We start from the raw sequence: 283,365 nt of genomic DNA, 5'->3' as shown, positions 1-283,365 counted from the left end.
AATTTCATTATTTTTGAATTTCTACAAACTGATGAAAAGTTTGATAGTTGAATTTATTTATTCTTGGCAAAATATGACTTCAGGTTCTGAGGAAAATGACTTCTATAATCTCCAAGCCTTGGAGAATTTCTTGGATATTAAATAACAGTTACAAATCATTGATGAGTTAATTGCAAAGGGTTAGGCACACTGATATTGAATTTCACCCAGTGTACATTGTTTTTATGAAGATAGAGATAAATATACTTATAAAATATACACATAATACCTGAAACATAAACCTGAAATATCAGAATGATAAACCCTGAAGATGCTTGTGGACACAAGTTGTGAGGACGGCTGTTGTTTTAATATTAGTGTAATAATAGAATGTTTCACATTTGATATAAATCATAATAGTAATCAATTGCATTTCAAAAAAATCCGGATACTCATTAGAATTTAGAAAACTTCTCAATTCTAGTTAATTTTATAACAGATGACTTTTCTACTTCCTTCAAATTAAAAAAAAAAGTAAATTCCATTAGGTTGTATGCAGTTAATTTTCAAATGGCATGAAGCAAAACAATAGATTTTTTTTAGAGATAATATACAAACAGAAAACACTGTTACTGTAAGTCTATGCTATTACAGAAAATGAACTGCAAAGGCATGAGAAACACTGTTATCTCCCAAACTTGAAAGGGAATTGTTTTCTAAAGAACTACTGCAGTTTTAGAGGGCAAAAGCTTCCTCCCATTTGCCACATATTTCTATTACTTTAAATTTTCTTTATACGGTTTGGAGTTGGAGTGTCTTTAAGTTTTTCATGAAAAGTATTCCTATAATTTTTGTATCCCATGTGTGTAACATATTGTCACTTGTTTAGCAATTATCTTATACATTTAAAGTTATTTATGTGTTATTTACTGTGTCTCTGTGAAGACATTTTTTATGAAATCCAATGTGACAGAGTACCAACTACTGTGAAGGATACTCATTATGTAGTTTTTAAGTAAAAACCATATTGAGAATTTGATAATCACATTCACACTGTCCTCTCTATTGCATGAAAAATGTTGTTCTCCTTGATTCGATAAGTTGGATATTCACTCATAACTAATGTCAAATCTTTGCAGTTAAGGATTCAATTAAGCTCTCTGGTATAATACTTAACCAAAATATTTTTACCAATAAGTTTATATAACCAGGGATAATCAAGATATAAACGATTTTTAATGTTGTTTTAAGAGCAGTACTATAAGACAGTTACGATTAATACAGAAATATTTTATAAAAATTATGTAAAACCACATATGTACATAGAGCAGTAAATTTTGGAGCTTTTATCTGAGTCAAGAAATTTAATCTTGTTTTGACAAGATTTAATATTGTTTTGACAAAAGTAAATGATGACCATGTGATTTTGACTTATTATTAAACCATTAAGTATGGCATTTATATAATTATGCAAATTTTTTCTTGGTCCTTATATATAAAACTTTTAGGACTATTTTCAATTCAGTGGCACATTTTAAAATGTATATTTTCTGCTTTTCATTTACGTAGATGCTGATGAATGACGGAATCAACTACCAAGGATTTTAATTTAAAAATCCATTTTTATTCAGCACTACTTATTCAAATTTGCATAAAAAATGGAGCCGAAGTAACTAGGCAAGGCAAATACTCGATACCTTCTAGAGAACTGTGCTTTGAGGATGGGGTGGTTTCTAAATACAAAGTAAATCTCTCAGAGTAAAATCCCAAGAAAAATTAGCTATTTCAGTGATGAGGATGTTTTGCTTGGAGTAATCCATTATCACAACTAGGTACTTGGCCATGCCTCCTGCTGGGGTCAGCCCTGAAGAAAGGACACCCATCTTCACTTCATCTAGACCAGTTACCATGAATGGGAAGTAGGGCAATGGAGAAAAGTTTCTTAAAGCACCTCTCAGGCCTTGACCTGTTTTTTCACTGTTTTCTCATTCTCCAGCTGTAATCCTTACCCCTAGTCCTATCTTCAAGCTAAGCACGGGCTGACCCCCCTACACCACCTGCCTTGCCTTACAGAATTCCCTAATCCTCCTTCAGCCCAACACCAGCCAGTTGGTATGCCTCACTGCCTCAGGATCTTATCTCCAGTGGTGAACCAGTGGCAAGTGGCTACTTTGAGAACAAATGAAGGTGAGCTCAAGGAAAAAGGAGGAAACTTTCCATTTTTATATCCAAAAATTTTTACAATTTTACATCTAAAAGAAGTTGTTTAATTTCTTCCCAGATATCTGTTTATCAGTGGTCTTCTGAATCTGTGTCAGTTCCCTTTTCAAACTTCAGCTAAGCTTGCTGCCTCAACTTGGAAAGGATACCAATTTCGATATACTCTTTTTTTTCTCTTTAAATTAAAGTTTATTGATAAAGTTACATAGATTTCAGGTGTACAATTCTGTAATACATCTTTTATAGATCACATTGTGTGTTCACCACCCAGAGTCAGTTCTCTTTCCAACACCATATATTAGACCCCGTTTACCCTCTTCTAGAGCCCCACTTCCCCCTCCCCCCAAACCTTCTGATAACCCCTAAACTATTGTATATGTCTATAAGTTTTTGTTCTTTCAGTTGTTTGTCTTGTTCTTTTGTTGTTTTCGGTTTATATACCACATATCAGTGAAATCATATGGTTCTCTACTTTTCTCTCTGACTTATTTCACTTAGCATTATAATCTCAAGATCCAATCAATGTTGTCACTAATGGTCCTATTTCATCTTTTCTTACAGCTGAATAGTATCCATTGTGTATATATACCACAACTTCTTTATCCATTCATCTATTGAAGGACATTTTGGTTATTTCCATGTCTTGGCCACCGTAAACAAAGCTGCAATGAACATTGGAGCTTTGTGTCTTTATGGACAAATGTTTTCAGATTTTTTTGGTAGATACCCAGGAGAGGAATTGCTGAGTCATATGGTAATTCTATTCATAATTTTTTGAGGAACCTCCACACTGCCTTCCATGGCGGCTGCACCAATCTGCATTTCCACCAATGGTGTATGAGAGTTCTTTTTCTCCACAGCCTCTCCAACACTTGTTACTATTTGTCTTGATGATAGCCATTCTAAATGGGGTGAGGTGATATCGCATTGTGGTTTTTATTTGCATTTATTTGATGATTAGTGATGTTGATTATTTTTTCATATGTCTATTTGCCATTTGTATGTCCTCTTTAGAGAAATGTCTCTTCAGGTCCTCTGCCCATTTTTCAGTTGGATTGTTTGTTTTTTTGTTGACTTGTATGAGTTCCTTGTATATTTTGGATATTACCCCTTATCAGAGGTACTGTTTGCAAAAACTTCTCCCATTCAGTTGGTTGCCTTTTTATATTGTTGATGGTTTCTTTTGCTGTGCAGAAGCTTTTAAGTTTGATATAGTCCCATTTATTTATTTTAGCTTTTACTTCCCTTGCCTTCAGATACTCTTAGGCTAAGTCCCAAGCACGTCACTAGCGACATATACCTGAGGAGATACTGTTTGTGCCATTTTTGGAAAGAAAATGTCTATTCCACTCATAACTTTTCATAGGTCCAGCCTCTAGGCAATAACACAATTATAATACTCAATTAAAAAAATACAAACTGTTGTTTATTATGTAATTTCTAATTAATTTCACAATGTGTTGAGTTAAAATGATAATTCCCAAAGGGTGAATTGTATAAACATAATGTTTGTGGGACTGGGAAATCCTTAGCAGTACATGGCAACATGAATCTTAATTTATTGCAGATGTGATAACTAGAGCTTCTCCAGAAAGAAGTAATATTCCCTTTCATGGGGGCACAGATTTAAATGCTCTGCTTGTATGGTTCAGATAGACAAAGTGGAGAACTTGTTTATAAATATATGAATAGATATACACATATATATGAATATATGTATTTATTATATACATATATAATAACTATATATACCGAGGGTGCCAAAAAATGTATACAGATAACTTGTATTCACCTTTTGTTATTGCTATATATTTAGTATTACAAATTACAGTTTTTTCCTTTCTTAAAATGTGCATACATTTTTTGGCACCCTTTGTGTGTGTGTGTGTGTGTGTGTGTGTGTGTGTATGTGTGTTTATAAAATCAGTCAGTTATTTAGTTTGAGAATATCTCACAATGTATATTAATTTTATTTCCCAGACTTTTAAAGATTTCTTTTTTTCATCTAGTTTACTCCTCTCTTAAATTATAGCTTTTAGTTTGGTGACTAGTTTTCCTCAGGCTTTTATAAATATCTAGGTTCAATATTTCTGCTATTTCAGACAGCCTTTTCCCTAACACCATTCCATTCCTTCCTTCCTTCTTTTCTTTCTATTTATTTAGCTAGCTAGCTTTATACTCATATGGTTATATCAATTTGGGATGAAAACGAGAAATCTCTAAACTTCCCATCCCTTCCAAAAATTCATGTAAATAGTCAATAAGAAACTAAATATTTTTTACGCCACAGACTTTTTCTGTGTTGTTTACTGCTATATCACTGGTTTCTAGAATGGTGCCTGGAATATAAAAATCATTTAATAACTGTCTCTTGAATTAATGAATTGATAATAATCCCATGGCAGTTCTTTCCCCACTTTTCCCCACTTTCCCATCCTTTTGTCCCGTTTTCTCCCAATTTTTTCCATGTGCCCACTGGAACATCCTATTCACTGAGAACAAAATACCCAACAGCCTATATTCTCAGAGTTTACACCACTCACTCATACTTTCTTCTTCTTCTTCTTCTTCTTCTTCTTCTTCTTTTTTTGTTTTTACCAAAATTAAGCCACACATTGAAAACACCAATTCCCATTCTCCAACCACCGTCAAACTGAAAAACAGCACCAGCATTCTCCTCACCAATCCTAGGCCCTGCTGACCACTCTTTCATTCATAAGTAAAACCTGGCACCTTTGTGGGGCTTTACCATTATCCACCTCTCTCTGTCGCTAACATCGTCAGCCTGTTGATCTCTCTTACCTTCACTCACATATGTTAGCACCTCGCTTGAAGTCTCCAGCCCTGGGTTCACGTGGATGAAGCTCCCAGAATCCATCTTTACACTTCCTAAGTCTCCTTAATGTGAAAGACTTGTATTCACTCTTTCTTATCAAATCACTCTCATAGTTTTGCCTAGTGCAGCTCTTAGGTTGCTCTTTGTACGTTATCTCCTATGACAACAGATCCTCCTCTGAAATGACAAAAACTCTAATAGTCTATCTGAGGCAACAATCACTTATCCATCCTTTAATGTCACACGTATGTTCCTATTACAACTTTCTTTCTCAACTCCTAAAGAACTACTGGATTCTTGACCCTTTTATTTTATCCTAGTTCATCAGTCCCATCCTGGACTTACCTTGCTTTCCACCCAGAGACAAATAAGACAATCAGGTGGTATTACACTCATTACTAGACATTGTTTACTTTAAAAAAAAATATTATTCTTTGACCTGATGAAGATCCTGATAGTCCATATGCAACCAAGAAGCCGTCCTCCTACAGCAATGAAAACAAAAGCTTCGTGCAAGGCGTAAAGGCCTTATTGAGCTCGATTGCCAGGCCAGCAGAGCCAGCCATGCTGCTCTTCTTTGGGATTGCGCTCCAGAGACTCACATCTCCAGTTGGAAAGTCTGCTACGGCATTATTACAGCACTTCTTTACCCTAACTCTGTTATCATCAGCCCATATTATTTCTTCTCCTGCATCAGAAGCTGCTCTGAAAATAATTTCATTATTTACAAATTCTCTTTAAGACTATATAAATTTGCCTAATTTGATTTTGCAAATCCTCCACAACTCTTACTTCTTATTGTCCATTCTTGGCTTTTGGGGGCAGTGGTAGGTCATCTCATTTGTTTTTCTTGGCTAGCCATTAATAATTTCCTTATTTATCCATCTTCTAAAAGTAGTAAATTCTCCATTTCAAATGTGTCTGGCGCTGGCACTCTTTTACTTTATAAATTCAGTGGTTTTATTCCTGCTGTGTGAGCTGTTGTAATAAGAGAAGTTACCTTCCCATTCTCTGTCATCATGAAAGGGTAGCAGAGCTCCCTTCATTTGATTATGAAACTAATCATATTGCAGTTTTCCTCTCCAACAGGAGAATTCGCCACGTGTTCTGTCAAACGTTCTGGTTTTTAAGACTTGACTTAATTAATTAAAATATGTTTTATTAAAAAACTGTCCCTTTCTCTTTACTTCACAATGTAAGTATCCTCCCTTATGTCTGTATTCTACCAATTCTAGAAGCCCACTTTCTTCCTGTGAAAGTCCAGTCTAGGCCTTTAGGATCTATTAGTGTAAAGGATCATCTATAAAGCATATTTTTGTTCTGTTTTGTTTTACCAATAGAATCTGAATATTTAACTCTAAATGATTCTCGATGGTCTTTATATATCTATTGTTGAAAGGGGCCTTCTCTTACCTTCTTTACCCTAATTAGTGTCCTTATAATGACTTATTTTGTACATAACTGGAATGAAGGGAGATCATGGAGTTCAGAAGATTGAGAAAGACAAAATATTTATTTCAGTCTCTTAGCAGAAATCCAGTTCAAAATTTAACAGCATTCTGCGTCTTCTTTTGGGAGATTCTTTATGCTATCACACATCAACAACTCACATGCAGGTTGAAACCAGTCCTGAATGCAATTTGTTCAGGAAACCAAAACCACCTTCCTATGACTTTTTCAAAGAGTGCAGGTAAGCCCTGCTAGTGATGAACTACAGGCTGTGAAGTGCAATATTTTCTCAAGAGTCAGGATTTTTCAAGATGTTTCCTAACAAGATTTTCCAACAGGATGACACAATGCTGCACTCTCCTTTAAATATTTGAAAAAAAATGATTTAATACAATGTTTAAATCTGATAGATATAGAACACCTTCCCTTGTTACATAGCACAGAATGATAGTTAATATTTTATATACATATGACAAAACCACATCACTGCAAGGGGTATCCAAAACAGACCACTAGCTACTACCATCAAAAAGAGCTTAAAATTAAATATTTTAAATAAACATCATTATTTTGTATAAGTATGCCCCCAAGAAGGCCACGAAGAGTTGTACAATGTGATGTTTCTGACCTCAGATTTTAGCTGGGGTAAACCATGGTCACCCATACAGCAAGACACCTCATCCAATAATGTTTGTGTTTTATTTTTCAACCAGGTGATCTTTGAGGACATGTCAACACAGTGATGCTTAAAACTGGGCATTCTGTGAGTGATTTACTGGGACAATTTAAGATGGTTGCAGTGTTTGATTATACCTTATTTCCAAACTAAAATTATTATGGCCACACTTTCATGGCAGGGACTACTAACCCATCTCTTGTTTCAAATCCCTTGAGATTCTTGTTAAAAATGCAGATCCCCTGACACCATCCAATACCATTTTCAGTTGGTCTAGGGTAAAACTCAGAAATTCTAATTCAGCTGTTCTAGGCTGACATTTAACCACTGATTTATACCCTAGGACTAGGGGAATCAATAGCTCTACATCAACAGACTGGACTCCATCATATCTTGAGAATATTTGTAATCCATGGGTCTCTCTGCCCACTTCTGACTGGAATAAGTAGTATTTCATTTAAGCCGTTATCCTTGTTTGCCTTCTTATGTTCAAAAAAATGTCAAAATAATCCCAGTTACATCATATAGCTCTGTTCTGTCTGGTTAACATGAGCTTTTATTAAAATTCATGGGTATTCTCCCAATTACAAATTTTCTTTTTTTAAAAACGATTTGCATTAAAAATATAGCTATCATACAATATTATATTAGTTTCAGGTGTACACCATAGTTATTCAACATTTATATATCTAAAGAAGTGATCATCATAAATCCAGCAATCATCTGACACCATACTATGCTATCACAATATTGTTGACTATATTCTGTATGCTGTATATTACATCCCCAGGACTTATTTGTTTTACACCTGGAAATTGGGACTTCATATTCCCCTTCTCCCTCTTTGTAATTTTTCAATTACAGTTGACATTTATTATTATTTTGTATTAATTTCAGGTGTATAGCATAGTGGGTACGCAGTTATATAATTTAAGAAGTGCTACCCCTGACTAGTCTAGTACCCACCTAGCATTATAGTTATTACCATACCATTGGCTATATTCCCTATGCTTTACAACCCATTGATTATTTTTGCAACTGCCAATTTGTACTTTTTAATCCCCTCACATTTTTCAACCTGTCCTTCAACATTCTTCCATCTATCACCCCAACAAATCTAGTACCCATCTGACACCAGAGTTATTGCGATATTATTGAGTATATCCCTTATGCTATATACTACACCCTCATAACTACTTTGCAACAACCAATTTGTACTTAATCCCTTCCCCTTCTCTCACCCATACCCCCAAATCCCTTCCCATTTGGCAATCATGAAAATGTTTTCTGTATCTATGAGTTTATTTCTGTTTTGTTTGTTAGTTTTATTCTTAGATTCCACATAATATAAGCGAAATCACATTACATCTGTCTTTCTCTGTCTGATATACTCCACTCAGCACAACCCCCTCCAGGTCAGCAAGACAGCAAGAACTGATTTCCTTCTCTGGCCAAGCAATATTCCATTGTATATAAGTATGTGTACCACCTCTTCTTTATTCACTTATCCATCGACAGACACCCAGGCTGCCTCCACATCTTGGCCATGGTAAACAGTGTTGTAATGAACATATAGATGCACATCATCTCCTCAAAGCAGCATTTTGGGTTTCTTCGGATATTATAAATACCCTGACGTGGGATTACTGGGTCCTTCATTATTACCTCTTACAGCCTTATAGTTTTAAAAGTCTATTTTGTCTAGTATAAGTATTACTATCCCACCTTTCTCTTTTCTTTTTTTTTTCCCATTTTCATGAAATATCTTTTTCCATTAATTTACTTTAAGTTTGTGTATGTCTTTCAGTCTCAAGTGAGTCTCTTTTAGGCAGCATATGTAAGGGTTTTGTTTTTTTTGTCCATTCAGCCCTCCTATGTCTTTTGATTGGAGAATTTAATCCATTTACTTTGAAAGCTATTGTTGATAGATATATAGCTATTGCCTTTTTTTAATTCATAATTTTTCTTTTTCCATCTTTAAGAAGTCCCTCTAACGTTCCTTGTAATACTGATGGTAGTGAACTCCTTTAACATTTTCTTGTTGGGGAAGTTCTTCATATGTTTTTCAATTTTAAATAGCTTTGCTGGGTATAGTAGTCTTTATTGTGGGTCCTGCTTTTCATCACATTTACTATTTCCTGCCAATCCTTCTGGCCTGCAAAGTTTCTGTTGAGAAATCAGCTGACAGTCTATGGGAACTCCTGTATAAGTTACTAGTTGCCTTTCTCTTGCTGATTTTAATATTCTGTCTTTGTTTTTAACATTTGTCATTTCAATTATAATGTATCTATGTGTCAGCTTCTTTGGGTTCATCTTGTTTGGGACTCTGTGCTCCCTGGACTTGTGTGTCTATTTCCTTCACCAAGTAGGAAAGTTTTTAGCTATTATTTCTTCAAATAGGTTCTCAATCCCTTGCTTTCACTCTTCTCTTTCTGGGACCACTATGATGCCAATGTTGTTATGCTTGGTGTTGACCCAGATGTCTCTTAAATTATACTCATTTTTTGGGATTTTTTTTTTCGTTTGTTTGTTTGTCCTTCAATTGGGTGTTTTCTCTCACCTTATCTTCAAAAATAACTGATTTGATACTTTGCTCCACGTAGTCTGCTGGTGATTCCTTCTAGTGCATTCTTCATTTCAGTTATTACATTCTTCACATATGACTGGTCTTTTTATGGTTTTTATGTTCTTTTTTTGTGCTTACAATCTCTATGCTGAAGTTCTCACTAAGTTCTTTGAACATCATTATAACCATTGTTTTGAACTCTGAAAATTGCTTGCCGCTATTTTGTTTAGTTCTTTTTCTGGAATTTTCTCCTATTCTTTCATTTGGGATGCCTTTCTTTGTTTCCTCATTTTGGCTGCCTTTCTGTGTTTGTTTGTATGTATTAGGTATATCTGATATGTCTTCCAGTCTTGGCTGGGTGGCCTTATGTAGTAGGTGTCCTTTGGGGCCCACTGGCACAATCTGCCTTGTCACCTGAGCTGGGTGCTCCAGGAATGGCTCTTGTATGGGTTGTGTGTGCTCTCCTGTTATAGTTGAGCTTTGATTGCTATTGGCACATCAGTGGGAGAGATTGACCCTCAGGCTGACTGGCTGTAGGGTTTGGTCATGTCTACAGCTTATGGGCTATTGTGCAGGAGGGTTACTCTAAAGAGTGGGATTTGCCACAGTGGGCTCTGGTGCCTGTTGACCAGCGTTTGTGTGTGCCACTTGTGGGGCTAATTGGGCAGTGCTCCGCTGTGGTCTTAAGCCAACCTCCAAGCATGTTGATCCTAGGGCCTCTTGGGATGGGCTTCAGTGCATGTCTGGGTAAGCAACTACCTGTGACTTGCCGGTGGCTACCTTGTAGGAGCTACAAAGCGATCCGCAGTTGTTTGCTGCCTGAGCTCAATCTGGAGGCACGTGAGAGAGAACACACTGCGAACCAAGGATGGCTGCCACCAGTACTAGTTCTGGGGTAACTCTGCAAAAAGCCAAGACACCAGGAGTCCTGCTGCCACCTGCCAGCTTTATCAGCCACTGATAAAGCCTCACGTGGTACACGAGTTGGTTGAGGCAGAGTAGGAATAGGTGTGGTCACCAGGTTAATGTAGACTCTGGTTTTGCACAAGTGCTGAGCCTGGAACAACTCAGCAAAAGTTTCAGTGCATACCAAGGCCAGTTGCCACCCACCTGAGACCCATGAACTTCAATAGTTTTCCAAGAAACAGTGCTATGCAGGAGGGGCTGGCTGCTTGCAGAGAAAGTGTGTCCAGAGGAGTGAGAGTTGTGTTCAGTGGGGTCCCAGGTGAGTCCGCGGGGTGGAGCAGTGGAGACCATCACGCCAGTGGGATTCAGACTGGGCCTGTTGGGGCGAGCTCAACATAGGAAAGATGGCGTCCACCTTCTGGCTGCATGGGAGAAAAACCTCTCACCAGGAAAATGCCAACTGTCCTCCCATCCTCCCCCTGAGCCATACACTTCAGCCTGCTCCCCATATGTCCACAAGGCCCCTTCAAGAGTCACTGACCCTCCTCCACTGGAGCACAATGTGAGTTCCTGTAAGCAAATGAGTCTGTGCAAAGGCAGTTTAAGAGGATATTTGGGTTTCCTGCCACCTTCAGGCCCACCCAAATGGTCAGAATCTCCACTGATGTTGTGGGGGCTCCTCTTCCCAGCACCAAGACTCTGGGCTGGAGAGCCTGTTTGGGGGGCTAGCGTCCCTTGCTCCTATGGGGAACCTCCATATCTGAGATATCTCTCCTGTTTCTCAACTGCCACAGGGAGGTTTGGGGCCCATTCCATGTCTCCACTCCTCCTATCTGTCTTGAAGTGGCTTCCTTACATTTTTAGTTACACCGGTAAGACTTCTGTTCAGCTAGACTTCAGATGGTTCTTCAGGTTAATTGTTCTATAATTTAGTTGTAATTTTAATGTGTTCAGGGAAGGATGCAGGCACAGTGTTTATCTACTCTGCCATCTTGGTTCTCCTCCATTTTTATGTTTCCTTATTGTGGAAGTTCTCCCTGAGATCATTGAACATCCTTATACCCAGTGTTTAGAACTCTGTGTCTGTTAGATTGCTTGTCTCCATTTTGTTTAGTTCTTTCTCTGGAGCTCTGTTCTGTTATTCTACTTGGGAAATGTTTTTTTTCTCTCCCCATTTTGGCTGCCGCCCTGTGTTTATTTTTATGTAAAGCAGTTATTCCTCCTAGTGTTAGCAGAGTGGTCTTATGTAGTAGGTGTCCTGTGGAACCCAGTGGTGCAGTCTTCCTGGTCACCCGAGCCAGATGCTCTAAGTGTGTCCATTGTGTAGGCTGTATGTGCCCTCCTGTTGTAGTTGAAATTCAATTGTTGTTTACATGTCCATAGGAGGGAATGACCCTCAGGCTGATTGGTTGTGAGGACTGGCTGTGACTACAATGGAAGACCTGTCATGTAGGGGCTGACCCTACAGAGCAGAGTTCGCTTTAGGGTGGCTCTGATGCCTGCCCAGTCTGCTCCTTGGAGGTGGCCGGGTGATGTTCCTTTTCAGTCTGAAGATGGCCACTGGGCCTGCCAGCCCTGGGGCCTCCTGAGAGATGACCCACTGCAGGCCAAGGTTAGCCACAATATGTGCCCTGCCTAGGGCCACCTAGCATGAGCCACAAAACAATCAAGATATGACCACTGCCCACCTTGTGCTTAAAGGTGCCTTGAGAGGCCAAGCCACAAAACAAGACCAGCTGTCGCTGGTACTGGGCTTAGGGCTGCTCAGCCACAGGTACAAGACATGCTGAACCCAGATGCTGCTTGTTTGGGTTTTGTGAACCTTTGAAAGATTTTTAAAAAGTCTGTAGCATGAGCCAAGGCATGTTGTTTATAAAATGGAAAAGCCTCTGAGAGCAGCTTGTGTGTGTCCAAAAGTTGGGAGGCACATAGTCTCAGGGAATAACTAGGGTCAGGCAGATGAAAGATGACAGCCAGTTTGATGGAGACTCAGATTTGGCATCTGCCTGTGTCTGTATACAGGGAGGGGGAGGGCTGAACAAAGAAACAATGGCTTCTGCCACCTTCTCCATCTGGGAGAAAGCTGCCCCTTCCAGCCTTTACCCTGAAACTAAACAATTCAGTTCCTCCCTGTATATCCCTGGCAACTTTTGAGCTGCTGCCCCAGTGCTAGAGTTCAGAGCGAGTGAGTCTATCAGCGAGTAAGTCTGTGCAGGTCTCTTTAAAAGGAGCACCTCGCAGTGCAGCCGCCCTCTATCTCACTCAACCACAATCTCTGCTGGTTTTCACAGCCAGAAGTTACGGAAACTTCTCTCCCCAGCAATGAATCCCTGGGCTGAGGGGGGCCTAGAATGCCTTACTCCTTGGGGAAGACCTCCATAGCTGAGATATCCCTCCCAATTTTTAATGGCCACACGTGGGTGTGGCACCAGCCCTTCCAGGTCTCTGCCCTTCCGATTATTCTCAAGGTGGATTCTTCTGTATGTCCTTATTGGCAGGGCTTCTGTTCAGCAAGACTTTGGGCGATTCTCAATGACAGTTGTTTTGTAGTTGTAATTGATGTGGTCCTGAGAGGAGGTGTGAGCACAGAGTTCACCTACTCTACCATCTTGATTGGAAAATCACAAATTTTTAACTAACAACATTTGATAATAAAAAAGTTATAAGCCGAAGCAAAACTCTTGCTACCATCACCAGATGGTGTCACTTTGGACTTACCTATAAATAGACTTCCAAATGGTCTTTCAGAAACTAACTGGAGATAATCAGAAGATAATTAGAAGAACTTATAGAACTCACTATTGTCTTTTGCATATCATGTTTACTGATTGACAGAAAACAGTATCTGTGGAGAATTTTCTGTAAGGTAGGCAGTCTTTTTTTCCTTCTCCAGTTACTTTAAAATTCATCCTTATATTATCTCCTTGTGAGTCTAATGTGTCCTCTCATTCCTTCTTAGTATAGAACACACACACACACATACACACACACTTGCACTCATATAAACATTGTATGTCTCAGTGTTCATTGTTGTGATGATAGTGCTTGTCACTGAGAAGTATTCCAAGGAAGAGCACTACTAAGAACATGTTACTTTGTCCACTTAGCAGTGTTTAGGACATTGTTCAAGGTTTTCCAAGGTATCTTATTAAGGAGTACATAAGAAAAAATTTCTGCCTGGACTTAATACCAGGAATGCTTGCTTTTATCTTACAAACATTGAACGATTTGCTGGTTTTAAAAAATTTTGCTCACTTTTCAAATTGTCTGCTAGAAAGGTTAAAGGCATATTTGTAAGCTATCCACTCATACTTAAGCAAATATACAGGATGTCATGAATAACACTGTATGGACTAATCCCCAAGTATCTCTGCTTTGCTTACCTCCCTTCCTTATTTGCCTCCATTCCCTGGCATTTTAATTTTTAAATATTTACCTTGTACTTAAATTCTTTTTGAAACAAATAAATACAAATATATCTGTTTGAGAGCACAAAAGATAAACATAACTAGAAAAACATTAGAGATTATTGTTAAACAAAACTGAAAATTAGCTGCAACTGCATATAAGTTTACATAGTTTAGCAAATGATTTCTGTTAATAACCTATAACACAGAGGGAGAACTTGAATTTAAAATATGTACATATGAGTTAGTTACAAATGCATATTTTGAGTCCCATTTTCCCCTGAATGTGGCTTCTGTGGAAAAGATTGTGCTGGGTCAAAATTCCACAGCTTATTGATTGGATAAGTTGTCCCAGCCCATGTCACAACTGAAGAGTGAACATCCCTGTTTTATATATCTTAGAACCCCCAAGGGGAATTTGGTAACCCTCTGCATCATAGAGACACTCTTTAATCATTATTATTTAAAAAATATCTCCCAGAAAGGATTTATGAATATCAAATAAATTTAAATCCTTTTCCAACTGACGGGTTTGAAATACTGATGAACATATCAGTTACTTTTTTTTTACAGTGCTATGCAGTAAATCTTTTTTTTTTTTTTAATTCAGTGATATTTTCCCCTAAAAAAACTAATTTTGGGGCAATTAAGTATATTTGACTTAATATCTATATTTTCTTTATTTTCCATTCTCACATCCATTCCCGTCTGGCTAGTGTCAACTTGTTCTCTATATCTATGTGTCTGTTTGTTTTGTTTACTCATTTACTTATTTTATTTTAGATTCTACATATAAGTGAGATATGGTATTTGTCTTCCTTTGTCTGATTTACTTCACTTATCATAATACTCTCTATTGTTTCCCATCCATATTGTCACAAATGACAAGATTTCATTCTTTTTATTGTTTAATAATATTCCATTGTATATACTACCATATCTTTATTCATTCATATATAAATAAACATCTAGATTTCTTCCATGTGTTGGCTATTACTAGTAATGCTGCAATGAACAGAAGGATACATATATCTTTTCAAATTAGTGTTGTGTTTTTTTGTGTGTGTTGTTGTTGTTGTGTGTGTGTGTGTGTGTGTGTGTGTGTTTTAAATCAATACCCAGAAGTGGAATTGCCGGATCATATGACAGCTCTATTTTTAATTTTTTAGGAATCTTCATACTGTTTTCCATATTAAATGCACTAATTCACAATCCCCCAACAGTGCAGGGTTTCCCTTTTCTCCACATCCTCCCCAGCACTTGTTATTTGTTGATTTATTGATAATAGCCAATCTGACAGGTGTGAGGTGATATCTCATTGTGGTTTTAATTTGCATTTCCCTGATGTTTAGTGATGTTGAAGATCTTTTTATATGTCTGTTGACCATCTGTATGTCTCTGGAGAAATGTCTGTTCAGGTCCTCTGTCCATTTTTTAATTGGATTATTTGTTTTTTTGATACTAAGTTTTATGAGTTCTTTATATATTTTAGATGTTAACTCTTTATTGGATGTATCTTTTGCAAATATATTCTCCTACTCAATAGGGTGTCTTTTTATTTTGTTGATTGGTTCCTTTGCTGTGCAAAACCTTTTTATTTTGATGTAGTACCATTTGTTTATTTTTTCCTTTGTTTTTCTTGCTCACGGAGATATATCTGAAAAGGTAATGCTAAGAGCAATGTCAAGGAATTTATTTCCTATGTTTTCTTCCAGGTGTTTTATAGCTTCAGGTCTATGATTGTTTTAAGACTGTAAAGGTAAACATTTTCTAGAAAGGATAAACAACTGTCCTCTCAAAAATTATTAATTCAGTAATCTACTAGATACTATTTCAGAATCCTGCAGTATTAGTTATCTTTTCAATAAATTGTTTATTTGTGTCTTTTAATTTAAGCATTTTCTTCCCATTAGCACATACATTACTTAAAGGCAAGAACCGGACCCTATTCATAAAATTTGAATTCTAGCACTTGGGACTAGCACAGTGCCTTATAAGATGTAGGCTCTCAAAAAACCTTTGTTGACTAAATTAATTATTGAAAAATAACCTATCCATTATTCTACTTTATTTCACTAAATCCTGTGAAAAAGTGTTAGGAGCAAAAGGGCAAAAAAAAATTGTGTGTATTACTTACCTAAACACTGTACTAAGAGGGGATATACAAATGAGTAGGACTAAATCCCACCCATATTAAGCTAACTCATTTGTGAGGAAGAACGTAAACAAAGTTTAAAAATCAATTTTAAGTGCTAGATACCAGACAGGATGAAACTTTTGACTCTGCCTAAAAAAAATATAGCTTTGGAAGGAACAGGGTTTGCTGGAGTTTGAACGTGGAGACGAGGAGGCATTCTGGGCAGAAGGTTTCATGGAACTATTCAATTTCCACCTTCCATCTTCCAGAATATTGATCAAATATAAACAAAGGCATTGGCAATGGAGCTAAAATGAAGAATACATTACAGGAAATCAAAGGTATCAGAAAACACTTAAAGAAAACAGGAAAAAAAACAGAAAGAAAGAAAAATAATTTTAAAAAGTGTTTTCTTCTACCTTAACTTCTGAATTGCTGATTTGATCCTCTACTTTACCTAATCTACTGTTGATTTCCTATAATGTATTCTTCATTTCAGTTATTATATTCTTTATTTCTGACTGGTTCTTTTTTTATGTTTTCTATCTCTTTGTTGAAATTCTCTCTGAGATCATTGAGCATCTTTATAACCACTGTTTATAACCACTCTGCATCTGATAGGTTGCTTGTCTCCAATTTGTTTAGTTCTTTTTCTGGGGCTTTGTTCTGTTCTATTATTGGGGACTTGTTTCTTTGTCTCCCCATTTTGGCTGCCTCCCGGTGTTTGTTTCTATATATTAGGTAGTGCTGCTATGTCTCCTGGTCTTAGTAGAATGGTTTTATGTAGTAGGTGTCCCATGGGGCCCAGTGGTGCAATCTTCCTAGTCACCAGAACTGAGTGCTTCAGGTGTTTCTAATGTATGGGTTGCATGTGTCCTCCTATTGTTTGCACATCAATAGAAGGGATTGACTTCAAGCTCATTGTTTGTAAGGACTGGCTTTTACTACAGTGAAGAAGCTGTTGTGGAGGGGCTGACTCTACACAGAAGGATTTTCTTTAGAGGGCTCTGGTGCCTGCCCAGTTTGCCCTTTGGGTGTGTCATCCTTGAAAGCAGCCAGGTAATGCTCTAACTCGGTGTGAAGCTGGTCTCTGGGCATGCCAGCCCCAGAACCACTTGGGTGGGGACTTGCTGCAGGCCAAATTCAGCCGCAGTCTGTGCCCTGCCTAGGGCCATCTGGCAAGAGCCACAAAGCAATACACACATGGCTGCCACCTGCCCTGTGCTAGAGGTGCCTTGAGAGGCCAAGTCACGAACCAAGGCCACCTGTTGTTAGTACCAGGCTTAGGACTGTTCAGCCAGTGGTGCGGGACATGCTCAAGCCAGATGCTGCTTGTTTGGGTTTTGTGAAACCTTGAGACATATTAGGGAAAGTCTGCAGCATAAGCCAAGGCAGGTGATTTGTACAAAAAAAATTACTGGAAGCTGCTTGGTTGTGCCTGAAAGTTGGATGGGGCAGGGCCTCAGAATCATTAGGATGGGACAAATTAATACTGTTAGCTAGGTTGATGGAGACTCAGATATGGTGGCTCCCTGCATCTGCATGCTGGGAACGGCGAGGGCTCAACAAAGAAACAATAGCTTCCATAAGCTCCTCTATCTGGGAGAAAGCTGCTCCTCTAGTCCTCCCCCTGCCCCAAGACAATTTAGTTTTTCCATGTATCTCTCTTTTGCTTTTGGAACTGCTGCCCCAGCACTGGAGCTCAGAGTGAGTAAGTCCATGAGCAGGTAAGACCATGTACAGACCTTCCAACAGATGTGCCTGGGAGTGCAGCCATCCTCTGTCTCACTCAACCACAACCTCCTCTAGTTTTCACAACCATAAAATTTTGGGACTTCTTTCCCTGGCTCTGGAACCCTGGGCTGGGGAGCCTGGTGCGGTGCTGGGGCCCCTTTCTCATTCTGGGGGAACCTCCACTCCTGAGATATCCTTCCTGATTTTTAATGGTCACACACGGGTATAGGACCAGATCGTTCAGCATCTCTGCCCCTCCTACCAGTCACAAGGTGGCTTCTTCTGTATGTCCTTAGTTGTCATACTTTGGTTCAGCTTCACTTCAGGTGATTCTCAATAATAGTTGTTTTGTAGTTTAGTTGTAATTTTGATGTGGTCATGAGAGAAGGTAAGCACAATGTTTAGCTACTCTGCCATATTGACTAGAAATCCCTAAAGTATTTTTTTGAGAGGATAAAACATTTAAAATAGTTGTAATTTATTTGGCCGGTCAGAAACCTTAATATATCTAGGCAGGTAGAGATATTACAAGCCAATTTAGTAATAATTTAATAACATTAGGTATAAATGGAAGCAGTGCTATACATAGGTTGTGAGCATTAAAACTGAAATAGCGATATCTATTCAAAAATAAAAAAGGGCAATTCAAAAACAATGGATACAAAATAGCTATATCTATAAAAAAATAGAGTATTACATGTTTTTATTTCTTAAAAATGGTGAAAATAAGCGAAATAATATTTGAATTTTAGAAATTAAATATTGGCAGTATTAAATCAGAAAATAAGATAATTTCTGTGAAAAACCAATCAAAGTTTCTGCTTATAAAAGAGTTGTGGAACGTGGTAAATGTTCGTAACTATCTTTGAAAATGGGGAGTATTTTTAACTAGTTGACAAAGAGTAGTGCTTGGCAGTGTAACATACTTTGAGTATAGACATTAATGATGATGATGATGATAATAATAACAATAATGCTAACAAACACAATAATGCAATTTTCTCCAGTATGATTCAGTGATACAGAGGCCGAGATAATTTGATTTGGGGACTGACATATTTAGTGTATTTAAGGATCACAAATAGAAGACATCTGAGGAAAATAAAACACGTGGAAGAAATTCTTTACCATAGACTTCAGGATGGGAAGCATGGAGGTGAAGCCAGGAGAATAATGAGAGATTAAGAAAACTGTGCAGAACTGGAGACTATGTTAAAGTACAAGAACATAATTAGAAAGAGAAACAAGATTTGGAAAGGAGATTGGTATGCTTGGAAGGTGTGGCAGATTGTAATCTTTCAAAGGTGGCCGCACCAATATACATCCGGTTTCACATACTGTTTTTACAATACTATCTGACATTTTTCTATTAGGAGGTGGGGGTCAATGTCTCTTTCCCCGGAAAGTAAGGAGAACTTTGTAATTGCCTGGACCAATAGAATGCAGTTTGAGTGATGCTGCATGATTTCAGAGGCTAACTCAACTCACAAAATGCAAAATACTGGTGTCCATCTGGCTTTCTCTTGGGTCATGTGTAGTGAGAGCCCTTAACTAACATGTAAGAAGCCCAGTTATCTTGAAGTTACTATGCTGGAGAGAGCTTGTGAAGAAACTATGTAGAGGCAGAGACTATGTCCAATGAGTACCAGCTGGTCAAGTCTTCTCAATTCAAACATCAGACATGCGATGAAGAGGCTTTTGAGATCCTCCCTCTGAAAAAAACTCTTCACCGAGAGAGTCCTGCAACAGAAACACGGAGCAAAGCCACTATCAAATTCCAGACTCATAGAAACAGTAAGTGATAATGAATTATTATTGTTTTAAAACACTATGTTTTGGGGTGATTTTTACATTGCAATAGAAAAAAAAAACCGGATGCATTGAAAAAGTGGAGAAAAATGCAAAGTAGGAGAACATGGTGGAAAAAAAAAACAACTAAAAAATAGTACAGTACTCTGCAAAAAAAGGCAATGGTATGGCTCTCAAAGGAAAGTTTATACTCAGCATCATAAAGAATAAAGGGTGGCATTACTTGGAAAGCTTCAGGGTCAAGTCTCATTAATTCCAGGCTCTATTGTAGCAATTCAACTATTAGGAAAATGAACGTTGGAAATGAACGTTACATCAACAAAGAAGTTTATCTTATTTGGAAATCTATAATAGGAGGGAAAGAGCAAAAGCTGTTGGAAAATATTTTATTTTTTTAACGATAATTCCATTAAGGAGACAAAGTCCTTTTCAGGAAGGAATTAAAAGGAAGTAAGGATAAGATAATCTGCTTAAAATGAAATAACATATTAACTGTTTCAGTAAAGCAGCAGACAAATGTAGACTATGGATGAGAGTAAAACTAGAAATAACACCACAACAGGAGAAAGCTAACCTCACGTGGGTGCTTCTAAGTTAGAGACAGAAGGGCTATTGGAAAGAGCCATATAGTTGTGATTATAGCTGTGATTCAAAAACTTATCTGGTTTTTATTTAGTCAGGAAAAGTGCTTTCGGTACAGAACAAATATAATCTAATATCTCCAACATATCCCTTGACTTCACTCCCTCTCCAGATTCTTCCCCAGTTCTCTTTTTCTCTAAAGCAAATTTCCTGTAAATAGGTGATGCCTATTATCAGAATTCTTCTGCTTCCATTTTATTCCTCATCTACTCTTTCTAGGTTTTTGCCCCTCAAATTCCACATATACTTCTCCTATTATCATCACCAATGACATCCACATTGCTAACTTAATACTCTCTTCTCACTGAGCTTGAGTCATTAGTAGTTGATTACTCCCTTCTCCTTGAAACATTTTTACTTGGCTTCTAGGATGCCCTGTTCTTATGGACTTCCTTTCACTTCATTGGCCATTCCTGCTCAGTTTCCTGACGTCTTCTTGACCTCAGATTTCAGTGCACCCCACAACACTGAACTAGCTTCCAAACTAGGCTTCCTATTTTCTCCTTCACTCCCTGTAGTCTACACACAGCAATAATAGTGAATGTTTAAAAAAAAAATAAACCAAATTCTCTACTCTACTCATACTCTCCAATGTTAATTCAAGTTAAGAAGCAAAACAAACCAAACAGAAAAAACCTGAAGGCCTTACTATGAGCCTGCAAATTCCCACCTACACTGGCCGCACAGCCCGTCTGACCCCCAGTCCTATCACTCTCCCTTTGCTCACTCTGCCCCAGCCACAGTGGCCTAGAAGCTGATGTGTGAGCCTACCAAACACTTATCTATCTGGAACCTTTACAGTTGCTCCTCCCTTTGCCTGGAATCTCTCCCCATTTGTTTGGCAGAGTGTCTCATTCTTCCCTTACCTACCTTATATAAAATAGCAATTCTTTGTCCTGCAACTCAGGTGTTTCTTATCTTCTTTATCCTCCCTATTTTTCTTGTTAGATGTACAGATTCCTGGTATAGATGTATTTGTTTTTTATTTTTTTACGCCTGTATTTTTCAACTAGGATATAAGCTTTATGAAGGCAGGAGCTATGTGTCTTTAATTGCCTTTTTCAAAAGCAAGACCTGTGCCTGCAATGTAGTGCTCAATAAATATTTGTTAAGTAAATGAATGAGTATTCCACTAAATAAAGTTTAAAACATCCCCATAATAGAATACTAGTTAGACATAAATGACAGTTGTAATATTGACATACAGATGTGGAAAAGTGTTCATGGTACATTAAGGAAACAAACCACATTATAGAACAGTATGTGGAATATGATGTTAAAATGTATATGATGTATATTTATAAACATGCCTAGAAAATTTTGAAAGTTGTACATCAAATCTTAACATCATTTATCTCTGGGGGTAAAATTACATATTGTTTTTATTTTCTTATTTATAATTTTTTGTATTTTCCAAAATTTTAACAATGATTATATGTTTACTTATATAATTATGAAAGAAAACTGAGTAATTTCCACATAGAAAACAAAAGGCACTACGTGGACGAACTTTTTATTTCCTGTGCTACTCATGGAATTTGAGTTATTTGGATTTCTGTTTTAACATTTAGAGTTTGAAAAGCCTGTTTAAGAAAAAAATGTTAATTCCTTAAATCCAAGAAGTTAATGTAGAATTTTAATGGAAATAGCTAAAAGTCCATACTAACTTTCACCCTTTTCTCCCACATTATTTTCATCTATAATTTATGAATAATCTTGTGCTATCTATGCTTTAGAAAGCGGTATATAGGGTACATATGTATGCATGTATGTACATAAAGAAAAAAAACCTAAGAAATATAACTATTTACATTAGTTACCCACAAGTAGTAGGATCTTTGTGATTTTTTCCTTGACATTTGCAATCAGAAAAAAAAGACACTATTAACATTTTAATGTACAGATGTATATATAAATATGATTATAATGATGCTTTAAAAATAATGATAAGTAAAATGATTTAAAGAAAATGCAACAAAAGGTAAATAGTGGATATCGCTTGATGATTTAAATATTTTCATTTGTTGTTTTTCTAACATTATACTTAAGTACCAACTATTTTACAATGGAAAAAAAAAATATTACCTTGAAAAAGAGAAGAAGGTGATTTAAACAGTATAAATTTGTTTCCAGTTGTGTGAACACATATTACAAAGAACATGTCCTCGTGTATTACTCTCAGGCATCTCTCCCATGGGATGTCCAGTACCTTTCTCCAACACTTCCTGGGGAAAATTGATCTTACAAAAATCGTTCAGTCTGTAATTCAGCAAAAAGCATCTTTTACCTCAATCATTCATCCTCTGGAAGACAGTGTCTGCACTGTGGATGACCTCATTTTCAAAGGCATATATTAAATTTAAATATGAATGTATGGTGCTTTGAGGTGATCTGGTGACTGACTAGTCGTTCTTCTCCATTTAATAATAAATTTGCTGAATCAGCAGGCACATAACATTTTTCCACTATGATAATTAGAATGTGCAATAAACTCTAATGTTAGCATGAAATGGGAAGCAGAGAACACAGAGTTAGGAAAATAAAATTTAAAGGAATTAAAAATATTTTCCATAGTTGGTCTTAATTATGTTTTTAGAGGTGCCACAAATTTCTGAAAATCAAACCCAACTAATAGAAGTTACAGAAAATGTCTAAGCCATCTACAGAACTGCTATTTTCAGATGGGAATATTAGCTGCTTTACAGACAAAACTTTCCATGGCATACCCTTGTGATTAGACCAATTGTAAATGATGTTCTACTACAAAAAAAAATAATAATTTAATTTAAAATATCTGTGTCAAAGCAAAAGACATTATTAGAACATTAGAGTTATAATGTTTACCAAGCTCTTGGGAGAAAGTTTATCTACTGAAAGTTAAATTATAAAATCAACAAAACACAACCATGGAGAGATGTCTAATTTTAGCTGAAAGAGGTAGTAGCATTGTGAGCAGATGGGGCTTCTCTGATTGAGTGCATCAATTTATCCAAAGAAAGCAAGAATATGGCATATACCTTATTATCATAAAGAGTGATATCTGGGGACTATTCTAACCTGATGCCATTAAATATTCAGGTTATCTAGAATTAATTATTGAACTAATCCTCCTTAATCTATATTTTTCATCTACCAGCTTTCTCCTGTTGGCATGCCTACATTAGGTAAATATACTGGCTAGAGGTTGGGTTTCTTTTTATCAATAAATAAATTGGCAATATGATTAATATTTCCATTTCTATGATCTTTTTAAATGTTAGTGAGGTCCTAAAGGATGAATCCATTTTTGATCCTATTAGATTGAGAGTCAGACCTTGTACAACAAAAATCACCCACAGCAATGCTATCTTGTGGAACTATTAATATTTTGATTGTCTTGGAAACAGTCAGCCTACCTTCCCTAGTGACACATGGACCATAGAAGCTGTTGTCTCATTCTAATGTTTATGTTCTTCAATGGGTAGTATTATATTGTACATAGAGCTTTGAATTTTGAGCCAAGCACCTCAATAAATGACATCAATCGACTCCAGGTCACACAAACAAGACTTAAGGACTCATCCTGTATTCCTCTTTCTCCCCTTCCTCACCTCCATCTCACACGGTCACTAGACACTATAAATATCTTGGATCTACCATCTCCTTTCCATTGTCACTACTTCTTGGTTAAACCACTACCATATCTCCCCTAAACTACTGAAATAGCCTCATAACTGGTAATTGTCTTTGTTTCCAAACCATCTTCCATAGCATTATTCAAGCAATTTTTCAAAAAACCAGTCTGGTTTATTTTTGTTTAAAACTCACTAATACTCCTCCATTTCTCTATCTGGATAAACTCTAGCCTCCTTGGTAAGGCATGAAAGACTACTCATAATCTGGTCTTTTAGCTTTTCTTCCCCATCAACTGTGAGTTTCAGAGATATCAGTCCTTGTGAAGTCCCTACAACATAGCTCAGGGTTATGTCTCTATGCTGTTACTCGGTTTCTGCCAATCCCGGTTGCCCTGTCCCCCCACTTGTAGCCACATCACATCAGTTTGTTAGCGAGGAGACCAACAGGAGGTTCATGGTGAAGTCATTATGTAACACCATCATGTGGACATAATTTTATTTTCTAGTGAGACCTTCCAGTAAGACACTGAGAATCTTTTATTTCACATCCCCAAATACTTCATATCTTCCTTATCACTGTCTTAGAACCTTGTTTATTGGATTTTAGGTTGACTCTGACGCTGATCAGAGTTCAGTTCTCTCCTCCAGATATGAGCATCTTATAAAATTTTAAGTAGACAAATATAGTACCAGAGCATGGGTGGTAGGAGGGAAAATCAAATATCATCCAGTACAACGTTTCCTTATTTTGCAAAAGCAAATGTCTTCCAATGTATAGACGTTTCACTGATTTACCATGGTTTTCATTTTTCAACATTTTTTCTTTTTTTTATATATGTAGTCTCATCTGCACTCTGTTTTATCTAATATATGAAACAAAGGACCATTCCTCATTTTTGTTTTTGCACAGAGGCTTGGATACAGTAGGCTTTTAGTAAATATTTACTGAATAGAAACCCTACTGTCTTTGACTCAGTGAAAGGTATGAGGCCTTGTACATTTCACTTATCTGTTATGAGAATGGATTGTTTATGTGAAAAAAAATTTAAACCAATTAAATGAGATCAGTGAATTTTGAATATGAGTTCTGAAACCTTTGGATGCCTCACTGGCAGCTGTGGATGGTGATGCCGAAGGTCAATAAACAGAGGTTCATTCCCACCCAGATTTCAACCAGAGCTACTCTACTTTCTTCTCTCTCTCTCTCTTTCTCTCTCTCGCGTTCCTTCTCTCTCTCTCTCTCTCTCTCTCTCTCTCTCTCTCTCTCTCTCTCTCTCTCTCCTCTCTCTCTTTCCTTCTTTCCTTCCTTCCTTCCTTCCTTCCTTCCTTCCTTCCTTCCTTCCTTCCTTCCTTCCTTCCTTCCTTCCTTCCTATCATTTTATTCAAAACACAGGACATATTTTAAATCTCACACTGATTATCTGTATAAAATACTGAAACTGATGATTTTATCATTTCCCTTCACCTCTAAAATGTTCTGATTCAATAGCTGGTTTCCATTTGAGTATTAAATATTTTGAAAGTACTGTTTTTGTTGACATTAGAATAAGGTTTATTAATCTGGGTTTTCTGGAAATTTGCTCAGGGCAAAATTGTGTTCTATTTCTACTATAATTGAAGTTCAGCAGTTTTTGTGCTGTCTTTGTTACCAATAGAAATTATAGATATTTTTATATGATACTGCATTTATGGAAAATGTCCCAATTTGGCTTTTATGGTCATCACTACACTGAAATTACGGTATTATTAGACCCACCTGGATCTTGATATTTACTCCTGTAATAAAGAAGCATATATATATTACTTTCTCACAAAATTTGTTTTCAAAAATATTTTGATGAACATATTTCAACATGATTAATTTCCTTTGTAATCCTCTAAAAAAACACAACACCTGTGCCTTTGAAAATATTCTATGGAGAGGAGTTTATGGAGAAAGAGTACTCAGGGCACAATGAAATGTTAAAAATTTTCCTGCTTTAGATGGTGACCTGGCTGATAATTATTATTTTGGGATAAGCAGATATATGACTACAGATGTTTTATATACTTGTAATCAGTAGACTTCAGCAGCTATGTTTGCTTGGCAAAGATCAGTGCTATTCACCCTGTGTCTTACACATATTCAGGTTCTGTGTATCACTGCACTCTAGAAAGTAGTAATCACTTTCCTTGAACCAGCAATTTTTTTTTTCCGTATTATTTTTTCCTTCTTTCATCAGTTTATTTTCCTTATGGTAGTCCTACATAAATTAACCGAATAGATGCTTTACTGAGTATGTTTCTTTTTCACCTGCCCAGGATTCTTTCACTTGCTTCTTCTAATTCTGTGCTTTTCCGTGGTAATGCACTCTTCTCCCACCTTTGGTTCCTGTGGTTTGAATAGAGCCAACTCATTTCAAGGAGAAGACCATCAGAGAGTAATGTATTATTGAAACCATCTGCACCAAATATGTTACTAAATTCAATGAGACCTCTGTATAAACTTTTAACATTTTGGCGAGCGGGTGCAAAGATCTAATCTTGCAGCCACGCAGGACAAGCCTCATCATAGGTAAGTTCCCTTATGAATTAAACCTGCCACTTACCAATTTGGAGTGGCCTGCCATTTTTCTGTCTCTCCTTGCTCTCCATGTACAGGGGCAAGTTTGAGAACCAACAGAGCCACCAAATCTGTCTCTAGTTTGTCGTTTTTTGTTGGCATATATCAAAAACAGCAATGGTATTGGTAAAAGTTATAATACAACTTTAGTGTCTCAGTGCTGTTAAAAGCAAATAATTGACAAGTTTTATGACATTTTAATTACTTTGTAATAATTAGGTCAGTGGGTTCATTTGTTGATCTCTGTGATATGAGCCCCATATACATACTTAATATTTATAGTAACCATGGATATAATTAGCCCATTATACATAGGAGTATATATATATATAAATTCTGATGTAAAGTGATTTGCGAATATCTATTGTGAAAAATAGTATTACAGTTCCAGTTTGTTGGACTCTAGAAACTGTTTCTCCATCATGCATTCTGAGAACAAAATACAACTTCTCATCTACTCTGAAACAAATATGGACCATTGCAATCAGAAGCTCTTTTATTGTATAACTGTGTACACACAAATGCTCCTCTACCATCTCGATAGTTGTTTATCCATACCTATCTTGTCCTAATTTCTTGCCAAAGCAGCATACTATATTTCTTTTTATTTCTTTGCAAAACCTTTTGGTTTATATTTGATGAAATTCAGAGACAGAGCTTAATGTATATGTTGAATACAAATTTGCATCATAATTTTAACAGCCATGACTTTCTGGATTAAATAACATGCTCACAAACTGATTCTGAGACCTTTCTGAGCCTTTTTGAAAGTCAAAGGGGGGCCAGCCCCTTTGTGTGATGATCTTGGCCATCAGAAGAGCAATTGTTTCCTAATTGCTGAGATTCTTTAAAAAGATCCTTATTAAAATATAGCTAATATACACTATTATGTTAGTTTCAGGTGGACACCATAGTTATTCAACATTTATATACTTAAAGAAGTGATCACTATTTTAAGTCCAGCAACCATCTGATACCATACCATGCTATCACAATATTATTTACTATATTCCCCAAGCTGTACATTACATTCCCATGACTTATTTGTTTTATACCTGGAAATTTGAACCTCTTATTCCCTTTCACTTTTTTATCATTTTTTAAGATTTTTCAATTAGAGTTGATATTCAATATTACTTTATATTACTTTCAGGTATACAGCACAGTTATTAGACATCTATATAATTTAAGAAGTGATCTCCCTGTTTAGTCTAGTACCCACCTGGCACTATATATAGTTATTACCATATTTTTTACTAATTCCCTGTGCTTTACTTTACATCCCTATGACTCTTATAACTACAAATTTGTACTTCATAATCCCTTCACCTTTTTCACCCACCATCCATTCCCCTTCCCATCCATCACCCTGATAAAGCCAGTACCCATCTGACACCATTACAGTATTTTTGACTATATACCCTACATACCCAAGACTGCTCTGTAACAACCAATTTGTACTTCTTAATCCCTTCCCCCTTTTCACCTACCCTCCCAAAACCCTCCCATTTGCCAACCATCAAAATGTTCACTGTATCTATGAGTCTGTCTCCATCCTGTTAGTTTATTTTGTTCTTTAGATTCCACATATAAGAAAAATCACAATTCATCTGTCTTTCTGTCTGAGACACTCCACTCTGCACAACACTCTCCAGGTCCATCCATGTACCTGCAAATGTCAAGAACCCATTCTCTTTCATTGCCAAGCAATATTCCATTGTACATATGTACCACCTGCTCTTCATCTACTCACCCGTCAATGAACAGCCATTGTAAACATTGTTGCAGTGAACATATGGATTCCCATGTGCCATCAAAGTAGTGTTTTGGGTTTCCTCAGATAAATACTCAGAAATAGGATTACTGGGTCCTTCCTTATATCTTGGGTTAGCCTTTGTTCTAAAGTCTGTTTTGTCTGGTATAGATGTTGCTACTTCAGATTTTTTTTTTCCCATGAAATATCTTTTTCCACCCCTCTTGAGTTTTTCTCTTGTTCTTTTATTTGAGATGCATTCCTTTGTTTTATCATTTTGGCTTCCTCTCTGTGTTTGTTTCTATGGATTAAGTAGATCTACTACATCTCTCAGTTTTGGCTGAGTGGCCTTATGCAGTAGGTGCTGTGTGTGGCCCAGTGTCATAGTCTCCCTTGTCACCTGTGCTGGGTTTTCCAGGAGTGTCCCTTGTGTGGGTTGTATGTGCCCTCCTTTTATAGTTGAAACTTGATTGTTATTGTCATGTCAATGGGTAGGATTAATCCTCAGACTGATTGGCTACGGGGTTTGACTATGTCCACAGCTACGAGTGAGTGAGTCTGTGTGTGGGCCCTTTAAGAGGATATTTGGGTTTCCCACTGCCATTGATACAACCTAGATGGTCAGAATCCCCTCTCTTTTTCACCTCTAGATATTGTGGGGGCTCCTCTTTCTGGCACCACTACTCCAGGCTGGGGAACCTGGTGTGGGGGTTGGGTCTCTTGCTTCTCTGTGGCTAAAATATCTGATTCTCAACTGCTACCCAGGGGTTGGGGGCCCTCCCATTCCACTTCTCCACCCCTCCTCCCAGACTTAACATGACTTTTTCTTTATTTCCTTAATTATAAAACTTCTGTTCAGCTAAACTTCAGATGGCTTTCCAGATTGATTGTTCTATAATTTAGTTGTGATTTTAGTGTGGTCATGGGAGGAGACAAGCAGAGTGTTTATTTACTCTGCCATCTTGGATCCTATCTCAGAATTTTATATTTCAAAGCATCCATTTCAGAAAGGTCTCATGATGCCCCAAGGGAGATGATGTGCTCTAGGTTCTTGTGAGGAAGCACAAAATTATATTTAGATGAGATGAAGAATGCAGGTTGCTATAACAAACTACTACAGACTGGGAAGCTTATAAACAACCGAAACTTATTTCTCATAGTTCTGGAAACTGAACTCCCATAACAAGACACAAGTATGGTCATGTTTTCATCAGGACCCTAGTTTATAGCTGGCACCTTCTTGCTGTGTCTTCACAAGGAGAAAGGAGCTAGGAATCTCTCTGGAACCTCTTTTTTACCGCACTAATCCCATTCATGATGGCTCCATCCTCACGACTTAAGCACCTCCCAAATTCTCTACTTACTTATGCCATCATCTTTGGAGTTTAGGATTTCAATATGTGAAATGTTTTTTGAAGGGGGGGGCATATATTCAGACTATAGCAATGCCTCTCGTTGAAGCTGGGGAAAAATAGTTCTCAAGTGATGGCCACAAGTGGATCATTACCTTTCCAGTGAAATGGATAATTTCTTCCTCATCATGAGAAGTCATTTCTTACACTGTCAGTGTATTTGGAGGGTTTGAGGAACTGTAGCTGAAGCAACACAACTTTCAAACATACTGGGGTTTGTGTTACATGTAGAGAACACAAGTTTGATACCAGTGGAACTTGCACTGTTCATACATTCTCCTGGGCTGCTTGTATGCCTTTTCTCCTTTTCCATATGCTCCAATGACAACAAATTGCCTTAAATGAGCCTTATAATTAAGTGGTAACTGAGCATGCTCAAGTGTTTCTCGGAAAATTTTGGGTTATATTTGGCCGTCTTTTACACAGTTTAGTATTTTAGTTGAAGGGGATAAAAGACCTTTTTTTATGAATGTGTAGGGTATGTATCATTTCTTAGTATTTGGCTTGTGGGCCTTTTTGGAAGCATAATATCTGAGATCAGTACACTCGGAACAAAATAATTGAATCTGGACATAATTAGGAAAGTTCACAGCTCAGGAAAGATTGGTGAGGAAATGGTGAGATAGGAAGCTGACTTGAAATAATAATGCTTTTAGGAACCAAGAGCAGAAGCTGAAGCCTTATTCTGGATAGTTACTGTTAAGAAGGTGGTTGGAGTAAACACATCTGCCTTTCTTTAAGGTGAACAACCTGAGTTGTCCAGCATGATAGCCTTTATTTTCCTTGGTAAGTGAATTATGCTTCTGGTTTATCTGAATTCATAACACAAATTCTTTGTGAACCGAATGCTATCCTATCTAACTTAACTGTTGATTAAGCTAACGGGGGCTTATAATATGAAGTATCAGTTACAATTTTATACTTTAACATGGCTTATTACTTTTGCAAAAATATACACTTACTTTTACTCATTTATAACTCTACAGAAAATGCACAATGTAAGAATTGCATTAACTACTCAGATTGCTTCTGTTTTATTATATAGCAGAATCCATTGCTTTGAATTTTTTATTAGGATTTATGGAACTCATAAATACTATATACTAGGATCTTCAGAACTGAAACCTTGCAGTATCTATTTACAAGTTATAAGATGACAAATTTCAAATTATTATCTATTTTTCTTTGAGATTAAATTAAAATGAGATGAAATCATTCAGCCCCCCTAATTTTAAGGTTTTAATATTTAAAAAGTAGGAGTCATTTAGTGAAATAATACAACACCATATCGAATGTTTCACATTTAATTCAGTTTCTGTGACCTAGTGACTAAGTATGGATTTATTCTTCTCATATTAGGTAGTGTGAATTTATTGTAAGATGTTAGTGAAAAAGAATTCATTTATACTTAAAGTAGAATTCATGAAGATATATTTGTTATATGTGTTATTGAAGAAGCTATTATATTTTCTTAACATTTAGTAAGATATATATATTGAATTCAGAAAAAAGGGGATATTTATGATTATAGCTTAATATTAATAATCCACTCATTAAATCAAAGCCAGTATATTTTCTGCTCACTCAATGCTAATAAATATTGATGAATAAAGCATAAGTGTGGGTTAGTAAACAGAGAAGGCTATTTCAAATAATGTGAACGTAAAAGAATAATTAAAATAAATCAAAGAAAATTAAGGCAAGAAGGAAAGGAATCTTTTATATACTTTTAGTTTTTCTTTGGTTTAAATAATAGTTATTTAGTGCTCCAAAATTGTGCTTCTTGTGTGTATTTTTAATAATGCTTTCTTATGTTTATTCTTTATTACAAAGTGTAATGTAGGAGACTTTATTTTTTATAGACCAGGAAGCAATATAACACAGCACACAAAATATATTAGAACCTCATTATGGCCCCAGTTGAAAAGACAATGATAGCCTCTTGTTTTTTGCTTTTTACTTCTAAATTAACCTTGAGACTCACTGGCATGAAGGAGAGAAATCATTCTCATCAATTATAGGGTCAAAATTATGCTATTTGATAGTTTTAACCAATATTTTCCATGGTGCATTCTTCAAAATACTTGTTTAATATCATCTAAATAGGTCTTGTGATGTAGGAAAGACGAAATAAATGTGAGACATATTGAATTTTTAAAACCGAGTATTCAATATCCTAATGAGTCTTTTACATTTTTAAGAGAGTGGATATAATGTACAACATTCTCCGTCTTACTTATTTTAAAAGTAGAACCTGTTTTTCACAGAGCATTTGAAGAGAACCCTTGACAACTCCTGGATTAAATATATAGCCTCAAATCATAGTGAGAAATGAATAACATTTTGGATATTCTGAATCTTGTGGGGCAAATCACTAAGATGGCTTTCCTAGTTGATTCACTATTTCATCTGGGTGGAAAGTGTGAAAATCATTTAAAATACACAACCAAGTGAATTATTCAACTTAAAATTTAAATATGAAAGAAAATGAAAGAGGATATGGAAAGATAATATGTAGAATTCATTAATAATCATTATACTGAGGTCCTGGTGAGGTTTTGATGATATATCAAAAGACAATCACCTACCTATACGTTTTTTGAGGGAGCCAGGCACAAGATACAATGATCAATAGCAAATACAGTTCTAGAGTTTTGTAAGTTGAGTTTGTCACATAAAACCCTTACATCAGGGTGTTTCATAAGCTTGGGTTTAAACAAGTAACTTTGGGCCAGAATCAAAGGGGCTCGCTTTCTCTTTCTAGGCTTGCTAACCTAGGACAGGGTCTTGGCTAGATGAGGTTATTCATGAACATATGGAAAAACAGAAAGCTGATAAGTCAATTTCTACTCCAACCCTCAACAACAACAACAAAAATGTAACCAAGCCACACTCATGGGTCTAACCTTCAAATGCAGTGACAGCTCAAGTAGTACACACGATCCAATTGGTTGTCTTGGATTCTCCTTAGGAGAAGAGATTTTGAAAGGTAAGATAAAGAAAAGATTTTAAGGCTTTTCTTGAAGCCTATAACTCTATAGTGTCACAGGTGATTCATAATTGACATCATCTTTTTAAAAAATTAAACAGTTTGGCTCTGATTAAGGTATAGCTAAGCATTTCTTGATTATAATTAATATACTGTCTCTATAACTCAATTGTAATTATCATATTTTTCTATGTATTGATTGAGCCAGTGTCAGTTTACATGCTTACAGAATCAATTTGAGTAATTTTATACAATATACTAAATTAAGAGTGCTACTTTCTTGATATTTTTAGAAAACTTGCTTGAGTCTTTTCTTTTGTACCCAAAATAACTTCTAAATATTTGGAATGTGTTATTTTAATTGGTTATTGTCAGTTATTTATATATAACTCATCTATAAACAAATAGTCAGTGTAAGTCTACATACATTTTTGAATATCTATAATGCGTCATTGTGTTTGATAATGAGAATACAATTATGAATTACTCCTAATGCCTGCCCAGTAAAAACCTAACACCCAGTGATGGAGACAAGAACTAAAATACACATTTTTATTACAGAACAGTAAATGCTATCATTGAGGAATTCCACAAATTGTAGTGAAATAGATGAAGGGGGTTAAATTCAATTTGGATATAGGAAAAGCAGGTATTGAATTTAGGGAAGGTTTCCATAAAATAGATAATTATTGTGTTGAGTCTTAAAGGACAAAAAAAAAAAAAAGTCCCATGGGGAAAAGTAAAGGAGTGCGTACTAGTGACCATACAGTAAGTGCTCAGAGATACAAGACAGCATGGAACATTTGGGAAAATATAAATGCTTGAGGACTTCCACATTGCACATGATGAGGAATATGAGAGTCATGCTATGAAGGATCATCCAAAGGATGAAGCGGAGAAGTGACAGGATTAGAAAGGTACATTAGGCAGATTAAGGCATGTAAAGAATTTATCTGAATAGATGAAACTGTAGGCAGATTGACTCACTAATGAGTTGGTCAAATATTCAAAATGAGAGCCAATGAAATATGAAAGAATGGATATGGGAGAGTAATTTGAGGATAGAAAAAGGGTCTACCATAAATCCAAAGATTCTAGTTTGGATGCCTTTCTCAATGGTGGAATTGCTGATGAAATGGGGTGGATTACCAGGAAGTGGTTATGATGAGGACAATATTAAAGATATTATAGTCTGGAAGTGTGTTTGGAACATTTAAGTGGGGATAACAGTAACTGTTATCTGTAACTGGGACACTGGATAATAATGGGATTGAATTTACATTTGAGAATCATCAGTGTAGAGATTTTAGTTAAAACCAAGATAGTATATGGAATTAATGCAGAGAATGTGTAAAATGAGAATGGGAAAAGTGTGAGGATAGAACTTAAGCTAAAAATATACATTAAGAGAAGAGTAAGAGGATCCTGGGAATGTTTCTGACTATGGTCAGAAAATGTTAAATGAATAAGTATCAGGAGAACTAGAAAAGAAGGTTACAAAGGAAGAGAGAGTTTCAACAACAAAATGACAACAAAAAGCCCAGTGATAAAAGTAGGCAAGATGAAGTTTTAAAACTACTAAATTTGATGTTATTAAAATGATTAGTGTTATAGAACAGAAAGAGTTCATTCACCTGGCACTAGCAGAGCCAAACTCTGAACACTGAGAATTGCAGTGGAGATATATTGGCTATTTTGTTGATGAATGGCACCATCCAGGAGAATAGGAAACCAATGCTCAAAAGCCTGAACTCACCTATGGCAGGTTATAGATTATATTGGGCAAAACCATAAGATACGGTGTGTAGGTTAGAGGTTAGGGGGTCACATAGGGAGCTGATTGATCAGAGGTGAGGTAAGGATAGCGAATCATTTCTTCAGGTCTTGAAGAAAGTGCTAAGGTCTTTCCTGGAGTCCCTCTGTCCAATCTCATGGGAAAGCCAGGGGATCATTCCTCCTTAAGGCTCAGGAGCTGAAACATAACTTAGGTCAAGATGCTACCTTTAGCCAGAGGTTCAGACTTTATGATTATTAGTGAGGTCCCTGCTACCTTCTGCTGCCTGGCGCTTGCTGATTATCTGGGAGTATATAGAGAGAGGGAAATGATTTCTAAAGCTAGGATTTAAAACTAAATTTAATCAAAGCCATAAGGACCCTCAGTTTCATTAGGGCATTTTTAAGTGCAATTTCAATGGAGCAATCGTCAAAAATATAAATTATAAGTTGAGAATAAATAGGTAGGAAGAAAGAGAGAGCACAAATACAGATTATTCATATAAGAATCTTATATAGGAGAAATATAGGTGTATATCTAGAGAGGAAGTTAAGATCCATTCCAGTCTTATAATGATTTTGTCACATTTTATTTTCCACAATTCTGCTTTTTATTATTAACAATTTAGATTTGAGATAAATAACTGCCATACTGTAATATTGCAAACTTGTTTTTGTTGTTCTGTTATCGTTGTTATGCAAGTTATGGGGGTATACTCAGAAAATGAGCCCACTTCCCAAACCACTGATTGCACATATTTAAGAGAGCAGTGCCTCCGTGATGCAAATGGATGTAAACATGCATGGAGAATAATGGAAGATGCTTGCAATGTTTCAGGTAAAGCAACTTATTTAAAATACATTCAAATGATTTCCCTTTACTCAGATGAAAATAGAATTTGATATTTTCTCTTACTATTTTAGGAAATAAGTTTTGTTCTAAATACTTTACTCAAACTTAATATTCAAGTGATTCCCCTTCAATTGCTTATTAGTGAATTTAGTTATAAAAGAATATTCTTAAATAACTCAAGGGCCCTAATGCATTGACACCATGGGCAGCTTTATGCAAGATTGCAGTCTACTTTTTTTCTTTCACTTATCTCACTATGTATAATGTTACAATTATATGTGTGCTTCTTAGAAGCATGACATTTTTTCAAACAAATGTTATTTTGCTTATATATTGATATGTGAATTATAAAATAGGGGAAAATAATATTTATGATGATCGAAGACATTGCTATTTATTTGCATGTGTATAGTGCTCATTCTATATTCTTATAACATATACACTAGTTTCCATTTCAACTGTGTCAAGAACAAGCTAGCATATATTATTATTGTTACCTTGTTCTACATTTCAAACATTTGAGGGGAGGCCCAAATAGTAGATAATGTAAAGATAAGAGAGTCACTGTTTACTTTTTTAAAAAAATAAATACATCTTAAATATATTAAGTGGTTCAATGAATATTAAATGAGAATATTAGAGGAAGATTCCATTTACTAAAAGAAGATAAACTGATTATATAGTGGAAAATTACCCTAATAATATCATGATAAAACTTTTCAAAAATAGTATCTAACATAATGGTAATTTTTTTTTAATCATTTTGTATAATGACTATTAAAATTCTTTAAAAACTTGATAAACTTTCTGAAATATTCAGTAAAAGAAATCCAGAAGGGAAAATAAAAATGTATTCTTCCACAACTCTCTTTGTTTCTCCATCCATTTCATGAAGAGTTAAATCTGTACCGCTCATGACTTCTGCCTATCAGCCTGTGCTTCCTTGGACTCCAGAAAGATGTAAGGTGGCATGTGTTCGGTTAAGAGGCAGCGACTTGTAGTTCAATGCCAGTGTTCACAATCTCCACCAGCACAGCAGCTGTCCGACCCCATGACCTCAGGAATTCACAGGCTGTAGAGGGAGAGAGGTGCCCTTCTCTAGCCTGCCTTTGAAGAGAGTACATGGAATTTTTATACTCCAGGGAAAATTATAGCTCTGTAATCCAACATTCTTATTACTGTTCAGGAAAAGAATGTCAAAGGCATAATTTTCTCAAAGCAACACAGTAATTTTAAGATGAGAATAAAGGGCAATGACAAAAAACAATCTGTTATTTGTTTTGATGATGAAGCTTTTTGTTACATTTTATACAGCAATTTAAATATCACATTCAAGGTGTCATGAATTAGACCACATTTCTATATTTCAGTATACAAACAGCAAGTCATTGGCACTGAATTGCAATATTTGCATAACTATCCCATGTATGAAGCTAAAATAGAAATATTCTCAAATACACAAATGAAATGATCTCAAGTAGTTTTATTCAGGAAAAAAATGGAAAAAAAATAGAAAATTGTCAGATAGATGAATATGGCTTTATGAATTAAAGCAGAAAAATGAATTATTGATAACTATGAAAGTCGTACTATTTAATAATATTTATTGAGTGCTTTCCAAGTGTCAAGACCTTTTCATTTCCCATGACAGTTTTAGAGCCACCTGCACATCTCTTGTTATAATCTTAGAATGACGTGTAAAATAAAATAGCAGATTAAGACAGTAACTAGTAGTTACTAAAATGTAGTTACTAAAATAGCTAAATTGATAAAATATCTAAGATGGCAGAGCATTCTGTTCATCTCATATAAAGGCAGCCTCGATCATTACTGAAGAACAAAAATTGGCATTCTATATGAGGACAAAGCTATTTTAAAATTTGGAAAATTTTAATCTACTTTAGGAAGTGAATATTGGGAGGAAACGACAATAAAAATATATTTCTTTTTGCATCCTACGGCAACCCCAGAGAATCTTACCATAATAATGAATTACTCAGATCAATACGTTAAAAGCATTTTGGGTATGCTGGGGGTATATTCAAGTTAATATCTGGAGTGTTATATGTTTGACTGTGAAATCCAGGTAACTTCTGCAAGATGAAGGATTTATCAGGCTGTAACCTGAGCATCCAGTCCTTAGTGGAAAGCAATTTCCAACTGAAAGATTGTCTCTGCACTGATGACCTATATGGAACTGTTAACAAATTGCTTGGAAAACAATGCATCAATGAATCAGGTAATACATTTTTATATGGAATATTTAAAGTCATAAAAAAGAAAAGGACAATTTTAAAATGAATCACATCTATGTAATTTCATTACCATGTTTTTGTAATTTCATTAATTCTTCATTCAATTTAAGGTTCTGTGAGTTGCACATCTCAGTAAGTGCATAACATATTTCTGTAAATGTTAACTACAATTTTAAGGTTCATTCAGTTATAATTCATTAGAATTACAGATTTAGTCCATATATTTCTGGGGCTCATTTATAGCTTTGCACAGGACCTAAATGATAGAAGAAAAATAAGGTATTGTTTCTCATGTTAAAGAACTCAGGGTATCCCAAGAAAGACCAAAATATAACCATTTATTTAAAATTATACTTACCTTTGAATAGGAGCATTTAATAACTTAGTAGGCATTTATTTACTGCCTTCTCAAGGTGCCAGGCTAACACTGGAGTAGTGGTAATCAAACTGTGTCCTTGAGGATACATACAGATTTTTCCAAGGCATATGTGGTACTAATGTGATCAATTTCCAGATTCTCAACTTCCCTATGTACTCTCTCTGAAAAGTGGTAAACTTGGGAATGCACCTCATGTCATAAAGTTCTCACCTCTTCTTTTCCAATCAACCTTCTCTCATTTGGAAGAGATATGATAGGTTTTCCTCTTGTCTGTCTTGAATGGTCCGGTTGTCCAACATTAAATGTCTGTTCTATAATGTTGCCTATTTCCAGAATTTCATATACATAGAATTATAACATGTAGCCTTTTGAGCCTGATTTATTTTATTTAACACAATGCATTTGAGAATCATCATTGTTTCTTGTCTAAGTTTGCTCTCTTTTTTGAGGAGTTGTATTCCATTGTATGGTTATACCCCAGATTGGTTATTACCCATTCACAATTGAAAATCATCTGCATTGTTTCTAGGATTTTAGAGATTACACATAAAGCTGCTATAAATATTTACACACAACAATTGTACAAATATAAGTTTTTGTTTCTCTTGGGTAAGAAATTGTTGGGTCATAAGATATAGTTTATGCTTACCTAAGATATAGTGTATGTTTACCTTTATAAAAAGCTTTCATACTTTGTTTCCTTTCAGTTGCTCCACATTTTCAGCACCACTTTTTTTTTTTTTTTTTTTTGCATTCTAGTATATATTTAGTGGTATCACACTGTGGTTTTAATTTGCACTTAAATAATAATGTTGAGCCTATTTTCATGTGCTTATGTGCCATCTGCATATATTATTTGGTAAAGTGTCTCTTCAAAAGTTTGCCCATTTTTAAATTGAGTATTGGCTTTTTTATTGAGTTTTTAGAGTTGTTTCTCTATATTTACTAGAGTTTATTAGTACATGTGTTTTGTAAACAATATTTCCCAGTCTATGTGTTTTATTTCCTTAAGACTTTTTTTCAATAATGAAGGTTTTTTGTTTGTTTGTTTGTTTGTTTTTAACTTTAATGAAGTTCAGTTTATCATTTTTTTTTTCTTTTCTGGATCATACCTTTGTATAACTTGAAGTGTAGAAGTAATGGGGACTTAAAAGACTTCACAGAAGAAATGGCAGACTTGGGCTTTTTCAGGTAAATTGGGTTCATTAGGGAGACAAAATAAAATAGCTGTTCTAAACAGAGGAAATACAATGAAGCAGAACACATTTGGGGAGCAACACATTCTTTGTTAAGCTGGATTGTAGAATGAAGGAGTATTAGGAGATGGTGCTGGAAAGAAATCAGATGTTTATAAAAAGGAGGAAAGCTTAACTTGTATATCTTTCTAAAGAGATTAGACTTTAAACCTTTGTTATGAGGAACTAGTAATACATTTTAAGCAGAGAATGCAGAATCAATGTTTCAAGAGTTATCACTGGTAATAGTGTAGAAAATGGAATGGAGGGGAGGGAAAAATGAATGTTAGGAACCTCAGTTAAAACAGTTAAAAGGTCATCCAAATAATTTAGGAGAGAGGTGATACATGCCTCAACTAACACACTGGGACTGAGTACTCTAAGGAGAAGACATATTTAAGATATATTTATGAGTTATAATCAATAGAAATTGGTGACTATTGGATATGAGGTGTATGAAATGTTTATTTTTAGGGTTTCCATTTTACTGTTTTAGTTTCTATCTCTCTGCTAAGTTATTCCTAATATTCCCAAATTGTCTTTTAAATAACTTTAATAGCTGACTTAGGACAAAGATATTGCTGTACACTAAGGCAGGAATGAAAGAATAAAGTACAGGATTGGGGACAAAAATGATGAGTTATATTTTGGAGACATTGCATCTGAATCACGCTTTGGAACATTCATGTTAGGAATGTCAGCACTTTGTTTTAAGTTTCACGCAATAAAAAAATAGCTTTAAAAAAATGAAGAAATTCCTCATCTAACTGGCAATTTGAAATGTGTATCTTGTAAAGAGAGGAATAATCTAAAATAGACAGAGATTTTGGAGTCAAAGTTTCATAAGAAGTAAATAAAAACATAAAGGGAATATAGGATTGGCCAGGAAAGGATATAAAGTGAGAATACAAGGATTTTGAGAACAACATTTGAGATCTAGTTGAAAAGAAAAAAAAAAGTATTAATGACAGATAAAGAAACTATAGGAAGCAGAATTTTTGAAGCTAATGAAAGAGAGGACAGAGAAAATAATCAACAATTACAAATGTGGAGTAGAAATCCAGTAAGATAGAGTCAGAAATTACATTAATTTTCTAATTAATAGGTCTTTACTAGTTTTAGAGTTAAGTAGGCTGAAATGGAAGTATGTTGAAATGCTAAAAATATTTTTGAATTTTGTTTTAAAGGTAAAACAACTTAATTTATAAATCAATAGCAATTTTTATCATACCAAGTTTTGATGAAATGTAGTTATCAGTCAACAGTTACACATAAATTTAAAGCAGTCAAATTAAAATCAGTTCACATATTTAAATCATTTTTTCCATAATAGATATTTATTAAGTGCTACTATGTGGTGATACTGGTAAGCCAGGAATATTGAAAACCTTATAGTAAGGAAGAGTTTCATATGGGCAAGACCTAGAGGAGAAGACCTAAGCCATCTCACAAATGCAGTTGATGGTGAGCCTGATCTATTGATATGTTTACAAAGAACATTCAGCTGATTGCTTAAAATTCATCATAGAGTAAACACAGAAATCAGAATTGAAATCTTAGCATTCATCCCATGTCAACTGCAGTATTCTCCACAGACCTTTAAGTAGCACTCCAACAAGACATGATCTGTCTCCTTTACATTTCCAAAACATTCCCCAACATATATAGGCATACACTATTCTATTCTCCATTGATATATTGTAAACTTCCTGAGCAAATCAGCTTTGGAATCTCTCTCTCTCTCTCTCTCTCTCTCTCTCTCTCTCTCTCTCTCTCTCGCTCTCTCTCTCGCTCTCTTTCTCTCTCTCTCTCTCTCTAATTTGCTAAAACACCTAGGGCCTGACACTTAGTACATGGTCAATAAATAGATAATGTGTTTTTAATTCATTAAATATATATTTGAGCATCTAAATCATGTAAAGATGGATGAGAGAGTCCCTGCTCTTGATGAACTAACATACAGTAATGTAAAATTGACATTAAGCCAAATTGTTTCATTTAGTCTAGCTTATTTTATTTATTTATATGAATAATGAAATAGATCAATTTTTGGAGGGGTTTAAAGATTATTTTAAAGCACATAATTACCAATATAAGAGAACTAATTATATGAGGACAACATTCATTCACATACATCTTATGCATGCCTGGATATGCTCATTATAAGGGATAGAAGGGAGGGTCTTTGTTCTAGTAGGGGAGCCTGGTTTATATAATAATAACAATCCATTGTGAGCTGTTATTTGAGAAACGTGCAAAATGCTGTAGTAGTATATGCTTCAAAACACCTGACGACAGAGGTTGTACTCTGAAGAGTGCTATAAGGATGCTCTGGCCATTTTTAAGGAAACATTTTCATATCACACATTTGATGATAATGTCTTTATCTTTCATGAATATGAGGCATTTGTAAAATGAAAAATCATTTAATAAAACAACTATTTTTTTAACAGCAGGATATCCCAAGGGTGTTGGGGATACATATATATCAACGCTCATGTATATGTGTGTATATATATATATATATATATGTGTGTGTGTGTGTGTGTGTGTGTGTGTGTGTGTGTGTATATATATATGGAGATCTGCTTGAAGTGCCTCAGGAAGATAAAATTTTAGAAGTAGATGTTATACGAGTACTTCTGAAAGGCTATGTGAAACTTATTTGCAGTCTCACATTGAAGTAGTTTTTCTTATGTTCTTTCTATAAAGTTTATACAATTATGGGCTTATTCAAAAGATCTAGTAAAACAAACATTTTCAGTAAGGGCAATATAACCACCAAGGGATGAAAACTGGTGCTTGGGGTGAGGAAAACAATGTGTTTACTCTTTCTTATGGATAAATCACAAATATACAGGTAGTTTCTAAACAAATAGTATGTCTGTGATATTAAAATTTCATGAGGGAGTAGTGAAATTAGGAAAAAACTGTCTAAAAAAGCTTGGTAAAGGGGGAAATAATGAAAAAAAATTGAGAAACATTTTAGCATAGGTACATTTCTAGTAGACAATGGAAATTAATAAAACTTATGTCAGAGAAATAAAGGATCATGTTATAAGTACTTTAAGTTGCACATGATTTCTATCAGTCTTTGGTAAAATGTAATGAAAAGGTCATCAAAATGGTGGCATGAGGTGAGCCTCTGTAAAGCTCGCCTGGAATTTACAACTAATCACAGACAGGCAAGCACAGCAGACAGGCAAGCACAGCAGACAGGCAAGACGAAGAGGCCCACTACTGAATTCACCTAAAGGTAGGCGAATAGCATGAGCTGAGGAGGGAAGGGAGAAGTGCGGAGATGGAGCCACGCAGGCACAGGAAGCAGACCTAGCTCAGTGCTCCAAGCTCACTGCATCCCAGAACTACCGCAGCTGAGGGAGAGGGGAGAACTCAGACTGCTAGGCCTGCCCTTATGGCCCACAGGGCTGAGGGGGCAGCATATAACACGGCTGAACCCAACACTCATGGCAGAGACCTCGGAGAAAAGACTGAGGGAAGAAGGCTGAAAACGGTGGTTTAAGCCCTCACTGCCAAGCAGAGAATGGAAGCTTTAGGCACGGAGACTAGCCACCCCATCACTACCCTCGCATAGCTTGCCCCACCCCCACCTGCTCAGTGCTAGAAGTGGAACACAAGCAATGTCAGATCAAAAGAAAATAATATTTGCTGTTCTGAGAACTGTGGACTGCAGACACAGATTCGCAGCCCAACTAGTTCCAGCAAAGGAGAGGGAGCTGTGGAAGCAGGACTGGCTGTGGTGGTGGTCCCGGACACTGCTCTGGGCCACCTCTCACAGCTCACCCCGCCCCTGGCCCCACCTATCTGGGCGGATCTCTGCAAGAGTAAACAGAACTGCTGAAACATACAGGCTCTGAATTTGGGGCAGGAAGAGCTTTGGAACTTGAAAATCTCTCTGCGTACCCACACGGACACTGCACCCTGTGACCCAGGCAAACTATTAACAGAGGAGAAGCCAATTTTCCAGGGAATCCCCCCATTGTGTGAGAAGCTGCAATAGTGCAAAGAAAACATAGCACTACTGTATGAGAGAGAAAAAAAAGGCTGCAGTGGGAGAGAAAATAAAACATTCTACCAACAAGTACTGGAAGACAAAGGAAACACCTCTTCCTCTCAAGCTGTTGCAGAAGCCACTCCTGTAGATGTCTAGGAAGAGAAATAATAAATCAATAATTGCCATGAATAACCAAGGCAACAAGACAGTTCAGAAAGAAATTGAAAAGTCTCCAGAAAAGGAACTTAAAGATATGTAAATTTGTGACTTAAATTACAGAGAATTCAAGATTGCAGTTCTGAAAAAACTCAAGGAGATGCAGGAAAACACAGAAAGGCAGTTTAATGAACTCAGAAACACAATCAAAGAACAACATGAGCATTTTATGAAAGAGATTGAAATTTTAAAAAAAGAACCAAATAGAATTTCTGGAGATTAAGACTCAATAGAAAAAATTAAGAATGAAATAACCAGCTTAGGTAGTAGAGTTGACCAGATGGAGGAAAGAATCAGTGACATCGAAGATAGAAACCTGGAAATTCCACAGATGAAAGAGGAAAGAGACTTGAGACTTAAAAGAAATGAAAGAACTCTACAAGAACTTTAGGACTCCATCAGAAAGAGCAATATAAGAATAATGGACATATCAGAAAGAGAAGAAAGAGAGAAGGGAACAGAGAATATATTCAAACAAATCGTCGATGAGAACTTCCCAAACTTGTGGAAAGAACTGGATCCTCGAATCCAAGAAGCAAATAGAACACCTAATTACCTCAATCCCAACAGGCCTTCACCAAGGCACATTGTATTGAAGCTGTCTAAAATCAACGACAAAGAAAGAATCTTCAAGGCAGCCAAGGAAAAGAAGACAGTAACCTACAAAGGAAAGCCCATTAGCTTATCATCAGATTTTTCAGCAGAAACTCTAAAAGCCAGGAGGGAGTGGAACCAAATATTCAAACTATTGAAAGAGAGAAATTATGAGCCAAGAATAAAATATCCAGCAAAGATATCCTTTAAATATGCAGGAGGAATAAAGACCTTCCAGACAGACAAAAGCTGAGGGAATTTTCTAATTCACAACCTGCACTACAAGAAATACTAAAGGAGGCTATTAGACCACCATCAAAAGGGACAATTTGTGGCAACCAAAACCTAAAAAGGGGGAGAGTAAATATCTGAATCGGAATATGGGAATGGAGAAAGTAAGTGTGCTGAAGAAAATGGAATAATCTAAATATCAAACTTTCTTTTACATAAACTTAAGGGTAACCACTCAAGAAAAATCCAGAACTGGAATATGTACTGTAATAAAAGCAGAAACAAAGGGAAACATCATAGAATACCACCACAGAGAAATAATAGACAACAACAAAAAGGCAAAGAAACAATGGAGACACAGCCTTCCCAGAAAACTAAAGATAGAATGACAGGAAATCCTCACATATCAATAATCACCCTAAATGTAAATGGACTGAACTCACCAATCAAAAGGCACAGAGTGGCAGATTGGATCAAACAACTAAATCCAACCATATGCTTTCTCCAAGAAACACATCTCAGCTACAAGGACAAGCATAGACTCAAATTAAAACGGTGGAAATAGACACTCCAAGCAAATGGTACCCAGAGAAAATCGGGTGTAGCTGTAATGATATCAGATGAAACAGACTTCAGGGTGAAAAAGATAACTAGAGACAATGATGGACATTTCATAATGGTAAAGGGGACTATACAACAAGAAGACATAACAGTCATCAATATTTATGCCCCCAATCAGGGAGCACCGAAATATACCAAGCAACTTCTAACAGAACTAAAAGCAGAAATTGACCAAAACACAACTATACTAGGGGACTTAAATACATCATTGACAGCTATGGATAGATCATCCAAACAGAAAATAAATAATGAAATAGCAGCCCTAAATGACACATTACATGAAATGGACATAATTGACATATATAGAGCACTTCATTCTAAAACATCACACTATACATTCTTTTCGAGTGTACATGGAACATTCTCAATGATGGACCATATATTGGACATAAAATCAGCCTCAGAGAATTGAAGAAGATTGAAATCATACCTAGCACATTCTCTGATCACAAGGCTTTGAAATTGGATATCAACTGCAAAAAGAAAGCAGGAAAAAACACAAATACATGGAGATTAAACAACATAATTTAAAGAAAGACTGGGTCAAAGAAGAAATTAGAAGAGAAATCAAAAGATACATAGAAACAAATGATAATGAAAATACATCCTACCAAAATTTTGGGGGTGCAGCGAAAGCAGTTTTAAGAGGGAAATTTATATCATTACAGGCCTATCTCAAGAAACAAGAAAACTCCCAAATAAATAACCTCATGTTACACCTTAAAGAACTAGAAAAAGAAGAACAAATGAAACCCAAGGTCAGCAGAAGAAAGGAAATCAGAGCAGAACTACATGAAATAGAGAACAAAAGACAATAGAAAATATTAATGTCACAAAGAGCTGGTTCTTTGAAAAGATTAACAAAATTGACAAACCCTTGGCTAGACTCACTAAGATAAAAAAAGAGAAGACACTAATTAACAGAATCAGAAATGAAAAAGGGGAATTTATCATGGACACCACAGAAATACAAAGGATCATCCAAGAATACTATGAAGGACTATATGCCACCAAATTCAATAACCTAGAAGAAATGGACATATTCTTAGAAACATATAGCCTTCCAAGGCTGAACCATGAAGAACTGGAAACAGACCGATCACCAGTAACGAAATTAAATCAGTCATCCAAAACCTTCCCAAAAGAGAAAGTCCTGGACCAGATGGCTTCACCAGTGAATTCTACCAAACCTTCAAAAAGGATCTAATATCAATCCTGGTCAAACTCTTCCAAAAAATTGAGGAAGAGACAGTATTCTCTAACTCATTTTATGAGGCCAACATAACCCTGATACCAAGCCTGGTAAGGACAACACAAAAAAAGAAAACTACAGACCAATATCTCTGATGAATACAGATGCAAAAATCATAAACAAAATTCTAGCAAATCGAATACAACACTGCATTAAAAAAGATTATTTATCACGACCAAGTGGGGTTCATCCCTGGGGCACAAGGATGGTTCAACATCCGCAAATCCAACAATGTGATACATCACATAAAGAAATTAAAGGACAGAAATAATATGATTATATCAATTGATGCAGAAAAAGCATATGACAAGATACAACATCCCTTTATGATTAAAACATTTAATAGAAGGAAAATACTTTAACATAATACCTGCCATAGATGACAAGCTCCTTCTTTGCTCTACGCTCAAGAACACGACAGGGCTGTCCCCTATCACCTCTGCTTTTCAGCATAGTGTTGGAAGTCCTTGCCAGAGCAATCATGCATGGGAAAGAAATAAAAGGCATCCAAATTAGGAATGAAAAAGTTAAATTATCACTCTTTGCCGATGACTTGATGCTATATATAGAAAACCCTAAAGACTCCACCAAAAAGCTATTAGAAACAATCAAAGAATACAGTAAATTTGCTGGCTACAAAATCAATGTACAAAAGTCCATTGCATTCCTATATATTAACAATGAAATCTCAGAAAAAGAAATACAAAAAAACAATTCCTTTTGCAATTGCAGCAAAAAGAATAAAATACCTAGGAATAAACTTAACCAAGGATGTTAAGGATTTATATGCTGAAAACTATAAGACATTTTTGAAAAAAATTGAAGAACACACAAAGAAATGGAAGGACATTCCGTGCTCATTGATTGGAGGAATCAACATAGTTAAAATGGTCATATTACCCAAAGTAATATACAGATTTAATTCAATCCCCATCAAAATCCCAATGGCATTTTTTAAAGAAATAGAACAAAAAATCATCATATTTGTTTGGAAGCACAAAAGACCCCGAATAGCCAAAGCAATTTTAACAAAAAAAAGAATATTACTGGAGGTATCACACTCGCTGACTTTAGCTTGTACTACAGGGCTACAATAATCAAAACAGCATAGTATTGGCAGAAAAACAGACACATAGACCAATGGAATAGAATTGAGAAACCAGAAGTAAAATCACATAAATATGGACAGATATTTTTTGACAAAGAAGCTAAAAACATACAATGGAGGAAAGACAGCCTCTTCAATAAATGGTGCTGGCAGAATTGGATAGCCACGTGCAAAAGAATGAAACTGGACTGCTATCTGTCACCATATACCAAAATTAATCCAAAATGGATCAAAGACTTAAGCATAAGACCTGACACAATAAACTGCATAGAAGAAAACATAGGTACTAAACTTATGGACCTTGGGTTCAAAGAGCATTTTATGAATTTGACTCCAAAGGCAATGGAAGTAAAAGCTGAAATAAACAAATGGGACTATATGAAACTTAAAAGCTTCTGCACAGCAAAAGAAACCATCGACAAAATAAAGAGGCAACCAACTGAATGGGAGAAGATTTTTGCAAACAGTGCCTCCAATAAGGGGCTAATATCCTGAATATACAAGGAACTCATGAAACTGAACAACAAAAAAACAAACAACCCAATTGAAAAATGGGCAGAGGACCTGAAGAGACATTTCTCCAAAGAGGACATACAAATGGCAAATAGACATATGAAAAAATGCTCAACATCACTAATCATCAGAGAAATGCAAATAAAAACCACAATGAGATATCACCTCCCCCCAGTCAGAATGACTATCATAAACAAGTCAAATAGTAACAAGTGTTGGAGAGGCTGTGGAGAAAAAGGAACCCTCATACACTGTTGGTGGGAATGCAGACTGGTGCAGCCGCTATGGAAGGCAGTGTGAAGGTTCCTCAAAAAATTATGAATAGAATTACCATATGACCCAGCAATCCTTCTCCTGGGTATCTACCCAAAAAATCTAAAAACATTTATCCATAAAGACACGTGTGCTCCAATGTTCATTACAGTTTGTTTACGGTGGCCCACACATGGAAACAACCAAAACGTCCTTCGATAGATGAATGGATAAAGAAGTTGTGGTGTATATACACAATGGAATAGTATTCAGCAGCAAGAAAAGATGATATAGGACCATTTTTGACAACATGGATATATCTTGAGAGTACAATGTTAAGCGAAATAAGCAGACAGAAAAAGCAGAGAACCATATGATTTCACTGATATGTGATATATAAAACAAAAACAGCAAAACAACAATATAAACAAATGAGAAACAAAAACTCATAGACACAGACAATAATTTAGTGGTTACCAGAGCGTAAGGGAGTAGGGGTGGGAAATGCAGGTAAGGGGGATCAAATATATGGTTATGGAAGGAGAACTGCCTCTGGGTGGTGAACACACAATGGGATTTATAGATGATGTAATACAGAATTTTATACCTGAAATCTAATTTTACTAACAATTGTCACCCCAATAATTTTTTTTTAAAAGAAATGTCAGACAGAGAAAGAAAAAAAATGTAATGAAAAGACAAAGTAAATGATGAAGAAAAATGTCATTTAAAAAATTGAGTATTACCGTTATGTGGTTACACAAACTATAAATAATCAATGTTTTGTATGTCAGTTTTTAATATTTCAAGATTATTTGTCATAGCACTCTGGAAATAATTGTTAATTGTTTTTGAAAGGCGATGTTTATTGTAATATCTATAAAATTTATGTCTATATCCTTTTTAGAATACATTTTTAAAGGTCACAAGTAAATGAATTGAATTAATTTTTATTCACCTCTTTTACTGTATTCATAGAGAAATCAGCACTATCCTCATATTCGGCTTCACAATCAAATATCACACAATGGCTCCATCAGAAAGATGTGTCACTAATGGCTGAAGAAAAGAGTGACTGTGTCATAGCAGCACGTATCTGCCAGGAGTCTGAACATTGCACTCTGTTGTATAAGAATTTTAAGAAAACCTGTGGGAGGGAATCAGAACCATGCAAGACTCTCGATGGAGGCCACCTGTGTGTAGCATTAAGACAAAGTCTGAAAGAAATGACCTTGTGGAATTGTCAGTGCAATGACCCTTCAAAGGTAGAGTGCATTGAAATTAAAAGTTTGTTTGAAGACAATTGTACACAGGATGCTGAAATGAATGAAGTTCCAGCCTTCAGTGAAGAGTACGAAGATGGATTCAACCAGGACATTGTTTCTGGTTGGTATTCAAAAGAATTTAGAAACATTAAGTATAATCACAAATATGAGTTATAAAGAATGTTCAATTTCTAATTCCAGCTCTGTCATTTCTGCCTGTGTTTCTCCTAGGAAATGAAAAATTTTAAAAATTAATACTATGATTATGTCCCAAAGGGACTATGAAGAAAGAAGTAGATGCTAAAAAGTTTTATCATAATGTTAATTTTATTCATTCATTCATTCATTGTACAAATACTTATGAGATATTTACAATGTACTAGGTTCTGTGCAGCAGAATTAAAAATAAAGTAATAAAAAAATCCCTGTCCTTCATTAAAGGAGTTTATTATTTTCTTCGGGGATTTAAAAAATTAAAGAAATAGATAAAAGTGGTAAGCGATGATTGTTTATGTATTTAATAGAGATTTTTTTTGAGTGCCTACCATGGCCTAGGCCATGTTCTAAGACGTGGTGTTAAAGCAGTAAACAAAACAAACAAAAGGTGAAGCTCTCTAGGAGCTTCCATTCTAAATTGAGTAGTGTCTTGAGTTGATTTCCCTAGAAACAGACTCTCAGACAGAGGTTGACACACAGAAAATGTATTGAGCTGAGGTCTCAGGAACAACAGCTAGAATAAAGTGAGGAAAACAGGATGCGGTGTAGTGAGAAGTTGGAGTGCAATATAATTGCCAAAGCAAAGTTAGTTGATTCCACCTGGAATGGCTTTTCAGAGATATCACACCCATTGTAGCAAGGAGCTGATCCTTGAAATCCTTAAATGGACTAGTCCTTTGATATGAGCTATCCTCTGGAGAAATCTGTAATCTTTAGTGTTGGTGACTTTCTTTGGATGAGGTCAATGCCAGGGAAAGAAACAACATGATCCAACACCCAAAACAAGCCCAGCAGCTGGGGAAATTATTGCCAGGATCACCAAAGAGGGGATCTCAGTAGTGAGACATAGAATCCAGTATGGCAACAAACAGATAATTAATAGGATAAATGATTTTGAGATATATTTTTAAAACAGTATAAATGCTAATGAGAAAAATAATACAGGTAGAGGAAAAAAGAGGCCTGAGTGGGTGGTTTGTAATTTTAGTAGGATGGCCAGAAAGTTGCTCTGAAGAAATTAATGGCTGAATAAAGATTGAAAGTGGCAAGGGATTTAATCATATCTGGGGGAAAGAGCACTCATAAGGCAGAAGATACAGCTACCGTGTTTCCCTGTAAATAAGACCTAGCCAGACAATTATCTCTAATGTGTCTTTGGAGCAAAAATTGATATTAGACCTGGTCTTATATTATATTATGTTATATAAGACCCGGTCTTATTTTACTATAAATAAGACCGGGTCTTATATTAATTTTTGCTCCAAAAGACGCATTAGAGCTGATTGTCTGGATAGGTCTTATTTTCGGGGAAACAGCGTAGTTAAAGTTTCTGAGCTGAAAATATATCTGGAGGTTTGAGGAAAAGCAAAGAGTACACAATCTATAGTTCAGAGAGCAAGGGAGAGAGGTGTCTGGTATAAAACGGGGCAAGATGATGAAAGGCTTTGTAGTTCATTTCAAAACTGTTGGCTCTACTCTGAGCGATATAGGAAACCATTGAAGGATTTTGGCCAGGAGAGTGTCATGGTTTGATTTATATCTTTAATAGGATAAGTCTCATTTATGTGTTGACAACTGAGTGAACAGAAGAAAAGGCTCATGTGTGAAGACCAGTTAAGAATTTTTATTATGGTGCAGAAAAAGATAATGGATGGTGGACCAGTGTGGGGAGTTGTCAGATTCTGGATATTTTTTTTTAATTGAAGTTTATTGGGGTGACAATTGGTAGGAAGGTTACATAGATTTCAGGTGTACAATTCTATAATACATCATCTATATATCATGTGTTCATCATCCAGAGTCAGTTTTCTTTCTATCACCATATATTTGATCCCCTTTACCCTCATCTACCACTCCCTTCCCCACTTACACTCTGGTAACCACTCAATTATTGTCTGTGACTATGAGATTTTGTTTATTCATTTGTCTCATTCTCTTGTTGTTTTCAGTTTTATATACCACATATCAGTGAAATCATATGGTTCTCTACTTTTTCTATCTGACTTTTTTCGCTTAGCATTATAATCTCAAGATCCATCTATGTTGTCGCAAGTGGTACTATTTCATCTTTTCTTAGGGAAGAACAGTATTCCATTGTGTATATACCACAACTTCTTTATCCATTCATCTATCGAAGGACACTTTGGTTGTTTCCATGTCTTGGCCACCATAAATAAAGCTTCAGTGAATATTGGAGCACATATGTCTTTATGGATAAATGTTTTCAGATTTTTTGGGTAGATACCCAGAAGAGGGATTGCTGGGTCACATGGTAATTCTATACTTAGTTTTTTGATATTAGTAGATCATATGGGAATGCAAGGCAAAAAAAAAAAAAAGAATCAAGTTGACTCCAAGTTTTTTGTCCTGAGTAATTAGAAGGATGTGGTTGCTATTATTCTTATTAACTGATATGGGAACAACAGGAAGAAGAGGCTTTGGTGGCGAATGGAGGAGTGGTGAAGAGTCAGGTTTGGATGTGTTGAGTCTGAAATGCTTAGTAGATGTCCAAGTGAACATATAGAGCAGGCAGTTTTATATGTGGAATTGATGTTAAATTCTATGTATGAAATATAGAAGAAGTGAGATCTGTGCCGTAGATACAAATTGGGGAGGAGGGTGTCATTTACTTATAAGATGATAAATAAGATCATGGGACTAGAGGAGTTCAACAGAGAAATGCATGGTATGTTGGACCAGAGTGGTAGTAGAGGGAGAAGATATCAAGTCCTTGATATACTTTGATATTAGCGGATCAGTAAGAAGGAATAGTATGTATTTTTTATGTATATGATCTTATAACTCAGATGTAAGTCTGATTGTTGCATGCTTCTATTTATTCCCATGACATATTGCCCTTTAGCTCCTCTTCAGCAATTAAGCTAATGTTTAAAATATCCTCTGGGAAAACCATGTATGCACATATGTATGTACCACATAAAATTAGAATTCAATGTGCAGGGAATTTATTATAATACATTACTCATAGCATATAAAATAGTATACATTTAAAATATAATTTATTTTCCCATGTTAAAATAACTGTTTTATTGTGTTTGTAATAATTGCACATATAATGAGTGTATTGGTGTGCTTGGGCTGCCATAACAAAATACCACAGGCTGGTGGCTGATAGTTCAAGATCAATGTCCATCAAAGTCAGTTTCTAGTGAAAGCTCTCTTCCTGACTTGTAGACTTCCTGGCTTCTTGCTATATCCACACATGACTTTTCCATAGTGAGTGTACGTGGAGGGAAAGTGACTAAGATTTCTGCTGTCTCTTCTTATTAGGACACTAATCCTATCAAATCACAGTCTTACTGTTAAGACCTCATTTAACCTCAGTTACTTCCTTAGAGACACCATCTCCAAATTCAGCCACACTGGAAGTTAGGGCTTCAACATATGAATTTTGGACAGATACATTTAGTCCATAACAGTAAGTAAATTCAGTGCTTTTTTTTATGTTTCAATGATAGTTTCCTGAATATGTTTCAGTCAGTTGCACAGCATACTAATTATTTTCCAAATAGATATTAATCTCTAATAGAAATCCTAGTCTAGACTTTTGTATCTGTTACAAAAGCTATATGACTCTCCAAGATTTGCTTATTGGGATTTCATTCAATATGGGATAGTAGCAGAGAAGAATAAACATTCTGTGCTTCCTCCGAGACATAGGAGAGTGAACTCTAAGAAGAGACAGTGATTCTTGAGCTGAGACTTAATCAGTAGAAAAATAAAAAAAAATAAAAAAAACAGGAAGAGTGAGAATAGTTTGGAATAATGCCAGAAGTCTGGAAAGGCTATGACACACCTGCAGGTAAAACTAATTTTTCATGTGATTATTCCATCATTTATGCAGGGGATGGACTGACATTAAATTTGGACAGACAGCTCAAGTAGGGACAAATGGAATCATAAAGAGACATGTACGCCATAACAGAAGTCAATATCTTAATAGCCAATGACAAAAATTGAATTTTTATTTTAAAACAAAAATCTGATCACACTATTTCCCTATCACTTTATGCATATATCTATTAGTGCTCCTTATATTTTATTTTTATTTTTGTTTATCTGTCTATACTTCCTGCCAGGCTATATGCTTGATGACAAGGACTGCAGACTTGTTTCCAGTATGGCACCTGGTACAGACCCAACCGATGCTTCTTGAATGAAACATTTTAGAATTACATGGCCACAGAGTTCACTTCCATCAATATGATTCTTTAATTCTGTAATTTTAATTCCTAAGAACTCTGGGAGGCTAAGATAATCAGAGGTGGAAATGGTCTTCACATTACATTTCAATCTAATTACGACCCTACTGGGAAGAGTTTTATTTATTTGTTTGTTTGATCAGGCACATTCCTTCTGTGTTTTTTTTCTCTCCAGACATACTTTTTGTTTACTTCAGTGAAGATGAGCTAGTTGTTAGCATTTATTTAAACCTTCAAGTAACAGAATCCTCAGAGCAGGGATGTCTAACTCACTTGAATGGTATTTCTGGGGTTTATTTTTCTTCATCTGTACCTCACTAATTTTGAGTATCAAGGGTTAAATAAGTGTTACATGAGCTTGTATGTTTCTTTGTTTAATTACTCATTTATAAATGTAGCCTAAATTTTCCTATTAAATTAAGAAAACAATTTACTAATGAAATAGTCTCTTTGTGTTCCTTCTAGATAACATGAAAGAGGATAATAAATTCAAGTGGAATCTAACTACTCTTCCCTATCATGGTAATGTTTATAAATTGTAATTTTGATCTGCATTGTAAATACTGGACAGTATAATTTAAAATGTAATTACTAGGCTTCTTAAAAATATGTTAGTGCAAAATAAATTGTGTGGCTGTTTAATAGTGCTAATATTACAAAATTCAACAAAATCGTTGCATTTTTTCCACTAATGTACCAAAGCAACTGCTTTGCCTGTCATCTATTTATGATGAGGACACTTTATAATTAAAACCAAAGACTACATCTTGGTTAAATTTCCTGGATATTTTGATCACATAAATTATATCATTTGAGGCCAACTATTTTTGTGTATATGATTGGGGTCGGGTGGCATTCACATATACCTGTGTTTTCTAGAATGTCAACATCTTTATATATTAGAATAACTATGTAGAGACTTTATCCAAGGTTTTCCCCTCAAATAAAAAATGCAACAGAATAAGAATCATTTTAACTTGAGCCAATTAATTCATCATAAGCTACATAACTCAAATGTAATTTCTGAAGATTTATTGTTTATATTTGAGAAACTTGGACTCGAGGATTTTTCCTTCAGCTCAGTTTTGGCCCTACACACTTCCCATAACTTCTGGATCACAATACTTATCCAGTGGAGATGAAAGGTGATTCAAATAGCCCACGACTCAGGTCTCAGTAAATTCATATTAACTCAAAACAACAACAACAAAAAAAACACAACAGGAAGTCATGTTTGCCCAAAATAGCACATTGCTACACTTTGTATTTTGCTCATAGCCTTCTAACAGTGTTTTGCATATTCTGTAAGTACAACTTTATGTTTCCATTTTCACAACCTGGCCATGTCATTGCTTTCAGGAATGAATGGGATCCGGTCTTGTTTGGAAGTGGCAGAGACGTGTGTAGGGGATGTGGTCTGTAATGCACAGTTGGCCCCTTACCTTAAAGCTTGCTCAGCAAATGGAAATCTGTGTGATGTGAAACACTGCCAAGCAGCCATACGGTTCTTCTATCAAAACATGCCTTTTAACATTGCCCAGATGTTAGCTTTTTGTGACTGTGCTCCATCTGATCTACCTTGTCAGCAGTCCAAAGAAGCTCTTCACAGCAAGCCATGTGCAGTGAACATAGTTCCACCCCCTACTTGCCTCAATGTAATTCACAGCTGCCGAAATGATGAATTATGCAGGTGAGTAAAAACACACATACCTTACTTTCTTATTTTGGTACCTTATTTGTTCCAGTCCAGTCCTAACACTTGATCTCATTACATTAGCTAGAGTTCCCACCATTCTCCAACGTGATGTAAACAAAGCCAGAAAATTCATATTTTTGAATCTGTGGTACATATGTAGTGTCTTTTTTGAAATTCAAATGCAGAACATGTTTTGGAATTAAAGAAAAAAACAGTATTTCGGGATTTGATTGCCATGAGATAGCATTATTAAAATTATATATTCAAATTAGATGAATGAATAATGAATTTGGTTAGTAGACCTAGCTTGTATGTCAGTTTTTTAATTTGCTTTTTGGTATGATCATATAGGGCTGTTAAACATCACAGAATTATGATGAGGTGACTCTTCAAACTTCAAACTAAATCCTTTCTGTCTTAGACTGAGTATCAGGAAGGAGATGTGAGCTTGAGTACGGTTTGGGTAATCCTATCACACACCTATGCTGTGACTTCAGAAACGTACCCATTCTCTTCTTCCCAACCTTATCCCCTTGATTCTAAGGGGAAGTATGTTAGTCATTTATTTATTTATTCAAAAATATTTTTATGAATCACTACCACTACTTTAGGCCTCAGTGTACAAGAGACAAAAATATAAGCTCCTTGTGGAGCTTATATTCTAGTGTGTGGGGGGGGAGAGACAATATATAAGAAGAAAATGTATCTTATATTATAAATTAATGAGTGCTCTGGAGATTAACAACAACAGCAGCATCAAAAAAGAATAAGAGGCTTTGTGAATGGAAAGAAAGAGTCACAATGTAAATGAGGTGGTCTTGGCAGAAAGCATTTCACCAGACTTGAAGAAGTGAGGAAATGAGCCTTTCTCACTATATATCCAAAAAATAAGATCTCGAACAAACAGACCAGCCAGTGCTGAGGAAAGCAAACGTGTGTGGCATGTTAAAAAATCAGTGAGGGTAGATGTGCAAGGGGGTGAGCAATACAAGAGGTTAAAGATTGAATCAGATGGGGTGAGGCAGACCTAGATCACACAGAGCCTTGAGGGACACTGAGGACTTTGGTTTTCACTCCAAGTCAAATGGAGAAGTGCTGGAGGATTTTGAGAAGAAGAATGAATGATCTGGCTCACTTGTTAAAACTTCCACTCTGGCTGCTAGTTGAGACTACATTGTACTTTTTTAGGTAATTACTCCTGGGAACTGTAAATTTATTCCAATATTGTGGCTTTTTCTTTTCCTCACTTTGGTCTTCATTAACACATTTCCCTGTATATTCACGATTAATTTATCCTTGTGTGGCAGGAAATCCATAGTTAAATGTGTTCTTTGGACAAGAATAGGAAGAGGGAGGAAAGAACGAGCATACTGAATAAATTTGATGAGTCAAAACGATGTGTAACATCAATGTTACATGTTGAAGGAGCTTGATTTAACAACTAGTATGAAGTCGTATAACTTTTTAATTCTTTTTTTGCTTCTTTTTTGGAGTAATTCTTCATATTAATTTGTTTGCCTGGTGCCTTCTGTCAGGGACTGTTTTCATTTTATTTAAATAAATGAAACTCCATATATAGAAAATCCACTTAAAGAACAAACATTTAGTGTGGAAGAGTAGCTCAGGGTGTGATATCTCAGAGCAATATCTGTCATATTTGTCACCTTGCTTCAACCACTGGCAAATGAACTAAAAGATTTAACGATAACTTCCTGCCGGGGTTGGTTCTTGGTGAACTGCTTTTTTCGGCCTTCTCACTGTCAGATATCTTCACTTGTTTACTCTGTCATTATAACTTGAAAAAGTAGCTCCAGATCTTGTAAATATTTGTCAAAAAGAGACAGTGTTTCCCTATAACACATATTATATAAAATAAAGGATAAAGATCTAAGCAGAGTGCTAGGGTATTAACATATTTTGCTTCAACTTATACAAAACGGCAAAGTTCTTAAGAACGTTTTATTTTAGGATCCTGTCATATACATGCTTATCAGTTATCTTAAAGTTTACTAATTACTTATTTTGAGTTAATAATAAAGTTATTAATAAAGTATTTTATAATGTAATTTAGATTTTCCAAATTTATTTATATCCCCCAAATTCTTTTTAATAAAATATTGTATTTCATTGATACTAAGTTGCAAATTTTCACACATTTTAATATCCCTAACAATTTTGGGATGAGTCTTAAGCTAAATGAAATCATTCATTAAATTATAACAATCATTTATTTGCCAACAAGTAGTCTTAGTTGTAATAAAATAATGGTATCACCTACAATGAATGAAATATGATAAAAATGTTTGAGTACCCATTTTTACACATCATAAATAAATAGTGCCCTTTATCTACCTATCAATTATCTATCATCTATCTACACTGACAATGAAATCTAACATTTTAACCAGCCAGGGGACACTTTTTTTTTTTTTTTTGAAATCAATTTCTGTAAGAATACCAGGTGTCTGCATGGATTTTCAGCCCTACCTGATTCCAGTGCAAGGGTCCTAGATATGCCACCTCATTATCCTAAAATTATTTGCATTCAACCTTTAAAGCATTATGTATCTAAGCTTCCCTATCAAATTAAATATTTTAATGGCAAGTGATGGAATTTGCTGTTACAGTCCTTGAGAAAACCCATGATGGATTCTGAAGCACACACTCTTGAAATAAACTCACGTTGGCATCAATACTTTCTCAGATTGACTAGTATATTGTTGGTAGTTGTCTTCCACAAGGACTCTTGGGTTTAACTACCTCTCCAAAGGCCTTGGTGCAGAGTTTGGGATACAATAGACACTCAAAAATTGTCATCTCATTTTCTTCCACTTTTGAATATCTTGCACTTACTTAATTTTCATGATTTATTAATGTACTTATATATGTCCCCTTTTATGTAATTTCTGTCTTTCATAGATAAGTTTAGAGAGTAAGGACTGTGTCTCTTTAATTTCTTTTAACCACATGCAAATAATCCTTTAATGAATACTTCACAAACCTTATGAAAATACAATACAATATTAGTAGTCAAGGAAAAAGACAACTTCTGTCATTTTCTCAAGCATATTTTGCCGTAGAGAGACTTTTCAGTATTTATATTAAATTATTGCTAATGTCATTCAGATGGAAAATAAATCTCCAAAAGAAAAAACACTTCTTCTGTGAGGATGTTAAGCCCTTTAACACTTACTTTTTTTGCCAGTGAACCTGTACATGGGACAAAGGAGAGCACTTGGGTTTGAAAATATAACTCTGTCTTGTTTCAGATTCTTCAGTTCATGATAGGTTTTGAAACTCCTTTATTTATTGGAAAAGGCCAAAGAAGGCAATAGAAAGACTATTTTTCAATTAATTTTGTACAATACAGACATACACCGGGGGTGAGATTATGTTTTGCCAATTATAAATGTTTAGGAATTTACAGAAAATTATAATGCATTATCATTTTATATATATGAACTCAAAAAAGTAGTGATAAAAAGTATTTGCTTAGAAAAAATTATAATGATTTTAAATATAAAACTCCACAATATACACATTTATTTTAAGTGCCACAGGTCATTTATAAAAGTTGACTATATATTAGGTCACAATGACAAATGTAATACATTCTGTGTACAGAAGTTAAACAGACCATATTCTCTTATATTTTGCAATGTAACCAACATCAATAGCAAAAATAAAAACATATAATCAACTCCATTTTAATAATTACTTTAAAATACTTAATTATTTGAACAACAAACTAAAGCAGAAAATTGTACAATAACAAGAAAATAAAGATAGTGAAACAATATACATCAAAACATTTCAAACCTAAAACAATTTTTTAAAATATATGATTATTTTTGCCATATTTAAAAATTTCCTTCAAATGATTTAGGGAATGGTATCCCAAAATACTTTTATGATTTTTAGTATTTAATTAAATATCCATTAGCTAATTATTTTTGCAAAATGTAACAAGTTTTCAGAATGAATAACTTCCATAAGTAGATAAAGCATGCAACTTAAATTAGTAAAACACATATTTAAAAAAATGGCAAGTAGGTACAAATTTATTGTCTACTCATAAATGATAATCAATGCTGACAACACTTACATTTAGATAACATCTTGTATATAACCCTTAGTTGTGTTAAAGGAACATATCTATTCTTCTGGCCTCAGAATTTTATGCTCAAAAAAGTTGTTGTATTTCTTTAAATATTAATTAATTTTTACCAATGTATTAAAAAAAGCTGATTCCTTTTTTTTTAGTGTCATTTTTTTTTATTAAATGTATTGGGGTGACAATTGTTAGTAAATTTACATAGACTTTAGGTGTACAATTCTGTATTACATCATCTATAAATCCCATTGTGTGCTCAGCACCCAGAGTCAGTTCTCCTTCCATCACCATATATTTGATCCCCCTTACCCTCATCACTCACCCCCCACCCCCTTACCCTCTGGTAACCACTAAATTATTGTCTGTGTCTATGAGTTTTTGTTTCTCATTTGTTTGTCTTGTTCTTTTGTTTTTGGTTTATATACCACATATCAGTGAAATCATAGAGTTCTCTGCTTTTTCTGTCTGACTTATTTCACTTAGCATTATACTCTCAAGATCCATCCATGTTGTCACAAATGCTCCTATATCATCTTTCCTTAACGCCGAATAGTATTCCATTGTGTATATATACCACAACTTCTTTATCCATTCATCTATCGAAGGACATTTTGGTTGTTTCCATGTCTTGGCCACCGTAAACAAAGCTGCAATGAACATTGGAGTACACGTGTCTTTATAGAGAAATGTTTTCAGATACTTTGGGTAGATACCCAGGAGAGCGATTGCTGGGTCGTATGGTAATTCTATTCGTAATTTCTTGAGGAACCTCCACACTACATTCCATAGTGGCTGTACCAGTCTGTATTCCCACCAACAGTGTATCAGGGTTCCTTTTTCTCCACAGCCTCACCAACACTTGTTACTATTTGTCTTGTTAATGAAAGCCATCTGAGTGGGGTAAGGTGATATCTCATTGTGGTTTTCACTTGCATTTCTCTGATGATTAGTGATGTTGAGCATTTTTTCATATGTCTATTTGCCATTTGTATATCCTCTTTGGAGAAATGTCTCTTCAGGTCCTCTGTCCATTTTTCAATCGGGTTGTTTGTTTTTCTGTTGTTGAGTTTCATGAGTTCCTTGTATATTTTGGATATTAGCCTTTTATCAGAGACACTGTTTGCAAAAATCTTCTCCCATTCAGTTGGTTGCCGCATTATTTTCTCAATCATTTCTTTTGCTGTGCAGAAGCTTTTCAGTTTCATATAATCCCATTCGTTTATTTTAGTTTTTACTTCCATTGCCTTTGGAGTCAAATTCATAAAATGCTCTTTGAACCCAAGGTCCATAAGTTTAGTACCTATGTTTTCTTCAATGCAGTTTATTGTGTCAGGTCTTATGCTTAAGTCTTTGATCCATTTTGAATTAATTTTGGTACATGGTGACAGATAGCAGTCCAGTTTCATTCTTTTGCACGTAGCTATCCAATTCTGCCAGCACCATTTATTGAAGAGGCTGTCTTTCCTCCATTGTATGTTTTTAGCTTCTTTGTCAAAAATTATCTGTCCATATTTATATGGTTTTATTTCTGGGTTCTCAATTCTATTTCATTGGTCTATGTGTCTGTTTTTCCGCCATTACCAAGCTGTTTTGATGATTGTAGCCCTGTAGTACAAGCCAAAATCAGGGAGTGTGATACCTTGAGTATTGTTCTTTTTTTTTTTAATATTGCTTTGGCTATTCGGGGTCTTTTGTGCTTCCAAACAAATATGATGATTTTTTTGTTCTATTTCTTTAAAAAATGCCATTGGGATTTTGATGGGGATTGCATTAAATCTGTATATGGCTTTGGGTAATATGACCATTTTAACTATGTTGATTCTTCCAATCCATGAGCACGGAATGTCTTTCCATTTCTTTGTGTCTTCTTCAATTTCTTTCAAAAATGTCTGATAGTTTTCAGCATATAAATCCTTCACATCCTTGGTTAAGTTTATTCCTAGGTATTTTATTCTTTTTGCTGCAATTGGAAAAGGAATTGTTTTTTCTATTTTTTTTTCTGAGATTTCATTGTTGGTATATAGGAAAGCAATGGACTTTTGTACGTTGATTTTGTAGCCAGCAACTTTACTGTATTCATTGATTGTTTCTAATAACTTTTTGGTGGAGTCTTTAGGGTTTTCTCTAAAAACTCCCCTATATAGCATCATGTCATCTGCAAAGAGTGACAATTTGACTTCTTCATTCCCAATTTGGTAGCCTTTTATTTCTTTCTCTTGGCTGATTGCTCTGGCATGGACTTCCAATACTATGTTGAAAAACAGAGGTGATAGGGGACAACACTGTCATGTTCCTGAATGTACAGCAAAGGTCTTCAACTTTTCACCATTAATTATGAGATTAGCATAGGGCTTGTCATATATGGCCTTTATTATGTTGAGGTATTTTCATTCTATACCAATTTTATTAAGTGTTTTAATCATAAATGTTGTATCTTATCAAATGCTTTTTCTGCATCAATTGATAGAATCATATGATTTTTGTCCTTTATTTTGTTTATGTGATGTATCACATTGATGGACTTGCGAATGTTGAACCATCCTTGTGCCCCGGGGATGAACCCCACTTGGTCGTGATGAATAATCTTTTTAATACATTGTTGTATTCGATTTGCTAAAATTTTGTTTAGGATTTTAGCATCTGTATTCATCAGAGATATTGGTCTGTAGTTTACATTTTTTGTGTTGTCCTTACCAGGTTTTGGTATCAGAGTAATGTTAGCCTCATAAAATGAGTTAGGGAGTACTGACTCTTCTTCAATTTTTTGGAAGAGTTTGAGCAGGATTGGTATTAGATCCTCTTTGAAGGTTTGGTAGAATTCACTAGTGAAGCCATCTGGTCCAGGACTTTTTCTTTTGGGAAGGTTTTTGATGACTGATTCAATTTCGTTACTGCTGATGGGCCTGTTTAGATTTTCCAGTTCTTTATGATTCAGCCTTGGAAAGCAATATGTTTCTAAGAAATTGTCCATTTTTTCAAAGTTATTGAATTTGGTGGCATATAGTCCTTCATAGTATTCTTGGACAATCCTTTGTATTTCTGTGGTGTCCGTGATAACTTCCCCTTTTTCATTTCTGATTTTGTTAATTAGTGTCTTCTCTCTTTTTATCTTAGTTAGTGTAGCCAAGGGTTTGTCAATTTTGTTAATCTTTTCAAAGAACCAGCTCTTTGTCACATTAATTTTTTCTATTGTCTTTTTGTTCTCTATTTCATTTAGTTCTGCTCTGATTTTTGTTATTTCCTTTCTTCTGCTGACCTTGGGTTTCATTTGTTCTTCTTTTTCTAGTTTTTTAAGGTGTAACATGAGGTTATTTATTTGGGATTTTTCTTGTTTTTTGAGATAGGCCTGTAATGATATAAATTTCCCTCTTAAAACTGCTTTTGCAGCATCCCAAAAATTTTGATAGGATGTATTTTCATTGTCATTTGTTTCTATGTATCTTTTGAGCTCTCCTCTAATTTCTTCTTTGACCCAGTCGTTCTTTAAAAGTATGTTGTTTAATCTCCATGTATTTGTGTTTTTTCCTGCTTTCTTTTTGCAGTTGATATCCAATTTCAAAGCTTTGTGATCAGAGAATATGCTTGGTATGATTTCAATCTTCTTAAATTTGCTGAGGCTGATTTTGTGTCCCGATATATGGTCTATCCTTGAGAATGTTCCATGTACACTAGAAAAGAATGTATAGTGTGATGTTTTAGGATGAAGTGCTCTATATATGTCAATTATGTCCAATTCACCTAATGTGTCACTTAGGGCTGCGATTTCGTTATTTATCTTCTGTTTGGATGATCTATCCATAGCTGTCAATGATGTATTTAAGTCCCCTAGTATAATTGTGTTTTGGTCAATTTCTCCCTTTAGTTCTGTTAGTAGTTGCTTGGTATATTTCGGTGCTCCCTGATTGGAGGCATAAATATTGATGACTGTTATGTCTTCTTGTTGTATAGTCCCCTTTACCATTATGAAATGTCCATCATTGTCTCTTGTTATCTTTTTCACCCTGAAGTCTGTTTCATCGGAAATCATTATGGCTACACCTGATTTTCTCTGGGTACCATTTGCTTGGAGTGTCAATTCCCACCCTTTCACTTTGAGTCTATGCTTGTCCTTGTAGCTGAGATGTGTCTCTTGTAGGCAGCATATGGTTGGGTTTAGTTTTTTGATCCAATCTGCTACTCTGTATCTTTTTAGTGGTGAGTTCAGTCCATTTACATTTAGGGTGATTATTGATATGTGAGGATTTCCTGTCATTCTATCTTTAGTTTTCTGATAAGGCTGTGTCTCCATTGTTTCTTTGTCTTTTTGTTGTTGTCTATTATTTCTGTGTGGTGGTAATCTATGATGTTTCCCTCTGTTTCTTCTTTTATTACAGTACATATTCCAGTTCTGGATGTTTTTTGAGTCCTTACCCTTAAGTTTATGTAAAAGAAAGTTTGATATTTAGAGTATTCCATTTTCTTCAGCACACTTACTTTCTCCATTCCCATATTCCGATTCAGGCCTTTACGCTCCCCCTTTTATGTTTCGGTTGCCACAAGTTGTCCCTGTTGATGGTGGTCTAATAGCCTTCTTTAGTATTTCTTGTAGTGCAGGTCGTGTATTAGAAAATTCCCTCAGCTTCTGGATGTCTGGAAAGGTCTTTATTCCTCCTTCATATCTAAATGAGATCTTTGCTGGATATATTATTCTTGGCTCATAATTTCTCTCTTTCAATAGTTTGAATATTTGGTTCCATTCCCTTCTAGCTTATAGAGTTTCTGCTGAAAAATCTGATGATAAGCTAATGGGCTTTCCTTTGTAAGTTACCGTCTTCTTTTCCCTGGCTGCCTTGAGGATTCTTTCTTTGTCATTGATTTTAGACAGCTTCAATACAATGTGCCTTGGTGAAGGCCTGTTGGGATTGAGGTAATTAGGTGTTCTATTTGCTTCTTGGATTCGAGGATCCAGTTCTTTCCACAAGTTTGGGAAGTTCTCATCGACGATTTGTTTGAATATATTCTCCGTTTTCTTCTCTCTTTCTTCTCCTTCTGGTATGACCATTATTCTTATATTGTTCTTTCTGATGGAGTCAGAAAGTTCTTGTAGAGTTCTTTCATTTCTTTTAAGTCTTAAGTCTCTTTCTTCTTCCATCTGTGTATATTCCAGGTTCCTATCTTCGATGTCACTGATTCTTTCCTCCATCTGGTTAACTCTACTACCTAAGCTGGATATTTTATTTTAATTTCTTCTATTGAGTTCTTAATCTCCAGAAATTTTATTTGGTTCTTTTTCAAAATTCAATCTCCTTTGTAAAATGCTCATGTTGTTCTTTTATTGTGTTCTGAGTTCATTAAACTGCCTTTCTGTGTTTTGTTGCATCTCGTTCAGTTTTTTCAGAATTGCAATCTTGAATTCTCTCTCATTTAAATCACATATTTCCATATCTCTAAGTTCCTTTTCTGGAGACTCTTCATTTCTTTCTGAGCTATCTTGTTGCCTTGGTTATTCATGGCAATCACTGATTTACTATTTCTCTTCCTAGACATCTACAGAAGTGGCTTCTGCAACAGGTTGATAGGTATGCGAAGAGTTTTTGAAGTGCCAAAGCTCTTTCTGCACCAGATTCAGAGCCCGTATGTTTCAGCAGTTCTGTTTACTCCTGCAGGGATCCGCCCAGATAGGTGACATCAGGGGCAGGGTGAGTTGTGAGAGGTGGCCCAGAGCAATGGTGGCGACCACCACCACAGCCAGTCCCGCTTCCACAGCTCCCTCCCCTTTGCGGGAACTAGTTGAGCTGCGAATCTGTGTCTGTGATCCACAGTTCTCAGAGCAGCAAATATTCTGTCCTTTGATCTGACACTGTTACTTTATCGCTTCTAGTACCAGGCAGCTGGGGGCGGAGCGAGCTCTGGGAAGGTAGGGAGGGGGTGGCTAGTCTCAGTGCCTAAGGCTTCCGTTCTCTGCGTGGCAGTGAGGGCTTAAACCCCCGGTTTCGGCCCTCTTCCCTCCGTCTTTGCTGCCGTGAGCATTGGGTCAGCCGTGTTATATGCTGCCCCCTCAGCTCTGTGGGTGGTAAGTGGAGCCCTAGCAGTCCGAGTCCTTCCCTCTCCTGCAGCTGCGGTAGTTCCGGGATGCAGTGAGCACAGAGCACTGAGCTAGGTCTGCGTCTTGCGCTCTCGCGGCTCCGCACTTCTCCTCTCTCTCCTGCCCCGCTCACGTGATTCACCCACCTGGAGGTGAATTCAGTAGTGGGCCTCTTCGTCTTGCCTGTCTGCTGTGCAGGGAGTCCTTTGTTGAGTTATTGTTGTCCGATTCGTTGTAAATTCCAGGGGAGCGCTACAGAGGCTCACCTCACGCCGCCATTTTTTTTCAGTGTTGGCTGATTCCTTTAAGATACTTAAAATATGAGATTATTGAAAATAATGTGCATTGTGGATTTAAGAAGAGTAGCACCCTGTGAACAAATAAGCTTATGACAAGTGTCATGTATGCAGAGGGTTTTCACCAATGTTTGATAGTGACTTAGTCAAGAAAAGGTAAAAAGTAATTTTAGGTGATAAATACTAAGTAAGAAGATTAATATTCTTGGTTCTTACTGTGAAAGTTTCAAAAATAAAATTATTATATATCATTGCGACTTTTATTCAACTAGTACAGCAAGAACCAAACATGTGGTCAGAAAAGTTATGAATGGATTTGGTTCTAATGGAGTATCTCAGTCATTAAATGAACTCAGAGTGTTTTGGTTTAAATTAACTTGCTGCTAGAGAAGCTCAAAGCATTTTTAAAATTCTAATTAGTCTACTTAGGAATGTTGATAAAGAGTACAGTACTTCCCACCTTGCAGGAAAACTGGCTTGAAATGTAAAGAGCCTTATCTGAAATCACTTGATGTGAGATAATAGCCAAATGCTAGTCACAAAACCACCTTCTGCTTCAAAAAATACTGTTAATAAATCTCCAAAGTAGTTCACGTTGCAAATCATCAGCCATTCAAACAAAATTAGTAGTGAAGGAAAATCCATCCAGGGAATTTTAAACTTAGCCTCTCTCTTTTATCACAAGTTGAAAGTAATTCATATGTTCTTTACTTTTTCTTCCACACTCTCTACTGAGATATTTGATTGTACAAACAGTGTGCAGCTATGTAGTGGCATCTAGGAGATATTTTGTTCTATTTGTCTTTCATTAGGTGAGGAAGCACCACATGCTAATGTGAAATAATTATTCAGAGACTAATTCTGTTTCTTGTCTCTTTCTAGGAGGCGCTATAGAACATTTCAGTCAAAATGCTGGCAGCCTGTGACTAGAAAGTGCCACGAAGATGAGACTTGCATCGGTACATTAAGCAAGCAGGACCTCACTTGCTCAGGAAGTGATGACTGCAAAGCAGCTTACATTGGTACTCTCGGGACAGTCCTTCAAGTGCAGTGTACCTGTAGGACCATTAGACAAAGTGAAGAGTCTTTGTGCAAGATCTTCCAGCACATGCTTCATAGAAGATCATGTTTCAGTAAGTTATGAATATTCAGTAAATTATATGTGTGTGTGTATTTCTAGTTTTTTGTCTATATAGCACAAAGTAGTAATCCAGCACAGAAAATTTGTTCACAAAGACAACTTTATGTTTGCTATTCCATTTTAAAATTTATTGTGTTTTTGTGCATTTGGTATTTTACTCATTTATCTACAAGTGGTACAGTTTTTCATTTTTATGACCAGTATTTCCACTTTATTATCTATTGATTTCAATATTAATAGCATAAAAGATTTATCCTTCCAGATAACTGAATGTATCAGGTATCCATTTTAAGTAACAAGCCACCCCAAAACTTACACACTTGAAATGACCACTTATTTGCTCATAATTCTGCACACTGGGATTGGCTCAGTGAGTGGTTCTTCTGATTGTCTCTTCTAGGATCTCTCATGTGGTTACAGGCATATAGTGCATTATCGGAGTCTGGACAGTGCAAGATAGTGTTTAGCAAGCACTGTTGGCTGGAATGCGTGGTTTTCTGCCATGTGACCTCTTTAGCAGTAGACCTTGAGACGCTTATATAGTGAAGGTAGTACTCGTAGCAGCTAATCCCCAATGTGCAAGTACTTATCAAGTGTCTGCTTCTGTCAAATTTGCTAAAGTCTCATTGGACAAAGCAAGTCACATGGCCAAGTTCAAAGTCATTGTGAGAGGGGACTACACAATGATGCGTATCCTCAAGGTTGGATTCTTCAGGGGATCATTAATTTAATTACTATATGGCCGTCCTGACCTATGTAAACATATTTAGTTTTGAATTTAGTTTTTCTCCCGTTGGTCTTTAATATGTAGATGGATATATCAGTAATGATGGAATGGAAAATACATTTTGTAAAGTTATTGTTTACTCTATTTTAGAAATAAGAAAACTGAGATTTAGGAATTTAAATAATTTGTCCAGAGTCTTAAAGTGAGCAAGTAGTTGAGAGGGATTTGTCTATGAGTCTTATAAAAAGAACTTAAGGATGTGATCACATACTAATTCAAGACCTCTCCATTATTCATCTTTAGGGTTAGTCCATGCAACCATCCGAATTTCAAAACATCCCCAGGAATCTAGACCCCTAGTTGTAACCACCAAACCTGCAAACATCATTCCCAAGAGGAAATAATAGATATTTAATGTTTCATTGCAAACCAAATCTTTATATTTATAAAAATATTTGAGAGATACAGCTTTGTATATACTTATATATGTACCTATATCTGTATCTAGCTAACTACCTACAGATACACACACCTTTTATTACTTTTTATATTTTTCTTTACATATACCAAAGACATACACATTAGCCAGTGTGATTATAACTGTGATTTGTTGTGTATTAGGTAATAGACATACAACTCAGAGTGTATGGTTTTTATTCCAACCATATGTTGAGTTCTCTGTGGGATTTCTGCAATTTTTATAATTAGCAGTACAGATATATTTCAATTGAAACAGGATTCAAAGAGGAAAATTGCAGCATTATATATGTTGAGTCATCTTTTCTAAATAATTTTACTCTCTGATCAACATTAGCTGGCTAATTCTGTTGGAACTAAAGGTCCTTATAACAAGTGTCTCATAATATTGCAGAATACCAATTAAAATAACTTTAAACCAACAGCAATCTATACACTTACATTATCATGGTTATTGATAAGTGTTTTCTTCATGTTAAATGGTATTCCCCTATCCCCCCAAAATATGTAGATCCTACCGGTTAGTGATAGAACTCAGTTCCTTGGGCATACGTTCCTTAAAATTGCCAGTCCCAGTAAGCTAATTCTAGTTCCATGTGCTTTTAATTATTGTTATATTTACTTTCATTGTTTTTAGCTACTATAACCTGTACAGAGCAAAAAATATTTGTAGAGAAATATAGAAATGATGTTTAAAATTCCATAAACATTGAAGTATAATGCTTTAGAAAAATGAAAATTCAAAGTGATTTCTTCACTCACCTAGTAAGACTAAACTTTATGAGATTTTCTTCTCAAACATTATCTACTAAAAATAGGAATTTCAAGTGAGAGATTGACGTAATTAAAGGATCCTTAAAGGTTTTCCATCACAGTCTCAGTACTTGAATAAGAGACATTTCAAACAAAAAACAAGAACCAAATCCTGAGGCCTGGATAGTTCTAACAAATCCTCATCCCCTGCCCCATATGCTTGGGAAATAGCACAGACATGTGTTTGAATGAACTGTCTCTCTAACCATTGCCCCCTGACTTCTCACATCACCCCAGCATGCTCACGCATTATCAAAACGTTCCATCATTACAGCATGTTTCCATAGCCCTTTAGCTTCTGCTCACTTTACTTGAAAGAGGCAGAACTGAGTAGAATTGAGAAGACAGTTAGGGAAGGATTTCAGTTTGTCACATTTGATTATTTTTCAAACTCATTTGACCTCAGACCACAGTATGCAATGCATTTTACATTAGCTTTTTATGTGCAATGTCTTCTGGGTGTTTTTTAAAATAATTGTTATTCTATTCCATTAATTCTTTTCAATGTTGACTACTACCCTAAATGAATTTTATAACTCACTAATGTGTTTCTCTGAAGTTTGAAAAACAGATGCTTGAAGCATAAATTCATCTGGCAATAATCTATGTGGATGTATCCAAGTCAGGGTCTTCTAATAATTATAAGCAATTATAGAATTTACTGAGTGTTTATTTTCCGTCACATTTTCTCACTTAATCTATTCCATGAGCTAGATGCTATTCATTAATTTCTCAGTTTCACACATGAGATATAGGAAGCTAAAAGATTAAATGGCTTGCTCAGGGTTGTACACCCACAAGTGCAGTAGACTCAGGATTCAAAACACTCACAGGCCGCTATGTTCCCATGCCTGTGAAATAGCAGACAGCAAGCTGTGTATCTTCAGTATGCTCCAAAGCCCAGTCAGGCAGAGCCTCTTATGTCTGGCTGCAGAGTTAAGCTTGGAAAATGCCCTGAAGAGCCCACCTTCCCTGCAGGACCAGATGTAGGCAAAGGAGCATCCTGAACAAATGGTATTTGGTCACAAACTTCCACTTAACTACTGACTTCTGGACCCATACAGATGTTTTTCTGATATGTTACAGCACATGGCAAAGTTGTGGCACAGAGAAAATTAAATTAGAGCTGATAGAGAGATGAGAGACACGGAAGATAGAAAAATTGGTTAATGCAGAGGGACCACAGTAAAGGAAAACATGAAAGGATTGCTATCGTGCTGAGTTGCTCTGTTCCCTGAAAGATTCAGCACATAGGTGAGGGTGTACAGCACGCTGAAGGAATGTTCTTTCGTGTTGCTCAGAGTTGTCTTTTTTTATGCCAATTGTAGTCCTCTATAAGAGATTTGGGAATATCCCCATTCTGCCGCTAAAGGCTCAGTTACTTCTTTTTGAAGAATTATTTTAAAAAATAAAGATGAAACCAGGCTGCCTAACTCTAGTAAATCCTACAGGGAATGAAATACCCTGTCATAGCAATACCACTATGATACAAGCTTAAACAAAATTTGAAGAATACAGAAATAAAAATAAAAAAAAAACACCCAGAAACAAACTTAAATTCTTCCCCCAATCCCATTCTCTAGGGAGAGTCAAGGTTCACAATATTGGTGTGCATTCTTTCAAACTTTTTTGTTTTTACTTATAATACACGTATAGCTTGAATACCTTGTATACACTGAAACCAATACCTTCCTCACCCTGACACACACATATTTTAATGGAATAAAACTATGCATACTGCTTTATAACTTGCTTTGTAACTTAAAAATATATGGTAAACACATTTGTAAGCATGCACATATAGGTACATATATGATGGCTTTATTTTTTTAAAGGCTGCATGTTATCCTATAGTATATATATATATATATATATATATATATATATATATATATATATATATATATATATATATTTTTTTTTTTTTTTGGTACCCTCTGTGTGTGTATAAAATTTATTTAATTAATTTATTAATTTAGGTTGAGTGCTTTTTTTATTATAGACATTGTTGTAATAAATGTTATTGCACACTTTAGATGAACAGTGAGATTACTAGACCACAGGATTTTTGCATTTTTGAATTTGGTAACAACTAGAAAAAGGTTTGTTTTAGTTACATTCTTAGTGAGAAAAATGGTATTATTTTAATTTGCATTTTTATTATAAATGATGCTGAGCATCGTTTGAGTGGTTTGTTGGAAACATTTTATTTCTTTCTACCTATTCATACACTTTGCCTAAAACATCTACTTCTTTTAGTACCAGTAAATATCACTTTTGTTGTCTGTATCAGATGTTTGTACTGATATGTGAGGATTCACTGATCTGCATACCTCTTACAATGCTCCTGAATTCAGGGCAGAGGTTCTCAATCTTTATTGAAGATAAGAATAGCCAAGAGATTAAAACTTCTGATGCACAATAAACAAATAAAATTACATTATATGTAGGCAGGATCTCGGTATCAGCAGGGCCAAATTCATGTGCATGTGTCTAGGGCAGTCACACAGGGGGCTCTGTGCCCAGAAGGGCCCTAAATGTGGGCTTCATGTTCTGCAATCATCTTGAAATTCTTCATAATTTTATCTTTTTTATGTTTTATAATGAACTCCAATGGAGCATAGGTGAAGAGCTTGGAACTTTAGCTCATATGTGTTCCTACCTCTTGTCATTCCCCGGGACCGGCAGGCCCTGGACCCCACTAAGCACCCCTCCACTTCCCCGCCTTTCACCTGCCAACAGACATTTGTCTTTTTATTATTTTTAATGATGTTGAGCTTTCCAATACATGGATATAGCTTGTTTTATATCTTTCAATAATTTTTTTTTATTATTTTCTCAATAAAAATAACTTCTCAGTAATATTTTTCTTACATAGTTTGCTAAAATTATTTCTAGATATTGCTAAATATTACAACTGCTATATAAATAATATCTTTTTAGGATAATGTTTTCAAACTCTTTGTGATTAAACTACAGAAATTCAACTGATTTTTACACATGAATTTGTATGCAGAACATAGTGAAATACTCATGAAATTTAACAATTTATTGAATTGTTTTGTATTTCCTATGTAATCATTTGATCTTCAATAATTATAGTTTGTTTCCTCTGTCCAACGCTCACACCTTTCCTTTCAGTTTTTGTCTTTCCCACCCCAACCATATCTAGAACCCACAGAAAAAAATATAAATAGTGATAGTGAGCACACTTGTCTTGTTTCTTTCAGCATTTTACCATTGAGTGTAATGTTCGTCATAAGTTTTGTATGGATACTCGGTATCCGATTAAGAAGTTGTCCTCTATGCTTAGACTGCAACTCCCCTGTAGAAAAATGAATGTTAAACTTTAGTAAATGCTTTTTCTACATTTGAAGATTTCATTTGAAATTTGTTCAGCAGTTCCTTGTGAAAGAGGGATTGGTTATGGTGTCAATTTTGTCATTCTACTGGAAATAGATGTACTCTATTCATTTCTAAACACACTCAAAGATCTTCGTTTGTATGAAAAGAAAAAAAATGAAAATAAAACAAAACAAAACAAAAAAACCCTTGCCGATTCAAGCTCTATCTACTTCCCTTTACAGCCAAATTTCCCCCAAAGAGTTGCCTGTGTTCGTCACTTCAATTACTTCACTTTTTACCTACGGGGTCATCCACTCCAGCCTGGCCTCAGGTATAGACCCCATCACAAAAGTATTAGATTGTTGCAAAAGTAATTGCAGTTTTTTGTAATTATTTTTAACCTTTTAAATCGCAATTACTTTTGCACCAAACTCATAGCTTTTCCACAGGTTACCAACCACATCCATGTAGAGATTCTAGAAGCCCTTGTCTTACTGGAACTTTAAGCCACCTTCAAGAATAGTTTAATACTCTTTCTTTCTTGACACATGTTTTTTCCTCTGTTGGCTTTTATTCCTCTGAATCACTCTGAATGCTTCTTCTAGACCTATTTTGTAGGCTTATTCAATTGGACCATGAACATTGTGTTGCTTAAGGTTCAGCTATAGGCTCTCTACTAGAGTAACTTTATAATCTTCCCCCAGGAGATGACATTCATGGCCACAATATCATCACTCCTTACGTCAATCTTTACAATCTTTAATGCAGACCACTCTTCTAAGTTTCAGACCCACTTATCTCCCCACCTACCCAATACGTTATATTTTCTTTTGGATTTTAAGATTGTGCTAGATCTCGGGTGATGTGCAATCCAGATGTAATGGTACCTTGTAGTAGAAAAACAACACACGCACTATAGAGACCAGTTATCTCTTGCCATCTCCCCAATACAAACATACACCCCCCAGCACACACACACACACACACAAACACACACACACACTATATATATATATATATATATACATACATACATACATACATACATACATATATACATATATATATATATATATATATATATATATATATATATATATATATATATATATATATATATATATATAGTAATAGGGACAGCATGACCTCAGTAAAAACTCTCATACCAAATAAGGAGAAATGGGAAAGCTATAGCACACGGGAATGAGATCCTGTTTGACAGGCATCCTGAAGCCTCTCTGGCCGTGTGGATTTCCTTCCATACCTGGGACAGCCCACCTTCTGTAACTCTGATTTTGCCCTCTGGAAGTTCTTCCTTATCTGTCTTCCTTCATAGCCATATCTGAAATAGGTTAGCGAGAGTGTGCCCTCCTCAGAAACACGGCACCCTCATACCGTATCCTGCTCTCACAGTTTGAGGGATTAAAAGTTCTTTTGAAGTTTAGCAGTCACACTTTGTGCAAGCAGACTGCTGGCTTATTTGGCAATATAATCTCTTTAGGATGCTTCAGGTTTCTATTTGCTTTTATTCTGTTATGTGTTCCAATATCCATAATAAAAAAAGTGTTTCCTTGACTTAGTTCCCAAATTTGTCTTATTTCTCAAGTCTACCTTGTTCCCTTACTTCTGTACCCCCATGCCCCTCTCTCTAATTTAATGGTGTAGGCTAATCTAAACAATAGACTTGAGTGAAAATGTAATACCCTTAATCTGATTGTTGCTGCATGGTTGAGTCAATTTGTTTAACTCAGAAATAGCAGGCCTTTTATAACTGGAGATCTTTTTCAGTCTTGTCTCTTACCATTGGGGATCTAGCAGTGGTCAACTTTCAATGTTATAGAGTTCTCATTTTAATCTCTTTGATCTCTGCTTGAAAACCAGCCTGTTTACACTTAAGCTCTTATCTTTATTGTAAAACTTTACACAATGCAATCAAGAGTCACAAGCTCAAACTATCACTCTAGCTCTTTCAAGTTTTCTTGTTCCTTTTGGGACCTTCCAAGGTGCTTTGAGAAATACATCATAGAACAATCTTCATGACAGAAAAAAGGGGAAAGCATTTATCCTTTGGATCCTGTTTCCCACCTCTCAGGAGTAGCCCCATGAGCCTTGATTTTCTAGAAATTGTATATAGTGTATTCATGAATGCTCAGTGGAGCCCAATGTACATTTCAGCGGCAGTGGCTGAAAAGCCCTGGGAAGGGAAGAAGAAGGCATATGGCTCAAGGTCCAAGGTCAGTTCTGTCAGGTTGCATCTGCACAAAGATAGATTAGGCACTTGAGGAAGCATTTTGACGGTAAGGCACAAAGGCAAATCCATATCCAGAACAGGAATAAATTCCAGAAGGGATACATCACTGCCTCTTCCGGGGTGGAAGGATTATGGAATCATCGATCTCTCACCAACCTGCCAAATTGAGGCTTCAGTACAGGTCTCTGCCTTTGCTGGAGGGTGTGACATTCACCATTGGAAGAAGTTCGATGGATCAGCTTTAACGACAGGGAGTCTGTTCTATGGGGACCATGCATAGTGTCATCCTTGCTGCCATATCTACTCTCTTCATGCTCACTACACAGGCATTGGGTGGCCGAAAACAGGGCATGGTGGGCCTAATTGTTAAGAGCCTATCTGTGGTGGCTACGCTCTGCTAGACATTAACCTGAATATAAAGTTCTGCCTCGCTTGTGCCACTATGATGGGTCCTCCCACATCCCTCTCCACCTCATTTCCTGGTCTACAATCTTTAAAGTTTGCTCTTTTTGTTTCTCTAATCAAGCAATTTAGTGCTGCCTTAACTTCTATCCCCTTCTTTCTCTACAAAGTGAGAAAGTACTGCTCTCACTGCCATTTGGGAGGATTTCCTTCATCCCTGTTCTCTAAGGCCACCTCTCATGGAATTGTGGTGTGGCAGCTGTCCATTTACAGTTAGCATCGACAAATTGCATTCACCGTTCTAAGACCGAATGACGTAACGGACTTGATAATACCCAGCAGCATGTTCTTAGCAATATTTCAAATAGCAGATGGTCGTCCACTGCAGATGGCATAGTCTTGCTCCATAACTCGAGGGGTCTGTGCGGTAACTCTCCTATTAGGGCGTGCCAGAGACGCCATATTCATCTAGACCAGGGGTGTCCAAACTGCGGCCTGTGGGCCGATGGCAGTCCACAATCTATTGTTAATTGGCCCGTAGCAAATTCCAAAAATATATTTAGTTTACTTAAATAAACCAGGTGAGGCAATAGTACTTCACCTCGAGTGAGTGGCCCGGCTGTTTGTGTATTTTACCACATAGGGCCCTTGGTGAAAAATGTTGAAAAAAGTTTGGACACCCCTGATCTAGACAGTGTGAATGGGATTAAGTGTTTAAAATGCCTGTTCAATATCAAATATTCTATACATTTTAATTGTCTGTCTTTAAAAACGATTGTTTTTTGGTTCTGGGTTGAAGTCTAGACCATTGGGTTTCTTTTTCTAACGCTTTACAAAGACCATACACATTTTTTAGGAATTTCTATATTAATATTTCACCAAGGTCAGCTGGCTCCACCACTCTATTAGGAGCAATTGTTCCACTATTAGTTAAGCACCTGATGATCTCAAAGACAACCCCAAAGTACTGAGAGGATGGGCATTGAAGTTTTGTTCTCAAACCAGTTAACCCTCAAAAATATCTAGAGACTTTGTTTAAAATATATATATATATTTGGCTCTAACCTCAGTTGTTCTCATTCAGTGGGCCTAGATGGAGCTCAGAAAAAGAAAAAAAAAATCATCCAGGTGGTTCTTATTTTCAACCATGTTTGGGAACCATTGCTCCAATCTACATGTGGGAAATACCCAGCCACTGGCCATAGGTCCCAGAGCCTCTTTTCACTCACACCTCTCAGGGAATGAGAAACGTCTGTGCTCAGAAAGGCAGGACTAATACCATGCAGCTCTCAAGGTGGCCTGCTACACCCCAATGCAGAAAAACACAGTTGGTACAAATTAGCCGCTCAATAAATAGTGAGTGAGTGAATGAATGAATGAATGAATGAACCGATGTCTAGTATATCTCTATGGCAGTACTGTTTTCTGAATACCATCATTTTTCTTTCCCTTATTAGAATTCTCCTAATAATACAACATCCCTATTAAGAGCCTCACTTATTTGTGTTTCCACTTAAGCTTGAATTTTCAATTCAAATATTTGAGCAAAAGAATCAGGAATTAACAAGACCAAGCTGCTACTGCCCACTTTAATAAAAATATTTCAAACTCCAACACTTTTTCTCTTTATAGATCAACTTCCAAAAAGTCTGAGTAGTAGGCAACTATTTTACCTTTGATACTTGGATGGTACTAACACTGTAAATAAGCAATTGATCTTACAAATACACATTTGTCCTTAAATGTGTATTTATCCTTACTGAACCATATAATATAGTTAGTTCTAGCTGTTAATAATAAGGCTGAAAGAAGAGTGTCCCTGAAAGGTTTGCAAAACTAGCTGGCTTTTGTGAAATATTAATAGAAAACTCCCTAAAATATGTATAGTTTTTTGAGAAGCTTAAGAAAAGAGGTTTTTTGATTAGTACCTATTTCTATTACTTAATTTCTTTTTTGAAGCCCTATTTCTCACCGATCTATTTATTAAGGACTCATCTTAGATACCAAGATTGCTAGTAATACTGTTTTATTCATCTTACTTGTGTGGATTTAATGGATAGTTTTTTTGGCTGTATTTCATCTTGTCTTAGAACATTTCATCTGTCTATTCCACGTGAAGGTCTTGATCTAAAAATAACATTCCATTAGCAAGCATTTTAATAGAAAGTCCTTTAAACATACCCATATATATATGGAGGTACATATATGGAGGAACATGATACATAGTTATATACATTTTTCCTAAACTACATAAAATGTTACAATAATTTTAGCAAAATAAGATTGTGAAAATGGATTAATAAAGGCACAAATTCACTTTTGTAAATTCTTGTTTTAATTTTTGTTGTCGTCTGATCACTGGCTGTCTGAGAAAAGAAGAGTATAGACTATAAATAAAACAGTGAGCTAAGTGAATAAGTGAATTGTGAAAGACATTTCCATTGCAAAAATCAAAATCTCTCTCTCTCTCTCTCTCTCTCTCTCTCTCTCTCTCTCTCTCTCTCTCTCTCTCTCTCACACACACACACACACACACACACACACACATATATAAACACACACATCACCTTCCCTTTAAGCCAAATCATATAGGTTAATATTCCAGGAGCTTTGTGTTAAATTTTGGCTTTAAATAAATCACTTCATCTAGCCAAAACCACTGACTTTTTCTTGGTTTCTACACAAAACTTTAATTCAGGTCCAGTTTCCTTCAAATTCAGTCCAGGTGCTAAAAAAAGTCTCGGTTTTCCAAGGAACATTCAACAGAATTTCTCTCTCTGTATTCATATTTATAACATAGCCTCTAAATAGTCCAGTATTTTGTATTTTCTGGATTGAAGTAACTCCGTTGTGAATTTGTAGTCTATCAAATTCATAGACACTCACTTATAAATGTATGTTTTTCCTCTTAAAAATTAGTGATTATTCCTTTAGGATCTTATTTTTCATTATTGGAAAACTCTTCAGAATTTTAGAGAAAAGACATGTGTATTATAAATTAACAATTAAGAGAATAATAATAATAAAAAAGCATTTCTTTAGAATGACTTTAGTTACCACCCAATGTCAAAATTCAGATCTGTGGTAAATTCTATAACTTTTTGCTTTCATGCTATTTAATTTATAGACTTAGAGTTCTGGATATTTCTTTGGGTTTGGGCCTCAGGGATAAATCAATGTATTTAAACTTTATTAGCTTTCAAACCCAAAATATAATCAGGGCCTCTTCCACCTCCCTTCTTCCTCAGCTCCACTCCTGAATTTTGGTTAAAAACCATGATCAGCAACAATTACTCTAATAATCAGATGAGGTGTTTGAAAGTGTTAACAGACTTCATTAGAAATCATAGCTTTAGGGAGGCAATATGGCACCAGCACGTCTGGGTTTGAATAACTTCCCCATCGTTTACAAGACATGTAACTGTAAACAAGTGACTCATTCTATGTGCCTCAGTTTCTTGTCTGTGAAATGGAAAATATAATAATCAATTATAACCCAGAATACTGGTATAAAGATTATATCAGTTAAATTATGTAAAAAAAAAATGTCTAGAACATAGTAAAATTCAGTGAATAGTAACTCTTACTATAGACATTGAAGGATTTGGAAAATCATGCAAATTGATAATTTTTGCAAAATCATTATGTTGTCATACAGGTGGTGTGGGAAGATAAGCATTTCTGGAAGATCTAAGGTGTCATATTTTCACAAGATTAGTGACTTCTTAAATATGATGTTTCTGGATGATGTTAGGGCAGATAATGAACTCAGACAATTGGTCTCAAACTTTAATGTATATAGTACTTGTTTTCCAGTTAAAATGCAGATTCTGATTCAGTTGGTCTGGGATAGGGACGCAGATTTGCATTTCTATCAGGCTCCCAGGTACTGCTAATGCTGTTGATCCAGGAATCACACTTTGAATAGTGTGGACCTAGACAACCTCTTTCGGACCTTTTTAAGGTATATCAAATAATTTATATATCTGTCTGCTACTGAGAAATAGATCAACCTAATCAATAGGATATATTGTGTCAATCTAGTAATCTGTTTCTCATGGACACTAGGAGACTTCATGTCATGAAACAGTTTAAGCACATGTCCCTTATCATTTCCTAAAGCTCTTCTTGAGATAGTGACTTAGAGCAGATCTGAGATGGAACTTGGGTATTTGCATTTTTAACAAGTTCTCCGGTGTTGCAAATACTGTTTTATCCAGGTGCCACACTTTAAGAATCACTGTCTTAAAGTACTCATTGATTCTTTCCTGAAATCATCCAGAGTCTAGCAAAGTTCTCTTGAATTATCAATATAAACCTATACTCTATACCTCCACTGAAGAAGCTTCAGCATTGGTTGTTTTGAGATATTGTGATAGTGTGATTCATAATAATAAAAATATATTTGGTATTCCATCCTATTCCTGATGGCACAGAACTCTCAAACCCCCTAGAATTTCCTGTGGTATGAGCAATGAGGGTATATTTTGTTATGTTAATGAGGTGACTTTTGGAAAGCTGTTGGGTAACCTAAGAATGGGGGGCTGTTTGCCACAGGAACCCAGTAAGTGATGAGAAGGAAAGGGCTGGAGGTTTAATCTATAGCCAATGATTTAATCAATCATGCCTATGCAATGAAACCTCCAGAAAAACCCAAAAGGCCTGGGTTCAGGGAGCTTTTGTGCAGGTGAACATGTGGAGGTTCTGGAAGAGTGAAGTGCCTGCAGAGAGCTTAGATACTCCCTGTCCTCTCCATTTACCTTGCCCTATACATCTCTTCAGCCTGGCTGTTCCTGAGTTATAGCCTTTCATAATAAACTGGTGATATCGTAAGTAAAATGTTTCTTTGAGTTCTGTGAGCCCCTCTAGCAAATTCATCAAACCTGAGGAGGAGGTCATGAAAACCTCTAATTTATAGCCAGTCGGTCAGAAGTACAGATAATAACTTAGACATGCAATTGGCATTCTAAGTTGGAGGGGGTTGTTGGAAACTCCTTGATTTATAGCTAGCTGGTCAGAGGTACAAGTACAAACCTGGAAACATGACTGGTGTCTGGGGTTGGGGGCAGTCTTATAGGACTGAATCCTTAACTTGTTCAATCTGATTCTATCGCTGGGTAGGTATGGTCAGAATTGAGTTGAAACGTCGGACACCAATTGGTGTCTTGAGAATTGCTTACTGGAACGTATCTCAGAACACCGAAAGAGACACTATCCCTAGAATCATGATTCTTAAATGTGTTTCAATTTGCTTACCAATTCAGTGGGGGGAAAGATCTCATCACCTCCCATTTATCCCCACACAATTAAACATCCCCAGAGTCAACAGCAAGAGAGGCATGGTTTTGATTAAAGAATAGTGAGGTGATGTCTGTTTTTTATTAAGTATAAATAAATTATTAATATATCCCAGATGTATTAATACCAAGACTTTCATGTTATAAACATGAAAAAGTAAACATGGGTCATGGGAAGTACTCTCATTGTCCTCACAATTTCACTGTCCACATTGATAACCAGTGATTTGATGGATAAAGGTCACGTGTCAGAAAACATCAGAACAGTGTCATCATTTGAGCATCAGCATACAAAATACGCTGTTCAGAAAAAAGTGCAGAATGTGTGTTTCACACTGAGTGAAATTAGGCTTGGAGATGAAGAGCAACCAAAGGGTGAGAGGGGACAAATCAGCCAGAAAAGATTACTTGTTTGAATCTCTGATATGAAACCTGAATGTTCTAGAGTATGAGGTGTGATCAAAAGATACAGTGAATGTTTAAATAAAAAAAAATTATTATAGTAAAAGATGCATTGCCATTAATCTCCCTCAAAACAACCCCCCCCCCCCCTTGCTTCGAACACACTTATCCCATCGTTCTTGCTACTTTCTGAAGCAGTTCTGGAAGTCCTCTTTTGTGAATGTCTTTAGTTGAGCTGTTGTGGCTGCCTCGATGTCCTGAATCATTTTGACTTTGGGGAAGAGCCAGAAGTCACATGGTGCATGATCCAGTGAATAAGGTGGATGAGGATACACCATAATGTTTTTATTTGACAGAAATTGTAGTATACCAGAAGTGATGTGTGATATGGGCTTTGTCATGATGGAGGATGATTTATGGCACACTTTAAAACACATCTTCTCTCAACCATAGCTCACACTCAACTGACTGCACCAAACAAGTTGAATAAAACTTGTCACACACTGTTACTAAAGTTTGATGCACTGCTTCCCATATTGAAGATTCCTACTTTTCCATTGGATGGCACGTGGCAGTAGCATTCACCATATTTTTTTTTTTAATCACACTTTGTAAGTCATATTTCCCATGCTAACTTTGGCAATTTTAAAGAACATTTTGTCCTGGCAGTTGGCATCTCATCAGAACTCCTCGTAGAAAAATCTCAGACTTCTTAAATTCACGTAAGGTTTGCCTAACCTGTAAGTCTGACTCAGTTTCCAGGTGAGACTATGTGAATGCTCTTACCTTTCTGATGGTGTAGCTGGGGCTATCCTGGAAGGCACCAGTCTTCAGAACAGAGAGTTAGAGCCTATAGAACAAATTCTTCTGTGCATTTGTTTTCATTCCAAATCACTTCATTTAGAAAACAATGACTATCAGATGTTGGTACTCTTTGAGAATATTATCACCTGCCTCAAAGAAATTGCAGAGAGTGAATGGCTAACAGCCAGAGCTGATCTTTAAAACATTGCATTAATATGAATAGTATCAGGATCTGGACAAACTCTTGAAAATAAACCTACCATTTGAAAACCTACAAGGAACATTGTAATAGATCTGCTTGCAAACTCATCTCAACTTGGTGAAATAGTGACATGGAACAAACTGAAGCTCTATGAGATATCATTCAAATGAAGGTTTAATAAACACACAGAGATATTGCTTGCCAGTTTAAAGCTGTACCCTGGCTATGAACACCAGCTTACTTGTCTTGTTTACTCAGTCCTGCACCCTAATGACTGCTTACTATGTGTCCCACACTATTCTATTCATTTTATATGTCTTAATTTGATTTTCACAAGTAATATATGAAGTAGGTTTTTCTGTTTCTTTTTCTTTTTTTCCCTCTTTTTTCCCCATGTGAAGCACTTAGAAGTTAACAACTTGTCCAAGGTCACACAGAAGGCAATAGAGGCAGAATTGAAAGAAGGCAGTTTGGGGCACCAGAAACTGATTTTTAACGACCATAATATACTCCTCTCATCTAATGATGTGAAATGTATAATTGCCAATTGATTATCAATGTTACATCTTCCAGGGAACATGTGTGTATAACAAGATAATTCTTGAAAATACGTGTTCAATGGAAGACAGTATGTTGTAACATAAAAAGCAAGAGCCTAGTAAACGAGTTTGATCTCTAACTATACCAGGTAGTATGGAGGAAATCAGTTATCCTCACCCTAGAATACAGATTTCTCACACATTTAATTTTGGTAATAGTTTAACAAAAATACGTGATCTCTGAGATTAGATGTGCCGTAATGTTCTTAGATTAGGAAACTCAAGATATATTTGATGCCAATGCATGTTCAACAAATCTCCACACTGCCTGTGGATAGGGACAGTTCTGGAAGGTTTTTTTTTGCTTTGTTTTTTTCCTTAAAGACCGTTAGTCTGCCAAGAACTTTTCCTTTCTATAATACTATACTATAATATTAAAATTTAAAAAGAGACTCTCTCCTGTAAAATTTAAAAAGAGACTCTCTCATTTCTTTCTTTGCCTTTGGAAAAAATATAATTCTTTCAGAAATCTAAATTGAAATTTGGAGTAAAATTACTTTCTCTCTTGTTGGATTATCTTTTATTGCTTTGTTTTCCAAGTTCTAAATAATTTTATAAATCATGTATCCCAGAATCACTAAAATAATCATAATAGGGCATGTTTCTTTGCGTTTACTACTCATATGTCTGAATTTATAAAATGGCATCTTTTTTAGCAAGGAACATGAAAAATTTTACTTAAGCCACACTCAAAATATGATATAGAATTTTTGCTATGTACAAAACCAGTAAGTTGGTCATTATTTGCCACTTTGACCAGGCACTGGTATATGTGTGTGTGTCTGTTTGTGTGTGTGTGTCTGTGTGTGAGAGAGAGAGAGAGAGAGAGAGAGAGAGAGAGAGAGAGAGAGAGAGAGAGAGAGACAGAGAGACAGAGAGAGAGAGACAGAGACAGAGAGACAGAGAGAGAGAAAGAGAGAGAGATTCATTGAATATCTGTGTGTCTGTTGGCTTTTGTTTTTCCAAGTACTGTGTATGGGGAATCTTAGCTGTTTTAACTGGGGTAATTTAAAATCAGATTACAGAGAAAGACACAACTTTCTCTCATCTCTCTGAAGAAGGCATCATATCTGGTTGCACCTTTTACCTTCATTTGCTAAGATTCCAGACACTCTAAGGAATAATCTGGTAGGTGATTTTTAGGACATTTCAAATTCAAAACTCCCTCCAGAAAAAAGACATGGGGTGGGATGGGGGAATAGCCCTAAAGACATAGCCCATTCCAATGGAGACAAATGCTGGCTTTAGTTTCACCACTAGGTTTACTTGTGCACAAAAGTTCCCAATAAAATCCAGCTGGTTTAAATTTTGTCTGCAGACCTGAAACCCAGCAAATTTGGCTTGGCTTTCTATTTTGCAGAAAATGCTTCACACGACTGTAATCTGGAAATACTGAAGTGTACAGACTCTCAATAGAAATAGGAGAACAGCTGTCTTCTACCTTCACTTTCTCCCAACTCTACCCTTAAAGGCTTAGGTGTTGTTACGGGAGGGGAAAAAGTCTGCCACTGAGCACGAAAGCTGGTATGAATCATCCATGACTACCTTTGTTGTTTGCTGTAAGCCGAAAAGGAAAGATTAAAGAGTTGCCAATGATGAGTGAGACAACTCACATTTTGGCATCACTAGAGAACGAAGGAGCATTTAAGATCATGGAGGGAAATAAAACAACAAAACAATACTGTTACAATTTGAACAATAACAGTTTTCAGTATGTGAAAGCATAGTGTTATCTTTTCCATTTTCCACCCTTATGCTTTCACTGGCTTCATACCATTCCCTTGTTGCCTATAATTGGGTCTGGAGTTAGTGCCAAAGCTGCATAAAATAAGCAGCCTTTCCTTTATACTTTCTGTGCATCATGACTGTGTATGTGAAGTCATAAAAATCATTTATTATGAGCATGTGTATTCCTGGCTTAAAGAGCCAAGTATTTTTGTGACAACAATATAATAGCATCAGATGTATTCCCATAAAACACCATATGTGGGCACTTAATAGTTATTGCCCTGGCACTTACATACTGGGCTATCATCTTAAAGGGGGACTCCTTAGAAAAGAGAACATTTCGTACTTAGACAAATAAAATCCTGTAGATGAGATAGGTGAGCAAGGAGTAGAGATTTGTTAAGAATCCATTGATAATGACAATCGTTTATCTTCCTTTAGCATCAGATTGTCTCAAACCATCTTCTAGAGTTCCTTTCATGGATTCCAGGAAACCCTTTACAGTATTGCAAACATCAGTAAATATTCTCTCAATCTCAAAGACACAAGGATTGTCTAATATCACATTTATATCTGGTGAACTATAAGAATGGGCAAAATATAATTTTTATTCTTCTTATTTATTACTCTTTGGAAAGCATTTACTTGAGACTTGTGGTACAAATCACGGTAAACAAATTGGTTTTCAAACTAGATAAAAGAATGCAGAACAGATCAAAGCTGATTTGTGGGATTTGAGTGCTTGGTGATGTCTGAAAATGTGCCTTTGTGAAGAAGGCTATTCCCCATCAGCTCTTTCCCTTCTGCTAGCTTCCAACTTAGTGGGGAATGGCTTCCTTTGGTTGCCACTGAGGCTGGAGACTGAGATTTCCCAATTCCCAACATGCTTTGAGTTTGCCAGAACTCTGGGACCCACGTTTTACTATTGCGTTAGCCCTTGGGTTGAGTGGCCAGACACTCACTGTAGGTATATGATAAGGACTTTCAAAACAACCCACTGCAGAAAAAGTCCAGAGCTCATTACTTCCTGACTGTATGTCCACTTTCACTGGGTGTCAGGACAATCTGACCGGTGAAAAACCACGTAAGTGAGATTTTGGGGCTTTCTTTAAAGGGCACTATTTTAGTGACATACTGGTGTGTGTCACTGGGGTCTGTGTAGGAAGATGCTACTGTTGACGTTTTAAGTTTTCATGCCAGGCATGAGTCAATACCTGCATCTCTATTCCCTCACTCTTGTAGTGTAACAGACAGCCTGAAACGTACAATGGCATTTTGTTTAAAGTACATATGGTAGTTATTACATTGAAAATGTACACTGAGCATATGTCTACAACAGTATTAGTGCCTTCCAACACTTCTACGCGGCTGCTTCGACCCAGTCAATTTCTCTCACTGTTCTTTGGCCCCAACTTCCATTCCATCACCCCTCTTGTACAAAGGAAATATTGTTACTTTTAATTGTTTTTGTTCTTTTAATACTGCCAGGTAGCTTAAAGGGAAATTTTGAGATGGAAAGATCTCTCACTGATCCAAATAAATTTTTCTCTAATTGGTAAAACTGACTTAGGAGTTACTATCACTACATCTGGTTATTCTCCACCAGTTGCTGACTTTTTCAAAGGCCTTTCTTTATCTGTTAAACATAACTTCCTGACCTCTTCTCTCTTTTTCATTAAGAGTTTGTATTCTACTAGCCTACCGTAATGTGGTTTGCAATCTGGTTTTTCTCTCTTTCACCTCTAAAACCATGAGTTTTCCATTCTCTACCAAGGGTCCTCCATCCTGACCATGCATTGAAAGGGTCTAGAGAGCTTTCAACATTATGAATGTCTAGTACTTTATTCCCACTTATCCCTTGACCCATTAAATCAAAACATATAATGGTAAATCCTAGGAATCTTTAATTTTAAATACTCTATAATCAATACCAATATGCAACCATAATCAAACATACTTTTCTAATTTAACAAAAATTCATAGCTTCTATTGTATGTCTATCTTCTGCAAGATATTTTATGCCTTGTCTCAATTAATCCTCACAATAATAAATATCATTATCTTCATTTAGTACAATAGGAAACTGGGGCACTAAAGGCATTCTTTTTAATTTGTTTGTTTTTTAAGTACTCCAGATTATATATTTAGTAAATTTTAGACTGAAGACTTAAATCTATGGCTGAAAGCCAAAGGCTGGCCTCTTTTCACTATACTATACTACTCCTCACTTCACTCTGTTGTCCATGTTTACTAACAAACTCTTTTTGTTTCCAATTCTCATTATGTATTTGTGGGTTTATTTAAAGTAACAAAACAGCTGGAAAATTCATATTTACAAGGGCCCTATAATATCTTGTATTGTAATGTAACCTGGATGCGTTTATAAAGAAAAATAATGTGGCTCTAATTGATTGAGGTATCATTTAAATTCCAGTAAAGATAATGATGTTACATCTCATACTTACTTTTGAGAATAAAGTGAACTCAGAGTTAACACTTATAAGGAAAGACTGCAATGAATGCCTATCCCACTGCTCAGTATTTTCTGCAAAAGAAGGAGAGCCTTACTGTCACCTAGGTGAAGAATATTCTTTAATGCTCTCATCACCTTTTTCCAAGTCCACTTTCCTCCTTTCTCAACTTTATTTAACCTTCTTTCACTGTTTTCTTCTACTTCAATTGGCATATAGGTGGGAAGAGAAAAGAAAGAGCTAATATTTATTAAGCACCTACCATTTGTCAATAATTTTCATTTGTGGTATATTATTACCCCTGATTAGTCTGCTTTTGCTGGGTTATGAAGTTTATACATCTCCAAACTTCAGGGGCTTGATTTCTAGCTCATGGTACATGTAGGCAACTGCGGGGTGACAGCTGAGTTTCTGCGTCCTGTTCCTAGACTCAGGATAAAGGCATAGTCATTATTTGGAATATGCCATTCCCATGGAGAGAGAGAGAAAAAAAAATGAAGCAATAGAATTGCTCTTAATCTTCTGCTTGACCAGAACATACATGTTTGCTGATCTCATTTTTCAATAACTCAAGCCAAGGTCAAACCCAATGTCAGTGGGGTGGTAAACATACTCCTCTCAGAAAAAAAAAAAAAAAAAAGGAGCTTTAAGTCACATGGCTTCGGGTGGTGGGTGTCTAATCCATTGTAGTGAAAAAGGAGTGGACCTTGTGCAAAATAATACAATCTATCTCAATTCCCCTTGGATATCTGAGAAGTATGAGATTCAGAGTTTGCATGAACTTGTCCAGGGCTACTAGAGCTAGTGAATAACACACTGATGAAGTTCTTTCTGATTCTAAAGCCAGTGTTTTTTTCTGAGCAGTCAAGTTGAAAAGTGGAGAAACAAACATTGTAGTTCTCTCTATTATTCTTTCATCTTTCATGCTAAAGCTATTCTAAACCATCATGTCACCTCAAGAATCTAAGCGTCATCTTTGTTTTAACACTCGATATAGCCAATATCAAACAAAACTCTAAATTATACAGAGGGTGCCCCCAAAATGTATACACATTTTAAAAAAGGAAAACTGCATTAAAATTGTAATACTCAACATATACCGGTAACAAAAGATAAATAAAAGTCATGTTTGACTCCTGCAATTATAAGAGGTGCTCACAGTGGTTACCATCAACGTCCAGACACTTCTGATTACGGTGAACTACTGCTTGAGCAACGTTGACCAAAGTGTCCGTGTATATACAATTTTTTGGCACCCCTGGTATATTTCTTAAGGCTGTGATTTATTGAGCACATATTCTGTGCTAAACACTGTTCCAAACTCTCTTTTTATACCATCATATTTAACTTTTCACAATAAATTTTGTGGTAGGCATTATCTCATTTTAAAGATAAGGGAACAGAGTCTCAGTAAATTGACTAAAATAACAGATGGAATGAGGCAGAGCCAGTTTTTAATCTATCTCTGATTCTCACGACTGTGCTACTATTCCCTGCCCAATTCTGCTTTCCTACAAAAACCTCTTTGTTTTAAATTATACCTTTCCACTTTCTGTCCTCTGTGCTCCAGCTCCTAGCACCTACTCATATTTTTAATTTTCATCTTATCACACCTAACTTGCTATTGTAGCTTCCCAGTTAGATCTCCCTGCCAAACCAATCTATTTACCATGACTAGCCTAATTTTCAAACTCTGCCTCAATCATGTTATTTCTGTGTGCAAGAGACAGCTATTGCTCGACTTTGCTCCTGTTTTTGTCCTTCCCAAGTCTAAACTCCTTCATTTGATTTCCAAAATCGCCTAGATTACATATCAGCCTTATTTCCCACCATTCCTCAAATGTGTACCTTTCCCCTAGTTGTCCCTCATTGTTTCCCACCTTAGTTCATTCACATCATTCCACTTACCTGAAACTAAGTTGAGAACTTCATGAAAGCAGAGTCATGTATTAGTGTACAAATATACCCCATGTTGATTGTCATAGTGCTAGCTTTAAAGCAGGAAGTAATTACTTAATTGGAAAATCTGTACTTGGGTCCAAATAGGGCGGTTTCTGCCACACGGTCCTGTGGACATTTGTAGGTGACTAGGTATAAATGATCCATGAACTCCTGCTAGTTCTGCTGGAATAGGTATCCAAAGTAGAGGGCAAATTCTAAATTTACCATATCCCACGAGGACAAGTTAAGACATTGAAGAATGGGAAATTAACTGGCAGCAAACGTGGAATTAATGTTGCATCATGCTAACCTCTCCAAGGGGCTATAGGAATAGCATTTGGGAAATTAGGCATCTCCCAAACCACAGGGTGAAAAGTTTGCTTGACTCCCAAGAATAGAGAACAAGAAAAATTGTGGTGTGAGGTGCTTGTGAATGTATGTGCCTAGTAGAGGAAAGTATTATAAATTACTGTCTACATTTATGGATACAAAATAATGTTAATATTGCATTCTCTGAGTTTCTGTTGACTAAGTAAAGAATCCTTAATAAACATCGTATACCCACCCAAAATATATAAAAAATTGTCTATCAATCATAAATACCCATGTTTTCCTAGATGAATTTTAAGGATTCCCAGATGTATCCTGTGGAGAAAATAAATTTAGGTAAAGTGTGCCCCTCTACAATAGTAAAAAACTAGAAAACACTTGCGGTAAAAAATGTACATAACTTATTTTGTTTAATCTAGAATTTCCAGTCATTTAACTTATGGAAATCTTTTATTTGTTAAGCACATAAAAGTATTCTACAGAACTAGAACTAGTGGTTTTGGGGACACGGTTTAGAAAATTTTGCCTCTTCTAACAAACTTTGAATTTGCTGAGTCCACTTAGATATCTGTGAATCCAATGACAAAGATGTTTATTCTTTGCCCATCAATAAACAAACTAAACTCTAGAATTAATCACCAGGAAATGCTGTTTATTAACACAATTTTGTTGATTGGCTAACCATATGCATTGCAGTTAAGACACTGAATTTACATTTTAAAAATGGTGATAAATGGAAAAAAAATGATTTATGTGATACACCATGGCTGATGTCAGTTAAGATGAGAAAGAAAATTACATAATCATATATTGTGCAGTGTATGTCACTAAACAGTGACAGATGTGCTCTTTCAAATATGAAATTTGCTAATATATACTTTTTGGCCATTAGGTAATTGTGTGAGCATGCCATTATAATAGCCATATTATCCTGTAAATTAGATAGATATGGTGTCAATTCTTAAGAAGGTCATTGTCTAAGGAGAATTAAGAACATATTTCACACTTTTATATTCAGCTTTTCCCTGATAATTTGCAAATTTATGTGCCGAAAACAGATACTGCAATTATATATATATGTTTTCCATTTTAAAACTCAATAACTTACAAAACTCTGAATTATCTTATTATTCCAAATGACTATGAAGTCTCTCCAAAATGTATCTCTTTCCTTTATTTTTTTTTTTCCCTCTAACTCTCTTTCCCCTGATGTTTTTAATCAGCCTGTGAAAAAATTGCTTAAGCCAGCCAGGTAAAATCTTATACATTTCCAAAAGGGTAGACATTATTAAATCCTTCAACTCCACACGGAGACATCAGAAAGCTATCTAGACAATTAATGGTATTATCACATATACCTTTTAATAAAAAAAATTATATGTTAAAAACCTCTATATATAAAAACATAGACTTATGAAGTTGATAAAATATAGTGTAAATTATTCCAATTCTTATCTTACAGTAGTCTTATTCAAAGTCCTCCTAGTGCTTGCATAGTATAATTCAAGGTAAAAACGACTGTTCAATTTTGGGAACATATTATTTTTTTCTATTAAACTCATTCCAGACATAGGCAGTTTTAAGAATGGGGCTACTTTATATTTTTTATGTAAGACTCAGGTTGTGTCAATGTCGACATAGATTATAGTAACCAAAGATACAGTGATGTCTGTTTTTAAACAGTTACACTAATCTTTTGTGTATTATTCTTTATATGCCCTTTTCCTGGTGAATACTCTGGAAAGATTTACATATGGTCCTAACTATACATCCTTAAGAACAGAAAATGCTCATTTTTTATATCATAATCTAAGATAACATGCCTTAAAAATTGCAGCATTCATTTTTTTATTTATATTTCTGTTAAATCTCAAAGTTAAAGCAGCTGATTTATTTGATCACATCGAAAATGAACATATTTCCGAAGTGTGTGAAAGTTCAAATATCCTACAGGTGTATGTAAGGCATTTTAGATGCTTTAGTTATTAGATTTTTATGTCACTTCTTCTACTGTGAATTTCAGCAACAGAAACAAACACGGGTTTGACAATTAAGTTCGAGAACTTTCTACTATGCATTTACACGGTGGAAAGTTCGCCAACTTAATTGTCTGACCTTTGTAATTATGAATATTTGCAATCAGATACTGTTAAATGCTACTTATTGTACAACGCTATCAAATACAACTTCTCTATATTATTTTTCAAATATATTTCCTAATCCAATTGGCTGCCTCATTGGAAAAAGCTAAAAATGGTTTTTGTGGTTTCTATGAGGTAGATTTTATATATAATTGATAGAAGATTTTGCTACAAATTTGCATCTTCATTGTTTACCAACTCCATGATCTTCGACAAGAAAACTATTCCGAGTCTGAGTGTCTTTATTAAGTTGAGCTAATAATTACTATTTGGCTAGTTGTTCTAAAATTAAACAATGTGTCTCAAAGTGCCTTGTGAAGCACTAAGCATCATATAAAAAGAAGTAAAACATTTTATGCATTGTATGAACATGTGCACGCTTCTCTCTCTTCCATCCTATAGATGTACATGCATACATACATATACTGGGGTTGCCAAAAAATGTATACATATGACTTGCATTCACCTTTTGTTATTGGTATATACTAAGTATTGCAATTTTAATACTGGTTTTTTCCTTTCTTTAAATGTGTATACAATTTTTTGGCACCCTCTGTATATATCTATATTTTGCCAGAAGCATCAGCACCACCATTGTCTTCCCAGACCTACTGAATCAAAATTGGCATTTTAAGATCAACAGAAGATTCACATTATAATTTGAAAAGCATTGTATTAAGTGGTGTACCATGTCAGATAATCTAAGAAGTCCCATTAATTTTGTAATTCTATACATGCACACCTGGTGTATCTATAGATGTATACTCTAACAAGGAATATTCTGTTTCTATTTTAATTGATATCTTTAGATCTGTTTCGTATGAGCCCAAAGTTTCAGGTGACAGTTTTTGGGTTTTTTTTTAATTTCAAGGTTTAAAACTATTGCCTTCTGAAACAATAGTTTAAAACTATTGCCTTCTGAATTAGATTATATTGATCTAATCCAGTGTTATTTATCAGAAATAGCATAATTTGTATTCCAATTGCTACCTCAGTGACTATTTCATTATTTGAGGAAACTGTTAAAGATAACGTTGAACATTGGAGAGATTTTATTATTGCCTTTGAGACTTAGTATAATCACCAGGCAAATCAACTAGACATGTGAACAACTTTCTCATTCAATCAAGGGTCAACCATTGTCAGGCTTGTCAATAGATGCTCCTAGACTTATGATGGGGTTATTTCCCAGCAAACCCATCATAAATTGAAAATATCATGAGTCAAAAATTCATTTAATACACCTAACCTACCAAATATCACAGCTTAGCCTAGTCTACCTTAAACGTGCTCAGAACACTTACATTAGCCTCCAGTTGGGCAAAATAATCTCACTGCCACTGTAGCTCCTAAGAGTATCACACCACATATCACTAGCTTGGGGAAAGATCAAAGTTCAAAGTACAGTTTCTACTGAAAGCGTATTACTTTTGCACATGGTAAAGTAAAAAAAATCATGAAGTCAAACCATCATAAACTGGGATTGTCTGTATTGTCATTTACTAACCCTGAGCTTTTTGGCTCATGTCAAAAGAGCAAAACAAATATTCTGACAATTAAGTTTGAGAACTTGTTGCAACGATGTTGCTAACCATTTTTTGATATCAGAGGGATCATTTGTTATGTATTTGTACTGACTAGACAAATCATTAATCAAGTTTACTATTTGGAAGTGCTGGAAAGGCTGCGTGAAAATGTTAGAAGACCTGAAGTTTTTGCCAACAATTCATGACTCTTGCATCACGACAATACACCACCTCACAAGGCACTGTTAATGAGGGAGTTTTTAAGCCAGTAAACAAATAACTATATTGGAACACCCTCCCTACTCCCTTGATCTGGCCCCCAATGACTTCTTTCTTTCCCTGAAGATAAAGGAAATATTGAAAGGAAGACATTTTGATGACATTCAGGACATCAAGGGTAATATGACGACAGCTCTGATGGCCATTCCAGAAAAAGATTCCAAAATTGTTTTGAAGGGTGGACTAGGTGCTGGCATAAGTGCATAGCTTCTCAAGGGGAGTACTTTGAAGGTGACCATAGTGATATTCAGCAATGAGGTGTGTAGCACTTTTTCTAGAATGAGTTTGCCAACTTAAATGTCAGACCTCATATACATATTCATTATGTGTTTCTTTGTTGACATACAGAAATCTGTACATATTTAATATATGTGGTTTGATGAGTTTGAAGATAAGTATACACTGTGAAACCATTACTGCAATCTACATCATAAGTTTCTTCCCATCCTTTTCATTATTATTTTTGTGTGTGTGTGATAAGAACACTTAACATGGGATCTACCCTTTCAGCAAATTTTTAAGGGTACAATACAGTCTTGCTAACAATAATCACTATAGTGTATGGTACATCTCTAGGACTTACTCATCTTGCATAACTGAAACTTTGTACACTTTGACTAAAACCTCTAAATTTCCCCTTCCTCCATCCCCTGGCAACCAGCATGTGTTTAGTCATAGTGCTAGAAAATAAACCTAAGACATGGATTTATCTTCTTTGAAGTTTGTGAACTAAATAAATGAATGTGCCTTGTTGATGCCTATCATAATTATTTAGAGAAAGCATATTATTTAGTTAGTTTAGTTTTTACAACATAAGTTTCAGCAGTAATGGTATTATATCCTCGTTTTCTGTGTGTATTCCTTGGTTTGTCATATTTCTAACGTATTATTTTTTTCATATTTAAAGATGCGTATATATTTTCCTTTCTTCTCAACAGCAATGCTCCTTAGATCCATTTTAGAAGGGGGCTTTCAAACAACAATGATCAAAAGAGTCCATGATATATGAAATTTCACTCCTGATCATTAGGTGAAACAATTCAAAACTCATTTTCAATTTGGGAATTGTATACCTTCAATTGAGACATTGTTGACCAAATTAGAAATTAAATATATTAAAGCTGATAAGTAGCACCAACCCTTGGGTACATGAGAAGGCCATCCTTAAATTTTCATTATTACTAAAATATGACCATGGTATTGGCACTCTTTTATTTAACCATGAAAATAAAGCAACAACAACAAAAAAAAATACTTAACTATATGATGTGATGCATTAACAATACAAAAAAAATAGCTACCAAATACATTGTTAAATCAATCAATGAAAGTATTCACTTCGCCAAAATTTTTCTTCCAAGCAGAATCTTCTAGGTTATGTTTTAATTGAAATTTTAATCAAAGGTTTACAAATTTACAGTTTGTGATCTTTTTAAAATTTTTGTTTCAAGCATTCTGACATTTTAAGTCATTTCATATCTGATCTATCACATTTTTTTTACAATTCATTTACTATTAACATAATTGAGTTTATACAAAATATTAGAGTTTATACAAAATATATTTTGTAAAAAATATATTTTTTAAATAGAGTTTATACAAAAAAATAGAGTTTATACAAAATATATTATACAAAATAGAGTTTTGGTCTTCAGCCACTTCTGCACAAGGATTTTGGAAGACAATAATAGAAATGATCACATCTCTGTAGCTTGTTTGGGGAGAACACTATTTAAATTTTGTCTTAATGTAAAGCTCAATTCATCGTGATTTCCCATCAAACGCACAGGGATTTTGCAGTGTAGCTCATAATAGTTTTAATTTCTCTAGGGAACAAGATAAGATAAACAAGTCACTGACAGTGTTTATATATAAATATAGCAGATGGTGTGGGACTGAGGTTGGTTATTAACTCTGCCGACTTTAATTTCATGGTTATAAAACACTGTAAACCTCACTGTTTATAAAAGGCAGGGAAGAATCCCCAGTGGGCTTCAGTAGCCAAGAAACCCTCCATAACATTAATCTCTCTAACTGATATTGGGTATCCTCTTAGGGTGCAATATTTAAGATTGTAGATTGATTGCTAGACACATTAAAATTTTCACTGGGATTATTAGGTAGCATTTCTGTCATTGATCTAGTATAACCCTGTTAATGATTTCCATGTGAGTGAAAATTAGTGAATGAAATGATTCTTTCTAAATTGTGTTAGATGAATGTTTAACAATTAGCTTAGGCAGTTATATATCTAAAAGATAGCCTAATTTGTCAAAATAATACTTTTATTCTTATGAAAAGATAAATCATGACATCAAACTACTAGACCAAATGCACTGAGAGATAGAATTTCATAAAAGAAAACGATAGCATCATTCAAATAATCAATGGACATTATATACATTTACATTTAGGCCATGAATCTGCCTAAAATGTCACACACACAAAAAAAAACATAGAATTAAAAAGAAGCGAATTCATATCCTAAATCAATTTAAATATAACACTTTATTATGATCATTTATTTCACTAAAAATCTGTATGCTCAATCTGAATAAAATCAATTCTACCAAAAAGGAACACTATTATAAGCATGGCATTACTTGAAATAATCCAGTTTTTTTTTCCATTTCAACTTCATAGTGAATAACACAATTTATTTTACAACCACAGAAGTGAAAAAATTTCACAAGCTCTACCTCTATTACTTTTCCATTCAGAAGAGGTTAATTTTTCAGTTTCTAAGGTAAAACTTCCATAAACACTATATGATAACCCAATATGTGAGTTGGGGATTCAAAAAATCGTGAACTAAAAATATCTTCACTGTATTAAAGTTCAGACCCCTTGAGAAAGGGTTTTTTAGTCACAAAATCGTCAGTTGCTCTTCTAGCGCTTATTTTGTGCTGCTTCTTCTGGGCCCACCCTGAGTGTTTTGTTACTAATCTGAAACAGTCTGTCTCCTTGCTTTCTACCCATTATTCCTAACATACACCTCAAATCTTGGCTACCAAGGAGCCGGCTTCTGAACAGCAGCAGCCCCGGGTAGAGAGAGGGCTGAATGGAACTGTTGGTAACATATCTTCTCATCTCCCTTCCTGTTCAGAGCCTATTGTCACCGGATATAATATCCTGCACTTGATACATTCATTTCTGCAAAAAACTATCTACTCATACTTGGATTTCCAGGTCTCAAAATGCATGAACATCTATAACAGAGGACAGGAGGACCTCCCTCAAGTAGAAACTTTATATAATTTTTATTTTCTTTTTTATAAGCCTCAAAACCCACGCTATTTAGGTATGTGTGAGATTCATATTTGCGTTGAAATAAGTCAAAACTAGGGGTGATTTCACTTCACAGTTACTAGCACAAGTCACCTAAAACAGATCTATCAATTAATTCTAAGGATCGCATCTTTTTGTCTTGTGTTTTGTGAAGTGAGGTGAAATGAACACTCAGGCCATGGAGTGGCCACAAGGAGCCCTTAAGTGAGACAAAAATAGATAAAAATAATAGAAACTGAAGGGGTTAAAAATGGGAAACAGAACAGGGGAATCAAGCAAAGCCAGATACTGAAATGTCTGAGGGGTAAACAGAGTGATTGGTTTAAGGACTCTCCTTTGTAAGAATTCATAAATACAGTGGGTCTTAGGGTAATGAGGTATCATTAAAAGCACATTAAAACAATCACTCTTGTAAGGAAGGAATCATTTTCAATATCCCAATAGGTAGCCTAAGGTTTCTGTCCTCTTTTCCACCAAGTCTATATACAAGGTACAATCTTATAATCTTTTTTCTAATCATGGTTTGAAAAAAAAAGTTTCTATAAGGAAATTATCTGATTAAAAGATGAAAACAAGCTGTTAAAATTTAAGAATAGGGTTCCCATTTTCACCCTCATCTATCATATTTTATTAAAATAGTATAATTGAAATAAATAGGTTCCTTATAAACATAAAGCAAATTACATCTCATGGTATAAAAATAATGCACCAGCTTTAAATATTTTAATCTCACTTTCATTATTTTCTTTCAGATTATCCAACTCTGTCTAATGTCAAAGGCATTGCATTGCATAAAAGAAAACAGGCGAAGGAAATAACTCTACATGGATTTCATTCCCCCTTCAAAGGTCAGTTAAAAATCAAACCTCTATACTATTTCTATTATTTATTATTTATTTACTATTTATTATTTATTCTCTCTAGAAATCCAATATTTTTTTTTTAATTTTTCGTTTCTAGGAGAAGTAATTTATGCTGTCATGTGCCTGACAGTCACCTGTGGAATCCTTCTCTTGGTTACGTTCAAGCTGAGGTAACTGGATACAACTGAGAAGGGAAGGAAAGGGCTGGAATTGAATCAGCCCTGTTGAAGCACATTTAACAATGGCAGAACTCACAAAAGGCCTGAGCATGAAAACTTCTCCATTAAGACCTACTAAATCAACTTTTAATGTGGGACAGGTTCATGGAAACATTACTCTTAGTCTTCATATGACAGGGAAAAGTGATCATAAGGGATTTTTTTACATTACATTTTTACAAGCACATGTGTATTGTCCCCCCTAATTAAACTGTTATCAATCTTTCCCCTGGTTTTCTTACAAAACCCAAATTGAACTTGACGGCATGCCTTATTCAAATCACTTGCAGTATTAATCAGCTTACATAATGGACCTGGTGTGTGCTTCATACAGTTTATATCTACCTGAAGATTTACTCTTCAATTTTTTATATGCTAATGAATTCATTCATGTTTTAATATGCAGTCATTAAAAAAAGACATTTAATGAGGCCTCACGAGATACTGTTAGAAAGACTTATTACTACTGCCTGACATTAATTCATTCTTTCCAAATCTTCTTTTTCCTTGGCTGCCTTGCTCGAATGCAGTAATGCTCCAGCAGGCATGAGAGATTTGAGATTTGAGACACATCAATCTCTAGATTTCTAGACGTCTAGGGTTTAAAATTCTTTTCCACTTATTTACCATTTTCAAATAGATATAAATTGGTGTGCAGTTGTTTACTTTAAAAAAGTAACATCATATTTAAATATCAGTGATGTTCATTTGCTGATTCATTAGACCTACCAGTATGAGTATATTTCCATGTAATTTGAGTATCATAAATGTTAATGAAGAAATATATGTGTGTATGCATATATTTATATGTATTTATAATACATATATATAATATTTATTATACAAACACATACATAAAATACATTTATCAGTAAGATTAGACCCAGAGAGGAGCAGAGACAATGTGCATTTTATTCCTCATTTTATTTCTCAGAGGGGGCAACACAGTAAACCATACAAAGCATGTATACACATTGATCCTCCAGAAGTCTCAGACTGAGACAACCAGGCAGAAAAAATGAAAGACTGAAGCGGGTAGGTATATAGCAATATCAAAGTGTTGGGCATAGGATGAGTGTATACTCTGCCTATGGTCATTCAAACATATTTATTATTAAATGCATTGCCAGCTAAACACATCCACTCATTGGATCCAACGTCTCTAAGCATTTAATTTCAGTACCACAACATACTGCTTTTCTCCAAGGCCTTAAAATTTGTCTTTTTATGAAAAGATATTCCTTGGATTCTAAGATATGCTTAAAGGCCAAATAACAAGAGTCAGCTCCAAGGGGGAAAATAGCATTTGGAATTTATTAAAATTTTTCTTTATTTGATTTAAAATATTTGAGAGCCATGTTCAATTACTGGGCCTGCCTAGATATTCTATCACAGAGATATTCTTTCAGAGAAGCACGAATAGTTTCCTAGATTAGTAAAAATCTTATTTTAATGGTTCTCAACGTTGATTTCTTAGCCACACATATAATATAGAAAGTTCATATCTGTCACATAGGCCCATGGGTTTTTACAGATTATTTGTTGTGCCATAGATAAATAAGGTGATGGCAATTTAAAATTCCCTGTGTATCAGCTGTAACTTTACCTCCTCTCTTTTCCTAGAAAGGCATATCCCTTTACTGGATGACAATGGGAGTGTTATAGATGAAAATCTTGAATTTACTGTAATATGTATTTTAAAGCAAAGTATTCATACTGTTACGTATATTACACTTAGTTATAAATTATTTTCCATACAATTCAAAATTGATCCTTATATGTAATCTGAAAGATCCAGACCCAAATGACAAAAGTAAAAGTCATAATAGAAAGAAAGAACCAAACTAAACAAAAGCATCATTAACAACAAAACTTGCATTAACCCACATCTGGAGGTAAATAATGCTTTCTCAGTAAAAGAAGGCTGGATGCCACTCACCTGGTGGTCAGGTATAATCCATGTGAACACTTTTCTGCAGTAAAGATTGAGGTTTGTGCATTTGTTTCATGGCATGCTAAATGAAAACAGCCCTAAATTTTCAAAGAAATTTGCAGAGAAAACAGTAATTTATAACACAAATATTTGAAAAAGAAAGGACTCTTTTTCTTTTTGGAAATGATTATTTGGAAATTACAGTTAAATGCATGATTGATACTTCTAGAAAGACCATAGAATTTCACTCAAGTATTGAGACTTTACATTCAGGAACTTGATTATTTTTCCCTGTCAGGCACAGAATCGATCCAAAAATATAAGCACACAACATTCATAAAATACTTAAAATGGCATATTGTTAACTTTTACTTTTACTTTTATATAGAACCTCCAGAATATCAAGTCAAACCAGAGATCCTTCACCGATCCAAATACCTGGAGGACTCATGATTCATTAAGAGCCATGGATCATTAACAATCACTTTCTTTCAAGCAAGTTTTTGTAGCCAGTCAACAGAAGATCCTATTCCTCATCAATGGAAAAATGTTAAGATAGATTTAATGAAACTGGATCATTAAGTATAGTAATGTAAGGCATAATAATATGGCAGCTGTTCAATTTATTTTTGCTTAAGAAAATACTCTAGTATAAATATACACTGGTATCTTTAATGACACTGGTACAGAATTACAGAATTGCCCTTGAAGGCAAAAACTGTTATCATAAGTTACAGTCTGCATGATTTATTTCATGATACATTTGAATCCATAAAATAGTAATTAGTTGCATCATAATATGACATAGTTGGCAGGGTTTTTTTGTGATCAATTTGATAAATTCCCATTAACTTGCCAAAAGGATAATGGTAATAAAAATAACCAATATATTTGTTATTTGTATATCCATTTTCAAGTCATTAGCTCAATTATTAGCATTGGAATTAAGTTCCTAAATATTTGGTTGGATGATTAGTCTTAAAAGTGATGTCTTGGTTTTTTAACAATTTGCATACTGTGGAACTTCTTTTTGAACTTGATATTTTTATGTCATACTCATAAAGCTGTAGAGCAACTGCATTGGCTAAAAAATTAATGTGCATTTTAATAATAATACATTTTATTTGTGAATTTCAGTTTTGCTATGCTAATTATGAACTTCTAGAATAATAAAGTGACATCATAATTGCTACTTTCTGTAGTCTCCTTATTGTTACTTTTGGTTTGATTTAACATCAGTACCTAATTGTGATTAGAAAATTTTGGAAAAGATGTTTATTAGTTAAGGCTTTGATACATATCTGCTTTTCAACAGTTTGCAATCATTATAGCACCAATTGCTAAGAATAAATATGAGTTGTTTTTTATCTATAGTAGCACAGAGGCACAAATCGTCAGTAACCCGAGCGTACCAATAATTAGTTGTATATTTACAATTAAAGGTCCATAATTTTTTACCTGTTTGGTCTCACATCTATTGCTGTTCACTTCACTTCAGATCAAATGGTCTACATTAAATTAAATATGAAGTTAACATTTGGCTATGTTTACTCAGAGTAATTGAAAAAGCCTTGATTTATCTTTTAAAACATGAAGGGATAATTTGGTGAGTCACAAATCTCCCTCAAGGAGTTCTACATATTCTAGTGGCTGCTAACTCCCTAAGCTAATGTGAAGAGAATGTAAGCATTTCCATCTCCAAAACTGTCATTTAATTTAGGCTTGCTAATGCCTGGGAAAACACAAACTGTTCTCTGCAAATTGAAGAAAGAAGTCAAGTTGCCTCTTTCTTTTCTTTCTTTCTTTCTTTTTTCCTTTTTTCTTTCTTTCTTCTTTCTTTCTTTCTTTCTTTCTTTCTTTCTTTCTTTCTTTCTTTCTTTCTTTCTTTCTTTCTTTCTTTCTTTCCTCCCTCCCTCCTTTCCTCCCTCCCTCCTTCCCTTCCTTCTTTCTTTTCTTTTTTTAATTAAATTTATTGGGATGACATTGGTTACTAGTAAAATTATATAGGTTTCAAATGTACAATTCTATAATACATCATCTATATACTGCATTGTATGCTCACAACCCAGACTCAGTTCTCCTTCCATCACCATATATTTGATTGTAAAAATATGTTTGTGCTGAGCAGAGATGGGGAAGACAGAATGTGAAGGATATGGCCTTCTTAAAAGCAGAATGTTGTCTCCTAGGCCAGCAAGAATGAGTGGGCCATTGTGGGCAGAATTGCAGAAGCAAGAATCAACATGAAGCATATACAGAACTCTAAATCATCAGCTATTTCTAGAGCAGGGAGTCCAAATTAAGAAAATAGGGAACATAAGACAAAATGTGAAACATCCTTCAGGACTGAGATGCTCAAGTTTCTTAAACATGAGGCTAAGGAGTCCAGACACTCTAAGAGTGGTTTTCAGACCCCGTTAGGGCACGCCTGGCTCTTGTCTTTTACTCTTCTGCTTTGGGAAGCCTTTTCTAACAGCCTTTTCCCTCCTAGAAGCCAGGTACCCTTGCTTCCCCTATCTTAGACTACTATGCCTCACTACAAGTTATTCTTCATAATTATTTTCTTCAGCAAAGTATAGGCACTTTTATTGAATCTGTTGACTCGTCTCTGATTTCAACTCATATACACGAGGGTATGCTCAATAAAAATTGTTCAATGAATAGAATGCTTCATTTAGAAGGCTATAAGGTGCTACAAAAATCATTTTAAACAGAGGAGCGTGACATGTCATCAAATTTATGAATGAGAAAAGGAATGCTGACAGAATTGTAAATGATGGACTGAAGCTGGTTGACACTGATCTCTAGGAGACTGCCTAAAATGTGTTGTAATGTTTAGTTAATAAGTATTGAAAACCCGCATTCATTCATTTGTTCAACACTTATGTATTGAGCCACTGTATGTGCCAGACACTGTACTATGTACTGGAGAGAGAGTGCTGAACAAAGTCCTCTTGAAGATTAAAAAAAAAAACAATGAAAGAGGGTAATTTTTGAAAATGATAGATGCTAAGAAATAGACTGGAGGGCTAGAGTGACGTGAAGAGAAATAGTAGTGATGTGAGAGAATGGAATGAACCTAAATATTTCATAAATAGAATGGATGCGGATTTGAGATTGCCCCTTTGCAGAGAATTGATGTAAAGACCATGGTGGGAACAGAGATGATGAGTAGGCTTCTGCTTTATGCCATTAGGTAAATGATGGTGCTACTTAGAAAACTGGCTCATACAGAAAGAGGATTAACTTGGAATGGCAAAAGGTAGTACACCACTTATCTTCAGATATGTTCCCATCTTTCTCTACCACTTATACACCCAAGGAGGCTGACCTATACAGAATACAGGCTCCCTTGTCTTCTGGCTTCCACCTGGGTTCAGCTAACAGTGAGAAATGGCAGGAGATGGGGGAAGATATTCCCCTGACTCCCTCCATGAAGGCCCATCTTGTGTGGGCTGTTTCTCATGACAGAAAGCCACTGTTTCTGTCAGTGGCATTTTCTAGTGAAACTCTTCCTTCTAGATTCCAGTAAACATTTCCTCTCCTTTTCCTGTAGGACTAGTAGTACTAATGGCTCAGCTGTTACAAGTCTTGAGTTCCTGAGTTACTGGATTACTCCTTGCAGTTTTCCTACAACTACTCATGCCTGTATAAAGACTCCCTCAGTCAAACATTCTTAGCGTCATCCATTTTGTTTATCATAATTTGAGTATACCATTTGTTTCCTGTTGGATACTTGACAATGATACTAGTAATTATTTCAGGTTTGGACCACATGACTTTCTCACACCAGTGGGATAGCCATATGGAATTATCTATTTACTAGCCAACTGTAAAATATGGTTGTAGCACTGCTAAGTAAGATCTGAGCTTACAACAATTGCATTCACAGTTTCCCAATATCTTCCTTACATCTCTTTCTCCTCAGATGAGAAAGCAAGTTTATTACCTGAGCATCACCTGTGACTTCTGGGGGAAAACCATTGGATGAAGTGTTGCCATATCAGACTTCTCTTCAAAAGAATTCCACCATTGATGAAATTCCCTACAGAGCACTCCGGCTATTCCAGTAATGAGATATTGTGCCTCTAGTTGCTTTTGCATGATTACTCACAGCCTCTTCCCCAGAATTCAGTCCATAAACACACACAGGTGTTGCTGGGCACTAGAAGTCAGCAGAGTGGTGCCACCTGGAACTCAGCAATGTGAATAAAAAGGTCTTTTGGGAAGGGCTTTAAGGCAGAAGGAAAATGGCGTTTGTGTCTGGGGCTTATGTCTGTTCCTACTTTTAAATTTCCTATGACAGTCCTGAAACATTCATCCCTTACGTTTCAACGTGCGGTGAAATGAAACAACTTAAAGAGTAAGTAAAACGTTTCTTCTTTGTATTTTTGAGAACTATCAAAATTGTGAGTCCTGCGGTGAAATGAAACAACTTAAAGAGTAAATAAAACGTTTCTTCTTTGTATTTTTGAGAACTATCAAAATTGTGAGTCGTGCGGTGAAATGAAACAACTTAAAGAGTAAGTAAAACGTTTCTTCTTTGTATTTTTGAGAACTATCAAAATTGTGAGTGCTACAACCAAAGAATGAAACCTAAGGGATAGCATCACCGCTTCAAAGGTAATGTGAGGTTGCAATTATCTTCACTACACTACCACTGTGACTTTCACATGTCCTTGTCGGTCTGTTCTGTTCCTTCACCCTTCACTTCTCCTGAGAACTCTGTTAGTGCTCCTAACACCTCAGTAATAGAGGAAGAGTTTAGAGATAAGTTTTAAGAGGTTTGAGAGGGTGAAATGGTTCATTGGAACATAAAGATTTATTTCACACTTCCGTGTTTGTATTGAACCTTGATGGAAGGGGGTTGGGACAGCAAGTGATGATTAAGCATGAATAGAAATGGCAGTTCTGAGCATTACTGGTGGCAATCTTGAAATGTGCAAGGATGGTTTACTGTACAAATCATATGGTGCAATCTATCCATTGCATTAGTTCTTATTTTAATCACACAACTGGTAATAAAAAAAGCCCCAAATATAATTTTATATTCATCTGATTCTGTAAATTTCTTTCATCACCGGTGTTAATCCTTTTCTATCTTCCTATCTTTTTTTTCTTTATCTTTCTTTTTTTTTTTTTTTTAAATTCTAGTTTCATGAAGGATAGGAAGGAAAGAGTGCAAGACAGGTGAAATCAGTTAGCAACAGGCAAAAAATAGAATACTGTGAAAACAGCTAACAAAGAGGCACTGCCCAGAGAAACATTTAGATTGACCCTTTTAGTTGCTCCATATTTCATTTTCTTTCATAAGTGCATTTCAAGGGAATTATAATGTAAAATAAGTACATTCTTAATCTCTTAAAGTGTCAGCATGAAGACAATTTAGATATCAAAGGTGAATTCAGCTCTATTTATATTAATGCCTTCTTTTAGTTCATCATTCAGTCAACAATTGTTTTTTTTGTTTAGAAGGTCAAGAAAACCCTCTAAGGGACTAGTACTATAGCAGGTCCTTGAATAATGTCACTTCATTCAATGTTGTTTAATTATAATGTTGATGAGAAAAAACAAATTGGATTCCTGGCTGGGCCCGCTCTCTGTGTGGAGTTTGCATGTTCTCCCCATGTCTGCATGGGTTTTCTCTGGATATTCCATTTCCTCCCAAATCCCAAAGATGTTCACATGAGGTGAACTGGTTGGTGTGTCTACATTGCCCCAGTCTTAGTGAGTGCGGGGGTGTGAGTGCACCCTGTGATAGAAGGGCGTCCTGACCAGGGTGAGTCTAGCCTTGTGCCCTGAGCTGCGGGGAAAGACACTGGCCACCATGACCCTGAACTGGCATAGGCAAGTTGGGGGCAAAAATTGTCTTAACTTGTCCTTAACTGTATGTATAGCTCACACTTATTTCGATGTTTAATATTAGAAGTGTTTGGGGTCTTTATTTAGAAGACTTATGATGTTTCTGTGACCAGAAATATGCTATAGGAACTTAACTCTTATTGATGCCAATTAGCTTGTGGTAAACTGGTTTTGATATACATCATATCCCTTAAAGTCACAGTTTCCAAGAACCTATAGACAACATTTAGTGAGTTTATTGTATTTGAGTTGAGAACTAAAAGTGGAGGTGGAAGAAGCCATGTGGTGGGAAACCATTTTAAGCAGAGAAAAGAAAAAAGGACAAATGCAAAGTCCCTAAGATGAGATTGAGCTTTATGTGTTCAAATAACAGAAAGTTAAGGAATTGAAACAGAGTGAAAAGAAAAAAGAAATAAGTGGTGGAAGATGAAGTGAAAGAATTAAGCATGAGGAAACAATGTAAAGAATTGCATTTCATTCTGATTGCAAAGAGAATCCTTCAGATTGTTTGGGAAAGAATGATACAACTCAAATTAAGTTCTAAAATAACCTGGTTGCTCTTTGGAAAAAAGGCTGAAAGTGGCAAAAAAAAAACAAAACAAAAAAAAAACGAGGCAGTTAAGAGCCTTACTTTCTGGGGGGGGGGGGGTCTGGTGAATGCAGGTGAGATGAAGATTATTTCGGTGGGGATGTGAAACATAATCTGATTTGCAATATAAATCCTGGAGGTAAAGCCAAAAGGCTTATATAAAAGATAAGGAACATGAGGAAAAATCCAGAACTTAAAGTACATGCACAGGACTTTTTACCTGAAGTAGATTGAGAATGTATTTTGTGATTGGGAGCAAAGGGAAATGTTTTGTTGGTCCGATTCTATTTTGAGATAACTATAAACATTCAAATAAGGATTTTTAATTGACCGTTGTTAAATGAAGGGAGAGACCCCAAATAAAGTCTAGCTTGAATCATTATTGTATTCAAATGGCTATTCATTAACTCAGTCTCTAGGAAAACTGATCAGCTATTTTATCTTTGAATTTCCAATTGGAGGATTTCTCGCTTCTTTTTCTCTTCTCCCTCCTCAAGAAAGTATTTTTGTGAATGTAAATGTTATTCATCATGAGAATCGAAGAAATCACTAAGCAAAGGAGTGTGGCAAAAGACTGAAAAAATGTCATTGTCCATTCCAATGCTTAGTGATCTGGAAGAGGAATATTAGAAAGCAAGGCTATGGTGAAGAGATAACTAATTTATAATGAAGGCTACTAGGGACAAGCCAAAAGGACAGAGGCTTTCAAAATGGAGGGTATATTCAATGACGTGAGGTATTGCCAAGAGATGGGGGTGACAGAGGTTTTAACTAACCATACTATGGCAATCATTTCTCAATGTGTAAGTGTATCAAATCATCACATTGTACACCTTAAACTTACACAATATTCTATGTCAGTTGTATCTCAATAAAGTTGAGGTGGGAGAATTAATCTTGCTTTCCAATTACATCCCAAAATACATTATATGTGTTTGAGTCTTTGAATCATTCAGGAGGAAAAAAAAAAGAGAAAATAGAGAGAACTACTGGAAAATTTATATATTTGTATATAAATAGTAAATTGGTAAAAAAAAAAATCAAAGCAACTTAAATGGTAAAGGATCAAACATTATACTATTTCCTTATAACATATTATAGCACGTATGCAAAAATAATGAATACTTATCTGTTTGTTTATTCGTGGTCTGATCTCAGACAATTCTATTCCCCTGACGATGAGAAGCATATCTTAAAATTGCTAAGAAAGGTAACCCAAATGATTATTCAGATTAACTCAGTCTCTAGGAAAACTAATCAGCTATTTTAACTTTGAATTTCCAATTGGAGAACTTCTCATCTCTTTTTCTCTTCTCCCTCCCCAAGAGGGTATTTTTGTGAATATAGAGCATGCTTACGTGTGTCTTTGCTGGTCTCTGCTGTGGAGGGATTATACTGTCTGGTGTCTGGTCATTCTGTGTCAGAGTGCTGAAGAGGGGTTGGGCTACCCTGATACTTTGGGAACCATAATTCCTTGTTATAGCTTCTAGTTTTGAGGCTTCAGTATTTGCTGGCTTTTTTATTTTAAAGCTGGGTCTCTTTCTACTCTCTAGAGGGAGTCTCAGCCTCCCTGCATTTCTCTGGGGAGCTACATAGTCAGCTACTTTCTCTGCATTGCTATCTTATGCAGTATTTTGTTGAAGCTAACTCAGAACCCCCCCTTCAGTCTGGCTTCCTTCCTGTCAGAGTTCCAGTGTCCGGCTGATTTGCCATTATAATCAATGCACAGTTTTGCTGAGAGGAAAGAAGTAAGGCCTCTTACCCTGGGATTATCCACAAAATTTATATGGGTGAATTAGTCCTCATTTTTGCCCTGGTCTCAAAGCCACAGTGAGATCTACCATGGATGGTATGAGATGGTGATAAGGGGAGGCAGCAGGAGTGACTGGAAAGGGGTTGGAACAAAATACCAAAGTTGAACCTCTTGCCTCTGTTTTTCTCTTTCATCTCCTAGGTTGAAAGCTCCTATCTAATGTGGACTTTTCCTGCAGGACATCTTCCATATTTTTTACACTGTAACTTTTAGTACAGCTTTCCAAGTAAAGTCTATAAGAGACAGATCATGATATGTACAAGGAAGTTTTGTTTTGGTTTTTTTTTAGAATTTAGAAAACACTGCTCTCTTTACACAAAGCCTGGCTTTCAATGCTGTTGATTTTTTATGTGCTTGAAAAGGCTAGATTTGAAGCTTAAATTCAACAATGACTTCTTTGTTCTTAGACTGCACCCCATCTTTCTCAGGAGTAATGAATACTGTTGCTTCACTAGTTTTGGAGCTGTGGAGTATCATGATTCAAAGAAAACAAAAGAAAAATTTTGATGGCTTAAGATTTTCCACTATGTTCCTATTACATACATACAATGGTTCAACTAAAAGCTAGAGTTAATAAAGAGGAAATAAGGACAAAGGAAATAAGAAAATAAATGTGGAGACTGGAAAAAGTGAAAAGAGAGAAGAGGAAAAAAAAAAAAAAGAACAAGGTGCTAGAGGGTTTCACAAATTGGCCCTACATCCCTGTCTTTCCATTTCCTATATTATCTTACCTCTACTGCATGTAGAAGACGAGAATGCCTATTACAGCAGGAAATAGCCCAAATATAAAACCACCTATGAGACCATGCTTTTGTAGGCCTATTCAGATTAGGTCTTTGGTGGTTGTAGCTGCTTCATTGCTGTGTAATTATCATTGCAACAAGTCAATCAGAGGAGAAGGCCCCAGATTAAACAATTTCCCCACATTGGATTCCAGTCACTAGTCAAATACAATCCCTTTTGTTAAGGTCCATGGGACACAGCTCTCTAAGATTTGTAAACTTGAGTAGTTTGATTCTCCTTGGTAGCTGATTTATTTTTATATAATAGACATTGAATCTAGTACCCAAATATGTTCACCTTTATGATCTAGCTACTAGAAAGCTCACAGTTTTATTTGCATTTAACCTTTAGAAAATATCCTTGATTTTATAGACTATCATAATATTTTTATTTTCCAACATCTATTTATATTTAACCTTCGTTATCTACCTTATTTATAATAATATTACTAGCAATAAGTGTGTCAAACAGGATAGGCTGGGTTATTTATTCTACAGAAACAAGCAATTACAAAATGTCAGTGGATTACAAAAACAAAGGCTTATTTCTTGTTCACATTGCAAGTTCATTACAGATAAGTTCTGACTCTGCTTTGCTGCCTTCACTAGGAGGCCCAGGAAGACAAAACTGCTTTCTATGGAATATTATCAAAGGGAAATAAGAGATTCTAACAAGATACATGTTGGGTCTTAAAACTTCCGTGTAGGGGTAAGATATGTAGTTTCTGCTTACATTTCATTGGCCAAAGCAAGTCATATGGCAGCATGAATCAGTGAGAACAGGGAGCCATGTTCTTTCTCAGAGAAGCCCAGGGCATATTTGGGGATAACAATATAATTTGTCAAAATAATTACCATTTATTTAAGTAATTACTGTAAGAGTGACATTCTTCTAAAACATATTTAATATTCAGCAGAGTCCTGTTTGGTACATGCTGTTTTCCTTATAGATGAACAATAATGAGTCTAGAGAGATTAAGAAACTTGTTCAAGGTTATACAGTTGATAAGGGACTGAGTTGGGATTGGAGCTGAATTTTTCTGCCTTCAAACTCAGTCTCTAATCCTGCTTATTGTACTGTGTATGTTTTCATAACTCCTTGGGGGTAAAGAGATGAGATGAACATTTAAATATAAGAAGGAAATTAGAAACTGAGAAATCTACATTACCGCTCCATTGTAAAGAAAATCTGATTTGATGGCAGTGGTTTTCCTCAAACCTCATTTGAGGAACCAACTGCCAATTGGTCACAGTAGCTGCAAATGAGCTAATAATCTTCTCACACTAGTAACTAATTAACCTTAAGCCTGGAGGCACATCTCAGTAGGTGTGTAGAAAACCAGTAAAATGAGGGGTCAACTGGGATAGCTGTAAGAGGTCAAACCAGATTTCTGAAATATGAAAAATATATACATGAAGCTATACATATGAGAGAGAACCAAAGGGAGAATTAAGGTCAACTCTATTCATTGCCTTGGCATTATTCAGATGCCATTCTTTCATATGTGAATGTAGAACTGTGGTAATTAAGTCATGGGCCTGCTAAATAAGGAATCACTGACCACAGTGCTTTTCTACTTCACAATCATTCTTGGTGGTTCGATAGGCAGCTTTAAAGTTTTCTGCATACCATTTATTTTGACATACAAAATTGTTCCTGCCCAGTTTTTCTGCACTGTGATTTCTTTAATGAGAGCAAGATCATTAGTTCAATAAATATTGAGACACTATTATGTCCAGTTCTTGTGGTGGACATGGATGTGACAAAGGCCCTGCCCTTGTGGAGCTGAAAATCAAGTAGGAATGACTTAAATAATAATTCCACAAATACTTTGTGAATTAATATCAAGCAGGGCAGCATTAAAGCCTTTTGGCAGCATATCCCATTTGCACTTTATTTGGTATCCTGAATTTGACACAAAAAGCAATAGGTGATTATTAACTTCAACTTTAATATCACATTATGGACTGAATGGCGGTATTCCCCTCCCCTAAATTCATGTTGGTATCCTAACCCCTATGTGATGGTATTAGGAGGTGGGGCCTTCGGGAGGTCAGTTATGTTGTGAGGCTAGCACCCTCATGATGGAATTAAGTGTCTTCATAAGAGAGAATCCGGAGAGCTCTGTAGCTTTCTTTCCTTCCCTGTGAGGCTGCCACAAGAAGTCAGCAGTCTGGCAGAGGCTCTCACCTGAACCGAACCATGCTGGCACTCTGATTTGGTATGTCAGCTTCCTGAACTGTGAGAAACAAACTTCTGTTGTTTATAAGCCACCGAGTCTGTGGTACTTAAGGTAGATAACGAATATTAATGGAGAAAATCTTTTGTTAATATTTCTTCCATTTCTTATGAGAACTGAAATTATGGTACTAATAGACTTCTTGTAAAGCCTGCCTATGAAAATAAATAGTACTATACACTTTACTATAATAAAAAGCCTGACATTTCCTGGTTTCCAGAATATATGACCATATAATGTTCATCCTTGAATATCTTGAAACACACTGAAAGCTTTGCATAAAAGTAACAGGCACTCAAACAGGTGGGTAACATAATTTTAATTTTCCTTGTATATGCCAGAATCTAAATTGCATGTTGCCTTTATCTGAAGCCCAACCATTCAGTTATGGTAAACTGACTTGATGGGAAGTTTATCTCAAGACTTATGTAATCTCCACTTCTTGTGTATCATGATATTTGAGGAATATATTTTCTGGGGATAACATATGGTAGAACAATCTTTCAGGTTACCTGTTGTGACCCTGAGTTTGCATTATAGAGGGGAAATATGCTTCCAATTAAAATTTTCCTATGGGAAAGCTATTCTTTATGAATTCAGGGTGAAGAATAGCTAAGGAGTCTGGTCTGTGTTGGACAGCTGGGGCAAAGCACATTGATTCAATAAAACTTGTATTAATTCCATCCTAAGTACTTGCTATTGGTTCACATTGACATGAATCAACAGAACTGTAGATTTGTAAACCTCTAATACAGGTTATTGTCCAGAACAATGCCAATATTCCTTAAAACTTTTTTGCCAACTGGTGACAAAAATAACATCAAATAAATAAATTATTGCACATCAGCCATTTGTGGGCTATGTTTTAGGTGCATGGATGGTCACAAAGAAATTTAAAGATATAGTTTATTCCCCTAAATAATGTTTCTAGAAAACGAGACATAGAACTTTAACTTAAGGCTCTGTAGACCAGGTCTTCTAAATTAGACAAAAATAAGCTTCTCCTTCATTGTACTTATTACAAGAGTAACTGTCACTTGGTAATTTCTCCGAGTCCCCCAGTAAAGAGTTCTGTAAGGAACTATTGGTGATTTTACCCATGGTTATACACCTAGCACATAGTACAACCTGACCCCTATTTGGCCTGGCTGACATGGATAGTTGCTTCCAGGATCCAATCTTACCCTCTTCCATATATAGAATTATGATTTTGTTTGAGAGTGGCAATATGCTCAAATAAAATACTTGAATTCCCTGACTCTTTAACAGCTAAGTGTAATATGACATAGTTTGGCAAATAACAATGGGAAAACTACAATTTGCCTTCTAAAAAGAGACAGATGCAGCAAGAATGTAATTGCCCCTTCTTCTGGCCTTGAATGTGCATGTAAAGATTGGAGCTAAGAATCTCTCTTGGGCCCATGAGGAAACCAGTGTAAAGATGAAAGATAACATGTTTTCAACATGGTGAAGCAAAAAGGTAGTATTACAGGGTGTTTCATCACTTACATAGGCAGGATGGGCCTCTACCCAAATTGGTTCAGATGTTGAGAGTTATGATGCCACACACACCAAAAGGATATGAGGATATGTATTACTCACATATTGAATCTTTCTGAGAAGATCAGGGAAGGTATCCAAGCAGATCTGAATATGGTTTATGAGAAGAAAGGGGTAAATGGCCCCGGGTGTTTTTGTGACTAGGGGTTAGAGGCAAGATACAATTCCAACTTTCCTGCTGGTGACTGTATGGTTTGAACTTCCCTCCCAGCACCGATGGAGGGGACACCTGGGCTTTCTTCTCAGCTTGCCCACATGTGGCACAGAGGGTAAGTCAGGGTGGCACAGGTCTTAAAAGCTATCCGTGGTCACACATCAAAAATAACATCAGACATTTAATTACATAGAACAATACCTGCCACCATGTACCTCTGCATTCTTGTTACTGGCAGGCAAACACAATTCTAAGTGTGTACGATAGGCACTCAAAAAATACTTATTATTTTATTGATGTATAATTGACATTTAACATATTAGTTTCAGGTGTACAACATAAGGATTCAGTATTTGTATATGTTGCAAAATGATCACCACAGTAAATCTAGTTAACATCTATTACCATATATAGTTACAATTTTTTTTTCTTGTGATGAGGACTTTTAAGATTTGTCTTAGCATCTTACATATTGCAATGCAGTATTATCAACTATAGTCATCAAGCACTACATTACATACCCATGACTTTATAACCGGAAGTTTGTACTGTTTGACCCCTTCAGTGTCACTCCCCCACCTCTGCTTTTTTTGTTTGTTTCTAGAGTCCACATGTAAGTGAGATCATATGGTATTTTTCTTTATCTGACTTATGTCATGTAGCATAGTGCCCTCGAGGTTCATCCATGTTGTTGCAAATGACAAGATTCGATTCTTTTTATGGCTGAATAGTATTCCATTGTGTGGTATGTTTGGTATGTGGTGTGTGGCGTGTGAATATCTTTCCATTTATTTGCATCTTCAATTTCTTTCATCAATATCTTGTAATTTTGAGTATGCAGGTCATTCATCTCCTTGGTTAAATTATTCCTAAGAATTTTGTTTTTATTAACGCAGTTGTAAATGTGATTTTCCTCATAACTGTTTCTGATAGTTTTTTAGTGTGTAGAAATGGAACAGATTTTATATATTGATTTTTGTGTCCTGCAACTATACTATTCTTTATTAGTTCTAACAGTACTTTGGTGAAGTCTTTAGGGTTTTCTATCTATGCTATCATGTCATCTGCAAATCGTCAGTTTTACTTCTCCCTTTCCAATTTTGGTGCCTTTTATTAATGTTTCTTGCCTAATTGTTGTGACTAGAACTTCCAATACTAAAACTTCCAAATGTTGAAGAAAAGTAGCAAGAGTGGGCATTCTTCTTTGTTCATGACCTCTGAGGAAAGGCCTTCAGCTTTTCACCATTGAGTATTGTCTGTGAGGTTGTGATAGTTGGCCTTTATTATGTTGAAGTTTATTCTGTCTATTCCCACTTCGTTGACAGGTTTTATCATAAATGGATGTTGCATTCTGTGGAATGCTTTTTCTGCATCTATTGAAATGATCAAATGATTTTTATCTTTCCTTTTGTTAATGTAGTGTATACACTGCTTAACTTGTAGATGTTGAACCATACTTGAATTCCTGGAATAAATCCCTCTTGATCACGGTGTATAATCCTTTTAATATATTGTTTAATTCAATTTGCTAATATTTTGTTCAGGATTTTGCATTTATCTTCATCCAGAGGTATTGGCCTGAAATTTTCTTTCCTTGTAGTGTCCTTGTCTGGTTTTGGTATGAGGGTAAATCTGGCCTCATAAAATGAGTTTGAAAGTGTTCTTTCCTCTTCCAATTTTTGGAAGAATTTGAGAAGAATTAGTATTAATTCTTTGAACTTTTGGTAGAAGTCACCATCAAAGCCATCTGGTGGCTTTTCCACTTTTGTTTGTTGTTGTGAGGTTATTACTGGTTGAATTTCCTCATACAGCAATCATTCTATACAGATTTTATATCTCTTTATTATTTAGTCTTGGATGGTTGTATGTTTCTAGGAATTTATTCGTTTCTTCTAGGTTGTCTCATTTTGTTGGTATATAATTGTTCATTGTAGTCTCTTTTGATCTTTTCTATTTCTGTGGTATCAATTGTAACTTCTATTTCATTTTTAATTTTACTTATTTGAGCCCCTCCCCCCCTTTTTTGTGGTGTCTAGCTAAAAGTTTGGTGATTTTGTTTATCTTTTCAAAGAACCAGCTCTTAGTTTCATTGATCTTTTCTATTGTTTTTTTAAATCTCTATTTCATTAATATTTTTTAAATAATGAAGAAATCAATGAGAATTTATAAGGTATCCATAGGCTTAGACTTTCAATATCTCAACATTTATATTTTTATTTGCATACTATGCCCTTTAACTTGTGCATTGTAATAAAGAACTGACAACAGAGGTAATAAATGAATTCATAAAATGGCACACGATTGTTCACACATGCTAAGAGATTGAGGTCAGATAGTGAGTTAAACTCAAGTAGTGTGCAGCTATTATGACTAAAAATGGCTGGCATAAAAATTGACAAATTGAAGTGCATAGTGTGCCAGAAAGGCATAAAATTGAGATTAACACCATTCAGCTAGAAAACTCCTTTATACTTTTCCACTTAAGCACTATCCAGTCATTGGTTCCTAATAGTATTAGTTGATCTATGTCTGTGTTCCATGTAGATCCTTACCTGGAAGACCCTGTCAAGTACATAAAGTTCACTTAAGAGCTACTAAATTACATCTGTGCTTGTCAACCTGTAGTGCGAATACCAAACTTGCACTGAGGTACCTTCTCCGAATTAGAATGTAATAGCGATAAAAATGGGGACTACTTCTGCCTCTTCAGCACTGATACCTCAGAACTTAGGAAAATATTTACTTTATATATGTGCTCAATCAATTCATTTCATAAATATTTGTGAAATGAATAATATGTACTGCTCTGAAACCTGTAGGTAAATAAGAACCCTGATTTGGACTTGTGCTTCTTCAGTTATTTATAGAACCTACAAGTTTCACTTACAGCTTATTAACTTGTATGTGAGGCAACCCTAACAAAAGTAGTTCAGATATCAAATATATTTTGGTTGTTTACTATCATTCTGCTGGACTTCCCCATTATCAGGGATTTAAAATAGTAAATGAAATTGAAAATGCCAAGAGGTGACTTAGGAGTAAGAACTCCTCCAAATTTGGAAAAGGAAGGCACAATTCCCCAAAACATTAGAACTCTTAAGCTACTGAGGGCAGGGCTTATATTTTTTCCCCATACACCTAAATAAAAACTGAGACTGTTACAGAATGAAGTTTATCATAAATCCCCAATTTATCAAGATGAGTTATGTCAATTCATTCAACATATACCCACGAGATGCTATAATATGTTACATATCATGTGAGGTACTGGGGATACTTAGGTATGTATGATGCAGCCTCTCTATTTCAGCAGCTCACAGTATAGTCAGAAAGATTGGCACATAGCAAATAATCACACTGAAGAGTGAACGAGTATGAACAAATTGCTGTAAGAACATACTGGATGAGTAACAGCTACCAGAGGGAGGATATCAGAGGCCAAGAAATGAGCATGAGGAAGGACAAGGCATTCCGGAGTAATGATTCATGTTGAGGGAATTTGAACAGATACTGTGAAGGGTAGGGTAGTAGGAGATAACAGAAAAATTATGTTAGAATGGTAGATTAAATGTGTACTGGGAATGGACTTGGGTGTTGTGAGGAGTTTTTAAAACTAGGGAGCGAATAAATACTGACTACAGCAGTACTCCCCACAGAAATGTTTTTTCTTTAAATATTTTGGATATGAAGTGGAAACCTTCACTCACCATGGAAAATCATGTATTTTTAAAGTTCAGCTCTAATTCATCTAGATATATTAAATGGTGCTATATCTGAGTTATGAGACATAAAAAATAAAATAGCATGTGATTTTTTAAAAACAACAACTTAAAGCTAGAAGTAAGAGATAATCCTTCAGATCACTGCCTTGTAACTATGGATACCTACTCATACATTTCATGTGTGAAGCTAATGTGTTTATTTGTGGCTCACTAAAATTGTTTTTCAAAATTTTGACACATTCTTTTGATTTACCTGAAAAGTTGAAAAATTCTCTGGTCAACGTGGACAGTGAATTTTGTATATGATTCAACTAGTTAATATGACGATTGTTAACAATATTAACAAAACATGAAGACAACATATTGTTAATACTATATTTGCTAACATTATCAGAATGATGTCAAAACACAATGTGGCTGTACATTAGTGATATTTAGCTTCTTATATGGAAAGGGCTCAACACAATTCTAATTCTAAGAGATAATGTCATTGATAGGAACATTAAATACCTAATGACGGTGGTGTGTTACTACAGGAGTCCAGTGGGTTCAGGCAACAGTCTCTAGTCACCTGAGTAGTAAAAGCAGGACTAAGCTTTGCAATGCCTGTGTTGAACACCATCCTTTGCTTGTGTCTACAACCCCTTACAGAAAGACATACCTGTATTCCCACTCATGCTCCGAACATTTGTCATCCAATATTTCTCCCTCCTTCATTGTTTATAATTCTAACCTGATCTTCAACATCTGTGAAGAACTCAAGAGTTGATAAAACCAAAGACATACTGGTTTTAGCTTAAGGGCTGGCCAATTGATTTGGTTTTCTTTATATGTACCCTATATAGGTTGCTATAATAAAAACTCAGATATTAGATCCCCCATAACTTATTAATCTTATAAAGAAAAGTCTGTATTCTTTAACCAACATTTCCCCCATTTCCCCTACTCTCTAGACCCTGGTAATCACCCTTCTAGTATGGTGATTATAGTAATTAATAATCTATTATTAACTTGAAAGTTGCTAAAAGAATGGATCATATATCTTCTTACCACAAAAGAAGTAATAGTAATTATGTGATGTGATGGAGGTGTTAGCTAACACTATGGTAGTAATACCCTGTTTCCCTGAAAATAAGACCCAGCCAGACAATCAGCTCTAATGTGTCTTTTGGAGCAAACATTAATATGACCTAGCCTTATTTTACTATAAGACCGGGAATATAATATAATTTAATATAATATAATATAATACTAGCATTAGAGCTGATTGTCTGGCTAGGTCTTATTTTCAGGGAAACAGGGTATTGCAGTATATAAGTGTATCAAATCAACATGCTGTACACCTTAAACTGACATAATGATATGTGTCAATTATATTTCAATAAAGCTGGGGGAGAAAGCTACCAAGTTATATGAATCTAAATAGAAGTGTATTTGGAGCTACTCTTACAAAATCATGACCAAGGTTTTAGATGCCATCCACCAATGTCATAGAAAACACTTCACTGAAGTTTACAAATATAATTGCCACTTTCCTAATGTCTAGTAGTTGTTCTTGCAAAGTTATGAGAAGAAATTACACTCACATTTTATTATTATTATTTTTTTAATTTATTGGGGTGACAATTGTTAGTGAATTTACATAGATTTCAAGTGTACAATTCTGTATTACATAATCTATAAATCCCATTGTGTGTTCACCACCCAGAGTCAGTTCTCCTTCCATCACCATATATTTGATCCCCCTTACCCTCATCACCCATCCCCCACCCCCTTACCCTCTGGTAATCACTAAATTATTGTCTGTGTCTTGCGTTTTTCTTTCTCATTTGTTTGTCTTGTTCTTTTGTTGTTTTTGGTTTATATACCACATATCAGTGAAATCATAGGGTTCTCTGCTTTTTCTGTCTGACTTATTTCCTTAGCATTATACTCTCAGGATCCATCCATGTTGTCACAAATGCTCCTATATCATCTTTCCTTAACGCCGAATAGTATTCCATTGTGTATATGTACAACAACTTCATTATCCATTTATCTATCGAAGGACATTTTGGTTGTTTCCATGTCTTGGCCACCGTAAACAAAGCTACAATGAACATTGGAGTACACGTGTCTCTATAAAGAAATGCATTCAGATTTTTGGGGTAGATACCCAGGAGAGCAATTGCTGGGTCATATGGTTATTCTATTCGTAATTTCTTGAGGAACCTCCACACTGCCTTCCATAGCGGCTGCACAAGTCTGCATTCCCAACAACAGTGTATGAAAGTTCCTTTTTCCCACAGCCTCTCCAACACTTGTTACTATTTGTCTTGTTGATGAAAGCCATTCTGACTGGGGTGAGGTGATATCTCATTGTGGTTTTTATTTGCATTTCTCTGATGATTAGCGATGTTGAGCATTTTTTCATATGTCTATTTGCCATTTGTATATCCTCTTTGGAGAAATGTCTCTTCAGGTCGTCTGTCCATTTTTCAATTGGGTTGTTTGTTTTATTGTTGTTGAGTTTCATGAGTTCCTTGTATATTTTGGATATTAGTCTCTTATCAGAGGCACTGTTTGCAAAAATCTTCTCCCATTCAGTTGGTTGCCTCATTATTTTGTCAATAGTTTCTTTTGCTGTGCAGAAGCTTTTCAGTTTCATATAATCCCATTCGTTTATTTTAGTTTTTACTTCCATTGCCTTTGGAGTCAAATTCATAAAATGCTCTTTGAACCCAAGGTCCATAAGTTTAGTACCTATGTTTTCTTCAATGCAGTTTATTGTGTCAGGTCTTATGCTTAAGTCTTTGATCCATTTTGAATTAATTTTGGTACATGGTGACAGATAGCAGTCCAGTTTCATTCTTTTGCACGTAGCTATCCAATTCTGCCAGCACCATTTATTGAAGAGGCTGTCTTTCCTCCATTGTATGTTTTTAGCTTCTTTGTCAAAAATTATCTGTCCATATTTATGTGGTTTTATTTCTGGGTTCTCAATTCTATTCCATTGGTCTATGTGTCTGTTTTTCCGCCAATACCAAGCTGTTTTGATTATTGTAGCCCTGTAGTACAAGCAAAAATCAGGGAGTGTGATACCTCCAGTATTGCTCTTTTTTTTTAATATTGCTTTGGCTATTCGGGGTCTTTTGTGGTTCCAAACAAATCTGATGATATTTTGTTCTATTTCTTTAAATATGCCATTGGGATTTTGATGGGGATTGCATTAAATCTGTATATGGCTTTGGTTAATATGGCCATTTTAACTATGTTGATTCTTCCAATCCATGAGCACGAATGTCTTTCCATTTCTTTGTGTCTTCTTCAATTTCTTTCAAAAATGTCTTATAGTTTTCAGCATATAAATCCTTCACATCCTTGGTTAAGTTTATTCCTAGGTATTTTATTCTTTTTGCTGCAATTGCAAAAGGAATTGTTTTTTCTATCTCTTTTTCTGAGATTTCATTGTTGGTATATAAGAAAGCAATGGACTTATGTACATTGATTTTGTAGCCAGCAACTTTACTGTATTCATTGATTGTTTCTAATAGCTTTTTGGTGGAGTCTTTAGGGTTTTCTATATATAGCATCATGTCATCTGCAAAGAGTGACAATTTAACTTCTTCATTCCCAATTTGGATGCCTTTTATTTCTTTCTCTTGCCTGATCGCTCTGTCAAAGACTTTCAACATTATGTTGAAAAACAGAGGTGATAGAGGACAACCTTGTCATGTTCCTGAACGTAGAGCAAAGTGCTTCAGCTTTTCACCATGAATTATGAGATTAGCTGAGGGCCTGTCGTATATGGCCTTTATTATGTTGAGGTATTTTCCTTCTATACCAATTTTAGTAAGTGTTTTAATCATAAACGGATGTTGTATCTTATCAAATGCTTTTTCTGCATCAATTGATAGAATCGTATGATTTTTGTCCTTTATTTTGTTTATGTGATGTATCACATTGATGGATTTGCAAATGTTGAAACATCCTTGTGCCCCGGAGATGAACCCCACTTGGTCGTGATGAATAATCTTTTTAATGCATTGTTGTATTCGATTTGCTAGAATTTTGTTTAGGATTTTAGCATCTGTATTCATCAGAGATAGAGGTCTGTAGTTTTCTTTTTTTGTGTTGTCCTTACCAGGTTTTGGTATCAGGGTAATGTTGGCCTCATAAAATGAGTTAGGGAGTACTGACTCTTCTTCAATTTTTTGGAAGAGTTTGAGCAGGATTGGTATTAGATCCTCTTTGAAGGTTTGGTAGAATTCACTGGTGAAGCCATCTGGTCCAGGACTTTTGATTTTGGGAAGGTTTTTGATGACTGATTCAATTTCGTTATTGGTGATCGGCCTGTTTAGATTTTCCAGTTCTTCATGATTCAGCCTTGGAAGGCTATATGTGTCTAAGTACTTGTCCATTTCTTCTAAGTTATTAACTTTGGTGGCATATAGTCCTTCATAGTATTCTTGGATAATCCTTTGTATTTCTGTGGTGTCCGTGATAACTTCCCCTTTTTCATTTCTGATTTTGTTAATTAGTGTCTTCTCTCTTTTTATCTTAGTTAGTCTATCGAAGGGTTTGTCAATTTTGTTAATCTTTTCAAAGAACCAGCTCTTTGTCACATTAATTTTTTCTATTGTCTTTTTGTTCTCTATTTCATTTAGTTCTGCTCTGATTTTTGTTATCTCCTTTCTTCTGCTGACCTTGGGTTTCGCTTGTTCTTGTTTTTCTAGTTCTTTAAGGTGTAACATGAGGTTATTTATTTGGGATTTTTCTTGTTCCTTGAGATAGGCCTGTAATGATATAAATTTCCCTCTTAAAACTGCTTTCGCGGCATCCCAAAAATTTTGGTAAGATGTATTTTCATTGTCATTTGTTTCTACGTATCTTTTGATCTCTCCTCTAATTTCTTCTTTGACCCAGTCGTTCTTTAAAAGTATGTTGTTTAATCTCCATGTATTTGTGTTTTTTCCTGCTTTCTTTTTGCAGTTGATATCCAATTTCAAAGCTTTGTGATCAGAGAATATGCTTGGTATGATTTCAATCTTCTTAAATTTGCTGAGGCTGATTTTGTGTTCCGATATATGGTCTCTCCTTGAGAATGTTCCATGTACACTAGAAAAGAATGTATAGTGTGATGTTTTAGGATGAAGTGCTCTATATATGTCAATTATGTCCATTTCATCTAATGTGTCATTAAGCGCTGCTATTCCGTTATTTATCTTCTGTTTGGATGATCTATCCATAGCTGTCAATGATGTATTTAAGTCCCCTAGTATAATTGTGTTTTGGTCAATTTCTCCCTTTAGTTCTGTTAGTAGTTGCTTGGTATATTTTGGTGATCCCTGATTGGGGGCATAAATATTGATGACTGTTATGTCTTCTTGTTGTATAGTCCCCTTTACCATTATGAAATGTCCGTCTTTGTCTCTTGTTATTTTTTTCACCCTGAAGTCTGTTTCATCGGAAATCATTATGGCTACACCGGATTTTCTCTGGGTACCATTTGCTTGGAGTGTCAATTCCCACCCTTTCACTTTGAGTCTATGCTTGTCCTTGTAGCTGAGATGTGTCTCTTGTAGACAGCATATGGTTGGGTTTAGTTTTTTGATCCAATCTGCTACTCTGTGTCTCTTTAGTGGTGAGCTCAGTCCATTTACATTTAGGGTGATTATTGATATGTGAGGATTTCCTGTCATTCTATCTTTAGTTTTCTGGTAAGGCTGTGTCTCCATTGTTTCTTTGCCTATTTGTTGTTGTCTATTATTTCTGTGTGGTGGTATTCTATGATGTTTCCCTCTGTTTCTTCTTTTATTACAGTGTATATTTCAGTTCTGGATGATTTTTGAGTGGTTACCCTTAAATTTATGGAAAAGAAAGTTTGATATTTAGAGTATTCCAGTTTCTTCAGTACGCTTACTTTCTCTATTCCCATATTCCAGTTCAGGCCTTTACGCTCCCCCTTTTTTGGTTGCCACAAGTTGTCCCTGTTGATGGTGGTCTAATAGCCTCCTTTAGTATTTCTTGTAGTGCAGGTCGTGTATTAGAAAATTCCCTCAGCTTCTGGATGTCTGGAAAGGTCTTTATTCCTCCTTCATATCTAAAGGAGATCTTTGCTGGATATATTATTCTTGGCTCATAATTTCTCTCTTTCAATAGTTTGAATATTCGGTTCCATTCCCTCCTAGCTTGTAGAGTTTCTGCTGAAAAATCTGATGATAAGCTAATGGGCTTTCCTTTGTAAGTTACCGTCTTCTTTTCCCTGGCTGCCTTGAGGATTCTTTCTTTGTCATTGGTTTTAGACAGCTTCAATACAATGTGCCTTGGAGAAGGCCTGTTGGGATTGAGGTAATTAGGTGTTCTATTTGCTTCTTGGATTCGAGGATCCAGTTCTTTCCACAAGTTTGGGAAGTTCTCATCAACGATTTGTTTGAATATATTCTGTGTAACCTTCCCTCTTTCTTCTCCTTCTGGTATAACCATTATTCTTATATTGCTCTTTCTGATGGAGTCAGAAACTTCTTGTAGAGTTCTTTCATTTCTTTTAAGTCTCAAGTCCCTTTCTTCTTCCATCTGTTTAAATTCCAGGTTCCTATCTTCGATGTCACTGATTCTTTCCTCCATCTGGTCAACTCTACTACCTAAGCTGGATATTTTATTGGTAATTTCTTCTATTCAGTTCTTGATCTCCAGAAATTTGGTTCTTTTTCAAAATTTGGTTTGGTTCTTTTTCAAAATTTCAATCTCTTTTGTTAAATGCTCATGGTGTTCTTTGATTGTGTTTCTGAGTTAATTAAACTGCCTTTCTGTGTTTTGTTGCATCTCGTTCAGTTTTTTCAGAATTGCAATCTTGAATTCTCTTGTCATTTGAATCACATATTTCCATATCTCTAAGTTCTTTTCCTGAAGACTTGTCACTTTCTTTCTGAGCTATCTTGTTGCCTTGGTTATTCATGGCAATCACTGATTTACTATTTCTCTTCCTGGACATCTACAGGAGTGGTTTCTACAATAGGTTGATAGGTATGCGAAGAGCTTTTGAAGTGCCAAAGCTCTTTCTGCACCAGATTCAGAGCCTGTATGTTTCAGCAGTTCTGTTTACTCCTGCAGGGATCTGCCCAGATCGGTGGGGCCCGGTGCGGGGTGGCTTGTGAGAGGTGACCCAGAGGAATGGTGGTGACCAGCACCACAGCCAGTCCTGCTTCCAGGGCTCCCTCCCATTTGCCGAAACTAGTTGAGCTGCGAATGTGTGTCTGCGTTCCACAGTTCTCAGAGCAGCGAATATCCTGTCCTTTGATCTGACACTGCTACTTTATGGCTTCTAGCATTGGGCAAGTGGGGGTGGGGCGAGCTCTGGGAGGGTAGGGAGGGGGTGGCTAGTCTCTGTGCCTAAGGCTTCTGTTCTCCACTCGACAGTGAGGGCTTAAACCACTGATTTCAGCCCTCTTCCCTCAGTCTTTGCTGCCGTGAGCATTGGGTCAGCCGTGTTATATGCTGCCCCCTCAGCCTTGTGGGCCATAAGCGAATGCCTCTCAGTCAGAGTCCTTTCCTCTCCCGCAGCTGCGGTAGTTCCGGGAGCAGCGAGCTCTGAGCACTGAGCTAGGTCTTTGTCCTGCGCCCAGGGGGCTCCGTCTCCACACTTCTCCTCTCCCTCCTCCCCCTCTCGCGCCATTCACCCACCTGGAGGTGAATTCAGTAGTGGGCCTTTCGTCTTGTCTGTGTGCTGTGCAGGGAGTCCTTTGTTGAGTTATTGTTGTCCGATTCGTTGTAAATCCCAGGGGAGCGCTACAGAGGCTCACCTCACGCTGCCATTTATTCCCCTCAATCAGACTCATAATTTTAACAAATACATTTTAAAAAGAAAACTATTGAGGATTTTAGACAGTGAAGTAGTCATTTTCCAATGTTTTAAAATGAGTAGTTAGGAAGGTGTTATAGGAGAACACACACATTTTTTAGCAACACAATCTAACAACGGAAATATTTCCAAATTAACTATTTTCAAAATTTTTTTTAAAAAGGAGGCAGACATTGGTATTCTAAGTCCATGGCTTCCCATCTGCTTTGGAGTATATGCACATTTAGAATATGAGTTTTGTCAGCTGACTCCCACATAATCCTGCTTTACCTGGATAACACTCCTGGAAAAAGCAGGCAATCTTTCCTTGTGATGCCTCAGGCCTCTCAGAATGCTTCCAGAAAATCTGCCTAACAATCCAATACATTGACATTCATGTACAGGTAGAGGCCATTGCAAAAACCTGATCGAGAGGCAACTTTTCAGGATTCAGACGATTCAGGATAATAGCCTGGCTATCTGTGACGTGTTGGTCTACTTTATCAATGGCAGAGGCTTTAAACTAGCTGGAGAAGGGATAGTTCATATGAAAAAGTCACCAGAAGTTCTGAGGTATTTTTCTCAATTCTTAGAAGGGTGTAATCCCTTCTATAAGCCACATAAGTGTGATACTATGACCCAGTTAGGCCAAAGGACAGATAAAGAATAGCCCTCTTCAGCTAAGCACACAGCTTCATAATGGAGGCATGTAGAATGATATTGTGTAGAACAAGGAGAAAGTAGAAGCCCTCCTGGCAAGAGAGCCCACCACATAAACATTAGCAGCTCATGCGGCAATACATCTACCTGATGACTTGTCCAACTGCCAAGAAATTGGGACAGATTCCTAATGTTCATGAAATTTCTGACTTTAAATGAGGCCGAATATGGAGACTGAGCCTATTATGATAATCTTCAAACAGGTTTATTCGGTAAAAGGCTCATAGTAAGTTCATACTTACAACTAATTACAAGAAATATGGACAAGAATTAGTTCAGAATGCATAGCTCAGTGATGCAGCCTAGTAAGTAAAGCATGGGCCTTTGGTATCAGTTTAAGATTACATGGTTCCAAGGTTTGATGGTGAGCTTCCGCTTTTGGGATAATGGCAGGCTCTTTAAGACAATGCACCCTTTACATGAAATAGGATAAGGATGATCTTTCACTAGAGCCTCCCTGAAGGTTAAATGACTCTAATGGAGGAGGAGTTCCAGTCCATAATGGAGGAGGAGGCAGTATCCTAGAAGGGGATAATAAAAATGATCATAGTTAACATTTTAACATTTATTGAGCACTTACTAAGGGCCAGGCATTTTGCCAAACACTTGTAAGCATTATTTCATGAAATCCTTCCAAGAGCTGTATAAATAAGGGCTATTATAATCCAAGTTTTATAAGTGAAGGAAGAGAAGTTTAAAGGTATTAGGTAAATTGACCAAGGTTGTATAGCTATTGAATAATAGATCAGGTGGAGCCAAGAAAGACTCAAGACTGATGGATATGCAGTAAGTCTGTTAAACCTCCTCTCTCATTGGGGCAATGTAGGGTAGTGACAGTGTCTCTTTTCCTCATTTGATGCATTATTTTCAATCTTCTTTATGGCTATCCCGAGTGTTCCCTAGTGTTCACTTTAATTTGCTTTTACACTTATAATAACCTTGGAGGATACCATGTGCGTATACAGAAAAGTAGTAGAATTTGTCTCAGACTCAAGCCTTCTAAGGACACCCTGATGATGAGCCTATTCCCATGGCTCTTCCATCTATCTTATGGAGCTGGGAATGAGAGTCCAGGGAATGGATGCAGCAGGGGATGCCGGCATCTGTTTTGCACATTCCGCTTCTCCCTTGTAAGCCCTGTTCACTTTGGGAATGTGAGACGATATGATCATTTGGATTACTGTGAGTGTTGGTTTGAAATGATGCTATGCTTTGTGAATGTAGAACATCAATAAACTCACTCCTGTCCATTTTTCTCTTCTGTTGATTACAATGGTAGTGAATCACTGTTTTGGAAGGTAATTCCCCCTAGAACAGTATTCACAAATTTTAGGGGGCCTGAGAATCTCCTGGAGGGCCTGTGAAAACAGTTGCTGGGCTTCAACCCAGAACATCTGACTCAGTAGATCTGGGTCGGGGTCCAATAAGTTGTATTTCTAGTGAATTCTAATTGTGTTCTGATGAATTGGCTGTCCGTTGCTTACCCTTCTCTCTGGAGTAAACACACATCAATGGTAAGGATTTCATGAGCTGACTTTAAGATGATCCAGGTTCACCTGGCTAAAGATGCTAGGGAAAAGCAGGTCATGTTGCTGACACTGCTCGTCTTAGAACCGCACCTTAAATACCACTACGCTAGAGTAGGGATTTTCAATTCTGACCACACATGAGACTGCCTTGTATACATTTTTTTGGTATACATTTTTTGATGCTTGAGGTCCCTTTTTTAGGCCAATTAAATCAAAATCTTGGTAGGTGAAGTCCAGGCATCAGTATTAATAAACCTTCACTCCAATCTACCACTGATTGATCAAATGTGCAGCCTGAATTGAGATGACAAAAAGTTTGGGTTTTTGTTTCTTTCATAGAGAATTGAGGGTTATATGTATCCTAAGACTAGGTTCTGAACTACCTAAGGAATACTGAATTAATGAGGCCTTGATATCAAATCATTACGAAATTTTTATCTCTGTTAATCACACAGATGACAGCTGATGTAATAGGCTTGCTTTCCCTGACATGTTACAGCAGACTTTTGAATAGGCAGTGTAGTTCTTGTTCCTTGGATAGAAGAGACAAGTTCCAGGAAGTTTAGATGACGAAATTGAGCATTACTGGCCCTAACTGGAATAGTGTATTATGCACCTATGCACTTGTGAGTGCAAGTGTGTGTATGTGTGTGTGTGTGTGTGTGTGTGTGTGTGTGTGTGTGAATGTGTGAGTGTAAGAGGTTCAGAAAGATGGAAAGGAATTATAAGCTGTTCTTGTTGTACTTAATGCCTCTTTTCCAAGTCAGGTAGGTTTTTGTTATTATACCATCAACCTTTTGTACCAGTTCTGATGGTTGAATTCCTGCTTAAAAGAATATTTGTTTCTCTGACAATTTAGTTTCTCTAACATTTCTTAATAGCTCTTTGGTGCATATATGTATGTATTAACTCAAACATTCAACATAGACATTAAGAATTTTCTATGAGCATTGCTCCCAAATGTTTAGGAAAGAAATAAACCCTAAAGAAGTATTAAGGGCTCAGGAAATTTATGTATATATATATATATATATATATATATATATATATATATATATATATATATATATATATATAATAAATACAGAGTTCAGATGGAATGGTTTCCTATCTTAAATATTCATATCTTTGAATTAAACTCATTTCTATTTTTCCTTCTAACTAGCATTTATTGGAATGTGAGGCCTGAAAATATGCCAACACCTTGAGACAGGAAAGGCAGGAAAATGGGGAGAAACTTTTTGCTTGTAGCATAATTGAACTACAGAGTTAAATAATGGTGGAAAAGCAATATTTCTGTAATATTTGAGATAATTTGTGTTGTTGCTTAAGCCTATTGAATTCAGCTTTCGTATTATGTGCAATTTACAGCAAATTGTAACACTCTACCATAGCAGAATGTGCTCTTCTAGTAGAGCTCCTAAAGGCAGAAAATAGTTTCTCAGCCCCCTCCATGCCCAGTCCCTTCCTCCCTATCTCCCCAACTATTCTTTTAACTTTTATATGTGCCCCACCAAGCACAACATTTTTATCTTCTAGTGCACAGAGCAATTTGCAAATGATTATTGGTATTCTTGGCAATCATTCACTTGCTTACTTCAATTCAGATTTCTGGCTGATTCCCAGGCCTTAGTTTTATTTCTTCTTTATAATTTGTGATAGGCACGGTGTCTGTGGCTTATTTATTCTATGCTAAATAATCTGTGAGTCTTATACCTAGAGTTCATCATTTTGGAGATTCAGGATGCCCTTATATAAATGAGTAGCCATATGAGTACAGCTAAAATGGTATTTATTAAATGATACAGTGATCAGAATAAATAACATAAAAGGACATTCTAAATTTTCTCATAAAGTCATAGCTAGTTTCCATTTATTTGCTTTGTGAATTTTATGAATCCAAAATTTGGAAAATGTCTAGTTTTCAGTGACTCAGCCTTAAAGACTTAAAGTCTACAATAGGTCATCAACACATATAAAAATGATAAAATATATGACATATTCTAGAAAGGATATTTTCCTTGACTTATGGACAGATATTATAAAATATTATTTTGACGTGTTTTTCAATAAAGGCCATAATTGCTTTGCCGTTTCCAAGCCTTTCCCCAAGGCTAACCCGGGTATGGGTTTGTGTGGCAGTAGATTGTTTAGGTGAGTCTTGCAATCATTCCAAGGCTTCCTAGTTAGATGAAATATAGCTTTTTTTTTGGGCAGGGGATTCTGCCAATGGAATTCTGAAAGCTTTATGTGATTATGTGATTATGTAACCCCCCACTCACACCAAAAAAACAAACAAACAAACAAACAAAAAAAACAAACAGAGAGGTTTCTTTAAGCCGGCAGAGGGATTTAGGATGTTTGGGTGGAGAAAGGACGACAGATAGGTAAAACACAAACTTTCTCGTGGTGTGTGTGATTAGGAAGAATCAAAGTATTCTCAGAAATTAATCAACAGGTAGACTGGTGTGTGTGCCGTGGAAGTGTGAACCAGGCTGCTCCTGGGGTTTCTGACTGCTTGCTCTGTCTTTTAGAGAGCCTGTGGTTTTTATTTCAAAACAGCAAAGTTTTGACCTTAGATGTTTCTATAAGCACTTTGCACCACCAGATGCTGTTCCAAATATATCAGAATGGAAACTGTCACAGATGTGTAAGGGATAGGAAAACTCAGTCTCCTCAGAAGAAGAGGAGGTGTATATCCTGCTGTGCAGTCAGGGCAGGTGTTCTATTACAGCCCCAGTGTGCAGGGCCCTGTTCTTTGTGAAGGGAGATAGATGTGCAGGGGAGACATAATTGGGACATCCATGAAGAGCTGCCACTTAGTTTGTGTCCCTGCACTGCCTCCAACCCCAAACACTAACCCAAATGCAAAGAGTTGTTCAGTACTCTGGATGACAAACTGCTCTACCAGCCATCATAACCTGATGAGTTGGTTGGTCTCTTCCATGGGAATATAGTTTGATTTTGTCAATTACCAATAATATGTTTACCTCGTGATTCATATTATTATCTGTCTTTAAAGATAACTTAGTGGTGATCAGGACTTTTCTTATTTCATTGAATTCCTTTTCATTTCAATGGTTTTGGTGAATACTTAATAGAAAGTCCACAATGCTCACATTCATATTTCAAGTTATATTCAAATTTATTCAAAGATAAGATCACCCACTATTATTGGAGAAGTCTACATAAATAATAGAACTGATGTTTCAGACCCGCATGTAATAACACTGCCCCCATATGATTTGCATAGGTTACAGACATGTTTTTTTTTTTAACATAGTTCTCTTGTTCCTCTTCTCAACTTGATATATTAATTTGTGCTATTTCTGGCCACGAACTCTAGTACAAAAGATAAAATTTCAGCCAGTTCAACTTTAAAAATAACCATAAAAAAGTCAACAAAAAAAGATGTGATTTAATCAAACCACCCTGAATCAATGAAAAAAAGTTTATTTTATGAATTAGAAATTGAATTAATATTCTTAGGTTCACAAGGACATTTCACTGAGCAATTTGGAAGTGATCTGAAAATTATGAACGTGGATTATGGCACATGTATCAATCTATCTTCCTCACTGCAGTTTAGACATCCAGATGGAAGGTATGCCTTCTATTTCTCCATAGTTGAGTAACACCATGCTGATTTTTACTGTAACTGATGAAAGGAAAAGTATGGTAAACTGGAAGCATGTAACAAACATGGGAGGTCGTAATGTTTCCAGGATATGGCGTCTTGCCATTGACCACAGCCTTTTGGAACAAGATAAAGTCACTGAAATAGTTAACAGATGTTAGCCATACTTGAAATGTAAAAGTTCTATTGCTAAAAATTATGTAGGTTCAGATGGCGATTTGGCGCTTGGTCCATAATTTAACTGACTTGGCAAATGGAAAGTTGAGATCCAGAGGCATATACATAATATTGAGGCCACACACTTTGCACACTATGCAGGAACTCATAAGCCAGCTTGATTAAGTATTAACACAGCATTTGATACTTAGGGAAATCTGAAGTCAATTTTCACGTCTACTAAATTAAGAAGTTATTTCTATAATTGCAAAAGAGTAGACTTTTTTCTCCATGTTCAAAAGCATGTCTACAAATTTTATTATTTAGCTTCAGCTTGCAATTTACCTGATGACTGGTATTTCTGTTGACTTCAAAATGTATCCAGTAATATTAAAAATATCTCTTTTTTCCTCACTTTTGTCTATAACTTCACATTTCAGAACAAATTGACAGTAATGATTTTCAGATGAATATCTGTAGCTGAAATGAATCTTCTCATCCTTAAGTCACAAATTCACTTAAGTCAAGCATTGAAGGAGGCTTGTGCTACTTTAGAGTTTGTGGTTTTATTCACAGCTTTGCAAATAAAGTTACCAGCTTCCATCACTTTGTAAAGATTCACACCCTGGTAAGAGAAAGAAGGGAGAGCAGGAGAGAAGAGGGATTAGGGAGAAAGAGGACAAAATAGATCCTTTGTTATTTTATTAGTAGTCACTTGACCATTTAAAATTACTACACAAAATATTGCTCACTATTGATTTTGGGGCAACTTTTGTTTTCATGAACAATGTAAGTCAACATTTTAGATTTTTCTGCTTTATTAAAACCTATCTTAAATTCGACCCTTGTATAAAACCACAGGCTAGCCACACCTGAATAAATCAGGGTAATTCAGTCAGGTTTGGTACCTAAACTCTAGGAAGGACAAAAAAATTAGAGCAATCTACAAAATATCAGTGAAAGCCAACTAGAATGATAATGGTTTGGAGTTTTTTGGGGGATGGGGGCGGTGGTGAAATACCTTTTTACTAAATAAAGAAATAAACTTGATAAAGCTATAGGAAATACAGGAAAGTTCTATATATATTTTAACCATACACAGAAACACCATTACTGGTATCATACTGAAGGAGGTAGCTGTAGGTCAAATAAAATGAAGTAGCATTAGTAAACATCTGGAAGTTGTTTGCCTGAGATGTTGTACTGTCTGTAAGAATAAATAGGATCAACAAAGGCTTAGGTAAATCCATGGGTGACAGATAGGTAGTTGGGTATAAAGGCCAAGTACAAGGCTAGGAGTAACAAAAGGTCACTATGGAGGTCTCCACCCAGCACCTTTCACTGTCCCTGAAGGAGAAAGAGCATTAAGTGGAGTAATCAGAGATTTGCACCCAAGTAGCTTTACATAACTCCTCCACATGGACTAGAAACAATATGGAAGTAAAATTGAACAGATTCAGCATTTCTTGCCATTAAGGAGTACTTCTTAATATTTTTGTAAATCTGTCATTTTCTTAAAATAGACAAGTATAAATACTCAGAGGGGCTTTTATAACATGGATTGTAAAGAGATCATTCTAATATAACAAATTACTTCTCTCTAGATACTTACAACACTGTTTTCTTTGTGGTTTACTTCTCTTTAATTAAGAAGGATCAAGACAAGTATTTTGTAAAATGACACATAAATGATTTTCATTATTTCTTTTTATTATAAACTTGTTCTTAGGGTACTAACACTTGCTTTGTTTTGAGAAATTTGGTTTTGTCATGGTAATGGCTTTAGGTGAACTATCTGGCACATTTTAGTTTAACAACCTTAATCCAGTGATCTTTAAATTTTGTAAAAAAAAAAAAAAATAAAATAAATAAATTTTGTAAATAATTATCTAAACCTGTGTTTCATTTCTGAATTCAGCAAGAAATCACAGGAAGATTATAGTCAGCGATATTCTTTGCATTCCAAGAATTCCATTTGTAACAATTAAGTAGTGGAATATCATACCAAAGAAGAAATGGTGGCCTTTCTCCACCATTTTATTTAAAGACCAGATATCATTATAAAATAACACTGCATTTATTCTTTTTTAAAACATATTTTATTAAAAATTATAGCTAATCAATTATAATTTTTATAAGTATAATTAAATTTTTAATTATAATTATAATTTTTAATTATAATTAAAAATTATAGCTAATATACAATCTTATGTTAGTTTCAGGTGTACACCATGATTATTCAACATTTATATACGTAAAGAAGTGATCACCATCTTGGATCTCCCTATGAGGCTGCTTTTTAAGATTACCAGTTGAATCTCAGAGATATCGTGGGTTTGGTTTTAGGTCACTGCAAAAAAGTGAGATGTAATCTCTTCACACATGGAGGGTCTTGCCTTCAGTTTGTAAAACACACAATGTACTGACTATTGACAATTCATCCTATTTCTTCACGTTCAGCCAAGGGAATTTATTAGTCTTGCATTAGTAAGGATGATGACCAGGCCTCTTAGTTGTTCACAGGTCTCTCAGTCAGCTTCATGATACGTGAATGCAGGTGGGCTGCTCCTGTGTTCTTTATGCCTACTTCTATGCACAGTGTCGGCCACATAGTGAACAATTAAGCCTTAATGAATCGACTTGTGGAATATATCTGGGAAACCTTGTACTTTAAACTTCATTGTACTTGAAAGCTTCCCATTCTAAAGAGAAACATTTCTCCTGCCAGGAGCTTTTGACCTTGGCTGCCCACTGCATTTTTTCTTAAATCATTTGTCAGGTGCTTAAATATGTCTCATGTACTATAATATGTTCTGGGGGTTTCAAGAATCTCATGTAGAATATGGTTTCTGTCCTCAGGGTGCTTATAGTCAAGCAGGTGATATGGACCCCCTAAACAAAAAAATCCTGTACTATTATACTTAAAGTCATGGATAGAAATGATTATGAGGGCCTAGACGTGGGGCAGTCAACTCATTGACTGATGGAGAATGGAGAGGAATGTGCCAAGGAAGGGTGCCAGGGAAGGTAAATACTAACCCATGATTATGAGCCATTGCGAAGAAGGAGCGATGAGGCACTGTGGGCAAAGAGCAGTACATCTGAATATACCATCGGTTATGTGGAGAATGATGGGCAGAGATGAGCAGAAACGTATAAACAGGCTTTATTAGGGGATAGAGCACAGCCTCACTTTTCAGGAAATGAGAATCCACTAACATGAGTGCTCAAGCAGAAGCAAAGCATATTCATATTTGCATTTTATGTAAAATCCTCTGATGGTAGCATGGAGGATATAAATTTAAAGGCAAGTTTGAAGGCAGCAGAACAGCGTGGAAGATGAATACCCAGGAAAGAGACAAGGACTTGTGCTGATGTTGTTATAGCAAGGTTAGTAAGAAAGGAAAAAACAGCTGACATATTTTAGAAGCTAAATTACTGACTCTTGGTCACTTATTGGGCATGGGAGCCATAGTGACACCAGATTCCACAGAGACCCTTGGCTTGTTAGTGTGGGCAACTGGTTGAATAGTAGCTGCTACTGAACCTAACAGTCCTCCTTCAATTGTACAATTCTTAAGAATGGAGACGTGGCTTCTTTGCATTTGGACCACCAACTTATAGAACATGACTTGACACATAGTAAGCATCAGATGATTTCAATTCAGTTGTCTAAATCTCCAAGGAAAGATCTATTTCTCTTCAGTTTCTGTCATGGCCATGCATTTCTAATAGAAATGATTAAGCTACTTTGTAAGTAAAACAATATTTATTCCTAATCATATTCCTAATCAGAGAAGACAGCCAATAGCTTTTGGTGTTTATAAGCAATTTGGTGTTTAGTGCCAGATGAAATCAATGAATGTTACTGAGCATCCCCATGAAACAGACAAGTATGAATAAGCTGTAATAATTGCTCTCTGTCTGTAGGGAGAGCTAGACACAGAAATAAGATCATTCTAAGATCATCACCTTTGGTTTAGAGGTTGAGTCACAGAGGGTAGCATGGAAGCAATCAGGAGAGGAACCCAACAATGTGAGACTTGGGGATAGACAGAAAGAAGCTAGAAGGAGAGTTTTTGAGGATGGTGGTGCCTCATGCTCCAAGTGAAATCCAGTATGAGGAAGGCCATTCTAAGTGGTAGTAGAAGCATGAGTGAGGGGCAGAAGTGAGAAATAGAATGATACAGAAATGGGGACTGCAGGCTTGTTTGGTGTTTTGCAGAAGCAATATAAGTAGAGTGAGAAAAGAGGAGAGATGGGAGATAAAAAGAGATGGAAAATTCCATTTTTTAATTCAGATGTTTTTACATCTCAGAAAACATTTTGAACTTCTAACCATCTGTGAACAGTTTTCTTGCCTTTTATATTTTTCCCTAAAAAAAAGTCTGCCTTATATACTAATAAGTCATGTTAACAAGCATGTGGCAAAACAAGGTGCTGATTTTGATGCATGTTATAGAGCATGTGACTTTCCAGGTACCACTTGTAAAGAGACTATTCTTGCTGTCCAGTATCTTACATGCTAACTATGATTAAGCTCTGATCTTCCACTGACTATTTTAAAAGTGTCCTGGGCTCTTTTCCAGAACCCTTAGTTGTCACTGTGAGAAAATCAAGATGTCTATTTCTTCCCAAGGAAAACATCCATAAAAAAAAAAAAAAGAAAACTGAGAAAACAATAATCATAACAGGAAAGACACAGGCTCTAATTCACAAAGTGTGTGAAATCAAATCAGATAAGACATAAAAAAAAAGTATTTGGAGGTCAGGCAGCGTTCTAAAAATGTGAAATGGTAGCATTACTGGTGATTGAACTATAGCAGTAAGTTACAAAGTTTCCCAAAGAATTTGTATTGTTATTTTCCCACTGTGCATTTTAGTAAATAGCAAAAGTGCAGTAAAACTTTGACCTTAAAATTGCTTCCTAAATCTAAAACACATTCCAATTTGGATATGGAAGAAATTCATGAATATTAAAATATGTAAAACTAACTTACTGTATTGAGCCCCAGGCCGTTAAGCATATATATCAAATCCTCAGTGGCTACATTTCCAGAAGCACCTTTTGCATAAGGGCAGCCACCTAATCCTGATGCCGCAGAGTCCACCACGTTAATCCCCATCTGAAAAACAAAACACCCAGGCCTTGTATATTTATATCATGTAAATTGTTGCATTTGTATTTAACCTGTTACAAAGAGCAACATAGCAAAAATCTGAACCGTTATCCAAACATTCTGCTGCTAGAACACTCTTTGAGGTGATGATTTCTCTTCTGACTAATCTCATAGTTTAGTCTAACAAACTCTGCTAAGAATCTTAGGAACCAGGATAATCTTAGATCAACATTAAGATGGTATTTTCATTGATAACAGCACAACTGTAGGGAGTGAAGCTTGCAGCAAGATTAATTCATACCTAGGTCATATCTATATAGATATATCTATATATCTATGTAGATATATAGATATCTATATCTATCTATATATCTAAATAGATACATCTAGATATATAGATAGATATAGATATCTATATAGATATATATAAAATCTCCTACCAAATCTTAAGCTTTATCTAAAAGCATTATATAAACAACAAGAAATATTTCTACCATGCCAACTCAAAATCAAGGCACCCTACAAGACTGGTGGTGGTGGTGGTGGTGGTAGGGTCACTATCTTTGAAAGAGGATTTTGTGGGCTCAATTCACCCAATCTTAATTGAGCCATTATTTTACACACAAAACCCTGCTACTTTGGGAGAAGTAGGGAAATATTTAAGGGGCAAGACATTTACCACTAATAATAGCACCAGCTCACGTTTATTAGGTTTTCACTAAGTGCTGGCTATTATTCTTAACATACTATGAGGACTAACTCACAATCCTCACAAAAATCCATGAGGTAGATGCTCTTGTCTAATCCCCAAATCACAGCTGAAGAAACTCCAGTACAGAGAGATCACATATTTTGTCCAAGTTTATCTCTGTCTCCAGAGTATGCACACTCTGTGGTGATCTGTGGCCTCTAGAAACATTCAAGTTGGTATGTGTTATGTGTTTGGGGACATCAGAGGTGGAGGGGATCTGTGTGTGCTGAAATTATTGTGGAAGAAAAGAGCACAATTGGATCTGAAAAGGGTCCTGAAGATCAGATTTGAATAACAGGAGAAGAGAAGCAAGCATATCATTCCTCCGTGAAAGGTGATAACCAGGTAATCAGAAGCTACCAGGAGGCCATATCTGATTCTTGACTCTTGGGCACTGAAGAAAAAGTAACATGACCTCATATAAAATGAAAGGACCGGAAAACAGAACTCTAGGCCAACATGCTAGATTAGCAGTTCTCCGTCACAGAATCAGAATCCCCATCCTCAGAATGCTAGATCACCAGAGTTTCTGACTCAGGAGGTCTTGGCTGGGACCTGAATTTTTAACAAGATCTCACATGCTGCCTTTGTTGCTGCTCTGGGGATCATTCTTTTTTTTTGTTTTGTTTTTTTTTGTTTTTTACATAAACTTTTTATTTTAGAACAGTTTGATTTTCAGAAAATTTGTTAAGATAGTAAAGATCATTCCCATATATTTCGCACTCAGTTTCTCTATTGTTAACATCTTACCTTATTGTGGTATACTTGTAGTTGTCTCAACTAATGAACAAATATCAATGTTATTTTTAACTAATGTCTATACATTACTGAGATTTCCTTAGTTTGTGACCTAACATCCTTTCTGTTCCTAATGTCCTCTCTGTTCCAGAAACTCATTTAGGATACCACATTACTTTTAGTACTATTGTCTCCTTAGATTCCTCTTGGCTGTGACAGTTTCTCAGACTTTGTCTTTGTTGCATCAACAGTTTTGAGTAGTTCTTTTCACATATTTTGTACAATGTCCTTCGATATGGGATTGTCTGATTTTTTTTTTTTTTAAACCTTATGGTTAGACTGGAGTTCTGGAATTTTGTGAGAAAGACTACAGAGGTGAAGTAGCATTCTTAATACATCATATCAAGGGTACTAAGATATTAGGATTTATAAGAAATATATATTTGGTCATTCAGCTGACCAAAGCATATTCTCATATTTGGTCTTACATGGTTCCTGGCTCAGAAATCCTAAAACCCTTGGAATATTCTAAGTGATGAGAGCTATAAAGGTGTTAATGAGGTGACAATGAGGTGACCTTTGGACCTCACCTAAGGATGATGGCTGGTTGTTGTCATGGAACCACCATGTGATTATAGGCTTGGAACTTTCTGCCCTACCCCTGACCTCTAGGTTGGAGAGAGAGGCTGGAGGTTAAAATTTAGTGCCAATGGCCAATAATTTAATCATTTTTATGTAATGAAGCCTCCATAGAAACCCCAAAGGACATGGTTTGGGAGCTTCCAAATTGGTGAACAGGTGCAGGTGCTGAGAGAGTGATGTGCCTGGAGAAACCACGTAAGCTCTGAGCCCCTTCCCCATACCTTGCCCTATGCATCTCTTCCATCTGGCTATTCCTGAGTTATATCCTTTTATAATAAACTGGTAATCTAGCAAGTAAAATGTTTCTCTGAGTTCTGCAAGTGCACTAGCAAATTAACAGAACCCAAGAAGCAGGTTGTGGAAACCTCTGATTTATAGCCAGTTGGTCAAAATATGGGGAACAACCTGGACTTGTGACTGATGTCTGGAGTCCAAGGAGAGGATTGTGGGAACCTCTAATCTGTATCCGGCTGGTTAGAACACAGACAATAACTTGGGCTTACAACTGGCATCTGAAGACAGGGAATTGAGTCTTATAGGACTGGACCCTTAACTTATGGGATCTGATGCTATCTCTGGGTGGATAGAGTCAGAATTGAATTGAATGGCAGAACACCAGCTGGTGTCTGGTGTGGGGAAACCTCCCTCCCCTACACATTGGTACATGCTATCAAAATGGCTTATGACTGATGATAGTAGCCTTTATCACCTGACTGACGTAGTGTTTGCCAGGTTGCTGCACTATAACGCCACCAATCCACACTTTCTATGTACTCTGGAAAAAAAGTCACTATATATAGCTCACACTTAAGGAGTGGAACATATCTTTATAAATTATTTGGAATTCTCCCCTATGGGAGATTTTTCTTATTTATTTATTTATTTATTTATTTATGTATTTATTTATTTATTCACTCATTCATTCAAACATTTGTTTATACCAGTAGGGATTCACAGGTATTTATTTTTCACTTTGAGCTATAATCGAATAGTACTTTATATATTTTGTTGCTCATGTTGTTTGAGATTTGGTTATTTGGAGCTCTTTCAGTTAGCTGCAAGCCAAGGGGACCATGTTTTTTAAACCAATCTTCTAGTTTTTTCCTTGTGAATCTTAAGAGGATGTTTATCGAGGTTCACAAGGGCAGAACCATAGTCCAAAAGCAAGTTCACAAATATAATCTGTTTGTTTCTGCACCTCCCTGTCTCCTGATTATACTCCTCAACATAGGAAGGTCTCAATAGCTCTTCTTCCATTACTACAACCTCTTTCAAATCATGATCTGAAAGCTCAATCATATTTAGTTGTTAAAAATTGACTGGCTAATGTACTGATCCATTTAGGACAAACTATCTACATTTGTTGTGAATCAAAATAGCAAGTATAAGAAATTATGCTCTAGGAGTAAAATCTGTGGTATCATCCAGCAGTTGGGAAAAACACATGTTGAGATGCTGGCTCATCTCTGGGAGTCTGCCATGACAACAAATAGGCAGAGAAATTCTTTACTTACAGGCTAAAATCAATCAGTTCAGTACAGTTGAATGTATCCCTCACAAAGACAAAAGTTTTAGTGGCTCTCATTCCTGGCTACCTATTAAAATCACCTTGGAAATCTTTTAAAACGAAGACCTCAAGGGTCTCCCCAAACCAACGAAATCACAATCTCTGGGACTGCGGTCAGGAATTGGTATTTCTTTATAGCTCCCCCTGATGATTCTTATGTGTAACTAGGTGTGGGAACCCCTGAGGCAGAGGTTCTCATCCATCTCATCCTTTATCAATCTTGGGTTTGAGTCAACTTGAATTTTAAAGAAGCTCTATACCCTTGGGCAGCAAACAATTAACCATGACTGGTCACCTTTTCAAGGAAACCAGGTTTCACAGAACATAAAACAGTATGAGGTAGCAAACTCAGCAGTACCAGCACCACTGGTGAAAGATGGCTTCAGCCCAGCAAGAGGGCTGATTAAGTCTTGGGGTCTGGGATCCACAGATCATGTTCTCTTTCCCACTACTGAGGATTAAAAACCTGCAACCACAAAACTACAGAAGGGACACAATCATTGCCTTCTCAAAAGAATGCAATCTTAATTGGCCTTTTGGGAGACAGTGAAAAAAAAAAGTCACTCTTACTTTGTAACTAAAGGCCCATGTGACCTAATGAATGGGTAACATGGAAGTTGATTCACAATAAGGGAAATCAGAGTCACAAGAGAGAAACAACAAATAACCAATGTCAAAATAGAGCAAACAAATAACAAGTGAAGGTAGGAAGACACATTCAATCTCACATTAAATCAAAGACTGTGAGAGAAAACTGAAACACTGTAATATTTTACACTTTCAGACAAAGATTGTTAGCCATGAGACAAGTATATAGGAACAGAATGTGAGAAAGAAAATTACAACTTCAGCAATATGGACAAATCTCACAAAAAAAAGGTTGTGTGCAAGAAGTCAGGCGCACAACCTGACTTATATAAGACTGGGTCTTATATTAATTTTTGCTCCAAAAGACGCAGTAGAGCTGATTGTCTGGCTAGGTCTTATTTTCAGAGAAACATGGTAATATGCTCTTCTTTCTAAACAAGCTGCTTTAAAAATTTTTAGTCATAGTCATCTAAGAAACTTGATTTTACTTTGTATGTTTTCTCTGCATTACTTCCCTATCCCATTAGAAATGATAGGTAATATGATGTAAACAAGTTCTTAACAGAGTGAGATTTTTTCTCTTTATCTTTATGGCAAGTAGAGGGGACATGTTTGTACTTTATTATTGAAATCATGGTATTACAGTAAATGCCATTACATGTACTATAACATCAATTTGAAAATAATTGATGAGCTACTTAGTTGATTTTTATCATACATAAAAGTATCTGCATTAAAAGATTATTCTTAGAAAGATATTCCTTTTCTTAGCTCTCCAAACATAAAGCCCTACTTTCAGACTTTCAGGTTCCGTGTGTGTGTGTGTGTGTGTGTTCACACAAGCACCAGGGGTGTAATGCACCATATAATGAAGGAAAAGTACATCTTTAGATGAGTAACCACAAGGTGGCAATGTAGCACCAAAATCCACCAAGTTAAAGTGGAGCATGTACAAGCCCACTGTGTACTAGCCCAAGAAAATGGCAAGCCACGTAAATAAATAACTTCATATAATTCAAATACTTTTCCTTTAAACTAAGGAAACTTTTACTAATGATGTATATATAACACAAACTGCCATTCAATGTATTCCGTATATATATTTTTTATTCTTCCTTTAACTTGAAATGTGTTTATTAAGTGTGTTCTACATGCCACAGACTTGGAATATATACAAAGTCCTATAGCTCATGAAGTGAAACATTAGAAATTAAAATTACTATATATTTTGTCTGTCACTGAGAAGTAGCTTATTATAATATCATCAAATGAGAAACAATTCTCTTTAGAGGTCAGAGAACTAATTCCACCTAAAACAAAATAAACCCCAAACTCAATGGATTGAGGTGTCCTTGGCTCCTACTCTTCTCAAAGCTCATGATTGAAGCTATTAACTCAGTAACCCAGGCTATGATAAACCTGGTGAGTTTGCTTATGTATGCTCCGTCTGCTTGAGTTCTCCAGATATGTGTTTGGTCCTGAGGGCTGGGGATAATGGATAAAATATTAATGGCCACTTTTTCTGGAAAATGGAAAATTGGTTATAGACAGATCATGGTCTATCACTCTGTACTACAAATTTAGGTGAGTTTTGAGGAGTATTAGTTTTGTATGGTTTTTATAGATGCCCAGACTAGACTGATATGCTAACTAAAAGTACCATCTTGACTTTTTTTAGTGCTGTAAGATCTTATTATTTCCCAAACAAAGCTGAGAAATACAATAAGAGGAGTCAAAGAAATTATTTTGCAAAATTTATATATTCACAATTTCAAAATATTTAATGAAACCTAACATTTTAGGTATTGAGAATTAAGAAGTTTCAAAGAACACATAAAATTTTGATAATGTTATCTTTGGAAATGACAGCTACTTTACCCTCTGTGATCAAATTTTTCTTTAAAAATCTGTAATAATGTTAGATTTAATTACAACAAGAAGTTTTTTGATAGCAGACAATATTCATCTCTGAATTTCAGTTACTCAGGGGAAAGTCAAATATTAATGTAGGATAAAATATTAAAAATAAACTTATTTTTCTAATATCTTTCTCTTCAACTTGTTCCTCATAACCAACATAACCAACATAACCTCATAACTCTCCAACAGAAGACTGAAATTATCCATACATGAGGTACTGCTTCTCCTCCAGTGGCCAGACCAGATATCACTAATGGGTCACAGAACTCTTGCCGATAAGCCCAGATCCTTGAGATGCTTCTCAACCAGCAGTGTAAATAGTTGCTATATATTGAGTTATGGGTCCACCTGAGAAAAAGCCCTATCTGCTATTCATGTGTCAAGTGAACATAATATGCTATGTAAGCCACAGATAATGAACAGTTAGCATATATGGATAAAGCCCAGTGTTTTAATAAGCTGAAGTGTATACCAAAATTGTCATGTAAATAATGATAGGCATATAGATTGCTACTGGGAGATGACTAAGCAAATGGTGATTGATTACTAATATTTTCATATAACATCTTTCATCTTAGAAAAGGTTTCCTACATGTTTCAATCCTCTGCCTTAACCACATTCAGTGAGATAGATTATATTCTTACCTTCATTTAGCATACTTCAAATTGAGATAGAGATGGGAATGTGTATATAGGGAGTAGTAAGAAGGTAAAGAAAACAAGTAAAAAGGAAATTCTCCCTTTCAGTTAAGACTGAGAAAATATTAGCGAACATTTAGTGAATGCTTATTTTGTCACAGATATTGCACCATATGCTTCACATATGATAAAACCCCACAAAATCAATGTGAGATGAGTAGTAACACATGCCTGTTTTACTGATGAGAAAACTGAAGCTGAGAGAAAGCAAGTGGTATTTCCTGCTTCATACAGTGAGTGTGACACAGAGGAAGAATGCAAACCCACGCCTAACAACTGTAGGCTACTGTCCAATATTAATAATTAACATTTAATAAGCACTGACTACATGCCAGGTACATTGCTAACCATGTAAAAGACAGAGGCACAGAGTAATGTTAAAGGAACGATGAAACTCGGAAGCTTCTGAAGACAATAAGTGATGCATCTTCTCAGAAACATAGTAATTCAGTTCATCTGTTGAGTCATATATAGAGTTGATCGTCTTTCTAGCTCCCTCACACTTGCTTCTCTTAGACCAAGCTTTATCCTGCTCTCACAATCCTCTCCAATGTGCGCAAAAAGAGAGATGGATAGAAATAATTGTCATGGGGATGAGTAGGAGGAAGAACGGGGGATAGATCAATAAATAACATTTGTAAACAAAAATGTTGTACCTATAAAGGTGTAAGTCACCATGTATTTTTCATAAAAATCTTCAAATCACAGATTTTTACCACCAGATAATTTAGTTAAAATAGCTTATATGATTGATTGATTTTAGGCTTAAAGGAAACTAAGTCCCAGAGCTTTTAGGGGGTTACCAAAAATCACGAAGTCTGTAGTTGGAGAGATGGAGCTAGAAATCAGCCCTTCATGTTTCTGTAATTTCACTAGTAGGAGGTAAGTGATTTCCAGTTCCAAAATATTAGTTGGAAGCCTGCCTGATATTGTGAAAATATAACTAAATGTTAATAAACAAAAAACAAACAAAGCAAAGCATTAAAAAAAAATAAAAACGAATTAATAGAGTTACCAATACTCACAGATCAGGGAGGGCTTGTGAGAATAGGAAGACCAACAAAAAAAAAAAAAAAAAAAGAAAAGAAAGAAAGAAAGAAGGAACGCCAAAGCAGCAAGTAATACATTAGTTTCATTAGGTCAGAACTTCATGCTGTCTCACTCATCTCCTCTCAGAATACGGCATAGTACCTAGACCATAACAAGTTAATTCTTCCAATACTTTTGAAAGACTAATCAAACAAATGATATACGTAGAATAATAATGCATGCAACATCAATACTTGTTGCCAGTATGTCCATACAGAATAATAACTGAACTTGATACAATTCAGTTGGAGTCACAGAACTTCATAATAAGGATACCAAAATAAACGACACATTTCAGTAGATCACTACCAATTTTTTCCTGTTGTTAGCTTGCTCCCTAAACCTTCTTCTCTTAAAAGTGCTTTTTCAAGAATAGAATACATGGACAAACTAATTAGAAAAAGTCTCAGAGATATAGAGGAAAAATTGAGGGTTGCTAGATGGGGGTGGGGTGAGGATAAGGGAGAAGATGAGGGGATCAGAAAGCACAACTGGCAACTACAAGATTGCCACAGGGACAGGAAAGACAGTTTGGGGAATATAATCAATAATGTTGTACAGATTTTACAAGGTATCTAATGGACACTTGTATTATCAAGGAGACCACTTCATGGATGGTGTAGGTGCCTGATCACTGCACTGTACACATGAAGCTGAAGCTGAATAATAATGAATGCCAACTATAATTTAATATATATATGCATGTGTACATATATATGTATATATATAGTCACAGGATATGGAGTACAACATAAGGAGTAGAGTCAGTGGAACTGTGACAGCTATATACGATGTCAGAGGGGTAGTAGATTGGGGGAGGGGGATATCACTTTGTGAAGGATATGTCTAACCAGTACATTGCTTTGTACACCTGAAACTAATAAGGAAAAAAAAAAGAAGTGCCTTTTCATAAAGATGGGTTTCTGGAAACTGTTGTTAATTTGCTCAGTGACTCTTTATTAATTCTGGCTGCAGTTGACTGGACCTAAATTGGGTCAACCTAAATTGTCCTATCCCAGAATTTGGAGCAGAGACAAAGACAGAATCCATCATTCTAAGAGGCAAGACAGACAGCATATGACTATAGATAAGCAATTTTTTTTCCATTAGCAATCGGAGCAAAGAAATTCAGTCTTTAGGAAAAGGGAAAATGAAGCATAGTTGTATCAGAGAAATGCCACCTGAATTCCAGACAACTTTTCAGTCTTTCCTAAGGTCCAGCTTCATTTCCTCCTTACCTTTGCTTTTGAAATAACATTTAATAAGAGTTGTGCCAGGTGCATTAAACCATATAATAATCCCAGGAAGTGGGTACTATTATATTATCATTTTTATATGAGAAACTCAGCCACAGAATATTTAATATAACCATGCATAATGTTACATGTTTGGTAAGTGATGAAAGCTGAGATTCAGAATCAGGTGGAAAGGTTTCTAAATCTCTGCTCTTGACTTGTGTGTATACTTCCTCTAAGAGGTTTCCATGAGACATCCCGGTATCTTTACAATAAAGTCTCCATTTGCTTAAGGTAGTTTGAGTTGGGTACTGTCACTTGAGAACAAAAAGTAGTAACTAACACATCTTTAAGTTAATAAGCTGGCTGAGAAGATATTAAAAAAACAGAGAAATATAATACAAAGTAGAATGGTAGCTATTATGAGAATTATAAACAAAGCTATTTAAAACACCAGTGAGACAGCTGTACTTTGTAGCAAAGCAAGGAAGGAAGGAAAGGTAGGATAAAAAGGTGGATGAATAGTTGGCTCTGAATTGGGCCTTGAAGGTCTTGAAAAGTGAGGAATGGTGAGGGAAGGGATATTCTACAGAGAGGAAACAGATTGAGAAAAGACACATATGATGAACAGGCCAAGGACATACTGAGATTTTTAAGACTTTTATTATTAGTAGTGTCGGGGTGTAGAGTACAGCTCCTTATTATGGGAGGTCCTGAGTGCCTGTGGCAGGGTATGAGCTTTGTTCTCTAGGAGGTAAAGACCTATTTAAAGTTTATGAATAATCATGCCATCATCAGCATATTGTTTTACTCAGTTTTCATTAGCAAGGGAACAATAAGTGAGATGATTAGAAGGTTGAAAAATATGTACGTAAGTAGAAATACCAGTTAGAAAATGAGTGCAGCGCATCAAGTCAATGGTGATGAGTATTTAAAATGAAGCAGAAGGAAAATAATATTTTTAATCAATTTGAGATAAATTTATGAGGTAAAATAGTGTCTAAATGAATGAAGAATAATGGAAAAAGAGGTGTTATTAACAAAAGCATTGTGATTTCCAGTTTAACGACTAAGTGGAGGATGATCTATTAACTAGAATGAAATGCAGAATAAACTCTCGTGACAGGCAGAATTTGCTTCCATGAAAATCATAAACATAGGAAACTGGATATTTAATACATGATGTTTCTTAAAGCACACCTGATTGTTCAAAACTAACATTTATTTTTTTTACTTTTTTTTTTTTAATCATACCCATTTCCACTTGCTCATCTGCATCTGGGGTGATTTCACGGCTAAAAATTCTTATAAACCAAAGAATTGGTCTCCACTGAGCAGTAAAATAATTTTAAAAGATATGCAGCATGCTTCTTGGGTCCCTGAGAAGAGTCCAAGGTTTCCCCTTTCTGCTGAGTCATAGGGTTGTGGTTGTGGGTAATGGGTGATAGGTTTAGGAGAACCCTAGAACACAGGGGACTGGTCCGCCTTCCAAAGTTGTGTCCTAGAGGGATGACAAGATCAAATGCTCCCATCCAGCTGGCTGAAATGTCATGGCAGCAAAGGTGAAGTGAGGTGTCTGGCAAGTGGAACTCAAGGCAGCCTCAGAGACACTAGGGCACTCAGACTTGGCATAGAAACCATGTAACAGTTTTCCGTTTCCCCCAATATTGCTGAGAGAGCACAGGTTGGCATGTAGAACTAGAATCATGACCAGGAAGGTGCAGAGTATGGGTCAATCACCAGAGACCATGGTCAGGTTACCATCACAAGGACAGAAGCTGAATAGGCTACAGAGGCCAATCTCAGGGGTGACTAGAGAGGACTAAGAATGCCATAGACCAGGTAATCCCTGGCTAATGGCAGGATGATATGGAAACTCCCTTCAAATTTAGCTCACTCATAGGAGCAAGAGCAAAAGAGGAACAAGAAAAACTTGAAACACTGTGTTTTAAATGAGAAATCCCTTAGCTAATTAACACATGCATTCAGCCATTTATTAGGAGAGGATTACTTAGTAGGGGCATTTAAACTGGAGGATTCATGAAACTGGACATTGTGCTATATTTACATAGACATAGAGTTTAAAATAATCTTACAATGTTACAACACTGTGTATTACATCCTTATTGTTCATTTCAAATAGCTCAAATTCAACTTGATTTCTAAATGACTTGCCAACGACCTTGCTTACTCTAGAGCCAACACTGATGAGGACATCTAACAAGATATTTATGAAAACATTGGTATTATTTGTTTGTGAGCAGTGAGTACCACTTGAAAGAAGAGGGAAAGCTAAGTATTCATGAAATCAAAATGGATTTTTCTCCAGTTGAAGCCAGCTACTCAAAGAAGGTAGAAAAGCAAGAGTAGGTATAATTACTGTTAAATAAATAGGAGATAAAACAGGTTTAGTGCAAACCAACATATCTGGAAAACATGATATAATGAATGGTTGGGGCATTGTGGGTTTTTATCTTAGATAAGACTCAGAGGTAGATGATAGTTACACGGTCCATATGATTATATGGTTAAAAAAGTAGACATATTCTGTATGATTCCAGAGGAAAATAGAAGGTAGATTGTGCTTGATTATGAGGGATAACTCTCTAGCTGTTTAACGCTGCCTGAACTTAAATGGGTTAGTTCTCAAAATAATGATCTCCTTGCCACTGAAAGTATTAAAACATAATCTAAATCTACAATGATAGAAAAAAAAATCCCTTCGCAGTGAATGAAGTGGTTTGATGGCCCTTAGACGTTCTGTCATTCCAAAGGTGTTCTAAAAATGCATGTTGAATTTACTCTGCTCAGTAACACCTAATTCTGTCAAAACGTTATAAACATAGACAAATAAAATTAAAATATTAAAGGTTTCTGCTATTGTAGTTTGACACAACACATTTCTGTGGTAGGTTGATTCCTTGGCCCCTGAACATATGACAGGTAAATTCTAAGCGAAGACAGAGTGACTTCTTGGGAAGGCAAATGCAATAAGCCTACACATGGCACACAACTGTAATGATGTCCAGTGCTCATAGCCAAGAAAAAGTCATATAAAACATAGTTAAAAAAAGAAAAAAGAACACTTGAAGATTCTCCTGAAGGGTGCCAAACCCACACATATTTGGTATTAGTGGTAAGGCCGCCAAATACCACTAGGCTTACAAAAGCTTGCATATGACCTGTAACATATTTTCAGTTTTGTTTTATTTTTTAACTTGAATACTTACAAGTACCTAAAATTCAATGCCACCTGTACTTAAGAATCAAAATAGATAAGCAGATAGAAATCTTTAGATCTGAGTCCAGTTCAAGTGCTATTTCCCTCAGTGGCTAGATAACATTCTGAGGGGAGGAAATTACATATAGGATATATAGGAAAATACACAAATATGAATCATGGAAAAAAACAGATTGATATGGGCAAATATCCAGTCTGAGCTAGAATACAAGTTAGGCTCCTCAACTCGCACAACAGAACAAGAGAGGTGCCATCTGCACCTCTGATTCCAAAGGACGTGGCCCTGTGATAGTCAAGTGCCTGTTTGCTCTGAGAGTTTTTGCTTGCCAATCCCTTTTCTGCTCTTTATCACAGAGGACTGTAGGCTGCATTCACCAAATTTGTTATCAGCTGGACTCCTGCAGGGTTCAGTCAATAGAAGGCTCTAATGGAGGGAAAAGCCAGAATATCTTCCCCTCCCTGATTCAGGTGGTATCTCTAGCAAAGCCTGCATTTCCTCCCTGGCTCCAAATGCCCTCTGTTGACCACATACAAGCCCACGTGGTCCGGGCCTCTTCCTGGTGACTCTGGATGTTGAGATCCAAAACACTATCCTCTTCCTTTGTTCATCCAGGTTAGGGAGCTCACTGATGTTGCAGTGGTCGTTTCCTGCTGTTGCTAATCTCAGGACTGTCTCCTTAAAAATGGGCACCCAGAGTGTAATACTTAAGGAGACACTCTCTCTTAGGTTCGGGCAAGTACAGAGTGAGCACCTGAGAATGAGTGTCTCCTAAGCACATGGTTTGCCCGGTCCTCATCCAGACCCTTGGTCATCTCTGGGTTGCCTCACTATCTGTTTAGTTTTCCAGTTCTCCCATCATGTGTGTAACCAACTCCCTATAGTCAATTGCTTATGTGTCTCCTACTTTCTGGCTGGAACCTGATAAACCCTAGCATCCCTTGGATGGAGTTGAATTTTGCATTTACTTCTACCTAGATCTTATTAAAGGCAGATTCAGAAAAAAAAATATAGGAAGACACTTTAAGGACTAGAAAGTCCATCCTCTTCTAAGTATTTGAGTTCTATCCTTATATCAATTTATTTCAACAGAAAGACATGTAACTGGATCTCATTAGGTCAGACTCCTGCAGAGATAACTTCCCCGAAGCCCATTTTAAGGTTATTCTCTTGTATTTATTGATAGTCATTGTAAAACATTAAAAAACAATATCTTGTTATGATAGATTTCCTCCGCTCCACACACACACACATTTATCTTAAAAACTCATGCTGGAGATATTGTCCATTGGTTTTACTATCTTGCATCCTACATTAAGTCAGATGATTAGATTGAATCATTTAAGGTAAAAAATAAAACCCAGAAATTTATTGCTTCATTTAAATAAATTGTGGAAGACTTTAGTGGAGCTGGTCTTAGGAAAAACTGGAACCAAGAATTTCAATATTGTTATTTCTTTTGTTCTCTTCCTCCCTCCCTTTTCTTTTCTTTCTGTCTTGTTTTCCTTTCTCTCCTTTCTTTCCTCATTATTTCTTTTCTCTCTGTGTTCATTTTATTCTTTCATGTCTGCTACAGGGTTTTTATATATGAAAAGTGAGCATTTTGTTCATGACCTTCAACAAGAAAGTTCATGAGTAAAGAACTTTTTTATTGAATCACATGTTTATATTGACCAGTTATTTAAGCCAAGTGCACTAGAGTACAAAGATTGTTGGCACCAGGTCCATGAGTCCACCCATATGTTGTGTGTGCTGGGGTGGGGGATTGGGGAAGTACTATAATTTCTAGACCCCCTCCCCACACACAAAAAAATGCATGGTTAGACTTGTGGGGGAACAATTTCTTAGAAGAGGGGCTGAAATTTTAAGTAGACCAAACAATGAATATTCACTAAATTCCTTTTGGAGAAGACACTCAAAATATTCCATTTAAAGTTCAATACCATAAAAAGATTGATTCATGTAACTCTTCATGTCTTTGTTTGGGGAAACTTAAAATATCATTTAATGCTCAGTAGTGACACTGTTCTTTTGCTCACTGAATAGGTATTTATTGAGTTCTTACATTGCTCTGGGAGCAAAGTATACAATTGTGGAAAATAGTGCATATAATGGACCCTACTTTCTGATGGTGGAGCAAAGCACAACGGTTTAATAACAAGATAAGAATAATGCCAGGAAAGCAAGTGACGGGAGAAATGCCAATTTATACCATTCTTTAAAGAATATTGCTTTAATAAAGGATAATTTGAGCTGAGACCTGGATGAACTAGGAAAGTGAACTATGAACTTAACTGAAATAACAGTGTCTAAGGCCAAAGGAACAAGGTCAGAAGAAATGCCTTGAAAAGGAAGTATGCTTAGTGTGTTTACAGAGCCTGAAAGAGACCACTGTGACTGGCGTAGGGGAAGTCATAGAGACAATATTAGAAAATAACATCAGACACACGGCAGGACCAGATCTTGTGGACAAGTATATTTTAATCATGTCAGTATCATGAGTGCAACATATTGGAGTCTCAATCAGCATTTTTTCAACAGATAGGACTAGAACAGGAAATATCCTTGGGTATTGCACTTTCTTCCGAATTACAAAACATTTTGCTACTTGATGGGCCACAATGTCTTGGACTAATAAACCACAGCAAACTAGGGAAAATATTATGAGCCAAAGCTCATATGAAATTATGAACAAATTAATCTGTGTCATGTTTATGCTTTCCTGTCATATAAAATATGTTTACTTGAACAAAAGTCTCCTGTAATTGATTACAGATTTCAGTTTCTTACTGGACAATACAATATGAATTTCATAAATGTCTATTAGTTGACCAAGTTCTGATTTCACAGGGAAATCTCTTCTGTCCAAATGACTACTTCTAAGACAGAAAATCTCTTCTGTCCAAATGATAGCTCTTAGGAGCATATTCAGTTTTATGTAAGCTAAAGAATAAATCAGGCAATCAGCTAATATTTACCAATTGTTCACTTGCAAAAGGCAAACGTATCAATATATTTGATATAGTGCTTGACTGAAAAAAACTTATCATCTAGTAGAAAACATCTGACGTATGAGTATATGTGCATACTGAAAAGGTAGACTGTGAGAAGTACTAACTCAGGTCAATTAGGAAAATATTATGAGTTCAAGGGGGAAGGAAATTATTTCAGGCTGGGTTAATTAGGGCAGGTCTCATGGAAGAAATGACACCTGAATTTGGCCTTAAAGAGAAGGAAGATTCTACAGGCAAGGTCGGGGCTTGGGGGTGCAGTGTTTAAGAAAGAAGCAAAATAAGTGCCGATGACTGAACTTGTTAGTAACCGTTTCCTGTTTACTGACATTTAACATTAGCCTTGACATAATGCTGGATCCCTCCTGAAGTGTAGTACAATTTGGTAGAAGTATCCCAAATAGTATTTACTATTAAAACATATTTATTAAGTGGTGGCTATGGACAAGTCACTGTGGGGGACATTAAGAGTCAGATGTAGCATTATAAATAACTCTAGATGCTTAAAAGAATGAATGGATTTCTAAGGTAGCATTATGATGTGTCTACATACACACAGATGTGTTTTAAATTTCAGACAAATGCTACATTAATGAATGTTTAAGATAGCTATATATAAATATAGTGATATACATATCTATAGCTATCTGTGTGTATATATTTCAGCTATATCACATAATAACTTTAATTTAGAATTCTCACTTTCATTACAGCTAATGTCTACAGCACATCTGTAAGTACTATATTTCTTAATAGAAGTATGTCTGTTCTTGCTCAGTATTTCAGGCCAGTACCTAATCTTGTATCAATTACTCACATCATCTCATATGTCCAGGAGGAATTTATATCAAAGTTTGTGAGCCATGTAACAAATGCATGCATGCTTCTGTAATATATAGCTGTATTAGAAATTTTACAGAGGTGGATCTCTTCCAGGCATCATATCTCACTAAGGATAAGAGAAATCCAAAACGTTACACAAATGTGGTATAATTTAGTATAGTTATCCATGCGAGAAAGTGCGATTTATTTATTTCAATATATAGAGAACCAAAAATATTATTTACAAATTTATACTTAGCTGTAAACTGAATCATTTTGTATACATATAACTCATTTAGATTTTGTCAGAGACAAATGACAGGTAATTGAAATTCATAGAAAGCTCTTATGTTTAAGTTTACCCAAGTTTTTCTCCTTTTCACCAACCACAAACAGTATCACTTAACATCGTCCATAGGTTCTGCGACTTTAAGTGAAACAACACAACAAAACCAATTTTATCATAGGCTAATTGATTTCAACAAGAGTTAAGTTCCTAAGGCAACTCAACAGTGTTATAAAAAAATGACCTTGAACAAAACTACGTAATTTGAAGACTTGCTGTATTTATGAACATTATTTTAAACTAGATAAGGTTTGGTAGGCCACCAAAGAAAAGCCTTTATAGTTTTACTTTCAGTTCTTCAGTAACTGGATATGTGACTTTAGAAAAGTCACTTTACTTCTTTGGCCTCACTTTCCACATTTGAAAAGTGAGTTGTTGATGTAATTCCCTTCCAAGTCTTACTTTTAGAATATATAAAAAATATTCTTTTAGAAAAGAGGAAGAATAGAGTTTATGGTTACTCTCCTAATTATAAAGGAAATGAGAGATGCTTAAGACCTCCCTATAAAGTTTTAATAAAATGGCTTTCAAGGTGTTAATATTTAAACGTGCCACATGGGGTTTATAAAGGTTTGTTGATTAAATGAAAATATTTTGACTTCTGATATATTATTCTTCTGACAAACTATGATTGTTAAAAATGCATGTTTAACATAAAGGAGATAGCATATTTACTGTGCTATAAACCTTCTTGCTTCTCAAAACAAAAAATCAAGTCACAGTACTAAATATTTTATTAATCATATCTCTGCAGGAAACTGAAGAAAACATTCTATCTTTTTGATAGAAAAAAAATGACAAAATAAGATACACTCCAACTTTTATATATTAATCTGATCCGTGGGCAGAGAACTTATCCAAAAGAAATACATTGAATTCACTTGTCACTGGGATTCAAGAGAGGAAAACATTCTGTTACTCGTGAGCTCTGTAGCCTGTGTATTTAAACATTTTTGTCAATTAGTGTTTTTTAACACAGAAATTTCTGAAATTTAGTATAAAGATAAGTTTTAATGTCAACATTCCTTATTCATTGTCACAACACTAGCAACAAACATTTATCTGATAAAGTGAAATAGGAAATCTTTGAAACATACAAAATATAAGATGTAATATCTTCTCATGAGAAACAACTTAGTGTGTTTTATTAAGACTTTTGCCCTTATAGTGTTGCTACAGGATTTGAAACCAAAATCATTTAACTCTATGCCCTGAATATAAAAACAACAATAACAAAAAAATCTCAATTTTAAAATCTATTCTGTTCTTTTTGTTTTGTTTTGGTTTTGGCCAGCTGTGTAAAAGTCCTAAAGAATAATGACCCACTATATTTTTTTAGTCATCTAGACATTCTTTAAGGCAGTAAAGAATTTTTTGAGAGTAAATGGTTTTTTGGAGAGTGAAAAAAAGAAACATGTGGAATACATTCCTCACTTTTGTGAAATCTCCAACTGTGAGTGACACATGGACAGTATTTACAAAGTTTCAAAAAATAAAATAAGAAAGGCAAATCACTTTATAATTCTCCAAATAAGTAATACTCTATTTGCCAAATACTACTGCTATCAAAAAGGTTTAGCCAGTGTTTTGATACCTACTAGTCAATCATGGTAAGACTAAAATCAAATATGTGAAAATCTGATAATTTTGTACTTCCTAATCACTTCACCCTTTTCCTCCATTCCCCACCTCAACCCCATCTAGCTATCATCAATTTCTTCTCTGTACCTATAAGTTTGTTTCTGTTTTGTTTGTTCATTTTTTTACACTCCACTTATAAGTGAAATCATATAGTATTTGTCTTTGACTTATTTCACTTAGCATAGGTATATTTATAGGTATATTCTAGGTACATTCATGTTGTCACAAATGGCAAGATTTCATTCTTTTTTATGGCTGAGTAATATTCCATTGTATAAATGTACCACTTCTTTATCCACTTGTCTATCGATGGACAGTTAGATTGCTTCCATATCTTGGCTATTGTAAATAACTTTGCAATGAACATAGCAGTACATAATGTCTTTTAAAATTAGTGTGTTTGATTTTTTCAGATAAATACCCAGAAGCGGAATTCTGGGTCATGTGGTAGGTCTATTTTTAATTTTTTGAGGAACCTTTATAATGTTTTCCATACTGTCTGAACCAATTTATAATACCAACAGTGCACAAAGGTTTTTTTTCTCCACATTCTTGCCAATACTTGTTTGTTGATTTATTGATGACAGCCATCCCTACTGGCGTGATGTGGTATCTCATTGTGGTTTTAATTTGTATTTCCCTGATGATTAGTGATGTTGAGCTTCTTTTCGTATATCTATTGGTCGTCTGTATGTCCTCTTGGAGGAAACGTCTATTCAGGTCTTCTGCCCATTTTTCACCCGATTGGTTTTTTTGTGGTTTTGTTGTGTGTGTTTTTTTTTTTTTTCTGGTGTTAATTTTATGAGTTCTTTATATATTTTGGATATTAACCTCTTATCAGATGTATCATTGGCAAATGATACATTGGCAGAAGATAACCCCATTCAGTAGGTTGTCTTTTCATTTTGTTGATGATTTCCTTTACTGTACAACAACTTTTGAGTTTGATGTAATCCCAGTTTATTTTTCTTCTGTTTCCATTGCCTGAGGAGACATATCTATCTATCTATCTATCTATCTATCTATCTATCTATATATTACTGAGAACAATGTCAAAGAGTTTATTGCCTGGGTTTCTTTCCAGAAGTTTTATGGTTTCAGGATCTTACATTTAAGTCTTTAATCCATTTTGAGTATATTGTATATGATTTAAGAAAGTGATCCAGTTTTGTTGTTTTGCATGTATCTGTCCAGTTTTCCCTGCACCACTTATTGAAGAGACTGTTTTACCCCCCATTGTATCTTCTTGCCTACTTTGTCATACATTAATTGACCGTATAGATGTAGGTTTATTTCTGGGCTCCCTATTCTGTTGCATCAATCTATGCGTCTGTTTTGATGCCAGTAACATGCTGTTTTGATTACTATAAGCTTTGTAGTATAGTTTGATATCAGGCAGTGTTATACGTCCAAATTTGTTCTTCTTTCTTGAAATTGCTTTGGTTACTCAGGGTCCCTTGTGATTCCATATACCTTTTAGAATTATTTTTTTCTAGTCCTGTGAAAAAAAAGATTGGTATTTTGCTAGGGATTGCATTGAATCTGTAGTTTGCTTTGGGTAAAATGGACATTTTAATGATGTTTATCGTTCCGATCCATGTGTACCGTATTTCCTTCCATATTTGTATCTTCTTCTATGTCTTACAGTTTTCTGAGAACCGGTTTTTCACCTCCTTGGTTTAATTGATACCTAGATATTTTATTCTTTTTGATGCAATTATAAATGGGATTGTTTTCTAAAAAAATTCTCTTTCTGAGAGTTGATAATTGGCATATTAAAATGTAACAAATTTCTAAATATTTATTTTATATCTTGCTGCTTTACTGAATTCATTTATTCAAATATATGTGTGTGTGTGTGTGTGTGTGTGTGTGTGTAATCTTTAGGGTTCTCTCTATATAGTATCATGTCATTTGAAAACAATGACAGTTTTACTTCTTCCTTTCCTATTTGAATACCTTTAATTTATTTTTCTAGTTTGATTACTGTGGCTACAACTTCCAATACTATGCTGAATAAAAATGGTGAAAGTGGATGTCCTTCCTGATCTTAAAAGAAAAAGCTTTCAGCTTTTAACACACTGAGTATGTTAACTGTTGGTTTGTCATATATGGTCTTTATTATGTTGAGGTATGTTCTCTCTATCCCCGCTTTGCTGAGGATTTTTAATTTTTATCATAAATGGATGTTGGATTCTGTCAAGTGCTTTTTCTGCATCTATTGATATGATCAAATGATTTTTATCCTTCATTTTGTTTATGCAGTATATCACATTAATTGATTTGGGGTTATTAAACCAACCTTGCATCCCAGGAATAAATCCCACTTGATCATAGTGTATGATCTTTTTAATGTACTGCTGAATTTAGTTTGCTAATACTTTGTTGAATATTTTTGATCTGTGTTCACCAGGGATACTGGCTTATAATTTTTTTCAAAATGTCTTTGCCTTGTTTGGGTATCAGGGTAATGCTGGCCTCATAAAATGAGTTTGGGGGCCTTCCCTCCTCTTCAAATTTTGGAATAGTTTGAGAAGGATGGTTATTAATTCTTCTTTGAATGTTTGGTAAAATTCATCTGTGAAGCCATCTGGTCCTGGGCATTTGTTTGTTGGGACTTTTTTAATTACTGATTTGATTTTTTTTACTGATTATCAGTCTCTTCAGATTTTTCTGTTTCTTCCTGATTCAGTCTTGAAAATTGTACATTTCTAGGAATTTATATCTTCCACATTGTGTAATTTGTCGGCATATCATTATTTGTAATATTTTCTTATATCCCTTTATATTTCTGTGATGTCAGTTGTCACTTTTCCTCTTTCATTTTTGATTTCATTTATTTTAGCCCTCTATTTTTTTCTTGATGAGTCTGGCTAAAGGTTTTTGTCAATTTTATCTTTTCAAGGACCAACCCTAGGTTTCACTGTTTGTTTCTTTCTTCTTCTTCTTTTTTTTTTTTAGACTCTATTTCTTTTTTGTTTGCTCTGATTATTAATTCCTTCCTTCTACTCACTTTGGGCTTTGTTTGCTCTTCTTTTTCTAGTTCCTTTTGATGTAATGTTACATTGTTCATATATTTATTTTTATTTATTTTTATTTTTTGCTGGGTGTTTAGTTGGGTGTTTTCCACTACCTTGTCTTCTGGATTGCTGATTTGATCCTCTGCTTCATTTAAGCTACTGCTGATTTCCCCTAATCTATTCTTCATTTCAATTACTGTAGTCATCATTTCTGACTGGTTCTTTTTTATGGTTTTTATCTCTTTGTTGAAGTTCTGAGTTCATCTATTCTTCCCATAAGTTCTTTGAGCATCCTTATAACCAATGTTTTGAACTCTATGTTTGGTAGATTGAGTATCTCCATTTCATTCCACTTCATTCTGGAAGTTTGTCTTATTCTTTCATTTGAGACATGTCTCCTCATTTTGACTGCCTCTGTGTTTTTGTTTATATGTATTAGGTAGAGCTGCTTTGTCTCCCAGTCTTTGCTGGGTGGTCTTATATAGTAGGTGCCCTATGGGACCCACTGGTACTGTCTCCCTGGTCACCTGAGTTGGGTGTTCCAGTGGTGTCCCTGTGGTGGTTGTGAGTACCCTAGCGTTGCAGTTGAGACCTGATTGCTGGCACGTCTGTGAGTGGGTTTGACCCTTAGGCTGTGAGGGCTGTGAGAGCTGGCCATGACCAAAGCAGACAATGTGTTGTGCAGGGGCTGACCCTACAGAGCAGGAGTTGCGTTAGCAGGGCTCTGGTGCCAGCTGAGTCTGCCTTTTGGGTGGTACTCTGGTGTAATCTGAAGCCAGTTACTGGGTATGTTAGTCCTGGGCCTCTTGGGAGGGGCTCTAGTGCAGACTAAGGTCAACCACCATTTGTGCCTGACTTGTAGCTACCTGGTGGGAGCTTCAAAGTGAAATGAGATTGGCTGCTTCTTGTGCTAGGCTTAGAGGCACTTGGGAGAGGCTATCCTGTGAACAAAGGCTGGCTGTCACTAGTGCTGGGCTTGGGATTCTTTGATGGGCACCACAATGTAAACTGAGGATAGCCGCCAGTTGCTCCAGATTAAGATTGCCTAGCGGAAACTACATTCCAATCCAACACTGGCCACAATTTATGCCAGGGTCGGGGAGTTACAATGCAAGTTGAGACCAGTTGACACTTGTGCTAGGGTTAGGGCCAGTTAGCAAGATGTACAGGGCATGTCGAGGTCAGTGGCTGCTTGTTTGGGGATTATGGATATTTGATAATTTTTTGAAAATTCTGCAGCATGAGCCAAGGCAGGCCACTTGTGTGGGAAAGCTGCTAGAAATAACTTGAGCCAGGGGCACAAGTTGGGTGGAGCAGGATCTCAGGAAATCACTAGGGCAGGGTAAACAGTGTTAGCCAAGTTAATGGAGAGCACCAATTTGGTGCCAGCCTGTGCCTATAGGCTAGGTGAAAGAATTCAACAAAGGAATAGCAATACCTGCCAGCACTTCCTTCCCAGAGAGAGCTGCCCATCCCCTGCCCCTATAGCTCTCACTATAAAGCTAATCAATTCAGTTCCTTCCCATATGTCCCTGGAGCTTTTTGAACTGCTGCCCTGGTAGTGGAGCCCAGAGCAAGTGAGTTTGTAAGTGAGGGAGTCCATGTGCCAGCCCCTCAAAAGGAACGTATGGGACTCCAGAAGTTCTCTATTTCACTCAGATGCAATTTGTGCTGGTTTTCACAGCCAGATGTTATGGGCACTCCTCTCTCTGGCCCTGGTGCCCCAGGTCAGGGAGCCAAGTGTGGAGCTCCTTAGGGGGAACCTCCACAGCTGAGAGATTCCTCCTGATTTCAAATTGCCATTCTGAGGGTATGAAGTCTGCCCATTCCATGTTATTGCTCCTCATACAAGTCTCACTGCTACTTCTTTAATCATTATAGTACTTCTGTTCACCTAGTCTTTAGGTGATTCTCAATGATCGTTGTTCTATAATTTAATTGTAATTTTGATGTGGTTCTGGGAGGAGGTGAGCACAGGATTTTCCTACCATATCATCTTTACCATAAGTCAAGATTTGCTGATTTTGAAATACAATGAGGACTGGCTAAAAATGCTTGGTACATGGTTAAAACAATAATACCATGTTTCCCCGAAAATAAGACCTAGCCAGACAATCAGCTCTAATGCATCTTTTGGAGCAAAGATTAACATAAGACCTGGTCTTATTTTATAATAATATAAGACCAGGTTTAATATAATATAAATACACATAATATAATGTAATACCAGGTCTTACATTAATTTTTGCTCCAAAAGAGGCATTAGAGCTGATGATCCGGATAGGTCTTATTTTCGGGGAAACACGGTATAAGTAACTTTTTCCTTCATGTTACTTTGACTAGTAAATTCACTTATTGAAAACTGACTTGTTTGGGTATTTCATTTACACTTAAAACCACACTTCCAATAAGAGAAGGTAGTATAATTTTATCAGAACCTAAAAAAAAAATAGCACCACAGAATTAGAACAGCATATCTACAAAGTAATGGCTTATATTTTAAATGTAGGTGCACTTGATTGGATTATTTGAACTTACACTGAAGAAGTACTCAAGATAGTCAATAAAATATTGGTCACTCAGCTGCTTCAAAATACACAGCTGTGCAAAACTACCCTAAAGCACATTAATAATGAAATAATATGTCTAACTTCAGAGAGCGAAGTTAAATAGTGGCAAAATTAAATAAGAATGCGATTCAGGCTGGCTGTTTACTAACATGACGAATGTATACGGTTCATTGTGATCCATATGGATGACAAATGTAGCAACTCAAGACAGTCTTCCCATCTTACCAGATACACCATATATACACATGTGATTATGAGGCCTTTGGGGCACTCTAATGAAAACTGTCAAAATTAGAGTGAACAAATAAGGAAGGCAATATGAAAATACCTTATAAATTAAACAAAAAAGATGTGACAACAAAAACTACTTTGGTTCTTTATGCTTACTTTTCTAAAACATGAGTTACTTGTTGTCTCAGATGCTGCAATCTGCTTTCTTGGGGCCTGCCTTCCTCAAAACTTTCACCTTTATGTGTTACAATCATATACAAATTCATTTACTCTATTCCTAGGCTTAGTGTGCATGCTCACCTCTTAAATCTCTGTGCTTTGCTCCCTTTCTCAATTATACCACATCATAGCTTTCTCCAATCGCAACGTGACTTCCAGAGCTCTCCTCTCTCCTTCATGTATCTGCCTTGAACCTCTATGTCTGGAATAACGATTACATGATTTTAATTTTGTATAGAGATTTAAATTTCAAAACATAATCCATAATATTGTGCCAACAGAATCTTATAAATTCTTTAAACTGATCTAGCGTCCAAAAGTGATTAATAAAAATGTCAGTCATCTTTACCCGTCCTTGCATAAGCTTCTGCAAAATTGTCTAAGGATTATTTTGATTGAATACCACCTAAGATCAAACTGAGTATGCAAATGGCCTTTGTTGCAGGTGCCCTTCAGATGCATCTGTTTTCTAGATGTCACATTGCTGCCATACATCTCAGCCAGTAGGCTTCTCAGAAGTTGTTAACTGCAGACTGTAGAGACATAACAATGACTCTTTCACAATTAAAAAACACAGTTTAGGAAGAAAAATAGGACATGGTAGATACAAAGAATCTTTTCTCCATGAAGCAATATGTGTGGTGAAAATTCACAAAGAAATTATGCTAAGTGCGGGGTATTGAGTCCATATAATCTGCCTGAGAAAAAAGAGACACAATATATGGGAAAAGCGGCCCTTGCAACGTGACAAATTGTGTAGCTATTTTAAAGCAAATGAAAAAGGAATGGTATAATTCATAATTTATTTACTTTTATGTCTTAGTTTCCTTGATTTAGAACTGTCTAATAAAAATTCCAGAAAAGTTATGATAGAATATACAAAGCTTCAAAGCACTCCTATAAGACATTCTGATTACAAGTGTTTCAAAATATAACAATAGAAGCATAACATTTTGGTCTGAAACATTGGTGCAACTGCAAACTTTCAAGTGTCTCAAACAAAATATTTACTTTTTTCCCCTTAAATGTAGTAACTCCTAGGCACCTGTCTAGATGGAATCATCACTGAAAACTGTCTATTGTTCTGTTTATAATTGAGCTGTTCATTTTTCAATTCCACACACTCCTGCTTTCCTGAGAGAACACATAGGATATACTTTTAGGATAAAATATTTTATAAGCTCTTTTGAATGTCTCAACTCTCACCTCCAGGGCAATACTCTTTATGTGTAGAATCATTTAAAAAAGTGAGAATACAAAACGGGCAAATCAAGAACCACTCAAGGCTTTAGACTAAAATGTCTTATTTTATTTTGGTTTTAGATTTCTTTTCTCCCTTTTTTCTATACTTTAAATATTCAAAATAAAATTGGCAGAGGCTTTTGCACAATTTTCTTACATCAAAATTTATTGTCAGAATACACATTTCTAAAGACAATGTGGAAAATATTAACAGTAAATTCCAAGAAAAATTGTCTTAAATTGATCATGTGTGGTACCGACTGAAGACATAATTAAATCTATTTCATTAGACTTTCATAAAGATAATCTGGTTTAAAAAAATCTCGCAAGATTAATATAGAAAAGAATTAGATTCCTAGTTTCAAGTAGAAATCAAATAAAAAAGGACAAAGTAAAAGATGTATAAGTTCTGTTCTGCAGCCATAACATTAATTGTGACTTTTAATGATTTAATTCCTTTCTGAGTTTAAGAAAACATTTTATAGCCAGGCCTCTATGTACCTACATGGCTATCGGACCAAAAGATATTTTAAATAAATATTTCCCAAACACAAACAAATCATATGGCAACAGATGAACCTGACATTCAGTCCTGATTGTAACTCAAACTCATTTCGATTAAAAACCTAGTCAGGATTAATAAAACAGTTTCTTCTGTGTGGATCTCCATAGATAAAACTAAATTTCTATTAATAACAGTGTCAGAGTTTTGACTCTCAGAACCCAGACTATCCCCTACTCTCTCTCCTACTTCCTAGTCTTTTAGAATTAAGTATCAACCAACATCTCAGGAGAACCTGTCTGGGATAGTGAACCTGTCTAGGATTCCAAATAGAAATCAGTCCTATAGGCTGCTTTATCATAAAAAGATATTTCCTGATAAGACTCTGATAAGGCAGGTTCTCCTATCTCATTCTAAAATATTTCTTGTTTACTCTTTGCCATTTTACTCCTATGTATTTTTTTCTTTTTCAGCTTTATTTAAATATAATTGACATGTAATATTGTGTATGTTTAAGGTGTACAATGTATGATTTGAAACATTTATATATTGCAAAATGTTTACTACCATAGTATTAGCTAATATCTATCCTGTCATATAATTACCACTTTTTTGAGGTGAGAACATTTAAGGTCTATATCAATTAGCAACTTTCATGTACACAGTACAGTATTATTAGCTATAATCACCATGATGTATATACATACCCTTTGACCAACATCTCCCCATTTCCTTCATCTCCCATTTCCTCCATGCCCCAGCTGCTGGTAACCATCATTCTTTGTTTTACTGAGTTCTGCTTTTTTGGATTCCAGATATAAGTGATGTTATTCAGTATTTGTCTTTCTCTGAGTGGTCTCACTTAGCATAATATCCTCAAAGTTCATCCAAGTTTTCACAAAAGACAGGATTTCCTTTTTTCTCTTGGCCATGTATATGTGTATGAGTGGAGATATACAAACACATACCTATATACATACTTAGGTATATATACATATATTTTTTTCACATCATTTTTACCCATTCATCTGTTGATAGACACTGAGGTTGTTTTCCTATCTTGGCTACTGTGAATAATGCTGCATGAACATGGGTGCAGATGCTTTTTCAAATTTGTGTTTGTATTTTTTTTTGAATAAATACTCAGAACAGCTGGATCATGTGTTACTTCTATTTTTAATTTTTTGAGGAACCAAAACATGCTGTTTTAAACAGTGCAGTACGGTTCCCTTTTCTCCACATCCTCACCAATACGTATTTCTTCTTATTCATAACAGCTATTCTAACAGGTGGGAGGTGATATCTCATTGTAGTTTCAGTCTGCGTTTCCCTGAGGATTAGTGATGCTGAGCACCTTTTCATGTGCCTGCTGGCCATCTGTATGTCTTCTTTGGAAAACATGTCTATTCAGATCCTTTGTTCATTTTTAAATGAGATTGTATTCTTTTTGTTTTGTTGCTATTGAGTTATGTGAGTTCTTTATATATTTTGGGTATTAATACCTTGTAAGATATATGGTTTACAAGTATTTTCTCCCACATCAAGGTTGTGTTTTCATTTTGCCGATGATATCCTTTGCTGTGCAGAAGCTATTTAGTTTGATGTAGTCCCACTTGTTTATTTTTGCTTTTGTTGTCTTTGCCCTAGGAGACATATCCAACAAAATATTGCTAAAACCAATGTCAAATGCATTTCTGAATCCATTGAGATGATCTTATGGTTTTTATCCTTCGTTTTGTTAATGAGATGTAACATGTTGATTAATTTGTGAATGTCGAGTCATGTTTGCATGAATCCACTTAAACATGGTGTATGATTTTTTTAATGGATTGCTGAATTCGGTTTGCTAATATTTTGTTGAATACTTTTCATCTATGTTCATCAGAGATATTGGCCTGTAATTTTCTTTCTTTATTTATTTTCTTTCTTTATTTTTTTTGTGAAGTCCTTGTATGATGTTGATATCATACAAGGGTAATGCTTGCCTCATAAAATTGATTTGGAAGCATTCCCTTCTTTTCAATTTTTTTAGAATAGTTTAAGGAGGATAGGTGTTAAATCATCTTTTAATGTTTGATAGAATTCACCAGTGACGCCATCTGGTCCTGGAAATTTTTTGGGAGGGTTTTGTTTACTGATTCATTTTCCTTAGTAGGGATTGGTCTATTCAGATTTTTTATTCATAATTCAGTTTTGTCTCACAAACGTTTGTGATTTTCTCAGTAGCCTATTTTATTTTTAATGGCTCCAAGCAGTTGATGGTGTGCTAAGACCAGTCAGTATCCTAAGAGGGAGAATCTCAGCACTTAGATTCAGGCTGATTAAAAGCCAGAAGTGCAGGTAGCAGTTTTTAAAGTCTGAAAATATATACAGGCCTGTGGGACTGCAAGTGTAAGCCCCTCTGGCCACCAGAGCTAGGTGACCTGGAGGTGTGCCCTGGGTAGCTGTTGCAAAAACAGGGGCCCCAGACCAGTGTATAAGGTCTTTTCTGAGAGATACCAGGGAGCTGTAGTGAAGCCAAGGGAGAGTGCAAAGATGGCATTTCCTGGCCTAAGTCCCCTGAGAGCACTACAGAGGCCTCTAGATGTGTGCCAAATCTGAAACCTGCCCCTCGGGCCAAATCTCCAGGACAAGTAAATAGGTCCTTTTCACAGGAAGACTGAATATGTTTCAGTTTGATATCTGGGCAGTGTTGTGGGAGTGGCAGCCTGCCAAGAACGGTCTCTCCGATTGTTACAATTCCACAGAACCCAAGAACACAAGCCCCCTGGGTCATTGGAGCCGGGTAAGCACAGGCATCCCCTGGGCAGTGGCCACAAAAACCAGGGCAACAGATGCTTGTTAAAGCTCTCCTCTGGGAGATAATGTCACTCTGGAGCTTAGCAGGATAGAGTGCAAAGATAGTACCCACCCTTAGAGCTCCCTGGGAAGGATTACAGTCAGGTCTTAGATGTGTTTAATTAGAAGTCCGCACCTTGGACTGCAGTCATGATATTAGGCTGTTTTCACAGAAAGAGTAAGCTCCTGGGTCTGTTGCCTCTTGATGTACTCTGGGACCTGTAGCTGTTTACGATCTTTCTCCTTTGGTGAAAAGGCTTTGAGACCTATGGGCATCAACTCCACCAGCCACCAGAGCCAGGCAATGTAGAGGTGTCCCCTGGTGGCAGCTACAAAAGTTCCATGGCAGACTAGGGGATAAGCTCTTTTCTGGGAGACACTGGAGAGCTGGAGCAAGGGAGAGGAAAAGTATAAAGACTGAGTCTACCTGCCTCCATTCCCTAGGAGCACCTCTGTAGGCCCATAATTATGTGCCAAATCAGAAGCTTGCCTCTCAGGCTGAAGCACCTAGATGAACAGGAGTCTTTCACAGAAAGAGGGCGCGTTTCTGTCTGCTATCTGTGCAGTGTCCTATGAGTGGTAGTCGGCCAAGAATTGGCTTTTTGATTGTTAAACAATCCCACAGGACCCAGGATTGCCTCCAGAGCCAGGAGATAAAGGGATGTCCCCCGGATGGCAGCCATTAAAATCAGGGCACCAGACATGCATAAAAGCTCCCCTCTGGATGATACTACTACTCTGGAGCATGACAGAGAGAGAGCATGAAGATGGTACCTGCCAAAAAAGGAAAAAAAACAAAACACCTGCCAGATGGAACAAGGCAGAGGGGGAGCGTATAGATAACACAGGAAAAAAAGAAAAGAAAAAAAATGTGCATACTGGCTAGGGTGAGGGAGAGCATGGAGATGGTGCCTACCAGCCAACAGGCCCCTAGTCTAGTGATAAACGCCCACCCCTCAGGCTGATACTTTAACAAATGAGCCACATTCACATAAAGCCTGGGCACCTGTCAATCAGTTGTTTCTGTGCTGAGCCCTTGGGTGGGTGAATCCAACAGTGCAAGCCCTTCAAGAGCCGTTTCTCAGACTGGTATAGTCTTGTGAGTCTCGCGCATTCGAGCCATTCTGGTTTTCAAAGCTAGACGTTTTGGGGGCTTTCACTCAAGTGCAAGTCTTAAAAGTTGGAGTGCCTCATGTGGGGTTCAAGCCCTTTGCTCATCAGGGAGAAACTCCAGGTTTTTTGTTCCTTACCAAATTTGAGTTGCTGCACTGAGGATGGGGTTTATGGCGAGACTGTGTCCCTGCCTCCCTTACTGGCTTCCACGGGGGTCTCTCTAGTTTGCCATATGCCTAGGAATTGTTAACGCCACTTGTAGGGTTTTTTCAGAAAAAGTTGTACCATAAGTAGCTGTAGATTTGGTTTGTCTGTTGGCGAAGGTAAGCCCAGGATCCTCTTACATTGTCATCTTGAATCAGAATCCTGCAAAGTCTTTTATTTATTTTCATTAATTAATTTACGTATTTATTTCTATATTGGTATATTTGACTAGAGACCACATGGGATATTTGAGGATAGGGAAAGCAAATCTCTTGAGTACCATGTATTTAATGGGGGTGAATTATGTACACCTATATTTAATTGTGCATATTTCCTTTATTCTCTAATTAGTTTTATGAGATTCAATCCAGGGCTTTTAAGATAGTATCTAAACTTGGAACACATGTATTAATGCTGAAAAGAGGAATTTAGTAGAAGTAAAAAGCTGGGAGAAAAAGACTGTTAAAAAGAAAGAAAACCAAACAAAACACCCTGGAACAGCAGTTTGAAGCAAGGGATCAAGCTACATGAAATAGGGAATAGGCAGACTGAATAACCACAGAAGGTAAAGTGTGGAGTACCAAGTTCAAGTCAGGGCTATATTTAACTACTGTTCTATATACCTGTGGATCGTACAAGATAGAGGCAGCTTCTGCAATCCGTGACCTTGAAGCCACACATTTATGCATTGACCCTAACGGTCACTTATTGATAACATGAAAATAATATGAGAAAATAGTTGTGTTCTTATTTCCTTGATTTGAAATATTTAATACAAAGGGATGGAGGAAGCAAAAAAGGGAGTACGTTAGGAAGCACAAGAGCTAGTTAGCAGAGGGAGAGCAACAGACTGGATAGAGAGCGAGAGTGAGAGCGAGAGAGAGACAGACATAGATAGAGAGCGAGAGAGAGACAGACACAGAGAGAGAAATTACTTGCTACTATTTGCTAATTTTTACCAGCCAAATAGAACAATGAAAAAGGGGGAAAATTACAAAACCAAAATGTAAACAACGAATCCAGGGGGCTTCTTATATCATGTGGTCGATACAGGTGCACAGTCTTCTTTTGGCACACTTAGGAAATGAAAATTCTATTCTTTATTCAAATGCCATTAAGTTATTTACAACTAGATCTGGAGGTTTCATATTTATCATCATAAAGTATAAAGCCAAATGTCCCTTTTTCAGGAGCACCAAAGATTAACAGATTAGAATGTTTTCCACATGTCCATTTTTACCGTCAAGAGAATTTTAAAGAAGTTTTCCAGCTTCCGCAGCTGAGCCAGATGTCAGTGGGTCCCGTGGTGAAATGAAATTGGCAGAGTAGCCTTCTCATGACCCCGGGTTGTTTTATCAGGGATCAGTTTAATGTCTAAGGGCCATTCCTTGCTGAAGACTATAAAAGTTTTTGGATCCAATCTGCCACAATTACAGAAATCTGCTGACTTGGTTGAACCACTGAAACCTAGCAATATATCTTACAACTTTTCTCATATAGCGTTATAATTGTTGTTTGTGTTGGCACAAGAAAAGTAATGGGTCTCATTTCCACTGTGAGTTTCCGGTCTCTGGTTTCAGAAACATCAATAGAGAATATTTTACCAGCCACATTTTTTTGTTGTGTAAACTAGTCGTGGTAATTTACCCGATAGATCCCTCCCCTGTGTTCTCAAATGACCATGGGCTCAAAGATATCAGATGGACACTTTCTAAAACAACAATAGGAGTTAATACCATAATGTTTTTATTTATTTATTTTTTTTATTTTATAGCTTTGGTTTAGGATTATGGCCCCAAAGTCCAAGTTGTTATACTGACATATTTCATTCTTTTTTTCTTTTGCTTTAACTTTTAACTTCTGTTATTTTTTCATGTGAAAAATATATTTAAAGTAGACATATAGTATAAAATAAATATACTTCTACTTACCACACAGTTTAAGAAACAGAACATCACCAATATTTTTGAGTCCCCCTGTAAGTGCTCCTTGATTACATGTCCTTCCAACCCCTGTGGAAAATTCTGCCAATCATTCTTTTGTTGTCATTTATAGTGTTACAATATGTGGCTAATTCGATCTGTTTTTGAACTTTACATAACCCAAATATTATTATGAAGACTACTTTTCTCCACCTACTATTAGATTTTTGAGGTCTATCACATGATTGCATGTAGCTCTAGATATTCCTTACCATGGATTAGTATGGCCTATACTTTAGCCAATCAATTTGAGATAGACATTGAAATTAATTCAGATTGTATTATGAACAAATTTACCGCAAACTCTTTTGCCTTGTCTGCTGCTGTTCATTTACAAGATATTTTCTAAATTTATACCAAGGAATATCATAGAATTTGCAAATGATCAAAATTACTGTAAAGAGCCAACATTGTTTAAAAGTGGGTATATTGCCACATAACCTCACCAGCAGTAGGTGAGATTTTTCTGTAAATCCACTACATTACCAACACTGAATATTGTCTGACTTTTAAATGTTAGCCAATATACCAGGTATACAATAAAATTGCTTATTTTAATTTACATTTTTTTCTGATTAATAACAATGTTGAATATATTTTATGTTTATGTGGCATTTGTATTCTAATAACAATGTTGAATATATTTTATGTTTATGTGGCATTTGTATTCTTCTTTTTGTGTAATACCTAATTAAGTCCCTTGAGCATTTCCTACTGTTTTAAAGGAAACTCTTTAGGTATAACATACATCTAGAGAAGAATAAAAATCCTAAGTGTACAGGTGAATGTTCACAACACAGCAACACCACCCACATCTTATGTAGCTGACATTGAAGCCCTTAACATACCATTCACAGTTACTTTAAATTCCCTGATTTTATGACACATCAGAAAATAGAGTATTTATAGCACAGGACACTCCTCTCATATTATCCTATTTTCGTCTTATTGTCACTGTAGATTAGTTTTGCGTGTTTTTGAATGTTATATAAATGTAATGTTATCATGTCTGGTTTCTCTTGTTCAACCATTTTTTTAAAAAATTCAACCATGTTGCATGTAGCAATATGATGTTAATTGATAAATGTAGATACCACAATCTATGTATGAATTCTATTACTAATGTACATTTGACTTCTTTCCAATTTGGGGCAATTACAAATACTAATACTAGTGTGAACATTCCTGAACATATTTTTTGGTGAATATATGTATACATTTGTTTGTATACACAGGAATGGAATTGCTGGGTTCTAAAGTATGGATATGTTACGAAATGGTGGTACCAATTAAATACTCAGCAGCACTGTGTGAGAGTGCCATTTGTTTCACATTCTTACCAACACTTACCAGACTTCATAATTTTATCAATTCTGTGGCTGAGTAGTGGTATCTCATTGAAGTTTTAAGTTACATTTCTCTGATAACTAATAAGGTTGAGTAGCTTAATGGTCATTACCATACCTTCTTTTGTGAACTGTCTCTTCAAGTCATTTGACTATTATTCTATTGGATTACTAATCTTTATTTTTTCATAGATTAGTAGCAGTTCTACATGTATTCAGTATACTATGCCTTTGTCAAATATATAAACTCCAAATATCTTTCCCCACATGGTGGCTTTTTTTACTCTCATAATGTATGTCTTTTTGTTTTTAATAAACTTTCTATTTTATGGAAGCTTTAGATTTGCTGAAAAAAAATGGTGAAGTTAGTACAGAGAGGTACCATATTAACCTAAACTCTATTACCTTCATACCCAATGTCTCCTATTATTAAAATCGTGATTAATATGTATTCTGCTGTCATTGGATGGAGTAGTCTACAAACATCAATTATTGGATGGAGTAGTCTACAAACATCAATTAGAATAAACTGACTGATAGTGCTGTTCATATCAACTATATCTACTGATACTCTGCCTGCTTGAGCTATCAGTTACTGAAAAAGGTATTTGAAGTCTCCAACTATAATAATGAATTTGTCTATTTCTTGTTTCAGTTCTATAAGTTTTGCCTCATGAATTTTGATGCTGTGCTGTTTAGATGTATGCGAGTATTTGGGGTCCTTTAAGTCTCTTAGATATGGAGATCTATTTCTCTCTACAGGTTTAAGAACGTTCAGCCATCATTGCTTTAAATGTACTATCTGTTGCTTTATCTTCTCTTTCTGATGTCGTCATAATGGGGATATTGTTTCTTTGAATTCTGTCCCATAAGTGTTCTACATGCTTTCTTTACTCTCTTCCACTGTTTTCTTTTGCTCATTTGACTTGATAATCACAAATGTCCTATCTCCTAGGTAGCTAATTCTTCTGCATGGTTGAATAAATTCTCAATTGAATTATTTTGTTATTGTATTTTTAAATTCTATGATTTTTTTGATGGTTTTCTAATTCCATATATTCTGTATGTTCTTGCAGCTCACTAAACTTCTTTAAGAGGATTATTCTGAACCTTTTGTCTGACATTTCAGTGATCTCCATATCTTTAGGGTCAGTTATTAAGAGTTTTACTAGTTCCCTTTGGTCAAATTTACCTGATTTCTAATGATCCTTGATTCCTTACTTTGGTACTATGTATTTGAGTACGTGGTCTCTATTTGCAGACGTTGCAGGTTCGCTTTGGCAGAGACAATTCTTCATCAGTCACCTCAGTTTGGGTTTCTGGACATGTCTGCTGATAATGTCCTTGGGCAGGTGGGGCCTGCTATTAAGGTCTATTTTTGGGTGAGTGAACTGTTGGGGCTCTGAGGATAGGAGTAGGCTACTGACTCAGAGCAGTTGGTTAGGCTTGCTGGCTTGGGTCACTATCCAAGTCAGTCTGTGGACTGTGCTCTCTGGTTGCCTGGATTCTCTGGTCAGGGTTACTAGACAGTTGTGACTTGGTACTATACTTAGTAGTAGTTGGCACTAAGAATTAGCTTCCCTGTCCTGGTGGGACAGCACAGAGAGACCCAGGTCCTATATGGCTCCCTGTTTGGGGACCCAATCAGGCAAAAGCGTGCACGGAATATCCTTGTCAGGTGATCCACCAGTTTTGCTCTGCAGACAGGGAAAAGTAAGGGTTATCCTGTCTGCTTAAGTGCCACTGAACACAGGGCTGTTGGATGGGCTACTCAGCTTCCCGTGGCTCCGCTAAGGTTCCTTGGTGTGGTGAGCTGAAGGCTCTATTCAGCAATAAGTGGGGCTAAAAATTCCCTGACCTGATATAGTGGAAGAAGCAAGTTCAAGGCCACTCTTGGTCTTTGTAGTCTTGACTCATCTATCTATGCCTCAAGTTCCCTGGCCACTGGCTTTTCTCAAGGTGTGATCAACTCAGCCAGGTCTTCTCTTGACTCAAAAGTGGCTGGGTTAGGAAGCCTCCAGATATCCTTGCCAGCCCTTCCTGTCAGAGAGGGCTGGGAGCCGTGCTCTGTAGAGTGAGACTATAACTCAGCCTTATACCTGGGCGGGACTGGGAGGGCCCATTGCAGGCAACTCCCACATTTTCCCTATCAGACTTCAGGGTTGGGAGGATCCAGGAGCCAAGTTCCCCAGTTGCTGAGGTTATGACTCAGCTTTTCTGCCTGAGTGTGGGCAGTCCAGGCCCCAGGGCCAGTAAAACTCCCTGTTTGGGGACTCAAATTCGGCAGACCTCCACCCCACCGAGTTCACTGGTTAGACTGCACCATATTTGGTTCTGCAGACAAGCAAAGCCACAGCTGGAATTACTACTTTGGCTTTGCGGGTAGAAACTTGATCTTCCAAGATCCCAGTGCTGGTTGTTGATCCCCACTCCACTCCTCCTTCTCCCTCATAATCAGAGTCCCAGTGGTTGAGCCTGGTACATTCCCCTATAGATCCCAGTGGGGTGAAAACATAGTAGGTGCCCTAAAAAGCAACCCACATAGGAAGGTGGAGGTGCTGATATCACCCCCATAAGCTTGGGGATGTCTTGGTATGATGCTCTTGCTGGCCTAGGAGTGGGGGGTAGTACAGTGTGTAGTCATTCCTCTATCCTTCCAAAGTCGTCTGTCTTCGTCTCTATGGTGCCAGGGGTTGCTTTAGCCTCATTCCCATGTTCGTGGATTCTTTCAGTGGTGTCTCATCCATGAATAGTTGTTACTTGTTCTCCTTGCGATGAGGAGCAAAGTCAAGAATGACCTATGTCACCATTTTGGTGATATTGCTCGCCTAAACTAATTCTTAAGTAGGCTCTTCTCACATAGGACTGTACTTATTGAAAGAGTATTTCACTTCACATAACTTATTTTCAGATCAATTCAATATATTGTGGGGGAAAAAATCTTCTATAAATTTATTCTTTACTTGTATCTCTCTACCTAAATTTAAAAATGGGGAGGCCATGGATCTGAAATGTCCTCATGTCTCTTTAATGTCTCTTTTTTTCTTTGTTTTCTAACTAAACGCTACATAACTTTAAGTGTCTCTAATATTAACACACATCAAAACTGAACGGGATCTCAGAGATCATCCAGTCAACTTTCCTATTTTACAGCTGAAGACAGTGAGTTTACGGTTTTAGGAGTTCATGTTTTATACATGGATCACTGACTATGCAACAGGAAGACTCTTTACCAGCCTTTCCACATTTTCTATGGGAATCTTTATTGTCTCTTGATCTAGCATCTGCTGAGAACTATTTTGCCAATCCTATTGTTCTGAATCAGAACGTATGGCATTTGAAACACATAGAAATGGCACACTTTTCCTTACATTATGTTTCTATTTCAGTGCTATATATGTGTTTGCATTATAACATGGTCTGGGATATGAATGGTACTGTGTGAGTGGTTTATTTGAAATATGGAATCCTAATAAATCTGAGCAGGTTTAATACATTTCCTGACTGTTTTCATGGAACATGAAATTACAAATCCCCTGCCACTCTTATTCTAACCTTTCCATTTATACAGTCAAAAGTGATCCTTATATAACCTTATCTTTCTATCCATACTGTTTTTTCTTTTTGTTTTTGTATTAGCATAGCAGGTCAATACAATGTAGAAACTCATTTGTAGAAATTTAATGATTGCCTTTTTTAATTGAAAAAGAAGGAAGGGGAGAGAGAGAGAGAGAGAGAGAAAGAGAGAAAGAAAATACTAGTGCGTGGAAGCCTGGATGTTAAAAGGATGTACAGAAAAATAATTATAAATGTATGTGTATAGATCTACCACTTTTACTCACTCCAGCTCACCATAGTTCAAAAAAATTCATATTATCCCCCAATTTCTACTAATCTAATCCAGAATTCCTCTCCGTACTCATGCTAAAGACCAAAGTCTCTATTTGAAACCTTGGATTACTAAGGAGTCCACAATTCTGTTTACCAATTTACCATTTTCTAACTCCGCTACCACTCTCTCTTCTTTCAAATATTTATATCAGGTTTCTAAAAATCAAATGGTTGCAGGAAGGAAACAAGTAAGTGGGATACAAGATGCAAAACAGATCTACCATCTTAGAGTTTGCCCGTTCAATGTAAACTAGAAAGGGCGTGCCCTATTTCACAGGGCTACCTATAACTTAGTTCCAGCCTATTTCCGTCATGCAAGAATATGAGCCTTCTGCGATAAATAAGTTAGACCTTCTTTAAAATCCACTTTAAAATCCGCAATGCAGGATTTTCATGTGAATTCACATAATTTAAGAAGGTGTGCCATCAATGCTTACATGTTTATCTAATTGTGCACCAAGATTGAAAGCAAAAACAATATACATATTTTTCCATAAGATATTTCCTTACTGTCTTTTTCAATTGCATATTTCAAGTCAAATGGCCAAGAGAAGTTCTTTTTCATCTGCCTCCCCTCTACTGCTTCTACTTTTTGTTCAATGCACATGTAAAATTTCCTTAAAGGAATATTGGCTTCATTTTCAATTATTCATAATTCAGTCACATCTTCTTATCAATATCACTCATGAATTCACAATATCACTCATCAATATCACATGAATTCACTCACCTGGAATTTCAGACAGGAATACATTATTGTTTCCTAATTCTACAGTAAGACAACATGATTTTAAATAAGCAAATAAATACCGTAACCACACTGGCAAACATATTCAGATTTCTAAATCAATCACACTTGCTTCGAATTAACATCTCAGACACACTAGGGACTCTTAATCCTTGGGGAGTTCTGTGTCTTTATTTTTAAGCAAATGAGGCCACGATAAAGTAGAATAAAATTCAGCAAGTTGCCTTTACCTCTTTATTGGAGTTATGTCTTAGCAATACAAAAGAGTGCATCTTTTCAATATTTCTTTTTCTTATCCTTTTCCTTTTTCTTTTTTTAGCATATTTGGTATAGGCAACTTGGCATTTTTACATCTGATGTGGGTACTAATACTTTTCACTCTAAGGTCTGGTATCTATTAAGCCTTGTGTATATTCAAGGAGGAAGTGTTCCAAAAGGTCTATGTAGAAAAATAAATAAGATTTTCTCTCCTTATAGAATAGAAACAGTATTCTTTCAATTTGGACTTTCAATGAAAACAGTGGGTTTTAGTTACTGAAGCAAATGTTTCCTTTAAGAATGTTTACTGAACTGAAAACATTTTACAAAGAAATGTGAGCTTTATTTAGTTATCTGTAGCTATTATGAGATCAAAGTAAAAGGAATCTAATTCTCAAAGCATCCTCTTCAATTCTCAACTTTTTTACCTCAGGAAATTGATGTCATAAACATTTCCCATATTCTTCAAGGAAAGCTCTTCACCAAGAAATTGCTCAAGGTATTCATACATTTAATATAAATAAATTTAAATGTTTTAAGCACAATTGAATACCAGAATGTTCTGAGATATTTAAAGAAATATTCATGATTAGTGAGGAAATGAGCCTTGGGGAGACTCAATTTCTAAATGAAGAGAGAGAGATTGATAGAACACAAGAAAGAAGCAATTCAAAATCAGGAAGAAAAATTAAAGCACGTATTACAATGATGCTCAACTAGGGAAGAAAACTAAATTTGCAGGCTTTCCACAGAAAGAAGGTTACCAAATTTCATTTTTATACAAATAATAATCCCAATAAACGGAAAATATGCTAATTTCTTGAATGAGGAGACAAAATTCTTAAGTCAATCCTCTCTAAATTTATATATTTAATGTAATGTATATTTTAGGAATGAGGTTTTGGAGAAATTTAGTTAAAATTCAATTAGACCAAATAAATACATCGTACCTTGGTTTTCTAATGTAATCCACGACCTCTGAAACATTCGAAAACAGCCGACAGCTACGCCTCAGGATCTTGCACTCAGGGGAAGCTGTGTGACATATTCAACTTCTGAGTTGTGTTTGAAAACCAAAGCATTTACTTCGAGTTTACGGCATTCATAAACCAAAATGTTTGTCAACAGAGATGTTCGAAAACCAAGGTACTACTGTATATAAAATAAGGTGTGATAAAAAGACTAATAAAGGAGCCATAACAATTAGGTTTAAAATGTAAAGGTGTAAGAAGAGACAAGATAAACTGGGTTAGTATACCGGTTCGATGATCTTTCGAGAAGGGGGCTTTAGGAAACTGACCTAATCTTTGTAAACTACAGTTGCCTCATGTAAAAAAAAACAGAATTATAAAAATTATCCATAGGATTGTTGTGAGGACAAAATTTCTCAGTTAAAACACAATTTAAAAATTCAATAAATATCGGCTAATACAGTCATAGAATAGAAACTCTAGAGAGACTTGAGAATATAAAAACACGGTATGTGTGATAACCCAACCTTTTGTATTGGTGAGAAAAGAATAGATTATGGAATGCATGGATAATTTATATAAATAATGGATTCCTACCTTACGCTATCAATAAAAATATGGTGCAGTTGGATTATATAATTGATTATAAGAAATGAAGCCAAAGAAAAGATAGGTAATTCTGTATATAGTTTTAGAGTTTTGAAAGTCCTTCTAAGCTAAATTCCAAAGGCAGAAGCCACAAAGAAAAGACAAACTATCAATTGTTAGTCCTCATCTTTACCCAGCATTTAACATAGTTGATCATGCTTCCTCCTTGGTACGCATATACCTTTTCCTTTAGAGTCTAGGACGCAAGACTATTTTGGTTTTCTCCTGACTCAAAAGTCTCTATTTCTCAATCTCCTCTTTTCTCTGGTCTCATAATACTGTAATGTTCTGGTGCTCCATTATTGTTCCTCTTTTCTTCTCTACCTACCCTCTGATGAATTCCCTGATATTTAAGTACTATCTGTATGCTGATTACTTCTAAATTTGTAAATTTGTATCTTTAGCAAAGACTTCTCTCCCAAAACCCATTCTTATATATGTAACTGCCTCCTTAACATCTCTATCTAGATGTTTAGATTTCTCAAATATAATGTGCTCCAAACTCAAATACTGATCTTCACTCCCAAATCTTATCTACTCCTAGCCTTCCGCATCTCAGTTGATGGAAATTCATCCTTCTAGTTGTTCAGGTGAAGATTTTGGTACATATTTGATCTTTTTTGTCCTCTTTGCACTCCATCATCTAATTAATTATGAAATAAATTTAAATTTTAAAATACGTCCAGAATCTTCTGACCACTTCAGTAGTTACCACCTTGATCCAGGCCAACATTATGTATTACCTGGATGACTGCAATAGGCTCTTGTCTCCCTGATTCTAATTTGGCCCCTCCTTTCAATCTAGTGTCAAAAGAGCATCCAGAGTGATTCTTTTAAAAATGAACGCCAAATCCACTCACAATCCTGCCATTTTTTAGCATTTCACTCAGAGTAAAAGCCAACGATTTATAATGGCCTACAAGAACGCTCTTCTCCTCACACAACTCCAGCCCCTCTGGACCCATGGCTGTTTGTTGAACACACTGTAGAATCTCTGCTATCACTATTCCCTCTATCTGAAATGCTCTTCTCCCAGCTGAGAGATGGATTAACACTCTTAAACTTACCTTCCCAACCACTGTAACCTGCCCCCAGACACATACATGTATGCATAGGGAGGATTTAGGAATCAGAGGTACAGGTTTACTTAGCACAGTATACTATCAAAAACATTCTTTCATTATATATATACAGTCATGCACTGCTTAACAACAGAGACATGTTCTGAGGAGAAATGCCTCATCAGGCAATTTTGTCATGTGAATATCACAGAGTGCACTACCACCAACCTAGATAGTACAGCCTACTACACAACTAGGCTACATGGTACAGCCTATTGCTCCTAGGATACAAACCTGTACCACGTTACTGGGTAAAATAACATGAGATTAAATCAAGCACATGAGAAAAATGATATAATCCAGGGATGCAGTAAATGAGGTATACGAGGCTGGTGACAGCATCACCCCGCCCACTGTTTTATAGCAAATGTTTTTTTAATAGGTAGAAAAAGTACACTCTGAAACAATGATAAAAGCATAGTACAGTAAATACATAAACCACTAAAATGTTATTTTATGATCATCAAGTATGTACGGTACAGAATTGTACGTGCCATACTTTTATGTGACTGGCAGTGCAGGAGGTTTGTTTACACCAGTATTACCACAAACACGTAAGTAATGTGTTGCACTACAACGTTACAATGTCACTAGCTGATAGGAATTTTTAAGCTCCATTATAATCTTTTGGTACCACCGTCATTGAATGGAATATCATTATGTGGTACATGACTGTATATACGTGTGTGTGTATGTATATTATATATATGAACGAGTATGCCCTATTTAATAACAGTAATGTTCCCTCCAGAGTGGACTTATAAATAATTCATTTTTCTTTGCATTTACCTATATTTTCCAAATATTTAAAAATCAACAATTTTTTAACTATTAAAAACCAACCAAGAAGAGGAGTGACATCACTAAGATGGCAACATAGGTCATCCCTGACTTTGCTCTCCTAAGACTATTCTTTAATAACAACTATTCTCCAATAACAACTATTCATGGACAAGACACCACCGAGAGAATCCTTGAATACAAGAGTGTAGCCGAAGCACACCCCTGCACCACAGACCTGAGACAGACTGCTGTAAAAGGGTACGAGGAGTGGAAACACTCTAAAGGCTTTTCTCATCCGAGGCCAGCACAGCACCGTTCCACGAGGTCTCCCCTTAGCCTACGGTAACTCCAGTGGAAACAGAAAGCCCAGAGAGGATTTCTAGCTCCTCTAGTATTGTGAGTAAAGGCATAGGAGCCCCTACAATGGTCTCACCCTATCGGGATCACAGTGTAATTGGTGGGGCTCAACCACTGGAAATGTGATTAGGAATGAGAAGGAGGAAGGGCCTTGTGACAACCAGCACTTGTTTCTTGGCAGACCAGGCTACTACCAGCAGAGTCCAAGCAGTAGTCCCAACCAGAAGCTTTGCTCATCTGCAGAACCAAGCTGCTGGTACACTCGGACAGGGTAAAATCAGTGGTGTGCATGTCTGCCTGATATAGGTCATCAAATGAGGAGTTGTTTTTGGCCACAGAGCCTGGTTTGCCTGGGTATGTGACCTGAGTCATAGGCCCCACTCACCATAGAGCTTGGAACTGGGCCCAATCTGCCAAGAAGGACTGGTAAGAACATCTGGAAGCTGTGCAACTTAGCAACACCAGCATGGAAGGGAGTAGACAGAGCTTCTGTCTGCACAGCAAAGCCAGTGGCCTTGCTAAGCCAGGGAATTTGGGGTGTAGGTTTGCTTGAGTTTAGGCCAAAAACAAAGGGTCATTAGTTCTGCTTCTCCTGCTGCCGATAGGCAGGGAAACTAATTCATACTTCTCTCCTTTTGAGGAATGTAGCCTTCAGCCTGCCTAACTAGGGAGCTACCAGGGTGGACAGGAAGCTGTATAGCCCTTCCAACAGCCCTGCTTGCAGTGGAACTTCAACAGACAGCTGAGCTCATGGCTTTCCCCATCTGACCAGGATAATCAATGAGCACTCTTGCCTGATTGGGTCCCCAAACAGTGAACTATACAGGCCCTGGATCCTGTCCTGATGCCTTGCCAGGGCAGATAAGCTAATTAATAGTTCTCCCTAATACTGAGTATAACACCTAGTCACGACCATCTAGTAAGAGAACTCAGGAAACCTTAGAGCTCATCCTACATCCTCTCTTGGGCAGGTAACCAAGCCAGCAGTCTTATCAAGCTATGATCCCTATTTCTACCTTCAGAGCTCCAACTGTTGACTCACCCAAAACCAGGTCCTAACCAGATCCTTACCACCTACCAAAGGAGATAATAAGTGAGTATGCTCAGAAACTCAAAATGGGGTGACTGGTGAAGAACTGTCTCTGCTAGAGTGCAAGGGCAAAGTTTGGAAAAGGAGACCATGTATTCAAATGTGCAGAAACCAACATAGGGAATCAGGATTACAAAAAATCAGGTAAACATGACACCCAAAGGAAACTAATAAAGCTCCAATAACTGTCCTTAACAAAACAGAGATGGATGAACTGCCAGACAAAACGTTTTGGAATAATCCTCTTAGAAAAGTTTAGTGAACCACAAGAACACACATAGACAACTAACCAAAATTCAAAACAAAACAAAACAATGATGGACAAAATGAAAAGTTCAACAAAGAAACAAACTATAAAAATCATAAATCTTACATTTGAAAAACTTACATTTGGAGAATTGAATACAGAGCTTCAAATGCAAAATCTACCATGCAGAAGAACTAGTGACCTGAAAGATAGGACATTTGAAATTATCGAAACAGAGGTGGAAAAACAAACAAAAAAAAAAACTATGAAAAAGAGTGGAGAAATCCCGCAGGACTGATGGGACAAAATGGAAAGAAACAATTTTATATTAAGGAAATGCCAAAACAAGAGAGGAATGACACCAGCATCATCGTGGCCTGAGTCATTTTGGTTTTCTCTCCATTTATGACTAATTGAATATCCATAACCATAAAAAGCACCTCAGCACAGCATAAAAAGAAAGCAGGTCCATCCATCCATGTACCTGAAATTAGGTGTACTGGACCTCAGTAGAGTAAGTGGAGGCCGGCACAGTCAGTCACAGCATAGACAGGTTTGGCAGTAATACAATGCGACCTTTCTGGCAGAGGAGGTAGAGAGTGAAGATGTTTTGTGTGTGTGTGGTGCTGGCCATATAACCATTAACCAGTTACATTAAAATAAACCCAAAAAACAGTCAGGAGGATAACACTTTGTTCATTACCAAACTAAGCAATTTCAACCCAAAATTCTAAAGGAAAAGGTCTTTGTCAACATATTCAGGAATGAGTGTGCATAATGCTTCCTTGTAAATATGAATTTTCAAGAGAAAAAAGAACTGAGAAAAAAGAAACCTGAAAATAAATTAGAAAATGAAAAACTTAATGTGTTTTAATACAAACAAAAGGGCAAAAGAACAAGATTTCCAAATTAAAGCCACATGTGTTGAGAGAGATGTGACAAGCACTTGGTTGAAAACAAGATATTGAAATCAAGATTAAAACAATAAACTGAGACATTCACACAATGGGTAACAGTAGTGCTTGAAAAGGTACTGATTTTTGAAATTTCCATGTCTTATGCCAAGGAAAGAACCATATGTTGGCTCCAACCCCCACCAATAATAAAAAATCCAAAATTAAGTCTTAAAGAAAGACTAGACTGGTAAGATAAAAATTGTATGACTATGTTATTTTTTCCTGGAAGTGATATAAGCAACAAGGATTCATTTTAAATTAAGAATGGTTATTTTTTTAAAAGGTGAAATTCACCAGGATGTGTCTCTCGTCCTGATTCAAAACTTACATTATTTAATATTTGGTAATGGAAGGAGAACTGACTCTGAGTGGCGAACACACAATACATTATCTATATATTATATATATAATATATATACCTATATATAGATAATGTATTATAGAAATGTACACTTGAAATCTATAGAATTTTACTCACCAATGCATTGCAATAAATTTAATACAAATTTGAACAAACAAACTTGAATTATTCTGTGCAAAGAAAATAACAGCTTAGACCAGGAAAATAACAGATTATTTGGTACAATCAGAGGTAAAGACTAGGAAACACCTATTAATCTAATTATTAGAATAATATGGTCACATTAATAAAGTCAAAATTGCTAGGAAGAGCAAACAAGATATTTTGATTATATCTGCTCTGTTAATTTTATTTATCTTTTCAAAGAATTAGGTCTTAGTTTCATTAATTTTTTCTATTGTCTTTTTGTTCTATGTTTCATTTATTTCTGCTCTATTTTTCATTATTTCCTTCCTTCTACTGACTTTGGGCTTTAAATTGAAAATTTTATTAAAAAGTTCATATGAATACATACTTTATCTTCTAGTGTAACAGAATTTTGCATATTAGGAAATGGGAATAGAGAAAAATGAGACTTTTCCAATATTATTTATAGATAATAGAAAAGTCAGTGTCTTAGCATAATGTTGCCTGCAATTCTTAAATGAAAAAAAATAAGTACCCATTGGGAGGACACTGGGAAATTTCAAGAATATGAAGCAAAAGCACAACTTAGCTTCACAGTGAGTGAAAAGTCATCACTTTCTCCTCAGCTCTACACTTTCTACTCCCTCTGAGTTGCATGGTCCTTGACTCTCTCTGTGTACACTTGCTTTCCACCTCTGACCTACTCAATCTCTAGGTCCCAATGAAGATATTCTATCTAATATGTTTTAGGGATTTTCCTGCGTCCTATGAGCTGTGCCTTCTGGTAATAGACATCATGAAATATAAATATTGTTCCCTCTTTTATCTCAGTCAATCAACTGTAAATTAAAGGAGCTGATATAGGTGTGGAATCAATGATTAAAAAAAAAAAAGTTAAACCATAATTTAAAACAAACAAAACCAAACTTTCTGCTGATAAATTCAATGTTCTTTTTTTTTTTTACTTTTCTGCCTATTAGAACTTTTTTAAGTAGAGGGGAAAAAACAATCAATTTTTATAACATTTGCCCATTTGATCATTATGGATGAATGGTTATGGGAGAGGCAGAGCAGTTTGGGAGATATTACCTTTCATGGTGTGCTTCAAGCTTATGTTCTAGATATAATCCGTTTAATAAAGATTAAATACTTCCATTTTAGCATATTATAGTTTAATATCCTGTGTTATTTTTAAATGTTGATTAATTGAATGCCAATTTAAAATGCCATTTAGCTCAGAAGCAGCTTTCTGCAACTACCCCTGACATACCTGTTTATACACAGAAACAGATAAAATTATATTATCTCTAAAGAAAAAAACCTGACAGATCACGTATTGCCAAAATTATAGAGAAGTTTATATTAATAAAAATATGGTGGAGATACAAATTAAAGCAAAATCATTCAAATGTATACTCATTTTTCATCACTGATATAAGAAATCCAACCTCAGGTGAAAAAAATTTAAAGAGGTAGTTTTTCATTTTTTTCTCATTGACTTTCATGGCTCCGGAACTCAGCTTACACAGACTTGAAATTTGGACAGTGTTAAATTACTGTTGGATTTATTTTCCTCTTTTTTTTCTTTTGATGATAACTTATACATCATCTAATCTCCCTATGAGAACATTTTCCAACAGCATACCATGCTGGGAAAAGATCATTGTGTAGCATAAACACGCAAACAATCAATCAAACCAAAACTATTCAATAATCAAAAAGCTTCTGGGAATACTGACTTGAACCAAAACAGTTGCCTTATAGCAATATCACTTAGAAACTTTAACATCTGATTCTAAGATCCATGACAGTGTCTGATAAAATAAATATTCATTGAATAAATTAATGATACATTTTGTGAAGTATTTGTAGGAGCTTCCAATTTTCAATTTTTTAATTTTCTTTTTTGCTCATTAATTTCTATTTGGCTCTTTAAAAGATGTTGAAGGAATGAAAATATCTAGTGCGTGTATTTGTGAACACCTTTGTAATACAACGCTTTATGCCTCCGGGCTCTACTCACAAACAACTTGTATAATAAAGTTACTATTAATATTAGTAGTAGTTTTAATTATAATGACTGCAATAATAATATTACCTAAATGTACTATTACCAAGGCAACTGTTCTAGAAACTCTCCATCTCATTTCAGTTGTATGCATTCTACAGATGCAGAACTGAGAAGCAGACTCATCTGGTTAGTGATTAGCATTTTAAAAAATTCTTGAGAACCTCAAAAACAAGTGTTTGCTGTGTGGTAGCATTTAAATATGGCTTAGTAAGAGTCAGTATACAAAAGAAGTGCTTTGATGTAAAAATTAGGTAAATGATTTTGTTTTTCTAAAAGAGAATAATAAACACATGGAAAACATTATGAAGAAAGGCACATTAAACTAAAGGTCTATTAAATTTAGGAGAAAAAAGGCACATAATATTTGTTCAGGAGAAAGCTAAATATTTCCTATTGTGTTTTGTCGGTATGCTACCAATTAGTATGGTACTGTTTTTGTGGCATTGGATCTCATTTGGTTTATTCTGCTTTTACCCAATTAAGAAGACTCAGATCATTTGAGATGAGAAAAATAGAGACTGTACAATTGTTTGGTATTAAGTAGATTAAACAATTTGTTCACTGGTGTTTTACTTAGGTCCTTGGGAATATATTAGAAGGTGAAGCTCAATTTTTACATACAAAATTCAGGTAAGTATATTTGGCTGTATAAGTTTCTTTTACTACTAAAATGTACATTTTGTCACCTCATTTTCTTGACCTTTGGTTTTCATTTGTTATGAATACTCCACACATAAATCTGTAGTCTCAGAATGATTTCTCTGTATTAAATTTATCTGATAATTACAAATTCTTGACTTCCATATGACCATCTACAGTCCCATAAGTCATATGTATTTGTCATTAAAAAGTACAATAAAATCTGGAAACCCAAGAAAAATCCCTCTACTACCCTCTACTACATGACTAGTATGTGCTTTCCAGACGGAGGGGCATGTTCTATTTATAACTCGCATTTGTTTCCTACCATGTCGCCAAGTTTCCACTTATTACATGTCTGCTTGCCTTAATATTAACTTCCAGTTTGGAGCACTGTAAATTGTTTCTCAAGCCCTAAATTAAAGCAAATGATATCCACTCCACATCCACCAATTTTATTAGAAGCCACTTCAAAGATTTCACTTTCAAAAATGAAGTATGGCAACTGCTTCCTGAAGCCAAGGTTAGCCCTGTTCATAATGAAGTGAAACTTGCTCTGATTTCCCTTCTATTTAAACACTGACAGTTTTCTTTTTTTTTTCCTCCTCCACTGTTGATGATGATGTTACTGCGGAGGGGATGGGAAGTGAGGAAAGAGAAGGCACCGGTGGACGCTCCCTTACTTGATGTTGCTGGCGACCAGTATACATGTTGGTAATGACATCCTAGTACCGCATTGGACTATCTTTATCAACATAAAAGTTCTAAAGCATTTAAAGATTGTCTCAGCTACACACAGTCTTAAAGAAAGCAGCAATATATATATTTCTTAAGTTGTCACTGGCTTATTAAACTATATGAAAGTGGATGGCAAAAAAGAGAAAAAAACCTCTATAACTCCAACATTTAGCTTCCTCATCAGATTTCTACTTTCCGATCATTCCCTCAATTGTTCATTTATACTAGCCTCTGTGGCTTAATGTCATGTTGCTTATTACCTAATCCACTGACACCCTCTTCACCTATTTACACGGTGACTATAACAAGCTCTGAGGCAATGCAACACCAAATGAAGGACACTACAGCCCCCCAGGCCCCTAGCTTCCCTGCTGCCTTCCTGCCCTCCATATACACATAGATCGTGGGCGCATAGTAACAGAACAGATGTTTATAGTCACACTACCTACTAACTACCACAGGAGCTGCTGAAGAGTAGAATACACACGTACGCACACACACACACACACTCAATATTGTTGGGCTTAAGTTGAAGATATGTTCCTTCAGAAAAGGTTCTTGGCACCTGAAGGTGCTGCTAATCCACAGCCTCTTCAGCTTGGCTCTTTCAAATTTGGCAGGCAATGGAAATTTCAACCCTAAACCCACCTGAGGAGTGGCAAAAGGTTATGCAGGATAAAGGGAGACTATTTCTCCTTCTCTCAGCCAAGACCATAAGAATGAATGTGCTTACCTTCTCCCTTTGGGAGGCAGAATTCTTGCTGGTTCATCCTTTGACGGAGGGTGTGGTATTTGGGCATGTCAGCCCTATACAGGTTCTCATCTATGCTCCACATCTTGCTTGGCGGTTGTTTGGTGCCCACCCTGTATGGCTGTTACAGGATGGGCAAATGCTCCAGGATTTCAGTCATCTCTTTGTAAATAGAGACCATGTAATTCAACTGATTCTGCAAATATTATAATGCTTCGTTTCTCCTCTGAATATACTAGCTTTCTTTCAGTTTCTAGGACAAGATCCTCTTCTCCCAAACCTTTTGCCTAAATGATGTTTCATCTGCTTGAACTATTCTTTACATAGACACACACACAGCCCTTATCGGGGTTAATTTCTTCTTATTCTTTAGATATGATGTTAAACAGTATTTCCTCACTCAGACAGGCCTTCCTTAACTGTTAAAATTACAATACGACATCAGCAATATTTTGAACATGGGCATTGTCAAGAGGCAGTCTGTCCAGAAGCAGAGGTTTGGGTTCCCAGACTTTGCACTGTAACCCTGTATCCCAAAAGAACTAAACTAACATCCATTATATAATAAATAGGCTACAGGAATAAAATATGACTCAAAGTGTTACCATATAGAGGATATGTCCATACAGAGAAACGAGAAGAGAGAGGATGGGGGAGGAGGGGAGGGGAGAGAGAGAGAGAGAGAAACTGAGACACACCTCTTCAGGAATTTAGAAACTTGCTGGTCAGAAACACTTAATAAGTTACAGTTGCAGCTGAACACAGAATCCTGAAGTGATGCCTAGTTCTCTATTGTTTTAGAAACTAAAATACCTAGGGAAGGAAAATTGTCAAAACTCCCACGCCCCAAAGTCCATGGGATATGATTTTTTTCTTCTAACTCAATACAATGTTCCTTGCCTGCTTCCAAAGAATAAATAAGGATCTGTGCACATATGTTACAAAGTCAAAATAAGCCCTTGTGGGGCTTGGTCTTCGCAATGTTTTTTAACTTCTGCCAAGCAACTGTATACTTTAGGACTGTAACAGTAACCTCTACATACTGATTTTCAGCTTCAATAGAAAGCTTTCATACAGTCTTATCTTTAGTCGTCAAAATATTGGGTTCTATGGACGTTAAATAAACATATCAGCTGACTTTAAAATGCTAAAATTAAAAAAATACCTTTAATATGCTATTTATATCAATTCTTTTAAATACTTTCAAAATAACCGAGTTATCATTAGAATTTAATAAACACTTTTTAATCTTCCACTTTCTAGATATCTTCATTTTGGTCACCTAACAGTATATACTTGATAAGTACCAGGGGGTTCTTTCAAAAGTATGCTTGCCAACATTAGGAAAACATCCTAAACAAAATATTCTATATTTCAGCACCATACCTCCTCATCATAGAGCACCAAATTATCAAAAAGAGTATTACTTACACGATTATATCATTACACTCTACCATGTTTGTACTTTGCACTCCCCAAAATGCCATCATATTTCAGCCTACTCAATTTCACGTGGGAGTTGAAAAAAAGCAGACACCACTTTAAGAGGATTAATACTTTAAAAAGTACAAGTTCAGGAATTTTATCAAGTCCCACTAACAGTAATAAGAGACATCATTGCCCTAAAAAACATGTGCAATTGACAAACATCTCCCAAGTGCTTGCCATGTGGCAGACACCGTTTAAACATGATATCCACAGCAATTTAAAAATGTTATCTCACTAAAGCTCTTAACACGTTTGTATTCGGTATGAAGATACACACCTTTACACATACACACAAATAACACAAAATACCTGAAGGGCCGTGAGGATATTGGCTAAGGCTTGTCCGTAGGTGTCATGACAGTGAACGGCCAGAGCACTGTAGGGGATTTCCTTCATGACGCTTTCCAACAATCTCTTCATACTTCCTGGAGTTCCCACTCCAGTTGTATCTCCCAGAGAGATCTCATAACAGCCCATGCCATACAATCTCTTAGCTACCTATTGGGACAGGTGAAGAGCTAGTAAAGCAATGGAAATGAACAGACTCAACCCCTGCTGTTCCTTAGCAAACATCATCTAGAGGTAAAAGAAAAAAAAAACAAAAACAAACAAACAAAAAACACAACTAAGACTGTTATGTATCCATGGAAAACATTTTAGTTTTCTGGTCTTTTTCCTAGTTCATTATATCCTAAGCATTATATGAAACTTTGACTGAGATTACTGTAATTTTCTTTTTTTCTATTATTCAAGTTTGCCTTAGTCATAACTATTTACCTGCATGTTCAATTAGAATCTATAAATTACAATTCCAACTACGGAAGACTTATTTTTCTCAAATTGTTAATCAAACAGAAGCATTATAAATTTACTTTGGAAGTAGCATTTCTCAAGGCATTCAATTAGGCATCAAGAGATAGTTATACCAGTCTCAGCTCTGCCACTCAGCAGCTATGTAATTGGTGGAGTCACCAAATGTTTCTGGCTTAATACCTTTGGCTCATAAATGGATGCTCTTGTGAATATGACCTTACATTTCTTGACTCAAGTGCTAAGTAGTGATCTTATATAGAGGTAAACTGCAAGGTCCCTACAAGTGGAATAACTAATACTACTTCCAAAGAACAGGAAGAATTGGTATGAAGGCAGCATGTATGTTGACAAAGACACGGGATCTGGAATCAGACATGCCTGGATCTAAATCTCAGCTGCCACCCATGCTACTCATGTGATACTGGGCAGAAGATTAACCTTTTAAAATGTCAGTCCCTATTCTGTAAAATACAGACAACAAAACACCTGTATTAAGCATATTTTCTAAATCTGATTATTTAATTTTTAAGAATTATTATATGGATGATATGAATGACACGGTTGGCAATGAAAATGAAATGAGGATATATAAAAATCAGTTTGTACAAAATCTGGCACATGGTCACTCATTAACTCCCTTCTTATGTATCTCTTCAGTGCCATTGTGCTAGGTGCTGGGCCCTGTGCTAGGTGCTGGGATATATTGGGGACACGAATACTGAGATGGCTCATGCTGTTACGGAGCCTAGAGTCATATGAGGACAGACCTTAATCGATTCCATGCGGGAATGTGTAAATACAGCTAAAATAAGAATTTCGAAACAATGGAACAGGATTCTAAGAACATGTGGCAAAGGAAACTGACCTAAATCTGTCAAGTAGGAAGGGCCCAAGTGACAGCTTGAGATAAAGAAAGCATTAACTTGCTGAAGAGGCTGAGAAAGAAGGGTATAAAAAACATATTCCAGGTAGAACATAAAATGCAGAGGCTGGTGTATTCCAGGAAACTGAAATAAAAAATGCAAAGAACATTTCAGACAGAAAAAAGGTCAAATGCAAAGAACAGTGTGATGAGAAAGCAAAAATCAAGGGGGGATAAAGCTACATAAAGGAACGGTAGGCATAAGGCAGACCATACAGAGCCTTACACAGCAGCCAAGTTTAGGATTCTGGTTGAAAATTCCATCATAATAGCAACAAGAAGCAATCATAGTATTTGGGGTAGTGGTGATATAATCAGATTTGCTTCTCAGAAAGGCAATAACTATATCAAAAAAGGGTGAAGGGTACTCAGAGGGCTAACTAGTCCAGGTAAGAGGCTATTATTGGATGAAAACTGGGTTAAAAAAAAATCATGATGCTCATTTTCCTCTACTACCTACGAAATGCTGGAATTTCTTAATCCACAGGTCAAAGAGCATGAGGCTTAAAGGAGAAAACTAACCAGTTGGAGGAAAATCATACTTGTGGTGTCAAAGGAATGAAAACAAGGGTGTCAGGAAGGAGCAAATGATCACTAGCCCCAAATTCTGCTGAGAAGATGAGGAATGAATATGACCTTGCATTTGACCCGAGTGCTAAGTAGTGATCTTATAAAGAGGGATTTCAGTGGAGTGAATGGTCTAGAAGTCAACTTGGAGTATGATGAAGAGTTTCTGGCACATGACGGAATGGACACCACTGCTGTAGACAGCCCTTTGACGAGGTGTAGATGTAGAAGGATGGAGATAGATAGTTGATAACTAGATGAAAATGCTGAATTAAGAAAGATTTCAGGTGGAAGAGGCTTGAACATTTTCGAGTGTCAACAGAAAGAATTCTATATGGTTGAATATAGAGGGGAGTAAATGAGGGAAGGACTAGAGACTTGAACAGAGCGAACATAGTTTGCAACAGTCCTTTCAGAGAGTAAGACAGTGAGTTGGCCACACAATATGTTTGAATAGCACAGAAGGCCCATTGAAGGTTGCTGGTCATGAATTCCTAGTGTTTTCAGTCTGCTTGTTACATGATTCTTTTAATGTACTCCTCAAGCATTCTGGTATGGGAACAGAGAGCCTGAGAGTGTGTGTGGTCCATCCAAATATGGCACCAGGCAGGGGCCCAAGAGCAAAGGGTTTGGTGCACAGGCAGAGTTGGATCCAGGTTTTGTGGACTCTGAAGTTATACCATTTTGGAAGTGTTAAGAAAAAAATATATAATTGTGAATACAAATTAGTAACAGTGTCTTAGGAGGATCCTACTATGCAAGTAAAGGGCTTCCACATCTAAGTTTCTTTTTTTTTTTTTTTTTTTTTTTTTTTTTTTTTTAATAGTAGATCTGCCTCTGTGTGCAAAGGTCTGGCTTAAATAATGGAGCATGCGATATCTCTCTTTTGAAAGATCAGCAGTCAATTTCAAAAGCACACATGAATGCACAAAAATAGGATTGGCTTTAGCCAAACTGTCAGTTTAGCCAGCTAAATTTTAATTTTCTAACAATGCCAACTTCACTGCTTCAGTACCACATTACTAAATGTATGAAAATTAACAACCTTAACAAGGGGTGCAGATTAATATAATTCATACACAAATGAGTTTCTGAGACAGTCCAATATAATCTCAAAGACTGAGCATTTTGTATTCACTGGCATCAATTAAACAGAAATGGTCAGTAACAAATAAACTTTAATAATTAGGTCCTTAATAACTATAATCTATTGCTGGAAAAGTGCTCTGAGACAGCAACTTGAATTTCAGCAGTAAGAGCTCTAGGATATGCAAGGAACAAAAACACTGAAGCACTGTATACTCTAATACACGTGCAGAAGTATGCAGGAGAAAAACAAAGAAATGCTACCTGAGCAACCAAGGCAGAGTTGAAGATGTGTGCACAAACTGTCCTGACATTCTGACAGAAGTGGAAAGGTCACTCACCGTAGTCTACTCACATAAAAACAAAACAGATATTTTTATTCCCTCCACCTTTGAGCACCCAAATGATAAAACTCAAATGTTAACTTTCAACAGTGATAGCCAATTATTGGTCTTCAGTGTTAAAATGAAACTACTAGTTAGTAATCACACGTCTCCCACTCCACTGTCCCCCTTAGTCGTCATTGTACAGATGCACTAAATAGTAAGGAAAATAGCCCAATGAAAATAATATACAGCGTTTCCCCATGAACCAGAAAACCAGAGCCATATCTTACCTCTGTCACTTTTTGCGGTGTGATGCTTCCTTCATATGGACAGCCCAGGGTACAAGACACATACCTGCATTTAAAACATAAGACAATATAAATATGAGTGTGGTCGATAAGCCACTCCCTAAGTTTCATTTTATAAAAATAAAGAAATAGCCAAAAAGTCATCGAGGAAAATGTGTTTTGCACTATTCCTTCGTTATTACTTCATTCTCAGACCAAACAAAAACAAGTTTTGAACATTTTCATTTTGACTCACAGTTTTCTTTCTGTATTATTTGATGGCATATGGGAATAGGATAACAGGTGTTTATCTTGTGGAGGTTTTTTATACTTTAGCAACATATGAGCATTCAAAACAGAAAATACCAATGAAATATATAGTGTGATTTAAATAAGTACATACATTCAACTGTGAACTATCCAGGTCTTTGGAACCATAGAAAGAGAGCATGCAGTGGCTAGCTGAATTTCTCTCGTCACTCCCATCTGGATGTTTTGGCCTCATTTTAGATAGTCATGAATCACCCCAAAACTCCTAGAACTGGCCACAACCTCAAAGTTCATCTTGTTTATCTCTCGTGGGTGTACCTAAATCACCCCAAACAGAAGAGTGTCTCGGCTGTGTTTAAAAGGCTCCAAATAAAGATATTCCATAAGCTTCTTCAACAATTTAATATAAAAAGTCAAGCCTTTCCTGCAAGGACAATGATACATTTCCATCTTAAGGTATTATGCTTTATAAAAAATCTGTTTTAGCTATTTTCAGCTCAACACCAATCCCATTTTATTAAACTTTCCTCAGAGACTTTACAGCACTTGTATTAAAATAATGCATCATGATCTGATTGTTAGGAATGAGGCAATTCACATGAGGGAGAGGAGAGATGGTGGGAAACGAGGCTGAAGATCCAGGACTTTGGGCCAGAACGAAAGGCTTTAGATAGCAAGGCTCTTGGATGCCATGCCAAGGAATTTGAATTTTGAGATCACTCAAAATTATTAGGAAACGTAGTGACAAGGTCAGATTTGTTTTCCAGAAATGTAATTTCTTGGTAACTCTGGAAGTGGCTGCCAGAGGAAAGGTGGGGGCAAAAACATGAGAGAAGGCACTACCATTATTTCCTTGATTTTCCCATGCTGTTGGTTGGATGATATACTATAAATTGCCTAACAGATTTTAGAATAAGAAAAATATAACACATATTAAATTATTCAATACATATCCATTGATACTAAAGATGTAACCTAATTTCAAAAGTTTTAAAACATTAATAAAGTTGTATTTTGGAATTAAAATAAATTAGTTCCATAAGCCAGGCAAGCAGTTATGAGAAAAGGGAAGCAAAAAAAGGCAAATTCATCACTTATTTGAAAGTGATGCTGGGCAAATATAGGGTGATGGAAGGAGAACTGACTCTGGGTGGTGAACACACAATGTGAGATATAGATGATGTAATACAGAATTGTACACCTGAAACCTATTTAAGTTTACTAACCATTGTCACCCCAATAAACTTTAATTAAAAAATAGTCACACTGGGAAGGAAGCCCATCTTTCTGCCCTTCCAAATTTTATAATCTAAGCTTATTGTTTTAATAAGCTGTATACATTTAATCAACATGTGTGAAAAGAAAATGTTCTTATGTAAACATAATACTGGATAAGGTAGCTATGGATAAAAAAAGATGTATGTTTTCAATTCAAATATAATGAGTATAGATAATATGTTGAAAATATAAGTACCTTGATTCTGAACTCAAAATATCTAGATGTGATTAAACAGAAAATCCAAACCATCCATTTATATGTCGTCCCTATAAATGTGAAAAGCAAAACCAGCAAAAAATAACAAATGCAAGACAATATCAAACAAACCTTTCTTGCGTTCTTAACTTATGACCTGGCCACAGCTACCCCGTTACGCCATAACCCCAAGTCTCTGCACGTCTGTTTTCATTCCCTCAAGCAATCCCAGGCCTAGGGTGTGCCTGGACTTCACACTCCATTGCATTTCATCTACATATGCTCTGCTTCCCTGTAAGTCGAGTAGTCACTTCATTAACCTCAGTTACAAATCCATGTTTTAGCAGGACATTTATCTTTCCTCACATAGACATTAAATCCATTTCCAAGCCACCAGGGAGTCTATGTGGGACAGATACCCCCATGACTAGTGGCATCGACCTGCATGTTTACCACATTTTCTTTGATGAAATCTGGGACTTTCTTTTCTGAGCTTGGCTATATGTTTTAAATTTATGCATTGAATAGAATAGTCGTTAATGATTTCATTTTATTAACACTTTCTTCATGAGCTCTCTCTAAATAACTCCAGACAACTTTAATATAGTATTACTTTAAACTTAATTTTTTTTTAATTTATTTTTTATTTAAGTATAGTTGGTACACAATCTTATATTGGTTTTATTAGTTTCATGTGTATCGTATAATGACACATTTTTATACTGTACACTTGGTCACCCACTAATTCTAGCAATCATCTGTACTATGGAAACTTATTACAATATTATTGACTGTATTCCCCTTCTGCTTTTCACCCATTCCCATACTCCTCCCTTTGGTCTCTGTGTCTATGAGTCTCTATTTGTTTTGTTTGTTTGTTTGTTTAGGTTCCACATATAAGTGAAACCATCTATTTATTTGTATTTCTCTACCTGACTTTCACTTAGTATAATACCCTCTAGATCCATCCATGTTGTCACAAATGGCAATATTACATTCTTTTTTATTACTATGTAATATCCCATTGTGTGTGTGTAGTGGGTGTGTGTATATATTATATACATGATATATAATTAAATTATAATGTATATAATTACATATGTATATATATTATATTATATTACATAAATATATATAATTTTATAATTACAGATATTATATAATATATACACACATACACACTACACACACACACGTCACATCATCTTTATCGATTTATCTATCAATGGATTGCTTCCCTATTTTGGGTATAATAAATAATGTTGCAATGAACATAGGGGTGCATATATCATTTCAAATTAGTATTTTTATTTTCTTTGGATGAATACGCAGAAGTGGAATTGTTAGGTCATATGGCATATGGTATATCTATTTTCAGTTTTTTTCAGGAATCTCCATAATGTTTTCCATAGGGGCTGCACCAGTTAGCAGTCCCACCAACAATGTACAAGGGTTCCCTTTACTCTACATCCTCTCAACATGCTATTTGTTGACTTTCTGATAATAGCTATCTTGAGTAGTGTGTGGTTTTGATTTGCATTTTTCTGATTAGAGATGTTGAGCATCTTTTCATGTCTGCTGGCTATGTGTATATCTTCTTTGGAAAATGGCTTTTCATGTCCTCTGACCATTATTCAATCAGATTATTTATTTTTCTGTTGAGATGTATGAGTGTCTTAGGTGTTTTAGATATCAACCCCATACTGAATTATCATTTGTAAATATATTCTCCCATTCAGTAGGTTGTCTTTTTGTCTTGTTGAAAGTTTCCCTTACTGTGCAGAAGCTTTTTATTTTGATGAAGTCCATTTGTTTATTTTTGCTTTTGTTTCTGTTGCTTGAAGGGATGTATCTAAAAAGATAGTTCAGACTGATGTCAAATAGTTTATTTCCTATGTTTTCTTCTAAGTGTATTATGGTTTCAGGCCTTATACACAACTGTCCAACACTACACCAGGAAGAAACAGAGAATCTGAACTGCCCAATTACTAGCAATGAAATTGAAGAAGTAATCAAAAAACTCCCAACAAACAAAGGCCCAGGGCCAGATGCTTCACAGGTAAATTTTACCAAATATTTAAAGAAGAATTGGTACCGATCCTTCTCAAACTATTCCAAAAAATTAAAGAGGGATATTTCCAAACTCATTCTACTAGGCATTAGCCTGATACCAAAATCAGACAAAAAAAAAAAAAAGAATTACAGGCCAATATCCCTGATGAACATACTCATAGATGCAAAAATGCTCAATAAAAGACTAGCAATCTGAATTCAACAATACCTTAAAAGGATTATACACCGTGATCAAGTGAGACTTATACCAGGGATGTAAGGGTAGTTCAACATCTGCAAAACAATTAATGCCATTCATCACACCAATAAAACCAAGGATAAAAATTATACGATTATTTCAAGAGATGCAGAAAAAGCATTTGACAAAATCAACGTCCATTTATGATTAAAAAAATCTCTCAAAAAACGGATACAGAAGGAACTTACTTCAACTTCATAAAGGCTATACATGACAAGCCCACAGCTTACATCATGTTCGATGGAGAAAAGCTGAAAGCCTTTCCTCTAAAATCAGGAAAAGACAAGGATTCCCACTATCACCACGATTATTCAATACAGTACTGGAAGTCTTAGCCACAGCAATACTTTAAACTTCAACAAGATTTATCTGTATCTCTCTTAATGTACTTGTCTTTTTTAATAATATAATAATTATTTAATACATATTATTTTCCCAGTTTGTTAGTAACTCTTTGAAATTAGGCTATTTTTCATATTCCACATAGTATCACAACAGTACATTATATAAAACACCCAATATTTCTTGAATAAATTAATGCAGCAATGTGTCAGTTAATATGTCATTATCACCTTCTGAATAATTTTCTATAAAGTTCCTCATCTATACAATACATGTATAGCTAAATCCAGGCTATTAGTGTTCTAACTCCCGTAGCCAGAGATGATAACACATATTTGAAAGTAAGACTTAGAACTACGTTTTAAATATTATTTAAGATGACAGAGTGATATGATCACCACCCATATCGAAAATAATTCTGCTAAAATGAACAAAAAGCACGATGTTACATTAACTCTGTGGTTAGAAATGTGAGTAGTTTTATTTTTATTTATTCTTATTGAAGCCACTTATGATTTAAGATGGTTCAACTTAACATTTTTTTTTTTTTTACTTTAGGTGTTGAGAAAGCCATATACATTCGGTAGAAATCATACTTCAAATTTTGAATTTTGATCTTTTCCCAGGCTAGCACAATGCAGTACGATATTCTCCTATGATGGTGGGCAGAGCCAGTGACTGCAGCTTCCAGTCAGCTACAAGATTATTAGGGTAAATGAAAAATTCTCTGCAGTGTATTCATTGTGTTATATGATTTTGCATACTGTAGGCTAATGAAAGTGTTCTGAGCACATTTAAGGTAGGCTAAGCTAAACTATAATGTTTCATGGTTAAGCGCATTAAATGCATTTTCAACTTACAATATTTTCAACTGATGATGGGTTTATTGGAAAAATAACCCCATTATAAGTCAAGGGACATCTGCGTTGTGCAAAATCACGATAAAATGCAAAACTGAGGCTTTCAAGTCTTTAACAACTTTACTTAGTAGCACTGAATCATAAAAAAGCACCTACAGTTAGGCCTGAGCCAAGCCTATCTCCCCATAATTATCCCATGTTCCTCCAATCATCCTAGCAAAAAGAAACACAAAGAGTTGAATCAATGTCACAAACAGTGGAAAGAGTCATACATTGCTCTCCTCAGAAGAGAATAGCAATCCCAAGAGTGATGACATGTAATGTCAATTAAAGGTAATTAAAACACTTAAATATAGGAGCACTTTGATGCACTGGTGCAAAATATATCAACATATGAACAACACAAAATAGCATTCCATTACTCAGAAGCCAACCAAAAATAAGTTTTTGAGAGCCTATTTACACTTATCACTGTAGATGATATAAGAAACAAAGATTATTTCCTGGTCTAAAGTACCAATGCTGCTAAGATTCTCCATTTACTATAAAAAGCTAATTTTATGAGAAATAACAAAACACATTCTTTCCACAAAAGCTCTCCATGATGGCTATTTAGGCATGACTACACAAACACATCTTATGCATATTAACTATTGCTGGGTATGAGTTATTCTGGCATACAGCAGTGATGGAATAATATCTAAGGCTAAAAAACAAAGTATAAACCTTCATGCAGACCATATGTATGAAAGAAAATAGCTTTAACAGATGTCTCATTTTTAGAGTTTTATGTACCATATTTTGGTAAATTATGATTTGAATTGCTCTTCCAGGCCAACACAAAGACCTTAGTTTAATAGAAGTTGTAAAGGAATTTGACCAATAAGCTGTCCACTTATAAGAAGACAGCGCCATATGTGCAAGTGAATTCCATTGGGGTAGATCATCCAATGGAAGGTATTTCCTATATCAGTCATGAGAAACACTGCCTGCCAGTCACTGAGTATTTAAAAAACTGAGCCCTAAATCAGAAGCTTATTATTTCACGCAATAAGACTGCTATTACCTTCAGGGTCAGGATCAGAATCCAAAATGACATTTTGCATTAAAGGGAAGGATAGGAAATGCAAACTGTGCAACATAACCTAGATGATGGGGCTAACACACAAGCAGGTTGCAAGTTCTTGAATAAATGTGTTGAGTTATAAATTCTCTCAAAGGAAAAGCCAGTAAAATGGATTAAAGACTTAAATGTAAGACCTAAAACCATATATTGCATAGAAGAAAACATGGGCATTAAGCTCCTGGACATCAGTCTAAGCAGTTTTTTGTGGATTTGACTCCAACAGCAAGGGAAACAAAAACAAACACAGATAACTGGGACTACATCAAACATAAGAGCTTCTGTACAGCAAAGGGAACCATTAACAAAACAAAAAATACAATTTATTGAATGGGAGAAGATATTTGCCAGTGATAATTCTCATGAGGGGTTAATATCCAAAATATAACTCAACAACAACAATAATTCAACGACAACAAAAAACAAACAACCTGATTAAAAAATGGGCAGAGGATCTCAATAAATCTTTTTCCAAGGAAAAGACACATGAAAAGATGTTCAACATCACTAATCATTAGGGAAATGCAAATCAAAACTACAGGAAACATCACCTCACAACTTTTAAAATGGTTATTACCAAGAAGACAGGTTGTTAGCAAGGAGAAAAGGGAACCCTCATGCACTGTTGGCGGGAATGTAAACTGGTAGAGCCATTATGGAAAATAGTACGGAGGTTCCTCAAAAAATTAAAAGCAGAACTACCATGTGATCCAGTATTCCACTTCTGGGTATTTAGCTGAAGAATATTTACAATAGCCAAGATATACTGTGTTTCTCTGAAAATAAGACCTAGCCTGACAATCAGTTCTAATGCATCTTTTGGAGCAAAAATTAGTATAAGACCCGGTATTATATGATTACATTATATTATATTATAGTATAGTATAGTATATGTATTACATTATATTATATTATATTATATTATATTATATTATATTATATTATATTATATTATAATTACATTACATTAGACCTGGTATTATATTACAGTAAAATAAGACCAAGTCATATTAATTTTTGTTTCAAAAACACATTAGAGCTGATTGTCTGGCTAGGTCTTATTTTCGGGGAAACACGGTAGAAACAACCTATGTGTCCATCGACCAATAAATGGACAAAGATGATGTAGTACACACACACACACACACACACTCAATGGAATACTACTTGGACATAAAGAAGATGAAATATTGCCATTTGTGACAACATGGATAGGCCTTAAGGATATTATGCTAAGTGAAATAAATCAGACTGAAAAGAACAAATATCATTTGATTTCACTCATGTGGAATACAAAAAAGGAAAAAAAACAAATGAACAAACAAAAACAACTCATAGATATCAATAACAGATTGGTGTTTACCTGAAGGGAAGGGGATGAGAGTGAGGGCAAAATGGGTAAAGGAGGTTACACGTATGGTGAAGGATGAAAACGAGACTTTTCGTGGTAAGCACACGACAGTGTATACAGATATTGAATTATGATGTTGTACACCTATAACTTATGTTATAAACCAATGGTAACTCAGTTAAAAAAAAAAGCTATGACTAAAGGGAAACATTATCTCATCTATAATTGCTTTTCTTTTTCAGTATCTAAAAGTTTTCTATAATTGTCTTTATTAGTTTAATTACTAATTTGCCTTTTATTCCCTGTTATTATTCTGTATCTTTACTTTTTCTGGGAATTTCAAAAGACATTCAGTAATTGCAGTTCACAGTCAAGTACTTTTTCTGTTTGTGTTGTTTTAAACAATGGGTGAATAATTTTGTTTGGCTTCTAGGAAAAATGTTAAAAATATACTCCTTTTAACTTTCAGTAGGCCCAGACTTTCAGGAGGTTAATCATGGATCAAATCATTCTAGGCCATTTTATAGGAGAAGCCTAAGACATAATTATGTTTAAAAGTTTTGATTTGATATGCACAACTGCTGACCGTGTGAATTTTAGTATATATTTATAAGCATTTTAACAGTGAAATTTATAATGGCACCATAGTGATAGTTTCCTCTTTAAATTAATATTCATACACACAGCGTGAGCAAGTGACTCATGTGATTTCATTAAAGACACATTGATACTTGCTTTAAACAAAAAGGAATAAAACCTGAATATTTTATATGATATATTAGAACACTACTTCATATCTTGATGCATTTCAAATTTAAAAGGATCTTGACAAACTAAGAGATAATTATTTCAATAAATGCCATTGCTAAAAAGAGAGAACATGATTACATTTATCACAGGCTTTTATTTTTCTTTGGCTTTTAACTCTTTAAAAATTCAGTCATAATAAAAATATAACCTAGATTTTTTAAAAGTCACGAATTACACATTAAAGAAAGAAGTCAAAAATGCAGACATCTCATTGTGCATTCATATATAATGTATATGCAGCACTCGTTAGCTGACTCTGCATTTTCTGTCAATGACAGGGCGTGGTATCATTCCCCATTGTCCCAGATGTGATGTAAAGTTCTGAGCCTGTATGAAAAGCATGTACACATGAATGTGTATGTGTGTGTTTTGTGAGGGATGGAACCAAACAATAGCTTTCATAACGTTACTAAAAGCTGCTATTTTGACCAAATGAAAGTTTGCTATGTTTGTAAAAAATATTAACTGGCCAACATTTATACAATGCATAGTGCCTGATGGCCTTTAAATCTGACAGCTGATGACACAGATTTTTCTGGATGATGATCAAGTACATGTTGATGTAGCTGTGGCCATATTAAGACATGCTGAAGCATCTACTTCAATTTCAAGTCGATGAACATGGCTCTGTTCTTTACACGAGTACCAATGGCCTGTTACTTTTAATAATGAGTACCTACAACCTAGATTTGCAGTAAGAATAAAATCTAAGTTAAACTCTCTGAAAATTTTGGGAAGTAAGAAGATAATTTTCAATTGTACAAATAAATAGTGAACTCACATACCAAGAGGCACATTTCTACAAGTGAGTAGTGTTTCAAAAACATCCAAGACTTACATTCCACAGGATCAAACTCTGCATCGAGAAACATACATTTGTCTATAGTATAACTCTACATTAACTCTCCAATGTACTTTGCTGATTTCATTTGACTACGTCTCACTCCTTGTCCATCTTGTACTTCTGTACCCTTCTTATCAAAGCCTGGGAAACTTTTTAAGTTGTCGCATGGTTAGAAGTTTCTTTACTGATGGGACAATATTAAATGTTCAGCAATCAGTATTAAAGAGGATTTAGGGTTTCTATTGGCTTTACTACAATCCTTATTCTGTGTTATAAGAGAAAAATTAAAATGATAAAATCTGGTATCATACAATTTATGTTTACATCTATCTTTAAATATTAAACTTCATATATGAAGTGTAAGCTGCACATTCACTTAACTTCTTATAGTTATGTGGTTTTCCAACTTTCCAAAGAGATTTTACTCAAAAACCAAACTGCAAATTTAAACACACATAGAAATGGAATAGCTTGCTTCTTTTTCCCTTTCATTTAAAGGAAAGAGAGATAAAACAACCTATGCATGTTTGAATTTAGAAGCTTATAGTACATTTCTCCTTTTTGACTATGGTTACTTGACTTTGCCTTAATAATACACATCCTTTGTTTTCTGTCTGTGGAAATACATTATCTTAATTTTTTTCTTGTATGTGCTTTGCATGTTATGATATATTTACTTACAAAATAATTTTGTGTGTTTAAAAAATTCATGTGGACAGAGACAAAAAAGAAGTTAAAAAAAATAAGCAAACCAACAAGATAGTTCACCATGGTGTAATCTAACTCCATTAGAATTCAACCAAGGTCATTGCTCTTCCAAGGACCTTGTCTGAAATCTAAAGCTTTTCTACTATCATCACTCGAAATTGGATCCACTTGTCTTTCTCATTAACTGCTGAATATTTCCTGCCACCATGAACTTTGATCACCTTAACCAAAGGAGGTATAACCTGCATCTAAATCCAGTTACATTTGGCCTTCTCTTACACATGCTATGCATTTTAATTTATTAAGACGATATGGTCTATTTATTACATCTTCATAACTGGGAAAATCAATGGATAATTAGCTAATGTCTTAGGAACAACTTCTGTCTTAAGTAACAAAGAATTTATTATACATTTCACAGAACACAGGCCTGGGTGTAGAGCCTGTTTGCAATAGATGCTGCAACTGCTGTTCTCAGAAGCAGGTAAAAACCAAAGTGGGTTTTCTCTCTCTTCTCCTTCCCTATATACCTCGGCTTTGGGATAAGAGAGAGAAAGCAGGAAAGGCGGCTGTTGATGGGGAGGTTGAAGGGGTGCAATGATGTGCCCAACTTCCCAGTACAGCTCAGATTCAATTTTATGTTTTACATATTCTATTAAAATTCTATATGAAACATTCTTTGGGGGGGGGGAGTCAGGTTTCTTAAAAAATTTTTTTAAAAATTGAAAAACCACATTAGATGATTCCTTTCCAAATGCTGTTATGTTTACATCAATTTATTAACTCATACGGGGCTGAGATCAAAAGATGGCTGCATTTGAATAATTCAGTATTAATAAAATGAGTAACAATGTCAGGTTTGCATGCTACTCCCTCTGATTTCAACTGTGTTACACACTCTACAAGCTAGATACAGTCTAATAATTATTAACTGATATTAATGAGATGTACCGCTAATAGTGATGGGTCTGATCACATACGGTAAAAATAAGACACACTATGTATATCATTATAAATGATCAAAGAATGTCTAAATAGTTCATAAATGAGCTTTAACAATAGATGTTAACTAAATAGGACTTGTGAAATTTTGTAAGTACCCTCGTGCTGGAATATTCATGTGCCTTGCAGACTTAACGACCTCCTCAAACTTCTCCATACTTTCTTCAATAGAACAGTTAATATTCTTCTTGCTAAAGGATTCAGATGCAGCTCCAAAAACTGATATCTCAGTGGCACCAGCAGCAACCTGAAAAATATAATTTAAAGGCAAATGCTAATAATTTCAAAAATGTAAATGACAGCAATAGAAGAAATATTAACTACTCTACAAAGTCAGGCTTGCATTCTTTAACATTTCGCTTAAAAATTTTAAATCACATTCCTCACATATGGCTACATACACTTTTTTGAAATGTAAAAAAAATTTGCAAGAATAATTCCACAATCTGCAACACTCATAAATCTATGAGGCACAGAAAACACAATGATGATGTTCAAAAATAATTTTGCCTTTCCTAAATTATGTTATCCTCAAATATTTTAACACTCCTTATGGAAAATACTAGCAGCCCAACAAAACCTCTTAAATATCTATGGAAAACATTATTTTTAGACCAATTATTCAAGCAGAGTACAGTAAATGCTTCCTGTTTTCCTTTTCTTCCCACAATCCAACAGAAAAATAGTTTTCAATTCATCATTTCGATTTTGTCCCCAATTTTCTTCCTATCTCTTAACCTAGCTTCCACTGTTTCACACCTTGACTGCCATAACCACACTCTCGTGTGTCTAATGCCAAATCCTCTTGTCAATTTTAAATCCATAAATGTTAACCTAATCAGTTTTCCCTTTTTGCCCCTTTTGCCATCTTCACTCTTTCCCCAAGGATTCTCCAGTGATTTGTTTTCAAATGTCAAGTCTCTTCTTTTTCCAGCAGAAGTTTTAAGACTTTCTATTAATGTATCTCTCTAGACTGTGCCTAAACCCCCCTCTCTTTCTGATCCCTAGTAATCCATTAAGAAAAAAAAATTATCTTTCCTCTAACTTTAAAAAAAATATATCTGCTTCCACTCCTCTATCCAAATCAATTTTAACCTCTAAAATTAAAATTATATTTATGGAACACATACTATGTTCCACTATTGTTACCGGTACTTTGCACGCCCTATTTCTGATACACAAATAATCTTGTAAACTAAGTATTATCCCATTCTACAGATGAGAAAACTGTGGACAAAGACACTAAATCATGACCACGAGGTCACAGAGCTAATAAACATTTCGGAACAGTGTTTTGAGCATAGGTTTGCCTGACTCCCAAGCCAAGATTTGTTTCAGTCCATCACTTGCCCTTCTATCCTGAGGGTGTCCTCACAGTGTCTTTTCAAGATAGATACATTCCCTACTGTGTTTAGGACCAAATGACAGTAATATTTAAAATTTCTTAAAATGCTTCTTTTTTCTTTACAATGTGATAAACAATTATATCAAATCAAACAAAAGTGGTTTTAACAAGAGACATTAACAGGTAATGTATTAACTAGCACTTACAATCTCACAGTCTGAAATACAAAAGTAAAAAATATCCATTAACACCAGCAATAGCAGATGCAAAACTTTTACAGTAAAGCATGGAAGCGTAACACCTCAAGCCTTTACTTAAAATCACATTGATTTTTCTTGTGCGTAATTATTAAAGCCTATTTGCATATAAATTCCTAAGTCACAGAGGGTTCGAAGGAACAAGCCAGAAGAGCAATAGGGAAATCTGTTAGAGGAAGTTCCAAGACAGTGATTAGCTTCATCTTAAAGGGTTGGGTGGGACAACAGCAACAGCAAGCAGATTAAAAAAAGTTGACAAAAATAATCACTCACTACAATAATAATTATAATTATAACATTGTACTGAGAACTGATTAGGCTACATTCTATATTCCTTATTTAAGATGGATGCACAAAATGCACTTTCAAAATAATTTCATCAAAATGGGTAACTGTATTTTAATTTTTGAATGGTTAAACTGGAAGAACCATTTATGCAAAGCACTTTAGTCCCTAACTGAAAGATGAGGGTAATGATTTCCACGTATTCATGTCAGTATTTTAGCATAGTATTTGTACAGGATAACAAATGAGTTAAATTTGACACAGTTTTAACTTTGGAAAGAACTTGAAAACAGTAAGAAGCATATTTATTTGAGAAAAATTAGAAGCACACTTACAGCACGGTGAAAACCCTGAAGATTAGGAGTGAGGACAGGATATCGAACTCCTGGATATTGACGAATGCCTTTCATCACTTCAGTATGATCAGCCATCTTAAATACATTAATAGTTATATATAAATACGTAACTTTGAATAGTCCATCAAGCACATTTTTAGTTTTTCAGGAAGGCTATAATTACACATATAAGTGTATTCTATAAAGTAGTGTGTGAAATAAAACTATGCCAATGTAGCTGAGTCGTTCTCAATACCATAAATACATAATATTTAGATCTGGGTTTAACTTAGTCACATTACAGGATCTGGTTAAATGAGTGATTACCAATAGTCAGGAATTCTGAACTCGACTATTTTCACTTGACTGATCATTCTTTGTCTTCCATTTCATGGGCGAAGCCTCAAATGCCCAAGACTGGGGAGAGTTTGAAAGGCAATATGTTATATATTTACCTTCCACATGAAAATTGAATATCCAAATAATTTTCAGTGTATGAAATTTTACAATGTTCAGTAAAATGTAAATTACTCATCCCTGTTAGAACAATTTAACAAGGCTAGGATCCTAGTTTATTATTTGGTTAGCATAGATGTTTTAGTTAGTAATACTCATGATGCTTTATGCGTCAGCATCACTGGATTACTGTTTCTTTTCATAATGCAAACAAAGGAATACACCGGATTACACAAAAGAAAAATTTAACCCATGTTGGTAAGCTTTTATTTTTCTGTGGTTTCTGTGAATCTATAAAAAATCAACTTTGAATCAAAATATCAAAAATAGTAGTTTGCCACAAAGTATACAATTGAGGCTCCTAGAGCAATAACTGATCAAATGACCAAAATCCCATAATCATCATATAGAGAAATTACCATTGATATAATCATAATCATGATCTTTGCACGTTTAAGAATAACACATGATGGCATGAACAAATATAAGGGATAATATAGAAACAATGAAAATTAAACAACTTGAGCATGGATAAAACTGTAAAAACATACACCAAACCAAAATTTGTATCTTCAATGAAAGAATGGATGAGGTAAGACTTGGGTGTTCTCTATACTCCTCGGCTTCTTATAATAAACATATATTGTTAATTTTAAACTAAAATAAAAGTACATTAATAAAAGTTTAAATGCTTTTCGTAATATAACCACACACTTTTGAAAAATATGAAATATTGCAATATTTACTTTTATTGGTCTTCTAGTTTTATTGACTCTCAGTTAAATGCCAGTAGAATTAAATTTAATACTTTTAATGAATATAATTTGGATTAATTAAATTTTTAAATACATTTAAATTTAAAATTAAATATTAAGATGTAATCTTCACTGTTTTATAACCTTTTTAAACTACTTAGCATTTGTGCATATTTCGACACAATTCTTGATTGAATATTCATGAATTTAGCCATTGTGCTAAAGTGTGTCCTCTATCTCTCACTGTCTCACAGACCCATGTACATGCAAACATGCACAAATACATTATATAAAAATCTGAAGTACTTAATCCTAATTTCAAGTAGAAAGACAAGCGAAGTTACTACTAATTTTAGGACACTGTAATAAAATCTAAAACAACACTCTGTTACCAAAGAATAATGTTAATTGACGTTATTAAAACTTGTGTCTAACAAAACCTTGTATGTTTAGATATTTATTAGAGACACTTATATTAACATGATAACAGATAGGAATAAAGAGTGTTTGTCTAACCTACACAGATAAAGAATGGCAGTGCATCATAAAACAGCATAAAGGACACAAAACAAATTTTAATCTCTAAGAAATATAGGTCATATTATCCTGTAAGTATTATTTCAGTTTACGTGTAATTTAACAAAAACCTTGAATCATTATGAAGAAATGTATATAATAAAACAATAATTTAACAGATGTTTTAATCAGTAGAATTAGAAAATAAACAGAGACAATAGTAACTAAGTTCCCAGGTCATGAAAACTAAAATTTGATAATTATTAGAAATTCCTGTATTAAATTCAAATAAATATATTAATTAGAATCCAACAAATCAGTAATTTTTCCTTTTTTAAAATAGCCACAATATAATGACGTCATTTAACAAGCAACAGTAATCTAAAGTTGGTCAATAAAGACAATTGTGTAAAGAGCTGTAGGAAATCCTGATAGGATATAATTTTATTACAATGAATAAAATAGAGCAGGTTTCAATTAAAGGTATAAATTTATTTATTTGCCTCTTAGGGAGTTTATGTATGCTTCAATCTTGATGTTATTTTAATGTCTAAAGTTTATTATTCAAACAATAATAGAACTATTCCTTTATTTTCATTATTTCAACATTCTAATGAATCTTTTCTACATCTGGTTTGATTTACCATATTTTTAAGATTCTGTTGAGACTTTTCAGTTAAGATCATGGAAACTGCCATAGTTTGGTTGGTAACATGCTGTGCTATCATCTGGCTACACTCTGGGAATGGTAATACCTACATCTATCTAGCCAACATAACAGGCTATGCCATGGTTCATCAATTTTTTCAGCATCCATATTTTGATATGGATTCAAATAGTTACAATATTTGTCAACACTTTGCAATAGTCTTAAAGATATCCAAAGGGTCACAAGGATTAGAATGTAATAGGTGTATAGTTAAGAGTTCTTATTATATTTGCTACTAACTCTATCACAGTGTGATTCAATTTGGACACTTCACATTATACATACTGGGAGAGCCAAAAAAATGTATACAAGTTGACCCTTTGGTCAACGTTGCTCAAGCAGTAGCTTGCCGTAATCAGACGTGTCTGGACACTGATGGTAACGACTTTGAGCACCTCTTGTAATTGCAGAAGTCAAATGTGACTTGTACTCATCTTTTGTTATCATCTTTTGGTATATATTGAGTATTACAATTTTAACAGTTTTCCTTTTTTAAAATGTGTATAAATTTTTGGGCACCCTCTGTATGTAGACATCTATATTCTGTCTTTATCTAAATACTATAATCGCTCCTAAATATTTAGGCTTTCAATGTGTTCTCTAGACAATAGCAATGGCTAAACTATAGTTTGAGCATTGTTAAGTGGCGATATCTCATCCAAATCTCCTGATATTATGGACTTTCAAGATAATGTATATGAGTATGCAGTCATAAGCAATGAGGAAAGCTTTCTCATAAACTTGAGAGGAAAGACATAGGAAGTTTCAGTTATATTTTGTAAATAGACTATGAAATTTACCATTGGAGGATATAAAAGTGAATTTTAAAACACCACAGCACCTTAAAAATTGATTTTTATACTTCATTTCAATATTTGAGTATGATTCATTTCAATATTTTGTACGCTTACCATATAACTAACATTATGGCATAGAAAAATTAAGCAGATGCTGTCCACACACTTATAATACACAGGCTAGTGGGGAAATATCTATGTATGTGTTTGTGTGTGTATCAAAAATACAAATTAATACAAATATCATGTGATCTGAAGTTCTATGGAACACAGAGAAGGAAGCATTTTTTTCTTTGCAATCTAAACTAGAATAATGACAACTATTTAAACTAAACCTTATCTAGGCCAAACGTAAATAATTCAGTACCTGGTTTTCTTTGGAGCAAAACAGTCATAGAATTTAATGGAGCAAAACTATTCATAGAGATTAAAGCTATTCAAAAATATTCATGGAGCAAAATTATTCATATACATAAATACATTTTTATACAAATTGAACTTTCTAGTATACTGTAAAGAAAAGGGTCTAATAAGCCTAAATTTAAAACACATTTATTAAAAATCTTCAGATAATTATGAGGTGACATATTTTATAGAAATCAATTTAAGTTTTTAAAGTAATATATTTTTTTCATTTTCAAGTCCTATACAATGGAAAGTAAAGACATTTATTTATTACCCTTTACCTCTCTTCCAATTAACAGTTGATAGAGAAAACAGAATATTCACTGATTGAATTATGTTTGGTTTCAACTGAATATGTTCTGTGAGATATTCCATAAAGGGAAATAAGTATTTATGATTTATTTTATGTGAACGTGCATAGGAAACTGAGAGGTTCTATTCTATATTTTAGAAGAATTGACTTCTATTCATTTAAAATTAAATCACTGATTAACGTGCTTCCCTTTTACCAGAAAAAAAATGCAATTACAAAGATGCTACATTGCACAGGTCTCCAAGTTCCAGAGATGCATTTGTTATACATTTTTTATGAATGTCTTTTACACACATTAATGATACATAAAACTGCTACATTTATTATTCTAACTCAACAACAAATTAGTAACTAACAAGATTTCAAACAATATGGGAGGAGCTTAGTTGTTTTCCATCACCACAGAAATTATTCAATGCATCTCTGTGGCTCTGTTGAAGTTGAGGCAATTGTACTGTGTAATAGGGCTGAAATATTATGAATTTGAGTTAGTACTCTATTTTTAAATGGCAAAAGTGTTTAGAATAGGATCTAAAATTCACATGAGAGAAAAATGTTAAGATACTGAATCTTTCCAGTAAAAGCTGTAAAATTATATAACTTGACCACCTCTCTTACAAGTGGACTTGTAACGTAAATATAGAGCTCTACTTTTCCTCCTCTTCTCTGTCCTGTTCCAGTCAATATGACCAAGACAAGCATTACCTATAGGTGAGCAATAACCCATTGCTCGCTCCTTTCATTTGCTGAAGAGCTGTTTCCCTCCCCCATCCTCTAACAAGAGTCCTGCATCTGATTTCTTGTCTTAGTATATTAAGTAGGAGGAAGCTACGAAGTGAAGTGCTAGGAAAAAGAGAACAAGATAGCCAGAAACTCTAAATGATCTTAATAGTAATGAATTTGGGGAGAGACAAGATGCGGTTTGAGAGGTATGTGTTGGTGGCAAGATGGTTTTACTGCTCTGGAGCAGTGAAGAAGAGTTAGAAGACAAAAGGGCAAATATATAAAGTGTTTCTTTATCTATAAAGTGGATTTCTTGTAATGGCCAAGTAACACGCATAAAAATGGATGCCCACTGAATTCATTTAGGTTGCTATATTGTATTTCTTTATGTGTGAAGCCAGGCACAGACTTTGCCACTTGGGAGAGTGCACAATGGTTGCACTTTTCAAGAATATCATTGGTATAAATATTCTCATATATTTAAAATAGATACCACAAAATATAGTACTCAATTGTACCTCCTATTAAAACTATCACTCTAGGGTGAAGCCAAGAGTCCATATTCACCATGTCCTACAATATCTGGTACCAGAAATATTTAAATATTTGAGGAAAAACAAGTTTCAAAGTTTATAGAGCCAGAAGCTAGTTTACAGAAAATTTTTCCACACATTATATATGCAAAATTGTAAACAAATCTGTTTTCATCCATATCAAATTAAATGAAAATCCTTTTTGTTTGTATTATATTTAGTATATTGTACATACAATTGTAAATATACTATTCAGACTTACGTTTATTATTTTTTTATAAAAGTCACAGATAATAAAATATATATCAAAAATTTTCACTGTGAAGGGCACAAAATAATAGTAATTCTTCTAAAACAATGTATCTGTGTATAAAGTTACACATCACAATGTATTATATCTTAGTATGACATTACCAATAATGCATAATAAACATGAAATACATTTTCCTAACCTATCAATAATTTAAAATTCTTGATCAGTAGTGCAAAAGAAAAGACTGGCTCATCTTTCTGGCCTCTCTAGAGAATATTATAAAGTGCTATTATGAGAAAGAAGCAAACAAAGAATATGCAGTCCAATTTTTTTTAAATGAAGAAATGAAAAAAAATCAGGACTATAACTAATGAGATTGAATAAGTAATTAAAAAACTCTGAACAAAAAAAGCCCAGACCAGATGACTTCACTAGTGAATTCCACCAAACATTTAAAGAAGTCTTAATGCCAAATCTTCTTCAAATGCTTCTTAAAAAACGAGAACAGGGAATACTTCCAAACTCATTACTTAAGACCAGCATAAGTGCTGATCTTATAAGACCCTGACACCAATACCAGAAAAGATACTACAAAAAAATAAAAAAATAAAACTACAGGGGCAGCTGGATAGCTCAGTTGGTTAGAGAGCGAGCTCTTAACAACAAAGTTGCTGGGTTCAATTCCCACATGGGATGGTGGGCTGCGCCCCCTGCAAGTAAAGATGGAAAACAGCGACTGGACTTGGAGCTGAGCTGAGCCCTCCACAACTAGATTGAAGGAGGACCTAGAGCTGAAGGGCCCTGGAGAAACACAATGTTCCCCGATACTCCCCTAATATTCTCCAATTTAAAAATAAATACATAAAAAAAGAAAGAAGAAAACTACAGTCCAATATTCCTGATGAACGTAGATGAAACAATACTCAACAAAATACTATAGTGCATTTAAAGGATCATACACTATGACAAAGCTAGATTTATACGAAGGTAGATTTATCTTGGGAGGCAAGGAAGATTAATACATACAAATAAATGTGATACACAGCAATAATAAAGGATTAAAACCACATGATCATCTCAACAGAGGTCAAAATTTGACCAAAAAAAATGCTTTGTCAAAATGTATTTGACACAATTTAATACACCTTCATGATAAAACTCCCAAACAAGTAAAACTCTTAGGAATGGAATGAAATTACCTCAAAATTTAAAGGCAATATATGGAAAGCCCACAACTCATATCATACTCAACAATGAAGAACTTTTCCTCTAAGATCAGGAAGAAGACAAAGGTACCCACTCTCACCACTTCAATTCAACACAGTATTGTAAGTTCTATCCAGAGAAATTAGGGAAGAAAAATAAGGCATTTACACTGAAAAAAAAAAAAGAAGCGAAATATCTCTGCTCACAGATATGATCTCATAGAAAGAAAACCCTAAAGACTCCACAAAAAATCTCTTAGAATAAACAAATTCAGTAAAGTTGCAGGATAAAAAAAATCAACATATAAAAATCCGTTGCATTTCTATACACTAAAAACAAACTACCTGAAAAAGAAATTAAGAAAACTATCTCATTTGCAATACTACTAGCATCAAAAGAACAAAATACTTAGGAAGAAGCTTAACCAAGGAGGTGAAAGACCTGTATACTGAAAATTATAAAACACTGAAGAAAGAAAGTAAAGAAGACACAAATAAACAGAAAGACATCTCATGTTCATGGGCTGGAAGATTTAATACGGTGAAAATGTCCATACTGCCCAAAGCAATCTACAGACTCAATGCAATTCCTATCAAAATCCCAATGACATTTTTCACAAAACTGGAAAAAACAATCTTTATGTTTATATGGAATCACTAACGGGTCCAAACATCCTAATCAATCTTGAGAAAGAAGAATAAAGCGGGAGATATCAGATTTCCTGATTTCCAAATTTATTACAGAACGATAGTAATTAAAACAGTATAGTACTGGCATAAAGACCGACATATAAACCAATGGAACAGAATAGAGAATCCAGAAATAAAACAGTGCATATATGGTCAATTGATCTTTGATAAGGATGTCAAGAATATACACTCGGGAAAGGACAGTCTGTTGAATAAATGGTACTGGGGAAATTGGATATCCACATGCAAAGAATGAAATTGAATCCAGACATTACCATGCATAAAAATCAATTCAAAATGGATTAAAGACTGGAACATAAGATATGGAACTGTAAAAGTGCTAAACGACGACGTGAGGAGAATGCTTCATAACACTGATGTTGGCAGTGATTTCTTGGGTATGACACCAAAAGGACAGTCAACAAAAAGAATAGACAAGTGGGGCTACACCAAACTAAAACACTTCTGCACAGCAAAGGAAATAATTAACAGAGTGAAAAGGCAATCTACGAATTGGGAGACAATATTTGCAAATCATGTATCTGATAAGGAGTTAATATCCAAAATATACGAGTATACAGGGTATCTACAACTCAATTGCAAAATAATAATAACCAAATTAAAAAATTGGCAAAGAACTTGAGTAGACAAAACTCCAAAGAAGACAATACTGATGGCCAACAAATATATGAAAAGATGCTCGACATCACTAATCATCGGGGAAATACAGATAAAAACCACAATGAGATATCACCTTATACCTGTTAGGATGGCAATTATGAAAACACAAAAAGTGTTAGCACGGATATAGAGAAAATGGAGCTCATGTACACTGTTGGTAGAAATGTAAAATAGTGCAGCTATTATAGAAAATGGTAAGAAGGTTTCTCAAAACATTAAAAATAGAAATACCGTATGTTCCAGCATTCCCACTTCTGGGTATTTATCCCAAAGAATTGAAATCAGAATCTCTAAGAGATATTTGCATCCCCATGTTCATTGAAGCCTTATTCACATATCCAAGATCTGGAAACAATCTAAATGTCCTTGGATGGATAAATTGAAAAAGAAAATGTGGTATATACAGACAAAGAATATTAGACAGCCTTCAAAAAAGAAGGAAATGTTACCATATTGAACAGGGATAAACCCTGAATACATTATGCTAAGTGAAATAAACCAGTCACAAATGGCAGATACTGTAGATGCCACTTACATGAGGTATCTAAAATAGTCAAACACACAAAAGCAGAGAATGGTGGTTGTGAGGAAAAGGGGGGAAATGGGAAAAGGTGAGTTGTTATTTAATGGGTGCAGTTTCAGTCATGCAAGATGATTAAGTTCTAGATTTCCTCTACAACACTGTGTGTACTGTTAGCAATATTATACCATACAGTTAAAAATTTGTTAAGAGGGTAGATCTCATGTTAAGTATTCTTACTACCACAAAGAAAAAGAGTATTATTATGAAGTTACCTCAGATACTTATTTTTTTTATTTATCTCTCTCTTTTCTTTAAAGTTTACTGGGGTGACAAATTGTTAGTATATGCGATAAATTGAATTTTTAAAGGACTTTAATTTGAGATATCTGTGATAAGTGATAACTTTAAAAAATTTAAAATTTCATGAGTTTTTTCTCATTCAATATTAATTTTCCTACTTAATTTTGTACTTGACATTACATATTCTTTTTTTTCTTAATGAGGATCCTCCAAACTGATACCTTCAGGACATGACGTTCCCTACAAGTGGCTGGCCCATGTCCCCTAGTGATTCCCAGATCTCAATGAGAGAGACAGATGGCCCTGAACTGCCAAATATTGCCAGTTAGTTGCTTTATTTAGAGTGATGAAGCATGTATGCTGGCCAACTACCCTCAAAACTGAATGATATATATATATATATATCTATCTCACATTGTGTGTTCACCACCCAGAGTCAGTTCTCCTTCCATCACCATATATTTGATCCTGTTTACCCTCATCTAACACCCCCATATAGATGATGTATTGCAGAGCTATACAGTTGAAACCTATGTGACTTTGCTGACTGTTGTCACCCCAATAAACTTTAATTAAAAAGGGGGAAAAACTGAATGACCTCAGGAACTAGTCCATACTTTGTAGCTTACCAAAGACACAGTCCTTGAAGAGGAAGGGAACTGAGCTACAGCCTCATGCTTGTTCCTTGGGAAATTGCATATTCTTTAGTTCAAATGTTTGTTGTGAGACACCCTGACAGAGGCAACAGGTTAAAGCTTGACAGCACATCTGAAGCGTCAGATAGGAAGTATTTACTTTACTTCTATTGTTGCTCTTATCAAACTTTGTATAATTTATATTGATCTGTGTGTCTCTCTGACTAAATGTTTAGCTCCTCGAAGATTTTGCATAAAGCGGACATTTAATAAACGGTTATTGAATTGAACTGGAATTTCTCTTCGTTGCCCTTTCTTCCAGTTTTGAATTCATTTTGCATTCAATCCACTTTGCATCGTGGTTATTCTTCTCCACCAATTCTTCTAAGATTTTATTGTTTGTCATGGTGGTGATCGATAAAGATAAAAGCAAACATTTACTTTAGTCCAGTCTACATGTTAATTCTGTATGTGTTGAGTTCTGATGTGCATTACCTCTTTAAACATTTTTAACAACCCAATGAAAGGGACATTTTTCTATAGAAGAAAAACTAGATCAAAATGTTAAGGATGAGGAAGATCACCCAGCGAGTGACTGTGAGAGTTGGGATGAGACCCAAGTCTACCTGACCGGAAATCACATTCTCTCTATCTCCTTGATAAACATGTCCTCCATATCTTCTATCTAGTTCCCATAGCTATACCTTAGTCACTGCTAAAGGTTTTGTGTATCACAAAGTCAAAGGAAGAGCTCCTAAAGAGATCTTACCTCCAGGCTGAACAGTTTGTGAGGGGTGGTGGTGGTGGTGGTAGTCATGTTTTATTATCTAACCCAGTGTTTCCCAATCTGCATTCATCATCAGAACTATATGAGGTACTTTAAAAAAAATACATATTTCTTAAGCCATCTTTACAGATTCTAATTCTGTTGTACTACAGGATCCAGGAATCTGTAGTCCCCAAAACTTCTCAAGAAATGCTATACATCAAACATAATGGGAATCACAGTGGATTCATTCACAAAGGCTTCCATGGGGGCTTAGGAGACCAAATTAGTGCATTTCAGGCCCCCATACCTGCTTCCATAAGGAAGCTTCATTTTATTTTTATTCTGAAGTCAATCCAGGTTTGTGGGTCTGACATGACTACAGTTTGAGAGGAAACCTCTTTATGAAAAAAACAACAACACTCAAATACCTAACTTTCATAAATTTTACTAAAACATTCCCCATGAACATATTGCTAGAACCCCTCCCAGGATCTTAGGAGGGATCTATACAAATATTTAATGGTAATTTCCCTATCTGTATCATATATGAACGTTCTAAATAAAGTTTTATCCAGGGTGACAAAAGTTCCATAGATAGAAGATACATAAGTAAAAGTTTGGAAAACAGCAGCCTTGGTGAAATTTCCTACCTTGCTCTTAGCAATACCATTAAGATAATTAAGGATCTTTTGAAATACAGACTCATGATGCCTTTCCTTTATCACTCCAGACATACTATCAAGAAAGGAGTGAGATCAGTTTGGTGTGTCTTATTCTTCATATATCCATCATATTTCTGAGTACAGTTGACCATTGAACAACATGGGTTTCAACTGTGTGGGTCCACTTATATGCAGATTTTTTTCAATACTGTAAATGTACTTTCTCTTCCTTAGGATTTTCTCAATAACATTTTTTTTTTCCTTTTCTCTAGCTTACTTTATTGAAGAACACACTATATAACACATGTAACATACAAAATATGTGCTAATTAACTGTTTATGTTACCTGGAAGGCTTCCAGTCAACAGTAGGTTATTACTAGTTAAGTTTGGGGGAGACAAAAGTTATACATTACTTTTCAACTGTCCGGGAGGTCGATACTCGTAACCCCTGTGTTGTTCATGAATCAACTGTATATTTATTTTTATAAATTCTCTGCTTAATAGACCATTTAAAAATTTTCAGGAAATAGACTTAAACTTCTGGACCTATAACCATTATATTCCCCTGCTCACTAATATAGTTTGCTGAATAATTTTTAAAAATATATTTAACGGATCTTTGTTTTTTGTTTGCTCACCACCACCACCACCATCACGCAGGACAACATTCATGTATCTTCAAAATACGCAGGACATGTCAGAGGGTAATTGCCCACAGTCTCCACTGGCCAGATGAGATGTAATTGATAGTACAAGTTTCTGTGTGCAGGAGTGCAGCAGGCAAGAGGAATACAGAACATCCTTCAACACATGCCGTCGATTACTATAAAAATATAAATAACGTGGTTTCAGACCCTATAACTCAAAACTCAATTTGAGCAGTAACTCTTTCTAAAGCTAATACATTTGTAAATTCAGTAATGAGAAAAAATGAGACTAGAGCTCTTCCTGACAACCCAGTTTTAAAATCCTCTACCAGGTATGAACACCAATGCAGCCTGGGTACTACAGCCCCGTCTCATTCACAGACTCCTTGCACAAACCCCATATATCTTAGCCTCAGTAGCACAGAGGAAATCTTGGTCTACTTGAAGAAGTAAGACAGTTTTAATAAATCACAGTCTTACAATAATAAACACAGGAAATCTCTGGAAAATTGAACATCCAGTTTTTTTCCTACCCAATACCGTCTTGGCTGCCACTGCTAAAAATGGTCTGACACCATACTCACAGAACTTCTTAAGTCTAGAAGCCTTAAAACTAATTTGGTCTGGTGTATAATTTCCTGTAGTATTTCCTTATTCAATATTACCTTTGTGTTCTAAGGACTTTTGTACTGGCCTCTATCGATGCAACACTTATGCTTCTCTACAGTGACCAAACCAAGTAGCACATGATCCCTGCTCTTTTTCTGTGAATGCAGACAAGACAATTTTAATCATAATATATTAATGTCTACAAATATCCATTTTTAAAGTATAAAACCAATCCAATCTACCTAATGGATGTGTGGGTTATAAACTAGGAGACCAATGTTCCAGGCAGAGAAACCAGTCATTTTCTTCAGTAACATTTCCCAGTTTCCTAAGATAAACATAACAAATATGCATTAGTTATTCTTTGTTCAGGTCAATGCCTTTTGTGACCACCCTCCTGGTCTTCCCATGTCAAAACAATCATGCTCCCAACATCACCCTGAAGTAGGGGCAAGAAGTCTCAAAGCTCCCAGTATAATTTTCTTTCCATTCAACTGCGTTGCCTCTCATATATCATGCCTGTGTGTTTGGTAATAACACTGTTGACATTGTTATTTCCCATGCATGGAAGCAGAAGTGACTACTCAAATACTGTATCTAATTGTACTCATTCTATACTGACTGATGGAGTTGCCCTTCTAAGTTTACACTTCCTCTGTTAGCCACCTCTACCCACAATGAATAGCTGCACTGATGAGAAGAGAGAGTGAGCTTGGGTTGTTTGAGGGAGACTATCTCACTGTCAGTAACACACTGGCAGTAAGAAAGGGCTGTTACCATGATAAGCAACACAATCACTACAATAGCTTGTACGATCAAACTACAATGATTTGGCCAGCATATGGATCTGGAGATGTCTATTTTGCTAAATAGTAAGAAAGATGGAACTTGACACTTGACCTTGGCCAAAAGGCTGAGAAGAGATATGAAGTCAAAACTCGGAAAGGTTGGCCAGAGTAACCAATGACAAACTGCATCATGCATTCTGATCACTACGTTTGATTTCATTATAACTCATTTACAGATATTGACTTCATTTTAAAACCCTTTTGCATGCATTTTCACTTTTTTTAATGATTTCATTTCCAGTATCCACTTTAACTTTATAATTGCCTTATTATGTAGATATTATGGTTATTGTTAGCAACTATACATCATTCAATTTTTGAGTCCAACCAAGAACTCAATGTGGTTTTTAATAAAGACACAATAAAAGCAATGGATGGGTGAATGAATAAATGGAAAGAGTCCAAGTCACAGAGAGATGGAAAGACTTTGCCAAATCATATGTTGAATAAGAGTCAGGTCTCAAATTTTCTCTTGTTCTATCAGAAAATGTATATGTTGTTATATATAAACAATAGATCTAATAATGTTACTAAAAGCTCAGGAAAAATGTAACCTGGAGGACTTGGCAGGGAAATAACTACATCAGGGCTATATTTATTACACTTATTTAGTACATACTATTCATTTATTAGTACATACTATAAGCTGAATTCAATATTAAATGCATCAGCCTGAACAAATGATAATGTTATAATTTATTAATGGGTCGCATATCAGAGTAGTACAAGAATGTATGAAGTAGTAGTAATGTTCTCAAGTTACTAGCATGAATTTGCTTCAACATGCTGATATTTCAAAGAATACTTAATTATGTATTTTAAAAGGCAAACACAAATGTGAGTACCTAGAACAATTAAAACTATACTGTATGGTCTTCTGTAATCACAAATTTGCAATTGTCTAAGACATTTATAAAATGAACAGCATTCTTTAAAGAATGTTCTATATATTAACAATGAATAAATACTTAAAATTCAGATGTTACAAAATATTCTATTATTTTAAAAATTATAATTCCAATCAGCCTTTAACTCTATAAATTGAATATTCAAGATAAGGAAATGTAGATAAAATTTAGGAAGGATAACAAAATAAAATACTTTATAAAGTATGCTTTATACTTACAGGTATACTCTAAGTGAAAAAATACACTTATAGTCTGTTTACTTTATCAAATGTGGAAGAAGTGAAACATTTACATAGACCTATGTTTCATTAAGTCTAAGTTTAAGGTCTGTTTTGAAATATGAACCTTACCTATTATTTAATGTGATTTTTTAAAATATGTATTTTAGCATTCATAATCATCCAATTCTCTATGTTTACTACATATTACCATGTTTTCCCGAAAATAAGACCTAGGCAACAATCAGCTCTAATGCTATTATATTGTATGATATTATATGATATATTATATGATATTACGTCTTATATTAAATAAGACTGGGTCTTATATTAATTTTGGCTCCAAAAGATGCATTAGAGCTGATGGTCTGGCTAGGTCTTATTTTCGGGGCAACACGGTACTCCTAGAGAACTTTCGAACAATTTAACAGGCAACTTTAGATCAATGTGTGTGTATGCACATGCGTGCCTGAAAATTAGAAAAAAAACTCTTTATGTTTACTTTTAAAAATTAACTAGGAAGCATAATTCTTTATAAATATATCAATAAAATATCTTTTAAAATCAATTTCAAAATATTTTGTATGTTATTTTCATTTTGAATGCTCAGTGTAAAAGGATCATGAATTCTTGAAAACGAGAGCTTATTAAACACAAACTTAAAAGTGGTGAACAAACCAGTTCACATTTAATAGCTTAAAACTTTAAACTTTAAACCTAGTTTTCACTAATGGCCGTGATTCTCTCTGACTCCTAACTATAGCACACTGGAAGTACCTTTACTAGTCCTTTAGACCGCAGGGCACACTTTGCTTCTCTTACAGTGAACTGCACTTAGGAGGCTTAGGAGTCGTATCAGTGGAATGCGGTTATGCTACGTTAAGACTGACAATGTTTCTCAACAAACGAATCAGCGTAATGCTGAAAAAAACATTACAAAGTTCGGATATGTCTTTCTGTGTCAAATTGTGTTTCTATTCAGATTTTATGCAATTATGTCTAGACTTTTCAGCTATCAGTGCATACAGATAGTTCTACAAGACCAAATTTTCAAACAGTTTTAATGTGATCAAAATGGCTTTCAAAGTTTCTTTCTTTCATGGGAAAACTTAGAAAAAATGTGGTAAACAATGAACTTCATATAATTTAATAAAAAGTGAGGTAAAGTGTTTTACTTTAACATTTTGTTATGATTCCTCTTGTAACTCCAAGACCCACAAAAACTCAATTTGTAAATCAAAATGTTGATCAGATTAAGTAATTAGAAAAGCAGTACATAATGTACACAATAAATCTGTCAGTATAATCATGGATTTTTGGCTTCACAGGGGAAAGAAAAGTCAAAAAAATATTAAATTATGCCTTCAGAGTGAAAAATTTTCAAATCTAACCAGTAAAATTGCTAGCATTGTTGCTCTTAATTATAATTTTTTCTTTTGCTTTTCAGACCATAATGAAACTACATTACAGCTACAGAATAAGCTGTTGCTGAATGTGGAGTAATACGTACAATGTTAGAAACTGCATTTTTTCCAAGTTTATTACAAACAAAGGATAAACTTAAACAAGCTAAAAAAGAATAAAAAGCGGTGCCCGCTATTCTAACAACAACAACAACAAAAAAAAATGTTCATATTTCCATGTCTTTTCTGGGAGAGGCAAAGGTATTTCAAAATTTGTGAATATGCTTTAGGCAATTTGCTTATTCTAAATGGTAACAATAGCAATGATGGAATGGTACAATGAAACATAACGACTTTAAAATATCACATTCTGATTAATCACTGCTTAAAAACACAGAAAATGATCAAGCAAAGCCCCACCCACTGATCAGAGGAATGCAGGAATTCACTTCACATCAGTTGTAAACCTGTTGTAATAGTCACTGTTATATAAGCAATACCACTGTAAGATATAAATCTAATTAACAGATACATTGTAGAGAGTACTTAGTATTCAGAGTGCATGTGATTATTTTCATTTAAAAGGAGAAAAATCTGACTGCAAATTTAGAGGAACATTTTAATATAGCAACTTACAGTAATGCACGGCGTTTTGTGTTGACAAAAAGCAACAAAAATTTAATTGCTACTTTTCATTTCTTTAGTACATTGACATTTGCTCTGGGGGGGGGAAGCCTTCCTGCTCTTTTTTCTTTCAAAAGTCAGTAGGCATTACCTAAATAATTTAACACTTTGAACTGAATCGTGTGTACATGCCAGGCATGCCAAATAGGTTGTAACAGACTCTCTGAAAAAAGGTGTTAGTCCAGAAGTTGGGACTCTGCTGAGCAGGTCTAGACATGGAAGGCACAGCTTCAAGGGGATATAGAAATAACATATTCCGCTGTGAGGGCAGTGATTCCTGCAGCTGGCTGTGCTCACCATTTTCAGAGGGGATGGCAAGGATTTGGGGGTGTGGAGGGAAACTTCAAGCTCTGACGTTTACCTTTTGCTTTCTGGTTTTTTCTTCTTCCCTCTATCCCCATCTCCTGGCAGGAGGTGTTTCTCTACTCCTGTGACTGCCTCTCCAATTTGGGCTACAAGTTTAGAAATGGGTATTGAGGGAAAAGCTGGCTTCACTCCAGAATAAAAGTGGTAATGAAAGCAAATGCCTCTGATTGTTGCACCTGCTTCTACCCCATTTCTGCCTAAACTGGAGTTGAGGATGAGAAAGATCTGGAGGTGGCTTTCTCCCCCTTATTTCTCAAGTTGTCTAGATAACACATCTCTCCCTCAGATACTAACCTGAATCCCATTTGAGACAAAACAATATTATAAAGGGAGTGAGCAGGAATGAGATATGTATTAGCACCTCTGACAGTGACAGTGCTCAAATATGTATATTTTTTTAATTTTTTTCTTTTACAATTTGGGGGTTTCATAATGCAGAACCTGCTTTTCTACTAACTCTATTCTTTAATTATTAGTAAGAAGAAGCATATGACTAGATTAATTACTAGACCATTTTTTAAAAAATGTGTCACAGATTATAAAAATGGCTGCCAATGGTATTTCCACTCCCTGCTCTTCTAAAATGCCACTCCCACTCAAGAATCTGTCCCTCCCTTTGAAACTGGGTACCTCTGTAACTGGCTCCACTAATGGATTATGGAAGAGTAATGTTATAAAATGTAAAAGGTTTGGTTATAAAGGGCATACCACTTTGCCTGCCTCTTGGAAAACTCACCTTTGTAGGTCTGAGTCACCTTTTGTCTAAGACTGCCATGCTGTGAGGAAGTCCAAACTAGCCCATAGAAAGACCACAAGGAGAGGCTCTGAGAACACATGAAGAAAGAGGTGCTCAGCCGGCCCCCAGCTTCCCTGGCGGGGCCTCCAAGCCCCTGCTGCTCCAGCTCTGACCACCATCTCTGAGAAACCTCTTGCCAGAAGCACCACATTGAGCCACTCCTGAATTCTTGATTCACAGAAACCATAAGTGCAAACAAATATTGCTATTAAGCCACTAACTGTTGGAGTTATTTGTTATGTAGAAAATCAAAAGAACTAGCATTAACTATGCTACCTTTCAGGAAAATGTGACAACTGCACATGTTTGAATACATATGTGCACAGGCAATTATACAAACAAGCAGCTAAAGTATTCGCCACAACCTATATAGTCAATGAAAATCACATTAGACTTACAGAATCAAGCTGAGGAGTCTATAGTTCATACCATTCAACGCTGGGAACACAATGAGGTAGAAAATATTGTATGCTTATTTTCTACTTCTTGAGGAGCTAACATATTTTTTTCTATGTGGACATAGCTCTCATACAAAAATTTTATCCCCATTAACTTCCAAATAACTATCTGAGGTCATTTACTAAATAACGTAGTGTCTTTATTTCTTCTCTGAGGCCAAATATTGAACACAGAGCAATTATTTGACATGTAAGAAATTCAACATGCTCAAATAAGTTGAAAAATGAAACATGCCTAGTCCATTTAGAAATTGCTGCTAATAAAAATACGCCCTTAAACCTCTTTAACATAAGCTTTTTTACAAGGAAGCAGAACTAGTGTGTACTTACATTCAGGAGGGGAAAAAAAGTAAATGGACACTTTTCCAAAGACTAGTCTGGGTGATCTGAACTGGCTGGTCCCTAATGCTAACTGTGATAATTAAACATATCCAACTCTATTATAGAAATTACACGTGGAAAACATAAGGGAACCAAATAGGACAGGGATTAAGTGAGACTCGGTTAATCTTAGTGTGTAGCAGAAAATTGTACTAAACAGGTAATTGAGCATTCCAAGGGGTCTCTTTTGCAGAGACTTTGGGTTCAATTTTGCTTTTTTCAGCCCACTCTCTCCCTCCCCACCCTGTCTGAGTACAAAGACTCCTATAACTCCACGAAATGAGAGCGGAGGTCTTGGTAAATTTCACAAGGATCCTCTTTGGGGAGATCTCAGAAGCCAACTCATCTGGGGTATAATGAATGAGACTAGCTCTGGGAACACTTCCCAGATGATAAAATTACCCTGCCAGTTAACTGTGCCTCATCAGCAAAAGAATCTGGGGGCGCTGTGTGTCTGAGCATGCACAGGCTCCCCCTCTCGCCCGTCTCCTCCTCTCTCCCCCTCTTTGTCCCTCTCTTCCCCTCTCCCCCACCCTCGATCTCTGCTGAATTGCCCCCTTCCTTGCCTCTTCTCCACACACCCTCAAAAAGAGCAGAGCCAGGAACAGAAGCTAGGAGGGAACTTAGTAGCAGAAGCTAAAGCCCTCCTGCATCTCATCAGTGTAAATATGAATCTTAAACCTCAATCCAGTAAATGTGTATTCATTACCAATAAAGAATTAATTGAAACACACAGTAAAAGAAGGGTAGGGAAAGATTTACACATTCCTTCTTGCTTACATTGTACGTACGCCATATTTGTAAGTGTTAGACTGATTTGTAAATAATTGTTACAGTCTTTTATGTATATTTTTTCTACTTTTATAGAGAAAGCCTATTTCTAGCCTCTACTGACACGTCAAGATTTGTGACCCACCCATTCCAACAGTTAAAAATTAATTAAACAGGGATAAAATATTTCTAACTGAGACTTTGCATATGACACTCATTAACATACTGAGTTGTATATATTTAACGCATTCTTATTTTTAAATAAATGATGTCCACTTTAATCACTCATGGAAATGAACATGTTTTAAACCAAATGGCTAAATTAAAAATGAACGTACAACTCCAGTTCACTTTTTAAAAATACTGTATTTATAATGATTTAAATAGCTTTACTACTAAGAGCCACATTCCAAAGTTGCAGTAAACCTATTTTTATAAACATGTTTTCTTTCTGCTGTTATTGTTGTTCATTCCACTGAACTGAGGGGCTATCTGGACTCATTTCAAATGTTCTTATAAATCATTCTAAGTAAATCTTTTTCTAGATAAGTTGTAAAGAACACTTTTTAATGGCAGGTATTTTATCATGTCTGGCCATTTAGATTATAGGTGTGGGATCCTGTTTTATATGGCACCCTGCTACCAAGGAACTTTTCTTTAGCTGATTGAGTTAGAAAGCCTCTGCCAAACAAAACAGTAGGAGGGAAACTATAAAAAAAGCTTTAAAATACTAAAAAAAGAAATAAGTGAACAAGCAGCAATCTAAACAAATTAGAGGACTATTCCCATGACCTATGTTTGACAGAAAGAAATAGAAGAAGACGCAGAGAATTAATAGAATACCAATTTAGGACCATACTCACGGGTCTGCAGAAGCAGAAATTACTTCAGACAATTACATATAAGCTGCTGTACTAAGATTGTTCTGTCACAAGTCTCAGACATTATTTTAAGTTAGGTGAGTCTGATGTCATCGGAGTTTCTTCAAAAATGAGAAAGAATGATATAAAATTTAAAAAGAGAAATGAACATTATTAATTAGTTGTGCTGACTCAGGGCCTGGTCTGTTAGTGCAAAAACAAGGAAATCAGCAGAGTTTCATAGTGAGATAAACTGCAACTACAACGATAAAACATGCTCTGTTCAGGCAAGCTCAGTGAATTCTAAAACACAAACACAATTATGGAAAATAAAATGGCAAAATGGAATATTCTTAATATCGCCCTTTGTCAAACACTCAGCATGTTATGTAGTAAGTGACTGGTATTATAACTTTGGAATATGAAACCCGTGATATTTTTGATTCAGGCACACTGCTCCTTTATAGATACACGATTTATTTAAAAAATATTTTTTGGGGGATTACATGCAAAAACCAGATGAGTATTAAAAGTGAAATATATAGCATATTCTTTATTAGTTGAAGAATTAGTATCTTTAATTATTCTTATTGGGCCTAATAATTGAACTAAACACATATTCTAATTGTTAAGAAAAAGGCTGCTTATTGAAGAGACGGCAGTTAACTTCTGTGGCACTCAGGATAAGTCAGTCATTCCCTCTGTCAGTCAGGCATTTACTTAGGTAACAGTGAGCTCTGGTCAGGAGCCAGGTGCTCTGGACCCCGGGCATTCACACATAGGGACGCATTCACATCCCTCACTGCTCGAAACCCTCCCATACTGCAGGCATCACTGCTGGGATTTCCAAGGTTCCAAAAGGTTAAGTCACTTACTCAAGCTCAAGGCAGATTGTAGACAGAAACGCAGTTCCAGAGGAACTTCTACCTCACCACAGCTGTCCTCTGGAACTATGTGGGGAATGATGTCCTTTATTCAAAAATACGTTGAGCATAGGAAGAGTTCATTAAATCTCAATAGGTTAAGTCCCAAATTCATCTCAGGAGCAAGCCCGCAATAAATCGTATTATTTTATGGTCCCATCACATGGATCTACTTAATGTGAGGCCAGAAGGCATTCCTATTACTGCTCACAAAGAGACTGCCTGCCCTTTTGTTTTGTCTATCTCTGCTCTTAACTAGTTGTGCAAGAAGAAATGGGGCCCTCTGCAAAGGGTTCTAGCCTCATCCTTCTAACCATCACTGGGTGTGTCCCAGATCAGTCTGAAGAATAATCTGTCAGTCAATTTCCAGCACTATGGAATAATAAACAGTGACCATGGGCATCATCATAATAAAGGAGAATATTTTGTAGGCAGCTTTATAAAATTATTGGGAAATAAAAGTATCTTGAAGAGGACTAGGAAAATATCTGAAATATAATTTTGGTTGGTCATCAATCAGTATTACCATGAACTGCTGTTCTCTCTCTAAAGACTTTCTCTAAAATTATACCAGACTATCCAGTGTCTCTCCAACAATAATCAAATACATGAAATTAGCACTGACTGAATAAAATACAGAAGCAATTTCATGAAAACTTAAAGATGAAAACAGGGCCTCACATTCCCTTAAAATTAATGACAGCCAGTGAAATAATAATAGCTAGCATTTTACAACATGAAAATATAAAGGGAATATGTAAGCTATTTGGGTTTTCCTAAGGGAAATACCTGTGACCTTCATTAGGACCAAATATGTGAACAAAAGTAGAACTTACCTGTCCATACCAAGAACTGAAAGTAGTGTGCTATTCTTTTTTCAGGCTGACTGATTCTTTATTCATTTCACAATTATGTATTGAGCATCTACTCACAAGGCAAAAAGCATGGGGATCAGTGATGAACAAGAAACACACTTGTATTAACCAAACTTCCATGAGGCTTATAGTTCAGGAAGCAGATAATTGGAAAATATTTACAAAAAACATATGATTATAAACAGTGACAACTGGGATGAAGAAAAATTATAATTTTGAGAATGAATAAAAGTAACTCTGATATGTAAATAATGATTCTTTGAAAAGTGACATAGTACTAATACTATTAATCTTATTGTGGCTTCTGTTACTTCCAATGCCTTTTAATTAAAAAGCCTTTAATGTCTTCAGCCTTTTCACATCATCTTATCATGACTTCAGAGCAATGAAGAAACTGAAATGAACGTAAGCAAGTATAGACAAAGTGCTACATAGCTAAAGTGATAGGACATGTAAATAGGGAACAAAAAGCAATTGGGTTTGGCATGGCTTCAGCAAAATGAGGAGGAAAAATATAGTCACGGGGATATGAAATACAGTATAGGGAATATAATCAATAATGTTGTAAAGATCATGTAAGGTGCCAGATGGGTACTGGACTTATCAGGGGGATCACGTCATAGACGGTGTAGATGCCTGACCACTGTGCTGTACACCTGAAGCTGAATTAGAATAATACTGAGGGTCAACTATAATACACACACACACACACACACACACACACACGTATATATAGTCATGGGATATAAAGCACAGCATAGGAAATATAGTCAATGGTACTGTAATAGCTATGTATGATGTCAGGGGTAGTAGATTGGGGGAGTTACACTTTGTGAGGGGTGTAAATGTCTAACTATAATATTACATTGCTTTGTACACCTGAAACTAATAAAAAAGAATAAAAAGAAAAGAAAAGGAACAATAAAAAAAGACTGAACAGGTCAAAAAGGGACCAGGTATAGGAGGTCAGGGCAAAGTTTCCAGACTTTTTCAGTGGGGAGAAGGGAACCTCTAAAGAACTCAGAACATGAGTGTGAGAACACTGATATTTCTGAGATTATTTTAGAAGCAATGGGCAAAATATATAAGGAAAAGAAAAAGAGAAACAGTGATTATGAATATAATTTAAGGGACTATCACAGAAATTAGCAGACCAGGGTGTGTGGGTTACTGAGGTATCAATGGGATTGAAAAGAAGAGACAGGAATAAGCCCTACTGAGGAATAAGAATTTTTATGAATCAGTAACTGACTAGAAGTAAGAGATGATCCATTGAATGTTCAAGTACAAGATTCCAAAAGGAATAGCTGAGCTGTCAGCATAAAGTAGAATAGACAATAAAAAGTTTTATTTTGAACCCACTGATTTGAGGTGCTGGTGGCACATCTAGCTGAAGGTTATTAAAGAGCAGAAGGCTAGAAATAGATTTATCATCATCCTATTAAAAGTGACTACTGATGTTGCAAGGAAAGGCAAAGAAGAGAACATAGGAAAAGAAAATTACTGAGGCAGAATCTCAGGGGAACCTTAGTGGTGGTGAAAGAATGTCGGGGCTGAGCCTTATCCTCTACTCATTACGTTGGACCATATACTCATGTAGGATTAAGATGGAGTTCTAAACGACGTTTTAGGACTTAATTGATATATTTCATCGAAGGGGTTTTTCTTTAATCATATCTCAGTGCATGGGTTAATATTTTATAACATAGCAAATGAGTAATTATATCAGAGCATATTCACAATGTATACCATACTGTTTTCTTAATCTTGGTGAAACTGAATTAAAGACGCAGTTAAGAATTATGGATTTACATACCTGTGGTACCCATCTGGAGGACACAAAGCTGGTTACTTCGATTACAGGTAAGCCAGTTTGGGAGAGTTGATTGATAAATTCAATTTTTATATCTGTAGGAACTATAACCTATGAAAACATTAAGATATATTGTATAAGTAATTTATATAGGGTCTACTGAAGCATAAACAAAAAATTACTTCCTAACAGAAAGCAAATCCTATTCAAGATTGATAAATTCAACAAACAAATTGAGAACAAATACAATAGTGCAGCATATGAAACCTATGCAAGTCTTTAGAGTCTTAATAATAATATTTCAAGTTACCATTTGAAATTAACTGTAAATTTGATATCAAACTACCTTTTCATTCTGCAATCCATCCCTAGGTCCCACTTCTACTATTTTAACATACTCAGGGAGTCCAGACAACTGGGATGATTCCTATAATGGAAAATACAAGGCAAGAAAAACAGATAACCATGAGATCATCAAACTTATTGATTTGAAAAATTAATTACAATTTGTAAATTAAATTCTCACCCCAGAAAGTTAGAATGGTAAGAAATCAATACAGTGATATCATCCAAATACCAAGTTTATATTATTGGCAATATGAGGTCAATTTTTCTTATAATTCAGTGAATATTCAATCTAGTTATGACGAAAATTCAAAGGATTCATTTCTAAGGTACGACTGAGGACACGGTGATTTACTCAGGACCTAAAGTGCCAATCTGTTGAGTAATTCTACATGTGATGATAAACTTACCAATGTAAGCATTCATTAAAAAATTAGGTCTTTGTATTAACCAAACTTCTTCCAAGCACTGTCATACAAGATGCTGCCCTCTATAGCCTGAACTGGAGGGATGTGGATTTGATTTTGCGGCTTATGCTCAGAAAGTTAAAGCTAGAGAAGAATTTGTGCTTTTTATTTATTCTCTGCATCACATAACAGAACCAGCACCTAACAACAGCTTCCAGAAGGACAGATCCTCCAGCCCACTAGAACCTAACCCTCGATATCCCAATGGAAACAACCCAGCTCCAGCCCAACATAACACATCTGTTCTACCTTTTGACCAAATCTGAAATGGCAAGAGGGTCTGAAGTCTGGAATCTGTGTCCTTAGATGAAGTACTACCATGTTTCCTCCAAAATAAGACCTAGCCAGACAATCAGCTCTAATATGTCTTTTGGAGCAAAAGTTAATATAAGACCCAGTCTTATTTTACTATAATATAATACTGGGTTTTATATAATATAATATAGACCAGGTATAATATAGTATAATATAATGTAATGTAATGTAATGTAATGTAATGTAATGTAATGTAATGTAATGTAATGTAATGTAATATACCATGTCTAATATAATAATACAATACTATACCAGGTCTTATATTAATCTTTGCTCCAAAAGATGCATTCGAGCTGATTGTCTAGCTAGGTCTTATTTTAGGGGAAACACAGTATGAACACACCATATTTAGAAGGATACTAGTTTAAAATAGAAAAAATAGGAACAGCCTTTCTAAATATCACATTGCGGTTAAAATTAGAAGTAGGCTACCTCTTTTCAGACTATACAAACATAACCTCCTGGTAACTTTGAGCCACATTAAGTGTGAGTAACTCATTAAGCTCTTCAAATGGATAGCTGACGGAGTCAACCCAGATCAGCAGGACCTGTCTGACCTTTCATCAGGGATGATGAATTTAGGTTGACCAATTTATATTGTTTCATTCTGTCCTTGTAACAAGGACATGCACTGGTGACGTGGCAGTTTTGGATGCAGGACTTAGTTTGTTTCTATGACATGGAAAAATGCGTACTGGCTCTTTTGGAGTCCAAAGCCGTTACTTGGTTTTATTAGCATTCTGTACTAACTAACTTAGTGAACAAACACAGATGGTCCCTGTTACAAATGTTTACATACCACCTTCCAATTTCCATGAAATTGGGCAATTCAATAAGCAAAAATGAACCAAGAAAAAAACAGAATTCACATTTCTGTATCTTCTGAGCAGGTTGTGATGCATGCAGTTGACTTGGGAGGATGAAAGATTGGGAGGATGGAGGGTTGAGAGGAGAAGCATGGCATTACTCAGCTTTACGTCTTTTGGATCACACTCATGAACTCATGCCTCATTTACAAAGTGGACATAATTTCAACCAGGCAATAAAGGACAGGGATAGCATGGAAAAGTGCAGTACATAAAGAGGAGCTCCCTTCTTTCTTATCACTTCCAGTCGTAATACTGCAGACATGAAAACCAAACTAGGCAATTTAAACCACTTGGTCTTCTTATCGCTGATTGTGTCCTGAAACTAAATTTGCAACAGCAATTAACTTGGAGCATACATGGATGAAGTTTAACAAAAAGGAGAAAAGGGAACATAGTGTTTTTAAGGTGGTAACTGTATGCGGAGTATAAGCAAAGTGCTTGGCACTGCCCTGTGCGTCACGGTTGTAGCTAGGAGAAGTAACAAGAAATCTGAAGTTATGATAGACCATCACCAAGTACAGCCATTTAAGTCAAAGCAGAATATATGCTCACTTAGAATTGTTTTAGATTTATTTTTTAATCTAACATTACTATTTTGTCTTTCCAGGCATAGGTACATATTCCCTCCACCTGAATACCTGAGAAATCAGAAGAAATTTAGAATGTGCTTAGTAAATTCAAAGAGCTACAAGTTCCCTCTTCTTACAGTAAATAAATAACACAAACATGAAGTCAATTAACACATACATGCTGAATACCTGGAATATTAGAGCCCTCTCTTTATGATCTTTGGTCTCTTCCTGGGCATTATGGTCTCTGTATTGACTTTTCTAAGGAGCTCCAGCTACATAAACAGTGCTGGCTGGGCATGTCCACCTAACTGTTGTACAGGCACATAGTACTCAATGATTCAAAACTGATCTCAGTATTTCCCCACCTCATTCCTCTCCAGATATTCTCCCACCAAATGCTATGCTTTACCTTCTCTCTTACCATTTATATCTAATTGGTCCATTGGTTAATGGTTCTACTTTGGCAAATACCCAGCACAACACATGATACTTGTTGTTATAGTAGTGAATCTCTTCTGTCACTGGCTTCATTAAAATTGTCTCTTTTTTTTTCTTCACCGACTCTGTTGCTACAGCTTCTTAAGTATCCTCCCCTAATTTTTTTCCCCCAAGATCAAAATCCTTCATCATGTGCCAGTCACCAGCAGAGAGATCTGTCTACCCAAGGTAAAACATGATTCATGACTAGCCTCTCATCCTCTACCACAGTCTCCTTCATGCATCCCAGGATTTCAACCATGCAAAAGTCATGCATGGCTCACTTTCATGTCAGTACAAATGAAGTTTCTGTTGGTTGGGAATACCTTCCATTTGTGGGCAAGACATTAAACCAAACCCATTTCTTTTCTTCATGGACAGAGGACTAGACCATGTTTCTCCCCATCTAAGAATTATTTTGGGACAAGTTCCAGTCAATGGAATAGGATGGTGAATGATATGAGTATGCACCACTTTTAGGCTTGTCCCCTGAAAATGTCCCATGTACAATTCTTCATGCTCATTTGATGCAAATAAGTATGGCTTGATGCAAATCAGCATGGAAAATTGGGAAGGTAATAGATATCATAATAAATAAATGAATAGATGAATAAATAAATGAATGAATGAATGGGCCCACATCCTGAATCACTGCTTAGATAAGAATCCCATGTCAAGAAGTAGCAATGTTTTGTACTTTATACAGACAAACCTAACTGACAACTCTTTGAGACCACTGAGAGCAAAGGTGTATCTTTTATAGCTTCTAATAGTGAAGATTGGTGAAGAGCTTGAAGGTTTGCTCTACATGCAAGCTAAAGTGAGCCTGCCATGGATGCTGACAGAAGGTACAAGACTCCTGAGTAAGAGGAGAAAAAAAAGCTTATCACTCACAGCAAATAGCAGTGGCTAGAGGACCGGCATTTGTGCTGATTTACCAAGTCCTGACTCCCTCCGAGAAAAGCAGAGGACCATATGATGATTGCACAGGCAATAGGTGGCATCACAAGAAAGGGACCCCAAGCCTACAGAACGTGAACCTTGGTAATGGACAGTAAGCATGCCTTCCTTGGCAACAGAGGTAGATATAATGTTTTGCTTGACCATGAGTCTGCCTGCCTTTTGCTCAAAGGAAGACGCTATGTCATTCAGGACTTTAAGCACACTTACCCTTTGCTCCAGCAGGAGACACTATTTCTATCATTCATAGATGTTCCCCATCTAAAACTCCTTAAGAAGACAGTCTCAAAGAAAAACAACTGTGCCCCTGCTTGCAAGACATACAGAAATTAATGACACCCATGGATAATTATTTTCCAGTAACACCTATTCCTCATTTTTACACCATGTCGGTGTATGGCAAATCTTCCTGTTACTAAACCACTCTGTTGGCCCGACTGGTTAATACAGTGAACAAAGGCTGGGACCAAATCTGTTCAATGTATCTCATAAAACATTTAATTAGGGCTAGTCTCAACAAACTCCAACTAGCCAAGGAAGGCCAATCTACAGTACTGACTTCTGCCAGGCCCCCTCCTCCCAGGGGTCCTGGACCCAAGCAGATGAACAAATACTATGCAGCAGGGGCCTCTGCATCAGAAACTTAGAATTGTTTATTTTGTGCCTATTTTATGACAGTCAATACGTTGCCATGATCAGTACTACGGTTTCTCAACACAGCGGTAGTGGTAATCTAGATGATGGGGATTTACCAGTGGTTTGACTCTAATGTACCTCATCAGAGTATGGGACTCACATAACTCAAGCAACAGCCACGATTTGTTGCCACAGTTCATAGCCCCCACCTCCAAAGCTGTCTTTAATCTGTCAGTCTGTAGCTTTCCAAGTGGCACATACGTACCATAAGCTAGACCCTTGACCACAACTCAAGGGTCTGCAAAAAACATGGGAATGGACTGGATTTCTGCTGAGTGAGTGGAGCGATCACATCCATTTTCAGTTCTTCACAGCTGCTGCAGAGGTTGTACAACTGTGGTGGCCCAGTGGACGTCATCAGGTTTCAGCTGAGCCCAAACACCATCCAACCAGGCCCAAGCGTGAGAGAAAGACTGTGAACACAAGGACCTCGCTGAGCCAGGACCTTTGTTGCAGGCAGTGCAGTGGGCATCAGAGGGCAACTGCTGTTGTTTTTGTGTAAAGCTGAGATTGCACTGGGGACAGGCTGATCACTTTCTTGAATATATCATTTCCATATGATTAGCGAGGTCTATTGGAATTGCCCTACCTTGTTCACTTCACTACATGGAGTTCTTCCTAAATGAGATGATTGCCTTTCTCACTTATGGAACAGAGCATTACAATTACATGGCACATCAATTTTTACTGCACATTCAGATATGGAAGCAACAACAGTACATTGAATTGACCCAAAGGCCCCTCCCACAAGGTTGCTGTGGCTCTCCTTTCCCATTGTGAGCACTAGCCAGTCCCCACCAATTGAATCAGGACTCCCACCTCCACAGAACTCAGTAGGGTGATGACTTTGATGCCTTTAGTCAGCAGAGCCATGAAAGTTTGAGTCCCTGTTCCTCCCCAAATTCCCCAGCATACTCAGATGATCTCCATGAACCAATACTCATCTGTTTTCCTTAAAGAAGCTGAAGAAGTAAGGTTGGGAATGATCAGGGGACACAGAGGGAGAGATCAGCTTCAAATCAGTAGTAGTAAGCAAGGCACATTTACTTTCCATTTCAGGCAGCATAGCAGCTGCTCACCAGCTTAGTCAAATTAACTTTACAATATTTTGGTTCCAAACAAAGTCCTATATTGAACACCAAAATCAACATCAATGAAGCCACCTATTTTAACTTAGGGAACCCCTGGACTTGGCATCCATAGCTGCATTGGTTTCTAGCAGGATAAGCGGGTGTATTCCCTCCGGTGGACATGGATTTAACTTGCACATGTTTCATTATCAAGAGAACATCTCTTAAATCCACATCCAATTACAATATAATGGCTCGGGGAATAATGAAGATGAAAAGGCTGACTAGAACGTGTATCTACAATTCTTTGGGTCCTTTTTCACTCACTAGTGCATTGCCTTGCAGGATTATAAAAACCATCTTGGGCAGTAAGACCCACATACTAGTCCGTGACTTATCGATGGTTTCTCACAGGAATTTGTCTGCCTCAGTGAAGTCTCCGCTAGAGGGCCAAAGTTCCTCTGTAGTAGCCAGGACTCACAGCAAATAAATAAACCAACAACAACAACAAAATCATCTGAGACCTTGTGCTGTCTCTCCAATTCTAAGTTTGGCATGACAGACTGCAAGATAAGCTATCAGAAGGTCCAGTTATTACTCCTCTTGAGCAAGCATTACACAGCCCATCCCCCGATCTTCCAACCCAACCAATCAAAGTTCGTATGATTCTCCTGCTTTCTTCCCACGATGTTGGCCAAATTTCTTTTTTCTGCACCACCAGTAAATTGATGGAAAGAGGAAAGAGAACCTTCAGCCCACACAGGACTCATTTTAGTGCTAGTTGTTACAATGGGTGGACCTGAAGCTGACCACTGGATTTCCAAGGGAGTTCCCTTGCCCTGAGGAAAGTTGACATGGCCAGGGCTCCACCTGACCTTTGAACCTATGTCCCAGAAACCAGACTGAAACATCTTCCCAATTCCTCATCATTAACAGTCAATAAAGTACAGGATCATTTATCGCTCAATTAATTGTAATAGGTGGTCAGCATGTTTGTTACCAATTCCCATGGATTTTCCTCAAATCCCTTTAATCCACCTGAAAATCCCTCATTCTTTCTCTTTCAGAAATCCATGTTCCCCTCAACATCACATCTTCATCAACAAAACTGTCAAAACCTGTGAAGGGCTAAGATTGTATTCCAAATGCTATCTAAGGGTCGCTGCCACAGTTTTATGGATGCTGGCAGAGATATGTGAGTCCTGAATCAGAGAGAACAGAATTTATACTCACCTTAGGGCAGTAGAAAGAGCATCAACATTTTCTTGCACCTGTTCCCTGAGCATTCTAGAAGCTGTGCTTAGGGAACCTGAATACTTCATAATGACCAGTAAGCATCACTCCCCTTGCTTTCAGAAGGGGACACTACCTCTATCCCCCAAGGCTATTTGCTAGACAAACACTTTGAAAAGGTATTTCCGAAGAAAGGTAGTCAGTGCCTTGTTAGTAAGACAGGTAGAAATGCAACAGATCCATGAAGAATTGTTTCTCAACACTACTACTACATCAACTAATACTCAAATATCATCCTCAAATAAAACTCCTATTCATTATCCAAAGTTCAATTTGTCATCTACTCAAGAAAGACTTCTCTGACCTCCCCAGATAGAATTAAGTACTTTAATTTATATGATATACGACTTTGTAGAGTATATCTGTAATAACTTCTATTTAAAAATATATCTGTAATAACTTCTTTGCCTGCCTGTTTCCTATTTTTGACTGTGAACCTTCGGAGTCATCAGAATGGACACACACCAAACACTTGGTCACTGTTAAGTGAATGAATGGAAGAATGAATGAATGAATTCACACCTAAAATTTAGAAAAATAATGTTGACCTTCTATTTATCCAACACACATTAGCCAGTATTATAAGAGTTATTAAATATATGGAAATGAACTAAACAAAAATCCCTGCCCGTACAAGCTTCCCTGTTAGTGTAAAGGATGCAGGAATGTGCATGCTACCTTCTTGGAGTGCGGTCGATGGGGGTATGGTAATTTTCTTACACTCAGTCGATGGGGGTATGGTAATTTTCTTACACTCAGAATATATGAGACTTTATGAATGACTTGTAAGCTTCAAGGAATTGAGTTTAAAAACGTCATCTGCAGAAGTTAGCAACATCATCCCTAAACAGGTACGAAGTCTACATTTATTTTTATGGCATTAAAAGCCCTATGTCCCTGAGCTCAGTGTTAAATGTGGGGTCACATATGACACTTGTGGAAAAAAAAACAAAAGACGTATTCTCCAGAATGAGGGTTTCAAAAAGCCGTGCTCTACAGCTGAGTGTACACCCACATTTGGAATCAGATTTCTAATGGTTTACTTTCAGAGAGCAACAACAAAAGCAATACTATCTTGCATTTATATGTCGCTTTATTACTCCAAAGCACTTTTCTCTCTGCATTTCATCTGTGAAGTTACCCCGTGAGGTACACAGAACGGAAAGAGAGATTAAATGACTTTCTAAGGTTACCAAACTAAATTTCCTGGTTCTTATTCTAGTTTTCTTTAGGATGAGATTAAATACATCACCAACTATTGAGAACTTTCGTTAAAAAATAATAGTGAACAATTCTTTTATGCAGAACATAAATGATTGCTTTACTCACATTTTCAATCTTACATAAAGTTAAATGGATGACATATTTTGATGGGAATTTCTATGAAATCTTTTTTGTGTCTGTTTATATATAACATGCTATTATATTATATATGTTATATGTTATATAACACACATATAATTTTGCAGCAGTCATAATGGGTGGCTTCAATGAACCCCTCCTAATGGTGACAAATAAGATTCTTTATTATTCAATCTACAAGTACTGCTTTTTATCCCCTAAGAAAATACCATCCACAGTAGAAATTTCCAGACAGTGTTACATGTTCCACTCTATTTCTTGAGGAGTAATTTTATATGTAAACAGTCTTTATGGATATTGAAATATCCTGTTTCATAGCCAGTATTCCCATGGAGAACTACTATCAATGACTAAATTAAATGCTCCCACTACACAGATGAAAAGTTAGAATCAGGAAATTGTGTGATTTTCTTTTGAAATTAAACTGGAAATTTTAAGTGGGCATTATATGTGCACTGTTCCAAAAACTCTAATTTTGTCATCTCATCTGAAATATGCATATGTGCATTTTGTGGTAATGTTCAACTTTCCACATTCTGATGTTTGTTATTTCTTAGATATTAATTTCTATTTTAACCAAACACAGGCAGAAACACATAAAGCATTATCACTGATGGAGTAGATATCCACAGGAACCTTGGTCCTCCAGAGCAATCTATTTCTCTCCCAGGATGACTTTCTGGGATGAAAGACTGAATCAACAAGCTGATACTTGAAACCTTTCTTACAGAACATCCACGTCCCAAGGTTGATTAAAAGGCAAGCTCTGGCAGTTTAAGAAGAATTTATAACCAAGTAAAAAGAAAATTTTAATGTACTATAAAGTCATCATAAACACCATGAACAACAGATCTTAATTTACTAAATCAAAAGGTAAAGGAGGTAACAACTTACTTTTCAACAATTTTGGGGAAGCTAGAAGATAAAGTAGAATACAAGTATGTGCAGTATTTATTCTCAACTGCATTTGAGCAAAGTTTTAACGGAGATTAAAAATAAACTCTAAAAATGTGAACACACCTCTGTATGTATTTATATGAATATGTGTTCTTGGCACTTGATGAAAAAATAGTGGTGGATGTCACTGTAGATATACAACATGATTAAATATTAATTCCTTCTGGAAATATATAAAATGTATAAATACTTAGACAAATAAAGAGGAGTTACAAAAAAATAGCATGAGGATACTAAAGGCATTTGCCATAACAGACGAAACTTAACAGAATGATGAACAATATAAGATGATCTAAAATTACTTATTAAGATAAAAAAAGAGGCTCTCAAACATCTGTATCAGATAAATTTACTTCCCAGTTAAATAAATTCCATTTTTAATTTTAAAAGTGTCATGAGCAATAAATGCATGCATATGAGTTTAATAGTCACCCATTAATTAAAGTTTTAATGCAAAAATAATAACTGTTATAAATAAAAGTGTATGAGGACTGAAAACAGAAATAGTAAAAAAGATTATGTGAACAGTTTATAAAGCATGGATGGTGATAAAATAGTAGAAATGAAAGTGAGATGAAGCACAAGTAAGGAGAAAGAAATTGAAAAATCAAGAATAGTAATTTTTAATGCAACAATTTAAGTTTTTTCTAAAGTATTAAAATAAAGTTAAAGGAATTCAAAAATGCAAAAATTCTATGCATTAATAGAGCATGAGCTCTTAAACATGCAGTTATGCTTCTTTAAATAGTGGCTGTCATTTACCTTATTTGTTTTAGAAATACAATTATTTATTCTTGCATTCATAGCAATTTAAGAATAAAATGAAATAAAATTTATGAAAAATTAGCCAAAACTATCTATAGATTTTTATTACTATTATTATCCTTATTATTATATTAAGGGTTAAAATATTAATAAAAATGTTAATTTAAAAAATCAAGTTTGACTTTAAATATTTTAAGTATGGAAAATTTCCTTTTCCTCAGTGTTTACACTAATAAGATTTTTTTGAAATCACTAAGATTGTTTTGCCTTCTGCAAACACAGAAACAGTCAAATTATTGAAATATTTCCATCATATATAATATTCAGAAAAGCTGAATCTCCTAGGATAAAATGTAGTATGCCAAGTTTCATCAGGGAAATATTGTTCAGAATGACAAATTTCTGAAAACAGTGGTTTAAAATAGAAAACGCAACTATGTTAAGCTAGTTATACAAGCAGCATGACCTTATAGCCATAAAGTTAAAGAAAATTATTGGAATATAGAATTTTGTCAGAGTTTTACAATACACACTCCCAAGGTACTATAGCAGTGTTTTTGCTGGGGAAGCTTGACGTAGTAGTTGGCTAAGAAACCACAATTCATTGTTCTAAATACTTATTTAAATTTTAGTTATTATTATGGACGAAAAGCAATTACGTTGCTTGATATGACTTTTTAGTTATACCATGTTGGTTGCTTCATGATGGCAAGTTGGGAAATCATAACAGAGATGGGCTATGAGTTTTCAGTTTCATAACACTCTTCATTAAGAATAATATGACTACTCAGCCATCCACAGAATCCACTCAAACTTTGAGTAAGATTTTCAGATCTTAATGAAGTCCCTCCATGAAACCTCAATATGTAATATGTCTTTTCTGATGGGCAAAATTCAATTGAAATGCCTGAGCAATTGCATGGTTAAAGACATACGTCAAAAAATTCTCAGAAAATAACAGAACAGACTACCTAATGAATAATTTATGGTATCTTGTACTTCATGATGTGTAATCAGTTTTTGATATTTATTAGGGAGAAAATGTTGTGAGCTCAAGGAAGCAGAATAAGAGTTTGACAGAAATACTACCACATGTTAGTGAAGTTAGGTGAAGTCTATACCTTTTGAAATTTTGATTTCTGTTATTAGTGGATGTTTTGTTGTGCTGCTCAGATATGTCTTTCAGGAATGAGACATTCCTAGAAGCTGGAGTTCTGGCAGCTGACGGTATTTCACTGAGCCCTTTTTCAGGAATTGCCCTCACCGAAACAAAACCATCTTACCCAAAGTCATATCCCGTCCCTATTATCATCCAATGTAGGAACATAAAAGCCCAACTCCTTTGGGTCAAGGTCATAGAACTACAGACTACAGAAGGCCATACCAGCTCCCAAGAGCCCTGTGGGATTGACTGAGCCTTTTGGTGTGACTGTCATAGTTCCACTTCTTCCCCTACCTAGTCCTATTACCTCTCTTTTCCGCAGGTATTGAATCAATGACAACAATTTCCTGCACACTAATCTTTATCTGAGGACCTGTTTCCTGGGAACCAGACATAAGAAAATTGAAGCCAGAGTGAGCTGAGGAAGCAGACTCTAATATAGGATTTTGGAGTAAGATAACTTGCTGGTTATAGTTCAGTGAGTTCGCATCCTTAGGAAAAGGTGGGGCATTAATATTCCATGGTAACCTGAAGCAATGCAACCGTTAAAAGATTCACTAGTTCTCAATCAGGGTATTTTTCCCTGCAGAGGACATTTGGCAATGTTTGGGGACATTTTTGGTTGCCACAATGGACTCTACTGATACTTCATGGGTAGAGGTCAGGAATACTACTAAGTATATTACAAAGCACAAGACAAGCCTCCACAAACAGAATTACCAACCCAAAATGCCAACAGTGTTGAGATTCAGGCACCCTGATCTACACAACTGAAACAAACCCAGGATGTAGTAGGTCAGTTAGTTGAGGTAAGTTCCCTCAATAAAAATTCCCTTGCCTAGTTTACAGAACAAAAACCAACTGCCTGAAAGAAAAGCCAGATTTCTGAGGAAGATCCTGTATACTATGGAAACTATATACAGTAATTCATTTAATGTCTCCCCAAAGGGACCTATAGCCATTTATTTGGGTAGATGTACACAGGGCAAATTAGAATAGCAAGCATTTCAGATTCTTGGACACAGGGTCCAAGCTGGCACTGATCCTTAGAGACCCAAAGTTGCCATTATACTCCCCTTTGTTAGAATAGGGAATGTAAGGGCTACATGAATGGAGACCTGTGCCCCTATTTCCCCATGGTTCTTTCCCAGTCTGTGAATGTGTAATTGGAGTAGACATACTTAGTAACTGAAACAGCCTCCATAGCACTCGTTCCTTGACCTATAATATAAGAGCTCTCACAGTAGGGAAGGGCAAGTGAAAGCTTCTGGAACTGTTCATTCCTCCTGTTCAGCTAAAAGGAGGGAGGGAGGGAAAAGAAAAAGAGAAAACAGAAATGGAAAAAAAAATAGAGCAAAGGGGGAAAAAAGCACCCTGGGAGAAATGACAGAGATCATTGCCATCTTTGAGTATCTAAGTAAAGGACACAGGGATGATGGTCCCATCATAAACCACTGAAAGTGTGTACCCCTTTCCCAAACTCTCCCTATTTCTACCACTCTCTAGCCCCTGGAAACCTACTTTAATCACCGAAACCAGGAAGATGTTAAGATATTGAAGGCTGACACTATGCACTACCACAAACTTGACCCCTATTGTAGTTTCCGTGCTAGTTGTGGTAACATATACATATATAGTCACTGAACAGGAGAATGCATCCTTTCCCATACCTGGTGGAAAGGAGAACATAAACAATTTTCATTTGTTTGGGGCAGATAACATTAGACATTTAAAGAATTCTCCCATGGCTATATTTATTCTCCATCATCTGTCCTAATAGATTTCAAGGGATCTGAAATAGCTGGACATTCAGCAGAACATCACATTCATCCACCACATCAGTTAATAATTAAAGTTCTAATGGTATGAAAGGATACTCAATTAAAATGCATTAAGAAATTATAGAATTAATGCAGAGCACTTTTTCAATGCAGACTTCCAAAAGAAAACAAATAAAAATTATTACTGAATACCCAGCACAGAATTCAAAGTATCAAAGAGTCTGATATATACCATAGAAAACTTATCTTTGTAGGATACCGTATTAGCCCAAAATGCTAAGCATGAATACTACCACTCTTCCATTGAAGACAATAGTAATGAAACATGGAAGTCCTTCACGGTAAGTCCAGGTATGGTCTCTCCTAAGATCCCCAGTATAGTTATCTACTCCAGATCTACTATCCAGGTAGATCCTATCAGGTAGGTACTACTATCCAGATAGATACTACTATCTGATACATACTATGATTGGACCTAACACCAGAGACAAAAATCTATTTGCTATCCCTGGTATAATGAAGTGTTGTTCTTACCACTATGTACCTCCTATACTCCTCTCTAAAATGGAAAGCTTAACAACTGAAAAGAGTTGTGGTAAAGCCAAACATAGTGCTGTGTATAATAGCCATCAGACAAATAAGAGGTACAAGCAATCTTTTATTATTCTTATTCTTATTCATTCATTCACTTAATTCCGACTGGACTTCCCACATACACAAGACTTTATGCTAGAACACAAAGAACACCCATTTTGGTATGGATTCAATTTTAAAAGACTTACTCTATTGAAAACATTCCAGAAATAAAGCATTAGTTACTGTAGCAGCCTTGTTTCTAATGCCACTGGTGAAGTAAACAGAGGTCTCTTAAAGAGACTCTAAAAAGAAACTCCTAGAAATTTCTTAAAATGATGGTGTCGTAAGCTACCCAGTGTGGTAGTGAAAAACTGCAAACAATCCAGCTCTGCCCTGTACTGACGCACAAATCTGAGAACATCATTTAATTACTCCTCGTTCTCCTCGTTTCAAAGTGGAAATGTCACTCTCCTCTGAGCCAAATGACACTTGGCCCATAGTTTGTTGTAAAGATTGAATGAGAACATGACAATGAAGCATTCAGCACTGTGTTTGGTGCTGAGTTAATACTTAATCGATCAATCGCTTGCCTATCTTAAGGCTAACTTGAACATGAAAAGTTTTTCTAATACTTTGAAAGAAGGATAGCTTAAAATTATACCATTCACCATCTTAAAATATACCTACTTGTTTGAAATTTGCAATGAAAGGAGTCATTGTTGATACCAGCACAGATTGCCTTACACAGCTCTTGCCACAATCAAAATAATACATGGAAATTATTCAAGGTCTTTCAATAAGGAGCTCAAAACACTTTGGACACATTATCCCATTCTGGAGCCTGCCAACAATTTTATCCACCTCCAGTGCTGACACCATCAACTCCACCCATCCTGTTCCACTTGGCAATGTCAACCTCAGTTTGAACCTTTGAGAGGCGACAGAGGGGCACTCCCTCCATCATGTGGGTAAATAAGAGCTCATATTCAAAACAAGGCTGAATAATGTCATAAGTGAACATTGGAGTCACCGCTATTTACTTGTTGGAAATGTTTTTCTGGAAAAAAAATGTACATTTGAAAGGCAAATTAAATACATTAGTAATTCTGATTGGCATCACATGCTCAGAGGCAAGAGTATCAAAAAAGCCCTAGGGCCTCTTCACAAGTTAGATTTTAATTTCTTCTTTCACTCCAGAGAGTTTCCTATTAACTTCAAAGAGTAATTTTGGGCTATAGAAGATCTCAATTTTTAAAAAAAATACAGAAAGAAAAAAAGACAAAAGATTCTTCTTGTGGAATACAGAGCCTGTAGATGAAAGGTTGGACATTCACACCACAGCATAAGGTTTAAGTTCACCCACACCCTTGAGGAAAAGAGACTAGAGACTTCACAACGCCTTAAAATAACTCAGTTACTCATTTTGTCATCATTCGTGGAGTACACTGATTATTCTAACTGCTGCTATAGGTAACAGAATGGAAAAGCTTCTTGACTTCAAGATCTATCAGCATTTTCAGAAACCATATCACTCGGGACATTCAAAGTATAAGGATAATGAATTACACTGAGAACAATTCAAGCAGGGGAAGGGGGTTTAGAAAATTGTGCATAAGTTATGCCAATGCACATGGCCCCTTGAGGCCTGAAGCCCAGGCAGGGGCCCTGCTCGTCCAGGTCTAAGAGTTGTTCTGTCTAAAAGTGAGATTTGTTTTATTCCTCTACAACTATCCTCCTGCAGGTTTCCTTAGCTCAGCAAGCAGCATACTTTCTTTTATAGTGCTATCAACTGCAAGTTTTTGCCCTTCTCCCCCAAATTCACATTAAAACCTAAACCTCAGTGTATAATATTTGGAAGGACCTCAGGGAGGTGATTAGGGCATAAGAGCAGAGTCCTAATGGTGGGATTAGTGCCCTTATAATAAGAGACTCTGGAGAGCTCCCGGTCCACTTCCACCACGTGAGGACAAAGCGAATAGACAGCTGTGTATGCACTAGACAGTGGGCCCTCATCAAACAATTAATCAGTCAGCATTCTGATCTTGGACTTTCCAGCCTCCAGAACTGTGAGAAATACATTTCTGTTGTTTACAAGCCACCCAATCTATGGTGTTCTGTTATAGCAGCCCCAAAAGACTAAAATAATTGCTAAAGCCTCCACATGGACTCATTCTTGACACTTTCCTTCTTACACCCTTTATCAGGTCAATCAGCAAACCATGTTCTATCTTCAAAATCATCATTTCTCACTTCGATGACTACCAGAGCATTAGAAGTAGTCTTTCTGCTTCCACTTTTGACACCCATTCTCCAAGGCACTGCCTTACTAATACTTTGAAATACAAATCTAATCACATCATTCCTTTGGTTCCGTAGCCTCCATGACTTCCAATTTCCCTTAGAGAAAAGACCAAAGTCTTTACCATAGCTTTGGAGGTCCTTCATGATACTACACCTTATCACTTTTCTGAGCTTCTCTCCCACTCCTCTTTCACAGTGCTCCAGCCTCACTGAAACCTTTACTGTTCCCTGAACACCTGGGCATTTTGCACTTTCCTTTACTAGGCTGTTCCCCTCACGTGTATATCTCTGTGACTCACTTCCTTCAAATCTCTGTTCTCTAAGAAGACTATATAATATGAAAAAAAAAAAAAACAAAATCAGAACAACAATAAAACTCCTCTCCCCTTTCTAGTGCCCTTAATTTTTATTATAATTCTAGCACACATCACCACCTAGCCTGTTATGAATGTATTTACTGGTCTATTATCTCAGTCTTCCCATTAGACAAAGAGACTCTTAGGTTAACTTCTGCGTCCCAGCCCTTAGAACAGAACCTAGTATATAGAAAATGCTCAGTAAATACGAATAACTGTATATGATTCATCCAATCAGAGTCCACAGAAGTTAGTCATATAATGGAGGATGTTCAAACTCATAGCTTGGAAAACTAACAAAAATTCACTATATATAATGCTACCTGAAATTCTGAGGAAAACAATTAGAATCATATTTGCATACAGATTGTCCAAGGGTAGCCTTCAAAAACACTTAGAATGGGAGCTGCATGTGGTGGGGAAGCTTCAACAAAAGAAAGGTGGGCCAATCACTTGTACTACTGTTTTCTAAAGAATAGAATGTCCTGTGGTCTAAAGGAGTACACATGTTTCTATTGTAAAGATTCTTCTGGGCAGGGCCAAGTAGAGTAGATATTTTCCACTGGTATTACTGGCTATGATATATCAAGTGAATATAGGAAGAGTTTTTTGACCCTGAGGGTCCAAAAACCTACCAGTGTGCCGGTACAGTGGGGGATTCCCCAAATTGGAAAGGAAAGGGCTGTGATCATTGTTATCAGCATCGACTTATCAAGGGCCACATGGGATTCTGTGATAATAAGCTGAGCTTTTTTTTTATCCATTTGATGGGCCCTGACAAGCATCAGTGAACAGAAAAGACAAAAGGACCTGTCTTCATGGAGCTTACAGAAAACAGAAAAACAAAACAAAAAAACATACAATAGATAGTTGTAAGCATCATGAAGAAGAACAAATCAAAGAAGGAAGGGGAAGAGGAATTTGGGGGACAGGAGACATGTGCAATGTTACGTATGAAGGTGTGCTTTGAGAAAAGAACAGAAGGAAGTAGGTGTTGGGGAAGGGTGAAGAGCTATCCAGATATGTTGAGAAAGAGCTTTCTAATGCTCTCTGATCGACTGGGGGAAGGAAATGTGTCCCATGTGTTAATTGTCCTAGGAAGATCTGGAAAGCCAGTGCTAAATGGAGTAAAGTAAAAAGACAAGGGATCAGAGATATAGAGATGACCCAGGTAAACACCTGTTCCCAGGCACATAAAAAACCATTGGAGGCCTTTGGAGCACAGGAATGTGAATGATCTGAGTTATATTTTACTGGGTTCACATTGGCTACTGTACTTGAGAATAGACTGAAAGAGGTCAGAGTGAAAACAAGGAGACTAGATGTTAGGAGGTTGTTCTAATCCAGATCAGAGATGAGAGCACCTTGGATTAGGAGGGTATAGGTAAAAAAGGCAAGAGGAGACCCTGAGGGCATACTAATTTTTCACCCTGACAAAGTCAGTCTCCTTATTCCTGAGCTGGGCAGCTCAGAGAAGAACCTTGAATCTGGGTTTTCCTTGGAAGTTTGACAATGTAAAATGCAGACAGAGTTAGAACACTTGTGAAAGGGAAACAGTTCCAAATCTAAGGAAAAGGAAAGTAAATGGCTAAATGTATTCAAAATCTGCTTCTCCATTAAACTCCTTCCTACCTTTCCCCAGACTACTACCAAATAGTTGCCTACAAGAAGCTTTCTCACATTTTATAAAGTTAAATTCAATCATGCTAATGAAATCAATATTTTGTTCTCTCCGTTTTGCTCCTAAGCTCTCCAAAGCTAAGACCTCAACTGCAGATACTGATTTGTACTAAATAGGCATACAGAAAGACATTTTTTTCCAGTTACTGAGCTTTAAAGTATATGGCTGTGTTTAACCTGTTTCCACTTTAGGTGATGAGCTCCTGATCCAGAGGACTTACTTCTTCCATCTTGCTGCCTGTGGCTAACCTCAGGCCAATCCACAGCAAAAACAAAACAGGGCCTTTCAGTTTGCCTGGCAGTGCCTCCATGCTCCCTGACAATCCTTGGAATCAGCAATCCCAGCTCTGCCATCAGTGATCTCAATTGATTGTCTCCCACTGACTCCTCACCTGACTCCGCTTTCTAACACACTGACCTCTCCTAGCCTCAACTCTAATTAAAACATGTTTTTCCCCCCTAGGGCTCTGAACCCCACTGATAAGGTTGCTACTGGCTTTATTATACTTTCCTTTCCAGGTGGCAGAATTCATTTAAGAGACGCTGTTATCTCAAACCCCAGAGGTATCTCTACCGTGTTTCCCCCAAAATAAGACATAGCCGGACAATTAGCTCTAATGCTTCTTTTGGAGCAAAAATTAATATAAGACCCGGTCTTATTTTACCATAATGTAAGACCCGGTCTTATATTAATATATAATTAATATAAGACCGGGTCTTACATTAATTTTTGCTCCAAAAGATGCATTAGAGCTGATTGTCCGGCTACGTCTTATTTTCAGGGAAAGATGGTAATATTGGGAATGTGAGCAGGCTGGTGAGAAGTGGTCTTGGGCCCCTGAATTTCTGATCCTTCTTAAATCACATTATGTGTGTATTTGTTCATTCCATGTACTCCAAAATCTAACCCTGTTTAAATGTTCTCCATATACCAGAGAGTTTGGGGTTACTCAATAAATTTTGTCACCTGAATAGAGTACGGCTAGTACCCAAAATAAACTAGTTTTCATCCCAACAGATTTATTCATTCATCATTCATTCATTTATCCATTCATTCATTTGTTCATTCACAGTTGAGAGTGGGAACTGTTAGTAGGCAAGAGAAAGGGGAAGAAAGATATGACTATGTAAAGAAATTTAAAGCAACACTGTTCTATGCATTATGACCTAGTATCAAACTGCCAAAGTAAAACCATTCACTTGATCAAAGGCTTGGGTTCCTATTTGCAAAGCCCAGAGCTTTCTTAGGACTTTAAATGAGGGCCAATATAATCGAAGTTAAGACCATAAAGGTGTAACAGCAGGATGTCTTTCCAACTCTAAGAAATGATTTCCAGTGGCTCTGAAGAACTAGACATCATCACTGCCCTTCACTGTTCCAAAAAAATAGTCCCAGTATGTTCTCTATTATATGAATCTCATGCTCTATTTCACATGATACCTATAAGCTGCTCTGTCCAAATTCCAATTCCAGCTTTTTATAAGTTCAGCTGTGATCTACGGTTCATTCTGTTAAGTCTTTTCCATAATCCCTCCGTCCCATATTATATATACACCTTCAGTGCTTCCTTTCCTCCCTCGCATCCTAACACCTTCATTTAATCGCCTCTTAATCATTTGCCTGAAAAGTACACTCTCCAGTCACTTATTGTTTCCTTCCAGATGCTGTGTGGAATGACTCTCCATGGACTTCACCTAACATTCCATCCGTGTTCATCTGGCTGTGCAGTCTATGAGTCCAGCACTCCAAAGCTTTTAAGCTCTTTCTTTCCAAGAAAACTCATAGCTAACACCATTATTTCCTCACAAAAACAGTTAACATCTGCAGACTGAAACATCAAAACAAAGAAAAAAAATTTAGCACAGTTCTGCTACAGTTGGATGCAACCTTTACTGGCCATTTTAGGCAATAAATCAATGTTCTTCTTTTCAATTTCTGTTAAAAACTAAATAGTGGCTGGTTTTCAATTACCCTCAGGAATGGTTAATGAACAGTTGTATGTAATAACTAATTAGTCTTTATGCCTTCCAGTGAAGTAAACTAAGATTATATTTGGAAACCTAATCTATTAAAAAAAAATTGATCAGGTTGCTCAATAAAGTTTAATTTCATTCTGTGTATAAATAGTTCATTTCAGCAGCATTATTTATTTTGTATCCAATAAACTACAATATCCCAACAAACTGCTTACTCTAAACTAATAATATGCAATGGTTATGAAAGTCATTCATTGAAACTCCTATTAATAACGAAATATAATTAAACTGTATTATCTCATAAAAGTCATTTTTAATACTTTGATCTTATTTGTTCTACAATCTTAGTTAATGTAGTTTCTTTTTTAGAGATAAGAAGATTCCTACAGTCTAAAACAGACAAAACTCAAGCTCCTAATTCTAAGCTGTTTCCTGTGTTGATCACAACGAACTTTAGTCAGGGGCAATCCCTTTAGATCAGTATTTCTGAAACTTTAATGTGCATATGAATCTCCTGTGGAGCTTGATAGTTTACTGGCACCATATCCAGACATTATGATTCATTAGGTCAGGTTGGGTCAATGAATTTGCATTTCTAACCAGCACTTAGATGCTAACGATGCTGATACAAGGACAGGTCTAGCTTAAACCAACATTAAAAATAACTATATGAGTATGCTTTAATAATAGCGAGTCAGCATCAATTTAAAAAAATCAATGAAATCCATGTATCACTAAAATGTGAAAATTAAAATTTTTATATTGACATCCATTCTAATTCCATAGCTTTCTAACTCCTTCCTTTCAAATACCCCTATTTTATGGCTAAGTGTAAATGATTTCTATTTCTTCACTTGGACCATTCCAAATTGATCTTCTCAGGATACACTAAATAATGGATGAAATCTTAAAACAGTAACACCAGAAAGTTAAACAATTCCATAAAATATTTTTTCAAAGTTCACAAGTCATTTAAATATTTTTCTATCACTTTTAAAATTTCCAATAGTATTTTAGAAATACCATTATTAGGGAAATCTACATATATTAAAGTGTGCTAAAAGAAACACATACATAGTCACTAAATTAATGCTGAATAGCTTGAGAGAATGGGAGACGGTTTTGCAAGAAAGGCCTCAGGATCTGCTGGCCCACCACAAGGATACTTTTCCTCTAGGGGTTCTCCTTTCAGCCCTTATAGAGGGAAGGGGTTGGACATCAATGCCTGAACTTATGCAGCTTTGGTCTAGCAACAGTAAGAGTAGATCCTTACTATACAAAATCACATAATAACAAATCTAATAACTTACAACAGCCATATGTCCTTACATATATTCATAGACGTAAACCTACATACTCGAAGACTTACCATCATACACTCACAAACATGATTCATTATGGATATTATCATTTTCAGTGTGTGTGTATATATGCATACACATGTTGATAACTAAATATATTTACAAAAATAGGTTCATAAGCTATGTTTGTCCTCATGAAAATCAGAGCAACTAAAATTTATCAACACTTATAAAGTATTCAAATTTTGAGTTGATTATAACAAATAAATAAAACAGTATTCTAAGAAAGTATTGATTTGTGCTGGCAGGGATATCAAAAAGCCAAAATGCAAAAAATAAAACACACACTTAAAGACCAAATATAATTATTCTCTGCCACAATACAAATAGCAAAGCTGCATCAGAATATGCTCAATTTTTCCAGTTTTCTCTTTCTGTGATTTCTATGGTATATGAAAATTGTATACTTTACTAGTGAGTATGCACAAATTTAATTTTTAATACTTCTTTTTCCTTCCTAGAAATGAATATCATTTTATAGCTCATTTCACACCATTTAACTATTTGAAATTTTCTAAAAGTTTTCCGCATTCACTTTCTATTATCCTACAGGTTAATAGAAAATGTCTCCAACTACACTTTGAATCTGAAGACAGGTGAAAGTTATTACATGGAGTTTGAGTGATTAAATAATCTGATACCTAGTTTTATGTGTAGTTTCATCAATACTACGTAAATAGGAGTTCATACAAAGTTAACAACAAGGATCCCATTTTGTCAACAATCTGAGGAGTTGGTGGTCTTCTCTTGATCTTGCTTTTAGTAAAAGGAGGGGAAGGTGCTGTCAAATATCGTAGGCTCGTGGTTTCATCAGAGGTGGACAGTGCAGCATCAAAGTCTGATGCTCCCTCTGAACAAAGTCGGCTGCCCTGGGACAGAGAAATGAGAAGCGACTCACACAGGCCCTCGAGAACTCCTGGCCACCTCAACATTCTGCATTTTGAACACAGTGTTTAGAAACGCCAAGCAGAAATGGAAGGACAGCAAAGCTGCATGAAACTACATTTGGGATACTGTAAATTCAACTCAAATGTTCAGTCCTAATGTGACTGGCTGTGGTTCCTGAGCTCCTTGATTCTCAAATGGAAGTATCCTGAAGTTTTTCTCCTAGGCAAGCACTGTGGATGTCAGGACAACAGCTTTTATTTTTTCTTTCTTATGCATTATCTCTTTCATTCTATGGTCAATTGTATATGATTGTTTTCATTATCTTTACTTTTAACTTTTTAGTCACTAATAGCACAATAGAAAATTACTGTTGTCTATGCTACAAACAACCCATGTCTTATTAATAAAGGTTTTTATTAACCTCACAATTGCACTTCAGCACATTTTAGGTCACTGTGTTTTGTTTTGTTTTTTATCCCACTTATTATATTATAGTGTTGTTTTACTTTACACACTATGGTTTTGGATGCCCACTTAGAAAAGAGAATAAAAGTACAATGGTTGAAGTAAATCAGTTTTTTCAAGAGTAGTTATCCAGAAACTTTCAATATGTATATGAAGTCTATGTATACAATATTTGATATGCATAAGCAATATATTTAATATAAATGTGACTTTTTGATATGACTTTGGGTCATCTGTACTTGCCTTGAGTTTGAGCTACTTACGGAAAAACTAAGGAAAGATGTACGTCTCAAAAATATCCCATAAAAAACTATTTACCTGAGTGTAGGGGAAAAAGAAGGGCAGATGGACGGTACAGAGTTAAAGGAGGTTATGAAAGGTAACAAAAAACTATGGAATCATTTTAGAGTTTGAATAACCTGTCTCTGAACTAAGAGAGATTCATTCAGGTTCATCCACCTCAGATTTGAAATATTGAGTCTCAAAACGAACTAATGAACTGAGCTGTAATTATCCTAAGCCATTTGAAACTAATTGCAGTTGGGTTCCTTAAAGAGATAAATCTAGAAGTTTACTAATATGTTAAATGAAAAAGAAAGTTATATTAAATGAGTACAACATAATTTTCTTATAATTGAAGTTCCTACTGGTCAATAGACTAACATGATGTAGGGGGAGAAATATAGGTTTTGGAACCTGACACAGGTTCAAGTCCAATGCCTCTACCAGGTGTGTGGCCTAAGGAGAGTTTTATTCACTTTCTGAGCCTCCCTTTCCTCATATTAAAAGTGAGAAACATAGGATCGTGTTTACAGAACTATAAGAGTTCAGAAGTTATATAAAGCCTTCAACAAAGTCAATGGAATAAGTCTGCTCTCTGATAAAGAGTGGTAGATATTATTATTGTTACTATACAATTTCCCAGACTCTTGTTAACTGTTAACTGTATTAAAAGTTAATATAGCATTTTGTATTGCATGTATTCTTTCATTTGTCCCATGCAATAAGACAGAGTAGATATGCCAAAATAATACTAATACCCCTAAATAATACTTTTTGATTAAAGGAAATGATTGACATTTTATTTAACAAGTTATCACTATCTTTCCCATCAAAAGGTCAACATCAGTATACATTCTTCAAAGAACAAAGAGATTTAAGAGACCTAGCTCTCTAGAGATGAGTATTTTATGCAGGCTTATGTTCCACCTCCTTTAGCTCAAGTTTTCCTTTTAATATTTTCTAGAGCACAAATTTAGCAGAATTATATTAAATTAAATATCAAAATCTTATCATAGGGAATGAAGACTAAGTGATAAAAGACATTTATGAGTGAAACTCTGAATAACTACATTTGTTTATCCACAGGTCTCACGAACTGTCTTTTAAGCACAGCCCTAAAAGCTAGGCAAACAGAGCTCAAAACTGCCCTCAGCTTTCATGTTTGACCAGGTCTATAGCTTTCTGTAAAATGTAAGGTTTGAACTGTGCCACAGCATGCAAAAAAATCAGAATTCTCAGCTCTTAAATCAAAATTCTCAAAAAGTAGAAATTGTGTCTAACTAAAATAAGATTCATATTTTGACTTAAACATTAACCTATGATCGGCTTCTATTTCACAGTGAAATAAATACAGATTGAGGAAAGAATTTCAAAAGTGAATGCCAGACTCTGTACACCCAGTGGGTTACAGATGTATGAAAGTGGTGGCAGAGAGCCACTCCACTTCCTTCAAAATCCAAAAACATTTGGAAGGAAACCCCAGAAGGAAAGATGTCTGACAGACACGTTCTCTTTGGGGTTTTCCTGCCTCCTGTTTGCCAAGCTTCCTAGACCCCATTGCTTGTTAATAAGGTTCACCAAAAAGGCTTTATGAAATCCTGATTTCATAAAGTGAAACGTATATTGAAGGCATTTTTATGCAGTTGAAGTTTCCTGCCATCTGCACTTCCCTGCTTCACAAATCCAAGGAAGCGTGACTTGGAAAGTTACAAGCGTAAGGTGACATTGATGCACTTACTATCAGTGGGATATTCAGCCCAAACACTGAATCCAAAACCCGAGACCAGAGCTTAGACACTGCAACAGAGAAGCTCTTGCTTCATCCTGAGGGTACCATCATACCCCTCAATGTTTCTACTACTTCTGTAAAACGGAATCATGAGAAGATGCATACTGTACTCTGTGAATTAACTCAAGAAAAGCACCTTTATGGAAAGTGAATGAAAACTAGATTCTACTTTCTCTAAGCTTTACGATGAAAGCCAAGAAAGAAAAAAATAGGTTTTCAAAATTCCAAATTATTATCACCGTGATTTAAAAATATACAGTACAGTTCAAGGTTAAAAAATAATACATAACTAATACTACTAATTCTAGTTTATAAAAATATCTTGAGAAACTAAATACATTTTTTTTTTTTTGCCAATCAGAAAGTCAGTTAATTTGGAAAAAGTCACCTGAAGTTTATACTACAGATGTTTGCCATGTACAAACTAGTTCTATAAACATTTAAAGAGGAACTAAGTATTTAGGTCTTCTGGATAACAGAATGGTAAATAAAATATAGTTTCATCCTTTGTGAAGACCTCAATCTTGCACTGCAAATATCATATACTTAATAAAGAGATATTTCAATCTAACCAACCATATGTGGTAGGGAACTCTGCATTAATGCAGAAAACAAAAATGGGTCCACAAACCACTATATGAAAACTGGGGTTGGTGGGGGAAAAAAAAAACATAAGAGAAACACTTATGAGAAAAGTTTCACCACTTGTAAAAAATGAGCATCCACCTTCAAATCAAATAAAAAAGGCAATTTATAAGATTAAAGGACTTTAAAATATATTTTTTCCTGTAAGAGGCAATAGACTAGATAAATGACAAGGAGAGACAAAGATAGGTATATATAGAGAGGTAGATTCAAATATATGTATGTATGTATGTATGTATGTATGTATGTATGTATATACATGTATATATATATATTTTTTCATACACATATATATTTGTAACTAAATAAATGATCTCACTATATTAATTCTGCCTATAAGTCTCCAATCATCTTATTCTGAACAGGAATACATTCTATCTAAGTCCCACTTGACCTCAAATCTACCACCAACAGAAAGACTTTTATCATCATCACTAACACCCCCTACACTGTACTAGAACAACTTTACAAGCCAGTATTTTTAACGGAACAGCAAGAAAGGATTGCAGGGGGTAAAAAAGTGATGCAAATAAAAAGCAGAATGAAGAAATGAGCTTTCAGAGGAACACAGCAACAAAGAATGAAAATGTGGTCTCAATATGAGTTTTGGGACAGAAGCTCCAGTGGTTCTACCTCCCAAAATACTGTGCCCTTCCTTCCCCCACCATGGTCTTCTCCACCTTGCAAGTATCAAGACAATGAGAGCACAGCTCTTCCTCTCTCTAGACCAGGGAAGGAAAGAGACTAGACATTTTGTTAGGTCTAGTCTCCAGACCTAACAAAAAGGGTGTTTGGAACTCACAGTTCTGGTTCTTTCACTACTAAAAACAACAGCTTTTGTTTGTATTTTGTATTTTTCAGAGAGCTTTTCCATTACTATTATTACTTGGCTTTCATATAAATTATATGAAAAAAAGTTTTAAAATATAAATGTCTATAAACTAGAACAGCATTTTAAATTATCTTCATGTAAAATTTTCTTTATATAAAGTCTGATTTTAGAATAAATGTTTTGGGAACAAGATGTGCCAATATTATTTTCTGTAGGAAAACAATAACAACAACAACAAATAGCTCATCAAGATGGTTAGATCCAGAAGAAGAAATTCAAAAACACGTGAGTGTTTTAGGAATTAGGAATGAATTCTCATCACTCAGAAAGGAAGACTGTCCAAAAGAGAAGATGGCACACTCTGGTAATTTCAAGACAACTTCCTGCATGCTGAATGACTATACTTAGGCTTTACACTACTGAAAAATATGCCAATGTTCAGAAATGTTCTGGATGGTTCCATTAAAGTATCCCCATGTCATTGACCATTACAGATTACAAAACGAAATATTCATAGGCTCAAGAAGATAACCTGGATGCCCGAGGCAGCTAGGTATATGAATAAAGACTGCTAGTCCTGTTAAAGGCATTCATATGTATTTCATTTTTAAGTGCAGCCTCAGCCAAAGAAAATATTTCCAAAGGTTAAATTCAGCTCACCTGCATAGCAGCTAATTTGCTCTACTACTTACACTCATATGAGCTAGATTAGCCGGAGGATACTGGGATTCTACTTGTTGCTTTTAGTATTAGGGCTACAAGCAGGCTGGGCCATCACTTTCAGATCAGAATTTATATTAAAATGATATTATCCAATATATGATTTTGCTTTATCCCTTTTACATACTATCTGTTACATGAGAGTGACCCATAAAGTCATGGGTCTGCCGTCTAGCCCCTTGGTTGATCAGGGAAAATAAAGCAAAACAAAAATAAAAGCTAAACTTGGAAAGGAACAGATGAGGAGAGAAGAAAGGGTCAGGGAAAGTTACAGCACAGAGTGAATAAGCATAAAGAAAGCCAGAAGACTTGGAGGAGTTCAGAGCTAATGAAAAAAACAAGAACACAGGGTCGGGGGAGGGAAGGATGTGAAAGCCAGCTGGAGTAAGAGAAAGCAAGGAATATAGGAGCCAACAGAAATCCAAGGACAGAAAGTATTGGAGATTGAAGGGAACAGGAAATTTATTGGAAACCAAGTTGTTTTTCCTTTTGTATCCAATGCAATTCTATTCCAGGCAGAACTCTAGTCTCAACCTCAAAGAGGATAGAAGGGAAGTTGAAACTCATAGGAGCCTTTCATGGGCAGGAGCCAGGAGTTCTGGAAAGACAGTTTAGAGGAAACATGATATGACAGCAGGCCCTCTGACAGCAGATACAGGGATGGAAGGGTGGCAGCATCACCCAGCACTGTGTTTTCTAAAATTAGGTGAAGTAAATACAATGACAGATGGGTTTCAACTCAGAGCTACTGAATCAGAATGTCCAGTACATTTCATAAACTCCTCAGGTAATTCCTATCACTAGAAATTTTTAGGAAGCACTGGATGAATGATGATAATTGGGGGCTCTGGAACTAGAAGTGCCTAAATTCAATTCCTAGCTCCATTATTCATTAGTTGTTGACCATGAACAAGTTATTTAACCTTTCCGCCTCTCAATTACTCAATCTATGTAATGGACTGCTGTGAGGATTACATGAGTTACTGCATACAAAGCAATTAAGGAAGTGCCTCGTACATATCAAACACTTGATAGTGGTAGCCATATAAAAGTTCTCTGAATAAAGGACACCTAAAAAATAACATTTCAATTAATTAAAAAATAAAATATGAGGAAGATATAAAAAGGCTGCATCTCTTGTAAAATACCAGGGAGCATACTTCCCAATGGCACAGAGATCAATCCACAACCCTCAGGGTTTCCACCCCTTGTCTCAGTATTCACGTGCCAGGCATTTCCCTTTGGAAATCAACATGTGAACAGCCTTAACAAAAACGTTTTTCTTTTTTTTTCAGGAACACATATAAGTTAATTCAAATTAAAGATCTAAATAAAGTCTGATCAAGTCAAGATCTAAAGTCCCCATGCTTTTAGAAGGTAATAAATCCAGGACTTGGCTGATGCTAAGATCTACATCCATCGCAAGCTGTCTAGGATCATTCACCTGGGAACCCACCTTATTTCACAGTTCTGTTCTCTTTAGTCATTTCTCAATGTATTATTTAGTTTCCATTACGTCTTTCAAACTGTTAATCCTTACTTGAATAAAAATTCCTGTTCCTTTGACAGCCATGTAATTTGGTCATACTGTCTGTCTTTTATCACTGCTTGAGGACTCGTATCTCCCTTATATCCCAGGGCCATTAGAACTTAGTTCACCAGTGTCTTTTTCACCCCAAATTTTGACACTATTCGACAGGGTAGTCAATGTCCTGGTGAACCTTCCATCCAATATTTGATTTCCACTGGAATTTTACTCCGTCCAAGACGTTAATTCATATGGTCATACAAAGGGCTTATTATTTCTTGTGACTGCTTACTTATTAAGCCTCTGACCACAAATACCTATATTTTCAACTTTCTAACTCTGTTGTGCCCGTGACTAAAATCTTTGGCTTCATCAGTAACACAAGTCTTTGGAACTCTACTTTCACTTCATCTGTCAATAAAGAGGGTCATGAGAATGACAATTACCTGGTAATATGCTATTTGAGAAACTATGATGTAATAACAATAAAATAAATTTTTCTCAAGATAAATAAATTCATTCTGTGAAATACATGTTTTGCTCCAAAAAATACTATTGATTTAAATATAAACTAAGAATACCAAAATGTATAAACAGCCTCAAACACACAAAAATATAAAGTGACGAGGCTGATAAATATGGCATAAAATAGGATAAACATGAACAGTCACATCACACATAAAGTTGAATTCACCGAACTAAGGATTGGGACAATTAGATAAGTAGCTTATAACAGACACATTTAAAGAAAAACAACAGAGAAATCGGTGTGTATTGTCTTAAGCCAATTACTTTTTAAAGGACTGAAATTCAAGATGGCAGAGTAGGTAAATGCTATGCTTCCCTTCTCTGGTGACCATATTAAAATTACTTCTAAAGTACAGGGCAACCATCATTGAGAATCACCTGAAGTCTAGCTGCAACAAATCCTATAACTAAGAATATACCAAAGAAGTCACATAGAAACTGCTGGAGGGGAGGAACACAGAACAGGCTAATCCCACACTTTCGTGTGGCAGTTAAAAATAAGGACGGATATCTTGGCTGCAGAGCTCCCCCCCTGAGGAGTGAGGGGTCCCAGGCCTACACACCAGGTGCCTCAGTCCAGGACTCCAGTGCTGGGAAGAGAGGTCCCGGTAACTTCTGCCTGTGAAAACCAGTGGAGATTGTGGCTGAGTGAGAAGGAGGGAGGCTAGAGTCTCAGGTGCTTCTCTTAAAGGGACTGTACACAGACTTACTGACAGACTCTGAGCTCCAGCGCTGGGGCAGCAGCTGGAAAAGCACCAGGTATATACTAGAAGGGCTGAGTTGTCTGGCTTCAGGGCAAGGAATGGGAGGCAGCTTTCTCCCAGACAGAAGTGCTGACCAGCACCATTTTTCCTTTGTTGAGCACTTGCCCACAGCCAGCATGCAGATGCACAAGGCCACCATATCTGAGTCTCCATGAACCTGGCTAACACTGTTCGGCCCACAAGGTGATTCCCTGAAACACCACCCCACCCAACATGTGGGGTTAAACTGAGCAGATTCCTGTGGCTCTTCCAAACAAACAGCCTGTCTTGGCTCATGCTGTGGACTTTCCTAAATTGTCTCAAAGGTTCACAAGACACAAGCAAGCAGCATCTGACCTCAGAATGCCCCATACCACTTGCTACACAGTCCCGAGCCTATACCAATGGCAGCTGGAGATGGTTCCCAGTTCAGCCTCTCCTAGGCACCTCCAAGCCCAGCAAAAGTGGCAACCATCTGTAGATCACTTCATATCTCATACCAAGTGACCCCGGGCAGGGCACAGGCAGTGGCTGAACTTGGCCTGCAACAGAACCCCCCTAAGAAGCCTCAGACCCAATATACCTGGTAGCCAACTTCATAATACACCAGAGCATCACCCAACCATATCCACAACAAACATACCCAAAGGGAAGACTAGGCAGGCACCAGAGTCCTGCTAAAACAAATCCTGCTCTATAGGGTGACTCCCTGCACAATATCTCCTCCACTGTAGTCATAGTCAGTCCTCACAATAATTCAGCCTAAGGGTCAATCCCTCCCACTGACTTACAAACAGCAACTAAGACTCTACTACAACAGGAGGGCACACATAATCTACACAAGGGACACACCTACAGCACCCAGCTCACGTGACCAGATAGACTATACAAATGGGACCAACAGGACACCTATTATATAAGGTCACTCTACTATAATCGGGAGACATAAGAGCTCTGCCTATAATAATAAACAGAAACAAACACAGGGAGGTAGCCAAAATGGAGAGACAAAAAACATGTCCAAAATGAAAGAAGAGAACAAAGTTCCAGAAAAAGAACTAAACAAAATCGAGACAAGCGATCTACCACATTCAGAGTTCAAAACACTATTATAAGGATGTTCAATGATCTCAGTTAGAACTTTGACAAAAAGACAGGAAAACATAAAAAAAGAACTAGTTACAAATGAATACAATAACTGAAATAAAGAATACTTTAGAGGGAATCAACAGCAGATTAGATGAAGCACAGCACTGCATTAGCAATCAGAAAGCACCTAATCAGAACAGCAAAAAAGAAATAATAATAATAATAACAACAACAACAACAAGATAGTTAAAGGTGTCTCTGGGACAACATCAAGAATATCAACATTCATACCACAGGGGTACCAGAAGGGGAAGACAGAGAGCACGGAACTAAAAGCATACAAGCATTTGAACAAGTAAGGATGGAAAAATTCCCTCACCTGGCAAAGGAAATAGATATGCAATCCCAGGAAGCACAGAGTCCCAAACAAGATGAACCCAAAGAGGTCCACACCAACACACATAATTAAAATGCCAAAGGTTAAAGACAAAGAAAGAATCTTAAAAGCAACAAGCAAAAAGCAGTTAGTTACCTACAAGGGAGTTCCCATAAGATTATCAGCTGATTTCTCAACAAAAACTTTGCGGCCAGAAGGACCTGGCACAAAATATTCAAAGTGATGAAAAGCAAGGATCTGCAACCAGGATTACTCTACGCAGCAAAGGTATCATTTAGAATTGATGGACAAATAAAGAACTTCCAAGACAAGAAAAAGTTCAGGGAGTTCATCACCAACAATCCTATATTACAATAAATGTTAAAGGGACTTCTTTAACAAAAAGAAAAAAAGATAAAAAATATGAATAATAAAATGGCAATAACTACATATCTATTACTTACTTTAACAGTAAATGGATTAAACGCTCCAATCAAAAGACAGTGGGCCTGAAAGGGCAAGAATAAAAGACCCTTACATATGCTGACCACAAGAGACTCACTTCAGATTTAAAGACACACAGACTGAAATTTAAAGACATGAAAAAAGTTATTTCATGAAAATGGAAACAAAGAAACAAACAAAAAAGCTTATACCAGATAAAATAGATTTTAAAACAAAGGCTATAACAAGTGACAAACAAGAACCCAGTAATCCCATTTCTGGGTATTTATCCAAAGAAACCAAAATACTACCCCAAGGTGAATGTCTTCATCCATATGTTCACTAGGGCATTATTTACAATAGCCAAGATATGGAGGCAACCTGGCTGTCCATCAATGGTTCAATAAAGAAGAGGTGGTACATATATACAATGGCATATTACTCAGCCATAAAAATGAATAAAATTTTGCCATCTGCAACAACATGGAAGGACCTAGAAGGTACTGTGCTGAGTTGAGTAAGTTAGACAGAGAAAGACAAATATCATATTATTTAATTTATATGTGGAATCTAGGAAACAGGATAAGTAGACAAACAGAATAAAAACAAGCTGATAGTTGTAGACACAGAGAACATTTTGATGATTGCCAGATTGTGGGGCAAGATTGGGAAGATGTGTAAAGGGGTTAGGGGATTAAGAAGTACAAATAGATAGTTACAAAAATAGTCACGGGGATGTAGATGATAGCATAGGGAATATAGTCAGAGTATTGTAATAACAAGTATGGTGTCAGATGGGTACTGGATTTATTGGGGTGATCACTTCATTAGTTATCTAAATGTCTAATCACTGTTTTGTACACCTTAAACTAATATAATATTGCATGTCAACTATAATTGAAAATTTAAAAATATTTAAATATATATAAACTACTAAAATAAAATATAAAAGATTAAAATTACATGAGACAAATAGTCAAATAAATTAAAATACTAATTCAGAACTCAGTACAATAGAAAGATTATAATAAAAAAATAGAAATCAGGTGTTACTACATCACACATGCACATGCAGACACAAGCGTATGCATATAGACAAAAGGATCAGCAAAACCTACAAAATTATTTTTGAATGCATTGAAAAAATATGTGGACTTCTAAAAAAGTTCATTGAATGAGTAGATGAGTGAGACTGATTAGGAATAAATGAACCAGGAAAGAAATGAGGCAAAGCCAAAGATAAGATTAAAAACGAAAAAGTTAAAAATATGCCTACCAATTTCATGCCTATAAAATGAAAAGATTTGAGATAAACTTGTATCAATAGAGATAAAATATTACAAAGGAATTATAATCATCCATTGGTTCATTCAGCAAATTTTATTGAACTATGTTACACATAAAGGAGTAAATATTATATTCAGTACATCCAGATACTGAAGTTGGGCATAATATTACTTTTCATATTATTTTAAAACTATTTTCTCTATCTTCCATCATTTTTATTTATAGTGAAAAACATTGGAATAGTCTGTATTTCCATGAAATGTTACTTTTTTATAAAGTAGCCAATCTTTTTATTTCTTTTTTGAACTTTAAATTGTCACTCTATACAAATGTCCAGCTACAAGATGAGCTAGAGGAATCTAAAGTATAGCATAATGATTATAGTTAATAATACTAGATCATATACTTGAAAGTTGCTAAGAGAGTGGACCTTATATGTTCTTCCCACATTAAAAAAAAATGGTCATTATGTGATGTGGCAGCTGTTAGCCAACACTATGGTGGTAATCATTTTGAAAGATATAAGTATATAAAATCTGTACACCTTAAACTTATATAATGTTATATGTCAATTATATCTCAACAAAGCTGTAAAAATAAAAACATACATACATCCTCTAAGCAGTTTTCATACTGCCTGGACTGTAACCACTTAACATTTTTTGTAATATGGTAAATACATATATTTTGATAATTCAAATTATGTTGCATGATTAGTATTTTTTTAAAAATTTCCCTGTTATATTGTTAATCTTTCTAGCTTGTCTGAAACAAATTTTCTCACTGAGAAAACAACCAGAAAAACTGGGGAAAATATTAATGAAAACACAGTTGTTTGATAGCCTAGAGTTGCCACGGTAGTGAGCACTTCAGTGGCCAATATATCATGCAGAAGAAAACATAAAGTGGTGACACCAATGTTCAGTATGCCTTTCCTCCAGAGGCATTGGCCAATTCTATATTAGCAGCTGGGAAGATCATCAGAGCTTCCAGGAGCCTTCCAGGAGAGACTAAGGAGGAAATATTTTGAGTTTAGCTTCCAACAAGGAGAGGACATTCTGGTAAATACCTTAGGCCTTTTAGTTAGAACCCCTGATGTGCTACAAAATAAAAGTAAGTGTGAAGAGAAAATGGCAAGCCCTCAGATATGAAGTAGGTCTAGTCTCACATCAACGAAGCACCTGATTGTCTGAAGGTAAGCTGACTTTACATTTACTGTCTGCTAGATTTATTTATGTACCTCACACCTGTTAGAATGACTATTATCAAAAGACAAGAAATAAGTGTTGGTAAGGGTGTGGAGAAAAGAGAACATTTGTGCACTGAGGGAATATAAATTAGTGCCGCCACTATGGAAAACAGTATGGAGGATCCTCAAAAAAACTAAAAATAGAACTAACAGTAGGTCCAGCAATTCTATTTCTAGGTATTTATCTGAAGGAAATGAAGTAACTATTGTAAATAGCTATCTGTACCTGTATGTTCATTGCAGCATTATTTACAAGCTAAAACATGAAAGCAACCTAAGTGTCCATCAGCAGATGAATGAGTAAAGAAAGTGTTGTATATATATATATGTGTGTATACACACACACACGTGTGTATATATCATATATATGCAATATGGACTATCATTCAGCCATAAAAAGAAGGAAGGCCTGTCATGTGGGACAAAATGAATGGACCTTGAGGGCATTATGCTAATGAAGTAAGTCAAACAGAGAAAGATAAATACTGTATGATCATACTTATATATAAAATCAAAACAAAACTCCAGGATACAAAGAACATATGGTAATTGCTAGACATAGGGGTTGAGGAATAGGTAAGATGGGAGGAAAAATAAAGATAATCCTTTTTGGAGAAGGATAGAATCATTCAGAGCCTCTAAATATGCCTATTTTTTTTTTCATATCAGGTGTCAACATAAACTCAAAAATGAATAGGCATTACAGGCAGAAGGATATGTGAAACAGACTCACAATAGTTCTGAATATTGGAGTTATCAGACATAGAACTTAAAATAACTCTAATGAACATTTAAGTACTTATGATAAGAGGGAGGATTGTGACAGAGAAGTAAAAAATGGTTTTAAAAATCACACAGAAATGTGTTAACTCAAAAATATAACTAAAACTAAGAACTCAATAAATTAGATTAACAGCAAATTAAAGAAAGCTGAAAAGTGAATTAGTGAAATGGAATACAGGTGAGAAGAAAATATTCAGACTGAATATGGAGAAAAAAGAATGGATAAAAAATACAAAAAGGAGTGTAAGAAATAAATGCAAAAAAAAGGTAAGTTCTGAGATTCTTCAAACTACAGGCCCATATGGAGGGGGTTAAAAAAAAAAAACACAAACAAAACAAAACACAACAAAACAGAAGCAATACTGGAAGAGAAATGATTGAAAAATTTCCAAAACATATGAAAGCCAACAATCATCAAGCCATAGATCCAAGTACTATAAACCATTAGCAGATACAAAATAAATAAATAAATCTAGGCACATCATACTTATACTGTTGAATCAAAGACAATGAAAACAGAACAAAAGTTATCAAAAAAAAAAATAAGACTAGTAGCTGATTTCACTGTCTCTGGCTTTCATTGTGTATATTGAGAAATCTGCATTTTTTTTACCACTGTCATGTATTTTAATTCTTTATATGAAATATATATTAATTAATAGTCAATATTCATTTATATTTATGCACACTATATATGTGTATATGTATACATAAGTATGTATCAAAATAAATGTAATTTCAAAGAAAAACTGAAAGAATTCATCAGATTTTTACTCAAGAAAATATTAAAGCTAAGGGGGATCAAACATATGGTGATGGAAGGAGAAATGTATCTGGATGGTGAACACACAATGGGCTTTATAGATGATGTAATACAGAATTGTACCCCTGAAATCTATGTAATTTTACTAACAAATGTCAGCCCAATATATTAAAAAAAGAAAATATTAAAGCGAATACATCTATTTGAAGGAAAATAATTTCAGATGGAGAAATAGAAATAAAGGAATGAAGAGCAAAGGAAAGAAAAAAATATATGCATAAACATAAATGTATATATTGACTGTATATATATTACAAGTACACCATATATATAATTAGTGTATACACCAATATGCAAAGCAGAAGGCAGTAAATGAATTATTTGCATTATTAACAGTTACAATAGTACTAATTTATATAACATTTTAATAAGTCAAGGTTGTATGTTGACATAGATAGCAACGAAGAGTGCAGTTAAAAACAATATATAACAAGCTAATGCAGGGGTGGTTTAATAATAAAGATACATAATTTCAAAAGAAGCCATAAAATTCTAACAAAAAGAGGGTAAAAAGACCACCTTCCTCTCCAGTCATCCAAAGGTATTTAGTAAATGTACTAACAGCTATATATTTGCAAACTAAAAAGTACTCATATATACTCACATTATCCTCTGATTATTTTTAAGCAGAAATATAATACTCTTAGATTAATTCCAGAGACTCTTTAACACCAAATACTTCAGTTTGAATCATAATTTTGGTTGACAGTGAATATAACTTATAACATAGGATATAATGTATAAACACTATTTGTTTAATCTCACATAATCTACAATTCGGCTTTTATAAAGCTAATGCATTTGAAACACTGTGTTAGAATTTAGATCCTTGGGAGGTTTATTATTGCAATGGAGTTTTCATATAAGAAGAAATTTAGCTACTGCATAAGCCGCACTTGGAAATCAAAGGGGCATTGCTCTGCCAGGAAAGTTAAATATAACCAAAACTTCAAAATACACTAATTAAGCCAGCTTCATCATACCCATTTGAACAGGGACAAATGTAGAAAATAAAATAGACACTCAGAAATAGCTTGAACCAAAGAATGATTGGTCTATTATGGGAATCTTTTGCAAAACCAATGTCAGCAAAAAACTAGACACTGGAAGTATTTAATTAGTGGAGCTGTGGTAATATAAGCTTTTCATGTACATTGACCCATTTTTTTTATTTGGTAATAAAGTATTAAAACTCAAATGTGTGCATTGATATTTACATATATACGCACCCAATAGTTGATGTTATCTTAATAATTTATCATAGATACATTATCTCTAATGTGTAAAATGAAAATTTAAGATCCAGACAGGCTACTGCCTACACAAAATCACAGGATAAATTGGTCACAGAAAAAGGTCTAGGTTTCCAATCTTCTGTTATCTAACACAGGATTCTTTCAAATATACAATCTATCTGCCCCAACTGCAACCCAAATATTTCAATCACGAGGGTTCTGTTCAGGATTGTCTCTGACAGATTTGATGTTAAACAATTGGCTAAGCACTGTGCTGTCTTTTCACAGTTTCCAGAATCCATTTTTAACCATTCTCCCCATCAAAGCATGACTAGGTTCTCTGAGATGAAAAGGGAAGACACAAACAGTAATAACATCCATCTTCCATCACGAAGACCAAACTCTATTGACACTGGGTATTCATTTTCATCATTTTAGCATCCATTTGACATATACTTATCATTGTACCAAAACACACCAATCATTGCTTTAAACCCTGAAAAGTGCTAAGAAGGATTTCATGGCCCCCATAAGCATGAGATGCTTACGGTCTAGAAAGTTAAACATTCATTCATTCGTTCATTCAACAAGTATTTATTGGTTATCATAAACTAACCAGACATTTGGTTAGATGCTCAGAGGCCTATGGTGGATTTTTTCCCTTGTATGATACTTAGAATCTGGTGGGGAATTAAATATCAAATCATCACAAAAATATATAATTTATATTATATATAATAATAAATGCGCTGTGCAATATACGATAACAAGGCTGCTTACCTTGAGAGTCTGAGAAATATTTCATGAGAACGAACATTGGACTTGAGATCTGAAGGGTGAATAGAAGTTAATTAGCTGAGAAGAAGCTTCCTAGCAGAGGGGAAAGCAAGCAAGGACTGTGTTTCCAGAGGAAACATTACTAGAGAACTTAAAGAAAGCCACTGTGGTAAGAGTAAGAGAGAATAGCTTAAGAGGATATTGCAGTGAGATGCAATGAAAAGATCATCTGAAGCTTCAGAAATCACATTAAAAGTGTCGGTGTTCATTCCTAAAAGTAATGGGAATTCATAGACGGTTGTGAAATGGGATGAGCGTGATTCTATTTGAAAGAGAGAACGTCTCCCAACTACCTGATTCTATTTGAAAGAGAGAACGTCTCCCAACTACCTATAGACAGTGGGTTGAAGAAGGACTGCAATAGTCTAGAAGGCCATATGACAGTTAATACCATTTTCAAATTGATAGTAGCAGTAAAGTTGGAAGAATAGATGGATGGGAGAGAAATTCAAGAGGTAAAATTCAGGACTTAGTCATACTTTGGATGTGGGGAAATGAAAATGAGCTCTTGGCTTGTGGTTTGCAGGACTGAATGAACTGTGATAGTGTTCGCTGTATAGGAAATAGTGGGAAAGGTCTGAGGTTCTAAGGGGGGACTACATAAATCCAATTTTGGAAATGTTGAGTTTGAATTGCTTTTGAGATATTCAAGAGAAAATGTCAAGTGAGTAGCTAAGCATCTGGACTAGAGCTTAAGAGAGAGATGGGAATATAAATCTGGAAGACACTGATATTCAAATAGTAACTTCGACTCTGTGTGTGGATAGGAAGTCATGCGGTACCTGAATATTTAGACAGATACAGGCTACTGAGCCAGTTTGATTCCAGACTGAGGAACCAGAAAGATAGGGCTTAAAGCACTAAGGGTGTTATTAAGCAGAAGCGAAAAAAGGAGATACATTTCAAAGAGTCAAGTGTCAGGTGTCAATGGTGCTGTGAGTTTAAACAGGACAAAACATAAAAAAATTACAATTCAAGAAAATTGGTTATAAAACAGAATTATGTATAAAATGGCACAGAAATGGGCATTAACTCCGGAGGGATAAATTGTTGATCCAAAGAAGTGATATTTAAGCTCTGTTTGAGGATGAAAAGGAGGAGTTTCCTAGGCAAACAGTTGGAGGATAAAAAAGGCAATTTTAGAGAAGGTATAGCTATTTCTCAAAAAGGAACACATGATCTTTATTAGGCTGATGGATATCAAAAATCTATTCCTTACATTCCTTGATCAGTCACCCTAGTCATTTCCAATTGCCCTGCTTCCACATCCTAACTGGGCAAAGTAGACATCTTCACATAGCCACCTAGCTTTGATCATTGCCCCCCAAACCTCCAAAATCAGAACATGGCAGGGAAGAAAAAAAATATAGTATTTATCCAGCAACGAAAGTTATATAAAGTCTCAGACTTAGGGAATACAAGTTACGGATTCCTGAGTATATAACAGACTGAAAATGAAACAGAAGAGCCGTATTAGAAAAATCCAATTAGAATGTAGAAAACTTAAATAACAAGACCTGTGAACATATGAGAAGATAAAGAATGAATTTCCCTCTCTTTCATCGTCAGCAAGAGGCTTTGAGTCAGATGACCACAACCATCTTTCAAGGAAATGAGGTGCAAAGTATCATTTTTAAAATCCACAAATGATAAATTTAAATTCGTAGATTAAAATTTCACATATTCATACACTGAACTGAGAATACATAAAATTTAAAACTATAGGAAAATGGATAACTAACATTAGAATAGTTGATTTAAAGCCAAATAGTAAAGTTGTGCTTACCCACTAAAATATTAGAAGTTATTATTTTTTCACACTATAAATCAGAAATACACTTTCTTTTGTATCTAGCCAATTTCAAAACAAAAACAAAAGCAAAAAAACCTCACAGGGTCCCTCCCATTTGCCATGTTTTACTATTCACATAATTACCACTTATTACTCTGTGACATTTTAAATTTATTAGGGAAATACAATATAATTTATAAAGGGAAATATATATATATATATATATATATATATATATATATATATATATATATATGTAAATTTCCCCCCCTTACCTGCCTTTTCTGGTTGAGAATGTATTAAATCACATGTATGTGGATACTATTATGCTGCTGTTGTGTATAGGGGGGCTTTCAAGAATCACATGGGATTAAATTTTGGCCTGAATTCTCTGTTATCTACAATTTTTTTCAACCTAGTGTGTTGAAGCTTAAATACATTAAGGGTAATTAATGATACGATGAGTCATTTCATCCTACCACGTTTTCTAACCTTCTATGTTGGCTTCGTTCCTAATTTTCTGCCTCACATTCTGGCAAATCTGTCGTCTTTGTTACACAGTAGAAGGAGGAAACTGAAAATAAGGGCACTGTCTTTGGAGGAGTGCCTACTATAAATGATATTATATCATGCATCCCTTCAAAAGGAAAATCAGAGAGGGAGCAATTTCCTTTCGGGGACCTGCAAACGGCCACAGGTAGGGATGTTGCTGGGTCTGCTATGTAGGGCGGGTCTACATGTTTACAGCACAGAGATGATAGGAAACCTTTTAAAGGGTGAGGCCTACCACGACAGACTGCTGCAGGCAGGGCCCCGGTGGGCAGAGGTCACTAACGGGGAGAGGCCCGATGGCAGTGTGCAAGAGGGTGGGGACACCCTGGGCCGCGAGGTGGTACCTGCGCGGGGTCGAGAGCCCCTGCCACTGAATCCGCGATCCAAAGATGCTCCCGGAGTAGCTGCTGGTAGCTGAGGCAATGCTTCACAGCGGATGGCATATTCCCCATCGCGGGGCCCGGGCTGTGGTTGGCGATTGGAGGGAGCCCAGAAGAGAGGGTTGCGGGGAGGGCACCGCGCAGCGAAAGTGCGCCAGCCGTGAGCGCGCCCCACCCGTGCACGGCAGCCGGCACAGCCCTGCTCTGCGCACTGCGACGGCGCCGAGGAGGCGGAGAGCGGGACGTGGCCGCGCAGGGTACCCGGTGCGGGAGGCACCTGTGGCGGGTGCTGGCGACACTGGAACCCGGAAAAGAGAGAAAGGAACCAAGCCAAGGGACACTCAGGTGCGGAGCATTTTCCACGCTCTGCCGCACACACAAAGCTGACTTCATCTGCACTCGACCCACTAACCGACTTCTCACCCGATTCAGATCAGATCCAGAAGGAAAGGGGTCTAAATAAAAGGAAGGGGGCATGTGTTTTGTATTGGTGAATTTGCTCATTCCCACCTGCAGCCTTACGTGCTCAGTGTAGATTTGTCCAGCGTTGCACACATTTGAGTTTATACTTGATGACAATAAGCTCGATTTTAAAATATTTTGAGACAGTTTGCAATGGTAAAACATATATATATGTTTTTATATGTTATATATATGCATATATACGTATATGTACGTATATATGTGTATATATGTATGCACATATATACATATATGCATGTGTATACATATATACATACATGTTATATATGTATACATATATAACATATATGTGTTATATACATATATATATATATATATATATATATACACACAATAGTCTAATAAAGAAAATACGGAAGGTACAGAATTAGGGGAGATGTCACAGATAACTTGATAAGCAAGGAAGCTGGTACTTCAAATTAAGCACTGAAATGGAATTGAGTTGCTTAAGAGATGCATGGCACAAAATAATTGAAGCCCTAAAAGTTAAATTCATTTGAACTGAAAAATCTGAAAGAATTCTTAGGATACTGGAATAGGAATGATCTTGGTGGGGTTGGAAATATAGCCCTGGAACACATCTCCCTCTTTCACAAGTACACTTCTATTACATCGACCCTCTCTGAGACTCTTCAGAGTGGGTTCAGCAGCCTGAAACTGAATAGCTGTATTCATCAGAAATAGTCTTGTGCAGCCAAGTGTTCATGGCCAGGGATACCGGTCCGCACTACCAGTTGCTGCACCAAATATAAACCAGGAGCTAACTGATACACACACAGTTGCACAACCAGATGAAAGGGTCCAAAGATCACCTTGTAAAATGTAGTATAAACACTCTTAGAGGGAACTTAAAACCCAGAATAAACAAACCATCAGTACTACTTGTGAGGGTGGTGAGAGTACCACTAGCAATAGGAATCAGAGGTTAAGGACAAAAAGAGGCAGAGAGTGGGAAAGGTACAGTATCATGTGTATCCTTCAGTCCTGAAGGAACAGCAGTGAGAAGGACAAAGATGAGGGGATCTTAGACCTCTCACAGCTTTGACCAATGGTAGTGAACTTAGAGAACACGTTCTGAACTGCCAAAGCAAAGTCATGCAATTATAAGACTCCTTTAAAACTCCTTAAAGCACTAAAAATTCTAGTTATTATTTATCTAAACATGACTGTTTTATACAAATATACTCATAGAGCTAAATCTTTTATATGTTTTCAGCACAGCTCAACTGTTTGTTAATCATTTTCCTACCACAATTGAAATGCAGCATACAGTTTTCATCAATGCCTGCTACCATTTCCCTCTCCTTGCTGTTATTCTACAACAGGGAGCCGGGTAGTTGAGAGAATTTAAAATGACCCAATTTGAACACAGCAATTTAGAAACGTAACCATAATGGGGTCAGTCATTCAAAACTTGAAAAATTTTTGACAATTTATATTAAAGTCAAACGGCTGAAGCATATTATCTCTAAGATAAGCAAAATATTGTATGATCCTGTGCTACGAAGAAAAAGAACACCTGGAAATAAATTTTACTGCTTAATAGTTTTCTAAACATAAAAGGTTTTCAGAAAATTCCATATCCCAATAAATTTACCATGATAATCTAGTTTCTTTTAATCTTATAAATATGAAACTATTTGTTGACAGTTTTATTTTTATGCATTTCATATGGAAAATGCTCTAATCTAAAAATATTAAAATATAATTCCTGTAACTATCAAAAACATTAGCAATAATAAAGAACAAAAATCTTAAGAATGCTTAATCTTAGGCATAAAAGGAAGTGAAAATAGATGTACTTTTGCTGGAGAGTACAGTTTGATGTTAAATCCAATCATAAATGCATAAAATGTCTAAATTTGAACAGCTTCAAATAATCATTTTGAACAGTTAGTATCAGCGTTTTTATTATTGAAATGAAAATTCTCAATATATACCCCCATTATTGCAAATCTAAAAAGCTCTAGGTATGGCAGGTAATGTGCTCTCTCCCCATACACTAGATTAGGAAACCTAGTCTCCAATCAGAACGGTAAAGGAATCCTTGCTAAAAATCACGAAGTCAGTTGGAGTCATATCCTGATCTGCACACTATATTACCCTCACTGTATCACAGGACTAAAACATTTGCATTTCATTGCATTTTAATCACTCAAACAGAGGAGGATACAAAACTTCATTTCAAATTAAAAGGAATTAAATTCCCTTTTCTCTAGTGACTTTAAGTCATCTTTAATTTATGTGCAAGACATTTCACGCTCTTGAATGGTTCTTGTCTTCATTCTCTCCTTAACCTCCCATCCCAAGTCCAATCTGTCAACCTTAAACACCTCAGACTCATACCTTGTCTCTCTCTGTTCTTCTATGGACTTCTCTCTGCTGCGCTTGTCTTTGAAATGCACCCCGATAGTGCAGTCGGGGAAAGCCTAAATGCTGGTTTTAGATTACCTGCACGAGGAGCCTGACCCCATCAGTTACTGAGTGACCTTCTGCAAGTTCTTTATCTATTATAAGGTAATGATAAAGTTCCTACCCGAAAGAGCTGGTACAGAGATTACATGAGCTAGAATATAGAAAGTCTCAACACATGGTCTCTGGAATATAGTAGGAACCCAATAAATGTTAGCTACCTGGTTTTCTGTTTTATTTTGTATTCATAAATATGCGCCGTACAGCCTAAGCAATTTTTGAAAATACATATCTGATCAATACTTATAAGCTTAAAATTCTTTGAGATTTCCCATAACCTTTGCAGAGTTGTTTCTTAAAATAAAATAATACACTCATTTTTTTCTTGGATGACCTTTCCAGTCTCAACTCCTGTCCACTTTTTAAAGTCATCTTTAACTCCAGAAATATCACATCATGTGTAATTCCCAAAGTTTCAGGGCTCTCCTATACTGTCCTATCATTCTATAATAATCGTGTTCCTTACTCTAGACATTTTGGGAAACACAGAAGACACAGGAAGATATCAATTAAATCACCCACAATTCTAATTCTAGAAAGAATATAGTTTCTTTCAGTGAGAAATAAATTAATATTTTCTGTCTATGCTTTTCATTCTGCTCTTTTCATGTAACATTGATTTAAATTCTTTGAAACTATAATGCTAATGGCTAAGCAACATTTATATACACATATGTAGTCAAAATCATTTTTCAATAATCCCCTAAAGAATAGCCTTTTAATTATTTTTGACAGGGTGTTTGGCTGCGAAAATATAACCATGTAAATGTCTGTGTAAATAATTATCTAATTAATCTTCCAAAAATAGCATGGCGATGGAAATCTTTCATTGGGGTTGTATTTCTGTTAATTTCTATTTACATTTTTGCCAAAGTTTTGCTTCATATATACAGTATTCCCTTATGTTGCTGATGATTTAAGTTTTTTTTGTTTGTTTGTTTGTTTTGTGTGTGTGTGTGTGTGTGTGTGTGTGTGTGTGCTCCCAATGGGAATCCTTTATGGATTATTAATTTCACTTTTGTTTGGCAGAATTTCTAATGAGCGTGGTTTGACAGTTCTATTTATTTTTTCTATTAACACCTTAGTTTAGGGTATCATAAGGATATTATGGATCTGGAACTTAAAACAATGCACAATGGAACTTGGGTTCAATTTTCTTACAGGGATTTAATTTTTCACTTACAGACTCAGATGCTGCTGTCTGAGTCTCAGATGGAATTAAATCTCAGATGGAACTTTTTCCATCTATTATACATGACACCATCTTTGGAAAACCAGAGGTTCATGATCTTGGCTCAATTAACTCCCTCTCCTCAGACAGCCATTGGTTTAGAGGTACCTCCCCATCTGTGAGATTCTTGGCAGTATTTAGCCCCTGCATGTCCTTGATATCAGTGTTTGAGGAGAGAGGCATTGCTCACAGCAGCTTAGTCCTCCATTTTTGCTAGAATTCTAACTTGAATTGTTTTGTATAGTTATTGTATTTGCACATATTTTTCAATACATTCTGGCATTCCTATCTCCTCCAGAAAACTATAGATAAGAACCAAGAGATGCTGAACTGAACTAAGAACACTACATTTAACTCAGAGAGCCTGAGAATCTTATAATATAGTTCTGCTATCTTGAGTAATCCACAAGAAAGAAAACGAGACTGAAGCCACATACTCTCTATACCTTACTCCTATTCTCCCCCCTTCTCTTCTCAATATAAAACGACAGCAATAAATAACAGAGTTGTGTTTTGCTTATATCCTAAACAAAGGCTCACAAAAACAGAATGGGGATGAGTTTGTATTCCAGACACCAGTCAGCTCAAGATTAGTTAGACTGACCATATCAATTCTCTCACATGCCAAGTCCTTGGGAGGAGAAAGGTCCAGTTAAAACAGGTTATCTTGTGAGTCCCTTTCTCCCCAAAGATCACTATTTAAGGATCTGTATGATGGCAACATGGATAGATCAGAAGCAAATGAAAAAAAAAAAAAACCCAAAGAGTAATAAGTGTCAAACTGGCATTTAGCCAAGGTACCTACTGGGCAGGGATCAAAGACACATGTGCTGAGTCTCAAACAATGATGTCATAGAACTTTGGCAAGTATCACAAGAGTAATATGCTCCAGCCTTAAACAATAAAAAAGAAAGAACAAAAACAAGTTGGTTACCAATACTGGATGATATTTAAGGGGAAGCAAAGCTTTCATCATCTCAGTTTTATCGCTGAAAAATTTAGATAACTTCTCACATACGTTATGTCTCGTTGATCTAAATTGATAGGAAGAATAACAGTGCTTAAAAACATTCCTGGCATTCAGTCACTAAAATCAAAGTTCTCTTAACAATAGCATGGTTCTGAAACAGAGCATTCTTTTGAGAATAAGTAATGAGACCTATTTTACCAAAGAACACTCCACCCCAGGTGATGGATACCTGGCAGTAGATACAGAAATCAGAACAAAGCTGCAGACCACATTTCTCCTGATGTAGGAGTCTATTTATTCTTTCACTAATTCAGAAGATTCCAAAAACATTAGCTTTGCCAAAAATATTGTATGATAAAAGATACAGACATCAGCTGCTATTAGTTCATTAAATGGCTGCAGTATACATAATTTTTGCTAGTACCGTGTTTCCCCCAAAATAACACCTAGTCAATCAGCTCTAATGTTTCTTTTGGAGCAAAAATTAATATAAGACCCAGTGTTATATAAGACCAGGTCTTATGTAAGACTGGGTATAATATAATATAATATAATATAATGTAATATAATATATATAATAAATATAATAAATTTTATATAATGATATAATATAATATAATATATATAATATAATATAATTCCAGGTCTTATATTAATTTTTGCTCCAAAAGACGCTTTAGAGCTGATTATCTGGTTAGGTCTTATTTTAGGGAAAACATGGTAAGTACAAAAGTAAATTTTAATTCCATACCTACAAACTCAGATTCTATTTGGAAAATATTTTTATAAATTAGTTGATATATTTTCATGGGTTATGGTAAACATGACATTAACAGGTGTACTATATTAATACTTATCCATGGACAATATCATTCTCTGAAACTGGATCAAGTACTATTGAATGAGAAAACAAGTCAGTATCGATTACAAGTGCACGGCACTTATTGTTTTGTGTTGCACATAGTAGGTGCTCAATAAATGTTGGCTTTCTTTTTCCTTATTGAATCAAATCAGTCCATTGTTATGAAAGCATATGTGATACTGCCTCAGTTAAAGGGAATGTGTACAACCCAAATTTGACTGCTATAGAACATTTAATCCACTAAAGAGAATTTAATCAACTAAAGGGATTTTTCCAATTTGATACTCAGTAACTAATGAGACAATAAATATAAACAGGTAAGATATGCCTTCTTGACTTAAAGATCTCTTGACTTAAAGATCTCATTCTAGTGATGACATGTGAAGAAAACTAATTGGAAATATTAGATGTAGTAGATGCATTTTAATCAGAGAAATGTTAAGAAATTAAATTCCATAGTTTTATTTTATTTTATTTTATTTTATTTTTACATCCCTCACACCGTGAACCCCCCTCCCCCCATCCACCACCACCCCGACCTCACACCGAGCCATCACATTATACACATAAAATTATAGTTGGCGTTCATTAATGTCCAGTCTCTGGTGTACAATGCCATCTACAATTATCTCAATAAAAATTTCAATTACAAAAAAAAAAGAAATTAAATTCCAAAATTGTATAATCTCGATAAAAACCTAGCAGGATCTGCATGTTCATCAAATGTTTACTGAGTGATTGATTGCATATAATTACTATTAAAAAGGGAACTACACTACTGTGTGGGGAGTAATGATGAACAAGGTAGTCTTTAACACAAAAATCCTTCAATTTAGTAGTGACATATGATGCTGCTCAATTATCTACAACAGAGCAGCACTTTAAGTGCCAAGTGATAATGATAAAACTGAGAACCACAGAAGCAAAAGAAGTAGAGTACGCATTTATTGGGGAAATAAGAGAAGACATCAGGTATATGCCACATTTGAGAGCATTGGGTAGACTGAGCCTATCGTGATGAAGGAGAGGAGGAAGAGAGGAAGATTAATCGATAATAGGCTACATTATGACCAAGAATTATCAAAACCTAGAAATAACTTTCAAATAAAAATCTTCATAAAATTACCTGATTTAATGATATTGTAATCTTCACGATTATTTCACTGTAGATATTATAGGTAAAACGATCGTTTTCAATTTTGCCACAGATGAACATAAACACATAAATCTAACACGTGCTAAAGGGACTGATTTTAAAGTATCTATTTTGAAAGTCAGATACTTTACTGAAAGTGTGTCATACCTGCTCTCCATGCGCAGGAGATTAAAAAATCATATTTATGAAGTGACTAGCCATGGGAAGCACTTTGCTGGGTATTTTAACTTATGTGTATGAGTTATTGTTCCCATTCAACAGGTGAAAACACTGAAGCTCAAAGACCTTGAACAACTACCCGGAGGTAAAAAGGAAGTGTAAGGAAGACCCAAATTTGTGTCTGTCAGAGCCTTTGCTCTTTTTCATCTCATGATTTTCAAGAATAAATAATAAAAAGGCATTGCTAAAACACAGGGTCATTTGTACCTCATCACATCTTGTAGAAAAGGGAATCCTTACTCAGAGAGGTTAACATATTTCCATAGGAGGTTCTTTAGAGCTAGGACTATAACTCAGTCTTTTGAGTCTGCATCGCACAAGATTTCTAAAATACATGGAGAAACCAATCTTCTCCTATATAGAAAAACTAAGGACATTTTAAGGTTTGACTACATTAAAAGTATTGTTCACAGGACAACGGGAACTCGCTTAATAACGTCAGCAGCTATGTATGTTTTGTCTTATTCAAGGGTATAAGCCTCAGTTCTAGGTCTTCAAAGAAAATTTGCAGAGGGGTACTTCATCTTGATAATCATGTGTGGTGGTGCTGCTGCGATTTCTCTTTTTATAAGCCATTGAAGTTACGGACTTTCTATGGCTCTTAGTTTATCGAAATATCGGTTTTCCGATAGGAATTATGACGCTGGAGTTCTTAATCACTTTTTTTTCTTTTTTTTTTTCCACCTTTGTGACCTGGCATATGTTTACCCACATATCATTTTTTCTTTTTTCCTGAACTAATGAAGTTTTACTCTATCATATAAGGAAGTTTTTTCAACATGGAAAAAAATAGTTCCCTTGCCAAGGGTTTCCCATTGTTCTCTTGGAAGTACAATTCTCTAAACAATTCACGACAATTGATTGGATAATGAATTTTCTTACTAGAATGCCATCACTCCAAGAACATTTTTATTTAAAAAAATGTAAGGGCAGAAAATCATAAAAGTACTTTAATAACTAGCATTATTCCATGACCTGCATTTTTCTAGCCTCAAATCTCTGCTAAATTCACAAATGGAAATGCATCAATATGGAATCATAAGAATTTTTAAGACAATAATCTATAGTTACTGTGTAATGCAATATTAGTGTTTATAACTTTCAAAAACTCCTATGTGATATTTGGATAACTTTTCACTCATTCATTTAAAGTTTGAAATTAAAAAAGTTATAAACCCACACCAGAGGCATGGGAGGGGCTGGGGTGGAACAAGAGCCCTAAAATCACATTACTGTGAATGTGCTCTTCCCATTCATTCCGTGCTCCCATTAGTTTTCCTTCAAGGTCTTCTATTTATTTGGCCTTCTTACTCTATGTTGTAAGAAGACACTTGTTACCTTATTTATGTTATTATTCCCTCAGAAACTCCCCACTAGTTATTCAACTACTGGAGATTTCCAGTAGTTGGAAATCTTGATAATTAATTGATTACCAAGATTTATTACCAGGTGATTCTTGGTAATTAATAGTTTATTTAACGGAAGCTTAGAAGATACAGAGTTAATGCTAGCATTAACCAGCATTACTTGTAACTTTTTAAAAATGTTTCTTGACCTTTAAACTTTATATTCAACAATAGAATATCTTAAATCATTTTTTTCAAATTCAGCACTATTGGTATTTTGGGCCTGATAATTCTTTGTTGTGGGGCTATCCTGTGCATTATAGGAATTTTAGCAGAATCCCTGGTCTGTATCCACTAGATAGCAGCAATCTCTCCTAAGTAGTGACAACCAAAATTATCTTCAGAGACTGCCAAATGTCCCTTGGCAGGCAAAAACATCACCACTGAGAACCACTGGTTTGAATAATGATGACTACCATAATGATAATGATGATGACAATGACCTTATTATATGCCAGGAACTATTTAATTAAGTACTTTATCTAATTCACAAGAAAGGTTCTGTGATTCCCACTTGACAGATGAGACCATTTGAGTAGAGATAAGTTAATTAAGTCACTTAGCATCACATGGCTAGTTACTAAGAGGTAGAATTCAAGCCCAAGTAGTCTGACTTCAGAACGTACATTTTTAATTGTCAGGCTATAGCTGTTTTGCAAGAATGAAATCCATCAAAAACTTGGATCATTTTAGGTTTAAATTCTTTTCTATAATTTCAAACATTTAAGGCTTGGAAAACAGAGTTCCTACAAATTCAAAACCTCTCCAGATAAGTAGGTTCCCTTACTCCCTTAATCCTGTTGACTGAGCTGTTGAAATTCCATCAAAGACCACATTTGCTAGGCAGAGATTTAAAGCTCAGGTCAAGGAGTAAGATTCCTGGGATCACATCCTGACAAAACCACAGTCATGAGTGTGAGACCCATGAATATTATAAGACTGCTTAAGTGTTTTATTAGTTTATAAGCATCGTTTGAATATTAAGAAGATCTGTCTATTTGTATTATTAATTAGTTCACAAAAAATAATTAAAATTAGTTCATGGGACATATCCTATATCCCTTAGCATTCATTTTTTTTATCATCTTACAAATAATAGCCAGCAAAAATTAAATTTCTTTTTCTACCTCTCCATCTTAACTGTGTGTGGCAGAGGTGATATTTTCATGCAAAATAAAAACTATCATACTGCATTATTTATAAAGGTTGCAAAACTGCAAAAAGAAAAAAAAGTACTGTATCTTCAGAAAATGTGATATCTATTCTTTCTTGTTCTATAATCTTGTTTTGATTAGTTTCAGGCTGATTTTAAATTGTAAAAAGAATATAGTCTAATAAGCAAACTTTTATATTTAATCAAGCACAATTAATGTACTTAATATTAAATATATGGTATATATGATATTATCTCTTTCAAGATTCCAGGCAAGTTGATTAAAATAATAATAACCTAAACTTAACTTACATTTATTGATTGATTTCTATGTGCCACTTACTATCTTAACAGATCTTCATATATTAAATCATTTAATCCTCATAACAACTCCTTTAAGTAGATATCTTTAATATACCCATTTTGGAAGTGACGAATCAGAACAACAGAAACATTAAAGCACTTGACCAAAGTCACAAAGCTAGGAAATATTCAGCTGGTTTATAAACCCAAGCAGTTTGACATCAAAATTGTGCTGGTATCACTTCTGTGTACTGCCCTCCTAAAGTGGGGAAATTATTACCACATATTATATTAGTAGATAGATAAATTAAATCAGAAAATAGATATTACTGCAACAGTAGGAAAAATGTATTTGGTCTCTTAAAAATTGTACCATCTATGAAATTCTTGGCAGCAGGTTAAAATTTTATCTTATGATGAAATTAATAATTATAAAATAGTTTTGAATATAATGATTCTAAATTTGTACTTAGTTACTTTATTTTCCTTCTTCCCCTCTCATTAGCTCAAATGTCCTCCACTCCTTTCACATCACCAATGTCAGTGAGACCAAGTTTGGTTGGTTCAGTACTGGGTTATACTTGTCCTGGTGTCCTGTACTATTTAAAATTTTCTGAATTTCTCATTTTAAACAGACTGTTATTTAACAATTGTATTAATTAACTCAGGAAGGGTTAAGGCGACCTACACATTGTACTTCCATCTTCTGCCATAATCTCATTTTGCAGTGTGTAAGACATTTGTTCTGAGAATGGAGTTCTCACTTTAACACATGGTTAAATCTGTAAGATGACCGGCAACAACCCTCTTTACTTGATCTTTTCCAGATGCAACATATAACTATTATCTCCCTTTCAAGGACAGCATGCAAGGTGCCAGCTGATAAAATAAAATGTGCTCTGTAAGAAGCAGCAAGGGACAGCTAATTCTCTCCAGTCTGCGGTGGTAATGGTGGGAAAAGAAATCTACTCATCAGCCCCTGCTGGTCCCTTTGTCTTACCAGCTAGTTGTCCCATGATCCTTTCCTAGTCCTGTGAGATGTCTGAAGCTGTCAGATAGCAATCTTCTGAGTCAGAGGGAAATGTTGAAAATTATAGGGAAGCATACATGAATTGTGCAAAACAAAACACAGCACTGTAACAATATTCTTTTTTACTGATCACCTTTGATTTGATTTTAGAATATTAGAACCTTTGTAAACAACTTTGTGAATTAATCTGTCTCTAACATGTACTGAATGGCTTTTTTGTTTTGTTTTGTTTTGTTTTTGTAAAAGATTCTGCTAAACTATGAAGACATTTTGTTCAAAGAGTTGAAAGTCTTTAATACATATGTTCAATTAATAGGGTGCCCTAAGCTTCAAATGTTAAACATCTTAGCAAATTACATTAAAGCTTGTAAAGAGAAGTCTTTAATATTTATCCTTACTACTTCATGCTAAATGGTGAAAATTAAATGATGTATAAGATTTATGGCTGAAATTGTATAATTTAATTTTGTGATATCTTGAATTTTGGAAAGAATCTTTGGATAAAATTCTTATGTTTTCTTGGATAAATTCATATTCTGTACGGGAATGAAATTAAATGAGAAGGTTTATACTTTCACAACACTTAATTTGAAAATATTCAACAAAGTAGATTTTTAATAGGATGTTGATTTTTACATTGAAAGACATATTGAATTCGAATAAAGTAACACATATCCATAGAGACAACTTGTTTGATGAGTTAGTTTATCTTGCAATTTTTTTTTGTTAAAGCAAAAATATTCTAAATACAATTAAAAACACAACACTTTATCATTGGTTGAATTAAAATATTTTAAAATTTGAATAAAATATAGGAATTAAGAATACCTTCTATTTAGAAGATTTTCTTTTTTTCTGAGTTTACCAGGAAACTTGGCAACTATTTTCTCAAAACAATTTTCTCAATTAAAAAAATTATGATCCATAGAATACAATAAAAAGGTAAAATTTCAATTTTATTAAACAAAATATATAACTTTGGAAAATAATGTAGAAATGCTGCGGAAATTTTTGATGTGAAGTTCATATTGAAAAAGAATATACACACATTTTAGAAAATATCAGTGATATGCTATTACAAAAATGTATGACTAATAAATAGATTAAGTTCATGAATAAATGGCGTGCTGAGGGTTTTTTGATATTCAGATAATTATTATAATGAAATCTACTTGCTTTAATATATATGTATATTTTTATTTTTTAAAGATAATTGAAAATATTTTTTTGAAAAGAACTACTTTATAGGTACACCAATATGCTGGTCAATAAATATTTGAAAATTTACATTTCAAATTTTCATTACTTTTAGTGCACTTTTCAAATTCAAAAGGATCTGAGTTTGGACAAAATCATACAGTCATTCTATATGATTAAAGCCACAGCATATATATGGAAACCTGCATAAGATTGCATTAGTTTTCTGTCACTGTGTAACAAATTACCATCAACTGAACAGCTTAAAGCAGCATACATGTATTATCTCACAGTTCAGTACATCAGGAGTCAGGACATAACTCAACTAGATCCTCTCCTCAGGGTCTCACATGGCTGTGATCAAAGTAAATGTGTTGCATGCCCAACTGGAGGCTCATGGAGGAGAAGAACCCACTGGCAAGTTCATTCGGGATTGTTGGCAGAATCCATTTTTCTGTGGCTACGAGATTACAAGTGCTGACATTTTGCTGGCTCGAGGTCGGACGTTGCCCTCAGGTCCTAGAGACCATTTGCAGTTCTTTCCATGTGGGCTTAACATGGCCATGTACTTCACTGAGCCCAGAGGAATCTAGCTCCAGTCGGCTAACACGGCACCTGATATGCTGTAATGTAACTACAGAAATAACATTCCATAACCCTATCCTATCAATTAGAAGCAAGTCACAGATTCTGCCTCAACTCACAGAGAAGGGATTACACAAAGATGTGAACCCCAGGACTTGGGAATCATTGGGTGTCAATTGAGGGTCTGTCTGAGATATTAGATATTTCAAAATTAAAAAAAAAATGAATGTGCTGGTATATGATGACATATAACTCACACTTTGTGATGGTTTTAAAATATGTCGACAAGTTCTTTGATACCCCTACCCTGAGAGATGGTATCTATATCCCTCCTCCTTGACTCAGGGCCAACCATAGTTAATTCTTTTTCAACCAACCAGAGTTAATTCTCTTTCAACCAACAGAACCCTGTGGAAGTGATATGTTGCGATTTCCAAGACGAGTCAGAAAAGGCCATGCAGCATTTTCCTGATGTTTCTATCACTTTGGAGGCCTCTTTTGGGACACATCCTTTAAGAACCCAGCCACCATGCTTGGAGGAATCCACATCACATGGAGAGGTCATGCATAGGTGCTCCAGTCAATGATCCAGCCCAGATGCCAGAATGTGAGTGAAAAAACCAGCTTGGAAGTAAATCTCCCAGCCCCAGATGTTCAAGGCCTCAGCCATCCCTAAGTCTTTCCAGCTGAGGCTTCAGACATTGTGAAGCAAGGATCGTTTGTCCTTTTGGTATCTTTTCTAATTCCTGATCTACACAATCCATGAGCGTAATAAAATGGTCACTGCTTATAGCTCTAAGTTAAAGGTGTTTTGTTACACAGCAACAGAAATACATATTGAGGATTTATGTGCAATTCTTGTTTAAAATCATAAGATCAAAAAACTATGATATAACTCAAAATACTCTGGAAAAATGATAAAAGCAGTAAAAGTTTGAAAACTTCACAGATTTGTGTTTTTAAATCTCCTCACGCACATCTCCCCATATATTCAAATAATGTATATACTTTAAACAATTTTTCTTTCATATCTATTATTAGCAATTAGTTGATGAAATTTATATCACTAGAAGTTCAATTTTGCATTAAAATATTATCTACTATGTTAAGCATTTTACATTAAAATAGCTGTGACAATTCTATTTACTATGTAGATATTAAAAATCAATGAGAAATAATAAAATACACAGAGCCCATAACTAAAGCCAGTTGTTAACTTATCAACATGGAAAACTATTTAAATATTTTTACCAACTAAATGAAAAATATATTAAAATAACCTGTTATGTATAAAAAGTAAAATGTTATGTGTGAAATGCAATAATTCTTTATCAGAAACAAAATGTGGGTGTAATTTGCTTTTCCACATTTCATTTGGGCTTTATTGAAAGGTCAAGTTGCAGCATTTAGATGTTACGAATAATGTAAAATATTCCTTGGGACCTACCATAAGAAAGTAAAAATATTGGGATTTTTTTTTTTTTTGGCTTTCATTACAAACACTGTGTCAATAAACTTAGTAGTAATACTTTAATAAAGAAATTCTGAAAAAGATCTCGGGATCATATATACTTTGATAAAGATGAAAATATGATGCCTCTATGAGACTTCCTATTTCATCACAAGGCAAAGACATATTAAAATAAATGGTTAAGTATGATTTACAGTTGCTTTATCAATGAAGACATAGCTCCTTCCATAGGAAAATGGTTCTTATATAAGAATTAATCCCAGATTTTCAAAGCTGAGACTGAAAAGGATACAGAAGTAGTTAAGAGGGAATTGAAATACAAGCTATATTAAGAAGTTGTAAAAGAAAGCGGTTGTGAGAGTCAGGGCTCATGGCCCAGAAAATTACATGTCTGGATTCTATGGAAATCCAAAAAATCAAATTCCTGTACTTATTTCGTTATCTTTAAGGAATGGTGGACAGAAATTACCAATGATGACGGAACACTAAAGAAATTATTTTCAAAACCAAGTGCATAAAACGTTAATTGCACATAAGATACTAGCTGGAATAGGGCAGTATATAAATACACAATATATAAATTTTGATCAGTATGGCCAGCACAACTTCAACAAAATAAGTCATTTTTTTTTTTTGACTGACTTATTAGCTTGGTAAGACAAGGAATTGGTATCTGTATATTTCACCTTTATAATAGAAAACTCAGAAAGAATCATGATAACTAAAAGGAAGTGTTTGGGGAAATCCATTGTGGAAGAAGGATTAGGCTGGCTCTGCGTGACTACACAGATTAGAATTTGGATCAGTGAATGAAAATCAAGGTTCAGTGCAATGAAGAGGAGGTTTCTCACAACAAGAGCATAGTCAGTTAATCTGCACATTTTCAGGTCCTATAAGGTCCTCATCACTGGATGTCTTCAACTACACTGCCAAAAAACAAAGACAAAATCCCAATTTTCTTTGCTGTAGAAGAGTCTATCAGTTATCTATTGTCATGAGGGTTGCCAAGCGTCCTGTATGTATCAAACATGCCCTGTATTTAATGATTGTGCTCTATGTTCTGCACTCACTTTGATGGGATAGCCTAAATATCCTTTATTCAGCTTTTTTTCGAAAACTAACAAAAATATGGAAGACCTATTTTTCTCCTACATTATTGACTAAAGAAAGATCAACAAGGTAGACTGAGAATTTAAAGTACTTAGTTTTCACATTCAACGATTGAAAGAGAAAGACTGTTTTTGACCAGAGTACTAAGTCGTAACAAATAACCACCATTAAGGAGAGATAACTTAGAATCTGCTCTGAAATCTGCTGGTTAACAACAGTCTTGCTTCTGAAAGTTAGCAAATGAATGACACCCTAAAGCTTTTGAAAGTCAGGCAATCAGTGACGAGTTTACACAGCAGCCAATCAGCTGCTCACTCCAGTGACTTTGCAAGTCAGCCAATCAGCAGCAGCCTTACTCCTGCGACCCGCACAAACACAGCAGAAACTCCACCAAAGATACACCCACCTGTGAAAGTCCACCAGTCCTGAAAAGCTGGGCTTTCCAAAACCTTACAGAAGTTGAACTCTTTACATTTGTATTTTAAAATACCTCTCTTGCAGGCAAACAGGAAGTTTACCATTTTTTTTGCATCAGATATCAAAGTCATTTATTGTTAGTTTGCAACTCTTGCAATGGTTCATCCCCTGATGATGGTTAGTTACGAGTTTGCAATCGTGAGATAACAGACACACCAGTGCAGCTATGAGATTATCAAATGGAATCTTTTCAATTTTTGCAGTGGTTGCTATTATCTATTTTTAATTTATGTATATTTGCACC

General features: G+C 35.7%; 2 protein-coding genes across 6 annotated transcripts; one reads left to right on the top strand and one right to left on the bottom strand.

Moving 5' to 3' along the window:
* Positions 1-35,200: 35,200 nt before the first annotated feature.
* On the top strand, positions 35,201-99,541 carry GFRAL (GDNF family receptor alpha like; the record flags this gene model as incomplete). Its single annotated transcript, XM_081042238.1, has 8 exons — positions 35,201-35,342; positions 37,444-37,596; positions 54,198-54,254; positions 55,092-55,422; positions 66,785-67,035; positions 96,819-96,914; positions 97,027-97,099; positions 99,469-99,541. 8 exons carry the CDS (start codon positions 35,201-35,203, stop codon positions 99,539-99,541), a joined length of 1,176 nt encoding a protein of 391 aa, XP_080898364.1.
* A 28,105-nt stretch (positions 99,542-127,646) lies between these two features.
* On the bottom strand, positions 127,647-267,211 carry HMGCLL1 (3-hydroxy-3-methylglutaryl-CoA lyase like 1). Of its 5 annotated transcripts, none has more exons than XM_081044822.1 (10): positions 223,652-225,241; positions 222,780-222,898; positions 215,326-215,411; positions 214,466-214,650; positions 202,901-202,996; positions 200,777-200,925; positions 189,587-189,650; positions 185,892-186,080; positions 134,664-134,789; positions 127,647-130,288 (listed from the first exon to the last, which is right to left on the bottom strand). In XM_081044822.1, exons 4-10 carry the CDS (start codon positions 214,493-214,495, stop codon positions 130,187-130,189), a joined length of 756 nt encoding a protein of 251 aa, XP_080900948.1. In that variant the 5' UTR covers positions 214,496-214,650; positions 215,326-215,411; positions 222,780-222,898; positions 223,652-225,241; the 3' UTR covers positions 127,647-130,186. The 5 variants fall into 5 exon arrangements, 4 of the variants coding, with proteins under 4 accessions (XP_080900948.1, XP_080900947.1, XP_080900950.1 ...); XR_013993106.1 differs by lacking the exons at positions 214,466-214,650; positions 215,326-215,411; positions 222,780-222,898; positions 223,652-225,241 and adding exons at positions 184,077-184,215; positions 226,391-226,498; positions 226,734-226,814; positions 266,961-267,205 and having other exon boundaries at positions 128,886-130,288; XM_081044821.1 differs by lacking the exons at positions 214,466-214,650; positions 215,326-215,411; positions 222,780-222,898; positions 223,652-225,241 and adding exons at positions 226,391-226,498; positions 226,734-226,814; positions 266,961-267,211.
* Between the last annotated feature and the right edge of the window lie 16,154 nt (positions 267,212-283,365).

Source organism: Rhinolophus hipposideros (assembly GCF_964194185.1).
Source record: "Rhinolophus hipposideros genome assembly, chromosome: 3".
NCBI classification, from domain to species: Eukaryota; Metazoa; Chordata; class Mammalia; order Chiroptera; family Rhinolophidae; genus Rhinolophus; species Rhinolophus hipposideros.
Note: the sequence above shows the minus strand (reverse complement) of the source record. Positions and strands in the feature narration are given on the sequence as shown.

Coding starts and splice junctions, on each gene's coding strand:
- HMGCLL1 (XM_081044821.1), bottom strand. CDS start 267,068: ATGGGGAATATGCCATCCGCTGTGAAGCATTGCCTCAGCTACCAGCAG. Junction 226,815..266,960: donor GGGCTCTCGACCCCGCGCAG/GTACCACCTCGC, acceptor TTTCCATTATAG/GAATCATCCCAGTTGTCTGG. Junction 200,926..202,900: donor TTCAGGGTTTTCACCGTGCT/GTAAGTGTGCTT, acceptor TATATTTTTCAG/GTTGCTGCTGGTGCCACTGA.